This window comes from Onychostoma macrolepis, chromosome 02, assembly GCF_012432095.1.
Source record: "Onychostoma macrolepis isolate SWU-2019 chromosome 02, ASM1243209v1, whole genome shotgun sequence".
Lineage (NCBI taxonomy): Eukaryota > Metazoa > Chordata > Actinopteri > Cypriniformes > Cyprinidae > Onychostoma > Onychostoma macrolepis.
Genome location: NC_081156.1, coordinates 18,119,336 through 18,347,512, shown reverse-complemented (window position 1 = coordinate 18,347,512; position 228,177 = coordinate 18,119,336). Strand labels below are relative to the sequence as shown.

Sequence of the window (228,177 nt, the reverse complement as noted above, 5' to 3'; positions counted from 1 at the left end):
CACATACATATAGTATGTAAACTAGTGCTGTCAAACGATTAATCGCATCCAAAATAAGTGTTTACTGTATATTTATTATGTGTGTATGTATGTGTAATATATATATATATATATATATATATATATATATATATATATATATATATATATATATATATATATGTAAATACACACACATACAGTATATTTTGAAAATATTAACGTATATACATTTATATATTTACATTCTTGTATTTTATATTATATATAAATGTATTTAATATATAAGCATAACATATTTTTCTTAAATATATACATGCATGTGTTTGTATTTATATATACATAATAAATACACACAGTATACACACATATTAGGTAAACAAAAACTGGTAGCACTTTATTTTACAGTATGTGTACTTCCCTGGTACATACATGGTAAATATCTTGTACCTACTACTACAGCCAAATGAGTGGTAACACAAGGTATTTACCTGAGGTGTATGTACATGGTAAAAAATAAGTAACACGGCTGTACTTAACAGTCACACATGCATGGTAATTAGTTTGTACATACAGACAAGTGTGGGTAAGAACGGTCACATACAGGTAGTGCCTGTACATGGTAACTAATTAGATAATTAACTTTACTGTACTTACTAATGTATATACATGGTAAATATGTAGTACTTATGGACAAGTGGGTACAAACAGGCAGGTCCTTACAGTATCCGTATATGGTAACTAATAATACACATTACTGTACATACTAATGATATGTACATGGTAAATATGTAGCACCTACGGAAAATGTGCTATTATGTGGTAACAAACAAGACACATACTGTACTTGGTATACACGTGGTAAATATGTAGTACTTACAAACAAGTGTGTGTCCTATTTCCATATATTTACTATGTAAGTACTGGTGTATGTACGTATTAGTTAATGTACAGAACAAGTTATGCGGTACTCAAGTTGAGGGTATAAACATGGACCAAGGTACTTATTGAGTAATTGATGGTAGATGGTACATAGTAAGTATATGGAAATACTGTAGGACTGTAAAATAAAGTGCACCATTTTACATAAACGTTACACAGGAATGACCAATTCTTCAAACTTTGTAAGCACTGTTGTGGAGAGCAATTTAACATTAACACACACTTGTTTGTAAGTACTACATATTTACCACGTGTATACTAAGTACAGTATGTGTCTTGTTTGTTACCACATAATAGCACATTTTTCCGTAGGTGCTACATATTTACCATGTACATATCATTAGTATGTATAGTAATGTGTCTTATTAGTTACCATATACGGATACTGTAAGGACCTGCCTGTTTGTACCCACTTGTCCGTAAGTACTTATTTACCATCAGAGGCGGACAAAGTACACAACTTCCTTACTTGAGTGAAAGTACAGATACTACTGGTCAAAAACTACTCCACTACAAGTGAAAGTTGTAAAGACAGATTTTTACTTAAGTGAAAGTACGGAAGTACATGTTTTTAAAAGTACTTAAGTATCAAAAGTGAAAAGTAAATGCATTTTTTTTATTGTCGCATTGTTGTATATTTACAATACCATATGCCACTAATGCAACCTACTGAATACACTGATTAGCTTGTGTTATCTTTGGAATTAAGAGCTTTTATGTTACAAAACCTATAGAAATGGAACAACTGAATGAAGATAATCATCTTTATTTTTATCTAACATGCCTACAGCTACATTGAACTCATTATAATACTTGTTTAAAAGTTACAAAGTTCTTTTTCAAAGAGATATTGAAGTCTATGATATGGTTCATTTTAGGCAAACAAAGCAAACATTGAAAAGAAAACAAACTATAATTTGTGGATACTGTGATTTTACTGCAAATACCATAGTTATGGTTACTATAGTAAAAACATGGTTCATTTTCCAAAGGGCTTTAATGAGTTAACACATGCCTTTTTAGAGAGCTTTTAGCTGTGCAGTAGCGCGGACGTTTACATTAGTTTAGCGGGGAAGATCCCGAGGTTGCCAGATTTGCGTAACAAAGATCAGCCAAATGTCCATTCAAAGCTAGGCGGAAAACTGCAGGCTTAGAAATACTGTAAGACTTGGCAACACAGGAAGGTCCACAGATCGCAGGCCGGATCTTCGCAGAAAAAAAGGGTTCAGTGAATCTGAAAATGCACGCACTGTAAAAACTGCTACATATAACGACTTTCTACTTGGGGACCTTGATATAAATGTAGTTGAGTAAAAAGTACAATATTTGTCTTTCAAATGTAGTGAAGTTAAAGTCGCAAGTTTCCAGAAAAAATAATACTTGAGTAAAGTACAGATACTCAAAAAGTGTACTTAAGTACAATACTCAAGTAAATTTACTTCGTTACTGTCCACCTCTGTTTACCATGTATACACATTAGTACAGTAAAGTATCTAATTAGTTACCATGTACAGGCACTACCTGTAAGTGACCGTTCTTACCCACACTTGTCTGTATGTAAAAAAAGTACAGCCGTTTTTCTTATTTGTTACCATGTACATACGCTTCAGGTAAATACTTTGTGTTACCACTCATTTGGCTGTAGGTACAAGATATTTACCATGTATGTACCATGGAAGTACACGTACTGTAAAATAAAGTTCTACCCAAAAACTTTCATTTTGGATGTGATTAATCGTGATTAATCGTTTGACAGCACTAATGTAAACATAAACTTTTATTTTGAATGTGATTAATTGTGATTAATTGTTTTGCAGCCCTACAGCAATGTGTTGAGTACTACTGTAAGGTTAACCCTGCCTGCTTTAAAAATGATTAACAGTTGAAAACATTTGTTAGAAATTTAGAAAAGTAATCAAATGTAATCAATTACATTATTTTTATAAAGTAATTGAAATAGTTACACTACTTATTACATTTTAAATGGGTAACTTTTAATCTATAACCCATTAAATTTCCAAAGTAACCTTCCCAACACTGTTAACAAATGGGGTTTTATTGTAAAGTGTTAGCAATATTTTTCATGTTGTCGATCAATTTAGCTTGGGAACAGAATCAGTCAAGGAGGGTTAAAGGTTAAAATGCAACGATAAATGTAATCGGTTACAATGCAAATAGTTTTACATCACACTGTCTGCTACTGAGGCCATAGTTCAGGGTTTTACCCTGAATAAGCACACTCGTAGTGGCTTTTTCTCCACGACTACGACAGTTGTGGCAAGCTGTGACGTGACGTCTAACTTGTTTTGACAGATGGCCTCTCTGGTGCGGGGACCTGTGTCTCTGGGGCTTTTGAGATAGATGAGGTTCTAGTCTGTAGCGGAGGAGGGAGAAGAAAGAAAGAGACAGAAATGCAGCCTAGCCCAGCTGGGTCTGTGATTCTGCTGAAGTGTTTCCACATCTTTGACACTCCGAGCCACCTTCGTGAAATGGAGCTAGTGTAGTGTGCAGTCGCAAGATATCTTTATAATGAGCTCTATTGCTTATTTTCATGCAATTGCATTTTCTCATTGATTTGCATATTTCAGTGTGTACATTCCTAATGCTCGATTCATTGGTGCATGTTGTTTCAAATATACTCTTAAGTCTAGTGGATAAAATCAAGCCCTGTCCTATACTGAATATCGTGTTTTACTTGAAAATATGTCTAATTATGGAAGTAAACTGAGTTTTGAATGGCTTTTTATGTTGACTAAGGATTTCTGTAAGCTCTTAGTGTAGCAGTGTAGATACTGTATGTGTACTGTATGCTCTCAGTAGACAGATGGGACAAGGAAATGGGCCCTAGGAAATGGGTTATACATCACTAGGATCATTTCGATATGTCTTAAGGCCTTCTTTCTTTTTTTAGTTATCAAATCTGGATAGAGCCATTAATAAAGCCAGGAGAGTCATGGATATCATGATACAAGCGAACAGTCAGTCTAGCTGCAATCTTTGTGCTGCATATGAATCATTCATTGAAAGGTTTGTGCACAATTTACACCATTTACAGTCATGGCCAAAAATACCGGCACCCTTGCAATTCTGTCAGAAAATGCAACACTTCTCTCTGAAAATTGTTCCAATTGCAAATGTTTTGGTATTCACATGCTTATTGTTTTTGTTTGCACTGCAACAACACACAAAAAACAAAAAAAAAACAAAGAAGAAAAGTAAAACATGATCAAATTTCACAGAGAACTCAAAAATGGACTGGACAAAATTATTGGCACCTTGTCAAAATTGTAAGAAATAATTGCTTTTCGAGCAAGTGATACTCCTGTACACTGTAAAAAAAAAATCCGTAAAAGTTACGGTAAAAACCGGCAGCTGTGGTTGCCGGAATTCTACCGTAAAATATATGGTAGCAACATTTTAAGTTTTACAGTTTTAACTTAAATTTACAGTTAAATACCGTAATTTCATTAACTGATATAATGTTAATATACCAACCTATTGAAGTACTGAAATCTGTTTTGTATCTTTGTATCACACTGATAACCACCAAATGCAGGTGGTGATGAGAAAGTCACATGATGAACCAAAGCCCATCACAAGCAGATTTTAAAAAATAGCATGTATAGAAGGTGCACAGTGTCATTCACACAAACACTAAACACCATCATGGTGAGACTCATTAAGCTGAAATATGCAATAAACATTAATTTAACAAGATTAGATGTAACATACAACCCTAATAAACATAACTGATAAGAAAAAACTAAGAAGAAACCTAGTTATTTCAAAGAAAAAACATCAAATTCAAACAAAATTTGAAATGTAATGCAGGGAATTCTGGGAATGTCAATATACATTTTTCCCTGTAAATTTTACATTCTTTTTCACTTCCAAAAGCGGTATTTCACCGTAAAATTGTCTGAAATGTCTATTACAGTTTTTCACCGTATATATTAGGGGAACTTACCGTTAACCATTTAACAGGTTTTTACCGTTAAAATCACGGTCATTTTTTACAGTGTAATTTGTATTTAGACACACCTGTGGCAAGTAACAGATGTGGGCAATATAGTAATCACACTTGCAGCCAGTTAAAATGGAGAAAAGTTGACTCGAATGAGGCCTCCAAAGAAATGAACACAGTCCCTACAGTCAAACATGGTGGAGGTTCAAAGATGTGTTGGGGTTGCTTTGCTGCTTCTGGCACTGGATGCCTTGACTCTGTGAACGGTATCATGAAATCTGATGATTACCAAAGAGTTTTGGGGCGCAACGTAGTGGCCAGTGTCAGAAAGCTGCGTCTCCACCAGAGGTCATGGGTTTTCCAGCAGGACAATGACCCGAAACACACTTCAAAAAGCACTCAGAAATGGTTACAAACAAAGCGCTGGAGAGTTCTGAAATGGCCAGCAATAAGTCCAGATCTGAATCCCATAGAACACCTGTGGAGAGATCTCAACAGCAGTTGGGAGAAGGCATCCTTCAAATCTAAATGACCTGGAGCTGTTTGCAAAAGAAGAGTGGTACAAAATTCCAGTAGAGAGGTGAAAGAAACTCATTCATGGTTACAGGAAGCGATTGATTTCAATTATTTTTTTCCGATTGCCAAAGAATTAACTACGAGGCCCAGAAAAGTATAAAAAACATTATCAGAATCCATCTGCCATCAGTGGTTCAACCGTAACGTTATGAAGCTACGAGAATCATTTTTGTACGGAAAAAATAAATAAATAACGTCTTTATTCAACAATTTGTCTCCTCTGTGTCAGCGTAGCGTCATTTTGGAGAAAATCCGCTGGACGCAAACTGCGCATGCTCTTCTGTGTCAGCCGAACAACAACAAATTGTTGAATACATTTTTTTTTTCTTTGTGTACAAAAAGTATTCTCGTAGCTTCATAACGTTACTGTTGAACCACCGATGGCGGATGGACTATTCTGACAATGTTTTTTATACTTTTCTGGGCCTGACAATGTTAATTGTTTGGCAGTCAATGGGACAGTCACAAGCCTCCCGGTTTTCATCTAAAATATCTTAAATTGTGTTCCGAAGACAAACGAAGCATTTATGGGTTTGGAACGACATGGGGGTAAGTGATTAATGACAAAATTTTAATTTTGAGGTGGAGTAACCCTTTAATATTTACAATAAATTGCTGCAAATATAGTTAAACTTAACTTAAACCCATTCAAACTAGAACCACATGACGGTGAGATCACAGTATGCCGCACTACTGTTTATCAACGGTTTGGACGATTGCATGGAGGAAGGAAAGATTGATCTTAGAAGTTTAGAATCCGTCTGGTGAAACATCATGAAAATACAAGGTACGTTAAGGTATTTTACATTTTTTGTGACTGATGTCTGTCAGCATCAAGGCATGTTTTCGAATGTTTTGTGTCTTGAATGTTCTAGTGTCACATCTGTTCTGACACAATGTTAGCCACTGAATTAGTCTGATATGCTTTGTAGTACAGACTGCAGACTTTGGTCAGTAAACACAGACTTTGTGAGTGGGGTCAGAACCTCCTGAATGGAGCAGGAGCTCTTTAACATGCACCGCACCTCTCCTTTGACCTTCATTATCTTGCATAACCAGATAGCAGCGCAAAGCAAATGTAGTGGTGGAATGCTGATCAACCAACTGTATCAAAATAAATTGGCACCAGCAGTCAAATTAAAATGAGAACATTCAACGCTTCAAAAAACTTAAGCACCATATAGACCTATTATGTGAACTCAAAACCACACTTGTGATGGGGAACAGATAAACAACATTATAAAAATTTTATTTCCGTAATGATTAAAGATTTCAATAACATCCTGACTTGAAAAAATCCCTTCCTTTCCAAGCATATCCTAAAGGGGGATATAAGATATTTTGGCTGAATCCATTATATTGAAATGAGCAACTGGGGCTTCATGCTTGTTGGCTTTCTGACTGGCATTATCTACACAGCTTTGACTTTCTAGGCTGCAACTATTATTAAGACACTCACGTCTGTTTTGGAGCTGTGCAGTATTCAAAAGTTGCTGATATCCCACAGGACAGTCAAATGCTAGAGAGAGGCAGAGCAAAGAGAGGAAAAGACAAGGGGTGAAAGGATAATATGGGCACTGAAAATCTTCCTGTGATGAAAAAGACGGCTTCTGGAAACTGTTACACTCAATTTGATTGAGGAAGCAAATATATTGCTCTCTGAATTCGGCATGAAATAAAAGTTTACCTCATCTGTTTTCTAATGCATGTTATTGTTCAGTTTTGATTAATTAATCCATACATGTTTAATCAATCATTTAGTCTTCTTAAACCAATCCAATCAACAGCCAATGAATAAAACAAAATGCCCATGCAACATTTTTGTCCTTTCGACAATCTGTCAAAATGTATATTTATCCATTTCTTGGATGTTCGTCACTACTTCTGTTTCATTGCAAATTTTTTTTTTATTTTTTTTTTACTTTCATTGGTGGATTTGGTCTTTGTATAAAGCCTATTTAAAACAGAATATTTTGCTTATCTTTTGAAAAAAAAGTTTTTCTGATGTACCAAAAACCAAGAAGTAGCTGTTATATGAGTGAAGCTTTATTTGATCTGGCTTCATTCTTCATTCTTTTCACTGTCCAATTAATTGAATGATTCATTCAATCAAGTCCTGCTCTATTTTTTCCACAAGTCATGTCAAATATGCATCAGGTATCAGAAGTAAAATGGCTTGAAAACAGCAATTCACACCGACCTGTTGATCTGAAATGGATTAAAAGCACAACCTCCCCTAAAAAGTATTTAGATAGTAGTTAAGCCACAATTTAATCATTTATATGTATTTGGATTATAACAAAATATCAAAACAAGTAGCATTTATTTTAAAGAAATATGGCATAAGCACACATTTTGATCAAAACATTTTCACAAGATTGGGTGTCAAGAAACCGTTTTTGTTTAAAATGAAGACAAAAATCTCGGACACTTTCTGTTTGTCAAACTTTAACACATTTATTGTTAATTTTTATGTTTTTCTGCTAGGACTGAATTTGAAGAAACTGACTTCCCACATCTATGAAAATGGCACATTTAAAAAGTAGCTCAAAAGTAGAAGTTCATTGTGAGAAAAGCATTATTCCTTTGTAGATGCCACTTAATGTGATATTTTGTAAACTACAATTCAAAAGTTTGGGGTCAGAAAGTTTTTTTGTTTTGTTTTGTTTTTTTCCCCCAACAAATTAATACTTTTGTTTAGTAATTATTTCTATTTGTTTTTCTTTTTTTCTTTTTTTACTTTATATAAAAAGAATCCTAAAAAAAAAAAAAAGATCATGGTTTTTGATAATAACAAATGTTTCTTGAGCACCAAATCAGCATATTAGAATGATTTCTAACGCATTATGTGACACTGAAGACTGGAGTAGCTATTACCTTTTAAAATGAGTTAAAATAGGAATAAATAGTTAAACAGTTATTTGAAATTGTAATGATATTTAACATATTTCATAATATTACTGTATTTTGCGTAGCCTGAGAGGATCAGTTTTATAAAATCATTCTTTGTAATTATTCATCTTTAAAAATTGTGACACGTAGCAAGAGTGCACCACGGATCTAGGCTCACCAAGTAATAGAAGCTAGTTTAGTTTCAACTGATGCATGATTCTCTCCAGGAATCAGGAGCTAGGGACTGCATCAAGGCCAGGCTGCCTCCTCCTGTTGCCCCACATGAACCTTGCACAATCTCCCCGGGGCTCTGACCATCCAGGCGTGTCTGTCCCTTTCCCTCGCTCTGTCTGTCTCACTGTCGCTGCAGGGGAGCTTGGAACGCAAAGCCATTTCTCCAAATATACATGTGCTCAAACCACTCCATTAGTAATAGGAGCGGTAGGTACCCATTTTCACACCCGGAGGTCTCGGGGTTACCTTGCCTGGTTACTCTCATGCGAGCACTGCAAGCACTAGGACCTCGTAAACTGCCGATCTCAGAGTGAGATGGCATGAGCTACTGACTCTGCTGGGGGACTTCAGTTCTTTTTTTTATTGCCTTACAAACACAGCTGTGTGAGAATATGGACCTTAAACATGATGATGTGAGAATTTCTGTGATTATCGCAGATGCCTGATGTTATGCAGCGTAATGACAAATCGCTTTCCACCAAATTAAGCCACTGAGTTTGAGTCAAATTATGATTCTCATTACAGCGTCTGTTCACCCATGACAAGGTTTAAATATAGTGTCTTAAATGGCTCACTAACAAATGTCATTTGCACACATGCTGTACAAGACAATTCTGTTTCAATCATGTGGCTTTTTCTCCTCGCATTCTGTATTTAGCTACAGATGACTGTTTCATTTTGAAATGCCATGGCAATTAGGGCTGAGCTAATGAATTGTGCGGTCCCCTGTGCCCAGTTGTGGTTTTACATATTTCCTCCGGTGCACTGACCGTGGGTCGCAGTACTATGGAGTACTCCAGCATGACAGGCTTTCAACACACATGTATTTATTAGTATACAGTGGCCACACAAAGTATTTGGACACTTAAATCACATCTATGATCATTTACTTTTACCTAATCTATATACTGTATATATAAAATATAGTGTGTGTGCGCATAGATATATATATATACACACACGGCTTATGGCCATGTCCTATGTGTGCATGCATATACAGTACAGTATATACTGCAGAAGTATGCATACTATATATATATATATATATACAGTGGGTACAGAAAGTATTCAGACCCCCTTACATTTTTCACTCTTTGTTATATTGCAGCCATTTGCTAAAATCATTTGTTCATTTTTTTTCCTCATTAATGTACACACAGCACCCCATATTGACAGAAAAACACAGAATTGTTGACATTTTTGCAGATTTATTAAAAAAGAAAAACTGAAATATCACATGGTCCTAAGTATTCAGACCCTTTGCTCAGCATTTAGTAGAAGCACCCTTTTGATCTAATACAGCCATGAGTCTTTTTGGGAAAGATGCAACAAGTTTTTCACACCTGGATTTGGGGATCCTCTGCCATTCCTCCTTGCAGATCCTCTCCAGTTCTGTCAGGTTGGATGGTAAACGTTGGTGGACAGCCATTTTTAGGTCTCTCCAGAGATGCTCAATTGGGTTTAAGTCAGGGCTCTGGCTGGGCCATTCAAGAACAGTCACGGAGTTGTTGTGAAGCCACTCCTTCATTATTTTAGCTGTGTGCTTAGGGTCATTGTCTTGTTGGAAGGTAAACCTTGGCCCAGTCTGAGGTCCTGAGCACTCTGGAGAAGGTTTTCGTCCAGGATATCCCTGTACTTGGCCGCATTCATCTTTCCCTCGATTGCAACCAGTCGTCCTGTCCCTGCAGCTGAAAAACACCCCACAGCATGATGCTGCCACCACCATGCTTCACTGTTGGGACTGTATTGGACAGGTGATGAGCAGTGCCTGCTTTTCTCCACACATACCGCTTAGAATTAAGGCTAAAAAGTTCTATCTTGGTCTCATCAGACCAGAGAATCTTATTCAGGTGTTTTTTAGCAAACTCCATGCGGGCTTTCATGTGTCTTGCACTGAGGAGAGGCTTCCGTCGGGCCACTCTGCCATAAAGCCCCGACTGGTGGAGGGCTGCAGTGATGGTTGACTTTCTGCAACTTTCTCCCATCTCCCGACTGCATCTCTGGAGCTCAGCCACAGTGATCTTTGGGTTCTTCTTTACCTCTCTCACCAAGGCTCTTCTGCCCCGATAGCTCAGTTTGGCCAGACGGCCAGCTCTAGGAAGGGTTCTGGTCATCCCAAACGTCTTCCATTTAAGGATTATGGAGGCCACTGTGCTCTTAGGAACCTTAAGTGCATCAGAAATGTTTTTGTAACCTTGGCCAGATCTGTGCCTTACCACAATTCTGTCTCTGAGCTCTTCAGGCAGTTTCTTTGACCTCATGACTCTCATTTGCTCTAACATGCACTGTGAGCTGTAAGGTCTTATATAGACAGGTGTGTGGCTTTCCTAATCAAGTCCAATCAGTATAATCAAACACAGCTGGACTCAAATGAAGGTGTAGAACCATCTCAAGGATGATCAGAAGAAATGGACAGCACCTGAGTTAAATATATGAGTGTCACAGCAAAGGGTCTGAATACTTAGGACCATGTGATATTTCAGTTTTTCTTTTTTAATAAATCTGCAAAAATGTCAATTCTGTGTTTTTCTGTCAATATGGGGTGTTGTGTGTACATTAATGAGGAAAAAAATGAACTTAAATGATTTTAGCAAATGGCTGCAATATAAAAAAAAGAGTGAAAAATTTAAGGGGGTCTGAATACTTTCTGTACCCACTGTATGTATGTATATATATATATATATATATATATATATATATATATATATATATATATACATACAGGTGCCGGTCATATAATTAGAATATCATCAAAAGTTGATTTATTTCACTAATTCCATTCAAAAGTGAAACTTGTATATTATATTAATTCATTACACACAGATTTCAAATGTTTATTTCTTTTAATTTTGATGATTAGAGCTTACAGCTCATGAAAGTCAAAAATCAGTATCTCAAAATATTAGAATATTACTTAAGACCAATACAAAGAAAGGATTTTTAGAAATCTTGGCCAACTGAAAAGTATGAAAATGAAAAGTATGAGCATGTACAGCACTCAATACTTAGTTGGGGATCCTTTTGCCTGAATTACTTCAACAATGCGGCGTGGCATGCAGTCGATCAGTCTGTGGCACTGCTCAGGTGTTATGAGAGCCCAGGTTGCTCTGATAGTGGCCTTCAGCTCATCTGCATTGTTGGGTCTGGTGTCTCTCATCTTCTTCTTGACAATACCCCACAGATTCTCTATGGGGTTCAGGTCAGGAGAGTTTGCTGGCCAATCAAGCACAGTAACACTATGGTCATTGAACCAGCTTTTGGTACTTTTGGCAGGGTGGGCAGGTGCCAAGTCCTGCTGGAAAATGAAATCAGCATCTACATAAAGCTTGTCAACAGAAGGAAGCATGAATTGCTCTAAAATTTCCTGGTAGATGGCTGTGCTGACTGTGGACTTCAGAAAACACAGTGGACCAACACCAGCAGATGACATGGCAGCCCAAATCATCACTGACTGTGGAAACTTCACACTGGACTTCAAGCAACATGGATTCTGTGCCTCTCCACTCTTCCTCCAGACTCTGGGACCTTGATTTCCAAATAAAATGTAAAATTTACTTTCATCTGAAAAGAGGACTTTGGACCACTGAGCAACAGTCCAGTTCTTTTTCTCCACAGCCCAGGTAAGATGCTTCTGACGTTGTCTCTGGTTCAGAAGTGGTTTGGTAGCCCTTTTCCTGAAGACGTCTGAGCGTGGTGACTCTTGATTCACTGACTCCAGCTTCAGTTCTCTCCTTGTGAAGCTCTCACAAGTGTTTGAATCGGCTTTGCTTGACAGTATTCTCAAACTTGCGGTCATCCCTGTTGCTTGTGCACCTTTTCCTACCCAAATTCTTCCTTCCAGTCAACTTTGCATTTAATATGCTTTGATACAGCACTCTGTAAACAGCCACACCTTTCAGTAATGACCTTCTGTGACTTACCCTCTTTGTGGAGGGTGTCAATGTTCGTCTTCTGGATCATTGCCAAGTCAGCAGTCTTCTCCATTATTGTGGTTTCAAAGAACAAGAGATACCCGGAATTTATACTGTAGGGATGGTCATTTATTCAAACTCAAATGTAAATATTCTAATATTTTGAGATACTGATTTTTGACTTTCATGAGCTGTAAGCTCTAATCATCAAAATTAAAAGAAATAAACATTTGAAATATATCAGTCTGTGTGTAATGAATGAATATAATATACAAGTTTCACTTTTTGAATGGAATTAGTGAAATAAATCAACTTTATGATGATATTCTAATTATATGACCAGCACCTGTATAGTGTTGTATATTTAAGTTAGACAAACTGACAAATAATTGTGAAAATTAAATAGTATCATTTGGATGTGGCGAACGATGTCAGAGTTATGGACCTGTGTTTCCTTGTGTTACCTCTGTCTTACTTCCTGGTTTTCCTTATTTGGCCATTTACCTGCCCTTGTTTAGTTTGATTATCATTCGATCACCTGTTCCTTGTTAATTTACTCATTAGTCCCTCATTTGGTTCAGTATTTATAGCCCTGCCTTTCCCCTGTCTCACGTTATTGTAAGTGGTTGTGTGTCTTGATTTTCCCATGTGGATCTATTAAAGACTTTATTTGTTTGATATCTGCCTCCTTTGCGGTCCTTTGAGCTACTGGCTCCAACAACCCGTGACAGAAGACAGGACCTTAAAGATGACGGCTGAGGACAAGCTGTGGGGTTTGCGGCAGGCTGGTCGGAGGTTGGAATGGTATGTGGAGGATTTCCTTGCGGCACGACGCCGCTCTCGGTGTGTGCTTTCAGCTGGGGCTGGACGACAAGACAATCTGCTTTGATCTTCGCGTATGTGATTTATCCCCTGATCGAGCTGATTAATCTTATCTTTTATCTTGAATAATTCAAATTTTGAAGTTGAGGAAATGTTCCAGTCTCGTCGTCCAGCCCCCTCTGGGGCACGCCGTGTCTTGCCAACTCACCCCACGCCAGGAATCCCCACATACCGCACCAATGGCTCGGACCGCCTGCCCAGCCCCAGACATCCCTGAAAACTCCAAAGCTCGACCATCGTCCTAAGCCCAGAACCGCCATCTGCAGCTCACTCCAGTGTCGGCTCCAGCCCCAGAGCTCCTGGATATGGTGCCTATCCTAACTCCAGAGCCCACTCCTCCATTATTTGTTTGATATCTGCCTCCTTCATGGTCCTTTGAGCTACTGGCTCCAACAACCCGTGACAAACGAACCTTATAGAATTCTTTATCGTTTTTTTCTCGTTCACATTCTCACCCTTATTTCTATAAACTGTTGTCATATGGATGTACCATATGCTGGAATTACATGTTGAAATATAGCATGATTATTTTTAGAAATGCAAGTGACAAGTGTGATTATTTACATTTACACTCTGGGCAGATGCAATATTTCCAAAGCCATTTATGTCTTAGCGCTTCCATTTATTTGCACTTTTGCATACATTTAAATTTGTGGCAATTATTTAAGTAGGTAAGGACATGAGCCAAGCATTAAAACTAATCCTGTTCTATTAACAACGAAGTACCAGTATAATCGCCAAAACATTGCAGTGATGGATACAATTTGCATAATTAGATGAGTCAAATATTGAAGTTGGACCACAAAGTCCCATTAAGAATGGTCACAGGCTATAGGGTTTGATAATGGCTTGTGGACAGTAAAGGTTCAGAGTGTTGGCTGCATTATAAGATGGAAAGAGTGTCTTGAATTTATTCTGGCAGCTGTGGGAACCCAGTGCAGTGAGCTGAGCAGAGGCATAATGTAGGAATATGAATTCAGCAGCAGTTTTTTGAACATATAAAGAAAGGGGTCAAGAACATTTTCAATTGGAATGTCTGCCAATGTGCTACAGATGTTGTACTGATGTGACTTCAAGCTAAGTATACTATATGGGCCTCTTTTATGATACTTTCATGGTGCTTTTTTGTCATTTTGAAGCTTGACATCCCTGGTTCTCATTTAGGTTTCTTTCATTGTACAGGAGTCACAAGGATATTCTTCATATTTGTAGGTGATAATTGTAATGAAGAATGTTTAGCTTACTATTTTTACTATGTAAATCCTGACTTTTACTATTTTCTGCTCTTTTCTTGAACTGGCACCAGCACACAGTCATTTCCACTGTAATGGTCATCTGCCATTTATACCCCATTATCACTGTACACTTCACCTTCTCTATTTATATCCCTAGTCCTCTGCTGTTCTCTTACCTTCTACTCATACCATTTGCACTTGGTATATGCGCTTCTGGTTAAAAGCTAGCAGTATTTCAGTATTTATACTGCATAATAAAGTTTAATTTAATCTAACGGGTCATTTAGTTTTAAATATTTTCTATGCTGCATTTACTTTAGTTCAGTGTTTGTGGAGGAACTATTTGGACAGAGGAATCAGGGACAGAAAGCATCAGATATTTTTAGGGGGTGGATGTAATCAGTGGTCTTGTCTAAAGAAATGCATATAAATGCATAGATTAAATTACCGTCTTGGTGGTTCAATCATAGATTTATGCATTCAACAGAGAATAAAGACAGTATGATCATTAAAACAGTAGTTCATAGCTTTTTTATATAATTTATATACACACTATATAGCATTCAAACGTTTGGGGTCACTAAGATTTTTTTAATTTTCTTTTACATTCACAATTAAATAAGAGTTTTCCCAATAACCTCTTAATTGCTGATCAAATAAATCCTGAAATAAACTGCAGCATACTTTCCACAAAATATTAAACAATACAATCATTTTCGACATTGATAATAATAAGAAATGTTTTGTGTGCAGTAAATCAGCATATTAGAATGATCACAGAAGACTGAATAATGGCTGCTGAAAATTCAGCTTTGTCATCACAGAAATAAATCTTAAAAAATACGTCAAATTAGAATACATTTTTATAAAATAATAATACTTACATCATGAACATTTTTTTAAAAATATATTACATATAAACTCTGTTTTATTAATTTGTTAATAATTAATTTTATTAATTTTGATCAAATAAATGAGCAGATTGGTGAGAAATGATTGGTCAATAATCTTACCAACTCCAAACATTTGAACAGTAAGTGTATACAAGTATGTAATGGCAGATTTATATTTGAACCGTCCCTTTAAATCCTTTTCATGTTCTGAATATGGAGTCAATAATCCTATGATATCGTTACAGCTCAATGATTGGCCGTTTGATTTGTATCAGATGTGCTGCTTCTTTCGTTCACAGTGGAGCTGTTTAACTCAGTTGTGTAAAGATTCCCATGGCAGGGCGTATATGGATGGCTGAACAAGCCCTAATGTGTCATTCTGTGCTTTACAGTGACTGGGGGTATTTTAACTCGCCTGTCTATGAAGCATGCAGAGGCCAGTGGCCCAGTTTCTGCTTGACAACTCACTGTATAAGAATCTCTTCCAGGGTCTGTCACAATGGGTAGCTGTCTCACTAGAAGCTCATGCACAAAACCTGAGAAATTATGGTGTGTTGCTGAGCAACTACAGGCTGTCATTCATGTCACAGTTGAAGCGTCTCCAGAACGTTGATAGAAACGCAGCGTTTATTCTGTGTGAAACGCTGTTGTGAATCTATAGGCTGCAGGTTAACCTGGAATAGCAACTGCGCTTTCATGTTTGCCTACAGCAAATTATTCAACGCCTTTAACCCATTTAACCTTTCCGTTTTTGCTGAATGGTGAATAACAATAAGATCCAAGTGATGTTATTTTCAGCAGAGCATCACATGCCTCAGAGGACTGCATGCAACAGCCTTTTATGTTTCCACTCGGTTTGTTGCAATGATCTCTCTACGTTTTGTTATGACCGACAAGATCTCGAACTAGAGGTTTATACATGCCATAATGGTTTTGTGTGTCCGTCAGAGCTCTGAAGGGGAGAGCAAGCGAGCGTGGATGGATGAAGTCTGTCTGATAATGCTGATGTATGGAAGCAAGAGTGCCACAGTACATTCATGCGGCTGAGCTTCTCTGGCATGATTTTCTAGTGCGGTGTAATGACAGCCTAGGAAGCTGGATAACGTTTGCTCTGAATGTCACACAGCTGACATTCAAAGAGGAATAAACGTTAAATGCACACCTTATTGATAAAATAATCCTAGATCGAGACCTCCATTTTTATGGAGGATGCTGACTGGAATCTAAATGCACACACATTTAATTTATGGGCTGGAACAATAGCTTGGGATTGTGTGATGGCTGTCTGAATGTCTGATTGCTGATGTCATTAAGATTGAATCTTTAAACGGCTGGTGCGAGTGCATGAAGGGCTGTGGAGCTGGGTACAGTCTTTTCACAAAGAGCCTGTTCAGATCAATAAGAGAAGACAGCTGTAATTATATTGAGGTAGCACAGGGAGGCCGGTCTCCACTGAGCAGCAAACGCTTCTTAATAGCTAACACAGACAGCCTCTGATATTCATTCAGAAGAAAAGAAGGACCAGCCTAAGCTTAAAGCAGCAGCTCAAACCCACACCTGAGGTGTAGGTGATCTGATCGCTGTCTGTGTGTCAGTGGGGCCTGAAATGGACCTGCTAAAACATTGCCCACGAGTCACGACAGGCTGCTTACCCCTGCCATGTCTGATGATGACAGATGGCATCATTTTCTGAAGCTTGTCCAGGTGCCATACAGAGCTCGAGGTGTGGCAGAGCCATTGAAGAGCCTGGCTGTCTTTATGCTGAACCCAGAGCTGGTGATAATTATTCCGAATCATATCTTTCTTTCCCTCTCACTTTGTTGTTCTCTGTCTAGCCTCCTAATTAATGTTTGACTCGCTCACCTGTATTGTGTCTGTACTATATGTATAATATATATATATATATATATATCTCTAATGGAAGAAAACCACTCTGTATACAACTAGGCTTATCAGAATTAAATAACTGCTGGATTTTCCAAATTATATTAAGTTAATAGACTCTTGACGACTGATAACAATATTATTGAATAAATGATTTATTGGTTGCACGCCAGTCTGTTATTGTATGGACATTGAATTTACATTTTGACGCCCCTAAACATGACACTGAACAAAACAAACATGTCAGTCAGATGGCCTCCGGGGAGGTCCTTGACCATGGAAAGCTACTACTAGCTTGCAAGCTATGGAATACACTATAGTATATAGTATACCTCCTCCCTGGTCATCTGATCATACACTTGCTGACCTTGTAAATGGTTAAATTAAACTAAATTAAATTACTAAACAACTAAATTACTGAGGATCACACACTTCCAGACATTCACACTGCAAAGCAATGAAAGCAAATGAAAAGCAAAATGTGTTTTAAAATTGGCTCAAAACATTACACTCTGATATACTCTATCAAATCCAAGTCTGACGCAAAAAGCCCATCATACAATACGTCATATATATATATATATATGAAAAAATACAATTATAAGAAAGAAAAAAAAAAAAATAATAATATATATATATATATATATATATATATATATATATATATATATATATATATATATATATATATATATGTGTGAAAAAATACAATTATAAGAAAAAAATATATATATGACGTATTGTATGAGGATTCATATTATAAATATATATTTAATTTATATATATATTTTTTTTTTTCTTCTTTTTCTTGTATTTTTCATATATATATATATATATATATATATATAAATATAAAATATATATTTATAATATGAATCCTTGTAGGGACTCTCCATAGGCTTAATACTTTTTATACTGTAAAACCGTATTTTTGCATTTTACTTTCTCAAAAAAACTGTATGATTTATAAGCTTTTGTACCCATGGGGGCCTCAATTTAGGTCCCCACCGTTACACGAGTCCCCATGAGTCTGTGTGTATTCAGGTTTAAGTCCCCACCAGGATATATAAACCTGTACACACACACACAGGTTTGGTTTTGTGAATTGTGGGGACTTTCCATAGACTTCTATTGTTTTTATACTGTACACTGTATATTAATTTATATATTTATACTGTTTTTAAACGTATTTTCTATCGCCCTACACCTAAACCTACCCCTTACAGGAAACTTTGTGCATTTTTACTTTCTCAAACAAAACAAAAAAACTCATTCTGTATGATTTATAAGCCTTTTGAAATATGGAGACACGAGGAAATGTCCTCATAAATCACCTTCTCCTTGTAATACCTATATGTCATACCCATGTCATTGTATAAATTTGTGTCCTCATATGTCACAAAAACAGGCACACACATACAGAACGTGGTATCTTTAATGCTGCACCGTCCGTGCTGTAATTAATTAGCGAGATTTCATCTCTGTTGCATCTCTCAAGTCTATTATTGAAGTCAATTCACGGCAGCCCACTTAATGTTGACGGTTTGACGCCATCTGTTTCAATGCCCAATCCCAAACAGCATGTGAAGTTTAAAACCTGAGACGTAATAAGCTCAGGGCTATCAAAGTGTTAGAGCTGCGTACGTCAGAGCCTTGCTGATTTATCTTTTATAACGTATTTTTGTGGGCGATGTGCCTCATTAATGCATATGATCCTTACCTGGCAGCAGCAGCTGGTGTAATATGCTAATTTTCTCCCCGTTAGACTTGAATCAGTACAATATCTTAACACCATTCAGTGTGTGTGTGTGTGTGTGTGTCATAGTGGCTGTTTTTCAAAGCGAGTGACTCGCTTTATGTGTAACCGGCGAGCAGAGGGCGTGTCGACAATACAGCGCCGTACTCAAGGGTGCCAATAAATTCAATAATGACGCCAGTTAGCCCACCCAGCACAATACGTCCGATGGCACTGGAGCGTCCTTAGTGATATATGGAGCTCCGACGCGGCTTGTTGTTTATGGCAGACCTTCTGCATAGTGCACAATGAGCCACAATAATGAAATGAGAGCAGGAGCTTTCCGTGGTGCTGAACCTTTAGCCATTATACCAGACCAGGACGCGTTTGGAAGATAACGGTTTTATTAAAGGTTAATTTAAGCTTAATAAGGTTAAATAAAGCTTATATTCGGGTACTTCTACTGAAAATATCAAACATGGAAGCGTTTTAATCTTTTTAGCTTATGTAACGTGTCCACTGTTATTGTTTAGATTTAAATGCGTCAATGTCTTTTTGCAAGCGTTGTTACAAACGCAGGTTACCGATCGCGCACCGCAACGGCTTCAGTCTGTCTTCAGTGGAACTCTGGTAGCTACACGTCATCTTACGTTCACTAACACGGACCAATCAGCTGTGAGCTCGATGACTTCAGTAACAGTAAAATGGACGGATAACTAAGGAAAAACTTGAAGGAAAACCCCTTGGTATATGTACTTATTATATAATAATTGATTATTAATATTATGTTAGCATCGTTAACTGCATATATATATATATGATTAATAAAGAAAGATTATTCCCTTAATAAAGAAAAAAATAATAAATTGTATTTATTTATTAAATAAATAACATTTATTTAAATATTAAATTTAAATAAATTTAATATTTAAATTTGTAGACCAGAAACTAGCCTACACATGCTGGGTTTGATCTAACGGTCAGAAGCTATGAAAATGTCACGAATAAAGTTGACGCAGATATTATATTTGTAAATAAAATAATTTTATTTCAGCATAATAAAGTTTCTGCAGTAGCTGTGCATCGCGTGAAAAACCGCCACAACGGACGCTTCGTATTTACTTTTGACGCGCCGCTCGCGTCCGGTGGACAGCGTGTTTGGTTCAGGGTGAAATTCAAAACTGCACGTTTACAAATGTCATAGCAACCGAGCGGTCGCCTCTTTAACGCACCGCTGCCGTAGACATTATTTTTATGCGCGACTGTGGAGTTAGCAGAAGGCTGTGCTGCAATAGCTGGATATTGAACACCACGATGTGCTCCTGAAGAAGAGTTGCAAAGCAATGATGTCATAGTTTTAAGTAGGAGCCACGGGAGAGCATATGGTTCGTACCCGCTACCGAAAGGAAGTGTTGCTTTGTTATGAGCAGGCGGCGCTGTAGCTGGCGGAAGAGGAGGTCGCCCAGCCCAGTGTCTCTTCGCCTGGAATAGAGAAGCCCAGGAGAAGACGCGAAAACGGTGAGAAGACAAAGCTGCTACAATGGCCGCGAAATCCGACGGGGTGCTAAAGATGAAGAAGAGCGATGTAGCATTTACGCCTTTGCAGAATTCGGATCACTCGGGTTCGGTTCAAGGGCTCGCTCCGGGATCGCAGCCGGATTCTGGAACCGGAGAGGCGGACTTCGTCAACGGGGAGTCGCGGTGCTGTGGCTCAAATTCGACATGTCTCCGCCTCAGCAGGGAGCAGCAGAAATACACGGTCTGGGACTTTCTGTGGATCCTCGCCGCAGTGTCAGTGTATTTCGCGGATGTGGGCACTGATATTTGGCTTTCGGTCGACTATTACCTCCGCCGCGACTACTGGTGGTTCGGGCTTACGCTGTTTTTTGTGGTGCTCGGCTCGTTCTCCGTGCAGGTCTTCAGTTTCCGCTGGTTCGTCCATGATTTCAGCACCGAGGAGAGCTCTGGCGGCGGCGGCGGTGGCGGCGCGGCGAGCTGCTCCCACATGGACGGGAAGCTGCTCAGCTGCTCCGCTTCGCACGGAGACGTCGGAGCCCACCCGTCTACGCCTCAAAGACAGGCGTCCACGGCGAGCAAGAGCAACACCACAAGCAACAGCAGCAACAGCGCTACCGCAGCCCGGACTAGTAAGACACGCTCAGCGTCCTGTTCCCTCTGTATCTGGCTGTTGCAGTCCGTCATTCACATCTTACAGCTCGGACAAATCTGGAGGTGAGCTCGAGCAGCGCTTTATTTTCAATGGCACTTGTGATTTGAAGAGTCGAGGTCGGGTATTTACTGCTTGTCCTCTTTAAAATGCAGCACCTATGTTGTTTAGAGCAGCGTGCTTGAATGACACACTCCAAGCATGTTCTTGAGTTTGCAATGGTTGACACGTTAGGGCCTACACACACACACTGTGTGGGCTGGAGAGCTAATTTATCATCCTGTTTTCACTGTAAAGCTCATAACCGTGGAGTATCTGGTATAAAATTGCTTCTCGTCTATCTTGCAACAAGAGAAAAGGCACTTGTAGTGTTTTTATTTGTACTTGGTACAAAATGAAAAAGATTTCTGGATTGAATCAAGCTCGAATGACTAAAGAGTTCATAGACGTTCATTGACTCGTTCCGTTCAAATCCATTATTAATGTAATTGAGAATGAACCTCATAGAGAACTGAAGGCTATTAGTGGGCGATTGATCGCCTTGTATGAAAAGTAGTTGCAAATATTTCCCCCGTGGCATCTTACGGTGCATGAGGTTATTGGCTCACCCATAGAATTGTATTCTCTTTGCAGGTCAGTACATTAATTTACCCATGGTTGTACTCAAAGCTTACATCAGTGATAGAGCTAATGAACGGGATTGTGAAAACCTATTGGGTTTCACAGCGTCAGCCCATCAGGGTCTTCAGAAGTCTGAATGAGTTCTGATCAGCGTGTTCAATAGAGTGATATTCCATTTACTCTAAGTCTTTGACCCTGAGGATTGTGTTTGGATGCTGTCCAAACAGTAAAGGATGTGCAATTGCTATACTGGAAGTAGGCCATCAAAGCCGCGGTCTGATACATAGCAGTGATTGCATAGACGAGGTACATTATGATCAGCCTTTTTATGAAATCACACGGAGCTGTTGTTACTTACAGATGTGGCATTTCCAAATGCTATCGTACAGCTGCTTTGGTTTACAGCTCCCATATTTGTGTCCAGTCAGCTCTGAGTTTGAAGAATGTTGTTCGGCGAGAGTTGCTAATTGAATAAAAGCCATTCGTGGAAAAGCTGAATGGAATGACTTAATAGCCCACTTCACAAAACTAGGCCACAACCACACCAATGCAGCCCAACTACTGCAAAGTGCTCTGAACGCTTGAGCACTTCACCTGGGTATTTTCGTAAAACATTAGTATTGTTTTGCTTCCTCTGAAATGGCTGATTTGAAAGATCGTTTCCTTACATTATTTCTGCTTTATTTTAATTTTTTTTGTGTCATCCTGGTGGTGTCACATGGTGTATGGTGACGGGAGTGAAGCTGACACAGTTGTGCAGTTGTGTGCTCTCAGAGGGGGAGGATTGTTGAGACATGCACTGCACGTGGCACTGTGCAGAAGGTTCACCAGTCTGGGGACATCTCACAAAGCAAAGCAATTTAAAAATCGTTTGCTTTGCTAGTTAAGTTTTTGATATTCAACAAAGGAAATATGTCAGGCTGAGTGCTAGAGTTGGAATTTGATTGTGCAAGGTGAAGGTCTAGGTGTAGTTGTCATATATTGATGTATACATATTAATGTATTCCCATAGTAATGTGAAGAGAAAATCCTAACTATGGGAATGAGAAACACAAGAGTTTAGACACGAGTTTAGAGTATACAAGAGTTTATATATGACCTTTAATTCAAAGGAATATACCTGCATGCATACATAGATTTCAGGTCGACGTACTAGCAAGTTTTTGTTGCATTGTTGCTGAATCATGCCATCCTGTACCGATCTGGGCTGTTTGACGTAGTTCTGTTTTTCTCTTCATTGTGGTGCTGAGAATTCGAATACTGGATATCTGATTGTATATTGTGAGTCTCCACATCAGTAAAGTACAGTTACCTAACCGTACAGAGAAATCTGTGCATGTAGTCATACACTCTTAAAAATAAAGATTCTTTAACATCCATCACACAGAAGGTTTTTTATTGTGGAAAAAAGGTTTTTTAGTCTTTGAAATGTTCTTAAAACTAAGAAAAAAAGGTTATTTTGTGATCTGTTCACTGAAAGGTTTTATGGTTGTTCTTAAGAATCGCTGCAAAAAAAAAAAAAAAACATTTATTATAATAATAATTTGCTCCAATAGTGGAAAAGAATGTTTTAGACAAAGTCGGATTATTTATTATGCATAAAATTATATAGTTTCTTGTAAAGTGCTTGGAAGTACAAAATGAACAAATTTAAGTAAATTAAACTGGTGTTCTAAAATAAAAGCCACATTAACATACCACATATCACACTAACTGGTTTACTGTCAATTTAAAATAATCTACATGCAAAATATTTTCATTTTTGAACAGCAGTTAGCAACTAGACTCTGTGTAGGTAATGTGCTTTCATTTGATTAAAAAAAGTTTCATTTTTATTTTTTTAGGACAATAATTTTGTATTTTGCACAATTTTAATGGCCCATGCATCTCCTTTCTGTGATGAGCATACACTCATCTGGTCAAGAATGTGCTTGCAGGTTAAAAAATTATCTTTTGAGTTCCTTATTTTTGTGTATTTTCAAATATGTTTTTCAATGACAATGCTGTCTTGTTCTGTCCTGATTTGATTAAAAAATTTCCTGTATTTCCAAAACAATTTCATGGCAATTCGTGAATACTTTAGGTTTTAGCAAATTGATAGCCAATTCATATGATCGCATTCATAATTTTTTGTACGATCTGTTTACACCCCAGTGATGGTTATGTTTTAGGGATGGACCTTCATGCTTAGTTTTTTTTCTTAAAAAATAATAAATTTTCGTGTGATTTACTTTGTACAAATTTATATGAAATCGCCAACTTGCAAAATAGATACATTTCCCCATGAGATCGGTTTGATATTTCTGTTGTCCTTTAAAATGAATGGTAAAAGGCCATAATTAGACTAGACAGACAAGATTTTTCAGTTTTAGCTTACATCTTCAGAGAAATTTTGATGCATTTGTGACACCAGGAAAATGCAATACAGTGTTTTATTAATTACATTCTGCGTATTCAGGTTCTTTTATTTACTGCTGTCAGGCTTATTAGGCATAAGATGGAATTCTTATCTTCTGACTTCAGCTTAAGACCACCGTATATCTACACGATACATATCTATGCATAAATTACTCTTACATCTCATATTTCCATCATATGTCTTACAAGCTAATTATTTTTAATTTCAGGTAATAAATTAATCCCCTTATAATTTTGAAAGTCATTCTATATCTGTGTTTATGCATGTGGAGTCTTGCTGATTGCGACCTACATGATTGCACTGCAAATGAGTGTGCACCAAACCACTGAGTGCATGCCACTTGTTGTTGACTACATGCTGTATATATGTATGCATATGGGTCTGAATAAAGTATGAAGCATTTATATTGGCACAGTAGGGGTTTACTTGGCCTGGGGTTGTTATTTGAGTATGTTTTACAAGAAAATATTATTTCAGTCTTTCTGCTTTGCCATTTTTAATTCAGTGTGTTACTTGCTGTTTCTTTTATAATGAATTGAGAAATTTTCTAGCAATCAACATTTCATGGTAAATTCAATATTTGACTTGCCATTTGTTAATTGTGAAATGCAGAAATTGATGTGCTACACCATTTTTTTTTCTTTTTTCAACATCGCGATATGGCTTAGTTCAAATTGCCAAATGGCACCGGCTGTGGTATATTTAAATAAATATATGCACTACCGGTTTCAGAGTGAAGTGCGATATATGCACACATGCAGTTTATGGAAGTGTTTCAGCGGTTCTTCATTCTGAAACTGAAACCAGCTGCATATTTTATTATTTTTTTATTTTTTTGCCAGCAACCCATCAAAATAAAACCTCAGTGGTTTACCATTTGAAATTAATGAAAATAAAGCATAAATAGGGGTGGGCGATATAACCAAAATCTTATATCACGATATGAGTAATTGCATTTCATATATATGTATATATACAGTGTATATATATATATATATATATATATATATATATATTTCACGACATAGGCTAGTTATTTTTGCTTTAAATAAGGTCTTTCATATCAAAAATTTTGATATGACATAGAAATGTCATAATTCTTGTCACCAGTGTCAATATCACAAAAAACTAATACTGGCCTAAAAAAACTCACTAAGACAAGTAAACAGTGATTAAATAAGAATAAGAAACTAATTACAATCAATAGGACAAAAAACTACAGTTAAACAAATAAATAAGAAATGCTGCATACAGTACATTGTATAAAATAATCAAATGTATAAATATATATATTTATTCTTGTTAAAGTTCCAAAGTGATTAAGTCAAGAACAGTGAGAAATGTTCTCTATTTTGTTGTTTGATTAACATGAATGACAGACAGCAGGAATATTAGACTGCTGTCACTTTAAGATCTGCCCTGATCCAATGTGTTTTCTTTCTCAGCTGTTTCCTTTCACTTAATACCTAAATGACTGTTTTTGAGGATACTTGCAAATACCAGCATTTTAACACATACAAGTGTGTGTATTTAACCATTCAAGGCCTATAATTTGGCAAAAATAATTTAGTTCTCCTGCACTCTATGTGCACCGTCTTCATTTGTGCGTGCTCCTCTCTGACAGCGCTCAGAAACCGTCTCTTAGACAGCACGTGCATATAGCGAAATGAGTTCTCTTGCTGAGTGTGTTTCAACAGCTTAAAATCACTCGTTTATAAACCACAGTGCTTAAAATGTGTGCAAACGATAATTTATTTGTGACTGCGTAGGACAGCAACATCATGTGAGCATGTAACCATGATAGAGACAATAGTCGCAAATCTCTACCGGTTGACAAAAATGTACTGGTTAATCTTGTCTACTGGTATATATCGCCCACCCCAAGTATTTATTTATTTAAATATTTAGTGAATATTTAGTCATTTTTGTGTAAATTTAAAGTAAAATTACAGTTTTTTGTTTAATCACAATAAAATCTAAATAATAATTATAACTTTATAGTGATATTGAAGTGGTCAAACCTCAAGTAGAAAAATATATTTTTTAAACATCTGTTCACTTTATGGTTACGGAGTTGATTCCTGTAAAAAGTAAACCAAAGTGACACCCAGATTTTTCTAGATATAGTTATTCAGATATATTTATTCAAGTCAACAAGTGAAAATTTCTGTATCACAATGTCAACTTTTTTTTAAGATCATGCAGCCAGCCTCAGTGTAGATACTTCCTTGAAGTTACTCGGCTAACATATTATGGTTTTTCATATTGATTTAATACAGAAACATTAACAGTGTTAGACTGTATTGTCCTTTAATCGATTATGATCCGAGATGAAAGTGACCGATGATAGATAATAACTGTGCTATGAAGCTGTAAAACAGGGTCCTTATCTCTCCTACAAAGAGGCTCCTTTCCAAGCAACAGCTCTCCAATGTTCTCAGTCTGAATTACCATATTAAGTTAAACATGGAGATTTATGCCAATGCGTGTGATTTTATGTATAGTAATGCAAACAAATGGTACAGCTGAGCCAGGCCATTGCTATTTAACTCCATCCATGTCACCCATGCTCCCACCCACACTGTCTGCCACATCTCATTGAGAGAAGGCAACATAGCCTCTAATTTAAAAGCAGGATGGCAGGTATCTACAAGAAAGAATATGCGTGCAAACAGTCCAGAATTTACAGAATATGCCGCCATGCTTATGCATGCATAACACTGTGCCTGATTTCATAAGTACTCATTTAATTCTGCTCTTATGTTGAGCTGAGATCGTCTGTGAAGTGCGTTCTCTGAAAGATGTCAACACACCAGTCAGGCGAGCATTAATAATCAGATGTTTTTAATCACATCGCACTCGTCATGAATTACACTCAAAGCAACAGTAAATCAAAACAGTCGATTATAACTTCCTAAATGACTGAATAAAACACAATAATGCAATAACGCTTTTATCAAAAAAAAAAAAAAAGGAATAAAAAAATGTATAGTAGTGGGAACAAACAGCAAAAATATATTCATCTGTATTAAGTAAATAGAGCTTGAGAAGATAAAAGCTTATTATCACACTTTTAGCATTACAAGGAAATGACTGGAATGACTTTAACTGTTTAGCATGGCTGTATCAAAGTTAAAGCCTCTTTAAGAACAAAGATTACTCCAGGGTGTCTTGAAGCAGCTCTCACATGAGAGGAAAGATGGATCAGATCTGTGTATAGTTGCTTGCAGCCGAGCTATGATCTTGTATTGAGAATCTAATTTTCATTGAACTATAATACACATTGGGCCATCTAACAATGCAAACATTAAACAAAGCTCAATTTGGGTGCCATTAATGTGAATTCCACAGAGAAATGGGATAATAGAGTATGTGAGGGGGTCATTTCATTCCAACAGTAGAAATAAAGAACAGCTGTCTTACGTAGCTTTGCAGTTTTTCAGCAGATATAGGCTGTGTGCAGAAAAATTCTTGTTGTGAGGTCTGCTCGGGCTTTAAATTGAGTCTCAAGAATTTAGTAGTTTGAGTGGTTTGTGTGAGGTCGCAACCTAACATATATCATGACATATATGATGTATGTAGGCTATACTTTTTTTAAAAATCCCTCAACTTGTCAGACAGTGGTCACCCTGCATTTTCAAAAAAATCTCATGGAAATTTTGTAACCGACTAGTTGACTAGGCTAACAAACCCCACATATACATATACAGACTGTATATGGGTTGTTGACGTGACATGGCATTTTCTCTGTCCCACAAGATAAAAATGAACATAATTAATATTGTCGTTATTTAAAATGCAGTAAATGGTTAACATTTCTTTGTACTACATGGACCTCTTGTTATAAAAGCTGCAGTGTTACTCCATTTTTTTTTTTTTAAATTTTTGAGCCAAATCTCAAAATTGTCCTATGGTGTGACTGTCTCAAGCATGGTTCAATAAATTACAACTTTTATAAATGAAAAAGAAAAACATAAAAATGTTAATAAATACCTCCGGCATAATTGTACAAGTGTCAATTTTAGTAAATGGCAATCATTTTTTTCATCCATATATTTCTGAAAGCATAGGAACTGGATACATTTTGTCTCTGAAAACCATGTCCTACAGTATGGTGTGAAACCATATCCTGATTTTAAATCGGCCAATTCCAGAGAAAACTTTAATTAGTTGAAGGACCTCATTCATGGTCATGTTACTGAAGCTCCCTGTGAAGCCCATGACACATGCACATGGTAAATTTTCGTCTCAGAATTGTTCAAATAGTTAACTTTTTTGGAACCACTACAAAAGTGTTATGTTTTGTTGTCCTTTGGTGTGACACCCCTAAATTATATATTTTTTAAATTAAACTACATAATCATGGAAAATTATGCAAATGTGTCTTTCTTACCGCTAATGACAGGTTAGCTTGGAATAGCAAGGTCATTAATTGACAGAAAAAGGCTGAAATGTCCTATGGTGTGACAGAAAATGTCCTCCGGTGTGACGCCTGTAGTCACACCAGAGGACAAGGTCTCTTTAAAAAGCGTTTTAAATAATTAAATAAGATTTATTTAACTCCTTTTTAATCTTTTTTGATCATTTTCAGTGTTCTTAAATGCAATAATTACATTAATTAAACTATTTTCTGATCTTTTTACAGAAAACTTGTACTGTTATAAAGTGTTATGAAAATAAGTACAAAATGTGATACTTTGTTTTTGAGACAGAAATACAGGTGCTGGTCATATAATTAGAATTAGAGCCCTACACGGGCCTAAAATTTAGGCCCTAGCCCGGCCCGTGTCCGACAGCTCATCAGAATTCTCGGCCCGAGTCCGACCCGAGCCCGTCTTTTTTCACCCTTCTCCCAAAACAGCTTATCTACTACTGTTTCAGCTATTAAAATAGTTCAGTTTTGTATGAAATGGCAAAGTGATTGTAATTCGTTTCGTTATTTTATTAAGTTAATTTAGAAAAACGTTTGGAGCATTTTTTTTTATTCGTTAAATGTAAGTTTTTGTTTTTTAAAGTTACGACCGAGCAGCCAGCGGCAGACAGCGAGTTGATCATAGCCTATGTTTGATCAATTTAGCTTTCTCAAATCATCACGACTTCTCTAAAATTAAATCTATAATTATAAAACAGCTCCACAATGTTAGTTTAAACGCTTGAGCTAGATAAATGTGCACTGATGCATATCCAGTAGTTTGTGCGGAGAGTGGAAGCTGAAGCTTTACAGGACGCGCCAGAGCGATCACTTGCTTTGGAAACATTTCAAAATACGCTGTCATTTTTGCTCATAAAGGTAAGAGTAAAAGGCTACGTTGTTCGGAACTGTAAAGGGTCTGCTTTTATTTGTGTGCACTCACAATATCAACAAAACGTGCCTTCCTAAAAAAAAAAAAAAAAAGCAGTTTCGGTTTTGAGCAAGCAGAGCGTTTCCGAAAAACCGAAACACAGCATATAGCCTACTTGCCTCACTGACTTGATAAATATAGTATCTATAGAAAGCTTTGAATTACTACTTTAAAACGAAATAATTCGAATCGAAAACAAAAACTCTTTCAGAATTCTATCCTTCAGAATAAAATCCCTAAAGATGCATTTCTCTCTAAGGCGCATCCAGTGAGGAGATGGCGTGGATCATCATCAAATGCATGGCTGATCAAAAATGCAGCTTTTCCCGAAGCATTGGGAACTTTTTGTAACTCCACGCTCCAACTTCTTCCTGATGCTCTGCATGGTCACCTGTATGCTAATGTGTGCGTATGCGTTGCTTATTGCTTAGGCTATGTATAATATTTATAATATAATCAGTATTTAATTAGCCATGTGTGCTCTGCGCGTATATGGGCACAATAAAAGGAGCAACATGATCTCACAGAATTCCGTGTAATGTTCACGGACTTAATTAACCTCCGAATCTGTGATGGCATCACGGAATCGCCGAAAATATTCCGTGATAGGCTCACAGAAAAAATTCCGTGATGGGCTCACAGAAGTGATACCAATGTAATGCCGAGTTCACACTGCACGATTTTAGCCCGATTTTTCACTCGCCGACAGGTTTTGATAAATCGCCGACAAATGCCCGACATCGGAGGCAAATCGGAGCTCGTTCACGTGAGTGACAATCGCGCAGTGTGAATTACCACAGACACGATCTGAGAGAATCGCCGACACGTCGCCGACGCCCGCGAAATATTTGGCATGCTAAATATCTGGAGCTGTCGGCGATTCACAATCACGCTGTGTGCAATGATTTCTGACTGAAAACTACATCACGATGACCTTCAGCCAATGAGAGACAAAGATACAGGGCAGAGGGAAGTTCAGTGAGGAGTTATAGACCATATCAGTATTTTAATGTACAATTATATCATACAGAAACAAGCACAAGCGCTTGAGCAGCCGCAACATCAGCATAACAGTTACTGCAAAATTATTATTTACCACTCTTTGCAGAACACAATCCCTGTTCCCTGCATCTCCCTCCTGCATAATCTGTTTTTGTAGCTGGAAATCAGCGCACAGACAATTTGCAGGCTATATTTTTTTAATACTTCCAGTCTTGCTCGAGAACAACGGTCTGACGCACGCAGGTTCTCGCGTTATTTCCTTATCACTTCTCGCGTGTGTTTTGTTGTGAAACGTAGTTTGCGGATCAGACAGAGTTGTCGGCGATTCTTCCTATTGTGAAATCGTGCAATGTGAAAGCTCCTGTCGCCGATCCATCGTGCAATGTGAACACAGCAGCGACTGAATGCTACCCCAGATAGTCACGCAGTGTGAAAACAACAGCGATCCGACGAGTTTGAAAATCCTGCAGTGTGAACTCGGCATAAGTCAGTGACAGCATCAGCCGTGCTCCACGCACGGAAACCCTTAGCATCAATATGCCGACGCGATACTGGGGAATTTATCGTCATCATTATTGTTCAGAACTGGGTAGGTTTAGGGCAGGGGTGGGGTCAGGTACTCCAGTGAAAGTATAACTGCATCGGAGTCACTCTTTTTACGTGGTCCGATGCAGCGCTGGTGTTGAACCAGTGAATCCGTGCATGGACCACGGCTGATGCCTTCTGTGAGCACATCACAGAATTTTCGGCGATTCCGTGATACCACCACAGATTCGGGGTTAATTAAGTCCGTGAACATTACACGGAATTCTGTGAGATCAGGTTGAAAGGAGAGAAGCTAAATGAGCCCGAGCCCGACCCGAGCCCGATCTGTAAAAAAAAAAATGGCCCGAGCCCGGCCCGAATGGACTCGGCGTGTCGGGCCCGTCGGGACCCGACGGGCTTGCAGACCTCTAATTAGAATATCATCAAAAAGTTGATTTATTTCACTAATTCCATTCAAAAAGTGAAACTTGTATATTATATTCATTCATTACATACAGACTGATATATTTCAAATGTTTATTTCTTTTAATTTTGATGATTAGAGCTTACAGCTCATGAAAGTCAAAAATCAGTATCTCAAAATATTAGAATATTACTTAAGACCAATACAAAGAAAGGATTTTTAGAAATCCTGGCCAACTGAAAACTATGAAAATGAAAAGTATGAGCATGTACAGCACTCAATACTTAGTTGGGGCTCCTTTTGCCTGAATTACTGCAGCAATGCGGCGTGGCATGGAGTCGATCAGTCTGTGGCACTGCTCAGGTGTTATGAGAGCCCAGGTTGCTCTGATAGTGGCCTTCAGCTCATCTGCATTGTTGGGTCTGGTGTCTCTCATCTTCCTCTTGACAATACCCCATAGATTCTCTATGGGGTTCAGGTCAGGAGAGTTTGCTGGCCAATCAAGCACAGTAACACTATGGTCATTGAACCAGCTTTTGGTACCTTTGGCAGTGTGGGCAGGTGCCAAGTCCTGCTGGAAAATGAAATCAGCATCTCCATAAAGCTTGTCAACAGAAGGAAGCATGAAGTGCTCTAAAACTTCCTGGTAGATGGCTGCGTTGACTGTGGACTTCAGAAAACACAGTGGACCAACACCAGCAGATGACATGGCAGCCCAAATCATCACTGACTGTGGAAACTTCACACTGGACTTCAAGCAACATGGATTCTGTACCTCTCCACTCTTCCTTCAGACTCTGGGATCTTGATTTCCAAATAAAATGTAAAATTTACTTTCATCTGAAAAGAGGACTTTGGACCACTGAGTAACAGTCCAGTTCTTTTTCTCCACAGCCCAGGTAAGATGCTTCTGACGTTGTCTCTGGTTCAGAAGTGGCTTGGTAGCCCTTTTCCTGAAGACGTCTGAGCGTGGTGACTCTTGATGCACTGACTCCAGCTTCAGTTCTCTCCTTGTGAAGCTCTCCCAAGTGTTTGAATCGGCTTTGCTTGACTGTATTCTCAAGCTTGCGGTCATCCCTGTTGCTTGTGCACCTTTTCCTACCCAAATTCTTCCTTCCAGTCAACTTTGCATTTAATATGCTTTGATACAGCACTCTGTAAACAACCACACCTTTCAGTAATGACCTTCTGTGACTTACCCTCTTTGTGGAGGGTGTCAATGTTCGTCTTCTGGATCATTGCCAAGTCTGCAGTCTTCCCCATTATTGTGGTTTCAAAGAACAAGAGATACCCAGAATTTATACTGTAGGGATGGTCATTTATTCAAACTCAAATGTAAATATATAATATGTAGCTTTCCTGTAGCTCAAATAGTAGAGCATGGCGCTAGCAACGCCAAGAGCATGGGTTCGATTCCCAGGGAAAGCAAGAGCTGATAAAATGTAAAAACTGTAACTTGAATGCAATGTAAGTCGCTTTGGATAAAAGTGTCTGCTAAATGTAAATACTAATACTAATACTAATATTTTGAGATACTGTGATTTTTGACTTTCATGAGCTGTAAGCTCTAATCATCAAAATTAAAAGAAATAAACATTTGAAATATATCAGTCTGTGTGTAATGAATGAATATAATATATAAGTTTCACTTTTTGAATGGAATTAGTGAAATAAATCAACTTTTTGATGATATTCTAATTATATGACCAGCACCTGTAATCGAGGGAGAGAAATTTGTGGAAGAGAGAGGACTCAGAAATATAGACAGAAAATTAACAGGGATCCACCAGAAGGGAGGGGATATTAAGAGAACAATGCAGAAAGTAAAAATAATCAAAATGATGCCTTAACAAGAGTAAACATATAGTTCTTAATGAATATATTTTGAATATCAATCATATTTAGCTGTGCCACACATACAGCATAACATACTGACTAAGAGACTGAATTTTGTTGATTATAAATTATTTTTTGTTTTGTTTAAAAAACATGTTCATATTGTTTGTATCAAAATTAAACTTTCTTTCTCCTTTGACATGTTCAAAATTAAATAGAAATTATTTAATAACTTCCATTTCTGTCCTTTAGTGTGACATAATGTCCCTATGGTGTGACAGACATAAGAGATACAGATTTGTTTTTATCTCAAAAAAAAAAAAAAATAAAAAAATATATAAAATCAGTTGAGTATTGCAATAGGGGAGATACAAATAAACTTAAAATGGTATAATTTTCAGCAGTTTTGAACGGATGACAGCAAAGTTTGTCTTGTTGTCAAAGTTTGTCTTGAAATTGTCCAATAAGTCATGGGGTAAAAAATGATGTTAGTTATAATTTCATATTCAATAAATAGCACTATATGAAAATAAGTGTCTAACAAAGAAGATAAATTCTCATCCTATTTATGTATTATTAATTATTAAATATAATTTTTGCTGTCACGCCATAGGAAAAATTTATGGTGCAGTTCAGTAAAAATGTAAAAAAAAAAAAAAATGTAAAAAAGCTGGTGACTCTTTATATTTTCTCAAAGATCAGACTTCACACTACATACATATATGCATTTCTTTTTTAAAGAAGGTATTTTACAAAAAAAAAAAAGCATTTTTTACTGCCTATTTGTCAACTACCCATATGCAATCCATTTAGCCTCCTTAAAGGGATAGTTGACCCAAAAATGAAAATTCTGTCATTAATTACTCACCCTCACATTGTTCCAAACCCATAAGACCTTCGTTCATCTACGGGGCACAAATTAAGATATTTTTGGATGAAATCTGAGAGCTGTCTGACCCTCCATTGACAAGGCCCAGAAAGGTAGTAAGGACATTGTTAAAATAGACCATGTGACATCAGTGGTTCAACTGTAATTTTATGAAACTACAAGAATACTTTTTGTGTGCAAAGAAAACAAAAATAATTACTTTATTCCAAAAAAAATTATTCTTTGACGTTATAGTCTTCTAATACATTAATCAAAAATCCATACTGATTGCTGCTATAAATAGGTCTCAAGTGTCACATTATCCTTCAGAGAAATCATTCTAACAAGATTTGGTAGTCAAGAAACATTTCTTGTTATTACTAATGTTGAAAACAGTTGTGTTGCTTAATATTTTTGTGTAAATCGGTATACTTCTCCGTCTTTCTTTTCTTCTTTTTTAAATTATTTGATCGATAGAAAGTTTAAAAGAACAGCGTTTATTTGAAATGGAAGTCTAAATGTCTTGGTTAAAAACTCCCTAGCATAAATGGTCTTGATGGCACTTCTGTGCAAGCCTGTTGGCTGTTATGTCTCCTGTCACAATTGATAAATATTGATGAAATGCTACAGTTGTCGGTTGAGACATTTTAAAGTACTTTGTAGGCTCCTTTTGATTTTTTCCCTTTGTAGGGCGGTAAAGAAAGAATCCGTGTCATCTCTCAAGATACATTCTTGCTTTTAATAATCTGAGAAGTGATGACTATGTTGGAGGGCCCAAATGCTCAAGCTGATGCAAGTGAGCCACAGCATCTCTCAGGGTGGATAAAATAACTGCTTTCTAATTTCTGGATCATAAATCTGGTCTGTATTTCCCCCAAATGCATCTGCTTGGAGCGCTGGGCATGACAGGTCCCACCTGCAGCCATTGTCTGAGTGTGTTGTGTGCTGTGTGCTAGTGCTGATGACCTGTTTTCTCTGAGCTGGGCGCTCAGGAGACATCAGGAAGCATCTCACCAGATGCAGCCCTGCAGTCCACCCTCGACTGGCATGTCCTCTCTCACACCCACACCCGCACAATTATAATTAATGTTGGAAAATGTAATTATGAATGTGAATATGGCTCATTTAACAAACAAACAAGTTCAAAATGATGCCATCTGTAATGTATATTTATGCAGAACAGGGTTAGAGTGGATGCATTAGTGGACTGATGCTCTGCAAAAGGCTTCTAGAAAAGTTCTCACCTTCTTGAGAAATGGTCCTTAACTGGTTGCTGAGGGTGTTAACAATATGTATTTTCATACATGCCAAACTCTCTGAATAAGCTCCGAGCTAATCATCCTGTTCCTCAGGAAGATGGTTTATTGACATATTTAATGTGGGAAAGTTGTATCATTTTCTGTAGATGGATATGAAGTCTGATATTGCATATCTCCACAAAAACCCCCCTTTTGTTTCCACTAGGTGTGTTGTGTGATCCAAATTAGATGATAATTGGTCCTCATTATGTGCCTGCAATTTAAACCATCTCTGCATGCTTACAGGCTTTTATACCCTCTGTTGTGCTTTAATGCTTATTGACTTGTGTTTAAAATTGTATTGAATATACTGGTCTTCCCTTATTATGTATGTGGGTGGTAAAGAATTATTGTTAGAGTTTAAAACAAACCGTTTTTAATAAGCTGTGAAATTGCTACAATTCAGATATAGAAATGGCAGATAATGGCACTCTGGAACTGTACCTTTACGAAGGAGGTAAAGTAGATGACCTCTGTTAACCCTATAATAATGAAAAAAGCTGTTTGGGGCTCAGCACCAGGATGTTAAGAGCCATTGCTTTGCTTTAAGCTGAAAATAAGTGAGAAGAAGCGCTCTGTGCCCTTCCTTTATCCAGATTCAACTTCAGGATGGGTTTTTAGAGAAATGTGCTTGTGGACGGTGATCAGATGAAGATCAAGATGCTGATACCAAAGTTAAATCTTACTCAATTAATAATCTGTTTCTTATCGCCATATTTTTGTCAGGTCATCTGTTGACTCAGCAAAAAGAATAACGCCCCAAGTGGACGTTGTTTAGATGCTCTCCGGGTGCATGTTTGCATTGAAATGCTCTGTTTGTTTGGCTGAACACTGGTGACTAAGGAACGAGCCATCTAATGCCATAAATACGAGCAAGACTCGGCATGGGTTGCCCACCTTGGATGAATATTTAACATTGCGTGCTGTGAGAGACCTGACTGCCACCTCTTGCATTATTTACCACATTCCAGCTTGTCTGTAATGCTCAGGTGGTGTGTGGTGTTCTCCCTCGCTACCTCACTGCTTAAAGTGACCGAAAAACACCAACACTAAACCGCATGAATAAATCCGAACATGTACAGAATGTAACAAAGTGTCTATCTTCTTAGCCAGCTTGCAGTTTAACTCCATTTTGTCTTCACTATGAGCAGATCTTAAAGCAGCAACTTTGAAAATAAGTCATAAGATTGACTTTTAGGAACGGAAATGTAAAAAATCTGTGCCTCTATCTTGTTTTATAGGCTGTAATGGTGTTGGGATGGAGAACTTTTCAGATGTTTCTTCTAAGAAAAAGACCCCAGTTATCTTGTGTATGTAAAGACCTTTTAGAGTTTCAGAAAGAAAAAAAAAGGAAAAGGTGTGTCTCAGATTTGCCAACATCAGAAATTTCTATATGGACTCAAAATTCTCTTAATTTTAGATGCTCATTAAGGTTTATTTATTTGTTAAAACATAGAGTGAAAACAGTAATATTGTGAAATATTATTACAACTTAACTGTTTTTTTATTTTTTTTATTATTATTTTAATACATTTTTAAAATGCCATACATTTTTTATTTTTGCAATTACTATTTTCAGTATCACATGATCCCTCAGAATTAATTCTAATATGCTGATTTGGTGTTCAAGAAACATTTCTTATTATTATGAGTGTTAGAAAAAAACAGCTGTGCCGCTTAATATTTTTTGTGAAACCATTATACCTTTATCCGGGATTTGTTGATGAATAAAAAGTTCAATTACATTTGTTTGGAATAGAAATGCTACTTTTAAACGATTTAATGTATACATGCTGAATAAATTTTTTTTTATCTTAGTGACCCAAACTATTGAACAGTACTATACCGTATTTGTTTACTGAATATAAATTAGAATAAAATATAATCTCACCTTCTTGCACATTTATGAAATTGCTCCATTGACTCCTTTTAGTCCATGCCAGTTAGCTTTCAAATCATCTACATGCCAATGTAATGTAAATAAATTTTTACACATTTGTTTATACTAATTTAGTCTTTCCTTTACAGAAAACTGTGCTTTTCAGTTGATTTCATGGGGTCTTTAAATGAGCTGCTTATCTCAGGTGTGTCTGTGGAGACCGAAGTGGCTGTATTTTGGGTGATGTAACTGAAAATCAGTCCATTGAGCATCAGGATGTTTCCCTCTGCCCAGTTCTCCATGGCCCATCACTCCTCATTTGATCTGTTGCTTGAAATCAAGTGAAAAATATCAGGACACTCACTCCATTAAGCTCTCTCTGTGCATCAAAGGTGCGAGGTGTATGTGTGTATGTACTGTAGGAGTGAGAAAGATATATATATATATATATATATATAAGACAGATTGAGAAAGTATGACCATTTGAAAAAAGATTATGTACTTAAGTAAATTGTGAAGATGTGGAATAAGAAACTTTGAGGTGTTGAGTTCTTCCACCTTACTTTAGTCTTGGTTATCAACTGCATTTCTTAATTCAGCAGTGAGGGCAGCAGGAAGCAGGTCTCTCAAGAGCAGGTATGACTTTTCTCAAGAGTCACTGTCTGTCAGTTTGTCAAAGGCTGCCCATTGCCGCGTCCCGATCTAAACTGATGAATGAAATGAAAAAAGTGAAGTGACGTGTGGTGACCCATACTCAGAATTTGTGCTCTGCATTTAGCCCATCCAAGTGCACACATACCCAGAGCAGTGGGCAGCCAGGGAGCAGTTGGGGGTTCAGTGCCTTGCTCAAGGATCTCACCTCAGTTGTGGTATTGAGGGTGGAGAAAGCACTGGTTATTCACCGACAATTCCTGCCAGACCTGAGACTCAAACCCACAACCTTTGGGTTACAAGTATGACTCTCTATCCATTAGGCCATGACTGCACCCTAGATATAGAGCTCAATGGCAGAAAAACTGAACCATCAACTGAACCGCCATGCATTTCATTTAAAGGGATAGTTCACCCCAAAAATTTGTCATCATTTATTCACCTTCCTTATGTTGAGTGCAGAAGAAGACATTTTCAAGACTGTAACTAAACAGTTGCTGGTAGCCACTGACTTCCATAGAAAAAGAAGAAGATAGAAGATTTCTACTTAAATTCCGAACTTCCTATTCATCAAAAAATCCTGAAAAATATAGCAGTTTTCACAAAAATATCAAGCAGCACAACTGTTTTAAACCTTGATAATAATAAAAAATGTTTTCTGAATATCAAATCAGCATATGAGAATGATTTCTGAGGGGTCATGTGACTCTGAAAATTGGTGTAATGGCTGCAGTAAATCCAACTTTGCCATCTCACACACACACACACACACACATACACATACACATACACATACACATACACACACATACACACACATACACACACACATATATATATATATATATATATATATATATATATATATATATATATATATATATATATATATGATTAATTAAAGTGCCCCTATTATGGGTTATAAAAGGTTCATTTTGGTTTTGGGAGTCCCCAACAACAGGTTGACATGCATGCAAGGTCAAAAACACTTTCATTTTCTTATAATATGCATTTATTTTTACCTTAGATGCTCAACGACTCCCAAACGATTCGCTCATGAAACAGCTTGGGATTCGTTTTAAAACGACTCGTTTCAATGATTCAGAGTCAACTCTTTATTTTGAGAGACAATAACTTTATATACGGTGCACTTTCAGATTTAAAACCTTGCAGGATGTTTTCATTCACTTAGAGCTGTGTTACATCCATAATAGGGGTGCTTTAACAAGAATGCTGTTTTTTATTGTATTTTTGCATATATTTGATCAAATACGCAGTTTTTTATTGTATTTTTGCATATATTTGATCAAATATATGCAGCCTTGGTGACTTCTTTCAATTACATTAAAAAATCTTACCAACCCCAAACCTTTGGATGGTTGTGTAATTTTAAGTTAAATTAATACATTAAAATATAAAGCATTTTACAGTACACCAATAATATATATCATACGGTAAGCATCAGTGAGTACAATAAACATCATAAAGTATGTGAATGCATTAATATGGTACTATATCGATGTTTTGTAAGTCAGGCTTACAGTTTTTTCTGCTTACACACGAAATCTAATTGTCACATAATTTCTGAAACCTGACAATCAAACACCAGAACCACACATCAAATCTGCAAAACTATACACTAATTCCCAGTCTTTGACTCAGTTTTCAATTTCATATAACACTTTTTGCAAAACACAACACATGACAAAATGTATGTATGTAACACACAAAAATCTAACAGGAATTAATATTATGGCAAAGCTGTTTGCAAATGTTTGCTTTTGAGATGTGTTTGTGATATTTTGAATGCAGTGCTTCATTTTGTAAGAGATGTGAGGCATTTTGCATTTTGTGTGTGCAATTCTTGAATTTGCGTGTAAAGTTTGGAAAAAAAGAGGCATAGTTTTGAAAATGTGTGTAAGCAGTTAAAAAAAACTGTAACACACACTCAGTTTTGTACATTAAGTACATGGGGGTCCCTGCTCCATCTCTCTCCAATGGGTTCTTGGCCTGAAATAGCTGAAAACCCCTTGTCTAAAATGCTTTAACATGTTCCAGATGTTTCTGACCTTATGATATAGTGTATCACAACAGATGTAAAGCAGCAGAAAATAAAGAATAAACTGAAGGAATAATCTGAAGATGCAGAAAAAGAGACTTGGTGGTCATCAGACAATTACTCTGTTTCCATGGCAATAGACTTTGACTTGATGACATGGCAGCTTGTTCTCAATTACCTCCGTTAATCTGTTTTGCCAAAACAAGCTGTCTTGTTTATTTGCATTGTTGATAATATAAATATCTGTGTGTATGTGTGCAGTAGCAGCTCTGGGAAACTGGATCTTAGAGGTGATGTCATCAGTGTGATGTCTGTTACACAGGCTCCGCAAGACTAGAGTTGACTCTGAAATTGCATACTGTCTAGTAGTTATATGTAGTTTAATAATTACTTTGTGACCGGTAAAATGAAACTGGGTATGAATGAAATTCGGTCGCTTCACTGGAATTCATAACTCCTCTGCTGTGGCCTCATGGGACAGTAAAGTGTCCATCAGATGCGCACTTTTGAATCTCACCGGAAGTTCACGAGTTCATGTGCCCATATAATCTTAGCATTAGTGGTAAATGGATTTGGCTTGATGTCCGCAATGGAGGGCTCAGAGAGACTATTCTACTCGAGCTCCGATAGCCCCGCTATAGACAGAAGGATAAATATGCATAAAGGAGGAGATGGGGAGGAGGAGGGATGCCGAAAGAGCTAACGACGGAAGTGGTAAGAGGCTCTCTTTTATACTTGGATATTAATTGGAAGATTAGATGGGCGTGCTCCTCTTGAAATTGCGTTAATAACTTCACTAGTAAGTCATCTGTATACTTTTCGCCTATTGTTTTATAAATACTATACCAAATTTGTACATACTACTCATCTCAATCTGTTTCACCTGTTATATAGGCATTTCTGGGTGCTGTAAAACAAGATGGAAAAATGTTTAGCTTATCAAATGGCTCAATGCAGAAAATTAAGGAAAGAAGCAATTTTGCTTCTCTCAAATCACCCACTCTTCAGTGTGCAAGGAGATCATTTCCATTTCATTTGAGTCTGTTGCTCTGAAATGGAGAGCTCTTAAATGTATTTCCCACTCCTCTTCAATCTGCTCTGCTTAAAGGATGCCTGCTGTTATAGACTAGTTGCCACATAGTTGGACTGAGCCGAGTTTCTACCTCAAGCAGTGAAACGATGCATGAGTTCATCACGGCACTGATTAAACAGGTCAAAGCTCTGATTATTATGAATTTCTCTCCCAATCCACAGAAAATCACTTTGACCCCTTTGCATATCCTTAATTGCTCACTAGGTTTTGATTATACATTTACCGTCTGATATGGGTCATTTGAGATGTTGTGTCATAGAGGTGCAGGATTCAAAGAGAGGCAGAAATGCGAGTATGCTTGTGAAAAGTGACTCATTTGCAGTTTGCACTGCTCTGCGTGGGTGAACTCAAAATGAGTTCAAGAAAGCGTCCAGGCTGCTTTTATTCATTGAGTGTTCTGTCCCACGCATCTTTTCATATCTACTCACTCATGTGAGTGAGGACGGACTTTTTATGTAAATATCAGAAAATGTTCATTATACAGCGTGAGAGTAAATGTGTGGCAATGGGTCTCATTCACTGTTATGGCAACCACCGTTATGGCATTTTAACGATGTCCTTACTACCTTTCTGGGCCTTGAACGTGTCAGTTGCATTGCTGTCTATGCAGGGTCAGAAAACTCTGATTTCAACTCTTGACTCTTTGATTTCATCAAAAATATCTCAATTTGTGTTCTGAAGATGAGTGAAGGTCTTGCGGGTTTGGAACTACATGAGGGAGAGTAATTAATGACATAATTTTTATTTTTGGGTGAACTATTCCTTTAATGTTTTCAAGCAGAAAAGTTTCCTTAATAACTTACATTTCTAGGATTTAGAATTATTTGTTAATTATTTGCCATTATAACTTTTGCCAGAAACTTCAACACCAATAATGCACTTTTGATTTTTGGCACCACCCCCTGTCGATCAGAATGTGAAAATACAAAAATACAGAAGTTCGATCTATCCCATGCAGCAAAAAAATAAATCTGCAAATATATTTTTAAATATATTTCAAAATACACAAAAAAATATATTTGCTAAAGTGTTTCAATATATATTTACGTAAATATATATTTTTACCAATATACTTTTCTGCCCTTTTTTTTTGTATATTATTAAAAATATATTTTAAAAATATATAATTTTTTTAAACATTTAAAAATATATTTTGCCCTTCATATATTTCAGTCCAAGAAAATACAGTCATTTACATTAAAATACATTGATTTACATATAGTCAGATTTACACGTTGTCTACATCGCATGTGAGCGACATGACTAAAGACATTGAAACTTCTTATAACCAGTGATTCTGTCTACACTGGATGAAGCACAATGTTAGAGACAAATCTCCAACAGTAAGCTGATGCCTCGTTCTATTTATGATGTACTGACATAAAGGACAAATGATTTGCAATGGGCGTTTTGTTGCATCACGTAAAGACAGTCTTTAGCTGTTGTGACGCAAGCGACAACGGTTGCACCAAAGTTTTAATACATGGTGTTAAAAAAAACAAAAAAACTTTATTTGTGGTAAATGTGTGAACCTATAACACATTTGAATAAAAATCAGCAGGTAACATACTCTAAAATGTTCTAAAACAATGACATGTAAAGAAAAATGAACATATTGAATAATTACAGTTTTGATCTTGAGTAGGCCATTCCATCTACATTTAGCCTAAATGTAGGTCACTGTAAGATTGGAAATGTTTTTCTTGATGCCTTCAAATTCCTGGGCATTGAGAGGGTTCTCTTGCATAGGAGAGGTTGTAACCGAGATAGAAACTTGCTACAAAGAGAGGCTTTTTGGATTTTTGAGTTGAAATTAAATGGATTTTGTAAAGGAAAATGGTTGGCATGACAATTATCCCTCATTGATTAGGATCGGCTGTCATTTACAAAGTGCCTATATAAGTGTGTTTTTGCATTTTGCCTGATGAGCACTGAAGAAAGCATGGGTTGAAATGTCTGTTCTTTGGTCTGTTTAAGACACTTGCACTTTTTCACTTGTGCATACGGAAAATAAAAAACTATATTTTTGATAGACCTTTTTTGGTCTGATTGGATTTTTCCAGTGTGTGAACAATTTCAGCTACCTTTTGGATTAAAACTGTCTTCTTTTTGTTCTACGCACCTGAGAACTCATTGAGCGCGCACAATTCCTGTTAGGCCTAAATCAGGGGTGTCAAACTCAGCTCCTGGAAGGCCAGAGCCCCGCAGAGTTTAGATGCAACCCTAATTAAACACACCTGATCCAGCTAATCAAGTCCTTCAGGCTTATTTGAAAACGACATGTTTTGTGTGTTGGAGCAGGGTTGGAACTAGTTTGACACCCCTGGCCTAAATGTTTTTCTTGCCCATGAAAGTATGTTGTAATACATTTTGGTGTATGAACATTGAATCTAAATGTATTTTCAAAATCAAAAATATATTTTATTGAGCTGCACCATGTACAACACACATTTAGCATATATTTAAAATATTTTAAATGCTGTTTGTTATATTTCCATTAGTTTTAAGAATGTCACATTTGATTTTATTTAAATATCTTGCTATGCACAAGGATAGGTTTGTAGAATATGAATGCCTGTGCAGGCGATTTTTGGAGATTTTTTGGAGATATATTTGGAGATTTTTTTGGCAAGTATATTGCTGATTATTAAATTTAGTCACGTACTCTCTTTTTTAGAATAATTTGGATTCATCAACAAAGTTACATTATGCACATACACACCTGTTATGATTATGGCAGGGACTTTTTTTTTTCCTTGTAAGTACGCATCTTGCCAGAAAACACTAGTGAATGAGACCCAATATTTGTGTGGTCACAGAAGTGGACTATGCTGCTCTACCTCCTGTAGTGGTTCAGTTATCTGTGAGAATTGTGCTCATGGGTGGAAACTGTTGTCAGTAAACAATGCAAAGCCTCAATCGAGGCTTTTCCCTCAGAGCTTTCCAAGGCTTAGAGAGGATGCAGCGTTTATTGGTGGCTGAGAAGGCAGGCCGCTACAAACTTGAGAGAGATGAATGCACGCAGAGACGAGGATTAAGAAGTGTCTGGGAGGAATGACAAATCCCAGATTTCTCTTTTAATGCAGAAAGAAGCCGTTAACACCGCTCTTGACGAGGTGTAAATGCAGAGCGCATTTGGCAACGCAAATCAAAGTACAGACCCTATTGCAAGTTTGAGTGGCAATGCAAAGTGTGTCGGTATGCATGAGATATGTAATGTCTATGCCAAAGTATGGAGATGCATATACTTAGTATATACAGGTATCAGCTATGCAGTGCTTCGCTCTCATTCATGTGCCGAATCCACACATTCTCATAGTAACCTGTATAAATAGGAATTAGATTGTGTGTGTGTGTGTGAATTCTTGCAGAAAATGTTTAGTAAGAATGACTGTTGGCATGGACTGGTCTAAGACCTGATTTCCTTTATAACAGCTTGAAAAATATACCTAACATTGAAATAGGTTGATACTTCATAGCTAACCAATGTAAACCAAATGCCATCTTAACATATTTCATGTCTCAACAGAACATGGTTATTTTCACCTTGTCTGTCCTTAACATTGTGTGCCATTCAGGTTTGAACTGAGAAAGCCTTTTAAATTCCAATTTATTCCAACTGATTTCGAATTCTGTAAGAAACAGGATGCAGAATAGCAATTGTGCAATTCTCAATTTGAATGCCAGGGAGTATGGATGATGGATGGATGGATGGATGGATGGGTGCACTCTCAGAAATAAAGGTACAAAAGCTGTCACTGGGGCGGTACCTTTTCAAAAGGTACACTTTTGTACCTTTTAGGTTCAAATATGTACACTTTAAGTACTAACATGTATACCAAAATGGACCTTTTAGGTACAAACATGTACCTTTTGAAAAGGTACCGCCCCAGTGACAGCTTTTGTACCTTTTATTTCTGAGAGTGTGGATGGATACTGTAGGGTTTATAGATGGGTGGATGGATATTTTCCTGCTGATTATTTATCCTAAAAAAAAGGTTTAATTTTAATTTGCCCTTTGCCTTAATTTGAATTTGTAACAAGCCAAGCTTTCCTGGTTGGGGTTGCCAGATTTCAAGAATTTAAATGCCCTAATCAGAGCTTATTTGATCAATATATTTTCTTTCCAGTGGTTTGCTTAATTTTTCCAACCTGGCAACCATGCGCATGCACTCTTTCTACATTATGGAAAGAATGCAGATGAGCTGAAAACAGGCAAACATGCAAGCTGGAGTTTAGCGGTCTCTATTGAGATATTCTGCTCAAATAAATGTGTAATATAGTCTTTCACATGGTCGTTTGCACTATTTCCTGTGTCCAAATCTGCAAGAAAACCTTGAGAGGTGACGTTCTCTTGATTTGTGTCTAAATAATTCTGATGAAATGTAAAAATGACAATAATCGTGATTATATTTTTGAGCAAAATAATCATGATTAACCATTTATACCTTTATCATTCATTTAGTTTTTATATTCCCTCATATTTAATTCACTTTTGTAGACCAGGATGGAAGAACATTTCATTATTTTTAAGGAATGCATCACCTGTTGAATTTCTTTGAATCACAGTTTTATTAAATTCCTCTTCCAGTCATTCCAATTCAACTTCCTTTGGGATGTGAGCTGCATTGCAGCGCATTCACCTTTGAGAATGTGTGTGTGTTTGCAGCAAACTAATTACGTCATTCTTGTCTGCCACAAATCACAGCCTCGGCTGGTGCACGTGTGCAGCTGGAGCTCAGCTAGGAAGGACTGGCAGCAGACTGTGTGTGTTTGTAGAGCTGTGAGTGTGCCAAGCAGCCCAGGGCCACCATCACATGATCGCACGTTTTATGAATGTGAAAGTCAAGGGTGCTAAGTGCTATGCTCTGCAAAATAAATTCACGAAAGTAAAGAAAAGTGTTTTACTGGAAGGACACGCGCATGCAAAAGATCACTTCGTCCATCTAAAGGCCATCATGGTCATGTTCTCTTGCAGATTTAATTTTCAAATACTCCATCGACAAAGGAACTTAATTTCATGCCTCATTAGGTTTATTTGTAATGAATAGGAAAGGGAAAGTACTGATGATAACTGGGACGGGAACTTCAGGTGCCCTTAGAAGTGAGATCTCCAAGTCCCATTTATTTCTGTGTAGAGACTGACCAGCAGAGAAACGCACCTTTCTCTCTGACAGACCAGCGGTGGAACCTCTCCTATTCTGAGCTTCCTCTTATTATAAAGTACAGTATGTGGCAAATTCTGTGAACAGGATGCAGGATAGGACCCTAAATTTTCTTTTCAGTAAATGAATTGGAAAGTGAAATAACTTCCTTAACCTTCAGCAAAAGGGTGATTGATAGCTTCAGGGCCAAACTAAACTAATTATTAAATTATATAATTAAATGAAGTTTGACATTTTTGTGACCTTTTTTTTGTGTGAAAATAGTATTGTAAAACCATGATTTATATGATGTTGTTGTCTTTATTAGGTAATAATCAATTAGAAATAATAAACTATTTTAATAATTAGTACATAGTACAATTGTTTAATACAGTCAAAAATAGTTAGTCCTCCTAGGTAGGACAGACCAAATCACCAATTTTGTGGGGATTTCATGTTTAAAACAACTTCATTTTTATGTTCTGTTAAATAATAGTTTAGCACTACATAACTTCATAAACTCTGGGATTTGTGCAATAAATGCTTTTAATAAAAGTAAGTGTACCATATACATAAAAAGTGCCATTTCAGATCAGGATGAAATAGCAAGTGCTGTAAAGCTACTGAATTGTCAATAGTCTTCCTTTTCATAATACCATCCATTTGATTATCATCTGTTACATGACTGTGAGAATGATTCTGTCTGTCTGTTTGGACCCATCATCAGGCGTGTTGATCTACAGCTGTCAGTCGGTTGGTTGTTGAGTGGATCAGGGGAGCTCTGGGAGAAATCTAGTGCTGGACAGGACAAAATCATCAGTCCTGATCAATATCCCAGACATCTCGTGGACAGACTGAGTAGGGATAGGGGTGCTTTGAGTTAAAGTGGAAGAAATTATTTGTGAGAATTAAATGGCATCTTGTGGTTTTCAGAGGCAAGGATGCATGTTTGCATATTTATGTTGGAGATACTTAAAAATAAATGCTCCTCAACAGGGGCTAGTTTTAAGAGATGCAAGTGCAATTTGGAATTCAAAATATGGGAAGTTTGAAACAACATACATCTGATTTCAGTAGGCTAAATGTTTCAGTAGACTAAAAGAGGATTTTAAGGACACCAGCTTTTTCAAATCTTCCTGATATAAATTTTTCCTAAAAACTTTTTTTAATTGTAATAATAATGCACAATTGATAGTATTTTTGATCAAATAAATGAAGCCTGCATTTCATAAAATATATATATGTGTATATATATATATATATATATATATATATATATATACTGTATATATATATATATACAGTCATGGCCAAATATATCGGCACCCTTGGTAAATATGATCAAAGAAGGCTGTGAAAATTAATCTGCATTGTTAATCCTTTTGATCTTTTATTTAAAACATTCACAAAAATCTAACCTTTCATTGGATAATAAGAATTTAAAATGGGGGGAAATATCATTATGAAATAAATGTTTTTCTCAAATACACTTTGGACACAATTATTGGCACCCCTAGAAATTCTTATGAGTAAAATATCTCTGAAGTATATTACCATTCATATTCATAATTTTGAGCACTCCAGGGTGATTATGAACATGAAATTATCCAGCCATGGCTTCCTGTTTCACAGAAATATAAATTCCATCACAATGAGAAAAAACAAAGAATATATTTCTGATGTGCAGCAAAAGATAATTGAGCTTCACAAATTAGTGAAGTGGCTTTAAGAACAGAGCTAGAGCAGTGAAAATTCCTATTTCCAATAATTAAGAATTTCCAATCAACAGAAAATGTTACGAAACTGCCTGGAAGAGGACGTGTGTCTATATCGTCCTAAAGGACCACAGCTGGAGAATTGCAGAAAATAGTTGTGTCTCAGGGTCAGAAAACCTTAAAATAAATTGCCAAACAGCACCTACATCACCACATGTTGTTTGGGAGGGTTTCAAGAAAAATTCTCCTAGCTCATCCAAAAACAAACTCCAGCATATTCAGTTATCAGACACTACTGGAACTTCAAATGGGACTGGCTTCTATGGTCAGATGAAACTGAAAAATGAGCTTTTTAGCAGCAAACACTCAAGATGGGTTTGGTGAACACAGGGATAAAAAGTACCCCATGTGTACAATGAAATATACTGCTGTATTTTTGATGTTGTGGGCCTATATTTCTGCTGGAGGTCCTGGACATCTTGTTTAGACACATGGCATCATGGATTCTGTCAAATACCAACAGATAAAAAAATCAATAAGTGACTGACTCTGTTATTAATCTTATAATGGGCCATGTTTGGATCTTCCAACCGTACAATAATCCAAACACAAACCTCAAAAGCAACACAAAAATGTGTCACTGAGCACAAAACCAAGCTTCTGCTGGCCATTCCAGTCCTCTGACCTGAACCCTATAAAAAATGAGTGGGATGAACTGAAGAGAAGAAGCACCAACGTGGAGCTGTGAATCTAAAGGGTCTGGAGTGATTCTGGATGAAGGAATGGTCTCTGATCTCTTGTCAGGTGTTCTCTAACCTCATCAGGCATTATATGAGAAAATTTAGAGCTGTTCAACTGGCAAAAGGTTTCAAAAAGTATTGAATAAAAGGATGCCGTTAATTGTGACCAATGTATATTAGAGAAAAACAGTTATTTCATAATGATATTTCCCCATTTTAAATTCTTATTATCCAATGAAAGGTTAGATTTTTGTGAATTGTTTAAATAAAAGATCAAAAGGATTAATAATGCAGATTAATTTTCACAACCTTGATCATACTGTATTTACCAAGGGTGCCGATATTTTTGGCCATGACTGTATGTATATGTGTGTGTATATATACATACAGTCATGGCCAAAATATCGGCACCCTTGGTAAATACAGTATGATCAAGGTATATGTGTGTGTGTATATATATATATATATATATATATATATAACATCAATCTCACATTTATGAATTGTAGTATAATAACTGCTCTAGTAAGTTTCAGTTAGTGGCCTATTGTGTTACTGTTCACAACCTGAAGGGAACTTAAGAATTGTTCTAATTTGTGTTCAGCACACCGCTTAGTAAAGTTCAGATAGGGGTTGATTGATGAACGGTGGTATGAATAAGTATGAAATAGGTGTGTTCTGATTTGTGTTTTACTGTGACCTTTTTTTCATGTACAACTTTCTTATCAGCAGAAATAAAGACACGAGGATTAAATGGAGGCAAACGGCTGATTTGTTATTCAGAGGCCTTGCTGCTCAGAGACAAACAAAACAATGTGATTCATTCGTTTGCGTAAGTGTAGTATTCCTGAGAGTCCTCTTTGGTTTACTTAGAAGGACTATTGTGGTGCTCTCAAATGAAGGTTAATGAATGTACATTTCTATTTCATGGCCCGTCTTTGTGTTTTTACTCAGGGCTTTTACAGAAAATCTGCCACACTGAACCGTAGGTCTAACCCAGGTCAAATGAAGTGTGTAACGTCAGCCGGCTTGAAAATATAGAGCAGATATTGTGCTCTACTGCATGTATCCTGTATATGTCAGCTGGCATGGACACATCAATATTAATCATTTTGTTAATCGCCCGCTGTTGTATTTAAGGGCCGTTGAATATGTTATTCATGGGGCTGTGGCCCAGTATCCAGTGTTTCCTGTGGGGCCGTTAACTGAGAGTGTGGTGAAGGTGAATCAGGCAGGATGAGTGAGTTGAGGAGTGCTGTGAGGCCACTGGAACGTGCCTGGATGTTACCACAGGCTGAATGTAATTTTCTAAATCACTCATGTGTGCACACTCACACTTACACACACTGTCTTTCCTGCTCTCTCTCTCTCTCACTCTCTGCGCTCTTGCTGTGTTTCCCTCACACAACCATTTCTCTTAATCAGAACAGGGATTGTTTCAGAGAAATCCACGATTGAGTGTGATGATGAAAAATATTTTAATTACTTCAAAAGAAAAAAAGCTGACTTGAATTTTGAGCTTCAGCTGTGCTTCAGTTATTCTGTATGCCATGATTAGTTTGTCTGTTTACAGTTTTTGCAAGCTGGCACTGTTTTTTTGTCTTTGTTTTTTTCTTTCTGTGCACATTAACCATTTATAGAGCACATTAGTGTCTGCCCAGTATGGAGAAGTTTTTACTTCCAGAAGCCAACTGTTTTTCTCCAGAGTTGTTTTTACAGCACAGTGACTCCGTGCTGATTCTTATGTGTAGCCCAGGGGCCTCAGTGAAATTCCATTTTGCCCCAATGAAATATTATGCCTGGCTCACACTACAGGATTTTTTGCCCGATTTAGCCCCGATTTCCCCCTCCCGAGAATCGGAGGGAAAATCTTGTCGAGTACCTCGATCGGTCCCGATGTTCGGCGCGGATTATCTGGTAATGTGAGGCGTGCACCGATAGAACTTTGCACCTCCTGATCTTCTAGCACACAAATCGGGGCCGCCCCGATCATATCAAACATGTTTGATATTTAGGATTCAAATCGGGGTGATGATGGCTATATGATTACGTCAGCACTTATAACAGCCAATGCAAGACCGCAAAACAGCTGCTGTACGGCTCCGTTGAATAGTGGAGACGGAGGAAACTGCTTCTTGAAGTTTTGTAGTAACACGATTGTCTGTATAATATGTCGAACAGGTATCACAACTGATAAGGAAAAAGAGAAGCGCTGGGGTGAAATCGCCTCAGTTTTGACATACTGGGTGAGTGAAAGCTGCTAGTAAGCTAGCTATTATGTAAACATTGCTGACGAGCTGCTGCGTGAGATCATGTGAGGCGCGCCCTCTGGCATGATAACCTTAATAATATCTTGTAGTGTGTGATGCGCCACGAATTTCAAATTTTGTAGTGTGTGCATGTTTAAGATTTGAGGGAAGATAATCTGCAAAGATTCTCCTTATGTGTGTGCTGCAACCAGATTTCATAATCGGTTAGGATTTTAAAAATCCTGTAGTGTGAGCCAGGCATTACTGATAAATCTTTGTGTCAGTGGGATTGACGAATACCAATCTGAGAGTCATTTTCTCTGATAATATTTCAACAATCATGTCATTTTTGTCAATCAGCTGTTTAGAATCAGAATCGCTCTTTTGATCTAATTGGTCAAATGGGTTTGCAAAAAGGTCTGCAATTGTTTATGATTCAGTTTGATTCATTTTGGACAGTTCATTCACACGCTGAATTGTTTGCAGTGGTTTCTCACACCGCAATAGTAGGGGTGGGCGATATAGACAGTTCCATTGGGCGCACGTGCCTGGCCCGAAGTTAACTTCCGGTCTGTGTTTGTTTATCGTCTGGCTAGTTTGCCGACTACAAATGCAGTTAAAGTTATAGTGATGAGTAATGAAGTTGGGCTCCGGTGGTTGTGCTGTGGGATGTGTTTCCCATATATTTATTTATTTGTGGCGACCCGCCACGATATCAAAACTGACCGATTTTCCAAAAGGCTTCGTTGAATAAACATGAGCACGTACTGCACATTTGAAAATCCAAATGAGGTGTGGGTGTTTTTATATCACTGTATTTCTGAAAGAAGGCTGTCTTTAGAAAATTTTCGATGTCATTTACATTTCATCTTGCATCTTATTTGCCAAAGACTATAGAAATACAAAGTCCTTAAAGCAGGGTTTGCTTTGTGTACAGCCATTACCGGGGAAACGTCTATTTCTCCTGCTTTAAAGCACCTCCTGCTGGCAGAGAATGAATTTGCATTTTCACAGTAAGTCCGTCTGATTTACACAGCAAACATATTTTACTTATCAAAAATAACTCTACTCTAGATGGACTTAGCTGTTGTTATTGATTCTCTGTGGAAGTCTACCGGAAGTTAAGTTAGTTACGTTTGTTTAGGTTGTTGCCGTTGAAACCGTCTATACTGGTAGACACCAGTAAAAATTTGAGCAGTAGAGATTTTGGACTATGATCTTGATCATGGTTACAAGCTCACTTAATGTTGCTGTCCTATGTGGTCATGACACCTTAATGTTTGCACGTGTTTTTAAGCATTGTGGTTTAAAAACAAGTGATTTTAAGCTGTTGAAACGCTATCAGTAGCGAAAGACAACTTATTTCGCTAGGCCTATATGCAGTATGCAGTTATTTGTGCCACTTTTATTGGCCTTGAACAATTAAATACACACACTCGTATGTGTCAAAATGCCCGTCTTTGCAAGTATCCTCATAAAAATAGTAATTTAGGTCTTAAGTGAAAGCAAACAGCTGAGAAGGAAAACACATGTGTAACAGGATATTGGATCCAGGCAGCTCTTAAAGTGAGAGCAGTCTAATATTCCTGCTGAGAAAATCTCTCACTGCTCTAGAGACCAAATCACTTTTTTAACTTTAATATGAAAATAGATATTTAATTGCACAGTGAAGAATATGCAGTGTTTTTATACCTTTGATTACTTTATACAATGTATGTAGCATTTCTTATTTATTTGTTCTACTGTAGTTTTTTTGTCCTATTGCTGGCAATTAGTTTCTTATTCTTGAGTTGTTGTTGTTTTTTAATTTCATCACCCACCCCTATGCAATAGTAAGATATTTTGTAAGACAGAAAACAAAAAGAGTGCAGGATGATATGGATATTTACCACCAATCCATTGTAAAATACAAAACTTGGAAATGTCTTCTAATGTTTGTCAATGATAAAGCAGCACATTCAGCTTGTAAACATTATTATTTTTCTTGCAAGCACTGGTATTTCCTTTAGGAAAATGCTTGTTTATGGGACTTACGGGACAACATTTGAGTGCATCTGTGAGTGAGTTTTATGTACAATCAGAGAGGGAGACTTGCATTTTAACAGGAAGTCCTTTTTGAGATTTTGCCATAAACAGGAACTCTGGTTCCTCACGAGTTTCTGAGTGTGGTTTAGCCTGAAGGCACTGGCTCTCCATGCATCTAATGAAGGCTACATTTGCCAGGGAGAGAACCTACCCAGCAGCCCCTGCACTAGGTTGTATTTGGTCACTGTGTGCGTGAGGCAACTCACCTGTGATCTTTCTCTCCATTGTTCTTGTTCTTTCGTTTGTGAACCGTTGTAACAATGCACTATCATGGCGTCACATTTCTTCTAATGACACAGCTGAATCTTCCCTCTGGCATTAGCAAATGACATGGCTCTCCATGACTTACTGACCGATCTATTTTAGACCAACTGCACATCAGACAACCAAAAACTCATTCTCCACCCTCCCAATTAGCTTTTTTTGTGAGATTTAAGCTTCCATTACGCAGCATGACTAACTGCTATCATTATTAATCTCATAATTAAAGGATATTATACAGTCATTTTTAAATGTGAGCTCTTGAAAACCAAATCGCATTTGATTGAATTATGTCTGGGGTGTGGGTTTGTGAATAAATTCAAAGGAACTGAATGCTTATTATGAATCTATTATGAGTTTAATAATTATATTCCCAAATTATCACATTGGGCCTGTTGTGAATCCAACCGTACGATTGTTGCTGATATTTCTATTTATTTATTTTTTTGGCTGGCAATGTTGCTGTCACTCATTGGAAATTTTTCCACCATAAATTTTTTTTGCCGCTGCAGTTCTCCTCACAAGCTTCTAACTTATGTTCCTGCAGTGACTGGTAAATGCTCGAAAGATGGGCCGTGTCAAGAATTTAGTACACAGCAATATTCAGCGCCGGTGAGTATTTATGATGCTTCGTGTGCCAGTGACCTTCTTTCCGTCATCATGCAGCAAAAAGATGGGCGTAATTGTTGAATAACAAGGTTCAATTGATTTGGAATGAGTCGGTCCCTCTTGGCAATTGGACAGCAGACATTTATCACTGGATAGGCTTTGGGCAGCTGTGTAAGTATATTGAATTCTCGCCTCCTGTCTGCAACGAGCCCCATGGGCCGTGTGGAAGTTTAGATTTTCAGTCCAAACTTATGTCTGCTGCCACGCTGGTTTTTTAGCTATGCCTTGAGACATTTATTCTGTGGGTACACTGAGTGCCATTCCTGCTGAAAAGACCAAAATAGCTGGTCAACATCAGATGCGTTAGCATGTGGAGCATGTTTTTTGGATTCTGGTCTTCGGGGATTGTGTTCAAGCTTTGTAACTAGTCCACCAGGTTGCTGCTCATAATCGGCCAAACAATTGATGTCATACAACAATCGGGTTGCGCAGTGCCACTACAAGTCAAACACACCTAATATATATGCGTATTTGCATCGCTTTGACTGTTCTCTGTAGATCCTACCCTCTCACACACCACGATTGATCGATTAGGCCTATGTACAAAAGCTGCTTGTTACTGGTCAAACTACTTTTCGATCATTACCTTCAGCAAGTATGAAAACAGGAAAACAAAGCCAAAACGTGGATATTTTAGGCAATATAGAAATTCTGGCCAGGATTGTCTGGGAAAAAGAGGACATATGGTCACCTGTTTGTATATTATTTTATTTTTACCATATTATTTTACCGTAAAGTGATCAAAAATGAATGATAGTAAAGACATTTATAAATTACTAAAGATTTCTCTAATGTAAATGCTGTTCATTTGAAATGTCCATTTATCAAAGAATCCTGAAAAAAAAAATCATTTTCACAAAAATATTAAGCAGCACAAATAGATTCAACATTTTTAATAAATAAGAAATGTTTTGTGAGCAACAAATCAGCATATTAGAATGATTGAAGAAAGATTGGAGTTATGGCTGTTGTAAATTCCGCTTTGCCATTACGGGAAAAAAAATTACAGTGTATCGGTCTGGACATGCAAATGTTTGTATCGTTCATCAAACTCAAATGCGGCATATCATCTGAAATGTAAGTAGTAGCATCATTACCTGGCCGTCTGCTTTAATGCAAACCTAGAAAAATGTGCACTATTCAAGTGTTTGTGCAGAGTGTGGAAGCTGAACCGTAGCAGTTAACTTGTAGGTGCCAGTGTGATCATCTGCATTTAATTAAAATACATTTTTGCTCATACAGATAAGAGTAATAGATCTTTCAAATCTGTAAAAGCTCTACATGTGCTCTTCATTTGTGTGCACTCACAATAACAACACAGTGTTGTGCTTTTGTAAAATAATGAAAGCAAACAGGGTGCACTTTCTGCCATCTAGGTCTCTGGGAAATTAAGCATGTCAAAAAAAAAAAAAAACCTCTGTGCTTGCCTCACAGACATGAAAAATATACTATCTACAGAAAGCGAAATGTCTACTTTTAAATGAACCAATTCAAATGGAAAACAAATATTTTCATGTAATCCATATGAAACATGCACTAGTTTATCAATTAATTATTATGATGTTAAGGCAGTGTTGCTGTTTTTTCTCTGAAGTATTCATAATCATTTACTTCTGTGGCAAGCTTTAAGCGGGCTATAGGCAAGTAAAGGCTCATTATTATGAATTATATGTCTAATCACTTCAAATGAACGACTATTAGTCGATCAAAAAATCTTTAGTCGAGGGCAGCCCTAGTTTAAATACATGCAGCCATGATGAGCATGAGAGACGTCTTTCAAATTCATTAAAAAATCTTACAGACCCCAGTATTTAAATACTTTTGTATGGCTTTTCTTGGTAGGATGGATAAGATTTGCTTGTATTTTCCACAGGATGGGCCAGTGTTGAATGCTGGGATTACTCGTGTTCCATTACACAGACAGAAAAGCAGCAAGGTCAAGAGGCTTTATGCTCCAAATGGAAAAATACAACCTTGTTGCCTGTTTGTATCGTAGTCCAAGACCATGAAAGGTCAGAGTTGCATTGACTCATGCGACTGTTGAATGAAGCCACACAGTGCTAGCAGCACACAGTACATCAAACACACGTCCTCCTCGCATTCTGCTGATATGCGGCCGTCTCTTACATGCCATCAGAGCGTGGCATCAGTCCATCCACCATTGTGTGACAGCACGCTGCCTACACAGTGATACTGATATTACTTTACAGTGAGTCGGAGTCGAGCAGGCATCGTTCCATGCATCGCCAGCATATTGCTGTGAGTGTAATCTTTCACTTGTATGAGTGATGATGGCTGTTAAATCATCGTCACAGCCGTTACTTGCCGACGTTTTGTTTTTTTTAGAGTTCTAGCAGATTGCTTTTAAAACAGTATATAGTATTGCCTGGCAATAAATTAATCATCAAGGTGCTTTTTCAAAAAGTTGCACTTTCTTTCCAGAGTTTCAGTGTGCGTAAGTTTGTGTGTTGAGACCAACACAGCATAATCTTTCCTCTGGAGGCGCGTGGACCCCTGGCGCCCAGAAACCAGATGAAGAGCAGGCACGCTCCCTCGTGTACCCTGTAGACCGTCTGTGGCTGTCACTCATGCCGTCCCGCTCGTCTTCCACTGTAAAAGCAAAGTCCTGTTCCTCACTGACTACTCCTCCTGTTGCCATTAACAGGTCAAGTTCTTTCAGGCATGAAAAGTCTGCCTGGAAATGCATGTCACTCAATAACCTCAGCGTATAAACCCAAATCGGCTGAAGTTATAGTACGTATAACTTCAGAGGACAGAAGAGCATATGATTTCTTACCATGACGGTCCAGTGCAACTTTATTGATTGAATTTCTCTCCTCTGAATCTCAATGAGTGACCACCTGTGAGTGAGGTACAGTATATAGGAACATAAGAGCTACGTTTGAAGAGGAAGAATGATTTGACCGTAACAGAAACACTGCAAACTTGACGTATAGGCGTTTATAAAACTTCAGTTGGATTGTCATGAAGGAGCATGAGCAGTATTTCTGGCTCACTTGGTGACTAAAACATGAATAAAACACATTTTAACAACTCTTAGAAGTTTATCCTGACTAAACAAGTGATTTTTAGGGATTTTTATGATTTAATAAGTGAAACTAGTCAAAAACAAAATAGTGACACTGCCTAGAAATGACCTGTCTGTGTATAAACTTGTCTGGTGTGCTGGAAGAGAGAGAGACTTTGGAACCTCAATCGAACTGTTATGAATAAACAATGACCCGATCCCCATTCATAATGTAAGTGTACTATGGAGGGTTCATTCCCTGGTCAGGAGGATGTGCATTCAGCCTGAAATAACCATCCACTGCCCACAGATCTTGCCGTTGCTTTTTTATGTTGGTATGTGAATGGAGTAGCAGTCCAATGATTCAGGATCCTCAGATGTACTGATAAAAAAACTGAATTGCTGGCACTTCATATGGGTTAATATAAACTACCATTCAATTTTTTTAAATGTCTTTCTTTAATCATTTTGAAATTTATTTTATCAAGTAAAATTTAGCTGTGAAACAATAATACTGTGAAACATTATTACAATTAAAATAACTGTTTTATACATAAATCCATATAAATATAAATTGTGTGGCAAAAACATGGATATGATCTGTTTTTATCCTTTTGTTTACTATATTTATTTGTTTGGCCAGTGTCGTTGTGGGTTTTGGTTATTTTGCTGTTGTAAGACCTTTGAAATAATACAAATCATTTGGCGAAGTGATATGGTCATGTAATGCGGTCAAGAGCTGCCTGGAACTACGTTCGCCGTGCGTTTCCCTGAAAATAATTGCATACCTTAGAACGTTCGTCAGCCAATCAGATTCAAGCATTCATCGGCCCCGTAGTATAAATATATATATATATATATAGAGAGAGAGAGAGAGAGAGAGATGGTATTGAGATGACTGGGGAAAAATGTCCTTATTAAGCTGAATTCACCCTAAGACTCACCAAACCAAAAGCTTTAAAGGGTTACTCCACCCGAAAATTGTGTCATTAATCACTTACCCCCATGTCATTACAAACTCGTAAAAGCTTTGTTCATCTTCGGAACACAATTTAAGATATTTTGGATGAAAACCGAGAGGCTTGTGACTGTCCCATTGACTGCCAAGTAAATAATGTGGTGCGGCTGACACAGAAGAGCATACGCAGTTTGCATTCAGTGGATACTCTCCAAAATGGCGCTGTGTTCCGAAAGGGTTTTGAACGACATGGGGGTAAGTGATTAATGACAAAATTTTCATTTTCGGGAGGAGTAACCCTTTAATGTACGGGTCCTTAGAGGACTAACACACAATTTATATTTATACTGAACAAAATTATAAACGCAACACTTTTGTTTTTGCCCCCATTTTTCATGAGCCGAACTCAAAGATCTAAGACTTTTTCTATGTACACAAAAGGCCTATTTCTCTCAAATATTGTTCACAAATCTGTCTAAATCTGTGTTAGTGGGCACTTCTCCTTTACCGAGATAATCCATCCACCTCACAGGTGTGGCATATCAAGATGCTGATTAGATAGCATGATTATTGCACAGGTGTGCCTTAGGCTGACCACAATAAAAGGCCACTCTAAAATGTGCAGTTTTATCACACAACACAATGCCACAGATGTCGCAAGTTTTGAGGGAGCGTGCAATTGGCATGCTGACTGCAGGAATGTCCACCAGAGCTGTTGCCCATGAATTGAATGTTCATTTATCTACCATAAGCCGTCTCCAAAGGCGTTTCAGAGAATTTGGCAGTACATCCAACCGGCCTCACAACTGCAGACCACGTGTAACCACACCAGCCCAGGACCTCCACATCCAGTATCTTCACCTCCAAGATCGTCTGAGACCAGTCACCCGGACAGCTGCTGCAACAATCGGTTTGCATAACCAAAGAATTTCTGCACAAACTGTCAGAAACCGTCTCAGGGAAGCTCATTTGCATGCTCGTCGTCCTCATCGGGGTCTCGACCTGACTGCAATTCGTCGTCGTAACCGACTTGAGTGGGTAAATGCTCACATTCAATGGCGTCTGGCACTTTGGAGAGGTGTTCTCTTCACAGATGAATCCCGGTTTTCACTGTACAGGGCAGATGGCAGACAGCGTGTATGGCGTCGTGTGGGTGAGCGGTTTGCTGATGTCAACATTGTGGATCGAGTGGCCCATGGTGGCGGTGGGGTTATGGTATGGGCAGGCGTATGTTATGGACAACGAACACAGGTGCATTTTATTGATGGCTTTTTGAATGCACAGAGATACCGTGATGAGATCCTGAGGCCCATTGTTGTGCCATTCATCCACGACCATCACCTCATGTTGCAGCATGATAATGCACGGCCCCATGTTGCAAGGATCTGTACACAATTCCTGGAAGCTGAAAACATCCCAGTTCTTGCATGGCCAGCATACTCACCGGATATGTCACCCATTGAGCATGTTTGGGATGCTCTGGATCGGCATATACGACAGCGTGTTCCAGTTCCTGCCAATATCCAGCAACTTCGCACAGCCATTGAAGAGGATTGGACCAACATTCCACAGGCCACAATCACCAACCTGATCAACTCCATGCAAAGGAGATGTGTTGCACTGCGTGAGGCAAATGGTGGTCACACCAGATACTGACTGGTTTTCGGACCCCCCCAATACAGTAAAACTGCACATTTTAGAGTGGCCTTTTATTGTGGCCAGCCTAAGGCACACCTAAGGCCTTTTGTGTACATAGAAAAAGTCTTAGATCTTTGAGTTCAGCTCATGAAAAATGGGGGCAAAAACAAAAGGGTTGCGTTTATAATTTTGTTCAGTGAATATAAAGTTAAAATGTATTTAAATGAATATTCCTTTAAAATATGGGTTGTCTCAGTTGTTTGTAACCCATAATGTTAAATTGTCAATGGTTAGATATTAAAGGTGAAGATCAGGGATGGATCAAAGGCTGTTTTTAGGTTGATATGTGATTGATGCAGTTTAAAAAAGCTTGATAAAAAAAATGTGATGCAACTTGTGACAACAAAAGTACAAACAAATCTAAGCGCTCTCACAGGGCCGTTTTCCACTACCTGATTGGCAGGTTAGGGAAGCGCTGAGCTCTACGCTGTGCCAAGGGATGATGCACTTGTGAGTGTGTGTGTGTGATGACCAGTAGCGGCGATGGTTGGGGAGTTTAAATGAGACAGTGATGAAAAGGAGGCCCCTAGCCTGAAGAGAAGGAGAAAAATGTCAGCAGGAAGAAGCAGCGTCTTTTCTTCAGATAGGAAGTGCACAGCTACAGGCCTCAGATCAGCATGATCAAACCAACAGCTTTAATGTATAGGACTAACATGTAGGCATGTGGTTTGTGTTTTGTCATTCTCACTGGATTGCTCTAGGCAAGTGTATGCATTGTGTGTTAGCCCACCTTTTATGTCTTGCAATTTCTTATAGACTTTTTTAATACATGTTAACTACGTTTAGTAGATTATCATTACTTAAAAGGGATAGTTCACCCAAAAATTTAACTTCTGTCATCATTTACTCACCTTCATGTTCTTCCAAACCCATAAGAGTTTGGTGAATCTTCGAAACACAAATTAAAACACACCATTGAAAGTCCAGGTAACCAAAATTCAGAAAATCCAAATAGGCCACAAAAGAGTTGAAAAAACTAATTTAAAATTAAATCCAAGTCTTGTGAAGAGATATGATCATTTTATATAAAATACAGATTTATTTTAGGCTGCCTTTATGACCTTTTGGATATTCTTTTGGTTACCTGGACTTTCAAAGGGGGAACAGAAACATCTTAAGCCCAAAACACACTGCACAATTTTAGCAATCCTATAAAATCACTGCATGTCACATTGTGTGACATGGATCTAATAAACTTGGTCACGACGTGTGTGTAGACTGTACAATGAGGACACATATGACTCGTACGCTACGACACACGTTGCTATAGTAGAATAAAATGTTATCAGCATGCGCTAGTGGTAGACAAAAAGAACATGATAAATCACACTTTAGCAGTTGTATTTTGATGTGTGCTGAAAAAAAGTGGAAGTGGCGAAAGAGGAAGGGATAAGAGCTTGAGGTAAGCAGTTTTATGTATTGCTTACAATTATAACATTTTTATTAAATTAAATTAAGTTACTTTTTATTATTTTTTTTTATTTGTTTTGTTCAATAGTTGTATTTATTTTTGTGATTTGTATTTATTTATTGTTATTTTAAATTATTATTAAATAGTTGAATTATTATAAAACTATTACTGAGTTAACAAACCAATCAGTTTATTAAAAAGATAATAAAAATCATTAAGAAAATAAATCTAATAATAAATATGGGATTTTATTTAATTTTTTTTACACCTCTGCACATGGTGGTCTTTGACTGATGTGTGATCTGAATGTATGCATGAATCATTATGATTTCCTCAAGCAATTTAGATTGTTTTTTATATTACCTCCCACCCCTCTGACTGGTGTATGCGGAGATGCAGGAATAATCCAATCAAGGCAAGAGGATGCACATCAACATGTATAATCCCTTGAATCTCTTGGATTCATGGTTTCAGGTGGACCGTATAAGAAGGGGATACATATTGCAGAGTCGGAAACATAGACTACCCGTGACTTATCTGAAATCCAACAACGGCCATATGAGAGGCCTCTCTTAGTTTGGCCTTTAGGGTGAGCAGTGGAAATGCCAGGAGTATGCGCGTTTTCAAGCGCAGGCCTCTTTTGAAGCCCACTTATCTGATAAAGAAGCTGGACAGACGCCCACTCTTAAGGTCAGACGGAAGATCATACCGCGACCCTGCTGCTCTGCACCAGGCGACTGCGGTACCTTTGTCATGGTTTTCTTTTGATTCAGTCACTACTGATACTATGGCAGAGCCAGAGAACAGTATCTAAAGACTTAATCTGCCATTATTGCTTCATTTATTTTTGAATAGTGGCTTTACTAGCGCCTTGGGGTGAATTTGTGTTTTATTTAAGAGTATCATCAGCCCTTCATGTTTTTAGCTCTGCTGTCTGTTGAGGATCTGCATGAGTTGTATTCTAGGCCTACACATTGCAAAGGCAAGACAGTATCAAAAAATAGGCCATGGTTTGATACCGTGAACATCCAACCTGACACATCTAGAACAGTGTTTCCTAACCGTTTTATCTTATGTAGCCACACAGCACCATCACAGCTTCATTGACACCAAACCAGAAATGTGCACCTGTTAGCTCATACTTCATATCATCCTGAATAATTATTAATGCTATTAAAATGACCATTATTGCAATGATTCACTAAAAAAAAATCAATACTGTGGATGAGTAATAGGCTTGAGCTTCCTCTGAAGTGAAAATAACTGAACTGGGAAATATACTGTAGTATCCATTATTCATTCAATCATTCAAATTAATTTTATTTTTACAAATGATGTTTTTACAGTTATCATTATTAATTATTCTAAATTCTTTTGACTGTATTTTCTATTCTTTTAACCCCAATATTTTTTAAATCATTACTTCTGGTTTATGTATGTATGTATGTGTGTATTTATTTATTTATTTTACAGTTATGAATTCTTAAAAGATTTATTATAAATTATCTTGACAGCCCTAATATTTTTGAAGTCATTACTTCTGGTTTACATATTTAATATTTCGGTAACACTTTACAATAAGGTTCATTAGTTAACATTAGTTAAAAACATTAGTAAACCTGAACTAAGAATGAACAATACTTCTACAGCATTTATTAATCTTAGTTAATTAATAAATACTTACTTCTACAATACTTACAATACTTCTACAGCATTTACTAATGCATTATTAAAATCACAAGTTGTGTTTGTTAACATTAGTTAATGCTCTGTGAACTAACATGAGCAAACAATGAACAACTGTATTTTCATTAACTAACATTAACAAAGATTGATAAACAGTGTAATAAATGCGTTGCTCATTGTTTGTTCACGTTAGTTAATGCATTAACTAATGTTAACAAATGACACCTTATTGTAAAGTGTTACCAATATTTCTTTTAAAAATAATTTTATTTTAAAACATCTACAAATTATTATTATTTTTTTTTATTATTATTATTATTATTCATTATTACAAATTGTTGTAATCTTTTGACAGCTCTAATATTTTTAAAGTCATAAAGTCTGTTTATATATTCAACAGTATTAAACAGGTTCAACATTTCAAAATGCTTGAGAAACCCTAATCTAGAGTAAGCATGAAGGAATAACAGGTGGGCAAGATGTTGATACAGTGTCTTCTATGCATTTATATTCAAGCATTCAAAAAAACAAACACAATACCTCAAGGCATGCTGTTTCATTCTGATATGAGTGTAGTGCTGCACATTTACCTTAGTGAACTATTTTTTTTTGTCCATAAGTCAACATATCCATTATCTTTTACTTGTAAACTCATTGCCTCTGAATTGATTGAAGTCGGCAAGTAGTGTACTATAAAATCATGCTTTGCATACAAATGATCAAAGTGCAAACTGTAGCAGAGAGAATCTGGCAGACAGAGTGGGCGGCAGTCACTCTCAAAGAAATCAATGACAAAACATTGTGCAAACAAGACTATATCCCCCATAAGCATTTGTACACATTGTGTTTTTGTTTTTTTCCGTCATATTCAATAAAAATACTGTTGATTGCCAGTGGATTTGGGGAAACCCTCTTGTTAAAGTAACAGCCAAGCTGATGCAGTGCTCGTAACTTACTGTTAATGAATCTCTGGGGAGAGAGAATAAGTGTGTGTCTGTTCTTGGCTGGATGCCTATTAGGGTCAAAGGGTAAACTACACAGTGGGGATTTCTGGGGAAAACGCAGGGACGGGTCACTTGGCAAAGACGCATTACACTAACCCACGGGCCACAGTAACACACCTCAGACTGAGAGACCTTAACACCATTCACCACCAATCCATTACTGTTAGCAGATGACACAGCGCTTTTTAACAGATCTTTGTGTCGCAGTCGCTCATTATGACTGTGTTTGTCTGCGACAGACTGTCACATTCAGCCTTTTCTTTTCCTGTGAAAGCAGCGGGTTTGTTCAACTTTCTATGTTTTGTTGCAAAGATGCCAGTGTTGCCATAGCAGTTCCTACAGATTTCCCACCTTTTTGTGAGCAAGACTTTTTAAAAGTGAATTTGCTTGAGATTATTGCTGCAGCTTGTCGAGTTGGTACCTTAAAATATAGATTTGATTTCAAAATGACTAATTGGTGTTTGAAGCAAAGATTTTTTAGTAAGTAGGCCTATGAGAAATTCTTCAAGCACAGCGAGCAAAATCCATTTTTCCTAATACCTAAGTTATCACATGTGAATATAGTAATAGCGTTTTGCATATTATGTAATAGAATCGCTTTTGGTTTCGTTGTTAAATGTTCAATTTGAGGGTATAAAGTAGAAGAACTGTAAGCTCATCTGTATTCTTTACCTTACTGCAAAGGTGCATATTAAAAATTGAAATTTACATTTGAATCATAGGAGGAAGATTATAAAGGTAAATATAGATGTGATAATTAATTTAAAATACCTCCGTTTTTGCATAGGAACCGTTTCTCTTTATTATAAGCAAACGAAGAGCTCTGTCTGCCTAAAGGGGCAGAAAGGCCCATGAAGAGGTGAGTTACTTCCAACCGCAGATGTCCTCACCATGATTCGCTCAAAGAACCTTTAATAATTTAGTTTCTTTACTTTCAATGTAATAGTTACAGGCACTTTCCATTTATACAGAACACTTTGGTGTCCCATGACTTTTTTAAAAGCGTTGTAGACACACATCCCATGCTTTTGTTGTGAGAACTATTAGATACAGTATGTTATCTGGCATAAAGGGTAGCTTGTTTTAAAGACATCACATGTCTGTAGTCCCGTGTTAAAATGGGAATCTTGGCTTGTCCCACCTAAGAGATGTTAATCTACTCAACTGTATTTAACAAACTATATTTTCATAATTTTCACAGTCTGTTGTAGTAATATTCTTTTAACTGTAGTAAAAAAGTTTCTCATTTTTGTGTCGTTCTGCATCATTTGGTCTCGTAATTTACTATTTTATTTGTTTTTTAATTTAAAAAAATACTTTTTATTTTTGATGTTCATTTATGCTTATATCTATAAAAAACCTTTAAACTAGTTGCAGATATTGCAAACCTCATATAAAAATAAAATAAAACATAACACATTAAAATAAAGTATGTCATGTAACTTCCTTTAGTGTTAACAATTAACAGTAAACACCTTCTTTCACTGATCATTTGTTGAAGATGAAATAAAAAAGATAAAGATGCAATTTTGTGTCCTATTCGTGGAAAGTGTCTGCACACATTATAAAGGATTCCGTGTTTAACTATTCGTTTTACAATGACATGATGCTCCATTTTTGGTTGAATCATTTTGAGATGTGTTGAGTCATCAGCTTTGACATTAAATAATATAATTCATCAGCAGTTCAAAACGGTCCATCCACAGCAGATCTTGTTTTCAAAACAGCACGGAGACCAACATAGCCTGGAACAGTCTGTCCGGTTGTAAGGTCACGTTGAAAAGAAAAGCAGACAAAACATTGAGATATTCTAGCCGTCTGTCTGTCGCAGAAGCCGATTCTGCCTTGTCATTGAGAGTTCAGTGAGAGTTCAGAGAGAGAGGTTTTAAACGGGTTTTCTTTGTGTCTCGCACAGGTATTTCCACACCATCTATCTGGGCATCAGGAGCAGGCAGAGTGGAGAGAATGACCGCTGGAGGTTCTACTGGAGGATGGTGTACGAGTATGCTGACGTCAGCATGCTCCACCTACTGGCCACATTCCTGGAGAGCGCACCTCAGCTGGTGCTCCAGCTCTGTATCATCATACAGACTCACAAACTCCAGGCTGTGCAAGGTAACGCAACACAAGGGCACTCGAACTTCTCATGGACTTCCATTGTTTTTAGATCACCTAAAGGGGCGGTTACATTTACCATTGCTCTGTGATATCCAGTCAAGTCAATAGGAATCTCCATGTTCAGGAGTTCCCCAAAATGTTTATGTTTGGTCATGTGATTTCGCCGTGCTGACTGACAGAATGCTGCTTGGTTTGAAAGTGACTTCTGTGTGAGCTGTGCTTCATATCTTATACACTGTTAACCTTTTTTGCCCACAAAATTTCACTGAATTATCACTAATGTAACCACACATCAACCCATAAACATAACCCTCACAAAACCCCCTGTAAAACACTAGATTTCAATACAAACATAACTTCACAGATTTATAAGCACTTTTTGACGAGTGCCAGCTGAATAGTTCATTCCAACCTGATCTTACGGCAGTTCGTACATATTTGACAAAGTGGCAAATTTGAATGACCTCACTCATACGGATTCATATAACTTGTGAAAAATCTTACATATTTTATGAGGTGGCAAATTCGTAGGAACTCGTACGAAGGACTACACCTTAAAGAATTAGTTCACCCAAAAATGAAAATTCAGTCATTAATTACTCACCGTCATGTTGTTCCAAACCCGTAAGACCGTCGTTCTCTTCACAAATTAAGATATTTTTGATGAAGTCTGAGAGCTCTCAGACCCTCCATAGAAAGCAACGCAACTGAAATGTTCCCAGGCCCAGAAACATAGCAAGGAAATTGGTAAAATAGTCCATGTGACATCAGTGATTCAACCGTAATGTTATGAAGCTACGAGAATACTTTTTGTGTGCAAAAAAAAAAAAAAATAACGACTTTATTCAACAATTCTTCTCCTCATCCTGTCTGCAGCAGCACCCCGCCATTGTGGAGAGTATCACAATGCATGCACTTGCTTCCGGTTCATGTAAACATTGCATGCGCATGGTGCTGCTACTTACGTTAACACGTACATGCGTCTCCACACACATGCGTTGTTTACATTAACTGGAAGCAGCTCTTTTCTTTTGGGTGAACTAACTTTTTAACCCTGCCCCTAAACTTAACGGTCACAAAAATTAACCACCTCCTAAAATATGTACGAAATGGCCGTGTGATAGCGTTGTTGATTGTAGTCAAACCTGTACACACACTAATTGTGAATAATGAAGTGAATGTGGCAATTTCACCTATGTGCTAAAGTGTTACTAATGTAGGTGTTGGAGTGTGTGTGCTGAAAACAAGCCTAAGGTGGTTTGCTGATCTTAGCTAGCTAGCTTAGAATTGGTTTAGGTCATCTCTTACCCTAGTTAAGATATTTTGCGCTTGTTTAGCTGGTCTCCCAATCTGCCAAAACTGGTTTTAAGCTGGTTGACCAGTTGTTTCTCCAACCTGACCAGTTGATAAGTGTTCAAATACCCTTTAAAACCAGCAAAACATACCAGCCTACCTGCCCACCTTGTTTACCTGGTTTACTTTCATCAGAGATCCCAACATGTTTTTAGTCTAGGTTCTTCTTTTTGGATACTATCACAATGGTGCAGCTGCCATACTTCTTTGTAAGGGAAGGACATACTGAGGAGAGAGAACTCCCAGGTTTACTGTCATCCTTCACTTTATACATCTCATCCTGTCCATATAACAGTGATGGAGAGGGACAGAGAGCTCAAAAAACTCAACTGCCACTGAACATAAAAGACTGCTATGAGGGACTGAAGCGGAGTGCTTTTTCAAGAGTGTTGCCAAAAGTAAGCATTTAATAGGGAAATGTGAGTCTTTAAACCAACTGTGCAAATTATACAGCTAGGATAGTTAGAGGATAGAACTATTTTATAGCACTGTTTAGCAATCAACTCATAAATCCCAAGTTTTCTTCACCTTTTGTTTATACTCTTGTCACTTGATGTTTTAAATCCTGTTGTGTCAGCCACAGTCCGTTTACTGTGTAGTCTGATGCAAGCAGGTCTATAATACCGGAAAAAGCTATCTGTTAGCATTCCCATTGATTTTAATGAGAGTTACTTTGCTGACATATGACCCTTTGGAAGAATGTGATTTGCAATCTGCCATCTTTTTACTTATTACCAAAGCCTGGTTTCAGCAAACCCTTTAAGATAAGAAACCCTAAATTATTTCTTATCACTAAGGGTTTTCTTAACTTAAGAGTTGTCTGCTCACTCTAGAGCAGCAGGAAAGTGATGTCCTGACAACACTAATTGGTTAATGGCACCACAATATCGCTCACAGTCTCAAACTCTTCACAAGTATAACTCTTCTGAGCTGTGACGTCAAAGGCAGTAGACAGTCCTATTATAGATCCATATTATGCTTTTAAGGGCCCTTCACAAAATATTCACTGGGCAAACATCTACCACATAGTAAAATATCTCCAAAATGCATTTATTTAGAATATATGGCTACACTCTGACAAAAATGCAAAAATTGTACCATTAGAGGCACAACAGCTTATAACTGGGTCAGCACCCTCAGAGGGACATCTTTCTATCATATTTAAATTTACATTTAGTCATTTAGCAGACGCTTTTATCCAAAACGACTTATAAATGAGGACAATGGAAGCAATCAAAATCAACAAAATAGAAATAGAATACAAAAAGAATAGAGAAGCTAGTGTTAGTTATTTATTTATTTTTTTAAGAAAACAAGCAGTTAGTAAATTAATAGAGTGCAAGTCTAAAAGGGGCACGTATTTTTATTTTTTTTTCTCCGTATTCTTGAAGATGGCTAAGGACTCAGCTGCTCGGATTGAGATGGGCAGGTCATTCCACCAGGAGGGAACATTTAATTTAAAAGTCCGTGAAAGTGATTCTTTGGGATGGCACAATAAAGCAACGTTCACTTGCAGAACGCAAGCTTCTAGAGGGCACATAAGTCTGTCTGAAATAATGAATTTAGGTAAAGGGGTGCAGAGCACAGTGGTGGTTTTGTAGGCAAACATTAATGCCTTGAATTCTATGCGAGCAGCTATTGGTAGCCAGTGCAAATTGATAAACAGAGGTGTGACGTGCATTCTTTTTGGCTCATTAAAAATTAATTAGTCTAATTAATCTTGCTGCCGCATTCTGGCTTAATTGTAAAGGTTTGCTAGAACTGGCTGGAAGACCTGCCAAGAGAGCATTACAATAGTCAAGCCTGGACAGAACAAGAGCTTGAACAAGGAGTTATGAAGCATGTTCCGAAAGAAAGGGCCTGATCTTCTTGATGTTGAATAAAGCAAATCTGCATGACCTATTTACCCCTAAAAGGTTCTTAGTAGTACCTTAAGGGTACATATTACTACTTGTAAGGTAGGAATATGCACCTTTTAGGGGAAGAGATGCCCCTTTAACGTTACTGTCCCAATGACAAGTTGTTATACACATACATGTACAATTATTGCACGTTTTTACTGCAGTATCTCACAAAAGTGAGTACACCCCTCACATTTCGGCAATCATTTTAGTATATCTTTTCAAGGGACAATTCTATAGAAATGAAACTTGGATATATTTTAGAGTAGTCAATGTGCAACTTTTTTTTTTTTTTTACTGTCCTCTGAAAATAACTCAACATACAGCCATTATTGTCAAAAAAGCTGGCAACAAAAGTGAGTACACCCTAAGTGATGAGCGCTATACGTCATTTAACCATGCAAAGCCACATGTCCTATTCATCATGTTCATGTTTTTGTCTGCTTGACAGGACTATACCAATTTGTGTATCTTGTTTTAGAGCAGTTAAAATTTGGTGATTTGAGTACAATTCTCTCATACTGGCCACTGGATGTTCAACATGGCACCTCGTGACAAAGAACTCTCTGAGGATTTGAGAATTAGAATTGTTGCTCTCCACAAAGATGGCCGAGGCTATAAGAAATTCAGTAACACCCTGAAACTGAGTTACAGTACAGTGGCCAGTGGCATACAGAGGTTTTTCAAGACAGGTTTCACTCGGAACAGGCGTCGCAAGGGTCGATCAAAGAAGAGTCTTTGTGCTGTGCTGTGCGTCAGGTGCAGAAGCTGGCTTCAAAAAACAGACGCATGAGTGCTGCCAGCATTGCTTTAGAGGTTGCAGAAATGGAAGGTCAGCTTGTCAGTGCTCAGACCATACGTCGCACACTGTAACAAGTCGGTTTGCATGGCCGTTGTCCCAGAAGGAAGCCTCTTCTGAAGCTGGCTCACAAAAAAGACTGCAAACAGTTTGCTAAAGACAACCTGGGCAAGAGCATGAATTACTGGAACCATGTCCTGTGGTCTGATGAGTCTAAGGTAAACTTGTTGGGCTCAGATGGTGTCCAGCATGTGGTGACGCTCCTGGTGAGGAGTACCAAGAAAACTGTGTCTTGCCTACAGTCAAGCATGGTGGTGGTAGCGTAATGGTCTGGTGCTGCATGAGTGCTGCTGGTACTGGGGAGCTGAGGTTCATTGAGGGAAACATGGAGTCCAACATGTACTGTGACATTCTGAAGCAGAAGATGATGCCCTCCCTTCAGAAACTTGGCCGAATGGCAGTTTTCCAACATAATAACGACCCCAAACACACCGCCAAGATGACAACTGCTTTGCTGATGAAGCTAAAGGTGAAGGTGATGGAGTGGCCAAGTATGTCTCCAGACCTGAACCCTATGGAGCACATGTGGATCATCCTCAAACGGAAGGTGGAGAAGCACCATGTGTCTAACATCCAGCAGCTCTGTGATGTCAGTATGGAGTGGAAGAGGATGCCAGCAACAACCTGCGCAGCTCTGGTGAACTTCAAGCCCAGGAGGATTAAGGGAGTGCTTGATAACAATGGTGCCCCTACAAAATATTGACGCTTTTGACACAGTTTTGACATGTTCACTTAGGGTTTACTCATTTTTGTTGCCAGTTATTTGGACAATAATGGCTATATGCTGAGTTATATTTAGAGGACAGTAAATTTGTACTTCTATACAAGCTGTACATTGACTACTCTAAAATATATCCAAGTTTCATTTGTGTAGTATTGTCCCTTGAGAAGATATAATACAATTGTTGCTGAAATGTGAGGGGTGTACTCACTTTTGTGAGATACTGTATCTACCAGCAGTAACTAACTTTACAATGCTAACCAATCCTAACTAATTGGTTTGTTACTTATAGGACACAAAAATATGCCAAAATCACATCACATGCTCAGATTGGGGATATGTTTCCAAAAAGCATTGTTAGCAAACTATGGTCACAAGTTCTGGCATTAGCTACATATACCTACAGTGAGGAAAATAAGTATTTGAACACCCTGCTATTTTGCAAGTTCTCCCACTTAGAAATCATGGAGGGGTCTGAAATTGTCATCGTAGGTGCATGTCCACTGTGAGAGACATAATCTAAAAAAAAAAAAATCCAGAAATCACAATGTATGATTTTTTAACTATTTATTTGTATGATACAGCTGCAAATAAGTATTTGAACACCTGAGAAAATCAATGTTAATATTTGGTACAGTAGCCTTTATTTGCAATTACAGAGGTCAAACGTTTCCTGTAGTTTTTCACCAGGTTTGCACACACTGCAGGAGGGATTTTGGCCCTCCTCCACACAGATCTTCTCTAGATCAGTCAGGTTTCTGGCCTGTCGCTGAGAAACACGGAGTTTGAGCTCCCTCAAAGATTCTCTATTGGGTTTAGGTCTGGAGACTGGCTAGGCCACGCCAGAACCTTGATATGCTTCTTACAGAGCCACTCCTTGGTTATCCTGGCTGTGTGCTTGGTCATTGTCATGTTGGAAGACCCAGCCTCGACCCATCTTCAATGCTCTAACTGAGGGAAGGAGGTTGTTCCCCAAAATCTGGCAATACATGGCCCCGGTCATCCTCTCCTTAATACAGTGCAGTCGCCCTGTCCCATGTGCAGAAAAACACCCCAAAGCATGATGCTACCACCCCATGCTTCACAGTAGGGATGGTGTTCTTGGGATGGTACTCATCATTCTTCTTCCTCCAAACACGTTTAGTGGAATTATGACCAAAAGTTCTATTTTGGTCTCATCTGACCACATGACTTTCTCCCATGACTCCTCTGGATCATCCAAATGGTCATTGGCAAACTTAAGTCGGGCCTGGACATGTGCTGGTTTAAGCAGGGGAACCTTCCGTGCCATGCATGATTTCAAACCATGACGTCTTAGTGTATTACCAACAGTAACCTTGGAAACGGTGGTCCCAGCTCTTTTCAGGTCATTGACCAGCTCCTCCCGTGTAGTTCTGGGCTGATTTCTCACCTTTCTTAGGATCATTGAGACCCCACGGTGAGATCTTGCATGGAGCCCCAGTCCGAGGAGATTGACAGTCATGTTTAGCTTCTTCCATTTTCTAATGATTGCTCCAACAGTGGACCTTTTTCACCAAGCTGCTTGGCAATTTCCCGTAGCCCTTTCCAGCCTTGTGGAGGTGTACAATTTTGTCTCTAGTGTCTTTGGACAGCTCTTTGGTCTTGGCCATGTTAGTAGTTGGATTCTTACTGATTGTATGGGGTGGACAGGTGTCTTTATGCAGCTAACGACCTCAAACAGGTGCATCTAATTTAGGATAATAAATGGAGTGGAGGTGGACATTTTAAAGGCAGACAAACAGGTCTTTGAGGGTCAGAATTCTAGCTGCTAGACAGGTGTTCAAATACTTATTTGCAGCTGTATCATACAAATAAATAGTTAAAAAATCATACATTGTGATTTCTGGATTTTTTTTTTTAGATTATGTCTCTCACAGTGGACATGCACCTACGATGACAATTTCAGACCCCTCCATGATTTCTAAGTGGGAGAACTTGCAAAATAGCAGGGTGTTCAAATACTTATTTTCCTCACTGTATATCACACTATATCAGTGTTTCCCAAAACCATATTTCCAATGAACATTTTCATACATTATTACAAACTGACATAGTTGGAAGTACAGCTCTCGGTCTGTCTTTAGAGGCATAGTTTATTGTTAGTGATGACATGTGGACCTAACAATTGGACAACAAAAACAGCAGTGTAGCCATCAGATGCCATGTACGTTATTTGCAGCAGTTGTCAAATTAATTTGATCTCAAAATGATTTATTAGCAGAAGTCATTTAATCCAAGATTGAATCAAAGACAATTTTTTATTGTTAAACCATGTGCAACAACGTTTCAGGAAAGAGTTATGCTGTTTTTACCAGGTTTTATCAATCTATTGGAAACTAAACTGTGTCAGAAAGGTGCTGTTAGATTCATATTGACAAATCTTCAAAATATATTTAGTTTTGTGGCAGTTAGTGGTAGTTAAACTAGATATCCAAGTGCAGGGTTATATATTCTACTTTGTTTAATGAGTTATATCCGGGATATAATCAGCAGTTATTACGTTTGGAGGCACATAATTTGTTTTCACTTGTGCACTCCCATTTTTTTCACTGATTTCCTCAGTGTTTAATGAACAATCATTTACAGAGACTACTGAGATTATTTGAATTATTTCTATTTTTTAGACCTGCCTATTATTGTGATACCAAAACTTAAATGTCTTATTAACTCAACAAACTTATTTATATCGGTCTCTTCCTGAATAAGTGGATAAGAATAAGTGGACCGGGTTATGTAGATTCACAGAGCCGGACTTTAAGAACAGAAGATAATCTGTTGTCATGTTTCTCATTGCTACTAAGAACACTAAGGTAGATTTATGGGACACTTTAAAACCTTCAGCTTGACATTGTGGTGACCTTTCAGTCAGCCCACATTAACCAACACTCATAAAAAATGGTCATGTTACCAGAGCTGTTCATAAATGGCCATTCTGTTGATTTGTGCTTTTGTGTTTTGTGGATTGCAGAGCCCTGCCTAGCAGTTAAAGCTTCAGCGCCTTTATGTGCTGTCTTCTGTTCTTCATAATCTTCCATAAACAAAAGTGCCCAGGGACTGTCAGAATTTTCTCCCATCAAGGCTGAGAAATGATTTATGAAAGCAGGGGTCCTGGGCTCCTAATGCAACAGAGCTGCGAATATCCTCTTTTTTTTTTGAGCGTGAGGATCTGAGCGTCTGCGCCGTGTGACAGTGGGAGCCGGTCTGGAGGCAGTTTTGCTCGTGGTGTTTGGTAGAGCAGAGCGGAGAGCCGTCTGATGCTCAAAACTCTTTCATCGGAGACTTTCCTTTGAGATTTGTCGCTCTTACACTTACAAGTCAAAAACAACATTGAGCAAAGTGTAAAAATTTAACCCAACAGTACAGTCCTAATTCAAAAGTCTTCTAAATAGACGAAACAACTTGGGTACCATTTGATGGCAGACGCACCGTGGTGAAATGTAGGACGCATTTGATTTGTGTTTCTCTGACTCAGGCTGTCTCTCGTTTGCTCTGCAAATGCATCCTCCCTAACTTTACCAGTAACTGTTGCAGTAAAAGACACTGTCAGTCAGTAAAGCCGTATCTTTTCTCACTATTTTCCCTTACGCAGCTTCTCTTTGGACCCCTGCCAGAAATTAAATCTCTCTACCTGCTCACATAAATAATGGGCCACTCAGCCATAACCATTTCCTGCAACACTTCAGCGTAGGAAAAAGCCTTGCTCATAACATGCACCCAGTGGACTGTTTTGTTCGCAACTACAGGAAGCAACTCTTTCTCTTTAACTATTCTTCACATTTCAATCATTTTTGTCTGTATGCCATAAACACAAATGTGTCCCTTGTCACACCATTAAAAAAATTTTTGTAGTAATTGTGCATATTTTCTTTTTTTTAGTTAGATAAGTTATCACTGAATCATCATAAGAATCAACATTAAGTTTTAAACAGGGCTATTCAAGGGTCTTTCAACTACATTTTTTTTTCTCACACAAATTTTTGTGAAACAATGAATATATGGTTAAAATAAAAAATACTATATATATATATATATATATATATATATATACAGTGGGGCAAAAAAGTATTTAGTCAGCCACCAATTGTGCAAGTTCTCCCACTTAAAAAGATGAGAGAGGCCTGTAATTTTCATCATAGGTATACCTCAACTATGAGAGACAAAATGAGAAAAAAAAATCCAGAAAATCACATTGTAGGATTTTTAAAGAATTAATTGGTAAATTCCTCGGTAAAATAAGTATTTGGTCACCTACAAACAAGCAAGATTTCTGACTCTCACAGACCTGTAACTTCTTCTTTAAGAGGATCCTCTGTCCTCCACTCGTTACCTGTATTAATGGCATCTGTTTGAACTCATTATCAGTATAAAAGACACCTGTCCACAACCTCAAACAGTCCAACTGCAAACTCCACCATGGCCAAGACCAAAGAGCTGTCAAAGGACAACAGAAACAAAATTGTAGACCTGCACCAGGCTGGGAAGACTGAATCTGCAATAGGTAAGCAGCTTGGTGTGAAGAAATCAACTGTGGGAGCAATTATTAGAAAATGGAAGACATACAAGACCACTGATAATCTCCCTCGATCTGGGGCTCCACGCAAGATCTCACCCCATGGGGTCAAAATGATCACAAGAACTGTGAGCAAAAATCCCAGAACCACACGGGGGGACCTAGTGAATGACCTGCAGAGAGCTGGGACCAAAGTAACAAAGGCTACCATCAGTAACACACTGCGCTGCCAGGGACTCAAATCCTTAACTGCCAGACGTGTCCCCCTGCTTAAGCCAGTACATGTCCGGCCCGTCTGAAGTTTGCTAGAGAGCATTTGGATGATCCAGAAGAGGATTGGGAGAATCAGATGAAACCAAAATAGAACTTTTTGTTAAAAACTCAACTTGTCGTGTTTGGAGGAGAAAGAATGCTGAGTTGCATCCAAAGAACACCATACCTACTGTGAAGCATGGGGGTGGAAACATCATGCTTTGGAGCTGTTTTTCAGCAAAGGGACCAGGACGACTGATCCGTGTAAACGAAAGAATGAATGGGGCCATGTATCGTGAGATTTTGAGTGAAAACTTCCTTCCGTCAGCAAGGGCATTGAAGATGAAACGTGGCTGTGTCTTTCAGCATGACAATGATCCCAAACACACCGCCCGGGCAACGAAGGAGTGGCTTCATAAGAAGCATTTCAAGGTCCTGGAGTGGCCTAGCCAGTCTCCAGATCTCAACCCCATCGAAAATCTTTGGAGGGAGTTGAAAGTCCGTGTTGCCCAGCGACAGCCCCAAAACATTACTGCTCTAGAGGAGATCTGCATGGAGGAATGGGCCAAAATACCAGCAACAGTGTGTGAAGACTTACAGAAAACGTTTGACCTCTGTCATTGCCAACAAAGGGTATATAACAAAGTATTGAGATGAAATTTTGTTATTGACAATACTTATTTTCCACCATAATTTGCAAATAAATTCTTTAAAAATCCTACAATGTGATTTTTCTGGATTTTTTTTTTCTTCTCATTTTGTCTCTCATAGTTGAGGTATACCTATGATGAAAATTACAGGCCTCTCTCATCTTTTTAAGTGGGAGAACTTGCACAATTGGTGGCTGACTAAATACTTTTTTACCCCACTGTATATGTGTATATATATATATATATGAAATCATAGTACTGTACCATACTTTTTTTTTTTTTTTAGTATACCTCCACTGTTGGGAGCATAAACGAGTTTTACAGACAAGTTTTTGGCATCTATTTTGACTACATTTCTGTTTTATTGGTGATCAGGTACATTTTTGTCAAATCAGCCAGCCACATGTTGGTATAGAAAACACTTATATTTGCCAACAGAAACTGTAATATTAATAGATTTACAATGAGAAAGATTAAATAAAAATATTGAATTCAATACAATAAGTTAGAGAGAAACGTAAATGATTTTTTGCAGAATTTTTGAAGAATCTTCATGCAGCTCTTTTTCTCCAAAAAGGACAAAAACACAATAAAAGCAAGTAGTCCATAAAACATAAACTATATTTCATAAATTCATTTTCATCATTTTCTTGTGTAAACAGATAAAATAACAACATGGAATGTTTGGAACAACAAGAGGGTGAGCAAATGTTGAAAAATGATAAAAGAATTTTCATTTTTTTGGTAAACTATTCCCTTAATGTGAACGGATTTGAGCGGCCTGTAGAAGTAGATGAAGAAGATACTGCAGTGATGCTGTGGTTTGCATAACCCTGCTGCTACTACACACCCTACAAACACACAACACTCGCGCACACACACACACACACTGTCTATGCCCTCCTCCCCTCTCCAAATTACTGCAGCTCTCATGAGCAGGAGCAGCAAGGAGCATTACGTCACTGCTGCCGCTCTCACAGCCTCGCACGCTGGACCGTGGCAGGTTCCCGTGGCGACCGTCTCCTCAGGATGCGCTGCACGTGCGCAGGATACGAGGGAGGGAGGGAGAAATACATGCACCCTCACTGTAGTAGAGAGCATCGGAGCCAAGCCGCAGGCCAGATAGCCCACAGAATAAGAATTATAGCCTGGCCTCTGTCAGTTAATTACCCCACTTTACAAAGTAGTCATTACACCTCCTCAGCTCTCTCCAGCTACTAATGGACCAGATTTAATCTAAGTGGGTTAAACACATAAATAAGCTATTGAAAAAAACTCACAGTATAAACAAACACTAGACAGACAGACAGACATATAGATAGATAGATAGATAGATAGATAGATAGATAGATAGATAGATAGATAGATAGATAGATAGATAGACAGATAGATAGATAGATAGATAGATAGATAGATAGATAGATAGATAGTGTTTTATGCTGCATTTATTTGAACAAAAATATAGTCAAGACTACTATTGTGAATTATTATTGCAGTTTTAAATAACTCTCTTTGGTATTTTAATATATTTTAAAATGTCATTTATTTTTGTGATGGCAAATCTGAATATTCAGCATCATTACTTCTGTCTTTAGTGTCACGTGATCCTTCAGAAATCTTTTTGTGGAAACTGTGATACATTTTTCTCATGATCATTAATAAACAGAAAGTTCAAAAAACAGCATTTATTTGAATATATTTATTTATTTATCCTTTGTATGGTTGCAAAGGGGTGGAAAATTTCTGAAAATTCCCCAAATTTTCCCCCAAAAAATCCCAGAAAGTTTCCAAAGTTTTTCTGGAAAGAAAGTTTAGGAAATTGTCCGCCTTTATGCAGCCCTAATGCTGTCACTGTTAAACAATTTAATGCATACTTGCTGAATGAAAGTATTGAATTCTTTAAAAATATATATTTTACCAACTTCGAACCTTAGTGTATGTCAGTGAATGTATGTCAGGAAGGGGGTAATTTTGGCTGCATTTTATTTTAGGATTTTGCTGGAAGTGCTAAGCCAATCTGGATGTTGACAGCAGAGTTAATCACAATTTTTTAGGGCATTTAGAATCACCTGATTCCAATTTTTAGGCTGAGAACCACAGTACCTTGTAAAAGTAAATAGTAAAAAAAAAAAAATAAGAATTGAGAAATCCTACTTTATCCAGTATAGAATCTGCCTTTGATCCACAAATTTGAAGAGAATATTTTAATGCGATTCACTATAAATGAAATTGTAGCTGAATAGTTTGTCATGTCACGCTTCAGATTCAGCTGTGTAAAACATGGCTAATCTGTTGCAAGAGGAGAAATAGTGTTACGTTTATAATTATCTTTATTTATGAGAAATTATTCGCAATCTGGATGGATTCAAATCATGGGTCCAGATCTGGACTGCAGTCTGCTAATTGGTGTGTGTTTACTGTTGTAAAGACCGTTGACTGCCCCTCCACACTCGCAGTCCTCCACAGAGGATGTGACCACTGCTTACCGCTCGCTCCGGGAGTGTCGACATCACACAGTCAATTCCACAGATAAGATTCTGAGCTTTTAATTGCTCTTCAGACTAATAAAAATAGATGCCCAGGGTGCACATTCTCTGTTATGGATGTGCTATGCAATGCTATCAATGAATATCTTTACCGTTGATTGTCTGCTTTGTTCGGTGTAGAGTGTCCATAATGCACAGCTCATCTGAATACAGATGGCAGAGAAATGGCAAATCTGTCTGTCACAGCTTTTGTGGAACGGTGAGCCTCCAGCCTCCAGCCTCTGTGAAATGAAAATAATACGCACCTTTATTTGGACACAAATTAACACATCTTTGCACATTCATCATTTCACATGAGGACTCGTTCAATTATTCATGGCCATGGTGTTATCTTAGGAACGTGAGATTCTGCGTTTTTACTGATGCCGTTTGAAAGGAACTGGTTGGCACTGAAGCTTCCTGTTATCTCAACCTTTCCTCTGCTTGCACTACAACATTATACAAAGGGACATTATTCTGAAAACTGTGTATTGTCCTGATGTGAAACTCAGAATATTCACACTTGGTTTTCATTTAGAATTAATTAGGGAACTAATGAATTTAAGTCTGTCTTGGTATCTCAGGAACAGTTCAGTGAGAATGTCAGATTTATTAGTCTTTTTTTTCTGACAAGAGAAAGAGACGTTTCAGGTTTAATATGTGAGAGAGCCATATGCTGCCTGTCTGGAACTACAGATGAAAGACAACACAATATTTTATGACTGCTAAAGATTTTAATTCATCATAGAAAAACATTAAATAAAAATTAGACCTGCATACAAGTACTTTTCTAAATTTATGTTGACATGTTTGGTTCTCCTTGCATAAACTTGTATGTGTTATTTGCAAGATTAAACATTTTTAATTGGTGTATTTTTGAAAAAAGTCTCTTATGCTCACCAAGGCTGCATTTGTTTGATTCAAAATACACTAGAAATATTATTACAATTTAAAACAACTGCTTTCTGTTTTAATGTATTTTAAAATGTATTCCTGTGACGCTAAATTTTCAGTGTCACATTATCCTTCAGAAATCATTATAATTTCGTGACAAGAAACATTTTTTTTCTTATTACCAAGATTCTTTGATGAATATTTGAAATGAACAGCATTTATTTGATATAGAAATATTTTGCAATATTATAAATGTGTCCTTGCTCAATATAAGTAAAAATTAAAAAAGGAAACATTAGTGTATTTTGAAGATCTTCACAATTATGGCAAAAGAGGCAAAGTGCAATCACCCCAAAACATATTTAGCATATTTTTGCATTATATAACAGAATTTCCTACCAAGTGCCATTTATTTAAAAGGTAAATTTATTTTATTTTTCAAAAATAATTATGTTACAGGGATAGTTGTCAATTCTGTCATCATTTATTCATCCTCATGTTGTTCCAGATCTGCGTGACTTTATTTCTTCTGTAGAACACAGAACACATCTGTGGCATCTAAACATTTCCTTGTATGTTCAAAACATATTTTGTGTTCCACAGAAGAATTTCATAAAGGGTGAGCAAATGATGACAAAATTTTTCATTTTGGCTGAACTATCCTCTTTTTGTTGCTGCTGAACTTGTCTAGACAGTGTTACTATATTCATCATTTATCTCAGTATCAGCATTAAACTTGATATCGAGGATAGACTGGACAGTGTCTGTAATCTTTGTATTCTGTCTCACTCACTCACTCAAAAGAAACTGATCACTCCAGCAGCTTGGGCACATAACAATGGCTGGCAGCTCCATGAGAACAGTGTGTCACAGCGGTAAAGATGGGCTTCACGCACCTGTAGTCACTGCTGGCTGCTTTACTGTACTCCATCTGATGCAGATGGCTTGTAAAGCCTCCTCCATTAAGCACAAGCGAGTTTTTTGGACAACATGATGGATAACATCTCACTCATGGGCCAGTGAGTCATAAATGTGGAAAGGTGCTGTTAAGCAAAATTCCAGAGGCTGTTTTCCCTGAAGAGGAAATAAAACAAGTCTCATCAAAATGAACCACGTCTCTGGAGTCACCGTTTATCAGCTTTGATTAGGAGCTTGTGAACCTTGGTGTGGTGTGATTCACCAGAGGGTCTAGATATGAAATCGCAAACACATTCATTACAGGAGGGCTGCATGTGATACGCACAGGAGTGCAAGCCATTGACGGACACTGCCATGGTCAAGCTACTCCATTAGCCCACTTCCGACTGTATTCTCTAGAGTCATGAATACATAAAGATGTAGTAACGAGATAAATGCATTTGCATGCCTTGGTGAGCACTTCCTATTCTGCGTCGGAAACCAGTGTCCTATTGTATGCTTCACATGTCAAGCTACATTAATAGCTGGTTAACATGAAATGCACTGTAGAGCACTGTTTCTTTTGGAAACTATCAAAATTGCAAAAATATTTTGCTTTTATATTTATATAAAAAGCTTTTATATATTTTACATTTATATTTTTCTTTGGTTAGCACACCACATTTCATGTTTCATCTCAAGCTGTTCAATGATGTTTCATCTCAAGCTGTTCTTGGTTTCTTTCTCCTTGGTAAACAAGTACACTAGCATTTGATAAACTGTTGGTTGTGATGGAAACTACATTATATATACAGTATATGCATTTGTATAATGGATTTTCATAGTTTGAGAACCTTGTTTCATAGTTTCATAGTCTGTGGTAAGAGTTAAAATCTTTCCACAAAAAAAAAGAAAATAAATAAAAAAGACAATTCAAAAAAGACATGGTAAGAAAGGGGTATGCGATATTGACAATAAAAATATATCAATATTTTTTGTGATTTTTTTCGAAAATGATAATTAAACCATAGTTTGCTTAGAGTGTTTTTATGCTGGTACCTTGGCTGGTTTAGGCCTGGCACGGATAAATATATATGACAATAAAGTCCCTGTCTCACTAGGTGATTCATTGAATCATTCATTCAGATGATTTGTTCAAAATGGCTGATTCATTTAGAAACGAAGCAAGTGGCTGTCTTTATGAATGGATTATTGGAACATTGACTCAAATGATTTGTTCGAAAACATTCATTCAGGAACAAAGCACAAATATTCTACACTGGCATTGTTTAGAGCTATTTTCGTTGGTGAAACAGAAACAAATATATTGTGTCTAAAATGTAACTCGCTCAATAATAACTTAGTTTTTTGAAGTGTTGGATAAAGTTAATATAACATTCATGATTGCACTCATTGCGCTAATATTCAGGAAAAAACAGCACCCTTGCTTGTGTGACATTACTTAACTATATCGTATCTTACAAATATACATAAAGGGATTTTTTTTTTCATACATGTCAGTTAAAGAGATCACTAAATAATTTCAGATTTTCTTTACATACTGCACATAAATACTTTGTGTAGTTCTCTATGTTCTCATATTTCTTGAGTTGATTGACAGGGATGCTTCGGATTGTGATGTTCAGCCATAACTGACACTTCTCTCCTTTTATTTCAGGGATAACAGCGGCTGCTTCTCTGGTGTCACTGGCCTGGGCTCTGGCCTCCTACCAGAAAGCCTTGCGTGATTCCCGCGATGATAAGAAGCCCATCAGCTACCTTGCTGTCATCATCCAGTTCTGCTGGCACTTCTTCACCATCGCCGCTCGCGTAGTGACCTTCGCTCTCTTCGCCTCCGTGTTTCAGCTCTACTTCGGCATCTTCATCGTGCTGCACTGGTGCATCATGACCTTCTGGATCGTACACTGCGAGACCGAATTCTGCATTACCAAGTGGGAGGAGATCGTCTTTGACATGGTGGTGGGAATCATCTACATCTTCAGTTGGTTCAACGTGAAGGAGGGACGCACCCGCTGTCGTCTCTTCATCTACTACTTCATGATCCTGCTAGAGAACACGGCCCTGAGCGCGTTGTGGTACCTGTACCGCTTGCCACCCAGCACAGACGCCTTCGCCGTGCCCGCTCTGTGCGTCATCTTCTCTAGCTTCTTCACTGGGATTGTCTTCATGCTCATGTACTACACTTTCTTCCATCCCAACGGGCCGCGCTTTGGCCGCTCGGCTAGCCTGGTCCAGCTTGAGGACCCTACTGCTACCTTCATGCTGCCCCCTGAGGGCGCCACCAACTCCCTGCGCTCCAACCGCGGAGGTACACTAGCCAGGGACGCTGACCGCGAGGCCAAGTACAGCGAGAGGGATGGTTGCGTACCCGTCTTTCAGGTGCGGCCCACCGCACCCTCCACACCTTCCTCCCGTGCCCCGCGCCTGGAGGAGACAGTCATCAAAATAGACTTGTGCAGGAACCGCTACCCTGCCTGGGAGAGGCACGTACTAGACAGGAGTATACGTAAAGCCATCCTGGCCATCGACTCGTCTCCGACCCCGCCGCGCCTCCAATATAAAGACGACACATTGGTTCAAGAGCGTCTGGAGTACGAGACCACCTTGTAGCCTGCGCTGTGGAAACACACAAACATTAACACATTACTGTCCACTTGAATAAACAGCAGGACTGTGGCAATAACGTTCCTTGCATACATAGCATCTAGCCATGATGTTGATTGTCATGGACAAGCAAATATAGGCACAACATATTTGTGGACAAATGAAATAATCAATCTTTTTTAAGCCGTTCTCTCGTTGCTTTTTATTTTTTATTACTTCTGTCTTGTCAGGGAATATCTGGGTTTCTAAAAGTCATTGCACTGGCTGATAGAGACCACAAACCCCTCGGTCCTCCTCAGTGTTGTACAGACCTTCATTCCCAGAGTTGATTGTCCTTGAGCCGACGTCTCCAAGAGGACATCCAGAACACTTCATAGTTTGTCTCTTGCAGCAAATGCAAAACAAAGGCCTTTCCCTTTGAAACCAAGCATCCAGTGCACTCAAACCAACTGACTACCCACCGCACTGGAGAAACAGTGGTCCAAATATCACGTCGATGGTACACAAATAAAAAAAATTGCTGATTAGACTCGAGACGTCCTTGTTTAGGGTGCTGTAACCTATTAGTAGTGTTTCATCAGCAGTTCTGTACCAGTGCCAAATGCTCCACTCACACTGACTCCACGCTGAACTGTGGCTCGACCACATACTGTATATATAAACAGGGCAGCATTTCAACCATCTACTTGAATCCTGTACAGAGAAAAAAAGACGAGAAAAGAAAGTATGTGATCATCACAAGAGTCCAAGCCACTTGGGACAACAAAACAGGGAGAACACACACTCGTTTTCTTCTTCGGGAGAAGACAATAGGCCAAGAAAACACTTCCTGGCAGCTCCCTTTGGTGATCCGGCCTCATTCACTTCACTGCTGTGGGCTGACAAGGATCTGTTTGGTTCACAGCAAAGTGGGGGGCAAAGACCATCACAGTTCACACAGTGTCCGCCAAACTGTACTCGACAGAACCTGGATGCGCTTCATCTTTTAGGTTAAAGATACAGTGTTCTTCTAGGCTGGGTCAGGTTTTGGTGTGTCTGTATCGGTACAGTAAAATAAGTTAAAGGTGCACAAATAGACAATAAACGGGGTCACTTCTCAACACATTCAGAAAGCCGGTGTACCAATCCAAACTCTGCAGTGCGATCAAGACTTTCTCCATCAGGCTCTTCAATTGGCAACTCACGGTCTACAAATCAAAGTGTCAGGGATAAGTAGTCTGCGACAGAGTGCAGACTAGCTAATGTGCTCCGAATGACGCTCCGGGCCCTATGGTTCAACAAATCACATCTGCCTAAAAGAGCACTGTATCTTTAAATCAGCCAAAAGCATCCTTTATATATGAAAGTGTTGGAGTTTTAAACTTTCCGTTCAGTTGCAAGTGCTTCTTTGTGTCTTTATGTCGAATATCCGAAGGAGACGTGGAGGTGAGGGCAGAAAAAGAAAAAAGAAAACAAGCACAAAACTTGTCACAGGAAGGAGTCTCGGCACAATGAAGGATTTCTTTACACTTACGTTGAGAGACAAGGTGAAATTTTACTGCGACAGAAGCTAGATGTGCCTGCCTGTTGTGGATAGTTTGCGATTTTGAAAGTGTGGGAAAAGTGTTTTATGTGTAACCTTTTTTATACTCTATTTTCTTTGGTTTTCTTTTTGGTTTTTGATGGATTTTAAACATGTGTCTTACAAAATGGTTGATTTTAAGGTGCACATTATTTTGCTTAATGCCATTTAACTGTGTGGAGATGACTGATATAGGACGGTTAGATTTGTTTTGCTTCAGTTGGTCATACCTGAACTGTAATTTGTAGCTTTGAAACACTCCTGAGGTGTTGTAACGTCCTACCATTGGTGGCAAATGAACTGAAAGCATAGTTGTTTTAGCCTGCAGCAATCTGCATTTTGCAGACAAAGATCCTAATTGTGTTGCAAATAAAAAAAGAAAATAGAACAGAAAACATGATTTAGATGAGATTGTATGAATCTATAACCAGTACCACAGTGAAACGTAGACCTGTATATTTTAGCTATTTTGCTACTTTCCTATCTCGTCAGCATTTTTTCCCCAATGTGTCTTATACTTTAATTTCTCTGTGTGATGGATGATGATGTTACTTTGTCTCTTGGCAAAATTTTCCAAACATCCCTCCAAAAGAGTCCCCTGTAGTCAGAGCACAAAAAACTTGTGTTAGCACAGTAATTAGCCAATTTTCAGATTTAAATTGCTGCACCACCTACACAAGACCATTTTTGATGTACACCTCTGCGATATTATACGTATCAATCATTTTCAAAAGCATCCCACGTTTTTTTAGATTTTCCCATAAATACCATGATATTTTTTTTTGTTTCAGTGATACCCCAAGCACACTGCACACTGCGCTTTGGTTCATTTGATTAAGAGGAGCATCCTAATGGCAACACTTGCCGTGTCTGTGAGTTTTGGTGACATTCTTCTTCATCAGGTGCAAGGCCTCATTTTTTTTTTTTTTTTAATGTTGAAATATGACATGAATTTAAAACACTCAATGCAATGTGATGCATTCAGCACATGCAGAATGAATCAAGGTCTTTACATAAAAGGATGTGTAGATGTTTGGAGATGCTGAATAGCCCGTTTTGATGGCATATTCTCCACATTATTAATGATAATACTATTATTCAAAAACGATTGGAGAAGTCCTGCATATGTCACAAGAGAGAAGTCAGCCGTTTTCACCGGAAAACGACGAGGTCAGAAAAAAAAGAAAAAGAAAGACGTGGATGAATAGCTTACAATAAGATCTTTAACATGTATTTAGAAAATAGAGAGTGTGAATTTTAATATTCACTGTAATAATAATCTGGCAGGGGTTGGAATTTAGCCCAACACGTGTGAGTAGGTATACCAACGTCTTAACATTTAAGCTAATCATTACGTTACAGCTAAACTATGTATCTTTATTTTGCACTTCTAGTTCTATTTTTCTATCTGGGTTTTATCAATAAACCTAGAGATATCATAGTCAGCCATTTCTTCGCTCTGGAAAAACTTCATACCTGTAACCTACCTCAAAGCGGTATTTTAAACAGACCACTCTCCAGCTCTAGTTGTTGATGTGGCTGATATGAAGGAATTTATTGTGATGGAGTCCCGGTGGATGAGCGAAGGAGTTGAAGGCTGCTCTGTTTATTACCAGTACATCAGTAGAGCCGAGTTCAAAAGCAGGACTTATTTTACAACTATTCACAGCAGGAGAACATTCAATTCATGCAAGCTGATTCTGTTTTATTTGCCTTAAACGACGCTCGCCTTTTTGTGGATTCATTATCTGTAAGTGAAATTTTCTGTTTGTCTCTTTTGGTTTAGTTTTAGTCATGCACATGATGCTCCGGTTGCTGTCATGCTAGTATGACGACGTTGCATTATTGATTAGCGTACTTACTGTGCTCCCTGTTGAAAAATCCAGTATGCTGGTTAGGTATGTTTTGAAGCATGGCTGCTGGTTTAATCTGGTTCTTAGCTGGTCATGAGCTGGTCCTGAGCAGGAGCTAGTTTCTTAGGACCAGCTTAAACCAGCTCAAACCAGCTGCCATGCTTCAAAACATACCTGGGTTTGTTTTTTTCAACAGGGCTTATACCGCAAGCAGAAGAAACCAGACTGAACCGAAATTGTATATGCAGACAAACAATCAAAATGACGACCCACATAGTCAGGGGTCACGGGCCGTACTGTTACAAGATTGTGAGCATTTTGAATCAGTTTGCAAACACCGAATGACTCGGAGAGCTGCTATGAAATGTGGCATCTTTCTTTTGTTGAATAAACAAATTGATCCTCAGTCACAACACGTAGACATAGATACTTAGCTAAACTAGAATGCCATAAATGGGGGTAAAAAAAGAAATTTACATTTAGATAAATGATAATCGGTGGTTATTTATTAAGCACGATATTAGTACAAGCACAGTAATTGAATGAACTCGGTGGCGTTCAGTTCAGCGTTCAGAAATGATGTACAGACTTTACTGGTATTTCAGTTGCAACGGAAGTTCCATAGTGACTTGCAAAAGGCTATTTAACTGTAAATAAATGTATGCAAATGTACATGTGTAAAAGAACATTCCTCTCTGAGTCATTGGTCGTGAAGGGTGTCTATTGACTAGAGATTGGCAGTTACATATGACATAATACAGATAAAACTAGTGTGGTGTATGTGATGTAATAAATGACATAAAAAAGCAAAAAACAAAAAAACTGTTTATTATTGGTCTCTTAAGTAAGTTGTATCGTGTGATGAAAGTCTGAAGTGCGTAAAATGCATCAAATCTGTTATCTGATTTTATTGTAAATTGAAGAGTAAAAACAAAAAGAACGTTACATTTTTGTACATATTGGATTTTTGTAAATTTTTATTTGATTCTAATGCAACACAAAGTACCAAATTCATTTAATAAAAAGTACACTGTGGTCATTTTATTAGACTTACTTGCAATCTTCTTTCGGATTCGCAGTTAATGTGTGAATAAGGTCCATTTTAATTTTTAGTATGTCAGTAACTGTTTCAAGGTTGGAAAAAAAAAAGCATTGGTGATGGGCAAATCTGCTTTTTCAGAAATGCAAGGCTTGGTGATTAGTTTGTCTGAATATGTATTCTCACACCTCCTATATGATTTAAGGTTTTACACCTTAATTAGAAGAGACTCCCGGAGAGGCTGAAAGAAAATTAGGAGCACATGTATAATGCAAGGAGAGATCATGAATAATAAAGATTTTCTTCCAAAAAAAACACTTTTTATTTTTCCAAGTGATTTTTTTTGGGGGGAGAGTTACAATGGATGCACAGATGCTGTAAGTTAATACCAAACAGATTTATAAATAGCAACACTGGTGCATTTGCATATCATACACCAAATACACCGGATGTGCACAGACATCACAGGACAAGGGTGACTAAGACCGCGCTCATGCTGACATTTGATCTTTGTCTCCCAAAGGATCATGGAAGAGTGCTTCACTGAGCACACGATTGCATTAAAACTGTTTTACCAACACTGAATCCATCAGAATATTCAGTTTTATTGTGAATAATAAAATCTCTTATAAAAATCACACATTTACAGCCATTATTTCTACTTATTAGGTTTGAAGAGCCTTGATGTAATGAACTAGTAAATCAATACATTTCAGGAATGTTACAAAATCTTAATGAATTCTGAAAGACCTGTATGCGTTGTCGCCTGAATAAAGTCATTAGCAGTTGCATACTTATTTTTTTTTTTGAGAGCAGGACAAATCAATATCAACTGATGCTTAAATAGACAGCAGTTCACCTCTTGAGAGTTAATACAGAAATGCTAGATTAAAACTGTATGTATTCAACAAACAACAAATATTCAAGCATGTATCTCTTATCATTATTATTAAGTGTGCTTACAAAATCACAGTATGCACTATTTTCCTTCAGATAGATAAATATAATCGATTTCCAGGATAGAATGCTATATTTTTTTTAAAGGACATTTAAAAAAGAAAGAAAAACTAACCAAAGGCTTTGTGGAACTATTTTGGCAGTGGTCCTTTGAATAAAATCAAAGTGTGCAAATAAGTTGTAGAGTTAAACAAAAAAAAAACAAAGACAATTCACAAAAACACACACTCTTCGACATGCACAAGACTACACGTAAAAAGAAGTTACAAAGACACGCACCATTATCAGATATGCAACATTGTGATATATACTGATACGTCCATTACAGTGTCAGTAACGTTGCTGAATTTATTATGTAACAATATTATAAAATCTCCAGTATGCAGTTAAATTATGCTAGAAGCATATTTATTTGTTCAGTCTGAGAGAAGGCAAGTGTGCTAATCTTCTTTGCGTTCCCTTTGGAATCGCTCTAGAAGAGCTCGGAGGATGTTTCCAGGTATCTTCTGGTGTTTGTCGATAAGTGCTTGAACTGCCTGTTGCACCTGAACAGATGGGTTCGATTGAAGAAAGTACACTAAATATGAGGACAAAACCTGACTCAACAGAGGCATAAACTGAACATGCACTACTCACAGTGCGCTAGTTGTATTTGCTGACACTGTGTTCTGCAGATGGGCCATCATTTTATTCAATAGGCACATGTAAGATTAAAAATAATAAAATGTCCTGGGGTTTGATTTTTAGCAGTGGCTTTAACTCTAGCTTAAATTGATAATACACACATATATAGTTTTCAACATTGGAAATAATAATAATAATAATAATAAATGCTACTTGAGCATCAAATGAGCATATTAGTATGAATTCTGAAAGGCCATGTGACACTGAAGTAAAAAACCTTGTACACCAGACTTTATTCATTCATAGAACCCGATTTGGAGTGTCCTTTATTATACAAGCATTCTCTCACTTTGCAGACTGTACACCTGCATATGTGATGAATGGTGATCACCACTCTTGAGTGGAACGTTCCCTTAGGGGACAGTGTAAACAAATGGCGCTAGAGTATGTTGTGTAGTCAACAGTAGGTCAGGACTTGTCGGGACGGTGTAGAGGTTAGAACCTCTTGTAGCTTTTTTTTCAATTTGCAAAACACCAGCTCAGCAAATGAACAAAAGTCAGACCTTTACAGGACTACATATTTATAAAAACAAAACTTGTGGAGTCCTACCTTTTCAGCCAACTCCGCTGCATTGAGTTTGGGGTCGTATGGAATGGGGTCACCCAAGTAAGTGCGAAATTTGACTGGAAATCCTCCATAAATGGGTGCTATCGGTAGACGAAACCTCTCATACACCCAGCGGTAAAACCCTGAAGGAATTTGGAGACGAATTTAAGACTGAACTCTTTCATAATGTATTTAGATTATTATTTACAACTGTGTGAAAGTTCAATCTTTTGTCCATGACTCACTTAATGTTCCAAGAGAGCGAAATCCCTCCCTCAAGTTTTGAGTAAACATGGGTATAACTGGCTACAGGGACAAGCACAAGACTATAAGTACAATAAAAGTGGTTTGTATGAAAGGAGCAGAACAAGAGGGACAGTCACTCACCACTTTAGAGTCAATGGCCACTTGTGCAAATCCTTTGCGTTTGCCCCAGAGCAGAGGGTACGTCTCATCGCTGAACAGGGCCTCCCGTACTCCTCCAGGAGAGATGCCCAGGAGGTGGCCGTTCCGCAGGGCCTTCACACACTCCTCCTGCGGCCCGTGGATCACACTAAACACCTCCAAGAGGAGCTTAAACCCTGTCGTGATTGTTATACAGACAATATGAGCACAATTCATGAAAGTAAATTGAAAAGTATATAATTACACAATATTGCCAAAAGTATTGGGACACCCCCTTCTAATGAACAGGTCTGACTTACTTCAGTAATTTCCATGAGTACAAATCTTAATGTTTAAGCATAATGATATTCTAGGGAATTGTGTGCTTTTAATTTTATAACAACAGTTTGGACAGGACCCTTTTCAATTCTAACATGGCAATGCCTGTGTATAAGGCAAGGTTCAAAAAGAAATTCTAATCCCAACACCTCTGGTGTGACTTTAAATGCAGACCTTGAACCAAAAGCTCATCACCAAATACAAATGACTTGTACATACACTATAAAAGACAAAAGTATTGGGACACCCCCTTCTTTAGAACAGGAAAAAGCACTTCCAAATCTGTGGCAACAAAGACGGAAACATAATTCATGTTTTTAAAAATTGTATTTCCATCTTTGTTGCAACAGTTTTGGAAGTGTCTAAAATGACTATGTAAAAGTGACATATGCACAAGTCATTGGTGTTTGGCGATGTGTTTTTGGCTCAAGGTCTGCATTTAAAGTTAAAGAAAAGGGTCCTGTCCAAACTGTTACTGTAAAATTAGAAGCACACAATTCCCTAGAATATCATTATATGCTTTAACATTAAGATTTGTACTCATAGAAATTAATAAAGTAGTCAAAACTGTTCATTAGAAGTGGGTGTCCCAATACTTTGGCAATATAGTGTATAAATCAGTGTGTGACCTTGTTGAATTCAGTGAAGGTAAAATATGGAAAGGATGTTCAGAATGTAGACAATGCTCTGACAGATGTTAGTCAATGCTTCTTGAAAAGACACATATTTCTATAGGTTATAATTAAATCATCTGTGTTAAGAACAAAGTAATTTATTTTTACTATCTTTAAAACTAATGGTAGATAAAGTTAAAGGACATGTTTTGTCCCAAAATTAAGTGAATCACTAGGAAATTAGGTACGGAGTAATGACTCTGTCATGGGCAAAATGAGGCTGATTGATCACTTAATTCACCAGTATGAAATTTGTTTTTACCTGGGACCTTGAACAGAAAATGATCAGCCACCGAATGACAAGTTCTTCCCTTTTGAATGATAACACTTGCCAGGAAATAATAGTAATCTATAGGAATAGCTCCATGATAGTAGACTATGAGAGCAGGTCCTTCATCTGGAATCTTTTCTAAACCATGGATTTCATAACCTGTCACAAAATACATACCTAATTAATCAGGAGAAAATTATTCATCATTTTTGTGAAGTGTGGCACATATTTTTATGAAATAACATGGAAATGAAAATTTGACATAAATTACTAAACCTATGGTCAGAAATTGACAGTAAGGACATCTACAATGTTACCAAGATTTCTAGTTCTAATAAATATTTTTGAACTTAATCAAATAAAGTAAAATGTATTACTGTTCCAACTGTTTTAAACATTGATAATAATACAAAATGTTAACTGAGCACCAAATCAGCATTAGAATGATTTCTGAAGGATCATGTACACTGAAGACTGGAGCAATGATGCTGCCATCACATGAATAAACTACATTTTAAAATATATTCAAATACACACACATACATTTATATTATATTATATTATATATACAGCACAAATTCCGGAAATGTTGGGACGTTTTTTAAATTTGAATAAAATGAAAAGTAAAAGACTTTCAAATTACATGACCCAATATTTTATTCACAATAGAACATAGAGAAAATAACATGTTTAAACTGAGAAATTTTACACTTTTATCCACTAAACTTTTATCCATTTCAAATTTGATGCCTGCTACAGGTCTCAAAAAAGTTGGCATTGGGGCAACAAAAGGCTAAAAAAGCAAGACATTTTGAAAATATTCAGCTGGGAGAACATCTAGCAACTAACTAAGTTAATTGACATTAGGTCTGTAACATAAAACGGATGTCTTAGAGGCAGAGTCTCTCAGAAGTAAAGATAAAGTAAAGGCTCTCCAATCTGTGAAAGAGTGCGTAAAAAGATTGTGGAATACTGTAAAAACAACGTTCCTCAACGTCAAATTGCAAAGGCTTTGCAAATCTCATCATTTACAGTGCATAACATCATCAAAAGTTTCAGAGAAACTGCAGAAATCTCTGAGCGTAAGGGACAAGGCCAAAGACCTTTGTTGGATGCCTGTGGTCTTCGGGCCCTCAGACAACACGGCATTACTCATCGGCATGATTCTGTCATTGACATTACTAAATGGGCCCAGGAATACTTCCAGAAACCACTGTCGGTAAACACAATCCACCGTGCTATCTGTAGATGCCAACTAAAGCTCTATCATGCAAAAAGGAAGCCATATGTGAACATGGTCCAGAAGTGCCATCATGTCCTGTGGGCCAAGGCTCATTTAAAATGGACTGTTTCAAAGTGGAAAAGTGTTCTATGGCCAGACGAATCCAAATTTGACAATCTTGTTGGAAATTACGGACGCTGTGTCCTCTGGGCTAAAGAGGAGGGAGACCTTCCAGCGTGTCATCAGCATTCAGTTCAAAAGCCAGCATCTCTGATGGTATGGTCGTGCACAAATGCATACGGTATGGGCAGCTTGCATGTTTTGGAAGGCACCATGAATGCTGAAAAGTATATAAGGTTTTAGAGCAACATATGCTCCCCTCCAGACGACGTGTATTTCAGGGAAGGCCTTGTGTATTTCAGCAGGACAATGCAAAACCACATACTGCAGCTATTACAACAGCATGGCTTCGTAGTAGAAGAGTCCGGGTGCTGATTTGGCCTGCCTGCAGTCCAGATCTTTCACCTATAGAGAACATTTGGCGCATCATTAAATGAAAAATACGTCAAAGACGACCACAAACTCTTCAGCAGATGGAAACCTATATCAGGCAAAAATGAGACCAAATTCCAACACCAAACTCCAGAAACTCATAACCTCAATGCTCAGATGTCTTCAAACTGTTTTGAAAAGAGGGAGATGCTACACCATGGTAAACATGCCCCCGTCCCAACTATTTTGAGACCTGTAGCAGGCATCAAATTTGAAATGAGCTCATTTTGTGCATAAAATTGTAAAATTTCTCAGTTTAAACATTTATGTTATCCATGTTCTACTGTGAATAAAATATTGGCTCATGTGATTTGAAAGTCTTTTAGTTTTCATTTTATTCAAATTTTAAAAAAATGTCCCAACATTTCCGGAATTCGGGTTGTATATGAATGTGTATGTGTATGTGTATATGTATATGTATAAATATATATTAATATAAATACTTCTTTCAAAACAACATTTAAAAAATAAATAAATAAAAATACTTACTAAACTTTTGAACAGTATTTTATATGCTCAATTGTTCATTTGTAACCTTTAGAAATATCATGCACTTTATGAAATGAATCAAATTAAATTGGTGCAGTGAATCAGACAAAACAGTTATTTAGATGCTCCACTTGATAAAGACTGAGCAGGTTACAAATTTTAATATTGCGATTTAATGCCAGGAACAAACAACCATCATTGATTGTGCTGTCAAAGGATATGATGGTTTAAGACTGGGGAAAAAAAAAAAAAAATCCATCCATACCCTGATAATTCACATGCAGAATATGTCAAATCTTGCATCATGCCTTTAGACATAACTTTTTAATTATGATTTTACTATTCCTGTCTATCACTCAAAAATCAAATTAGCAGCACAGTGGATACAAAGTATGTGAGCATAATGAAAAATCCCAAACCAAAGAAGTTTAATTTAAACAAGATGACAATCCAGATCTCAATAAATGCAGATAAAAAAAGCCAAAGCCATACCATGCCAAATAGCTCCATGTCCATCCCATAGGGTTGCCAGAGTTTTTCTCGCACCATCCCACAGGTTATTGGAATAAGCTTCCCTCAACTGGATCTTGCGCTTGTACACGTGGAGAAAGAGTATGGACAGATAGAGGAAGATAACTATGAGAAAAGGCAGAATGAAGACTATGGCTAGAGGTGTGAAAACCCAGAGCAGATACTCAAAGAAACTGAGGTAGTCCTCGAGCTGCCCGAGTCCTGCCCACTCCTCCCACACATGAACTAAGCAGGAGAAGAAGCTGACGGATCCGTTCTCAAACAGACAGGACTCATTCCCACTGGACATGCTGCTTCACTGTTAGCTTCTCCCAGTGGCAGATGGGCTGAGCAAGGCAACAACCTGCCAAAGGGCAGACCTGGGAATGAAAGACACCAATTATCAATAGCACACATTATGATGGCATTAAAGCTCAAGTGCGTCATATTTATGACATTAAAACACTTTTCCTATCCCAGTTTAATATGCAGAGTAAAACATTGTGTGTTATTTTATTATAAAATGAATGAATGAATAAATAAATAAATACCGAGATGACAGAAAAAAGAAAAGAAAAAGTGTGATGTAAAGCAACATGAATAGGTCAAATTTATTGAAATGAACAAACCAATCACGTTTGATAAATATACAAGACTTATAAATGTATTATGAATAAACTTATACTTTAGTTTGCAGCAATAAAATAATCAGAATTCAATCAATCAATAATAATTTAAATTAAAGCTACAATAATCACAGAAAATAGATCTGAATCGCCAGCAAAGTCGCTGTGTTTTAAAATATAAAGCTGCTCTGATATTAAAACTAAAAATAAATAAATAAATTTTAAAAAAAAATCACTAAATAAATATCGCAGCAATGGTTTCGTGTTCATAATGGAGGGTAAATGATGCTTCTTTCCTTAAACTTATAAGTTTATACACAGAGCATAAATTTATATGAGACTACTAAATTTGCATCTCATTTCACAAGTCACAGGACTCGGCCAATAGCGTGAGTCTGGGGCGGAGTTAACTGTTTGTCCAACCAATAGCAGACGGGTGACTGTTTGACAACAATCATCATATTTGCAACGAAGTTCTAAGACAACAGTGTCGCCTATAAATGGCACACTTCAGCTTTAACTCACAAATCTAGCCTTTTTATACATTATTTAAAAAAAAAAAAAAATCATTGAAAAAACACGAACCTTCTCCAACGGAAATGTGTTGCTCGGCCAAACATACCAACCTCACAACGGTGCCCTAAAATCAAATGATGTCGATGACAGTTAAGTTATACCTGCTCATTCACACTCAGTCACAGGTGAGACTGCTAACTTATACAAATAATTTACATGAACACAGTCAAATGCATGAAAGATGACAAGAAAAGGCCGTTCTGTCTTCAGTTACACTTGAACAGTGGATAGCGATCATAGACGAACAAACCTTACAACAGCTCCAGATTTTGTATTTTTAAAGCTGTCACACACTTCTTCAAAATTACACATCTGATCACTCGAAAAACTAAACATAAAGATTGATGTTTTAGAAGAAGTGTATAAAAAATAAGATTTTCTCAAATCTACTTACATTATGATACCTCGATGAAATAGACACTGTTGCCCTCAATAAATGTTTTTCTTCCTGACTCAACCGGCTGTCTTTACATGTGACACAAACAGGAAACAGCTTATGCCAATGTCCGAAAATTTCATAATAAAAGTCTAAATCCATCATAAATGCCATGTCAGTATTGCACATTTACTGAAAGTCTTTTAACTTGACGGGTAACTTGCAAAACACGAGGGCGGAAACTCGTGTATAGATAGATGGTAGATAGATAGATGTAGTACTTTTAATGTTCCTCGTTTTAATTCAACAGTATATTTATATATCGCTATTTGTCTCGCGGTCGTTTTTATTTCTAATGTCCGGTTACGATAACCATAAGACAGGTTTGTAGAAAGTTCTCGGGTAGATCCCGTAGAAACGTGTCAGTCACTCATGCGTCTATCATCATGATTGATTACAGCGAGAGGAATATTGTTCCTTTAGCTGATATCATCTTTTATCAGGGTGAAGAGAGAGAGATGACAATACACTGCTTGTGCTCCAGAGCTTATGTCAAGTATGTATGCATGCTGAACAAGATTGCAATGTGATATGATCAACTAAAAAAAAAAATGTGCATGCTATTTTATTAGGTTAAATGCGTGCAGAAAGTTAAATTTTTAATGCACCGTTGCTGCATTGTTGTTAGTTCCTGGTAAAAATTACCTAAATGGCAGAAAAGTGTTCAAAATGAGCCAGCGGAACAGGCTGGACAGCAACTGAAAAACTGGTCTGCTCCATATCACTTGTTTTCACATAGATCTGAGGTAGTAAAGATAGTGTGCTAAAACCCTCACTGTGTAAAACTGACTACTAAGTTGACATGGGATGTTGCTTGTTTACTGTTGTGAATAGTGATGAACACATTTTCTCTTGTTTTCATCTGCAGTGATCGAGAATTGTATCGGTCAGATTTTAAAGCCATACTGAATCAGACTGACAGTCAATTGCAAGGTACAGTTTCCTATTAATATCTGATTATATATGAAGAATGGTGACTGTTTACATATTGACTTCCTCACCAACTAGAAATGGGGTCATTTTAAAAGCTTAACCTGGAAAACCATGTCAATTATGTAATGCAAATTTTATTAAAATTCCACAATAGCTACATATTACACTTTGTTTTTTCAGTAGATTTGGAAGCTTATGATGAGGAAGAGCTTTTGGAGGACCATAACTGTTCTGTGGATGATGATGATGATGATGATGAGGAGGAGGAGGGGGATGAGGAAGAAGAGGCTGTTGTTGATGATGAGACCATGCTTATGGCCAGTTTGGGGCTTCCTGTGGAGTTTGCCAGCTCATCAAAACAGAGGAAAGCTGTATGTCTGTTGGATGCATGATAATCTTGATGTTATATTGTTCATGCAAAAAGTCTTAGACCCGTGTCCCTAGTCCTTATAGAGTCCTCCACAATTTGGAGTCATAATGGGGCACGGACTGCTGGGTAGTAGACTGCTGTGATGTCCACACTAGTGTCTACTTTGAGCGTGCATATTAGCCGCATAGGGGGTGCTCTTGAGCACACATCTGAACCATAAAATTACATTTGGGACATCCTGGATGTCTGTATACTACCGTTCAAAAGTTTTGAATAATTAGGATTAAGTAATATTTTTGAATAATTATGTTTTTAAAATAAGTCTATTATGCTCACCAAGGCTGTGTTATTAGAAAAAAAGATCTCTTTTCTTTTTTAATATATTCAAGCAGTTGTGCTGCTTAACGTCTTTGGGGGGAAATTATGATTTTATTTTATTTTTTTCTCAGAAATCTTTGAAAATAGAAAATTCAAAAGAACAGCATTTATTTGAAATATAAATGTTGTTTGCAACATGATACATTTCTTCACTTTTGATCAATTTAATGTGTCCTTGTTGAATAAAAGTATTAATTTCTTATCCCAAACTTTTGAATGGTAATGTATCAGTTTCCACGTAAATATTATACAGCGAAAACTGTTTTTAACATTGATAATAATAAGAAATGTTTCTTGAGCATCAAATCAGAAATCGCTGAATGTTTGGCTGCTAAATATTTAGCTTTGAATCACAGGAGTACATTATATTTTCAAATAAGTTAAAGTAGGACTCAGTTGTTATAAATTCTAATAATATTATAGGAGAGGTTTATTGCAAAATCTTTATTATTCCAGACTTACCAATAGTGTTAGTGTATATACATTATTCAACAATACAAAATAATAATAAATTATTTTAGTTTATACATCCTCGATTCTTGTTTTTTTTATGTTTGTAGCATTTTCCTTTTGCATGGGTCCCTTTACACATGGCATTAACATGTATTTTGTATTCAAATAGTGTCTGGATATTCTTTAACTAGATTGCCATTGCAAATAATGAAAAAGTGCATTAGCATTCACACATTTGTCAAATGTGGTTCAGTGATCTCATCACAATGTGCCTCAGGTACATTTACACTTGGCTTTTAAAATATGCATGTAAATGGCATGTTAATGCCCGGATGTAAAGAGCACCTGTGATTATGGATTATCCTTTGCAGTGAATCTGCTCACTTGCTATCTTCTTTGTAAATTTTCATTAAAGACTGTTACTGTGAAGTTTCACCCCATTTACTTTAGGAAATGACTTGGCTGTAGCCCAAAACTAATAATTGTTTCTCATCTTTAAGGGCCAAGTTTTAGCGAGACCGAAGAACAAAAGAACCATCAAGCGTTTGGAAGCCCCCTCAGATTATGACTCTGAACAGAAACAGCAGTGTACTGTGAGTGACATCGCTGAGACCCCCGCTGAACAGCCGTGTCCCGCGTCAGAGGAGGCCTGGCTGAGCTACTGGCAGCAGCATGGGGAGGGTCTGCTGTGGCAGAGCTGGCTGGAGAAACAACCTAATATCTCCTGCAGTTCGACACAGGACTGTTCCCGCTCAGAGGCAGACTGGGATGAGCACTACCAACAAACATACCAGTACTACTGGGAGCAGTTTCACTACTGGGTCGCCCAGGGCTGGACAGTGGACGAGACCAACAGCACCACCGCTGCTTCTGAGGAATATCAGGGCAGCCCAGGAGAAACAGAGGCACTCGAGAATCAGACAGAAGAAAGGTCAAAAGCAGACGTTACACATCTCATAAGCAGCCTGAACTTATTGACTGAGGAAGTAGACAGCGAGAATGGCGACCAGCAGTCTTTGGTCTGTAACTGCGCTGATGAGCCCTGTGATGGCGGAAACCGCAAAAGGGCATCGTCACGTACAGCCTGCACTGACATTTCTGGTTAGTGCATGTATTTTGACATTCAAGGTCACTTTGTGTATTAGCTACGGGGACTGTGGTGTTCCTGCAGTGATGCTGAACCTAGATATGTCAACACCTTCCTGCTCCATGACCTACTTTCAGCGTATCTGAATCTTTTTTGTCATTCAAAACGTAAACAATGTTTAGACATTTTTCTAAATTAATTAATATAACATACAGTAGAATAATTCAGTGATTATTAACCACCCCGTAGCTTTGATACAGTTAAAATACAGTAAAATAAAATAATATTCTGTCCTCATTTATTTACCCTCATGTCTTTCCATACCTATATGATTTTATTTTTTTCTGGGGAACACAGAAAATACTTCAAACAATGTTTTGGTAACCAAACAGTTGTGGTTACCATTGTTTTACATTTAATGGACAAAAAATAAACACTTAGACATTTATCAAAATATGTTTCACAGAAGAAAGTAAGTTATACAAGTTCAGAATGACATTAGGACGAATAAATGCCAACAGCTTTTAAAATTAAATGCTTCAAAAGTTTACACCCCCTTTTCAGAATCTGCAAAATGTTAATTATTTGATCAAAATAAGAGGATCATACAAAATGCATGTTGTTGTTTATTTAGTACTGACCTGAATAAGTTATTTCACATAAAAGAGGTTTACATATAGTCCACAAGAGAAAATAAGTTGAATTTATAAAAATGACCCCCGTTCAAAAGTTTACACCCCCTTGATTCTTAAAACTGCCTGCTGTTCTTCAGAAATATCCTTCAGCTCCCACAAATTATTTGGTTTTCCAGCATTTTTGTTTATTTGAACCATTTCCAACAATGACCCCTGACTCTTAATGCATCATTCTTCCTTCTTCTGTAATAGTTGCATATAAGTAACACTTCATACAGTCAAAATCATACAGTCATTGTTGGAAATAGTTAAAATGCTGGAAAACCAAAGAATTTGTGAGAGCTGAAGGATTTTTCTGAAGAACAGCAGGCAGTTTAACTGTTCAGGACAAACAAGGGACTCATGAACAACTATCACTAAACAAAAAACCCAGCTGTGGATCATTCCGGTAACAACACAGTATTAAGAATCAAGGGGATGTAAACTTTTGAACGGGGGTCATTTTTTATAAATTCAACTATTATTTTCTCTTATGGACTATATGTAAACATATTTTATGTGAAATATCTTATTCAGGTCAATACTAAACAAACAACAACATTTATTTTTGTAAAATAATTAGGCCTAACATTTAGCAGATTCTGAAAGGGGGATGTAAACTTTTGATCTCAACTGTATCTTTGTCATGTAATTCCAATTAAGTCTCTGTGGAGATAAATGCTTAGGCATTTGTGCATATGTTAAACATTTTTAGAGTATTGACTGTGTTTATGACAGGAAGAAATGGCAAACCTGCATTTTGCTTTTTTGCTGTAGCATATATATAAATCCAATTTGGAGAACATTTTGTATCAGCCCTGTTAAGAATCACAAAGTAATCACATCAGTTGAGCAGACAAGTCCCACAGTTTTGCGACTTATTTAACTTCGCAACTAATCTGATGTATTTCAGATAAAAATAACAAAAGGGTTGCAGACGTAAGAGGTATTTGTGATGTTAGCCGGAAAAAAAAGTTTAGATTTACATGCTAATGAATCATGCAAAGTGAAATAAAATAGAAAGTCAATTTTGGTGACTTTTTAACCTTCAACTTATTTTTTGGGAGTTGGCCTGCTCGATATGCTCTGACAGAGCCACCTGTGATCATGATGTCATCATCACACTGACATAAAACTTAGAATTCAGTTTGCTATATGACAACGACCCCTGTATAAAAGCAGATAATTTTCCCCAGAGGTCATTTTTGCAGTCTAAGCTTGGCTCTGAATGTTTAATGCGTCATATCAAAAGATGTCAGCTGTTTTATAAAAGGAGCATGTGACTTTGGCCTATGCATTTTTAATGCTGGTACATGTGGAAGAGAGCACAGACTCCTGGGTGCTCGAATTGATCACAATCCACTCGCAGTCGCTCTAAAAATGGCTCTTGTCATCCTGATTGTCGGGCCATGACTGATGCCATCTGAACAGCAGCCTTATTTGTACTGCTGGAACAGCTTTTTTTGCCGTATACATCAGGCAGTATAAGACAATTTTATGATGTTAACGTAGTTATTATTAATAGTAAACTGAAAGTATGTGATTTCAGATGGCAACATGAAACAGACCTCTGCGCCATTGAGTAATCGGAGTGGACAGCCCATAAAGAGCAGATCTAATGACGAAGATCAGAGTGATGATGATGATGATCCTCCAGGGAACAGACGAGCCAAAGTGAAGAGAGCGTAAGCTGCTGCTCTGTTATTAAGTATACTGTATTTTATCAGACTTGCATAGTTAATGATTATGGTTTCTTGGGATAGTTTCCCCGAAAACAAATATTTTGTCATTATTTTTGTCATTCCAAATCCATTTGCTGTTATTTTCTTCTATTGTGCACAGAAGAAGCCATTTTTGAATAATCGTTACACAACTCTTGCCATAAAATGTCTGTACATAGTGACCAGGGGCTGTCAAACACCAAAAATGTACATAATGGTAATCCGTGTGACCCATCTTCTTTTTTTTTTTTTTTTAATTAATTCTTTTGCTCATCATGAATGAGATGCATTTATAGTTTCAAAAGATTTCTGTTTCAAATAAATGCTGTTATTTTGAAATTTCTATTCATCAAAGAATCCTGAAAAACTTCTTGTGTCCCTGTAAAACAAAAGGCTTAAAAAAACATACAAAACGGTGATTTATGAAATTCAAAAATTGCCAGTAGTTTCTTGTAAGGGGTATGTTTAGGTGTAGGGTTGGTGTAGGGCAATAGCACATACAGTTTGTACAGTATAAAAACCATTACGCCTATGGAGAGTCCCCGTAAACTAGGGCTGTCGCGGTTAAGGAATTTCCCTTGCGGTAATTTTGAGTGGCTTAATAGCGCGGTATGTGGTACCGCGTATATATATATATATATATATATATATATATATATATATATATATATATATATATAATCTGTGTGTGTATGTGTTACGATGTAAGGAGGTCATTCAGAAACCAATAAAACCGAAACTAAATCGCGTTGAAACAGGAAGTGAAGTAAACAGAAGAGAATGACAAAATAAAGGTCCACATAACAAAACTTAAACCTGACAATAAGATCATTAGTATATTGTTAGCCTATAACAGTTAGTTCTGATCCTCAAATCTGACTGACAAGATACTTTTTCTGTTGATATTTCACCTGGGTGTTCTAGACGGCTGTCAGTGCAGTTTCATTGTTTCGCCTCAAGGTGGCGGCAAGAGACTGTCTTTGAGTGAGTCTTCATTCAACTACACGTTCAAAAGCGCTGATTCATTCAGTGATTTGTAATGAAACACGCTGTTTAAATCATTTTAACTTTGAGCGCCACTTTTAAAGGCTCAGCTGACCAGCAGAGCATCGATGCTAAGACAGATTTAGCTTTCCTTGGACATGACAACCTATTTTTACATATGATTTGGCCTGAAGGACAGACGCAGGTAATCGCACGCGATCAGTCGATCTCTCTCTCATTCGCTGTCTGTTTAGGCTTGTTAAGTGCAAATTTACTGAGCCTCTGTGCAAATCAGCATGATACACATTGTTATCATTACTAATATTCAGTACACATGCACGAAGTGTAAAACAAGAAGGGCGTAACCTTACGAAAAAGAAAATACTGAAATATCGCGGTTGTTGCATTTCTCTGCGGTTATGCTCATCAATAGCGCGGCATTGCGATATTGCGGTTATCGCGACAGCCCTACCGTAAACCACAAATGCCAGACTGTGTGTGTGTGTGTTTTATATAATATAACGGGTGGTGAATGTCGGTCCTGGTGAGCTGCAGCCCTGCAGAGTTTTGCTTCAGCCCTAATCAAACACACATGAACAAGCTAATCAAACGGTTACTAGGAAGCTACAGGCAGGTGAGTTTTAATTAGGGTTGGAGCTGAACTCTCCAGGACCAGAGTTCGCCACCCCTGTAATATAATGTAATATGTTTTCAACATTAATGATCCAAGTTAGCATTTTAACATGTTGAAACTGGCTTAATTGCTGCTGAAAAAATATTTGTAATGTATTAAAATGGTTCATAACAAAATTATTCCAATTATTTTAATATATTAAATATTTTAAAATTAGCTGTTACTGGAAATTAATAATATTTAACAATATTACTAACAGTATCCCAAACTTTTATTCTAACCTTTTTAGTATTTCTGTTTTAATTAATATTCGTATATGGGAGTAAATAATGACAACATTTTTCAGACTATGATTATGTAATACAGTGCTGTTTAAATGACTGATCTCTTCACAGTCATGAGCTGGATGTTGAGGAGCTTGCGGAGGTGCCGGTTGAAGAGGCATGGGATGCTCTCGGTCTGAGACGTGGTCCACAGCCCAAGTAAGACCCCAGACAGAGGCTTGACAGCCCTTTAGTGTGTTGAAAACAATCATGGCCTCCATTAACATCCCAATGTTTTTTGTCTTGGCAGGTTTGACAGTGTTGTGAAGCTGAAACAAGGCCAAGCTCCATACGCTGGCAGAAGGAGTGAGGAGAACAGAAAGCCTCCCGAGGAAAGAAAAAAAGCAGCCTGCAAAATCAACAAGCACATCTTCTTTACTGATGATGGACCACAAACCACAAAGCCAAAGATCAGCAAAGTCCTTCAAAAAGTAAGCTGTTTTTTGCTTTGTGTGCTTTTCAATTTTGAAGAAATAATTCACCCATAAAATCCTCCCCAAAGTTTTGTTTTGTTTCTTTTGTTTTGTCTTAATTTGCCCAAAGACAATTGCATCAGGTCAGCCAAAGACTATTTTGAATGTTAGGGCTGCAGTGAGTAGATTAGATTTAATAGCTTTTGGGATGCAGTATTCTAATGAACACACTTACACACTTTTTAATTTTAAAAGTTAAATATATTTTTAAGTATGAACAAAATTAATTAAAACAGTGGCATTTAGCTTTAAGTGTTTCTCACTGATTATTACAAGCACAGAAATAAATTAAGTGCAAGGCCTATTGCTCAGAGCTGATAATTTTAGCAAAAAATGTTTAGATTGTTTGTGTTTTTTCCCCTCTTGTTTACTTTAACATAAAACAAAGTGACTGTTTACATTAAAACCTGCCAGAAATGGCCGATTCACATACACAGGCGCATTCGATCAGATACACTAACATTTAAAAACTCGGTATTATTTTAAAATGTTTTTGAAAGAAGTCTCTAATGCTCACTAAGGCCACATGTAGGCTACTTGATAAAAATACAGTAAAAACAGAAATATTATTACAATTTAAAGAACTTGTTTCTATATTATCAAATGAAATTTATTCATCTGGTGGCAAAGCTGAATTTTAAGCAGTTATAACTCCAGATTTCAGTGTCACATGATCCTTCAGAAATCATTCTAATATACTGTTTTGGTGCTAAAGAAATTATTTTAAACATTAATATCAATGTTGAAAGCAATTCTGCTGAATTTTGTGGAAATTGTGATATTTCTTCAGGAATAGTTGTTGAATATAAAGTAAAAAGAAAAAAAAAACCAGCCTTTATTTGAAATAGAAATCTTTCATTATAAATGTCTCTACTACAGTCATTTATGACCAATTGAATGCATCCTAAGTAAATATATGAATTTCTTTTCAAATATTTATTTATTTAAATTTTGTATAATTCTTTTAGTATCCCTGCCAGATATGGCTTTTAGAGACTCTTCTGGGGCATGAAGTTCTCTTTGAAGTTTATTATGCAATATGTAGTCTCTCATATTTAAGCTCCTCTGTACTACTAGGCACTCAGATGTATGTCTTCAACAGCGGTGCTTCAACCGAGCGATGAAATGCATATGTTTGCGTTGTTCCCTGAGGTTTTATTGACACATGGATTTTGTTGAGCTTTCATGCAAGATACCTTACTACAGATCAGTCAAGCTCAGTGTAAATTGTTCTGAGTTTGTGTGTGAGAGGAGAATGGGGTAGAGAGTGGGCATAGAGCCAGCGGGAGCGGTGAGGCTGACGCTTTATGCGGTCTGCACAGAGCCGCTTCATCTATCCCCCCCACCCCATCACAGCGCTGTCACACAGCACCTGCTTACTGCGCGCTGTCAGCTCGCGTCAGACAGACAGAGCCGCTCTAACCTCCAGTCTCACCCCTGACACTAACACACACGTTCCCAGCTGTCAAACACACACAGGACAGGTTCAAACGCTTGCTCTTCATCACTGGCATGTTGAATATTCAAGAAGAAAAGAGACGAATTGTTATTTTCAACCCAGTGCGTCTAGTCATCTTGTGGATGGATATTTTCAAGGTGGGTTTCTGAGTTTAATGCCAAACCCCCAGCAGCCAGCTTAGGTTTCATGTAAGGCTGGGTTTTAGCCAGTGAAGAGACTAGACCAATTTACTGCAGTGCTCAAGAATTGATTTCTCTGTAGCGCAAATTGATCTGGTAGAGGACGAAAACTTTACTGCATCAGACATTATCACTTGTATCTTTTCAGGCTGGATGCCTAAACAAGATTTTGTTGGGGCTTCCTTTATCACATTGAGGCCTGCAGTTCTGCTGCTCTTAGCTGTGCCTGCGAAGGCTGTGTTTTCTTTTACCAGGGACCCATCAGATTAAATGATGTAGTTTTTATTGTAATGTAAGAAGCTTATGTCTGCCACTTTTATACTTTTTATTTAATTTTACTACACTGATGAAAAGGCCTTTGGTGGAGAATAAATACATTCCAAGGACCCCAAATATGATGATCCATTTGTGAGTAACTCTGTTCCCTGTTATTTATTTATTTAATTATTTTTAGAAATTAATGTTTTAATTTTGTTCAGCAAGGACATTTAATTGATTAAAAAATGTCACTTTTACATGGTTACAAAAGATTTCTATTTCAAATAAAATCAGTTCTTTTGAACTTTCTGTTTATACTGGAAAATAGTTTCCACAAAAATATTGAGCAGCACAATTGTTTTATCCTTAATTATAAGAAATGTTTCTTGAACAGATCTGCATATTAGAATGATTTCTGAAGGATCATGTGACACTGAAGAATGCTGAAAATTCAGCTTTGTCACCATGGGAATGTGTGAAATTTTAAAATAATTAAATAGAATTAAATAGAAAAGAGTGGTGTTAATTTGCAACAATATTTCACAATATTACGGTGTTTTTTTCATCATATTATGCAGCCTTAGTGCGCATAATAGACTAAACATTAAAAAAACAACAATAAACATTAAAAAATGTAACTTTCGATCATTTATAAAATGTTAACAGTGTATGTTTTTTTTCTTTTCTAAATATTATAATATAAAATAATAATTTCGGTTTGGATTACAATTGATTTGCATAAACCTTTTAATGATCAATGTTGTTCCAAAGCAGCTTTACAGAAAATGTGACCTAGTAAAACTGATGATTCGAATGTGGTGTGCCCTGCAGTATTTGGGTATGTTGCTTTCTATACAATCCCTGTATTCTCTCATACCCTCACAGGTCCAGAGTTTCCTTCAGCAGGTTCAGATTGATGCTGACTCTGAGGAGGTGACTCCAGCCTCCATGCCTGAAGCCCTGACTGAGCCATGTGAGAGAGCAGAAGATGGAAGTCTACCTACACGAAAGGAAGACGAGGAAAAAACTGATGAAATAGAGTGTGAGACGACACCTCAGCTCAGCAGAAGATGTGAAATAAGTGAGAAACTTCAGCAGAACATTCAGCCAGAGCCAGAAGAAAGAGAGGACAGTGATTCAGATCCTCGAGGAGAGCTGCAGCCCTTGGACATCCCTGACTTCTTACTCCCTTATGCTCCCGAGGACGTTGAGGGAGGTCAGCATTTAGCGCCATGCTTTTGCATGATACAAATGAGATAATCACAGTCTGTGTAACATACAAGCCAACCATTAACACAGTTAGGCTTCTCATTTGCCGTTCAAGGCAATTTGATATAATCATACTGTTGCCTTTCCCAGCAGAGAGCGTGCAAGCCTCTAAAAAGAACAAGAGAAGGAACCAGAAAAGGAGAAAGGATGTGAAAATGCCACCTGAGATTGCAGCAGAACCTGAGCTGGCCAAGTACTGGGCACAACGCTACCGTCTGTTTTCCAGGTTCGATGAGGGCATCAAACTGGACCATGGTGAGTCAGCACAAAGCCACCATCTTCATTTTAGCCAATTCAGTAATTCATTGCATTTATTTAATTAGCAGATGCTTTTATCCAAAGCAACTTCAGTGCTGCATCGTCTAGGACATTAAGTTTTAAACAGTGGAAGATTACAAAGAAAGACAACCTATTGAACTAGAAATTAATTATTCTTCATAAATCAATCTGGCTGATATAGATACAAATGTATTGTGTTGCAACATTTTTTAGTCTTTCATGTTTTATAACCACAATTTAAATTAAAGCCAGTGTAACAGATTAAAAATGTTAGAACTAAAACACAGTTAAGTAGGTCAAGCAATACAACAATGCAAATGTAAAAAAATATAATAAAAAATTGGATAAAAATTGGATATTAATGGATAAAAGTATGTGCTGCAGAGACTTCGGTGAGCATTTCTTAATGTTGATTAATTAACAAATTAATTGAGTTATGAATCGATTAATTGAAATTAACTGATTGAAATGATTTGCAACAAACCCCCAATATTGAAGTTTAAATCTTAACACTGTCATACTTAAGTCATGAGAATAAAAGGGGTCACAAACTAATGACACATTTGAGAAAAATTGTCAAATACAATCACTGTCACAGTGTTAATTTTGTTTATTTATTATTATTATTATTTTTATTTATTTATTTATTTTTTTTTTTGGAATAACGTGCACCAATGAATCATTCACAGTAAAGCCAGTGACTTTAAATAAGAAAAGCAGGGACCCACTGAGAGGTGAGGGACAGAGAATGATGTCAGTGTGAGGTTGTAGCAGCTGAAGGTGTGGGCTGTCTGACTGCGCTGGCTCTGTCTGCAGTGTGTGTGCTGACACTAGACATGGCCCCTCATACCTCCTGCGTCAGACCAGCGAAAAAGGGAGGGAGACAGCGAGCGAGAGGGAGCAAGTGAGAGTAAGGCAGCAAGCAGCTTTTAGAGCGCTCAGGAGAGCACTCTTTTCTTTCCCCACGCTTCACTTTACACAAATAGAGTGCTCAGCCTCAGAGGAGGACAACCTTTAGCTCTGGTGCTTTACCTGTGTTCTCCTCTCCACTGCCGCCTGCAAAGTGGGTCACTCTCTTAATGGACACAGTGTATTAAACTCAACATAAACCTGCTAGTTAATCGCCTTTCACTTGTCTAATTTTATCTTGTAAAAGGGATTTTATTTGCTGTATAGGTATAGTATTGCTTTACCATTTGGTCTTTTGACCATTTATTCTTTATTCTTTATATTAAAGAAAGAGCAAGAGATGATGGTGTAAAAGGAAATGTGACCATGTGAATTTGAGCACCAAGACTCAATGTGTAGAGCACATGCGTGCCTCACGCAGGCAGGGCTTAAATGCTCCGAGAATGGACACTGCACTAGTGATACAAAACACACAGGTCTGTTAAGAGCAATACTTTTAATAAGGTAGTCTAACATCATCAAACAAATCACTCCCAAATCAGAAATTAGCAGCACAGTAATTATAGACACCGTGAAGGGTAGGCTATTTAAATAAAAGAATGAAAAATAAATGAACGAATTTCAACTAACTGTAATAAATAAAGAACACGGTAGCATACTTTCAATAACAGCAACACATTTTAATTAACGAAAAAATTCATTTTTCATGACTGCCGGATTCGCAAGTATTTTCCAAGCAAATTAAGTGCACGTTTTTATCATGTGTAAAATTACTGATTAACATGGCGTTTAAAAGCAGCTCATTTTTTACACCAACAATATACTATAGGCGTACTACTTGCAGAACTCGGGTGATTTTTCAAACTTGATGTAGGCTAGCTATTGTTGTGGTAGGCCAGTTTTAAATCGCATATTTGGCACACTGCCTTTGTCTTGTCCTCACTCAATTTAAAGTGCTCCCACACAGGTCCTTGGCATTTTTGTCTTCTCTTCTAGATAAACCGAATCATGACATTCATGACGTTCACTCATGGGTGATACATTCAAGCACGAATGAGAACCGTTTCGTGGGGATGCCAGAGGTTCGAGGGGGGAAAAAAAGAATATTCGAATCTCAAAATTGAAAATCGAATGCCATCCCACCGAACGAATATTAGAGTAATTGAATATTCTGGTCCTGCCCTTATATTTTTGATGAAATCCGAGAGCTTTCTGACGCTGCATAGACATCAATGCAACTGACACGTTCAAGACCCAGAAAGGTAGTAAGGACATTGTTAAAATAGTCCATGTGACATCAGTGGTTCAACCGTAATGTTATGAGGCTACGAGAATACTTTTTTTTTGCGTTGTGGTACTGTCATGAATGAAGACTGACACGGAAGAGAAGAAATTGTTGAATAAAGTCATTATTTTTGTTTTCTTTGCACACAAAAAGTATTCTCATAGCTTCATAAAGCATTTGATTAAAATCATCAAAAATATCTTACATTTGTGTTCTGAAGATGAACGAAGGTCTTATGGGTTTGGAATGACATGAGGGTGAGTAATTAATGACAGAATTTTAATTTTTAGGTGAACTATCCTTTTAACATATTGTGCAGGGTTGCTTCTCAGGTACATTCATCTTATTTAAATTTTTCACATATTTTAACTGGACATTACATTAGACATAAATATTAATTAAGAATATGTCATTGTAAATGCTACACTACAAAAATCAATTACAACTTCAAATATTTAGCAATGCCTTAAAACCACCTGCAACACTGCAGCATTGTGGTGGTGACTTTTGCTAAAATACCAGCAACATCTTTTCCAGAAAATGTCAAATATAGCTTTTATGTTAAATGTCTTATGTTACTGACCCCAAGTCACTTTGCTTGTTAAATTTTATGACATAACTGTAGGATTGGGTTAGGATTTAGTTTTTAATAGGGCTGGTCTTAGGAAAGATGCCTTTTAATCAGCACCAAATGTCAAACGGTTTTCCTTGTGGTACTATGAAAGGTCCTGTTATTTGGATTAGAAAAACTCTCCTCATGGACGGCAGATTTCTCTTTGAATTTTCCAAAGTACCATGACTAATGTGTTTTTATACATCTCGCTCACTTTCAGATCATAACTCTTTCACTAAGCATCTGGAATTCTGTTTGAAAGTGAGATCAGAGCCTCATATCTATTCACTTATTCATGTCAACAGAGGCAGTAGCCCATAGCCACAGTGAGCCTCTTTTCCTTCAGCACTGACTGATTGGACAGAGGAGAGCGAGGGTAGATCAAGAGTGTTGGGCTGAATTGTGTGTCTCCTGCACCCCCACCATAAAGAGGAGAGGGATTACCTCAAGGCTACAGAGATGAAAACCCGCTCTTGTGATACCCAGTGAGAGGAATAAAAAAAAACACAGCTATGACGTCAACATTATGCCAGTCAAGATGCAGGCTTTTAAATGGAATGAGGAAATTTGGAGTGATTTTTATCAGCATGTGACCCCACTAAAGGGCACTGGCATGCATTACCACTTCAGTGGCATTCACAAGACAGTTTACTCTGATGTGACATGTCTATGTGGAACAGGATGTTGAACAAAGAAAAAAGTTTGGTTATCCATTGGTTACCCAACATTAACTAGTAGTCTGGAGCCAAAAAGGAAAGAAAAAAACTTGGTTCTTGTGAATTGTGCTTAATATAACCAGGAATGTGACTTAAAGTAAATGGGGTCGTTTCTGTTTTCTGAGTCTCATAGGAATCCGTCTAGCCACAGTTTTTTTTTTTTTTTGTTTTTTTTTAGGAAGGAAAAAGACTGTTCAAACGTCTGTTGTCACTGACTTTTAGATGACAACAACTGTAATGTACACGGTTCCTGCTTTATACCAGTTTAATTGTAACTTGGGGGAAGTGTATATAATTTAATTTTATTTTAATTTTTAGCTATGACATTTGTCAGTGGTGTTACTGAATAACAAATTCTACAATTATTAATTTTGACCTTGAATTATACAGTGCTTTGTGAAAGTATTAATACCCCTTCATTTTTTTTCCCCTTCACGTTTTAAGTTGTTGCCTTATGTTAAACTGCTTTAAATTACTTTTTTTCCCACATCAATCTACACTCCATACACCATAATGGTAAAGCAAAAAACAGGTTTTTAACATCTTTGCAAATTTAATAAAAATAAAAAAGCTTAAATGATTTGATTGCATAAGTACTCATACCCTTATCTGGAACAGTTGAAATTTAACTCAGGAGCATTCATATTGCTTGTAGATGTTACTACACTTCGAATGAAGTTAACCTGTGGCAAATTCAATTGAATGGGTACGATTGAGGTTTAACAGCTAATAATGCATATCAGAGCAAAAATCAACCCCTGGGGTCAAAAGAACTGCCTGTAGAGCTCAGAAACAGGTTTGCGTCAAGCCACAGATCTGGAGAAGTGTTGAGAAAAAAAATCTGCTTCATTGAAGGGTCACAGAAGCATGTAGTCTCTGTTACCCTTAATGGAAGAAGTTTGAAACAAACCAGGACTCTTCCTAGAGCTGGCCTCCTGGCCAAACTGAGCAACTGATGGAGAAGGGCTTTGGTTAGACTGGTGACCAGTAACCTGATGGTCACTCTAGTTGAGCTCCATGATCATATGTGGAGATAGGAGAAACCTACAGAAATACAAACATTGCTGCAACACTTCACCGATCTGGGCTTTATGGCGGTGTGGCAGGACTCAATTTTCTCTTCAATGAAGACGCATGAAAACACACTTGGAATTTACAAAAAAGCACTTAAAGGACCCTCAGACTGTGCGAAACAAGATTCTCTGGTCTGATGAACCTCAATTCTAAGCATCATGTTTGAAGGAAACCAGCTCTGCTCATCACCTGCAGAGAACCATCCCAAAAGTAAAATGTGCTGGTTTCAGCCTCATGCTGTGGGACTGTTTTTCAGCGGCAGGGACTGAGGGACTCATCAGAGTGGAAGAAAAGCTCAGTGCACCAAAATATTGAGATAGCCTTAATGAAAACCTAGTCCAGAGCATTCAGAACCTCAGACAGGGCAGAAGGTTCACCTTCCAACAGGACAATGACCCTAAGCACACAGCAAGAGTCAATTATAGACAACTCTGTGAATGTCCTTGAGTGGTCCAGCCACAGCCTGAGCTTGATCAAATCAATTATTTCTGGAGAAACCTGAAAATATGCATCATAACTAGAGAGGAGAAGAGAAGAATGGCAGATAATTGCCAAATGCTGATGAGCAAAGATTGTCACATCAAACCAAAAAAGCGAAATATTTAGTTAAGGGTATGAATACTTATGCATTGGAATCATTTACGTTTTCTTATTTTTAATAAATTTGCAAAGATGTTAAAAACCTGTTTTTTGCTTTACCATTATGGTGTATGGAGTGTAGATTGATGTGGGAAAAAAGTAATTTAAAGCAGTTTAATATAAGGCAGCAACATTACAAAACGTGAAAAAAATGAAGGGGTATTAATACTTTCGTAAGGCACTGTAAGCGAAAGGGAATACTTTAATCGATATTGCATGGTAGGTTTAACGTGGGAAATTTCAGTTTTAAAACATTTTCAGATGGAAATGTCACTGCAATTATAAAATGACACCAATACAATTATTTGTTATTAGTGTTGACAGTGTGTTTTTCTATAGGATTTGGTCCATTTTTCTGAGCTTATGAAAATTGAAGGTACCACTTATGGAATATGTGCTTAGAAAAGCAAGTTCTCTGTACTCGGGGCACCTGTACTTGACGGGCTCTTGGTGCCGCCCGCTGTCCGGACCTCACACTGTAAACAGGAAGTGCTGAACGTGGTTGCTCCAGACCAGTGATTGTTACTTTAGCAGGTGTTCTATTCTCAGTGGAGAGAGAAATACGAGAGGCGGAAAAACAGAGATGCGTTTGTAGAGGCTAAAAGCAGATGGTGTTGGTCTCCACAGAATCAGAGGAGGACATGCTCTGTTAAACTCCAGTCTCTCTGTGCTCTCTGACTGCTTCTGCCTCAGCTCTCTCTCACAGATACACGCAACACCCTAAAAACATGAAGATCCAGTATCTGATGCCATGTTTTAAAGTGTCATAGCTTTCAAGAACGATGAACTGCTTGGAGATACAGAGGGAATCTGCTTTAAGGTCATCATATCTTGAACACACTGAATGGCTTGTACAGCTTCTCCTAGAAAGATATGGTTTTCTGCCATCACATGATGAATTAACAAAATAGAAAAAGATCATCCTTTTGTCACCAGAGCCTCCTCCTAATAAGGAGCTAAGCTATATATTTGACGTAAGCAGAGCCAAGCTTCAGCTCTTCAAATAGAAAATGAAAACTGCAGACTCCCTCTGGTGGACAAAGTGTCAAAATTCTAGCACATTTGTAATAAAAAGGTGCATTTAGGTTTAACTATAATTTGAATAATATTCTGCTAATCTTAATATTTTGTTTGAGAAGGACAAATGCATGAACTGATAAAAGCCTTTTGCTTCTAATTTGAATTGTGATGTGCATAACCTGTGACTGTTCTGTCCACAGAGGGCTGGTTCTCAGTGACTCCTGAGAAGATAGCAGAGCACATCGCTCTGAGAGTGCAGGACAGCTTCAGCACAGAGCTCATTATCGATGCCTTCTGTGGTGTGGGTGGCAATGCCATTCAGTTTGCCCTCACTGGTAAAAGAGGTACAGTTGCATTTCATATTGCCATGTCAACACAGTCCTACCATGCATGCTCTCCATTGTCTTGAGAAACCATCTGAAATTTTATTTTATTTCATTTTATTTGTAATTAATCGATCTATTTTAGCATTTGAGATTGACCATATTTGTTGTTTAAAAATCCATGTTGCTATGTTAAAAAAAAACATAGCATATATATATATATATATATATATATATATATATATATATATATATATATATATATATATATATATATAATTTTTTTTTTTTTTCATACATTCTATGTTAAAATGCATTTTTCAAACCGCAAATAGAATTTTTCTCATTTATAAATTCATTTAGATATTTTTGGATTGTTTTTGTAATTCATAATATTTATGAATATTCACAATGCATATATCTTTATGAAAAGTCTCTTATGCTTACAAGGCTCAATTTATTTGATCAAATATACAGTAAAAAGGGATATTATGAGATATTACAATTTAAAATGAATGTTTTCTATTTTTACATATTTTAAAATGTAATTTATTCTTTTGATGGCAAAGCTGAATTTTCAGCAGCTATTACAGTCTTCAGTGTCACATGATTCTTCAGAAATCATTCTAATATGTTGAAAACAATTGCGCTGCTTAATAATTTTGCTGAATAGAAAGTTAAAAGCATTTATTTAAATTATATATGTTTTTGTAACACTATAAATGTATTTTACTGTCACTTTTGATCAGTTTAATGGGTCCTTGCTAAATAAAAGTATTAATTTTTTTTTTTTAAAAAATCTTACTAACCCCAAATATTTGAACAGTTGTGTATATTTACTCGCATGTATTCAAGGTGTAAAGTAAATATGTTAGTACTTGATCGTTATACCATATGAGAATCTTAACGTCAATAAATAAAACGTTTCCTGAAAATTGTATAAAAAAATGTTCAAAACCAACATGAACACAAAAAGAACAATACTGAACTTACTAGGTTTTTATTCGTTTTTCTTTATCGTGGCCATTCTTGTTTGTCATTGACCCTTTTGTAAGTGAAGCTGTTTTTCTCCTCCTGACATCCAGTGATTGCCATCGATATTGACCCTGTACGGCTGGCTCTGGCACAGCACAATGCAGAAGTGTACAGTGTGGCGCACCAGATAGAGTTTGTGCAGGGAGACTTCCTGCAGTTGGCTCCGCGCCTGCGAGGAGACATGGTTTTCCTCAGTCCCCCGTGGGGAGGACCAGAGTACCTCAGTGCTGACGTCTTCAACATCAAGACCATGATGACTCTTGATGGATATCCTTTCAGTCTTACACCCTGTACTTTTATTCCAGGCAGTGCCTCTTTCTTTTCAAATAAGGTTTTCATTAGATTTGTCCTTTTCCACATCACTCCTCTTTGTGAAAGTTATGATATACTATCTAATGTATGTGGTCAATATGCTTCAAACGGCCTACTCCAACTTCCTTAACTATCTGTACATTTGAAATTTTCAGGTTGTCAAAAATGATTTCAGACAATATTGTCTATTTTCTTCCTCGAAATGCAGACATGGAACAGGTAACACTGAAGTATACTTGCAATAGTTCCACTTTAGCACAATCAAATAAGTATACTTTAGCTGGACTTCAGCACTACTTTTGCACAATTAAACTGTTAAGTACAAAATTGTTTGCTCCAATTTAGAAGACTTTAAGTATACTAGTTTAGTATACCAAAAGTACAACTGCAGGGTATTTTTATTAAGCACGTAAATATGTAAATGTTTTTCAAATAAATTGTAGGTTTTTTTTTTTTTTCACTAGGCCATGTACACTAGTGTGTGGATGATTAAGTGTTAGCATACATGGGCATACAAAGGCATCACACTCTATTTTTAACTGGACAGGGCCTAGATAAAGTCATCCGGTTTAATATTAGTACTTAATATCTAATTTCAGTTATTATTTATTGTGTCATATGTGTCAGGCAACACAAGATAAACTTAGTGCCAAAGTCCATTCGCTGAAATCTTATTCTTATTCAGTCAGAAATTGAGTTATTTTCACAGAATGTACATTTGGGTCTAGTTTAGTGCATCTGATGTCTGTCAATTGCAGCTGAATAATGGTTCTTGAATTCTCTGAAAGGTCTTGTTGTCTGGTGCAGTGTGGTTGCACCTTTTGAAACCACACTACTTTCCGGAGCATTCTGTGTTTGACTCTAGCAAATTTCTTCACTAATATCTAAAGTAAATACATCATTACCTTTTGCCCATAACTGTTTGTATGGTTAAATACTGTGTATTAGTGTGACTTTCTTGTGATTTGAATTCAACAACAATTTCCCTAAACCAAGATAGGCTACTGTGTTTATATTATACTGACATGTTGATATTGGCAACTAATGACCACGTTGTCTGTGATGGTATCTCACACCTGCTTTGCCTCTTTTTTTTCTTTTTTTTTCTTCTTTTCTTCTTCCTCTTTCTGTCTTTCACTCTGTGTAGATCGCGTCGCTCGCCGGCCCAGGTGGGAAGGTGGAAGTGGAGCAGAACTTTCTGAACAACAAACTGAAAACAATTACTGCATACTTTGGTGACTTAATTAAGTCAAAAACATAAAACCTTTTATTTTGACCTTTGACAGTCATTTATTTTAGCTGTACTTATAGCACTTATTGTACTTGTACACAGTATCTGTCATTTACTGTTTTGTAAAGCCATTAATAATGAATTTTACATAACGTACATTTTATGTAATTTTGTGATGCTGCTAGTATAATGTTTATTTTAACTTGGATCTGTTTTTTTCCAGCATTGATATTTACCTATTAAAGTTGATTTGAAGAAACAAAGGAAGTTTTAAAATTCTAAAATATCAGTCTGTCTGTCTATATCACAATGATGTATAATATTTGAATTTATTATATTTTTAAATATTTTAATATTGATTACTCGTTTATATACATGAATTTCTAACTATTTAAACGTATATTAAATTTGTCACAGCCGTGAATGGATTGAAAGCGTATGTGTGCCTGGCTACCACATCATGTGAAATTATACCGATATACTTTTTCCCCAAATACTACACATAGTTGACACTTGACAAGCGTAATGGCACTGTGGTTTTATGCAAACAAATAAAACAGAACTCTAACCAACATGGTAAATATTGTACCAGGAAGTTGAAAGAGCAGTAAAAGCAGCAGGCGTCCAGTCTCAGGTTCCTCATTCTGTGTTTGTGTGTGTCGCGTCAATGAGAGTAACAGCGCGCGCACTCGACGCTTATTTCGCTCAGAAACTTTCCTTTTAAATGAGAGTTAACCACTTTTTCTGACATTTTGACAGGTAGGTAGACTTATTTAGACTTCTTATCTGTTTTAAATTCCTCCTTACAAATTGTAAGTTGTAATGGTGTTACGGTATGCTAAATATGTGTAATGTAACGTTTTACCTGCATATGTATCAATATCACGTTTTTCTCCGTATATTTGCCTTTCTTTTTTTATGTAGACATGTTTAAATTTTGATTCAACGCTATGTAAATATGTTTTGATGGAAACTCCCAGCTGCCAAAATAGAAAAAGCCGGTTAGCCTTGAATCACGGTGCCTTTTACACTGGCTGTAAAATCTGAATAATTATTAACTCACGAATTTTACATGATCACTTTAATTTCTCAGAGTGAGTTTTAGAAAGATTGCGCACAACATTACAAATCCCAACGTTTCCCATTGGAAAAAGAAATCACTTAAGAGATGTCCTCAATATCGCAATCGTCTTTCCTCAAAAGCAAAAAGTCTCTGATTTGTCTCTAAAGAAAAAGACTTTAGTAGGCTAATAGTCTCCTATAGAGTTTCAGACAGGATTTCCAAAATGTCTCAAACTGTGCTCAGATTTTATAAGATAGGCTATGTGTCAGAGATTTGAACATTTCTCATTAAATACATCTAAGTTATGTCTTATTTAATCTATTTTTAGGCTGTCTCTATTAAGGAATGTTAGGAAAAACATCTCCTAAAACATCAGCAATAAAGTTGATAGTAAAATTAAACATTGTTGAGAAATATATGTTGTCACCATTAGATATAGCGTTAAAATTAGTTAGGACAACTCTGTAAAATGGAAAATAAATGCAATATTTGAAAGAAAAACAGTTTGGGTCTTGTATGAAAATAACATGTAAATACATCAACTTTACATAAAGGTCAGCGGTCTTCTCACGGCATGCTTAGATGCTGAGTTTTTATACCATGACTCTTGACCCGAGTTTTTGCTGAGACGCCCTTTTCAATATTTTGTTCTCAGAATTAGGCCTATTCACTTTCTGTCCTTCCAGCCTCAAATTTCTGTATCTGCAGGCTACAAAAACCAGAGTTAAATAGCCTAGATTAGGTTTCATCATTCAACAAGATGATCTCAAGGCACATATAGCATTCACATATAAACAGACTAGAGACTGAAACTCAGAAGTAGTTGAGAGGTCTTTTGTGTCTCTGTCTTTCCTGTCTTACTGAACACCCTAGAGACGCTGGTCAGAGGAGGAAGTGTGCAGCCTCAGTGGCCTGCTTGCTCTCGCATTAATCTAGCATTATAGCCTTGTTACTAGTTTCCTGCTGACATCTAAAAATACTGCCACATCAGTAGAGTCCAGGATGGCCACATACACGATTTCAGCCTAGTGTTGTTTAGCCATTTCACCGACTTTAATAACATTTCAACTTTAGGACAATGGAGGGCACATTTTACCACTGTTTCTTCCTTATTACTTCTGACATCACAAGGATTGTAGGCTAAATATAACCAGAACAATGTCTGTTGCTTTGGGAGATATAGAATTTTCTATTATGTAATTATTTGAGATACTTTATCCAGGTACTCAGATTTATTCATGGCTAGGAAATTTTTTTTTTTTTTTGTGGCTACTTTGGGAACTGACTACTTTGGTCAAAAGGCAACAGTGTTAAACATTTCCTGAAATACCAAAGGATGCGGAAAGAATTGGCAAACAATCTTGTCAGAATTTCCCAGGGGAGGGCAATACTAGGTTAAAAAATCTGGTAGCACTTTATTTTAAGGTCTATTAACTATTTGCTTATTAGCATGCATATTACTAGAATATTAGTCATTTATTAGTAGTAATTAAGCACATATTAATGCCTTATTCTATAAGACCTTATTCTACATCCCTAATCCTACCCAATACCTAAACTTAACAACTACCGCACTAACTATTAATAAGCAGCAAATTAGGAATTTATTGAGGGAAAAGTCATAGTTGATAGTTAATAAGTGTTCCCTATTCTAAACAAGTTTAGGGTTTATTTTAGAACTTCACTTTGTCATCTGTCACTCTGTCTATTTTTATATCTGTTTTTAATTGTCGTTTGAATTCTAACCTTGCAAAAAGGAAATGAAGTAATTCAGCATTTGCTACTCATTGATATAAAGTTCATTGCCCAAGAGATTTATGGTACATGCATTTCCTCCTCATAGTCCTGTTGTTGTTGCTTTGGTAAAGCTGACATCCAGCATTTATGACCCCGACTACAATGAACCTGATTTTAAGAGAAAATGATTACTTCTCCCCAATACTCAGCTATAAGAGTAAGCAAAGGACATATTTTCAGCAGGGGAATTCCTTGGTTTCTTCCCTATGAAACTCTAATCTTAAATAGTTCTACGCCATCTTGGCAGATGTTTTATATTTAACAGGGCATTGATGTGTTCACCTGACCTTCCAGTGGGTTTTCCAAGCTGAGAGTGTTCCTTATACCATATTGAGAGGGTGTGTTATTATTTTGAGGACATATTGTTATTCATATGATGCCTCCTAAAATGTACTGGCAATCTTATACCGAGTGACTCGATGCTTCTTCTCAGCTGACCTACTTGGATAAGCACACGTAAAAAAGAGTTCTTTAAGACTCGGGTGGTCATTAGGTTCCAGGAATTGTAATGCGTTTTTTGTTGACTTTCATTTTAGTTTAAAGACTAAAACTAGCTTTTAATTGTTTTTAACAGTTCAATTTAATGTTTGACATGAAACTGTATTTAAAATATAAATATTTGAATTAAATAATTTGTGGTGTTGTATCTGCCATGTAAAAGCAATATCATTGATATCCGTGTTCAGGGAAAGAGGATATGGGTCTGGAATATTCTCTGCATCATTTGTATCAATTTTAGTTATCTATACTGAAGCAGTGACATGTATAGTTATATAAGTCTTATTGCATAGGTATTAGGGCTGGGCGGTATATCGAGTTTGTACGATATATCGATACATATTTTTTATAAGTGATACGTTATGAAGCAATACCGATAGTAGTTTGATACGAGCGCATCTGAAAAATAAATATCTAGGGAGGACACAGACTGAACTGCTGCGGAGAAAGTGCATAATACAATTTGTTCTAAACATGCGACAAGCTTTATATGAAGGGCTTTAAAAAAAAACTCGAAAGATATAGTGCCTATAGTTTATAGTTTGGGATTAAAGCGGCTCTGACAGAAAGGCTGCGTGTGAGGCAGACAGAGATGCTACTCGCGCTGTTTAGTGTGTTTGAGATGCACTGTTTTCCTTTATGCATAACTTACATTTCACAGGTATATTCTCCATCTGTAACTGTTAAAAAGCCATGGAAATATTTCCATTTTGCTGTCAGAAGTGCATGAGTTTTTGCTTTGCGATTCTCCTCTAAACTTCACAGACTTCATTTAGACTTCATGCGCGCCAAACAGACAAAGCGCAATGACACTGACTAAAATATATAAGGCCTACATTTTGCTGAAATATTTGTAGTTGGACAATATATGTGACATATGTAGAATTTTAAACACTACAAGTAAGCTAAGTGTATTTGTATGATAGCACTAACTGTAAAGTGTAATGGGGTAATCAAAATAGCCTTTTTACTCAATTAGTCTGTGCTTTTTTTATTATTTAAATTTTTAGTTTAGTACATTTTACTTCTGCTTTAAAAGCATTTTTTGTTTTTAGATTGCAATGTTAGAATGTAATGTGATTTTAACCCTTTTTGCACATAATATATGCCTACATGCTTACATTCACTTTATTTGTTTAATCCAAATACAAAATACCGAGATATATACCGTATACCACAAATCAGCCCAAAAATACCGAGATATGATTTTCGCCCAGCCCTAATAGGTATTATTATGTAATGCACTGTATATTTAGATCTAGAATAGTGTCACAGAATATTTCATGATTGTGGTTTGTTTCGATTTAATTCCAATTTCTGTTCATATTTCAGTAAACGACAAATTAATCTTTTTCTTGCAGGAATCATGGGTTGTAAAAAATCCAAGTTGGATGGTGACCAAAATGGAGGTGTGCTTGAAGGGAACAAACACCAGCCAGTACGTACTGACCAAACTGTATATGTGAGAGATCCAACCTCCTATAAGCCTCATATAGTAAGTAGTGATTAGTGATGGGGGGAAATGTTAAGATATAACTTTGCTGTTTTAACTTAGACTCTAAAGAGAAGGGCTTTTAATACTTTAAAAAACATTTCCATGATTATATCATGAATATGAAAGTTGTATTTCACAGAATAATCAGGCTGCCGGCCTTCTGCCTGGTCAGGTGTTCCAAAAAATGGAAGGTAGGTCTGATGAGCTTTATTCCACATTCTGATGTTTTTTTAGCTTTGAACTTTTTTGTACAATTGATTTTATTTCTTTTTTATCTACAGAAAAGGAAAAAATAGCCATTGCTTTGTATCCATATGACGCCATTCATGCTGACGATCTGGGCTTTAAAAAAGGAGAGAAGTTAAAGATTCTTGAAGAGTAAGTAAATATCATCATTTTAATATTTTTCTTTGCCTGTTATCATGTTGTTGTTGCTCTATGTGAAGTGTGATATATTTTTTTCCCAGGCATGGAGAATGGTGGAAGGCAAAGTCTTTGACCACAAGAAAGGAAGGATTCATTCCTTCAAACTATGTTGCCGAAGCAGACACTATAGAGACAGAAGAGTGAGTGCTGCTCAATATGATGAATTACTAAACAAGTGTAACTATATATATATATATATATATATATATATATATATATATATACATATATGAGCACTTTATCTTTTTTCATCTTGGTATATTTTGATTTACCATGCACACAATTTAGATGGTTCTTCAAAGATATCACACGGAAGGATGCAGAGAGACAGCTGTTGGCGCCTGCTAACAAACCTGGGTCTTACCTCATTCGGGAAAGTGAAACCTCAAAAGGTGCACTCTGTTTACTGTCTACTTGTGTTTTTTGTGGTAATATAACTTTGTGGTGTAACATATTCTGCTTTGTTGTGAACAGGAAGTTATTCACTATCAATCAGGGATGTGGATGCTCAGGGGTTGGATGTTGTTAAACATTATAAAATCAGATCTCTGGATAATGGTGGCTACTACATCTCTCCAAAAATCACATTCAATGACATCAACAGCATGATAAAACATTATCACAGTAAGTTCTAAGGATGGCAAAAAATAAATGATACTATATTGTATAGCTGCATAAATAAAATATATGCTTTAATGTTAAATATGTTTAATTTATTTATAAATGTATAAATAAATATGAATACATTTATAAAGGTATTGTCATATGATTTATATTATATTTGTATTATATATTACATATTAATTTATGCGTGTTTACGTATGGTTTGCTAAAATAAGAAGGATGTGCATCATTTTGTCACAGAACAACCAGACGGATTGTGTCGAAAACTAGAGAAACAATGTGAGAAGCCAAAAGCACAGAAGCCTTGGGACAAAGATGCGTGGGAAATCTCTAAAGAATCCATAAAGATGGTGAAGAAGCTCGGAGCAGGGCAGTTTGGAGAGGTGTGGATGGGTAAGTAAACGAAATGAAACCCTTCAGCTTGACAATGATCTAAAAAAGATCTGGAATTTGCCTGAAGTCACAAACATACATTTAGCCATGAAGTGTTTCCTTCATCAGAAGTCCATTACATGTTCAGCTTTGCTAAACTGCGGAAAAGTGTTGCTCTCTTCTTTATGGTCTTGTTATTCAAATTCTCTCCGTCTCTAAGATCCCCCAAGCGCTTGATCAAAAAAACCCAGCGTTTTATGTGCTCTTCAGTGGGCTTAGAAGTGACATCCTTCAGTGTTTGTATCGATTAATCGACCTCCTTTGAACATGTGTAGGCTTATTGTTACTATCTAATTCTTTGAGCCATAAAAGCTTTTGACAAGTCACATTCAAATCTCGAGTCTTCCTGCTGTGGCTTCTGGCTGGCATGAATGGCTCCCTTATAGCTCAGACTGATAGTACACAGAGACCCGGCACAAACGAGACTCTTATCAGTCAGATCTGAGGAGGAAACTGCTATGCAACTGACGCAGGATTTGCATTTGGATTTCGTTATTATTCATGTGCCTCTTTCCCTTTCAGCCGACATGATGAATTGCAGGAAGCGGCCTTAGCAAATATACAAATGGCTCTCGGCCGCCCGTGGCCAAGATGTTTCCTTTTGCGCCCCGTGACCTTGTTGGCACAGCGTTGCCAGACCTTAAACACACTATAAGTCCGTACGATGACAGATACACTCAACGAAAAGACTTCCTTCTGTTTGGCGTGCCCCACTTTGTTACATCTCAGCAAAATGATTAGATTCCAACGGCTAACGGTACATTTGGGCATCACATATGCAGTAGTATGAAATCTGTCTGTAATTTTGAATGAACTGGGAAATGCCTTTTAAGTAGAACAAGGGATGAGCACATGCAAAACAGTTGTCAGTAACAGTCCTTCACATAAGTGGCACTGTGTCATCACTTCTGAGAAATGTAGTTTATGGACACCAGTGAGTTGCGTAAGATCCTTGGTGAGAAAATGTGAGGATTCGGAGGAGTCAGTTCCTATAAAATGTTTTTTAGGGCCAACTGACAGTTCCTATGTCTATACTGATAAATTCTCACTAGGTTTCGTGTTAGACTCAGCCTTTAGTTCGTTGTTTTGTGGCTGGACTGCAACTGTGGCATTGGAACAGGAAGATTATTGATAACCACAGAGAAGTGACACATTTTTAATTGTGGTTTCTTTTTGTTTGCAGCCTACTATAATAACAGCACAAAGGTGGCGGTGAAAACACTGAAGCCGGGCACAATGTCAGTGGAGGCTTTCCTAGAGGAGGCCAACCTGATGAAAACCTTACAGCACGACAGACTCGTGCGCCTCTATGCTGTCGTCACCAAAATTGAGCCCATCTACATCATCACTGAGTTCATGGCAAATGGTACAAAAAATACTGGTCACACTTTAGGTCCAATTCTTGCTATTAACAAACCATTAACTATGACTTTTGCCTCCTAATTTGCTGCTTATTAATAGTTATTAAGGTAGTTGTATGAGGTAGGATTAGGGATGTAGAATATGGTCATGCAGAATATGTGCTTTATAAACAGCCAATATGGTAATAATATGCATGCTAGTAAGCAACTAGTTAATATTGAGAATTGGTCCCTATACTAAAGTGTTACCGAAATACTCTTTCAATGATTAAAATGAGAGAACTATTACAGAGTTACAGTTCAAGAAAATTGTATTCTCAGCGACTTTTATATAACGGTTTGTTTCTTCTTCTACAGGAAGCTTATTGGATTTCTTGAAAAGTGCAGCTGGCTGCAAAGTACAGTTACCGAAGCTAATAGATTTTTCTGCACAGGTAAAAATATTGGTTCAAGACATGAATTAGCCTTCTTTTCTCATAGCCCTCCATTTCCGTATTTCTGGGGTAACTTTACGGGTTTTTGCATCATGAGGCTGACATCACTTTTTCCATTAGTTGAAGAAAAAGAGGAACAGATTCTTTTGTCTGTGCTTATTTAAAAACAAATAAAAAAACAGTCAGTCAGTCAGTCGTTTTCACAGGAATTAACAATCTTATTAGATTTACAAATCTAAGTGTAAGTTAGAATTTCTATATCATGTGATGTGACAACCATTATAATGCTGAGATAACAAATCAAAAATAAAACAAATGGCTGGTTAAAGCATTATAGATGTCATACAATATTTACAGTCATAACTAACTGCTTCAAAAGACAAAAACTAAATCTAAGGAAGAACATTTGTTTTCAGTGTGAGTCTTAAGGACTTTAAGATTCCCTAGAATCTGATTTCTGGTGAAACAGCAACAAATGGCAAAATTGCACATCCTGTTTTAGAGAGTGAAAGAGGATGCCAATGGGGAAGTGAGACACCATTATTTTCCCTTTGTTAAAGCAACTTTTACTCTGTTAAATTTAAGTGAGAAATGTGACTACACCCACTTCTGAAGTGGAAAAAACCCATGAACCTCTTATTTACAGTGATCTACACTACTAACTGCCTAATTTATGTACTCGTGCATATGTGTGTGCAAATGCACTACCGTACAAAACGTTGGGTTGTAATCAGTTGGGTTTTTAAATAAAAAATACAGTAAAATATTGTGAAATATTACAAATTCAAATAACTTTTTCTATTTTAATATATTTTAAAATGTAATTCCAGTGTTCAGTGTCACGTGATCAGATCTAATATGCTAATTCGGTGCTTCATTTCTTAATATTATCAATGTTGAAAACAGTTGTGCTGCTTAATATTTTTGTGAAAACTTTTTCAGGATTCTTTAATGAATAGAAAGTTCAAATGAGATCAATAATTTGACATATAAATCTTTTGTAACATTATAAACGTCAATTTAATGTGCCAATGTGTTCAATTGAAAAAATCTCTTAGTGCATGTTTGTTTATGTCAGTGATGCTGAGTTTGTGTGTGTCTCTGCAGATAGCTGAAGGTATGGCCTACATTGAGAAGAAGAACTATATCCACCGAGACCTGAGGGCAGCTAATGTGCTGGTTTCAGATAGCCTGTTGTGCAAAATAGCTGATTTTGGCCTGGCCAGAGTAATTGAGGATGACCAATACACTGCCAGAGAAGGTGAGTGTGTGTCATTTTCTACAGCATTACTATGTCAGACGCCTCTCCAGACCGTGCCTGTTAAGGCTGTTATGCATACTGATATTATGATAGTTTTCCTGCATCAGCAGACCTGACTGATCTGTGTGAATTTGTGTGTTCTGTGTCTCAGGAGCAAAATTTCCTATCAAATGGACGGCTCCCGAGGCCATCAACTATGGTTCTTTCACCATCAAATCCGATATGTGGTCCTTTGGGGTTCTCCTGTATGAGATTATAACATACGGGAAAATTCCGTATCCAGGTAATATAATTGAGATAATGGCACCTTGATTGCATTTGAGTTTAAATAAAGCATTCTGATTTTATTGGGAGCTATCAGCATTACTCCAAGAGAAAGCTGCAGTGAAGTAATGATGACAAAACTGATTCTTTTTTCAGGACTTTGTCGACATCTACTGGTCAGATTGTGTTAGATACATTTAAGTATTTTAGTTTCGGTCAATTGAATACATCTGAAAGGTGATTTGTGTCATTTGATGCAAATGTTATTGAATGTAATTGTAAAAAATAATGACTGGTATCCCGAGAAATATATTTAGCTCTCTATTTAGCTCTCTATTAAGCTAAATTAAGGCAAAACACTTTTTTGTACTTTTTTTAACATGTCTTTGTTTAGACTAGTGTAAAGAAAACATACAAAATGCATTTAATTGTCTAATTTATTGCACTGTGCCAGAAATCTTTACTTCAGTCTGTATCTTATTTGATCTTAATATACTTTCCTGTGAAGCAAAGCTTAATTTTTAGCATCATTACCACAGGCTTCAGCGTCACATTATCCTTCAGAAATCATTCTAATATGCTGATTTATAATCAATTTTGGAAAGGTGTGCTGCTTAATAATTTTGGGATTTGTGATACATTTTGCAGGATTCTTTGATAAATAAAAAATGAAAAAGAACAGTGTTTATTCAAAATAGAAATTTTGAGTTTTAGTATACACTACTATTCAAAAGTTTGGGGTCAGTGATTTTTTTTCTATTTATTTATTTAATATCTTTCTTTTTTTAAGAAATTAATACTTTCATTCAGCATGGATGTGTTAAATGAATAAAATGTGATAGTAAAAACTTATATTGTTAGAAAAAAAATCTATTTTTAATAAATGCTGTTCTAGTAGTTGTTCTAAAGTATCACAGGTTTCAAAAATATATTAAGCAGCTCAACAGTTTCAACACTGATAATAAATCAGCATATTAGAATGATTTCTGAGGGATCATGTGACACTGAAGACTGGAGTAATGGCTGATGAAAATTCAGCGCTGCGTCACAGAAATAAATTCTAGTTTAAAGTATATTAAAATAAGAAACCAAAATTAGAAATTGCAATATTTCACAATATTACTGTTTTTTTTTTCTGTATTTTTGATCAAATAAAAAGTCTTGATGAGACTCCATTAAAAAATCTTAATGATCCCAAACTTTTGAACGGCAGTGTAAACCAAACTTTACAGTTTAATTTCTATATGTATTCTGATATGCATTTTATGAAAACGTATGCAAATGAGTGGATATTTACATATTTAATTAGATAATGTAGCATTTGCATATTTAAACAAACAAAACACTTTTTGTCGTCTTGTCCTGTGATTAATCAACTAGGAAAGTATTGTGATATCTGTTAGTTAAAATGAGTTACGGCACCTTAAACATTGACAAAAATACTTTTCTGAAAACTCCATGTGACATTTATTACTCAGTTTTCTCTTTCTCTCAATCAGTCCACTCACCCTTTTACTTCCTTCTCTTTCTTACCTTCAGGCATGAGTAACAGTGAAGTCATGAGCTCTATTCAGAGAGGTTACCGAATGCCCCGTCCTGAAAACTGTCCCACTGAACTTTATGAGATCATGACCTCGTGCTGGAAAAGCAAACCAGACGACCGGCCCACGTTCGACTATATTCAGAGTGTACTAGATGACTTCTACACAGCCACTGAGGGCCAGTACCAGCAGCAGCCATGAGGATGCAAAATCATATTTTTATACTGTTTCAAGATGATCAAAGGATCTGTGATTTATCTATGAATCAATGTTCTAATATGTAACTAATAATGGGATCAGTCTGCTTACTTATGCGTAAGCAAGATTCAGATTTTCTATTTCTGCTTCAAATTGAAGTTTTAACAAACTATTTGCTACTTTTGCTCGTCTCATTCAAATTTCAATGGCTGCATTTCAATTTGTAAATAATTATGTTTCAATGTACCCTACCAAAGTTTCATTGTAATTTTTACACATCAAAACATTTATTTTTTTTCTTTATTTTTATTTTTTTTAAACGAGGGCTTTGCAAACTGGAGTCTGGGGGCTGCTATCTGCAAATGAATTCAGAGAAAATAAAAGATTTTACTTTTAGGGCTGTCAAAGTTAACTGTAAAGCTGTTTTGGAAGGACATTTATTGTAAAAGGAAGTTTTGAACATTTGAATTGGAATAAGATGATTAGTTGCATTCACAAATGTAAACGCTTAAAATGAACACTGTCAAACACTTGACTTTAAACTATCACATATTTTCTTAAAAGGATGTGAATAATTTATAAATGACATTATACAGCTGCCTATATATTTTAGTAAGAGGGTCTTATTTTTTTACATATTTTAATAACAATATTGATAATGTTACAATATCGAACAGTGACAGAGGGTAATATTTTGTAATTAAGCCTTTAAATTGCCTTGTATTTGATTAGCTGTAAGAATGAAATGCTTTGTATAGTTAAAATATGTTGTACATTTGTACATTATCTAGAAATTTAATAAAGTGAATCTTTTGTGATTGATAACAGTTCTCTGGGTCATGAAATACTACGCTACCATAACTAAGGAAATTACCTTGAAAGTAGATATGTGATGTCTTCTTTATAGTGATAGTTCAACCAAAAATGAAAATTCTGCAATCATTTACTCACCCTCATGTTTTTCCAAACCTGTATGAGTTTCTTTCTTCTGTTGAACAGAAAAGAAGACATTTTGAAGAATGTGGGTAACCAAACAATTAGTGGTAGCCACTGAGCAGCTATCATTGAGCCATTGTGTGGGGGGGGGATAGGGACCAGAAACTGTTTGATAACCTATTTAATTATTTATTTATTAAAATATATTCTTTTGTGTTCAACAGAAGACATAAATTAATGCAGGATTAATGATGATAAGAGTTTTCATTTTTGGGTGCACTTTCCCTTTAATTCCCATCCTCTCTAAGTCCCGCCCATTCATTGTCATGTGACTATTTCAAGATGGCCTCGCCCTTCAGATTGGAGGCGTGACGTTGTTCATTTGTTACAACACCGTGTGTCAGGCAGAGACAGAGTTAAACAGCTTGTCAAGCCTGCTAACTCTTATTCAAGCTCTTTTTTGACGCTGGCAATAATGGATAAGGACAGTCTGATTCTGTAAGTTAAAGATGAATGAATGCTAATTGGCGTGTTATAATGATTGCATTAGGCCTATATGTGTTGTAGAACCAGATCAGCTCACTGACGAGATAAAATAATTCTGTAATTGCGAATACTTTCGTTTATAAAGCATATCGATTATACAGGCAGGTAATACAAAGTAGCTAGTAGCTGTTGTGAGAAAATTAGCATGTTGCATAATGTTATGCAGTTTAGTAACTGTAAACTGTGTGAAACTCATGCCCTTAAATTAACTGTCTAATTTAAGTATTCAAATGTCAGATAAAATAAAAAATAAAAAGAATTGTAATAATAATGTTACTGATAAATGTGTTTAATTAATTCACAAAATATAATCTATTATTTTATAGCCAAAGAGAAACTCAGTATTGATAATACTATAATGAATAGTAATACAGGTTATCATTATACCCTGTATCATTAATATTTAATGTTTTTTGAGCGCTTATACTCGATACACATCACATGCACTACTGTTCAAAAGCCAGTAATCAACAGATACATATTGGAGAAATGGCAAGCGGAATAGGAAGAATGTTAAAATAACAAACGTTTTGAAATCAGTTCTATTGTATGAACAAGATATATTTATAATGTTAAATTAGGCATGACCAAGTTGTGTAGATTAACTCACGGCCATTTATTGTTAGGTGAAGAAGCACCAAAATGTCAATATTGTGGGACTCACTTGATGGTGAAACATGTGTTTTTGGTCTGCCCAATATTTAATATCATGAGACAAAGGTTATTATCAGTACAATCTCTTAAGGACTTGTTTTATAAGATGGACCCAGAAAAGTAAATCTTTTACGTACAACACTTTGTTTTTATAATTGCTTTATTTAATTTTTGCATTTTCAAAAGTTTTTATTATCGCAGTTGAAAACAGTTATGCTGCTACATGTTTTTATGGAAACATTTTTACAGATTCTTTGAAGAATAGAGTTATGAAGAGTATTTACTTTTTTTTTTTTTTGCAACAATGTAAAAATATACACTGTTTTGGTCATCCTTCCTGAATAAAAGTATTAAATTCTTTCCAAAAAAAAAAAAAAAAAGAACATACTGACCACAAACATTTGAATGGTAGTCTTTATCTGCATGGCTTTGTAATGTAGACAATAGGGTGTGTTTCTTTGTGGCTCTCTCTACACAAATGTTTATCAAGCTGTGAAGAAAGAGTAAACCGTTAGTACCCTGATCTCAAAAGCCCTTATCTACTCTCTTCACTTGCTGCTTAAAACATCTGTGAAACCTGATCATCTCAACCAAAGGGAGGGACTTCTGAGTACAAATGATGCATGAATTCCACTTACAGATTTGAAAAATGAGTGAAAAGTAATGTGTGAAATAGTTATTGAGATATTTTGATGGCTGTTTTCCATCCCAGCCCCAAAGACTTTCCAGAGCTGAAGAACGACACATTCCTGAGAGCCGCTCGAGGAGAAGAGATTGAGCACATTCCAGTGTGGTGTATGAGACAGGCTGGCCGATATCTGCCAGGTATGTACCAATCTTATGTGCTGAATGCTGATGAGTACCACCAGTGCTAAATGTGATCGTTTACCATGAAGCTGTTCTTTTTTTATTCAGTATATGCAGTGTATCTAGTGTATCTGTGGCTCTATTAACAGAGTTCAGGGAATCGAGGGCAGGGAAGGATTTCTTTGAGACATGCCGTTCCCCTGAAGCTTGCTGTGAGCTTACGCTACAGGTCAGCACCGCTGAGCACCTTCATTCTTACCTGCTTCTTATAACATAATGAGTTTTAACACTGTCTCAATTTTCTGGTTTAGCCACTCAGACGATTCCCATTTGATGCTGCCATAATCTTCTCTGACATCTTGGTGGTCCCTCAGGTGAATGAGGGTCATAATTTGACCTCTAACTTACTGAATTACAAAGAATATTATGTCTATTTATATCTAAAATGTGTATGACCAGGCCATGGGAATGGAGGTTCAGATGAGTCCAGGAAAAGGCCCCACATTCCCAGAACCACTGAAGGAGCCTGAAGATCTGCAGAGACTTAAGACTAAAGTGGACGTGTCGTCTGAACTCGACTACGTTTTTAAAGCCATCACACTGACACGACACAGAATAGAGGGAAAAGTTCCTCTCATCGGCTTCACTGGAGCTCCGGTGAGAAAACCAAGCAACAATCCTCACATGACTAAAGATACTGCTTTAAAAATGCACAAGATGATTGGGGATAACAAATATAAAGGTCAATTGTTTAGTATTTCTATTGGAAGCTAAATAGAAATGTGTAGAGGTTTGACAGTAACTACTTGTTTGTTTTGCTAAATTAATGACTTGAACTCTTGCAAACAGCATATTGATAATCTGAGCTATAGACACAGCTATAGATTTTCATTTTTTTTTTTTAAAGAAATTAATACTTTTATTTAGCAAGGATGCATTAGATTAGATTTTTGTTTCAAATAAATGCTATTCTTTTGAACTTTATATTCATCAAAGAATATTTCCACAAAGATGTTAAAGGGATAGTTAACCCAAAATACCCTCATGTCATTCCAAACCAGTAAGACCTTCCTTTTCTTTTTTTGAACACAAATTAAGATATTTTTGATGAAATCCGAAGTGTTAAAGCAGTCCATGTGACTTCAGTGGTTCAACCTTAATTTTGTGAAGCTACGAAAATACTTTTTGTGCACAAAGAATACAAAAATAACAACTTCATTCAACAATTTCTTCGTTTCTGTTTCAGTCTTCGATTCGTGTTCACATTAGTACCATGCACACAACATTGGTAGAAGTAAGAAATGTTTTTTGAGTAGCAAATCAGCATATTAGAATAATTTCTGAAGAATCATGTGACACTGAAGACTCGAGTAATGACTGCTGAAAATTCAGATTTGTCATCACAGGAATAAATTCTATTTTCAAATATATTAAAATATTAAACGGCTATTTTGAATTGTAATAATATTTCACAATTTTACTGTTTTTACTTATATCAAATAAATGCAGCCCTGGTGAGCATAAGAAACTTTTTAAAAAACAAAAAACTTTTAAATGGTAATGGACATTAATGGGCTCCATCATCATCTGTTGTGTCTCTCATGAATGGCAGTGGACTCTAATGTCCTACATGATTGAAGGAGGAGGCTCCACGACGCACTCAAAGGCTAAACGCTGGCTCTACAGGTTTCCAGAGGCCAGCCACAAACTCCTGAGCCAGCTAACAGACGTCATAGTGGAGTATCTTCTCGGGCAGGTGAAAGCTGGAGCTCAGGTGAGAGAACCGATGAACTGAGAACGGTTTAAAAATCTGTAGCACTATTTAGATGTTCTGTAAAGTTTTTATAGACACAGAATGTATGTAACATACAGTCAGTTTTCTTGTCTTTCCAATAGGCTCTGCAGGTTTTTGAGTCTCATACTGGTTGTTTGGGACCAGTGGAGTTTAAAGAGTTTTCTCTGCCATATCTGAGAGACATTGCTCGCCGTGTTAAAGACAAGATCAAAGAATCTGGTTTGGACAATGTGCCTATGGTAAATAGAGTTTGACATTTTTATCTCTCTTTAGATTTAACCATGATTTACTAAGTAACACTAGATTTTATTAATATGTGATTGAAATGTGGAAAACGGCAACATAAGTGATTCATCCCAAGATGTCAGTAACATGTATTTGAAATACATTTATTTCATGCTAAGTATACTACAAATAATCTTTTATATTTATGTACTTAATAAAATGTCCTGCAATTGTACTTTTAGCATACTAAACTGGAACCACTAATTTCGTACTTAATGCACTTCAATTGTGCAGAAGTAGTGTATATTTAGTATATTTGATTGTGCTAAAGTGGAACTTTTGCAAGTATACTTCAGGTACACTTTAAATATATTGCATTTAAAATCTGATATTATTCAAAGATCATACTGTCCTCATCAAAAGTGACAAACACATTTTAGACTTAATATTAAGAAAAGTGCTTTGTGCACAAGTAATATGCCAAGTAAAGTTTAATTATAATTTTTTAAGTCTCGAGTTATCTGTCAGTAAATATGTTAATAGATTTGAACTATACTTAGTGTTCAAACAGAAATAAGATCCGCACACAGTTATATGCAGGGCTTAACACCTCCTGAAAATGGTTTTATTTTATGCTTCACCGGAAGCAATGTAAAAAGTGTATAAAAGTGTATACAAATCTCTTCCTAAGTGCCACATCAATTAGTGCACACATTAAAACATAAATATGTACCATGGACATCATAATATGAGCACAGGGACATTTACCTTGAGAGGTTCTTATACATATAAAAACTATCAATATAAATCCTCATTAATGCAAGATGCAAAAACACTTGTTTTTCATTCGTAATTCTTATAACAATTACAAAAAACTCATTCATACCAAGGGGATTTAAAGATCTCAAATCAAAAATCCATTTGCATTCATCTCTACATTCCATGTCACCACCCCTTCGAAGCCTTGGTACATATTCTATTACCGTAAAGTCCAAGTTCGATATGGAATGTGACCCTTCACTGAAATGACGGGCTACCGGAGATTTTATATCCTTTCTTCTAATGGAGCTCATATGTTCAGTAATGCGCATTCTGATCGATCTACTGGTTTTCCCCACATATTGTATGCTTATTACACACACAAGTCAACAAATAAATGACGTTAGTGGATGCTCAAGTGGAAAACTGTCTAATACGATACACTCGATCTGAGACGCAACTCTTGAAAGACACCTGTTTTCTCCGTATATATTTACAAGCAGCACATTTTTGACATGAAAAATTGACTATGATTAACTATACTTAGTATAAAATAAATGTATTTGAAATATATTACTTTTTTTTTTACTAGGGATGAGAAGTGCAGCAATTTATTAATTTATCTTTAAGACTAGAGCTGAGCTGAAAGCAAGAGACTGTGAAACCACAGTGATATGAGAGGGTTTTATTATTATTTTAATAATTATTATATAATAACAATAGTTAATGTACATTCAGATAGTTAGAAATGCTATAATACATTAATTGATATATTTCCATGTATTCATATTAAAATGCAAACAAACTATTTAGTTGCTAAACATTGTTTTTATTGACTTAATACTGAAAATGATTAAATAGTGCTAACGCTTTCTTTTTGAGCTCAAGTATCCAAACACCAGCAATGTTACTCTATGCACACTTGTAATAACATGATTTGCCACTAGTTGTCAGTATCAGGTCGGGTTTTCTTGCAGGCATCTCTTTTGAAAGTTTCCACTGAGAATCTCCTTCAGTAATCCCTCAGCTCCTCTGTAACTTTTGACTTTTCTGTTTCATGTTCAGATTGTTTTTGCTAAAGATGGTCATTATGGGCTTGAGGACCTCTCTGAGTCTGGTTATGAAGTGGTGGGTCTCGACTGGACCATAGATCCGCGTTCAGCACGGTCAGTCACTGAGATGTGATGCAGCTTTGATGTGAGAGTTTTTCTGATTTCAGTGTTATATTCACTGAATACAACAGCGCCTCGCAAAAGTATTCACACTCATTAGCAATTCTCGCTTCCAGATCCTTTACTGCAGTTTTGTTCATTGATAGTTTTATTTCAAAGAACTGAAACTCACATTTGTATATAGGTGTGATTTTTGGCCTCTTCTTACAGGCACATTTGCTCCAGATTGGCCAGGTTTATTAGATGAAACTTATGCACTTCATATTTCAAATAGCGTCACAGTTGGAATGAGATCATGGCTTTGGCTGGCCCATTATAAGACATTTTCCTTTTTGTTCTTTAGCCCTGTTTTTAGGATCACTGTCGTAAGCGATCAAGTTTCACTTTTTTTAAAAACAGATTGTCTTTTACTGTATGTATTTGCACCATCCAGTCTTTCTTTTAACAAAAATAAGATGCCCAATTCTGCTGATGAAAACCACTGAAACCTCCAAATCAGTTTCAATTTATTTATAAAGCACATAATAATACACGCAATACTAATAATTGACCACAGTGCTGTACAAAAAATAAAATAATAATAATGATACTAAAATAATACAATCAAAAAAAAAAAAATATATATATATATATATATATAATACAGATGAAAAACACTCCAGTTTATAGATTTAAAAACAGAAATATCAGAGAAAGCCAAATGTTAATATAGAATTTCTAATCGATTACAATGAAAGGGTTTGGTTGAATCTGAATAGTCCATTAAGGCACTGTGTGTATGTACATATAGTACTAGTCAAAGATTTGGACAAACAACTATTCTTTATACATTTCATATATAATTTAAAACACATTTTAAATAGTCATCAAACAATGGAATTATGTCGTTGCTATTCTAAACCAATTAAGTAGCTTTTTTGTTTTTTTTATTAAACACTCCCATTGAAATAGTGGCAGCTTTTCTTACACTATCTGGTTCAATTCATCCATTTCTAAATAAAAAGTTAATTGGTTCAAAAATTAATCTGCATTGTTAATCCTTTTGATGTTTTATTTTAAAAATTCACAAAAATCTAACCTTTCATTGGATAATAAAAATTTAAAATGGGGGGAAATATCATTATGAAATAAATGTTTTTCACTAATACACATTGGCCACAATTAACGGCACCCTTTTATTCAATAGTTCTTGAAACCTCCATTTGCTAGTTTAACAGCTCTAAATTTTCTCCTGTAATGCCTGATGAGGTTAGAGAACACCTGACAAGAGATCAGAGACCATTCCTTCATCCAGAATCACTCCAGACCCTTTAGATTCCCAGCTCCACGTTGGTGCTGCTTCTTTTTTTGTTTCATCTGACCATAGAAGCCAGTCCCATTTGAAGTTCCAGTCGTGTCTGATAACTGAATATGCTGGAGTTTGTTTTTGGATGAGCGAGGAGAATTTTTCTTGAAACCCTCCCAAACAACATGTGGTGATGTAGGTGCTGTTTGACAATTTTTTTTTTTTTTTTTAAGGTTTTCTGACCCCGAGACTCAACTATTTTCTGTAATTCTCCAGCTGTGGTCCTTGGAGAGTCTTTAGCCACTCAAACGATATAGACGCACGTCCTCTTCGAGGCAGTTTCGTAACATTTTATGTTGATTGGAAATTCTTAATTATTGCCCTGATGGTGGAAATGGGAATTTTCACTGCTCTAGCTCTATTCTTAAATCCACTTCACTAATTTGTGAAGCTCAATTATCTTTTGCTGCACATCAGAAATATATTATTTGGTTTTTCTCATTGTGATGGATGATTAAGGGAATTTGGGCTTTGTTTTCCCTCCTATTTATATTTCTGTGAAACGAAGCCATGGCTGGATAATTTCATATTCATAATCACCCTGGAGTGCTCAAAATTGTGAATATGAATGGGAATATACTTCAGAGATATTTTACTCATAAGAATTTCTAGGGGTGCCAATAATTGTGTCCAACGTGTATTTGAGAAAAACATTTCATAATGATATCCCCCATTTTAAATTCTTATCCAATGAAAGGTTAGATTTTTGTGAATTTTTTTTAAATAAAAGATCAAAAGGATTAACAATGCAGATTAATTTTCAAAGCCTTCTTTGATAATATTTACCAAGGGTACGGATATTTTTGGCCATAACTGTGTATGTATATATATATATATATATGTATTTATGTTATGTTTGTGTTTTTCAGTATTAGGACTGGAGGAAAAGTTAGTTTGCAAGGCAACATGGATCCCTGCGCTCTGTATGCCACAAAGGTGAGGAAAGAAACATCAAAACAACTCACAAAAGAATCACGGATCCTTTGAAACCCAACCAGTTCACTGCATCACTTAAGTTTAGTCTACGCTGTATAGAAGTGCTTCAGAAGCATTACTTTACTTCTGGTTAGTCCATTTCAAAATAAAGAGGCCATTTTGTTTTTCAAATTTAGGCCCTGCTGGAAATATGAGCCCGAAGAGCAGCTGTTTTCCACACAGAGCCGTCTTTGGCTTTCATTGCTCGTTCATTACAAGCATGGCTTTCATAGCATTGTCTCAATACCTCTGAAATACATTTTTTCCACCATCATTTCAGAAGTTATGGGCTCATAGATTTTGACCTGATGTATGATATCCAACCCAAACACTTCTCTTCATTTATGTGTGATCAGGAGCGCATATCAGAGATCGTGAGGAGGATGTTGGAGGGCTTTGGAACCAAGGGCTACATCGCTAATCTGGGTCACGGCCTGTACCCTGATATGGACCCAGAAAATGTGGGTGCGTTTGTAGAGGCCGTTCACACCCACTCTCGCCAGCTCCTCAACCGCAAATAAGATGCTACTTTTCTATAAGAAGACCTGAAGCACAAGAGAAACAACAACTGTTGGTGTGCAGCACTATAGCATTAGATATGTAGGTAAACCTCTCTCAAAACCTGTCAAAAAAATGTCCAGTTCACTCCCCAATATTTCACTCCAAAATGAAAAGAAATAAGAAAACATTTTTTGCTTAGCAAAAAAGGAACATCAAGATTTTACATTTCACATTTCCCTCCCACATTCTCATTACCATAATGCAGAAAAGATTCTCATTCACAGTACTATGTGTGTGAGTGTGTGTGTATATATATATATATATATACGCGCACACACACACACACACATTAAATATAATATATATTATTTAAATATATTAATTATATATTATTATTATTAATAATAATTATATATAATTAATATATGTATTATTTAAATTGAAAAAAGTAAAGCTTAATTCATGCTGATTTTTTTTTTTTTTTTTTAAATGCTCTTTTTAAAATACTGTATTACAGTAATCAATCATATAATGATATGGACAAAGTAAAACTTGCTTTACAGTCAGTTTGGGGGTAAAATGTGCCTAAATGCCAAATATCTTGATTGTCTGAAATGTAGGCTTCATTGTCCATATGCAAAATATAAATTCTTTTTTCCTCCTAATGATTTTGTGGTGAAATGTGACCCAGATATTTCCTGACAGGCTTTTGAGAGATTCGCCCAAAAGGCTGTTCCCAACTCATTTCAATAATTATGTAGGCCGTCTTTCTATTTTACCTACTTTTTATAATGGCTCCACACCAATCCATCTAATCTTTAATATAATTTTCAGTCGAAACATGTCTTTCTCAGTTGGATTGATGCGTTTTCATTAGAGCCGATGCACTGTACGATCACTGAAGAATGTGGAATAAGTGAAGAAGGATAAAATCTGATTAAATCCGAAGCGCTGTATGGGTTTGTTTTTAATGCAGTACCATAGTAACATCTAGGCTGAGACTGTCTTCACTGGAATTGTGACTGACGCTAATGAACCTCTGAGAATGTATGTACATATCAATGGATGTTTTATATGACGTGAAATAAAGAGTGATCCTTTTAAGACAAACACCCCTCAGGGGACTTTCTCCTAGCTGAATGTCACATACCTAAATCACGTGCAACCATTTTTTTTCCTATTCCCTTTGTTTTGCACGAGTCTTTCGGTGGGGGGTTCACTCTCTTGATCTATGATTACTGTCTCTCTTACTGCCTTTCACATTTAGTAATAGAAATGTTAATCCCAGAGGATGTAATACCAAACGAGGAATAAGCACCCTGGGTAAGCAAATCCTTAAATCCAGTTGTTTTTTTGTTTTTGGGAGGGTGGGAGTGGGATTCCCCAGCAACACATCATGTGATGTGACGTATGCGAGATGTTTTGAAGAACCCTGAACTTCAAAACAAGGATTTATTGGAATTACTATACATTTTTCAATCATGTTAGTGCTTTCTGAACCCCGTTTGTGTATATGAAATGGCATAGTTTTGATACGAGCTTGCAAATCTGTCATTTGTTAGCATAACAGAATGATTACTAATTCATTTTCGGTTAAAGTTGTTTACTGTCTGTTTTACAAGCAACCACAGACTGTAAATTGAAACAACATGATGGATGTTTTTCCCCACTCGCATACGGTCATTTAGTGTGAAATGGTGGCAGCTGCAGCAGCTCTCTTTTACCCTCATCCACCGGTGTGCGGTGTTGTCAATTCAGGATCAGTCTGGCCTTGATTGTGTGTTAGGTGCTGTAAGCCCTGCTGAAAGAAGAAACGTCCTGTAATCAATTTGCTGATTAGTGTTTTTGGATTTTTAAGCCCCTGTCGCTCGCCGCTAGTTTGTGTCCATGGAGCACAGCTGTGATTGGGGGGCTGGGCCCTTTTCCTAGTGATACACACACGTGCACACACTTATTCTGCGATACCTCAAGGGGCTCCTGGCATTATTTTTAATTGCGACAATGAATCCACTAAAAAAAAAAGCTGAATTCCCCAAGGTCTCCTTTAGGAAGCCACAAGGGGGATGAAAGTGGGGGTTTGGGCTCAATCTCTCAGCAAATCAGCAGGCCTGAAAATCCAATATGTTCCTGAAGACAGCAGGCTGTACATCATTTGTCAGGTCCTGGCACTATCACTGCTTTATCAGATGGGAGGGTTTTGGGGGCCTTGGCCTAAGATTGATTTGAAATTTTGGGGACGGATTTCAAGTTAGTGTCAGTATGGTGGAGTCCAACTTGTAAAATCGAAATGATTGATCATTAAAAATGTGTTTATTCTAGGCTGCTTTTCTTACAATGTCATGTTAACAAAACAAGTGTGATCATGTAAGTGAATTTTTGTTAGGGAAAAAAAGGTCCATTATTTAAAGCAGGGATGGGCAACTTTGATAGTGACGAGGGCCAGCATTTTTTCTCCTTTATACCAAGGGGCAAGATTACTAATCCACATCCACACATTTTACACCGTCTTACTCAATTTCCTTTTTATTGAAGGAAATTAAAGTATAATTAATGTAATTTATTTTTAATACTTTAATAAACTTGTGCAGTTATGCTAATTCAGAAGGGAAACTTTGTTGTCAGTTGACAGCAATATTACACCAAGAAGCCAATGTAAACATCTCAACTGCATTGTCTGTGAATTTTCAACAAACAAATGTACAGAGGTCCTATATTTTTTTTTTTTTTTTTTTTTTTTAGTGGCCTACCGAACTTTCTCAAAACAACTTAAAGATAGTTCACCCAAAAATGAAAATTCTGTCATCATTTACTCCAAACCTGTATGAATTTCTTTGTTCTGTCTGAACACAAAGGAAGATATTTTGAAGAAAGTTTGTAACCAGGCTGTTTTGGGGCACCATTGACTTCCATAGTAGAAAAAAAAAAATACTATGGAAGTCAATGGTGCCCCAGAACTGCTCTGTTTCCCACATTCTTCAGAATATCTTCCTTTGTGTTCAGCAGAACAAAGACATTCATACAGGTTTGGAACTACTTGAGGGTGAGTAAATGATGACAGAATTTTCATTTCAAATCAGATTTAAGACCTGCACTTTACATTTCAGCCTTTAAATAATTTTTAAGAAAAGGAATGAGTCAAAAGTATCAATTATTATAATCATTTAAACAATTATTATCAATAGTCACCTATATTAGATAACATTTAAGTATTTTAGTGTCTTTGTTAAGAGTTTTATAATGCATTAGCTTCTTGTCGATCCACAGGTTGCACAGAAATCACTTTCAATACAAGCAGGTTTCTATCAGGGTTGCCAGGTTTTCACAACAAATTACCCAATTGCTAGCCCAATCGCGTTTTGAGGTGGGTCCCCCGCATTCCGGGGGTAATATGTTTTTGGCGGGGTTCCCCTGGTAAAGTTTGCATTTTAGGGGCTTAATATCATGGTATTGGGGTCACTTAAACCCGCGGACATGGAAAAACAACCCGCAGCAAGTGTTAAAGTAGCCCAGTTCCGCAGGAAAACCACGGACTTGGCAATACTGGTATCTATTGGTCAATGCTGCAAATGTGTAATCAACTCGAATCCGATGCAAAATCTGCATTGGGAAATATTTCACCCTCAAACGACATTCCCAAATGCGTGTTACTCAGTGTACTGAACCAAATGCTTGAGTGAGTGAATAATGCAATGACTTACTCAAAAACGTTTGTTGCCACTAATGGTATATATCCCCAGTTACACACACTACATCCCCGGTCACAAAAATGAAAATTGTGTCATTAATCACTCACCCTCATGTCGTTCCAAACCCGTAAGACCTTTATTCAGCTTTCTGACCCTTAAACAACAAGGGTCCTACCACGTTCTCGTAGCTTCATAAAATTACGGTTAAACCACTGATGTCACATAGATCATTTTGTTGTTCTTGGTACCTTTCTGGACCTTGTGGTAGTTCTGTTGTTGTCTATGGAGGGTCAGAAAGCTCTCAGATTTCATTAAAAATATCTTAATTTGTGTTCCGAAGATGAAAGAAGGTCTTACGGGTTTGGAACGGCATGAGGGTGATTGCTTAATGACACAATTTTCATTTTTGGGAGAACTATCCCTTTAATGACTTGATAAATATAAACTGTTATTTTTACAATTGCTAAATTGGGTGCTAAATGTGTAATATAAAAATAAATGTAATCTGATACTAGATGAGTACTTTACCTTTATCTGTCACATCTTGCACTCTCCACGTACAAACCACAAATTGGATTTAAAAAAGAAAACATTGAAGCCTCAACTTTTTTTTCCCACCACCTTTGTTTTATTCAATCTTCTTCAAGTGCTGGAGAGTGAGGGGGTAAATTTCCCTCTCTACTTCCTGTTCCCTTATTCCCTATGGCATTCGCAGTGACCTTTGAACTGTTTGTTTGTTCCCTTCAGAATGGAATCTCACTTAAAAGGGATAACTCACCCAAAAATTCTGTCATTAATTATTCACCCTCATGTCGTTCCAAACCCGCAAGACCTTTGTTCATCTTTGGAACACAAATTAAGATATTTTTGATAAAATCTGAGAGCTTTCTGACCCTGCATAAACAGCAACGCAACTATCACGTTCAACATCCAGAAAGGTAGTAAGGACATTTGTTAAAACAGTCCATGTGACATCAGTGGTTCAACTGTAATTTTATGAGGTTGCGAGAATACTTTTTTTGTGTGCAAAGAAAACAAAAATAACTTTATTCAACTTTTTCTTCTCTTCCGTGTCAGTCTTTGATGCACGTTCAGGAGAGTACTGTGTGTGCATTCCTCTGCTTGCAAACAAGGCACAGCACATCCGGGTTCTCCGTCAGAACACCGGCTCCAAAGACTCACACAGGGAAGAAGAAATAGTTGAATAAAGTCATTCTTTTTGTTTTCTTTGAGCACAAGAAGTATTCTCGTAGCTACATAAAATTAAGGTTGAACTACTGATGCATTTATAACACTATAGGCTTACTTGGTATTACCTTTTCATAAAATAACAAAAAAAAAAAAAAATAGTGGGTGTTTCTGGCTGTGGGAGAATCTGACATAATTCTCTCCGACTGCCGTTACCAATCGCTCACTATTTTCCTGTCTCATTGAAGACAAAAACAGTGCTTTTGAATTCTTGGAACTCCGCTCAGCCAAGCAAATTCAAGGACTGGAAGTAATTTGTATAATGTTACATTAACCACTGTATTGTGTACATGAATTAACAATGAACTCATTAACAATGAGCATATTTATAGATTTCCATAAACCTAGATTAATAAGTGATGTAATTGTTATTAAAAATGTGTAACCAATTACACATACCACAGCTGTTCAGCTTGATCTTTCATTCGGTTCATATCAAAATATGTTCTTTCTTCCGTAATCCACTACAGCGCTCCATTCCCACTCAGCCCACCCCACCTCCCACCTAAAAAAAGTCCCAAGCTGCCCCACCCCTCCTTACCCAGTCTTCCGACACCCCAATTACAGAGGGATTCTGGGAAAATCAGAGCAGCAGAACAAAGCTCTGCAAATCAGCTCCCCTATGAACACAATATGTGATTACGCTGACAGCAGAACCTGCCATGCAGGGTGCAAAGGACAAAGCTTCCTCTCACTGCACAAACCTGCCCAGGAGCACAACAGTTCTCAGAGTTGCCTGACAGGCTCGTGTGCTCCATGACTACGTTTAGACGTCCTCCTTCTCAAGATGGGTTGGGTTCTAATTAAAGAAAAGCCTCCGTAACATTGTTACACTTATAAACAATGCTTGTTTTCCCCCACCAAGCCCAACACCTACTCCTCGCTCCAAACTGACAGGCTCAGCCCATGCTGGAAGCTCACAACAAGGTGGGAAAGCCAATTACTCGTCTCTCTTTTCCTGGCGTGTCACTTCTGCTAAATCACTGAGCTAAGGAAATGCCTTCTCTTTGCAGCGTGTCTAACAGAGCCAACCCCATCCATATTTCAGCCGGCAGCATTGCCATGCTTGACAAACACTTACTCAGTGGTCCTCACAGGAGCGCGGTGCTGCATTGGGTCCAAGACACAATGAAGAGCAGCAGCTGTGAGGGACCCTGATGGATGGGATAGTTTGTATAAGCAGGCCCAAAGAGCATTGTTCCTGTCGACTGCATCTCTAACACAGTCGATCACTCTGACACGAGGTTTTCCTAGAGTTTATTGTGATTCAGATGCTGAGGTTCTAAAGTGGAGACAGGAGGAGAGCTGGAGATGTAGTCTGGACAAGATGTGTGATGGTATCAAGCTTTCTTTGCATAACTGCAGTGATATTTCTGACCTCATGACACCAAAATTTGAGCTGTGTTAACATACAGATTAGCATAGGTGTTCAAAGCTAAATAAATAAATAAATAAATAAATAAATGCTTGCTTCTGCTTAAGTATTTCTCGCCGGGGGAAATGGGGTTTAAATATATATATATATCCCTTCACACTACCACTTTTTTTTCTGTTTTTAAAAAAGTCCATTTCTTATTACATTTTAAAACAACTTATATTTTAATATATAATTTATTCTTGTGACTGCAAAGCCATTACTACATTACTAAAAAATTATTCTAATATGAATTATCAATTTTGAAAACAATTTGTCACCTTTATAAGGTTCTATCAGACATTTTTGTCAAAATTGAGTCACATATTCTTATTCTGACAACTTATTTACATTATGTGTGGTTTCTTTTTGAAGCTGTGAACATTTTGGGCCTTTTTTTTTTTAAGAAAACAAAAAGGGTTCTACAGAATCTACGGTCTATGGAATGCAAAACCACAATGTTTCTTTTACAGAATATTTTGATGAATAGAAAGTTCAAAAGAACAACATTCTATGTATTTGCAGCCCGGTAGCAGTAAATGCTACTATTGCAAGAGTCTCATATAATGGGTTTAGCACCTACACAACTATTAATTTAAAAAAACAAAACAAAACAAGCCCTTCAATGCGCCAGTTTCCTGCTTCAAGAGGAAAAACATCACAGGAATAAAAGTTGCACTTGAGCTAGCTGTATATCATATTAAATTTAAAAAGAGGCAAAGACGTGTTTCACACTTTATTCATAGAAAAGCACTGAAATTCAACACAAATCATATAAAATGGTAGTAGCATTACATAAATAGTAATAAATTTTTGTTTATAGACATTAGCTCAAGAGGTTGCACAAACAAAAAGTGTTGATGAACTATACTTTTGTGGCAACAAATACTGGATACCTTTTTATAATTCAGTAGCACAAAGAGGCGACAAACACTTTCCCTTAAATTAAAACGAAACAAAATCAAACAGTAGATGAACTAGTGAACAATCTCTACCAGCGATTATTTTTTTCCTTCTAAACTCTAGGGACAGATCAAAACACTGGTACAGTTAACACATACAGACACTTAAGAGTATGGAAGAGAGAAATCAAAAGCCAGAGGAGGTTATTCTCTTTTTGCAATGCCATTGGACCAACTAGTTAGCTACAGAAAATGCTCGTTTTTTTACCTTTTTGTTTTGTTTTTTTTTTACTTTTTTATATATTTTTATTGTTTTTTAATCGAACAGGCAGCACTATTATCATTCTGAAGATGTGTTTATAAAAAAAAAAAAAAGAAAAGAAAAAAAAAAGAAATTTCCCTAATCTGTGAGCTTTCTCTCAGGTCCGTCCACTGAGCTCCCTGACGGAGCTGGTTGAGGAACAAGGGCTGCATAACGTGACTAACACCTTGCGGTTCGAGTATGCCACAGTTGAGGCAAGCTATTATAAACTTTGAAAACAAACCTCTGTGAACAAAACTAACCAAAAGTGGAAACCAGCAAACCATTTAAATGAAAGTGACCGACCTTAACCAACAACATAGAGAAATCTCCTCAAGATTTAGCCATTAATGAAGCATCTATCAAAGTCTCGATCAGGCAATGGTAAGTCGCAACCTCAAAACAGACCTTATTGCCCTCAAAAAGCCCCAATACAAGATAATCACGTGGACTGTGTCAAAGCGAAGGAGAACAGAATAGCAGACGCCCTTCATCCTTGTTCGGGCCAGTTGAAGGTGTAGGTCCGTTTTCTCTGTGCTGTACTCCACTGACATTGGCAACACAATGTCCTGAAACACATGCAGTGCTTTCAGAGAAGACTATAAGGCTTCAAAGTAAAGAGTTGTACATAGATTAAAGGCAAAGTCCATCCAAACTCGAAGCTCGTGCAGATTACTTTACTTACAAGATACAAACGGTTGAATTTTGGGAGAGCGCCCCACCCCCGAGCCAAACAAGGAGAAAAGACGGAGGAAGATCAGGGTGAAGAGGGCAAATCGTGAAGTGGTTCTGCATAGTCTGTTCATAAACATTTGTCCTCTCCTTTCTTCTTCTTTACATGCTTCCTCTTGCAAAAATGTATTACAAAAAAATAAAATAATAGAGGATACAAATTAAACAGTAAATCAGAAATGTACACAGGAGCACCTGAGAAATGTTTCTGAAGTCTTTCCTCTTACGGTCGTCACATTCCCAGCCCAACAAATTCAAGTATCCCAAAAGAAAAACATACAGTTATCATAAATAATTATAACTTTACAATTTTTTGAATTGACACTTTCATATTTACAATATCTTAAATGCTTATGCTACTATTTTTTTTCTGTTTTGTTTCTTTAAGTGATTCCCTGAGAACGGAGTTGAGCATCTCTTTTCTCGTTTCCTCTCTTCTCGTTTTCCTTCAGATGGAAGCCGCGGAGTGCATTCTAAGTGTTCGGATCCACTGGGGCACTTGTGGAGGGCGGAGGTCATGGAATGTGGAAGATATTACGGTACAGTTTAAAGCCAGCTAATTCCTCGCTCTGCTTTTGTCCAATGCATCTATACATTTCACCTAATTTGTACACGTAAGTAATTGCTGATCCGAATGCGTCGTGTAGGGGATGGAATTTAATGAAGTGCTAGTACATATATATTATTACTGCTACTCAATCTCACACAAGTCTTTTTGTTTCTGTTTTCGTTTTTCCACTGAGAGGTAACAGAGAAACATATATGGCTGATATTGATGGGTAAATATCTCTGTTTCGTTCAAACTCAGCAAGACCAGGAAACAGCACGGAAGGACCGAGCACACTGTCTTCCTCGCGCTGAATTTTCGAACAGAGATTAAGATGAGCCGCTAGAAACAAACACAGGAGAGAGGGGAGGGCTCACATCTTGTGGCTCGTTCGAGTCGTGGTTAGGAGGTTCGGCAGAGTGTAAGTTTGAGGTGATGTGCCCGTCTCACTCTTAAATCAGGCCTTTTCCAGAGAGAGAGAGAGAGAGAGTTAAAGCTGATCTGTAAAATACGATCGAGGTATGAAAATAACACTGTGTGCGAGTGTTTCAGGAATGACCGTTTTGATTCGAGTGTTCAAGCCCCTTCCAAAACCAACCAAACGCCTCCCCCACGCTCAAAATTTACCACAATAATCATTTGGTTTCTCTTTATGTGCCACTTTTACATTTTTATCACAATATCTTGATTAAACGAAATCAAGAACGAGCCAAAACAAAAACATAAATGGTCATAATTACAGTTTTTTCTTCTCCCCTCCACAGGTTCGACCTGGTAGAATAATTTAGTGAACAGGAAATGTTCACAATAAAAAAATGAGACGAAAACAGATCAAAACAAATGAATAAAACTTAAAATTTCACCAAAGATGACCAAAAAAAGGAAGAATAAAATAATGCCTTAAATAAATGAAGAATGAAAGAAGAACGAGTTCCCCGCAATCAACCGAAACGTTCCCGTACCAACATCATGAGTTTCTTCTTGCCCTTATAGATCTGTTTGAGGTTGTCTATAAACTGGGCGAACTGAATATGGCCGTCTTGGGCCAAAAGGAAGGTCTCGCGTGCCTTACTAAGGAACTCGATGAACTCTCCGTAGTGGCGAGGGCTGATGTGCGTGAGGCGAGAGTGGGTGGTGTTGATGTAGGCGCTGATGGTGGCGTCCAGTAGCTGTCTCAACGGGGCTTTGTCAGTGCTCATAAGCTTGCCCGAGTTACGTCTGCCAGGGATGCCGGCCAGGCCGGGGGCCGTCATTGTGCAGCGCCGCAAAATGTCCGAGAGCACCGTGGCGCAGTGAACGCTCTTGACCACCAGAGGGATGATGGCGGCCAGCTCGTTCTTGCCCAGCGAGTGGCTGAGAGCACAAGCCCACAGCACGTCGTTGATGGCCGGATGCGTGTCTTGGTTGTAGGCCAGGTTCAAGTGGGTCATGGCGAGAGACGCCAGTTTGAAGGCTCGAAGGGGGTAGCCGCGGTGCTCCATGTAGCGGGCGATGGTGAAGAGCTGAGAGTAGGTCATGCCCGTGGAGGCGGCGTCGATGACTATCTGGTAAGCCGTCTCGAAGGCGATGTGGTCCTTCTCGCAGAGGGTGAGGGCGGACAGGGCGCAGTTTTGGGGGTCCTTCATGGCGCACTGCAGGGCCAGGGTGCGTGCGCAGCTGGCCAGCTCCTCCCGCTGTGGGTAGTCGAGGCTCAGGCGCAGGATGGTGTTGTGGGACATCACTGTTGCTGCCACTATGCTGGTCGCTTCAGTGGGCGTGAAGAGAGTGTACCAGCTCTGCAATATGCTAACCAAAGCTCTCAGACCTGCAATGAGACAAAAGAATCAATCAGAACAAGTTTTGCTTGTGCTTCTACATGCATTTAGTAACCACATGATAAACAACTTTCAGGGAAACAATTGAGTGTTTGAAGGATTAAATACACATTGGAGCATGGGCAGAGGTCAACTGTAGTCTGATTAATGTGCATACATGCTGGACAAAGCTGAGCTACAGTTGCATTATTTAGGTCAGTTAGTTTGAGTTTGACAAAATGGATTTCAGTCAAACTGCAGGGTTTACATGACATTTTAAAAAGACAAAACTATTAAAGTGCATGTCAGTGTCTTAAATTAAATGAGTGTTAATTTAAACCTGGCAGGAAAAAAAAAATTATAATAATAAAAAAAAATCAGTTTGATACAGACCGACTTCAGTAGCACATGTGACTAACCAACGAACCATCTCCCGCCGCCTCCAGTTGAGTGTGGAAAGAGTCATCCTCATCACCTGCAGAGAAATGTCATATTACATTAGACAAACAAAAGATTAGTGTACTGGAACTAATACACGCAGTGTACATAAAAACACTGAAAACTATTAAAAATAAGACCATTATATAAAATGAGACAATAAAAGGTTCAAATTGTAATGATATTTCACAATATTACTGAATCACTACTGTATCAAATAAATCCAGTCTTGATGAATATGAGAAACTTGTCAAAAGCATATTACTAAAAAAATCGTACTAAGCCCAAACTTTTTTTTCTCTTTTTTTAATGTCAAAAATGTAAACACATATGCACATTAAGTTAAACATCAGAGCACCAAAAAAAGCTCACTGAAAAATTTAGGGTGACCTTAACTTGATTACAACATGCATACTTTGTGTAGGATCACGCATGTGAACACACTCACTGATGAACGAAATAAACCAGACACCACATAAGGATAAATTTAGATTTACCTGAAGGCCGAGCTCCAGAGCTACATTGAGCAGTGTGATGTCAGGAGGGTTATCTGCAGGAGTAGCGATCTTAAAGGCATCCTGGGCCAGTTTAAAGATGAGGGAAGAGGAGTGAATGTGCTTCTGAATGGCCTCCAAAACAGTCCGCAATCTCAACATGTCACCTAAGACACAACACAGATTTCTCTTAGCTAAACACTGGCACAGCACATAAAAGTTTGTTTAAAGTGAACCTCACATGACTCACCCTTAGCAGCAGTAAGCATGGTGGAGGCCAGTTCACACTGCTGAGACTCCAGGTGGCCCAGTGTGAACCAGCGTGGATATCTGCTGGGCACTATGGAGATGCCATGGTGAGGGTGTCCTACATCACCTGAGGGAGCTGTGGACTCCAGCACTGGAAGCCTGCAGTGAACATGATTATTCTGGATTAGTCACACATATAAGACTCTAGTTATTCACATAGCCTATAACAAGACTGATATATAAGCTTAACTTTCTGTTACTATGCACTGTTTTCTATACTCAGTTTACCCAGACTTGATTAGCAGAATACTGTGTGCTATTTTCTGCTAGCTCTGTCTGATGACAAGTGAATAGAAATAGCGCTCTACGCTCTGCTACTCCTGCCTGAGAAAACATATCAGACCACAACCAGCTCAGACTCACAGAAGGTGCGCAGAGGGAGCAGTGCTATTGATTGTGTATTAGTGAGGACTGTGATGAGCTAGACTCAGATAATGATGCCTCAGTGCAGATATACAGTAATAAGGTCCCACAGAGGCTTTATATGGCTGGAGTCAGTAAGGGTAACATCACGTGGCGATTCAGTCTAATGTGAGGAAATGTGCTCAATAAATAAAGGTGAAAACAATGCACACATTTCAAATGAACATGATAAACATGACAGAGAAGAATCTCCGACACTCTTTTGCAAGTTGCTGCATGATGGTGTGACTTATGAATGCACGTTTTCTTTCCAGTTCTGATGTACACTACTGTTGACAGTAGTAATGTTTAGGTTAGTATTTTTTTTAAGAAATAAACTTTAATTCAGCAATGATGCACTAAATTGCTCAAAACTGACACTTTTCAACATTGATGATAATAAGAGCAGCAAATCAGCATATTAGAATGACTTTTAAAGGATAATGTGACACTGAACATTAGAGTATTGGCTGCAGAAAATTTAGCTTTAAAATCATATAAATAAATTACATTTTACAATGAATTAAAATAGAAAAAAGTTATTTGAAACTAATGATATTTCACAATAATGTTTAACTATGTTTTATCAAACACATACAGCCTTGGTGAGCGTAAGAGACTTTAAAACTAAATCTTTTGAAAGAGCAAGTTTGTGTGGGGCATTACAAAAGGCTCATCCCTCTTTTTTTTTTTAAAGGAAAAAATAAACTACAGAATTTATTTACATCACAGCCATTTGCTACTTGCTATTAAGTTGCAGGTGTTTTAGGGGGAGGGACATTCTCATCCTAGAGAGAATTTGATTGGACATCAGTGCTGTACAGGATGAGTTGACATCCTGTTTTGGTCTGTTTTCCCACATAAGACAGACCGAAGCGCTAAAAGTGAATTTTGTAAACAATTAGGATATTAGAATATATAAAAACCCCATGGCTAATACAAATGGACTTTAGATGGAGAGAAAAAGAGTCTCACCTCATTGCACGAAGGCCCAGTTTGTACGCCAGGTCTGTGTCGTGCGGCAGGAGGGCGGTGAAGAGGTACTTGGCAAACGTGTGCATGGGAACACTCTCTCTGTGGATGACCTCCCCCAGACCACTGAAGGGACCACCTGGACATACAGAGAGAGACAGAGAACAGCACATCAGAACTGCGCTGTCCGTCATATCAGATTGCAGGGTTGAGTCAGGCTTGATGGACAGGAGGCTGGTGAGTCAGTGAGGGCAAACACAGCAAGTGAGACAGAGAAATCTGAGTGGAGTGTATCGCTGGGACGGCTGGGGAGGACGATGAGAAGGCAAACAGGCGGCAAGGCCTCATGGGCTTTGACAGAGTCTGTCCTCCCTAGTAGCAGCGCAGATGTCTGCTCTAAGGTTACACCGCGTGTCAGTGGGAGGCTCAGATGCAGGGTGGCCTGTTTTGGGGAAGGGAGTTGGGGACACTGCAGAGGCCAGCCTGCAGATCTTTTTACAGGCATAGCACTCCCTCTCTCTCACACACACACACACACACACACACACACACACACACACACACACACACACACACACACACACAGACAAACACACACAAACATATCCAGGCTAGAGATAGAGGAGGAAAAGATAAAAGTAGACAGCGATCCACATGGGGGAAAAAGGTTGTGGGAAAAGCAAGAGAACAGTAAGGGGAGGAAACAGCTCCACACAGGGAGGATAGGGCCTACAGGGTGATGACAAGAGCAAAAGGTTGAAAAGTAGACGTGATATTGAGAACAAAGAGTTTGTACCTTCTAAAAGGAGGATGGCTTGTTTGCGGAGTGTCTGCACTAATACATCATCCAGCTCCATCTCTTGCAGCTTGGCCACGATCTGCTCCTCGTTCCGGCACACCTTGTCCTGGGCGTACAGGCCCTCAGGCATTAGCCGCTGCTGCCCCATACCCATCAGCGCCACCTCTAGCGCCAGCGCCAGGTACGACTCCCCTCCATCTGGACATCCCCACACCGGCACATGCTGGTACACTGGAGGCTTGGGTTCACCCGAATCTATTTGGAAACAAAGTGGTGTTTGTCAATGTCAGTTTATAGCTTGTTGAAAACGTTCTTTTTGTAAAGAAAAAGCAAAGAAATTTTAGGAAATAAGGCAAGTACATATAGACTACCATTCAAAAGTTTGGGGATGGTATGATTTTTTAAAATTCTCTAATGCCCACTAAGGCTGCATATATTTATCTGATCAAATGTACAGTAAAACTAATATTGTGAAATATTATTACATTTTGACTACATTTTAAAATATAATTTATTCCTGAGATGCAAAGCTGAATTTCCAGTCTTCAGTGTCACGTTATTCTTGAGTTACATTTCTTAAGAGTGATGAAAAATGAGCTGCTTAATATTTTTGATACTTTTTTCAGGATTCTTTGATGAATAGATGGTTCAAAAGAACAGCATTTATTTGAAATTTCTGTAACAATAATAAAAAATAAAAAATCATTACTGTCACAATTTTTAATCAATTTAATGCATCCTCCTAGCTGAATAAAAGTATTTCTTTCAAAAATAAATAAATAAATAAATAAAAGCTCTCACTGACCCCAATCTTAGGTAACATATAAAACACCACGGACTAAGTCATCTGTATCAATGTCTAAGGATATCTGCACGAAAACGGAGGAAAAACACCATCTGTTTGGAAAGAATTTAGACCCTCATCACCAGCTCACTTAAATCCCCCTGGCAAATTTATCCTGTTGGCCAATCCTGTTTGTACAGTGGGCAACAGACAGGGATCAATGGGTTCACCGCCATCTTGCTACACTGGAAAACAACATCTCTACTGGTATCTCACAATCAGCCCACACAAACCAATTTAACCGAGTTACAGTGTTCTATCCAGTGATCTGGTTTACAGTAAACTACCTAAGTAGTAAAGCAGAGGAGTTAGAGAGAGCATTGTTTTGGCTTTCCACACTGCTGCTGCCGCTACAGCTGCTGTTGCTGGTCCTGCTAAGCTAAGATCCTGACCTTCGGACGTTCGGATTGGATAAAACCAAGAGTCCGCCCCCATCCCAGCACATGCCAGATGTTTCCAACTGTGCAACAGAGTCAAACAAAGAGCTATGCTCTCTAGCACACATACAAACATACAGTGTAATGCACAACAGGCGCACACACAACAAGCCAACACGACCGCTACAGTGGCGTGGCCAAAAGGGGAGCGCTACGACGGGACAAGCGCACAGATATGCACAAACTCTTCCAAGTCACAGTACCATTTGCCAGTATTATTCAGGCACACAATGCCTCTCTGTGGGTTCCTCACTACAGGAATACAATGGTCGACACTTTCCATTGGCCTGAGCTGGGAGGGATGTATGGAATGCAAATGCTGATTGATTTTATACGTTTTACACCACTGAGTGGGCAGAATGACCTTTCTGATACAATGGCACCCCTTAACACTGCTCAGAAAAGGAAGGCAATTGTAAAGAGTGAGGAGATGGGGCTCCAGCAGACTGAATGAAGCTCTCAAAGACACAGGCCAGTTGCTGAGCGAGGAACCGAATAATGCTCAAAGCGTCTCGGAGAGTCGTAAAAGGACAGAAGCCCAATGACAGCCTATAATTGTGTACCTCCGGTATCCATGGTATTGTCATCCTCCACTCGACACGTCTCTGTGAGGGTGGCGAAAAGGCAGCCAATGGGGTCGAGGGGGTGGCCCACCCAGCCCTCCAGATTGGTGGTGTTGGTCATTCCCCTCTGCAGCAGTTCTGAGGACACACAGAGAGATATTTACTTGAATTAGGAACATATGCAGCATCAACACCTCAATACTTAAATTACCATGAAACAAGCACTCTTTTTAATTTTAAAAGCACACATGACTGTTCATAAAATTTATGTTCAAAAATTAAAAGTCCTGCAGTTTTCTTTTAATGTCTACATATACACGTAAAAATGGTCACTCTCAAAAAGATAAGGCTTCTGATTAACAATAAAGCACTTGGAGTAAGGCCGTATGTTATACAAAGCAGATCAATGTGTTACCTTTCTTCTGATGCTTGTATATGTCTAATTGCCGTTGCTGTTGTAGCCGGAGGGTGTTGATTATGGCAACAGCCAGTCGCAAGGCTTCTCTGGGGTAACCATGCGAACGCAGAGCATCCACCCTGGCGCATGCTGTAGGCACGTGATCTGGAAAGAGTCACATGACACAGTATAAACATGGTGGGAGGCTCCTTTCAGATGGGACGGTTTCAATTTCAGACAAAATTGTAATGGAAGCTCATGCAGAAGTGAAATCAGACAGATTACAACACACAGCAGGAAGTGTCTTACTGAGAGGGACATTTCCTCTCAGACTTAAGGTCCTGTCACACCAAGAACGAGAACTATGATAACTATATTAGTGTCCACACCAACCCACAGCAATATTCTTTATATTTTAAGTGCATGCTGCAGGTACGTCATCTGTTGATTTAAATGTTCAGGCTCATGTAGATTCTAAATGGCTGTCATTGTTTTTATTGTTCTTCAGCTGGAAAAGTGATTGCAACTATATTGTATCTCTGTATCATTATTGTTATAGCTGTGGTATGGACTTTCCTATTCTCATAGAATTAGAGTGATTATTAAAGCTTTATAGTGGTGCGGTCGTGCCTTTATTGTTCAGAGTCTGCTGTAGGAAAAACTTGTATTGACAGGCTGCTCTGAACAGAATCAACATGGACAAACATAGCTTGAAATGCCTGAGAAGTATGTAAATATGTACCTAGCCACAGTGGCAGGCCCTGGGGGTTGAAGAGCAGGCTCTCTCCCTCTCTCTGGTAGGCCGGGGACATGTAGAAGTCACTACTGATGATTCTCTGCAAGTGACTATCCTGCCAGTGCAGGTCACAGGCCTCCATTGCTCTCGTGAACACCGTTCTTCTAGGCCGGGCCAGTGAGTCTACGCAGAGTAAAACATAGTTATGTGAGCAACAGACATTGAGATAAGTGGATAATTTCACGTTTGGATCAAATGATCAGAGGCTTACCCTGAGCCAGGTTGCTCTGTGGCAGAGCGTTGGTGATGTTGGGCAGCTCACTGCCATAATTGCCGTCCTCTAGAGGGCAGATGTCCATGTCTCCCCATTTCTTCAGCTGTCTCAGCCAGCCGCTCTTCTCTTCACTTTTACAGTGCGGGTTCAGCACGATACACACCCACAATGCACCTGCAAACCCACAGCGCACAGTCGTCTTTATAACTGAAGTGTGGCTTATAAATGAGTGAGGGAGAAACTAAAAAGGTAAAATGAGCATAAAAGGATAAAGAAAGGAGATTTTAGGTTGCCACTTTTCCCATTTTTACATACTTTTTAACTGGTTTAGCTTTGAAAGCAGATTTTGATTCTAAATGTGAAATGGAAAATCGGCGCATTTAATAGATGAGGCTCTAGCGCATCAACGTCAAACACTGGCATTGGGGAGCATATGAAATTTGGCAGGTGTAGGGTTGTCTGGTGGGCTCGTGTAACTGGCGTTGCCTTTTTGTATCTAGGTAACAGATGGCTGGCCTGCATCTTTTTCCATTGCTGTCATGTACACGCAGCCCTGATTGGCCAAATCGCTGAGCTCCGGCCAATCAGCATGGCTGTCAACTAAAACACTGAACTGTCTTGCACATTTATTAGACGCTCCGGTCACAGTGATGTGCCTGCTCTTGCAAAATCAGAATGCACGGTCAACACAGCAGGTGCGCCTTGTTTACAGCTACAACCGTTTCGAAGGAAAAGGAAGCCAGAGACGCAGCTCTCAAATGAGCCTCTTCAGGATGTGCTCTCATCAACCTCTTTAAATGGCCCGATCAATAGGAGGCAGCTTTAAAGCTCATTGATCCTGGCCCTTTCTTGCCATCCCGATAGATGTGGGCGGCCAGTCCTCTGCATGTGCCTGCAGACTAAGTCGTGCACTGATCCACTTGCCCTGACTGAACTGCTGCAGGTCAGACGGTGCACATGCACGAATGTGCTTAAGGCTACGGATATTGAACCAAGGAGCAGAAGAGTAAGTGCTAATGATTAAGGTTTACAGAAGAGAGATGAGGATGGGGCTAATTTGACCTACACTGCTCAAAAAATGTGATTTGGCCTACTAGGACATGTTCCTGGATCATCATGTGTTGTTGATAAAGGAACCACATCCTATTAAACAGCCATAGGCCAAACCTTCTATCTAACCCCTAAAATCTCTGATCAGTTGATAAAAATGTTGTTACAGGACAAACAAGGATGATGATTGAGAAACATGACATACAGGTTAAGAAAAAAACTCACCCAGTTCGTCCCAGAGTTGTCGGCATTTGTCGGTCATGCCTGTGCCCTGTTGTCGCCACAGAGATAGGCGCGGGTCAGCCATGAACTGCTCCGTGATGAGCGTGAGCATCCGTGCCCCATTTGAGTCGCGCATCCTCAGCATTTCCCTCACCTGCACAAAAATCCTGGTTTAACCTCATGCATCACGTGCAGGACTAACACGCACCTGTATCTAACACAAACTAGCAGCATATTTTGAAGAAGAAAGCCAGCATAATTACAACATAAAGCATCTTATACAGGGAAAACAGCACAAGTGTTTTAGCTGAAAGGACTATGAGATCTGAATGCTTGTGTATGTATCCAAGCACTACATTCAGCATCAATATCAAGGGCTGTAGTGCAGTCCTTCAAATCTTCAGATAGCAGACAGGTAAAGCAATGAACTGCGCTGGCTATTGAAAATAAGAGGCATCTTGACATTTAATTAAAATACATTGATTTAAATGGGCCTCCTAGGATTCCATGGGCCCATAATTCACCATAATAGCACATTTCGCACTGAGCATTTCACACACAGAAAGCGAGAGCGTCTCACCTTAGCAAACATGGAGTTGAGCTGCTTGCCTGAGCCATAGTATCCTCCCTGAGAGAGGAACTGCTTGACCTGTTCCCTCACTTGCTCTTCGTCCAGGTGCCAGCAGTTCTCATCATCAATACTGGCCCCTGCTGTGGGATCCGGGGCCCCTGGGAGAGAAATACACCCGTTTAACTTTGGATACTTTCAGCAATAACACATATCATTTATCGGTAGAAAAAACAGAGTGGAAGCTTGGGTTACAAGCTTATGCAACTCAAAAACAGACAGAAAAAAAAAATCTGCTTGTACACATTAACACTTTGAAAAACAGCAGCTCCTGAGCCTGCTTACTCTAAACCACAGCCTAAATCAATAATATCACTTCCTTTCGGCAGAATACCCTTTTTTTTTTTTTTTTTTTTTTTTAAACCATTACAAACTTGATAATACCACTGAGGTGAGTCAAATCATAGCTATCAAAGTTTGATTTTTAAAAGATTGCTTCCCATTGCCACTGTGATTTGCAAAAGAAAAAAAAAAGGGTAGAAAAGCCAAATGCATTAGAGGCAATCACTTTATCTGAGGAAGGTCTTACTGTATTTTCAATATGTCGATGCACTTTAGGTTTACAACCCCCCCATTGCAGAACAAAACACATCAGCACATTCAGCCCTATTGAATTCCACTTAAAGACACCATGAAGCTGCTTCATATACAGACTGCACAGAGAGTTGATCTGCCTACTGGACCCCTTTGGGTCCCCCTGTGGGTATTAAACGTATATAAACGCTATATATGGAAGCGAAACGGTTGATTTTGCATTGCTTGCACGTTTCCCTGTCCTTGGCATGTGTTATACGATAAGAAGATCCATCTTGAGTTAGAGATTAGCTCTTAAAAGGCTTGGGTGGACTTAGGGAAGCAATAATAACTTTCATACAGTAGATTATCATCAGTGTGTGACTTAAGCATTGGTGTTATATACTACGTCCATATCTACAATGTACAGGATATCAATGGAGCCAGCTGTGCTGGATGTAAAGTGCTTTGAAATAAGAGCGCTTGTTGTAATGCTTTAGATTGTGGTAGACTGTAACCCTGTTCAGCATAATAGTAAATTATTAGTGTACTTAATGGCTTTATAATGGCAGCAATGGGCTAGTGAGGTGCAAGCTGCTATAAACAGAAGGTGCTGTGTGTCCTTGTATAAGCAGGCCTCCAGCGTAGGTGTCCTTTTGCACTTTTGATCCAACATCTTGGCCGGTTAACACATTCTGCACATTCCGGATTCAAAGTGTAGCCACTGATTAAACATTGATAAGGGGCTTCTGCCTGACCCCTTCATTCCTATTTAAAACAAGGTCAGAGGGCAAGAGGATGCACTTCCTGGTTTCGGAGGCTCCTTGGATAAACGATCAGGAAGAGTTGTTTTTTTATTTTTGCACAATGTGTTGAATAAAGCTTTCAAAAGGGTGGAAACATGTGACTCTTCGTTTATGCTGCTCACCATGTACTTGGTTGATCTCAGAGTTGGAGGACAGGATTTCATCTGCCAGTTTTTGGGCGGTGGGCAGCACTTCCGTGTGGTGGGCTGTGATAAGGTACTGCACCAGCTTTTGCAGCTGGTCTCTGTTCATCTGGAAGAGTGTCTCTGAGATGGGCAGCCGCAGTTTGACTTGCTCGGGTTTGCGGATGCGGTATAAGGACAGCGCAACCACATGCGCGCAATAGAAGATGTCTCGGTTGCCACAGCCGCACGTTACTGACGTGATCTTACAGCGGTCGAAGCTGATGGCCACCTTATGTGTTGTCTCTGGCTCGGATTGCGTTGCCGGCTCGGTGACTGTGCCACTGAGGTGAAAACCTGCATAGGAAGAGCAGAGAGAAAAAGTTGAAGTTAATTATGACATCTGTTGTCATTTGAGTAGCATATGTCTTTCATTGGTCCTAAACAATTCTCTTGCTAACAGCGTGAACGTAAATGGATCTGGAGGTTGTAAGTCAAGATTGGTAACCAGGAATGGCTAAAGGCAAATTAGATTGCTACCAAATCCACATCTGATTGTTTGACTGTACAAGAGACTAGTTTGGTAGCCAGTGGTTACCAAACCGCAAGATATGCGAGATGCTATCCAATTGCAGAGTGCTATCTCCAAATCCTAGTAGATCGTGCTACAGTAGAGCCCTATAGGAAATTGGTCCTTAAAAATGTCATTAAAAATCCATAACTTTACTCAAAAGTCCCAAGATATATGACGATACATACAAATAAAAGCCTTTTTTGGTGATTATTACATTAGGCAATTATTTGGTCTGCAGCGTCCTAGAGAACCAAATAGCTAAAATCATGAAGGAAGAAAGACTGTTCGCATGTCTTTGTGGCCAATAGGAGGGCTCATTCTTCACTTTGACTCTTAAATTATTAATAATGGAAGGCAAAGGAAGGGGGTTGGGGGACTAGAATTACTGTATCACTCTAAACCATTGCAATAGAGCCATTCATCACAATGCCCAGGAAACTACATGGGTTCAGAGATCATTTGAATCTCAAATCTCTATGCACGCTTACAAGTGACAGAATCAGGATCCCATGTATCCTTCTAGAGTCAACAGCTGAAATGATTCAAGGAACAGGCTGTCGACAGGAACAGGCAGGGCAAGTCTCATTCGTTACCACCCCATTTGTCCAGAAACTTGTCCAGCTGACGAATAAAGCCTCTGTGACCAGAACAAACTGCACCAGAGCTAGAAGGTGTCTTTACATGCGCCCACATGTATACACACATGTGCAGGGAAACAGACAACCGCACACATCACAATTAATTCTAGGGTTCGGCTGGTGCGACAGGGGTGCCTAATAAGCATGAGCAAAGCCGGCTGTTCCCTTGCCAAATCCCACAAAAGGCTTTTCCAGACGAGTTCTTCTGAGAAGTCGGCCCCCTCCTCAGCCCCGAGATTTTGGAGAAAAGAAATCCGACGTCCAATTTACTGCCAAACCCTTTCAGGCACAGCCAACACAACAGAGCCATCTGATTAAGGGGAGTTTATGGTGATGTCTGTTTTCATTTTGATAAAAGACAGAAAAGGAGAGGGAGTGCCCCTATGTGTTGCAAATTACTTTTGGCACAATGCAGAGTTCAAAGTGAATTTGGTTAGAGAGACAAATGTCCACAGGAGTGTGTAAGAAGGGAGTGCATTTATAAGGTTCATTTTTCTTTTAAGGACTACGGCAAGAATGATCAAACCGTGCGTTTTCATCGTGCCACAACTGACGTTTCTTTATGAAGCTAGCGCAGCTCTGAGGCACTGATTGCGAGCTTGCTGTAAGACTGATCCGGTTTGCAAAACATGACGTATGGAAGGGTTTTATGGTAATTTTTTTTTGGCAAAAACTTCAAACGTGTTAGGCCTAATGCACGTTTGCAAGGCAAACAATGGATCATCTTGCCTACCACAACATATGCAAAGACTGAATTGTTTTACATTTCAAAAATGCCCTAGGCAATGAGGGTGCCTTCATGTGAACCTTTGCATTATCAGATCATGCATCATCTTGAACTGCAAAAACTACAGTTGAGACTAAACAGGCCTGAATTTGAACTGGCTATCACCATCAGTTTGCTTGATCTTTCCAACAGCCGAGTCGCATTAGTCACATGAAGGACACATCCCACCCAGTATCAAATGGAGCCGAGTGAGCCTCCCTACAATGATAATGTTTAACGGTAATGGTGGCTGAAATAAGTACATTTCCCAGCTGCTTTTAAGAGGAGTGATTCTGCTATCCTGTGCTGACCGAGTCCACCCCTCCTATGTGTCATCCTTTATCAGATACAGAATCGGCTTTTGCAGAGGGATGACTTGGGGCTTTTATGTTCATGATAAAGAGTAAGAGTAAGAGACAGAAAAACAGGGAAATATAAAAGAGAGAGAATAAGGGTCTCATGTCCACAGTACAAACAGTCACACTTATACACTGAAATTTAATGCTCACATTTCGGGTTTTGTTTAAATATTGTAATAGTACCAATAATAACAACAACAACAACAACAGCATTAGTAAGCACAGCTATTACAAAATGTGTTGATCAGTGACAGTGGATTTCTGAACGACATATGTTAGGATCGGCCATGACGGGCATCTATGACGTGGTCCATAGGCTCATGTGACAGGGGTTGCATTGGAGAGAGCACGCATCTGCTACTGATGGACATGAAGAGCCCTCCTTGTCTTTTTATTCTCTCTCTCATATCGCTGGCTCCCCCCCCATCCTCTCCACCAGGCCTTTTGTTGCTCAGATGCAGCACTGAATGCTGCTCCACCATGCTCTCCACAACTGCTCTTTTCAGGCTAACCTCCATCATGGTGCGAGCATAGATCGGACCCTCCCCCCACCTTTAGAGGCTTTTTGATCATTTTCTACCTGGGTGAGAGGAAGGAGGACGGATAGAGAGAGAAAGATGAACTGTGCTGGGAAATGGAGCGAGGATGGATGTCATAAGCAGATGGAGTGCCGTGTCAGTCAAAATGAGCCATGCAACGTCATCTAGAAGAAATAATGACACTGCTGTAGTTAATATCAGTCATTCTGACCACACAAAGAAACTCTTGAGCATGTCTGCTGTGTCCGCACCAGGCACAACAGATGATTTCGTCATTTTTCAGAGGCCTGCTAAGCTGTACAGAACATTTAAGGTCCATTCACGCCAAGAACAATAACTTTAACCATAACTATAATAGCATTAGGGCTGTGACGGTGAGGAAATTTCCCCAACGGTTAATACCGATAATACCGGTATCACCGCGGGGTGGGGGGTGGGGGGTTTCCCTCTTTTTCTCGCTTTCCTTCGCTTTTAAATAGCTTGTAAAAGCTGGGTGCGCATTTTACTTTCACTTTAAAATTAGCAGCAATTCAGCATCAATTCAAGCAACAACAAAATACAACGTCAAACTCACTTAGCCTATATATAAAGTATAGAACTTGTATTAACCATGAAAAAAAACACACCATGCTATAGGCTATGCCTAATATAAAATAACTTAACTTACGCAAAGTTTAAATAGGTATACAAAACTAAAAATCAGCAAACACCGTGGAACCAAATAAATAAGAAACGTAGTACGTTTATTAGCAAAGCAAATAAAAAAGCTTGGAGTCATGGCATAAACCTTGATGTAGGGATGATCGGCATCGACCGATAATCACATTTTATGACTCGAACTGTACTCACTACACTTGGCCGATCTCATGAACCGATCGCAATTTGATGATGTCAACGCGCGAGGACATAGGCCTACATGATGTGTGAGGACATGAATGATTTGGCACCGCAGTCATGTCACCGCCGATGTGGAAATGCTATGGCGTTTTGAGAAACAATGAAAAGTTCGCTATTTGTTGTGTATGTTTTGCATGATGATATGATGAATGGTTCATTTTTAACAGCAGATTCAGTGACGTTAGAGCTGATCTGCACATCACTGCACGTGTCTGCGGCGCATTACGGCTCCACGGCCACCGGAGATGATCGTGGCCGGTCTAGTCAGTGCTTGTGTTTATCAGCCAGCCACGGCACGTTTCTGAAGCGGCTCTCCGCGCTGCTTGGCTAAAAATAGTCTTTTGTTGGTACCGCGTGGAGGACGGAACAAAACCTCGTCGGAGCCGTAACATAATACGCTGATCGTGGGCTGCTTTTAAATGAACATTTATTTATAAAACAAAATATCTTCTTTGGCCGTATTAGCCTACTCAATAGCATTAACACAGGCTTTACTCCTTTCAAACTTTATCTGGAATGTCACCATTTCTGTCACTGCAACTTCCCAATCAGGCGAACACACACACACACACACACAAATGAAATAATCTGATGAAAAAATGTAGTTTACAAGTGACAGAAGTTTATATTTGCATCATTTTTCCACCTGCAAATAATCAAAATGCATTTATTTTTTAATCGGAGTATCTATTTACACTAAGTGCAAATAGCTGCCTTGATGGCAGAGGCTATTTACACTTACTCCGCCCACCAACGTGTGATTGGGATGGTCAACATTACAAAAGACTGTTAACTGTTGTCAGCTCCGGTGGCGCAGATTGGTAAAATGTGTGTTGTACTCATTTTAAAGCGATCGACCCGGGTTCGAATCCGCATTTTGGCGAACTTTTTAAAAATAAATTCAAATTTCAAATCACATCAGAAAAGCATTTATTTTCAATAAAAATGAAGGAAATAACCAAAAAGTTGAAAATAAAGTATCGGGTAGGGTTAGGGTAGGTGTAGGGAGGGCTTTATTGTCCCAATAAGGTGGCATCCATTTAATAATTTGAATTCAAATTTACACTCAAGTTATTATTGCATACTGTTTTATAATGTACTACAATACTGAGGTGCAGATAATTGCCGCTATTTGCAATAAGTAGTATAAATAGCAGAAAATCCTGTTATTTTAACATCTATAGAACCTATAGCTTTTTGCACTTAGTGTAAATAGCATATCACTAAAAAATGCTGATATTTTCACTTGGTGTAAATAGAATCCTTGGCTATTTGCACTTAGTGTAAATAGCATCTATGGCTAAGAAAATATGCTATTTACACTTAGTGCAAATAGCCGCTGCCACTTTATTACCCGACCCGCAGATTATCCGCAGCGCCCGTGGATATAACTGTGATCGAACTACTCCGTTTTGTTCTTTCAGTAGTTTAAATGTTTCTATTTCTTTTTTCCTCTTCAGTCTTATATTTGACAGTATTAAACCTTATGAGTTACATCAGACTTCTCCATGTTGGAGTTTAAATGTTTCTATTTATTTTGTCCAATGTTAAATTAAACCTAATGTGTTGCATCGAACTACTCCAATTAGATTTTTTAGGAGTTTAAATGTTTTTTGTTTTTAATTAATTTTGTCCTGCTCAGACTTGTATTGGACAATGTTTAAGTTACATTCTTAATTTCTTCTCAATTTTAGGAGATTAAATGTTTATGTTGTCCTCCACAGTTTACTATTGGATAATGTTTATATAAACCGTGCGAGTTGCATCACTGCTCCATTTTGTTTGTATTTATTTTTGTCATATATTAAGTATCCTGATATACATAATGTTTGCATAAACCCCATTTTAAAGGCATATTAAAATGTTCACTGTATAAGGAATAATTTTTGTGATTATTTACATAACATTATCACATATGTTATATAAAGCTTGCCTTGAAGCCGTATCGGCCGATCACCATGACAAGAAATCGGTACTCGGTATCAGCTGCAAAAATCCTGATCGGAGCATCCCTACCTTGATGTCAAATAAAATAAATAAATTACACAGTTTAAATAAAATAAAAATCAGCAAACATTGTGGAACCAATTAAATAAGAAACAAATGTTTACAAAATCATCCAAAATCACCTTAGATAAATGGCAAATGGCAACAGGCTTTTCAAAATCCAAAATATTGCCAAACAGGCGCTTTTGCATTTCGTTTTGAAATTAAATCATCCGCTGTCGTCTTGTCTGTCTCACTTCACTCCTCTTGTCGGTCAGCTGGACTCAATTCATGTGATAAATGAAATCTGATCTGTGATGCGACTGTCATTCGGCACGCATTCAGTTCTTAATTGTAGTGTCTGTTCTCTAACTGAACTAAATGATTTTTATTACTATAAAAAAATCAAAACGGCGGTAATGGGCGGTGCCACGGTGGGCAAATGACATAATGGTGTTGCGGCTTAACACCGGTAACACCGCCAACTATTGCAGCAAGCATAATTAGCGTCCACACCAACACAGTAAAACAATCTGTTTATTAAGTGTGTGCTGCAGATATGTTGTCTGTTGGTTTAAATGCTCATTCATTAAAGGGGTCATCGGATGTCCATTTTCCACAAGTTGATATGATTCTTTAGGGTCTTAATAAAAAGTCTATAACATACTTTGGTTAAAATTTCTCAATGGTAGAGTAAAAAAACACCTTTTTTACCCTGTCAAAATCAGCTTTGTTTTCAGCAAGCTGTTTTTTAAATGCTAATGAGCTCTGCTGACCCCGCCCCTCTCTTCCGTGGAATGATGAGCAGACTGTAAACTTCAGCCGCGAAACTGGCAAACTAGCACATTAAGAAAGGCGATTTGCAAAGGTTCATAAAAAACCCTTATACTCACTTCTTTTGTAGGTGAGGCTGGATCACGAATGATTTGTGCGAACATAGACGCATTTAGGCAGATCGAGATCGGCGCATTCCCTTCAAATCGAAAGTAACAATCCTCTGCATCTTCAGCGGCTCAGACGTCGGGAGTAAATGACAACTGCTATGTTCATTATTACATCCAACAACAAAACACCTCAATCGCTTAATCGGAGACATCATGTCTTCCCCTGCACCGGAGTCGACACAATGGCGGACAGCTCTCAGCTCACTCAGGGCGGGTCTAAGGTAAGACAGCCTTGTCAATCAACTATCGTGGGAGCGGTCTGTGCAGAACTACGTCATTCTGACAGGAATCTCAGAGCAGCCTGATTTGAGAAAGGGGATTCTAAAATAGGGATTTTTTAAAAACCACTAGGTGCATTTTTATCATTATAGGATGGATGTGTACACGCACTTTCAACACACATTTATGTTCAAACAACTCGTAAAGTGAATTTTGCATCCGATGACCCCTTTAATGTCAAGTGGATTCTGATTGGCTGTCAATGTTCTTCTGTGATGTTATTGCGATAGTTAAGGTGTGGATATTGCTATTCTCATAGAATTTAAATGATTATTATAAGATGCAAGAGGGTTTTTTTTTTTTAATGCCATATCACCACCAAAGTTTACTTTAAATAGCAAAAGCAGACATACAATAGCCAAACTCTTAGTAATGTGAACTTTAAACTGCCAGCAAAGGAAACTAGGTGAGAGACAAAGTAGAAGAAACTAGAACATCAAACCAAACTCTAACGGCAGAAAAAGTGCTAAAAACAGATGTGCTTCCTTTGCTCATGCATGAGATGCAAACAAAAACCTTCAAAAGTAACTTCAAATCGATGTTCTTACACAAAGTTTGGGTGAAGTACGTGAGTACCGCATCTCTGGGAAAGGATTGCGGGCTTCCGTGTCACTGTCCATATGACAGGAGACTGTTTTCTCTCAGGAAACTACCCCAATTGGGCCGCCTCTAATCGCGGCGCCAAGCTTCGTGGCATCATCACGATACAACAGAGTCAGCCGGCCACGTTACGATTCTCTGTGTATGTGTAACAGTCATAATTAATCCGCTGGCGATGCCCGCTAGTGCACGCTCATCCAGCCTGGGCTTTCGGAGTCATTTTGGCCACTGAGCTCCAATGGCCATCTGTTGGGGAGGGAGGCGTATAAGGGGGAGCTCACACCACTGCAATGGCCACTGATCAGGGAACAGGAGAGGAGTCCCCCTCTTTCATTCATTTACTCGTAGCCTCACTCCATCCACGCCATCTGCCACCCCTCGGACACGCCCACTCGAGAGCCTTTCGGCCAATCACAGCCGAGTCCCCACACACTCTTAAACCATTAACCTCTAATCAGCCGTGGAGGCCAAACGGGGTCCTGTACGGCAGGCACCGGGCCAACGCCGCATGCACTAGAGCCTCCCCCCTCCTCTCCTCTCCTCTCCTCTCCTCTCCATCTTCCATCTGTCCCAGCAGCAATATGGTTAACACCGCATCAGCATCCTAGCTCCCCCCACCCATATATCTACACACAACAGACATGCATATGCACAGGCACACACATTCAGAGCATGCACAGGGGCTTCTATCTGCTCTGATAAAGGCTTGATTGATTCATTTGTGATGTCCCTCAAACAGCAGCCCCCTGAGTCATTTGTCACGATCACACATAATTGATTTCTGATCCACCGAATTGTGAAGCTCGAGAAAGAGGCGCGCGGGGCTCAATCAGCGTCCCTTTCAGCGGGCTAGCGCCGAGCAGCAGGTCTGACGTCCATGGAAATAGCAGATAAGACCCGGAGAGGAGTATGTGGTCTCCATTAGACCAAGCCGTGCGCATTGTGAGTGAATTGAAGGGGGGAAATTAAAGCTGGGCTAATCATACAGCGCCGGGTAGTTCAAAACCAACAATTTAGCATCTGATGCAAACTAGGCCCGGCTGAAGAGCCTTTATTCTCAGATAATTCACCCGGCGAAGGCTGAAAACAAGCCGGAGAGGCGGATGAATTTGAAGGCGAACGGGGCGAAAAGGAGGAGATGAATCGCACTTTTGGACAGGCCATAAGCGCAACCAGATGTCCTGCTTGAGATAAAAGCAGATGCACTTGAAGTGAAACCCGTGCGGTGTGGAAAGAGAGGCGGGGGATATCCTTTCATTGTTATTTCTGTTCAAGGTTTTCTTCTATTGCATCTATAAAAGCTAGATGAATATGCATACGTTTTCATTCGCCTGCTCAATAGGGAAAGCATGCTTCTCCAAAACCGTGTGCGGTACGCCGAGCGCACGAGATTGTAATTCTTGAGCTGTTCTAGTCTTTGTGCAGATGCTATAAAAGAAAGCAAATATGCCTCGCAAACACGTGACGCACAAAAGAACGATGCTCAAAGACAACGTTGCGTTTTGTTTTGCTAGATGGATTGAAAAGATGATCAAACAATGCCTGTCTCATGCAAAATAAGCCGTTTTATTAAACTCCAGTCAGTATCAAGTCTCATCCAGACACCGTGCATGAATAGAAAGCAGAGTTCTGGTATTGTTTTGTGGGCAGTCTGCATGTATAAGACAATCTGACAGCTAGGAAAGGTCACCGGCCTGCACATTCCCTGATCACTGATGGATTGTTTGTGAACAGCCAACCACCATCAGTCCTTGTGCATCAGCATGTGCCCTCCAAGACTTTCTGCAGCACTTTGGCCTTTTACTGCTCATTTCCCTAAATGCAGACTTAGTTGTGTTTAATATGCGAACATGTACAAACCATCTGCTGGCCTGCAATTGACAAGCTGCAGTCTGCAGGACACAATGGCTCTTTTGAGCTCTCTCTCACATAGCATAGAAGCATAGCCTGCACTGATAGATAATGCTTTAAGAAGCTTATATTTCATGACTCATCCATTCAAAACCAAAAAAAAAAAAAAAGTAAAATCCCAAATCAATACTAGAAAAGGAAAGAGAACCGATTGACTGAGGAAACGGCTTTGCGCGTAACTTGTGTAGGCCTCACAGCGTCAAGACTCTTTTCTGCTCTCCCACAGCATTCCATCTTAAACCGTTTCCTATGAGGAGGTATGACTTCAGTTTGCCCTGCAGCTGTAAAACCAGTATCAGATAAAAGACGGAAAAAAAACTTCTGAGGACCAATAAGCTCACATCTGTTGTGTGCTTTGTGTTTTCATCTACAAGGTAAGAAAATGTCAATATGTACTCTGGGCTTGTCCCAGCAGTAATACCTCGCCAGCATTTCCTTCCTCTCCTGCTGCTTTCTAAACTGAACTATTCTTCCCACTCTCTCTCATATAAAGCAGGGATGCATTGATATTTCAGACAAAAATGTGAACAGAAATCTTTAACGCCTAATAGCAGAACAAAAATTGCAAAACCATTTCATATTTGTGTTTCCTAGTTATACAAGTCCCTATACTCTGAAGCGATCGCTCTCTTGGTTTAGCGTATTAATAAAGAATGTTTTCCCATGTGGGGCCCATTTAGTGCAACATCTCATCTAATACATCCCTTCTCATTTGAGAAGACAAAGAAACTGTTACTTAACAACCTACCAACTTTCCTGAAAAAAAACAAACTGCATATTCCTAACAAGATTTAGTGATTTTATTAGCCAAAACGCATTTGTTACATCAATTTGAGCTTAAAAAAAAAAAAAATTATACAATACTTTTTTAAAAAGTTGTTGGAGCATAGATGCTATTTGTAAGGCTGCCTGAATGAAGAACCAGTGAAACTATAAACTATAGTAATACTAACAGAATTTGTTTCATTATTCCAAACAAAAATTAGTTAGTGTTAAATTAGCATTTAAGGCTTCACAAATTTTGGTTTCAGCCAAGAATTATCATTTCAATGTACTGTTAATAAAGAGGCCTTAATTGTGCTGAGAAAACCAAACCATATTATCTTTTGAGTTTTCCATTAAATAAGTGAAAACTCCACTTCCAATCAGCCCCTCCCTACAATTTCCTGCAGAAAATGCTCATCAAATCAAACTAAACATATGGACAAGGACAAACAACAAGGGAGGGGGGAAGGCAAATACAATGGAATCATTCCCAACAAACCCTTCCAGCTTAGCTTTTGCATGCATTACGATGATGAGACCCTGAAGGTGTGCACAGCTAAGGAATCAGCTGAGGCAGCAATGGCGGCATCTCTAATTACAAACGCTCCTCCTCCAACTATCCCCCCACCTTCTCCTTAAACTGCCCATTGTCTGCAGCCTCCCTCCCTCCGTCTCTCTCAGGAGTGCCTTTTGAGCTGGCATGCACCCGTTAGCCCTGCGCTGTGTTCCCCTCAGCTCTCTTAATCTGGCCCTGACCTGCTTTATTCCCCCTGCACCGGCTGCCCACTGGGCCTCCGATTCACAGGCCCCCTTTGTTGTCGATGGGTCTGTCTAGGCCTCAGGCTGGGGCCTGGCCTGTCATTGTTGCCCACAAAGAGCCAGCAGCAGTTAGCAGGCGTCAGCTTGGAAGCAGGGTCCTGTGCGACCACCGCTGCTGGGAGATCGCTGGCCCAGACTGAGAGGAGAGGAGGAAGACAGGAACGGACAGATAGGAGATAGAGGAATGTAGAGTAGGGACACTGCTGCCAGCACAAACTCCAGCACCCAAGAGGCCTGGAGTGCAATGGTGTTCTCTCAAAGCGAGACAATGTCCTATTGTAAGTGCAGAATGGTTGCCCCTGGTGCATTGTGACGATACTTTTCCCAGTTTGGGGACAAACGATCAACATTAGAGAAAATGCTAAAATTAAACATTTCAGATGAGATGTTTTGTGCACTAAAAATACCACAAATCATTTTTAAGTAATTAAATAATAATGATAATAAAATATTTATTTAATAAATATATTGAAATAAAGTTATATCACATCCTCTAATTTAATAAAGCAAGTTGATCAAGACAGAGCTGCTACAACTGCATTAAGTTCAATAGTGACTGAATAAATCACATTAAACTCATTGTTTAGTTCAGGTGTGCAATTACACTGCCATATTAAAATAAAAAGACTGAGCAAGGGAGGGACTACTGACCACCTCCTTAAACGCCCCTCATTTAGGAAAAACTAAAATATTCATCCCAAATAAGTAAAACAGCTTATTTCAGACTGGGCTGTTTAAAAGGTTTTCATTGACATTCACATGCGCTCGCATTCAGAATAATAGGAAATGCTCTGTAAACAATACAACACAATGCACTTTAGCTGGGCTCTGTGTACAAAGAAAAGGCCTATTGCCAGATACCCATTCATTAAAACAGCCCTGAAGCTCTCAAAAGAGCAGCTCACCAATGACAACCTCTACGGCAAGCCAGGAGAGACACAAATGGTCGGGGCACTAACAGTTCCACAGAATCAGGTGAAATACATTGTATATTATCAATGCAGACAAACAACTATACTATAGATTTATCTAAAATAAAATTCTAAAAGCATTTCAACACCTTTGTATTTTCTCCAAAGCTTTGACAATGCACAATTGCACTTCATTCAGGCTTTATGTGACTGGACACTGACACAAGTGATTTAAAAACAGCCTTTGGCTGCTTTTAGCCAGAACATCCGAGTAGCTTTTCAACTGTTATAGGATCCATCCTACAATGGCAGCTTGATTACTAAGTATGGCTCCTTTTCTTGAGAGTGTCAAAAACGGAAAAGGCCATCTGAAAGGCACTTAAACACAAATTATGTAGATTTAAGCACTGCTTTTAGTAACCAAGGACAGCTGCATGAATATTCATAAATTGCCCTCTGTTCCTGTTGGAGAGGGCAACCAAAGGAAGGTCTCTGTGAGAAAGCTGGCCAATAAGGTACTTGTGGTCTCTCAAGAAGTTCGCCAAACTCTGCAGACGTGCCCTGCTGTTCAAAAACACAAAAGCAAATGTCAGAAAGCATGGAGAATTCAAAGCACGTATAGAGACGTTCAGCATTGTTGAATGAGAATAAAACTATCATGATGCAGTATCTACATGCATAGGCAACAATTACAGCTCGCACAATACTGCGTTTGTCACCTCGCTCTTTTGCCAAGGTCGTTGCCATCGCATACCTACTCAGGCCAGTGACAAAACATTGTGCGACTGGGGCTGAATGCAGAGCGCAGTAAAACAAAGGGCTTTGCTTGTGCCAGCTGGACCCTTCGAAACTTGGCACCGCCACGGGCAAGCTGGAAAAACCCACCTTACCAGGTAGAGGCAGGGCCTCTGGAAGCCCTGAACATCCATCAACTCCAGAGCAGAGAAACACAAGTGTGGTTTGCAGGACCAAAAAAAATAAAACATCTCCCTCTCATTCAAATTGTGAATGTGAACGATAAACAGGATGGAGACAGCTGGCACCTTTCTCTGGCCTGCTCCAGCAGCACTCTGATGGAAAGTGAAGGGTGTTTCTTCACCGCCTGAGATTAGAGGACCCAGCAGGGTCTGGCAGACCTTTAGACGAACCGTGGGCACTCTAGCAACAACAAACACAAAACATACACTCCTAAACTAAAGCATTCTGGCCCCTTCTCTTGACCGCTATGAGGGAGGATGAAATTCTGTACACCCCACTCAAAAATGCCACTCTTTGGGGTTTCCCATTACACTGCTCGCACTCTAGCACTACCAGAGAGTTTTGTATGTTGGTGTACGATCCATAATGTTTTTTGTACTTAAGTATAGATATCTTTCCTGAGCGTTAGTAAAGTGGAAACCCAGTTGTGAAAGGTTCTTTTATCCCATGAGGTAAGCTGAGGAGGTGCTGCCCTACCAGAGGATCTGTTCAGACGGATCTCAGATAGAAAGCTTATGAAATGGAAGCCCGGAAGCACATCCCACCGCCAGATTAAATGTCTGTCTTTTCTCAAAATAACTGCTTTGCGGATGTGAGTATGTGCAAAGAAAATCAACAATTCCAGAACATAAAAGAGAAGGAGGAGGAGGAGATGATAGTTTTATCGACCTGTTCAGGGTGACAGGCTGGAATGGAAGCAGTCAATCCAGCATTGCAGCTCATACAAATGGGGGTCCTGAGTCAGCAGGAGGCATCTGCCAAGGCCCGACAGAATCAGGCAGGGGGTGAGGGGTGGCAGGACACCCCATCTAGGGCCACGCGCCAAACATAATGACCCACACACACAACTGGCACAGCACTGGGTGGCAACAGGAGGGTTTTAATGTGCGTGCGAGGCAGAGGAGGGGTATCCAGTGGAATGCGTTACTTGAATTCCATGGGCACGCTGCCTCCTTTACCGCAGCCACAAAGAGCGGAGTGTGTGGACTTCACAGAGACGGAGGAACAGTGGGAGGAGGGAGGGAGGAAGACATCAATGGAGAAAACCGGGCACAGAGCCAAACTCCAGTATTACAATGGAGGAGGGAGTAAAGCAAAAGAACGAGAGTAGGGAGCTGAGAGAGGAGATGTAGGAACCAGGCCTGATGTCTCTTCCAGGGGTGATGGCAATTCTATTACCAGAGTGTGGATAGAGGTCCGATGAGACTCTCTCTAGAGAATGAGCCATGGTGCTTGAATCAAATAATATCTACTTGAGCCTAAGGAACAGTTAACATTGAGAAAATGGGTAGAATCATGAATGAATAGGTGGAAGGAGGAGGAAAATGTCGATGAGGCTACTACCATGGATCTAACAATGTCAATAATTTGAGGTAGGAATGCAAAACATATCCGTCCCATATTATCAATTTACCAGTTTTTTTTAATCAGCAAGTCATGATTTAACAGAAGTTATAGCAGATCTGTTCTTCCGCACATGACATACTGTACATCCCTGAAAAAATTAAAAATGAAAATGTTTAAAAATGAAACGTATACATATCTGAATTTACCAGTTAACAGCATAACATTAAAATGATTAGCAGCTTATCGTATCAGCCACATTGTAATGTTGTGCATATTATCCATAATATGCACATATTTTCTCTGACAGTGAAGGAACAGAGGAGCCTCCTTCACACATCTGGAGTTGGAAACATCAAAAGATATTTGATATCAAACTGGCACTTGAATATAAAAATGTGACACCAGTATCAATCGATATTCCAAACCAGTACAACAAGCAACGCTACAGCTACAGCTTCCCCTCTCCCAAGTGCTGATCCAGGTGTACAAAAATAAGCCCATCCAAGCACTTCCCATCGTAGCTGCAGAATAAGACAAAAATAGAGTGTTACAGATGATCCTGCCAAGCTGGCTGCAGCAGACACCGGTGCAGTCTGTCTCCCAAGGCTGGGAGCAGGTGCCGGAGAGCTAGCAGCATGAGGTTCCTCTCCGTCCCCTCTCCATCAGGGCTTTATTTGCATGACCTCAGAGGTAAGTGGACCGAACGGCCTCACAACCTCAAAAAACTAGGCAGCTCCTTAGATCTTCCCAACTGCCGCAGTGCTGAAAAAGACTAGATCGGCGTGTTCAGGAAACGCGGTGACAGCCAAACGCTGAAATCCAGGTGCACGTGGTCTATGAAATTTGCACAGCTACAGCCTAAAACACTAAAAACTATATAAACAAAGCAAAAGCCTTGTACTGATGCAAACAACCTCAGCACTCTATCCCAACATGCTCCACTCCATTGTGTTTGACATGTACAAGCAAAGTCCCATCTGTGCTGTAGCTAGGGTGTTCAACACAGCTCATTACTCTCGATCTCGCTCGTATTATGCGGACAGCACATGAGTTATGACCATGACACTGGACTCTGGACCTTAGGGTCACGGGCATGAATCTTCATTGGGCTGCTTTTTCGTGTCCTTGAGACTTGGCTTCAATGTTTTAGAAAGGGATCCTTTAGATGTTCATTGTGTGTGCTTGCTTCGGTTAATCAGCTACATTTACAAGTTTAAGCAAGCATAGCTCCTTTAACTATTTCTTAACCTGGATTCTTTCAGCAATGTTCCTCATAAATTCTGTTAGGGCTAATCCGGTTATATATGCCCTAACAATAAAGGGAATGCATGACAAGCCGGTTTTGTGCTCCGAAGGAAGCTTAAAGTAAAAAAGGAAACAGTACGGGGCGGGCATAGCAGGGATACAGGCAATGAAACTGTCACTGTAGCATGGTCTGATGTGGTTTGTCTTAGCAGTATGTGTGGGGGTCCTCATTTGAGCATCTCTTTCTTTAAAGTTGCCCCAGGGAAAGAGGAAGGTTTTAATAAGTGCATGAAGGCAGATCCATCAGATATGCTAATCAGAGATCTTACCTGAACAAATACCCTCAAGAGCCGTCTCATCCATCTTAATTGGGGGAGGGCTCGTTAATAATGCAAGGAAGGAGGCTTGGAAAAGAAATATTAATGGAAGGATGGGGGGCTTGTCTTTCCTGTCTAATCAGCACAGACTGGGGAAAATTCAAACAACATTTCTCAATCAAGAAAGACAAGGCAAATCTTTTCAGCATCTCAGGGCACCTGTCAAGAAGGTCTCATGAATGCTGGTACTGTTACACATTAGAACAACAGGTTCTAATGGAGCACTAGACTGAACAAAACACAGTGTTGTCCTAAAACCAAAATTTCCATAGTTGATACCAATGTGGGTAATTTTGGTACCATAGCAAAAACAGCTGGAACTATTTATCCTTTTAAAAACTGAAAAATATATATAATTATTGTTATCATTCAAAATTAACTAATTTAATAAGTAAATAACACATTAAATCAGCATGTGACCTTCAAAGTAAACATTGCTTTAAAAAGGTCAAGTGAAAACCAACATGAAAAATAAAACTTTGTGAATCGGTTATATACAGAAATCAAGCAAAGAGCACTCTCTTTATCAATGTACATCAAAGGGAAGCTAAGCTACAAATGATAAATGGCCCACATTAAAATTAATACATTATTTTGTCTAAAAAACATTAAAAAATGCTACATTGTTTTAAATGCTACAAGTGAATTTAGGCATTATGCATTATACTGTACAATATGAAAAATGGATATTCATTTTGAGATGAGGTAAATATAACATTTTAGGCTGTTGACACACGGAGCAACTTTTTGAGCAATTAATTTTTTGAGCAATGTTGCTTGGGCATTTTCCAACTGAGAATTTGTAACAAATTTCTATCTGGATACTTTAAAATCGGTCGTGGGCCCTGTTTCACACCTGGTTTCCCGGCAACATTAGCCAAATTTACCTGGCAACATTGCTCAAAAAGTTGCCCCGTGTATCATCAGCCTAAAGGCCTAAGTATACTTTGTTTTTGTACATGTACGCTAGCGTATGCATACAGTCGAATGCATAGCCTTTCAAAGTATACCTCATTTGAAGTTGTGCGCGAACACGGGCGGTCGGCGCATGCGCTCTAGAAAGCTTCCACCATTTTCAGCGTCTGCTCTATTTTCCCCGTTAAGTGATGATCATGACTGATAACCAATATTTCTGAACTCTTTTAAACCAAAGCGGAGCTGTCTCACACCCTCTCGCTCACAAGCGCTTGTCAATATGAGCATCTGTTGTTACAGTCTCCGCTATTTTGTTGTCCGTCTCTTTAGTTTCGTTTTCAACTGTGAAACAATGGCCTGGAACAGTGTTGCCACCATGTGGAAAAACTGATTACTGCAAAATAACTTCAGTGCGCAAAGTAAGTAAATAAAAGTACGCGCGGTTACATAAATCGGGTGGTGCGCATACTGTTCTGATGACGCAATTCGCGTCATGTGCACTGTACGCTGTCCCTCGCGTACGCATAAAAAGTGAAGTATACTTTGGGCTTAACAGTGTTAAGTTATTACATGATGATGACACAGGTGATCTAGATCTAAATGTAAAAAATGGGAAAGGAGCATACTGACAAACTCATGGTACAAGTATATTGTGCAACCCTAGAATGCAAAAGATATATTTTGAAGAAATAGAAAGAGCTGGGCAAGTCTGAAATAAAGCAGGAATACATATTCTCTGACACAATGTAAACTCTAGCGTTTAGCGCCCTTGTGCTACAGATTACAGGATTTACTCGGAATAACCTGAGAAGTGCTCTTCAGTTCCCGTGTTAAAATAAAGCATACTATATTAGAGAACGACATCTATATGCAGGTGCACACATGTATCTGCATCACTTTCATCTGGACATCACATTGGAATACATTATTCCATGACTGAAGCAAACTGCACGCTTTGAAGTTCAACTGAAAGACAGTGTGTTGCACAAAGAGGCGTCTAGGTTTACAACTGGGGGAATTGAGAGGCAGCCGTCCATTGTGGTGATCTATTGACTTCAAAGCCAGGGTGTGTTTATGACACATGCACACACTATTTGAATCAGGCTGAACTTCGAGAGACTGTGGCACCCGAGGGAGAGGAGGGAAACCCCTTCAACACCAGCCATGCTGAAACACAGTGAAATAAAGCAGGAACTACATGAAAGGGATAAGGAATAGAATGAGGGATCACTATTTCGACTCAAGCTGGTTTTAATTTGACAGTAGTCGAGGCCTGCAGCATCCTGGGTAAGTGATGTAACCATAAAGGTATTTTAGTACTTTAGAAAAGAGGCTACAAGCTAAGCTAAACCAGCCTTTTATGATAGCAATACAAGATCTGCATTGGTAGACTTTTTTATTGATTAAAAATTGAGCGCCTAGGGGTGGAGGGTGGGATTGGACAATTGAAGGGCCATGTTGACACGGTCCAATGGCTGTTTAGCCTTAGGGAGTTCCCAAGATTGGGCTATTGTAATCAAGTGTAGCACTAACCTCCTCAGTTTACCGAGGACTGCTTCGCCATCTGAGAGGACAATGCAAGCTAGTGTTCAAGACAGGTTAGACATTGCAAATGGTGACTACAGACATTCCAGGTGCGAAATGAGGTCTCTATAAAGCGTTCGCAGCAGAACATAATCCTAACTTTTATACTGAGTACATGGAACGAAAAGAGGCCAGATCGTATGAAACTATGACACAGGTGAAGATGATGTGGTCTCAAGCCACAAGGATGCCACAAAGGAAATAGTTGCCTGTACATGAACAAGCATTATGAGCTTGGCTTCCTGTGCAGGCAGCATATTGAAACCAGGTTCCTTTACAAAGCAATAGAAGTAAACACCAAGCCTTATGATTCACTGTAATGGTGTATTGTCTAGGCTAAAACACAGGGTTTTGAATGTCTGTATTTGTGCCCAAGACTTTCCGGACCCCAGACGCTATGACTCAACCAGAAACCGTGAAAATAGCCTCTAATAACTGATCCTTTTCATCACAACAAGAGTACAAGTTTCCAATTGGTGACAAAATAAACAAGCCTGAGGTGTTAGTAGTGAACTCAAATGTTGTGCACCATAGAATAGTAATGCTAAACCACGTACACCAGACCTCCTGTTCATTTCAGCGCCTGCACCAGGGCATTGTCATCCTCAGAAAGAGATGAGTATGGTGGAGTGGGGACTGAGGGGCGTCTCCCTGTTGAAACTGGAATGGTAATGAGAGACCGAGACTCCAATCAAACTGAATTATCCCAGACAGGCCTCTTCAATCACTGGTTGATTTACCCCACTGACGTTTTCTCTACACCCCACCCCCCACCCCCACTTCTTCTTTTCCTCCCTTCACCCACCCGATGAAGGATAGCTGTCATGAATATTCCTTTAAAATCCCTCTTTAAATGAAACCCCAGCCCCAAGAGGACACCTGTTTTCATCCATGAGCGCAGTGAGTGGTGATGAGACCGGGGCCACAGCCATTGCCTTTCATTAGCTGGTCTTTGTGCTTTCCCGTCACGGCCACAATGATCCACCATTTACTGCTGATGAAAACAAATTGTGCACCGGGTGCTTCAATACAAGCCCAGATTGGCTAGCTCAAAATACAGCAAGACAAATCCATTACTCTGTAATATCTTTAGAATGGTAATAGTTTTATAAAGAAGGTAATGCTGCGCCACCGGCTCAATGTCAATATCTGAAGTCAACATGAGGGAAGGTGAGAGCAAACAAACGATTCACAAATAAAGAGCTGCAAGCATTAGCGTCATTATATTATTTAGAGCTTATGCTGAAGAACAGCGTTTAGAATAAAAGTTGTGCAGGAAAAAAAAACAATTTATTGCAGTTAGCTGCCATTGCTAATTTTTCATTTAGTTTAAAACACGGAAATAACAAAAAATTATTAAAAACTGCAAAAGCTATAATGAGGTTACTTAAAATGATGAAAATGAAAATGTAAAAAAACAACAACTAAAAAGCAGATTCAAAATATTAATAGTAAATAATACTACAGCACTGTGGTTGCATTATCTACAGGTTGCTTTCGACCCTTTGCTAGGCTGCAACTACAAAGTTTCTGTTCGGTTCTATCAGGATTACTTCCCAATTATTCTGACAGTCCCGTGTCTTTCAACCAAAGTGGAGGGCGTTCATTATACAGAGAGAAGTAGAAGAAAAAAAAGATGTCTTTCGAACAGAATCAGATCAGATAGTGTTAATTGCGGCTTTCATGAGTTGTGCTTTAATGCCATTGTTGCAGGCTGGTTTTATCCAGTAGATAAGGCAGACCGCTTTCAACGCTGATTTACACTTTCTGACGCCGCCTGCCGTATTCTGCTGCCACAGCACAAAAAGTGCTTAGTGTTCCTTCCTTCTGAGGAGAAATTATACTAGGCCAAAAAAAAATTAGAATTTAAAATCAAAAGACGGTCGACAAGTTGCTTTCGAGATGCTTAAGAAGTAACTGTGGTGTACTGGCGGACGTGTTTATCTGAAAGGTATCACAGATGCCCTTGCAAAGTGCATTACTCAAGGACGACATACAAGTTAAAAAATTTATGGTAAACTCAATTTTGTAAACTTTTACTCCCTGCTCTTCTCCTCTTCTCTGATGAGCTTTATTTGTTTTCCCCAGTGACCTCTGAGAATGGCAAGAGAAGTGTCCTCTGCATTTGTCTCTGGTGTAGGGCTCGGAGGACATCACCCCCACAAGACGAGCTCAACCCGGGTCGGCGGCCCCCACTGCCTTTCTCCTGCAGCATAACAATGGCTGCCCTCTGTGCTCTAGGGTGGAGGGCGCGCTGATCCTGTTACACCATGACAAGTACCACAATCCCCCATTGAAGAGCACATATTCTCCCCCCTCTGCCTATACAAGAGCCAAGCCTATTCATCACATTGTTTTCTTTCCAGCACATGACTTCTGCATTGGGCCTCGGCAAAGTCAGGTGCTCAAATATGACCTGGAAACCACAGGTTGCCCACACACTATGGAGCCTGATTCGTCTACGTTCAATGCGTAAGGAGCCCCGAGCAAATCAATTGATTCTTGCGCCGCCGCTGTAGCTTACTATTGGGGGTTACGAGAGACTAAAACCAATTATCTGAACTGTTATTTCTGCTGAACAGTGCAGAAGTCAAACTTCTGGGTCCCACAGCACTGGTTGTGGAGAACATGGTGAATTACATTTCCAGACCGCGTCTTCGAGTTTGGCAGGGAGCTAGGGTGCGGACGTCCCAGAGAGGATGTCGAGGGCTGGGGCTCTCAAGAGTGTGCAGCGCAGGGAGGAGCAGTCCAGACGTATAGCCCCACGGCTGTTGCGCGCATTAATCATGTTTAGAGTACGAGCGGATGGGAGGGGACGGGGTAGCCCCCTCTCTGCATGTTTGCATGTCTGCTGCTGCACTGACGTGTTCACTGTCAGTCCCAGAGTCAGGGAGGGCTGGAAGACTAATGAGGTGCTTCTCTTTTTCTCGCTCGCTCTTTCACATGTCTCTCTTGCCCTCCAGAGGAGGGTGGCTGGGGAGGTGGGGAGCAGGGGATGACAGGTTGGTTATTTACTCTGCCTTTCATATTTGCCTTTTAGTTCTGTCGTTTCCCCCTCTCTCCTCCAACCATTTTCCTGCAGTCATCTGTTCACTCAGCTGCCTGCGAGAAACCGGTGCCTAATGGGCCATATCAGCACAGCCACTGCAGGGAAACAGAGGCCTGTCATTAGGCTATATTGAAAAAGAAGCCAGTAGGCAGGGAGAGGGGGAGACAGAAAGCCATTGATATTTATATTGTGTGCACCTACCAGGGCACTAAGACCAGCATGTGACGCCTTCCTGCAAACCCTGCTTTGAAAAAAAGTTATCAATATTTCATCAAGAATATCTTTTTAATGCTGAAAAAAAGAGGTGGTCCTGTCCGCAAGATGGGCGTACAAATGTAAGACTGGCTAATGAATAGTCCTTGTATTATTCAGTAGGCAAATCATTTTACGCCTCTCATATGCAAGTAATGATTGACAGAGAGAATGGGGATGGAAATACTTGATGCTAATCAAGCATAATAGAGAGTGCGGCCATCTGCAACTGCATGAACATACCCATTTCTTCCACCCCGATCACATGACGGAGAACATATCGTGCTAAACACCAGCAGTGATCATGAGGTGGAAGAAGATGTTCTTGTGAAACCCAGCTCTTGGTCTCTCTGATGCACTTCCTCGCAAGTTGTGCTTCCTTTCTCACTGTTAACCACTCGTATCAGCCGTGCACTATTCACTTCAGTTACTTGAGGGGGAGGCAGGATGTTTCAGAGGTGATATGCTGGGGAAACGCAAAAACAAGAGTCACGTTTTCCACAAGATATGCAAAGTCACGGTGCTTTGTCAAAGAGAGGTCAAAGACTTGAGTCATGAAACAACTTAAAGTCCAGAGAGATTAGGACAAAAGATACAATATCCAAGAGTTTACTTTTGAGTAATGTGTTGACCTTGTAGTGTGGTAATCACAAGAAATCTTCAATATAGTATGTTCAATAAAAGCTCAGAACAAACAAAAAGACAACATTAAAGTGTCTAAACAACGTCAGTTGACTATCTTAAGATATGCCAATGTACCTAAATGGTGTACTTTTATTGCTTTTGCAATCTACCTTGCTAATGTGTATTTAAGCTTTGGAGGCAATTAATGTTTATTCAGGGGAGCTGGGACTGACAGCCGCAAATTAGCATAACTCAGCCATTCCACCCAATGGAAAAAGTGAAAACTGTAAGTGCTCATCCTCTTTTGAAAGTGCAGGGAGAAGGCAAGAACAAAAGGCACCCCAGTTAGTGGTGTGAAGGCGTTTGAAGTAGAGAATTCACATACTTTGGGCTTTACGCTCAAAGACCCATCAACCCTTCAAAGACCCCTGCCAGACCTTCTAAAGCCCACTTGAGACAAATAATTAAATGCAAAAATAATGGATGTAGGCTGTGCTAAATTGTTGAAATCTGTGCAAGGGCAGCTTGAGGTCCACTTGCTGTGTCCGCTTGATAATAATAAAAAAACAACACTCTGAGTATGTTATGCTTTCTGCGGTCTAAATCTAAAATGCAAGTTCTGGTATCAATTAATGGGATTTTAATCAAATCAAATCTGACCTTTGAACAAGTCAACCCAACGCCTAAGTGATCCAAACAACTGGATCCTGCTTGCAGCTGGATAAATATTCACAGTCAGGTAGACTTTTACCATCTGTGTGCAAATCTAATTGTAAAGGCAGTGAAATGGCAGCAAGTAAGTTGCAATACTTGGGTCAGTGACATCTCCACAATACATATAAAAGGATAGCTAAATCTTGTTTAAAACTCATCAGGTACTTAGAAATGTACTCTTTGATTTCATAAGGCTTTGAAATTTGAAGTTTTAATTTAAAAAAAAGGAACGTGGCCTAACCTAGGAAAACGAAATAACATAATAGTAAAAGTTATAGGCTAACGTGTGTTATTTATAATAATTTAATATATTTTCAAGTTAAAGGAATTTTTACAAATAAAATAATAATTTACAAATTAATATTAAGACATCTACCATTAATACATTTTACAACCTAAACCTAAAAAAAAAAAAAAAAAACCTATTATAGAAGATCGTATGTACGAATTGCACGGTCCCTAGGGTTGGGTATCGTTTGAATTTTATCGATTCCAATTCTGCTTATTGATTCCGATTCTTATCGATTCCTAGTTTCCATTCCAATAACAAAAAAATCCAATATAAAAAAACTAAGTCAACTAATTAGATGTACAACATTTATTCTGTGTCTTTTTACAAAGCAATCTGTTGCAGCTGAATAACATGAGCAAAAATTGGCAGCCTACAGGACACTACTGCAAGAGGAACTTTGCCTATGCTTTTAACAAAAATACCACAGCAAAAACAACTAGATTAAAGGTGCCATAGAATGCATTGATACAATATTTTAAATTGTTCTCTGATATCTACATAGAAGGTATGTGGCTTAGGTAAGGGCAAAAAAATCTCCAGAAACGGTTTTACATGTCCATTTAAAACCCTAGGACTTCTCCCTAGAATGAAATGGTCTGTTATTACCTTATTTGGAAGGGTCATGAATAATAATGTTGAGCTCTGCTCTGATTGGCTGTTTCACAGTGCAGCTCAATGTTGAACTCTGGTCTGATTGGCTGTTTCAAAGTGCGGCTCATTTCAGTAGCTCACACAGCAGGAGGGAAACACAGGGAAAATATATATCTCAATACTTTCTCGCGCAGTTATATCGTTGGGTAATTATACTGTAAATAAAATGCACGCATCAGGGAGCTGCTATTAATATGCAGGACATTGAAACTGCTTTCGAATGCACAATCGCTTTTTAGTTTCACTTTCACTTACGAGATTCGCAATCGCACGTACTCTGTTTACTTTATACTATGGAGCAGCAGTACTTACCACACATTTTACAAGATTAGATGCTTGTCAGTGGTGCTCAAGATCTGTAAATCATTCGCCATCATCCTCAGTCATCTCTCCTTACTCTTTATGTGGTAAGTGAAATCTTATGTACTGTAATGTAACAGGCTACTGCTAGCAAGAAGCTAACCATGTCCCTTTAGTGGCTTGCATTATTTTATTAGAACGCGTTATTTGCTTTCCATGCCTTTCTGAATACAGACACCAACCCACCCCTGCACTTCACATCCCCTGCACAGCCTGGAACATAACATTTATTTCCATGATCTGCCATTTTCGCTGTTGACCTCGCTTGTTTCTTCACAATACCTGCAGAACTTCTGATGGTTCGGCTGGCGGCTAGCATAGAACATGGGTGGGTATATGCAAATGTTGGGGAACGTAACTATTAGTGATCCCGACTGTAACGTCACAGTCGGTGTTATGTTCTGAATCTCCCTATTTTTCAGTGGTCTTTTGCATTCACGAGATGTACATAAGGAGGAGGAAACAATGGTGTTTGAGGCTCACGGTATGTCATTTCCATGTACAAAACTGTTGTTATTCAACTATGCCAAGGTAAATACAGTTTTCCATTCTATGGCACCTTTAATATAAATTTCAAATATTAAAGTGTTAAAGACACGTAAACAGTCAGTAATAAAATAGGAGCAAACAAATCAATTAGCAATAGCATAAATAAATACAACTGAACCATATTTCAGGTACAGAAACTGTAATTAAAAGTTTAAAAACACTGCATAGTTTTCTTTTCATAAATATATAGATTAAAGTTATTAAACATATTCAGTCAAGATCAGTGAATGATTTTCTTTTGTTCTTTGATTAACATTAATGACAGGCAGTGCTTTTATTAGGCTGCTGTCTCTTTAAAACCGAACGCACGCAGATCTAAAAATACTGTACACGTGTGTTTACTTTCTCATCCGTTTACATTCGCTTAAGACAAAACGGCTGCGTTTATGATGATATACTGACATCGTTTATTTCTGCATACTGGTCGATAAATATGAAAGAAGTCAGTTCTGGCCCGGAACAACCTTTTCTATAGTGGAAATGCACAGAACGGTTCAAGAACAGACACAAACTGGGAACCTGCACAAAGACCGCTGTTCTCTATGCTCATGCTTGCACTTCGTTTGCGCTGCACGCAAACAAGGCACAAGTTCTTTCCGTTCCTGCACTTAAATCATTTTAGAATCACATTAAAATGCGAATGCAGGGATCGTTAAGCAGAATCGAAATTCATGCGTCTTATCGAATACCCGGTTCTTGGAAATTTGGAACCGGCTCTAAAATGGAACTTTTTTTGTTCAGAACCTTTGACCGATTCTCGATTTTTTAAAATTTTTAACTAGTCAACTTGAAAATTTAACTACAACATGAAGTAACTTTTTCTTCATTAACCCTCTAGTTAAAGAAAATTCTATTCCAAGTGCACCACACATGAAGTTGTCAATATGACGTAGGCTAAATGTTAAACAAATCACTTGTTAAATATCTTTGCAGAAAAGATGCTAAAACTACAACTACATCTAATACAACTTGTCTTATACATACTATGCATTCAGAAATATATCAAAAAAATCTCAAAAGTCAAGGTAATTCAAATTCAAAATGACTGAAGGTATAACACCAGACTATTATTAACTATAATGTTCTGTAAAAATAACAGCAGCTTTCAGCCTGTCACCATGATGCAAACATGAAATATCAGACATACATTAGTATTTTCAGATTTTTTTATTCACTGGTGCTGCTTTTCCATAGTTTTTTTCTATGTAAACATAGACGCGTTTGACAGTTGCACTCTCATCTCTTGTAGCATCTCAAGTTCACTCTCAACTTCTTTGTTTTTCCTATTCCACTGCCTGTGTCACATCTTCATCAACACAAAAGCGCATTCTGTGTAAATGAATGGTTAATCACGTGTGCCGACGTTGGATCGTTCTTTTCTCTTTACTGTTATCATTATATTGTCAAAGTGTCTAATTTGGTAATATTTCTATTCAAAATTGCAATTCCTCGACTTCTAAAAAATTAAATCATGGCAAAATTCCAATTAACCGATAAAAAAAAAAAAAAAAAAAAAAAAGTTGCCTATCCCTATTCCACAGTTATTGTATTTTTTAAAAACAAAATTTATAGGACAAATAAATAGTTTCATGTCAATGACCCATTAACCTACATGAGCATAACAAAAAAAAAAAAAAAAAATCTAAATCACAATGCTTTTTTCTATACTAGCAAGAATATGCTACTTTGTGAACAAGATCACAAGGAATCAACCCGTGACTGAGCTTTGGGCAGAAACCAACTAAAAAAAAAGTAAAGTTTGCTGAAACAGACAGGTACAAATCAATAGCACAAGATGAAGCTATTCAATATGCAGAATTAAATAATGGAGAAAAAATGGCTTTAGAATCAATACAATCACGCAGAGACCTTTAAAGCACACAGTGCTAATGGTGGGGCCTTCAGTGCACCCGTGTGATTGGTGGCTGGCATCGAGTCAAGCTAAAAACAGGAACTGCAATGGAAGGGTTTGTATGGCTAAAATAAACACACGTATGAAGTGATGGCTTTAAAAAGTCCACAGCCTCCCATGTGACATTTGCATAGAGGTTTGCACATTGCTAACTGCCACTGACTGGGGCCTCTTTCTTTCACCCTCTGGCAGGATATTTGACCTCATCTCCAATACACATTATCCTTCCTCTCTCGTCCAGACTGAGAAAATTAAGTTTCCATGTGAACTGGCCACAAAAACTCCCCGCACACAAAATCTCAGCTGGATGAAAGGCCTTCTTTGGGGGAGGGTAGCTGCCTGAGTGCTGCTTGAGTTTCCTGCACTCCGCGTTTAGTGTTACAGCCCCAGATGTAAGGATTTTCCTCCACGTCCTTACAAATTGAAGGTAGGGGCCGTCCTCTATTTTCTGCCTGCCTAAACATAGCATGTCATAGTATATGATTCCATTTCCTCTGCGCAATCTCACCTCCAAACCAATTTTTCCCCCTTCCTCTGTTCTCGCTTGGCTGATTTGCCTTCTCCTTTCTCTCTTTTTGTTTCCTCTGGAATTCTCTTACATTTGTTAGGCAATTACAGCCAAATGAGGCCCTATTAGGCATGTCTGGAGGCCCCTTCTTTAAAGAGGAGCAACTCTCAGCGGCCTCTATCTCCGACAATGACACCCAAACAGAGAAGCAGGCAGGAGGGAGGAAAAAGAGAGAGAAAAGGGGCATGTCCCTCCCAGCTATAAAGTAAAAAAAAAAAAAAAAAAGTTTACAGCACTTCCAAAAGCTTTGAAACGTGTATCTTGTGTAAATCGAAGCTTTAAAGACTCGCCAGCCATACTCCGCTCCTCCCAGTGCATAAAAGCATAAAAGTTCCATTAAAGCGACTACTTCATGACGAAATATCGACAAAATAATCAGCCGCCTGTGTGCAGAGATCAAAGAGGTAAAGCTTCTATCATAAGGGACCTTTAACAGCCAGCACTTTTAAACTAGGATTGTGAGGGGCAATAATGCATAATGAGTGAATGCGCGTGTGCATGCAACTCACTGAGTTCCAATAAAACGCAGATAAGCCGCAGCAGGGAGACGAAGCTCACTGCAAGCCCAGCTGCACGTGGGTAGGGTATGGACGGGAACCTTGCCCCTGGCTCAAAATCGGAGCTCCATTTTGCAGGAGTAGAGATACTGAACTAAACCAATTGCCCCAAACACAGCTGTGAAGCAAACAGGGCTGAGTCTGAGGAGTGCATCGCTGATAAACTAAAATCGGAGGGTATGGGGCAGGCTGCAGCAAAATGCAAAGAGGGCAAGGTCGCAATTGATTTTCAGAGCCTGGGCGAGTGCCAGATCCACTGAGGGAATAAAAACACTCGTCACACTGTGTGAAAAACACATATAGCATAGCGATACACAGGCTTTTCTATGGGCGTACTTTCAAAACACCAACTGAATGTGGGACTGCGTCACTTTTTTTTTTTTTTATCAAGTCTGAGCTCAGCGTTCGGAAATGAGGACCTGATCAAAGTCTCTGACAGGTCTTTTGTCCTGGAATGCGGCGAGTTGTTTTTCACCTTGCTCCAGTTGCCGCTGATTAGCTGACAAGGCGGCTAACCACCCTCTCCCCTATTTCCAAATTAATTTCCCTCCTTTGATAAAGACAAAGGGGGGGAAAAAGTGTTTAATGGCCGTGTCCTTCAAAACTAAGAGTGCTAATAAGTGTGAAAAGGAGATTTGTTTAAGTGATTTTCTTTGAGACTTGCAGGCATGGAATTAATTACCTTGATTAAATATTGTCTGTACGGCTGATGAAAGATAGAGCAGAATTAGCGGTCCCTTGTTGAACTTGTATGGTGCTGAATGAGATGTGTCCCGATTACAAAGACCAAAATGATGGCAACACTCAAAGGAGACAAAGAGCTAAAAACAGGCCTAGTGACATCACAGAGCAGCCACAGGCCTAATGGCTGCCATTCTCCAAACTCAAACAAACGGGCTTCAATCTATCTTCCACAATGACTTTCTATAACACTGTATGTGTACTAAAACCAAAGGACTGAGACCAAAGACCAATTTCCCAAAGTGAACAGTACTGTGTCCAATGGCAAAAGGAGTTCGTTGAGTTGAGTCTCCAAAACAACCTGAAGCCTTCTGAGTCATTTGGCAGAAGAGTAACATAACTCAATTCAATGCTTGCCTTGGTTTTACAGAGGCACTAAGGGGACTAAACAACCTCTCAGTGGCTCTTCCAGCCATAATCCCACCTAAATTTTGCCTCCTAACCACAGAAGAAGGTTTTCTAAAGGCTTCACATCACAGCTTTGTGCTTCATTGCGAAAAGCTATACTCTTAACCACCCTCCCACCCACCAAACACACACAACGACAACCCCCCACCCTTCTGTGAATGGGGGGAGTTTTCTACAGCTGGGTAACAAAGCATGACCCAATAATCCTCAAGGCTGACTCAAAGCTAGAGCCTCCTCTCTAAGGACTTTATAAGACAGAGGCTGTAGGCCGGGGTGGGGTGGCTGGGCTGAATTACACAAACGAGAATTAATTATTCTTATCAAATCAGTTTCCTGTAACAAGCTGTCCATCCCTTAATATTTGGGGCAGAAAATCTAACCATTCATGAGCCAACGATGAATTTAACATCTACCGCATCCTCAGGCTTTGGTGTTGCGCTATGGCTTCTGGAAAGAGTACAAATTATGTTGTGAACTTTCTGGCAAACTTCGGAGTAAGCCTGGCTTACCGTGAGTAAGCCTCTGTGTATGAATCTTTGCGAGCTTGCGTTTTGGCGAACATGCTGAATAAACCTTAAAAAGCGGTTTACACTGTTACGGTGTCTTTGAGGGTTTTAAACAGGTCTAAAAGAAACTGTGGCATTGATGAGTCAATGGTACAACAAAAACGGAGGCAAAAAGACTTTATTCAAGCATGCACGGGTGGAACTTGTAGTTGTACTGGTGAGAAAAACAAAAACACACACACACTCCACATTTTTGAGACAGCTCAATGTTAAGGACACAAGTAATGAACTCCCCTATCAGATGCACGCATGTCCAGTTCTCAGTTTCTGTATCCATCAAAACTAAAAGAACACAATCTACACTCACAGAGCAAAACAGAATGCAATTAAACCTGCTTTATCTCAGTTTATCAAGTGGTGACGTCCCCTTACTGTCAGATGCCTGATCCCTGATCTATCAATGATCTATTCTGTCCATTGTTTCTTTTACAATCCAAAAGACTGCTTATTCACACTTAAAAGGTTAATGTTTAAAAACTCAATCTTAGCAGTACTCAGGGAACGCTGTGCTTTTTGGTCACCCGTTTATTATCATCAGAATTAAACTTATAGAGTTGAACTACTTCACGGAACACTATAAAAATCATGTATGCAGAATAACACAAAATTGAGACGAAGGGACTGTGCCTTTAAAATACAATAGCCATGAAAACTTTTAGAAAAGTCTAAACTCTTTTGAGGATATTCTCGAATATACGGTAACTTTAAAAACACAACATAACTTTAACTAGATTTATTTAACGTGAAAAAGGGGCTACTACACTGACTCGTGAAGGGAGCTTTTCAAGGTTGCTAAATAAGTGCCCATGTTATTTCATTACAGCTAGGTTATCACGTTTCCACTAACACTGGCCTTTTAAAGGGACACAGTGGATCTTTGTGAGAATAAATGAATCATGGCTTCTTTATTGAATTAGTTATATGTATACTTTCACTACTCTCATAACACCTACAATTATTGGAGATTTGGGGCTTCCTGTAACTGCTATTTCAAGAAAAGAAAGCTTACATTATAGGAAAATTGTGGCAGGTCTACTAAATGACTGATTTTTTGCTTTATACTGTTAGTATGTGTTATATAGGCTAAATATTTAATATTGTGAAAGGTTTTGTTGATCTTAATTAAAGCCTCAAGCCTTATAAATGTCATATTGGGCCTTACAAGTGAGGCGCAATTTTACGACTTGAAAGGAGCACTTCATTTATAATTTTGTGCTTTGGAAGCATTCAAAGGTCTGTGCGTATTTTTAAAAATCACTTTTCCAGTTCTGTCACGATAGCATTTTACCAGTATGTTTACTGAAGTGGAGCGAGTGGGGGAGGAAAATGTATAGACATTTGGGCAGCCATTGAAACTGCCTTCGTGCTCTAAATACCAAAGCCTTTTCGAGTTACTTTGGCCATTTCTTTTTCGATTTAGTTCCTTTAAATGAAGCTTGAAAATGTTGTGACACTTCTTTATGGTGTAGAAAAACATTTTCACACACCAAAAAACTGCCATTCGGCGAATACAGAAGAACTAGCCCGATGTGAGGGGAGTATTGAGCTATTGTGCTGTAGCCTCTACGAGGACAACCCAACGACACATTTAGCCGAATAGTACGTTTTTTACTCATTTTAACGCTTATATCAACAAAGGGTCTTCGAAATAAAACAACAGAGGGCTAGATAAAGTCTAGGAACGTGTTTTATCATTCGTTTTACTACAGCAAATACGAGTCCTTTGTCTTGACTAACCAGCAAATAAACAAAAGATATGGGATTTGGATTCAAGCGGATTACCCTGGACTTAATTATATCAAGAGACCCAACAACCGTCAAGCAACCACACATACTCGGAGAAAAGCTAATAATTCGCCGAAAACAACTTTAAACTGGAATATTAGCAACAAAATAGCAGCGCTGCGTGCTACAACAGAGATTCATTGTGACCAGCACGTTAGTCTTTTCTTCCTCGCGACCTGGGAAAGAATGTTCCGTTTCGACAGACCTCGTTGTGTTCGTTCAAACGTACGCTATTTAGTATCAATTTTAGTCTTTTCTGTAACTTATAAGGCATATGAGTGTTTTACAAAGTGTTACATGAACATAGCAGCTACCGATTCCAATGAATTCCACATTAAAGCCATTGCAACATAAAATACCCAACGGGAAGCCCTTTAATTTTTAAAACGTGCGCTTCGTTCCTTTCGCAATACGGCAGGCATTTGAAGGCTCCCTTACTGGCAGTGAGAAATCGCTATGTAGAAACAAATTACAGTTTCTAAACGAGACCACTTCCATTTTTTTCTCAAGAAACTTCGTTTGCTGGAAAAGTGAAACAAATATTTCTGATGTAACTTTCAACGTACTCCGGACTGTTAAAGCGGCACTTACCGACTTGTAAGACGTTGTCCACACAACCGGTTTCCAAAAGTCGGATTCCCCGGCGGAAAGGCAGTCCATCTCCGGTACCCCCCGTCCCTGCGCTGCCTGTTGTGTTCGTAACCCCTCCGGGGACTGTACCAGATCCAACGGACGAGCTCGAGCCCACTACCGGACCCTCTTCACCCGCCACTCGGCACTGAAACGACGAATACATGCATATTTCCCTTTCGTTCCTCGGGAACGACCAGTACACGATACGGCGCTGAACCGGTTCGGGGATCCGCTCGAAGCGCTCCTCCACCCTCTCGAAGGCCCATTTCTCCGCTACGGCCTTCGCGGCGCAGTCCAGTAGAGACTCCGGGCAACGGAAGCGAGAGTTCGGGAATCCCGGGCCAGGCCCCGGACCCGGTCCTCGAGGAGCGGGACGCAAACACGGACGCTTGCTGGCCGGGGGCAAGGAGAGGTGAAGCGGCGGCTGAGGCAATAGTTCTCCACGTCCCTCCGCCATGACAACCAAATAAACACTGAAGTGAGGACCGTGGCTCTAGAAGCGCACAGACGGAGGCACCGCACAACGGGAGGGTCGTCAATTCACGTACGTCACTACCAATAACAAACGCGCTCCAGCCAATCGCGAGGTCGCTCTGCACCGAGGTGATGCGCATGTGTGCGCCGAAATGACAGGCACGGTGTTGATCGACGGACAGTTTGTTACAAACGCAACTCGTGCACTCCGAATCTGAGATCTGTTGCGGTGTGTTATTATTTTAAACATCTTCCGTTGGCTCAAAGAGCAGCAGAAACGCAGAGAACCGAGCGTTTGTTTTTAAAAGGGCACCAATTCGTGTCAGCATAACGATAAAATCTACATTCTCTGAATGTCCAAGATGTGTGCAGTGCATGTTTTACCCTTCAAGCGTCGTAAAAATGCGGAGAACTCTCCAGCTGCCCTTTGAGTTTGGTGTGACTAAAAGTTTGAAATGTTTTTATCATAATGTAACTCTTCACAGATGTCTACTACCCACCCTGGTGGGCCAAGTATGTAATGTCAGTTGATGGGTGCTGTCAAGGTCCATCTAATCATGATTAGAAATGTATGTACTTGTCATAACTCATGTAGATATATATTAGAAACATGTATTTCTTTCATGTATTGCGCCTTGCGGAAATGTTTTATTTGTTTATTTATTTTTTTAGGTAGGGGGAAAAAACTAACTTTAATGAGCTTAGAACTGCATTCAAAAAACATTAGAAAAATGTCATTTTAAATTCAGCACATGCAGAAATTTGCAGTCTACTTTTACAATACTGTTCAAAAGTTTGGGATCAGTAAGATTAAAGTTTAAAAATTAATTCATTTATTTTTTTAATTAATATAATCAGCAAGGACATATGCAATTAATCAAAAGTGACAGTAAATACATTTAATGTGACAATAGAAAAAATATATATTGCAAATAATTGTTCTTTTTAAAAAATGTTTCTAGTTTCTATAAAATAGTAGTGCATCTGTTTTCAAGGAAATGTTTATTGAGCAGCAAATCAGCATATTACAATGATTTTTGAAGGATCACGTGACACTCAAGATTGGGGTAATGATGCTGAAAATTCAGCTTTGCATCACAAGAATAAAAATACAATAAATTTTACATTATATTAAAATAGAAAACAGTTAATAACATTTTAAAATGCTGCTGTTTTATATTGTAAAATATTATTAAATAAATGCACTTAACGAGCATAAACAACTTCTTTATAAAACAATCAACACCAAACTTTTAAACAGTATTGTGTACATTTAATAATTAGAAAATAATCTTCGCAGGTAGTAAAGTTAGTAAATATTTAATTCTAATTGCATATTACACATTTGTCATATTTGAGTAATAAAATTGTATCATAATAAGTATATGTGCAACAAATCTTCTGCACTCATGGATATAATGTTTTGCTCAGAAAGAAGGTCAGCATTTTTGTTAATCTTTAAATCTTGAAGATAAAATTGACACAATAAAATTGACACATGCTTTGAATGTTAGAAATGTATAAAATTGATTTATTGCAATATCTGCTGGCCAAACCATTATACTTGACAATCATTTTAAATTGTTTTGTGTTTCATAATTATTTACCTGTTTAAAATTAGGTGAAAAGTAATGGCAGATTCTGATGTGAAAGCTTTCCTACTACCTATAATATGTTTGCATTAGCAAACTCTACACTGTTTTTCCCGGGCATGTGTCTATACATAAATTGAAATTCAAAAAGAAAAGCTCCCTGAGAAGTATTCACTGGAGTAAAGTCTCCACAACAGTGCAAATATACTGTAACAGACATAAATCTTTATGATATAACATTCCACTTTTTACCTTACACTTCTAACTTCATTTTGCAAGTCTATTTCTCACCCTATTAGTCTCCCCTCCTGTCTCTCTCTCTCTCTCTCTCTCTCTCTCACACACACACACACACACACACATTCATGCTCTTTTGATTGTCACACTCAAGAAGCTTCACCTCTGGCCCTGTAAAGACAGTCGCTCTTGCAGCCTGCGCTGTTGTCATCTCCCACCTCTTAGCAGCTCTAGGCCAATTATGTGTTTTATTGTTAATTTTGAAATCATTTCACTTAATTGTTAAAAAAAAAAAAAATCCTATGGGATCTGCTAGACAAAGGCCATTAAGAGTGCAGATGATATTAATGTTGCCCACATTTATTGCAACTGTCTTGACTGCACACCATGATGGCCTGAGGGCCGCTGACAACTTGCTGATATTTGTATGTTGTCTAACTCTGCTGACATGCACTTCGTAAGGTGTCATGTTAACATTCCAACCCGGGAATGACAGAATTAAGTAAAAGATCACATTTTTCAACCAAATTGAAACTTGACATCTTGTCCATTTGTTTATACGAGGGCATGTTTTTCATTTTTGGCTCTGAACACTGAGAATGTTTGTAAGATTGTTTGTTTATATGTTTATTTGTCTGCTGCCTCTTAGGGAACCAGAACAGCAGGTGTGGGGAGAAGTAATGACAGGACTCCATTTTACTGGCTGTCACATCCCAGCATGCTCGCTGCTGTCCAGTCGAGTGCACCGACTGAAAGATGACAAGCTGACAGCTCACCACACAGGATACCAGGCGTCTAATGACATTCTGCAAGTCCTCTGTGTGAGTGTGTAAGTCTCTGTGTGTATGTGTATATGTATATGCATGACAGTCTGGAAGAGGGAGTCTTGTCAGTTCTGGTGCTTTTCAAAGTACCCTGGGCTCCCAGTGTACGGAAATGTCCTTGAGGGCAGAGACATCGTTTTTTTACGCACAGCACCCCACATGCCAACCGCGCCAGTTATTATGGATGCGAATCGAAGGCGATGTTTTTCTGCTGTCGGACATTTTTATTAAACATTTTCATTCTAAGCCAGCGCAGTTGTGTTACAGTACTGATTACATCTGATTCAAGTGCTTCCCAACCTGATCGGACCATGATTTTTTTTTTCAGGATCATTCATCTGGGGGAATGTTGCCACATCAACACAAATCGAACAATGGACCGAAATATAATGGCACTGGACGCTACCAGTTTCCAAGGCAACAATTGTGACAGATTTGGGGGAGACAAGACAGGTAATTGGAAAAAGATTGATGGGGTACAAGAGAGTGGAAAAAAACCCTATCAGAGGAGGTCTCTCTGGGAATAACAACAATACAATAAAGGGTCTTGCATCCTTTCGAGCCATCGGCTGCCTCCTGTCCATCTATTTTCAGGCCCAATTCAATGGCTTCAACACATCTGTCAGTCTTTCGTCATGTGAAAGTGTACAAAAAGATTGCATATTGCTAAACGAAGCGCCATCAAAAATTATTAATTTGCAAGGAATATCTTAAAATTCCCTGTTTGTTTCTTTACAGAATTCCATTTCTCCATTTCACTGAAAAACGTGTCAGTTGGATTACTGTACAACAACCCATGGAAAGGGTTTAAAAGTAGCCCAAATCAGCCAGAAAACCGTGGACCTGGCAACCCTGCAGTAAAAGTACATTACCAAAATGCCCTGAGTGACAAATGAGTGTATTTTTTGTTATCAGTAATGTAAATTAGTTTGTTTTGTGTTACATTTTTATTGCCATATACCCTTATCGTGTTTGGTCTTAGTGTGTACTGCATATAGAGTACTGGTCATGTTTTATGGACAGGCTACTTACGACGAACTCTTATTAATCATGATTTTTATTTATTTATTTATTTTTAAATTTTTTGTACCACCTGTATTATTATGGTGGTTATGAGTACATTTTAAGGTAAAAAGCAAATGTGGGTAGTTCAAGTAGATATGGCATGTTATGGTATGGTGTGGTATATTAATATATCATTTGATGAAATACACAGTTGTCAAAATACACAGGCACCAATATGTTATCCTGTAACCCCAGAAATATTGTCACCTTATCTTCTAAAGTGAATTTCTGGCAACCACAACTGCCATATTTGTATTGAATATTTTTACAATGCACCTTTCCGTTCACTTCACACTGCTTCTTCTTCTTCTAGGCTCTGTTTGGACTTGGCAAACTCAAGCGGGGTGTTGCTCAACCTGACACAGTGTCTAAGAATGTGCAGAAGCCTCTAGGGTTAATGGTTGAGACTGCATTATGACAGTCATTTTCAGCATAACCAAACCAAACAAGCAAGAGCGTATGTGTGTATCGGAAGGTTTTGACTGCCTTCCCCTCTTCGTATGCGATGATGTCAGCAAGATCGGGGCAGGTTATGGCTCTTTGCCGTGCGGCGGTTGGAGAGGAGAACAATGGCGGTGTTGATAGAGAACCCAGCTCCACCTGTAGGGCCTGATTTTTATCTTCGCAGTGGTGTGGTGGCCCCCTCCCCCAGGCCCTTCTTGTCATCGCTCTTTGCAGCATTCATTAAATGGAGTCAGACTTTAGCAAGAGAGGAGAGCCCAAGTCACCCATGTGAGAAAGAAAGAGAATTACCTAAGCCTTTTGTCTCACAGAGTGTGGCTCAGCTAATGTCTTGAAGGCATGCTGATCTCTTCACAAAGCCTTCTCCCCACACAATAGAGAAGACAGCATGTAGTTTGGCATGCAAAACGTATAAAGGCCAGCCTCTTTGTTGCCTGTGGTGAGAGGTTTTCAGTCTCATTTGGTCTGTTTGATTGGGCTGATAAGATGCCTGTCAGGGTCAGGTCAGACTGAGCATTTGTTGTGCTGACAGTGTGATGATTGAGACATTGGTGTCAATTAGGTGTTTGTGTATTGGGCCCGGCCTAACTGTTATTACTTGAGCATGCCGGCTTCCTCCCACAAGTGTGCCAACATCACCTCCTTTATGCCTCTTTGTCTGTGTATTCCCTCACTCGGCCTCACAGGAGCTAAATTTATGACCGGGTCCATCCTCATCCACTCAACCCCCCGTCGCTGGCTGCTTCTTCGGTGTTCACACCAGAAGTGACAGAAGCTCTTAGCCCCTCTTCACACATCCTCACCCTCTTTCCTCCTCTGTGCTGAACCATCTCTCTCTCTCTTTCCCTCATTCACCTTCTTCCTCCCCCAGCCCTTACTCTTTGTTTTGGTCTAAAGCTATTTAAGGGTGCAGGATGGAGCTGATCTCATGAGAGGGCCCAGGACAAATAGAAGGAGTGTTTACTGTGGAAGCACTGATATGTCCTTTGGGGCTGTGCTGAGCATGCAGCTGCAGGAAAAAGCACGGATGAAGGCCTTTGTGTCGCCCCCTTTCACCTGTCCACAGGAATCCTCCAGACAGGGGTGTGTAAAGCACTTGAGTATACTAACAAAGTACAGTTACTCAAGTATTCAGGGGTGCAAACTCGTCAGGGGTGAAAAAGGTGACAAACCAAACTAACCCACCCCCCTCCCCCCCGCAACACACAAACATATTTCACACACAATGGCAAGTCGAGGTGCTTTATAGGGAGAAAGTGTTACACACTGCTAAAAATGCTTCTTAAATTTTTTTGTCTTGTTTCCAGTCCAAATATCTAATAATTCTTAAATCAAATAATTTTTCAAAATATTTTGTCAAAGGTCAAAATAATCTTGTTTTCGGTTTGAAATAAGATTATTTTGCTTACCCCATTGGGAGATTATTTCGCTTGTTTTAAGGAAAAACTTAATTTTGACATTTTTTTTAATGTCTAGATTGGGGGAATTTGGACTTTACCCAAGGGCTGTTGAAATAATTGTCAATCAGGTTTCTTAGAAAACAAGAATCTTGGAACAAAATGCATCACAATTTCCACAAAAATATTAATCAGCACAACTTGTTCTAACACTGATAATAACAAGAAATGTTTCAACATATTTGAATGATTCCTGAAGGATCGTGTGACACTGGAGTAATGGTTGCTGAAAATTCAGCTTTGCCATCACAGGAATAAATTATATTTTAAAATATATCAAAATAGAAACCAGTTATTTTAATTTGTAAAAATATTTCACAATATAACTATGTTTTTACTGTATGTTTCTGCAGTGTTGGCAAGTGTAAGAATCTTACTGACCCCAAACTGTGTATATATAATTTGTTTTACTGTACTAACAATTTTTATTTGAAATCAATTTCAATGTTTTTTAATTGGCTCACAAAAAACCCCCCCAAAAAACTATTTATCATGTATTCTTAAAAATGTCTTGAGTCCTTTTACACAAAGCAATTCAATTATATTTTTTGAAACCATTGTTGAAAAGTCATACATGCAAAATGCAAATAGCAATATTCAAACAAATATTAAATTAAACATTTAATAATTTAACACCTAGTAAATCCTAGAGCAGGGGTTTTTATTATTTGCACCAAATTTGATGATTGCCTTGCAAGGGACTCCTTCCTGAAACATCAAGACAGATACTGTATATATTTTAATGCATAGACACACATTTAAAAAAAATTACTCTGAAAAAAATTAAGCATAATATTATAAAGACTTCATATTTTTGCAAAATTAGAATTATTAAATATTTAAAACATTTTATTTTATAAATATATTAAAAGTATTATATTTAATATTATATTTTAAATATTTTAAAGAGAATCATTTTTAGTAACATTGGCATTTATTTGTGTAGTGTTTTTTTCAATAAATAACCCTTATGACTACAGTGACAGCATAAACTGCACATTTGGACATATGGACATTTGTTTTTTTATTCTCACTGAAATAATCACATTAAAAGTAAACTCGTTTTAATCTCAGTTATTTTCATTGAGTAAAATAATCCCTAGTGAAAAATAAACATACTAAAATGTAGTTAATGTATGCTACAACTATATTTACATATTTATGTGCTTTATAAACATACCTTGCAACTGTAAACAATTGGAAATTGGAACTGCTAAATTGGAACAACTAATTTTTTGCTTAATGCACTTTAGTGCAAAAGTAGTGCTGAAGTATATTTGATTGTGCTAAAGTGGAACTATTGCAAGTATACTTCGGGTACACTAGATATATATATAATACTGATATTATTCAAAGATCATACAATCCTCATCAACAGTGACATTAAAACACATTTAGGCTTAATATTAAGAAATGTGCATTGTGCACAAGTAGTACTCCAAATAAAGTTTAATTACAATTTTTACATCAATAAGTCTTGAGTGATATGCGAGTCGATATTTTAATACTCTAATACCACTAATACTTAGTGGGTCAGTATCACTGTAGGGTGCCTTTTGGTGTCCTAGCTGTACATAAATAACTAATTTGCCATGATAACTTAACATGAAAATGACTATGAAAGGGTGTGTTATATTAGGCTAAGTTTTTATATTCATGACAAAAGCATTACTAGGCTGTTTAGATACATTTTCTAGATTTTTTTTTAGTTTTGTGTAAGAGGATGCGTGTTATTTTGCTTTGTCCCATTTGTCCCAAATTTTGTTCTCTATTAATATTTTGTTAAACTCAATTTGAGTGTATTGGTCATTTGGTAATAAAAACTATATTTTTATTTAATAAAAAAAGAAGAGTTTGTCCATGTCCCTTGAATGGTTGTCCACCCTGTCGTGTTGGGAAATATGCCCTTTTAAGAAAAGGCCATGCCCTTTAGTGACATCAGGACAACAGATTTTTGTTCTCTCTTCAGTGGCGGGAATTTCAACGGCTGAGGTGAGTAATTTGGTGACTTTTCAATTGACAAATTTTCTTCGTATGCTTCGTTTGCTTACTTGCACTGTAAAAAACAAATTTCCGTACAAATTTACTGTAAAAAAAACGGCAGCTGTGGTTGCCGGAATTCTACCGTAAAAAATATGGTAACAGCATTTTAGGTTTTACGGCTTTAACTTAAATTTACAGTTAAATACTGTAATTTCATTAACTGATATAATGTTAATATTACAACCTATTAAAGTACTGAAATCTGTTTTGTACCTTTGGAATACACTGATAACCACCAAATGCAGGTGGTGATGAGAAAGTCACATGATGAACCAAAGCCCATCACAAGCAGATTTTAAATAATATTATAATAATATAATTAAATTGAAATATGCAATAAACATTAATTTAACAACATTAGATGTAACATACAACCCTAATAAACATAACTGATAAGAAAAAAACTAAGAAACATAGTTATTTCAATGAAAAAACATCCAATCCAAACAAAATTTGAAATGCAATGCAGGGAATTCTGGGAATGTCAGTTTATGGTTTTTCCCTGTAAATTTTACAGGAACTTACCGTTAACCATTTAACAGGTTTTTACTGTGTGCTTTTCCCAAGCTTAACATGTCCACCCTGTTGGCATAAAATATGCCAGAAGTGATTCAAATACAGTATTTTCAAAATATGTAAGTTTAAATATACCAAATTCTACGGTGGCCGAGAGAGCTCAACGCGCTGCAAATAGAAAAAACACCTGCAAATTAAGAAAACAACTTCATCAATTTGACAATATGCGCGCTGCAAATGCTCACAACACAACCAAATAAAGAAACGCACCGCAAATAGAAAAAAACGCCAGCAAATTAAGAAAACAACTTCATCAATTTGACAACAAGCGCGCTGCAAATTCTCACAACACAACCAAACAAAGAAACGCGCTGCAAATAAAATTCTTTATTTGGTTGTGTTGTGAGCATTTGCACCACCTGCTGTCAAACTGAAGATGTTTTCTTGATGTGCTGGTGCTTTTTCTATTTGCATGTGTTTTCTGAAGTTGCAGCGCGTTGAGCTCTCTCGGCCACTGTAAAATTCTCTTCAACAACCAGACTAAATATTTAGCTAGTCACAACTGTAAGCTAATATGCTATTTGAAGCTCAAAATGTCCACCCTGTCGTTGTTCAAAAATGTCCAACCTGTCGACCATTTAGACTCGATAGAGTGGACAGACGCATGACATTATTATTTATTATTATTATTATATTTTTTTAGAAGTTGAATAAATGCTTCATTTTCGTATTTTGTCATGATTTGTGTGTTCTGCATTATGTGTCCACCCCGTCATGTGCTGGTCCACCCTGTCATCTTGATATTTTACAATAATATTTTAAATAATAATTCAATTGTATCTATATAATCCAGTGTGTTCAATAGGTAGGTGTAGGGGCAATAACATGCAAACAAAAAACAGCATCCAAATATCACAGTTTTCTCCAAATAAGAAAAAATACATGTGTGAATTGTATGAGTTTTTTTAAAAACACATGGCTTACATAAAATCTTTTATGGATTTATAATTTGAAAGCAACCAAATAACCCTGTTTAGGAAAGGGACATCATACATTTCAGAAAATATCATTTGCATCTTAATTTTGCAATGAAAACGTATTTAACAGTAATATATATGTCCATGACAGGGTGGACATATCTTATGGTTTATGCTTCGAATAATGGCCCATAATTATCTAAAAAAAATGTGTGGGAGCTCAGCTAATATGTTTCTATAGTGTCTACTATTTATGATATGACAAAGCGAGTGGGAAATTAAAACCAAAATTTTTGGGGTTGAAAGGCACTCTATGGTGATATTGACCCTAGTATGAAATAAATGCATTTTAAATATATTACCTTTGTACTAGGGTTGACACTGTACACTCATACTTAAGTACATTTTCTCTTATAAACTCCTAACCCCAGTGTTCACTAACTACTTATGGAAATGAGCTCAAATGGTGCCAATATATTTCCATTTTCTCTTTAATCAGTTGTCCTAAATCATGTTTTCCTACAACAATCACATTCATGTGAATTGTACAGTCTGTTTCCCTCTCTAGTAATCAAGCTTCTTTGAGACAGGAAACAGTCAATGGAAATGGCCAGGCTCCTAAATGAGCCTCTCCACCAAATAGTCTGAATGGCTTCAAAACAGCATGGACAGAAAGCACTAGTGTGATTGCTCGGATGTTTCTAATGGTGTTAGGGGGTGATTTTACGCACAGCAGGCCTCTAGGCCTCGCTCGCCTCCATGCAGTCCAAGAGGCTTATGTGACTAGCGCGATAGGCTACAGGGAGGTGGGTGCTCATCCCGATAACCGTGATGTGTGTATTTGAGCACAGCAGATGCCCCAGGTCTACATTATACCTCATTTGCATGTTCAAATAAGTCAAAATCCACAATAGAATAAATACCACCAAAAGGGCAAAGCTTTAGATGAATGACAATGAGATCAGGTTGCTGAAGATTAGATATTACTTTGGAATGTCACCCTGATCCGTGAAGCTTGTCTCTATGGATACCAGTCGTCTAGATACAATGCAGATATGGAACCATGAAAGTGAACTTAAAACAACTGTGACATATATGCCGGATATTGCCATTGTCTTTGTTCTTTTGATTTGTCTGCCTAAATTCATTCTTCTGCTCACAACACAGGTTTCTTGTTCCTGTCTGTATTCTTAGTTGGGTCCTCTCAGCATCTCTACACAGGACAAGCGATTTGGAAAATGGATTTATGGATGAATGAATGTTTCATCTAGACATTGTTTCTGGGGCCATTTGCACATGGCAGGGTAGCTAAAGGTAAATATAAAATAATGCGCTTTAATAACATTTAATCAATATTATTATTTTTAGTATTTTAAACAGTTTTGGAATATGTACGTATTATATGTGACCCTGGACAACGAAACCAGTCATAATGGTAATTTTTTTTAAATTGATATTTATACATCATCTGAAAACTCAATAAATAAACTTTCCATTGATGTATGGTTTGCTATAGGACGATATTTGGCCGAGATACAACTATTTGAAAATCTGGAATATGAGGGTGAAAAAAAAAACAAATATTGAGAAAATCGCCTTTAAATTTGTCTAAATGAAGTCCTTAGCAATGCATATTACTAATCAAAAATTAAGTTTTGATATATTAACCGTAGAAAATGTACAAAATATCTTCATGGAACATGATCTTTACTTAATATCCTAATGATTTTTGGCATAAAATAAAAATATATCATTTTGACCCATACAATCTATTGTTGGCCACACACACACACACATACACACACACGTTCTTAATCTTAATGTTGTAATTTATTCAAATTTCATTATAATATTATAATAAGTCATATTATAATGCCGTGCCTTTATTATAATATGCTTATTGTATTTTTTAATCAATTTAAATCTGTGAATCATTTGTTCATTCATTTTTCAATATAAAAAAAAAAAAGTAAATTTTTTTTTTTGGTTTTATTGAAAAACAATGAACAAATGATAGATTAATTTATATATCCACAGCTGTGCTATGATCCAAACTATGTGTTTATTACTTTTCTGTATCCATTTAAATTAATTTAAAGTGCTTCATTTTTGGTTTGTCTGATAAGCTATGCACAATCTCTGAACTTCTGTGGCAGCCATTGTTGAACCTTTCTGAGTTGATACCTCCAACTCTCTGCTGTCTTTTCAGTCAGGTCTCACCCTGCAGAGAGGCTGCTCTTCACTACTGCATGACTGAAACAGTTTGACAGGAGAGAGAGCTGTTGCTGTGGAAGCACTGAATCTGGGTGTAGACAGACTAGTGCGATGGATACAGAGACACATTCTGCTCCTCCTACAGTACATCATGCAACATTTTAAGCAACTCTATTTTTGGAAAGTAAACATTTTTATTGAATTTACACCACAAATAGTTTTAGGATTCTGTTTGATGTGTTGCAGAACTGAAGAATTGGTTCTCTTTCGATTCAAGAGTGTGAATTGCAGTCAAACTGGCCACACCGACAGGCCGTTAAACTGGAATTTTGAATTAGAATGACTGGAAGAGGAATTTACTGGATTGTAATTTAAAGAAATTCAAGCCAGTTAATGCATTCGTTGTTCTTACTCTGGTCCAAAATGCATTTTCAAAATTTTCAAAGGGTGGTTTTATGAGGCCAAAAATGTTTATCAATCTTTGCTTTTGCATTAAAAAAATAAAAATAAAAAATCAGAATTTAATGACTTCCTTTAAATTTTCTTAAATTCGACTTTGTTGCATTCAAATTTTAATTGCAATTCTGCCTCCTGTTTGCTACTTAAAGGATTAGTTCACTCCAGAATTAAAATTTCCTGATAATTTACTCACCTCCATGTCATCCCAAGATGTTCATGTCTTTCTTTCTTCAGTCGAAATGAAATTAAGGTTTTCTAGGAAAACATTCTAGGATTTTTCTCCATATAGTGGACTTCAACAGGGACCAATGGGTTGAAGGTCCAAATTGCAGTTCCAATGCAGCTTCAAAGGGCTCTACACGATCCCAGCTGAGAAATAATGGTTTTATCTAGCAAAAGGTTTGGATTTTCTAAAAAAAATATAAAAATGTATATACTTTTTAACCACAAGTGCTCATTTTTCACTAGCTCTGCCATGCGTGTCCATGACATCACACATTATATTATGTTTTCCTGGTGGTGGTTGAGGAGAGACCCCCCACATGATTGTAAAGCGCTTTGGGTGTATAGCAATACACAATAAAAGCGCTATATAAATGCTTCATTCATTCATTCATTCATTCATTGAAACGTTGGAAAGGTCACGTTTTGTCCTAGTGGAAGAAATCTTCTAGGTTTCAAAAGATTTAATCATCCAGGATATGCACACGAACAGACCATTTTAAACAATAAACTGATACAAAAGACATAAATGTGTCATTCAACATACAACAACTTTTGAATGGGCCTCCTTTTAAACTTTAATTTTAAACACTGCGGTACTTCCGCCTTCATCTCGCATGACCTTTCCAATGTGAATACGTAATGTGTGAAGTTGTGGACGCACATCGCAGAGCTAGTGCAAGATGACCATTTGTGGTTAAAAAGTATATTATTTATTTATTTTTTCTTTTAGAAAATGTTTGAAAATTATTGTTTCACTAGATAAGACACTTATTCCTTGGCAGGGATCGTTTAGAGCCCTTTGAAGCTGCATTGAAACTGTAATTTGGACCTTCAACCCATTGATTTCCATCGAAGTCTACTATATGGAGAGAAATCCCTATAATGTTTTCCTCAAAAACCTTAATTTCAACTGAAGAAAGAAAGACATTAACATCTTGAATGACATGAGGATGAGTAAATTATCAAGAAATTTTAAATCCCGAGTGAACTAATCCTGTAGTTCAAATTCATTTCAAATTTAGGAATTCAATTCTGAATGCCACACAAACCTGGTCAGTGTATTTTTTAACATGGTTTTCCAATCATGGGGATTTCACAACATCTGAGAAAAGGTCCATTTTTCAAACACCAAAGAGTTTGGTTGCTTTTGAACTCATGATTGCTGGTAAGTGTGATCACGCTCCTTCTGTTTTCAAGTCCACCATTTGCAATCATTTAGTGTCAAAATTAGAAAACTAATTTAAAAAAAAAAAATCCCCTCATCACTGCCTGCTCATTGTGACTAAAGAGCCAGTAGGCAACACAACTAGCCTTTCATTCTCTCCAACAGCATGACGAGCTAAAAGAGTTCTTTGTAAACAAAATTAAGCTGTGAAATCATGTTTAATTACTTTCCTGCTGTCTCCAGTTCTTTAAGGATTCCCTCTCAAACAACAGTTTTGAATACAGGCACCTGCCGGGCTGCTCATTTTCCCACACCTGGTCCTGCAGAAATGTCAACATAAAAGCAGCTCCACCCAGCATTCAGGGTCGCGGTCTGGTCTCCGGATCTCACCATACCTGCAATAGCACCGCTCCACTTAACATCATGCACTCTGAAAGCGCAGTAAATTAAAGATCATAAATCATGCACTATTCATAAGAGTCTTCATCCGGCCCTTTCACTGCCTGCAACCCTTCTCCCCCTCTAATGGCATTGAGCGTTCGCAGGCCTCCGAAGCGCTCCGTCCCATCCTGTCCTTTTCACTGAGCATAGTGTTCTGGACCACTGCATTAAAAGCTGATACCCTGAGCAAAGCCAAATGCTCTCCATCAACCCCCATCTCACGAGACCATTGTCTGCTAGAGGAACCACCAGATGGTCTGCACCATATCGGCCTAGGTATCAGTTTTACACCAGGGGAAGCACCAGGGATATGCTCCAAAGCAATTATCATTGGAGAATAATTGAGAGATACATTATATAGCGGTGTGGTTTTCTTGTTCTGTCTGGGTCTGACGTGTGAGCTTACTCGGTTCAAGCTATATCGGGCTTCAGATATTTGGAGGGAGAGTGGAGAGAGAAGCAGCGAGAATGGTGGAAAGGTAATTCACCATTACATAGGTCATGGCCCACATAATCTGGTGCACTCTCACTAATGACTGATAACATGAGGCAGGCAAGGTGTGTCAGCCCTCATCAGTCTTTCTAATTAGAGATGTGAGCACACATCTTTCATAAGCCCTCCCTTCTGAACGCCATTAAACATGCGCACACATATACACTTACATGCACTTCAGTCCTGCTGTTGTGAACGACCCAAAAGGAAATGCCTTGACTTGGTGTAACTGGTCCATTCATCATCATCTCTTTTCTTCAATGTAGACTTCTTGCTAGATGGGTTTCCAGAATTACTGATGTCCATCTATCTCAGCATCCTGCCAAGACCACTCAGATACACACTCTTATGGTGGAGGGCTGCAGGGTGGAATGTGGCTCATCTCCTTAATTGAGAAAGGAAAGAGAGAGAAAAAAAAAAAGGTAATTATTTATGCTATGTAATTCTCTTCATAAAGCCACTCCCCAATGGATGCAACAGGGGAGGTGTAAAGTGTGGTACAAGATCTTAATCGCTGCTGAGAGAGCATGCAAAAAAGGACAGATATGATTGAATCGATCCAATTAATTCAGGTAGTTTTCACTTGTCTGATATAAAATTATAATCATAGATGGTGCGTAACTTTTTTCCTATATCAGTGAGGAAAACGATGAACAATGTCCTGAATTTGTTTATGACAAAATGTTACTTATTTACACAATATATTTGTAAATAAATGTCTTAATAAAATTGTTAAGATTATAGTAAGTGACAGTACAGACAAGATTTTTTTTTTTTTACGGTTGCCAAATAAATGCTGTTTTTTGAACTTCTATTCATCAAAGAATCCTGAAAAAAAAAACGAATGAATGAATGAATAAACTTTTCAACAGTGAAAATAATAAATGTTTCTTAAGCACAAAATCAGCATATTTTAATGATTTTTGAAGGATCATGTGACAATGAAGACTCCAGTATTGGCTGCTGAAAATTCAGCATCACAGGAATAAATACAATTTAAAAATGTTTAAATAGTATTAATATTTCACACTATTTCCGTTTTAACTGTATTTTATCAAATAAATATAGCCTTGGTGAGCATAAGAGACTTCAAAAAAATATTACTAACCTCAAATCTTTGAAAGGTAGTGTGTGTGTGTGTGTATTATATTATATTATATATAGTTTCATTGTTTGAGAACATTATATGCAGCCTGCTACCTTTACTAGGATAACTCTGCTAAAACATCCAAAGTTTTCCATGAGTACATTGTTCATGAGAGATGCATTGTCAGTGTCTCTCTTTATATGATCAAGGCATAGGCAGCCTTGAGACTGATTAGTATACTAGCACTGGCGAGGCACAGCTGTTTTATCACACACTGTTCATGACCTGTTCTCTGCCTCGCCTCCCCCACCCCACCCCACCCCCAGGCCTCTTCTAGTGTAAGGGTAAACCAAGTGCCAGACTGACAAATGGAGATCTCCTCTAACAATAAACAGAGGGATGTGTAGACAGAGGAGCCAAGCCTCCGACCAGAAGATAGAGAGCACAGGCGCATTTAGAGGAGGTTACCGGCGGTGTAGTCATTTCACGCTTTTCAAGAGATTTTAACAGATCTGTTTACAAAGCAGAGGAGAAATGATTGGGCTCACTGCGTTTCCAATCATGGACAATTAAAAAAGCTCTCGGTTAGAAAGTCACAATAAAAGAAATCTAAATACCTCTGAAAAGAGGGTACGTTTTGTCCCTGCAAATTTCTCTGCGGAATTTAATGCATTTCACAGTTTGTTTATTAGTGCGCCAGCCATGTGGAATGCAGAGTAATGGCACCACTGAGGGAACACATTGCAGGGACCATTAGCTAACTGGAGCAGCTCAGACACTGAGTTTAGAGAGAGCTGTCCAAAGTGTGTGACACACACACATCTACTGTGCACACACACTTGCCAATTGAAACACTTCTTACCTCTTTACTGTTTTGATGAGTCACACAGGTGTTTATTTGCAGTGTCTATTTGGCTATCAAAACCTTTTAAATAATAGTATTTTAACAGATATGGTGTCTGAAAAACTAATGTTGGAATGGGAAATCATAGGAAATAATGTTTACTTTTACTTCAATTATCAACTTTCTCAATATGTCTGAATTTCATCTTACAATTTTGAGAAATATAGAAGATAAATATGCGCCCAGTGATAAACAAATTAAAGAATCAAATCAAATGAAAAAAAAAAGAGTCTACAAGTTGACACTAGAAAAATATGGCTGTTTATTTCATCCAAAAAAATAAAAAAATCCTTAAAGAATGGCTAAGTCATGAAAGCTTAGGAAGCAATTGTGCATCAATGTCCCTCCTGAAACTGATTTTGGACAGGCTTCTGAGGCAGCGTTAACAAATTATTTCTAATTAATTACTGCAATACTGCTTTCTTGCAAGAAATGATATCAGAAGTCGAAAAAGTCATTTAAAAACATATTACAGACAAACTGCCCATGAACCAAATCTTTCAGATACCATTTTATTTTTTAGCTAAACTGTCATGGAATTCGAACACAGGATAGTGGGACATCACGGGCAGTGAAAAATACATCTATGCTGCTTTCAAAAATCAATCAGTTGAAGGTATCTCAGATCAGACGTGCCTCGTTGCCTTCTTACCTCTGTATGCTGCCTGTGGAGGCAGCATTTTTCCGTCTTTCGGACACAAAGTCTGATTTTTACACACCTACTGTGTGCATTTTTTCTATCCTGCATTGCGACACTATTTAGTTTCAATTCTTACAGTTGTTTTCATTATGTTTTGAATTTATGTAGATAGTATCAATTAAATCAATGGACTTGAAGGTCAAATATTAACTGTTAAACTACATAAAACCGCATTCTTTTTTGGGGGGCGTTTTGTTTTGTTTTTTTGTTTTTTCAAACACGATAGGACAGTGTAGAGCGGACAGGAAGCGAAGTGGGAGAGAGAAAAAAAAAAAAGTCACAATAAAATGCCAATTAGCCAACTTCCCCATAACAATCACCCATTTACTGAAAGCACTGCTGCCGCTTTATTTTGTAAACAGTTCCTAGAAAAGAGGGGTGACACATCTTACCCTGAACTCCCCAACTCAAAAAAAAACAAAAGAATCATGTGTCAAGTATGACAATGATGTAAGTTGTCCAACACACCACGGAGGCCAAGAGCAATGGCATACAGTGGAAAACATCCCAAAAAAAGTCTTGAATGGAGGATAATAATTTCCGTGCCCCTCAATAGAGGAATAGTCTGGAATAAAGCAACCTCTTTCTTGGCAGTGTTGTGACTCACACGCGCACGCACGCGCACACACACACACATAGGGCTCCAGATCTGTGCTGTCACTAATAATGATGAGAGAGGATGAGCCCTGAATTCAGAATGGGGTCAGATTGATAGCGCTGGATTCCAGAAGTGACTCCCCAGCTTTTGATTTCAAAGCGTTCGCTCCTCCGCTCAGCCTCACTTCTGAGATGAAGATGAAAGCGGTGATGTCACCAATCAACGGCAACAATAATTTGGCACCAAGCACCGCAACAGGTGCCATGACAACCAGCTGTCACGATGGAGGAAGAGAACGGTTGCCAAATAGACAAGAGCACTATAAATGTACGCTGCAGCCAATGACACCAGCCAGCCTTCAAATCAGAGGGACGGGACTGCGGCGTGTGACGGTGCTCTTTGTTTTTGGAGTATGTTCAAGTACTCCTTTTGAATAAGCATGTCACTTTGGCTTTTCCCCAACATACTTTATGCCCACCTCCAAACCGCCATGCATAAAGGAAGATGGGCACTTTCATTCTCCAAATGGCTTTAGAAAGGCTCACTTTTCTGGGAAACAAAACGATGGAGAGGCGAAGTGAATTTCATGTCGTTTACTGTGAACAATGCTCAGGGCCTAAGAGCTCTGAAGGTTCTGAGGGCTGTTTCGACATGCTAAAACAGAAGGATGATTAACATGCACTGCGATAAGAGGCTAGAAAACACAAGGACAGTTTTGAATTTCAAGTAGTTCCACACTTATTTCTGAAGTGGTAAATATCGACGTATTAGTGTACATTTTGAAAAGCGAACGTTGTGTGGATTCAATAGGAAATAAAAGACACTGGAAATTGGAAGAGGAAGATCATCAGTCATGTCTGAACTTCTCACCTCTTACAAGCTCTGGATTCTTTCAAGTTCTTCACCGCAGCTCCAGTATGTTCCTCTCTGAAAGTTCACGCCTCCAAAGTGTATAGCTTTAGAGGTAAAGCCCTCTCAGACAGCTTCCTGCCACTGTCAAACCTCCAGCCGGTCCTCCTGTGCTTACACCTCAGACTAGAAAGGTGAGCAAGCGTTTGATGTCCATCAGTCCATGACGGATGTTTTGTCACGTCCTTTTTTTAAAGGAATGGTTCAGCAAAAATGGAAAATCCTTCATGTAATTCCAAACCTGTGGCAGTTTCTTCTGCAGAACAAAAAAGAAGATATTCTAAATAATGTTTGTTGGACCCCATTCACTTTCATTGTGTGGGGAAAAATGTTTTTTTTTCTATATCATCTTTTATGTTCTGCAGAAGAAATAACGTCATAAAGGTTAATACATGATGTCAGAATTTTCATTCATAGGTGAACCATTCATTTAAAGGACTTAAGGTGTGGTCACAAAAATGGACTGAAGGTGCAAAAAAAGTCAATTTTCTATCTTCAATAGTGTAGTGATGTATGAAGTCACTTTCAAATCAAGCCGCTTTCTGTTGATAAGTGCAGTAGATCTGTGTGACCAACTTGAACTTGAATCCATTCTGAAACTTGCTTTTGGTTGTTTTTCCCCCCCTCACATGAAGTTCCAGATTGCATGAACTCCTATTGAAATGACTGGATTTTGTCCACAAAAAGTTCCTGAACAATGGCAAATGTGAGAAAATAATTTACTCAACATCATGTTGTTCCAAACCTGTATGGTTTCTTTCTTCTGTTGAACACAAAAGAAGATTTTTTTTTTAAATGTTGGTAATCAAACAGTTGACAGTAGCCATGATTTTCCATAGTACAGAAAAATATACTATGGCTACCAAGTTAATTGTTTGGTCAACAAAATATCTTCTTTTGTGTTCAACAGAAGAAAGAAACTCATACAGGTTTTGAACAACATGAGGGTGAGTAAATGACGACAGAATTTTCATTTTTGGGTGAAATTTCCCTGTACTACTGCATCCCAATTTGCATACTATCTGTCCTAAACAGTATTCAAAATTAGAGTTAGTGTGTCCCAAATCATACTATATTGAAACTGCATCCCAAAAGTCCCCAGATGGTCAACTACAGTGCCCTCCAAAAGTGTTGGAAGAGTAAAGTCAAAATTGCTCTGTTGGCTGTGGAGTCAAGACATTTACAAATATGATTAAAAGATGAATAGGAGACAAAACTACAGAATGTCACATTTTATTATTGGGTGATTCAAAACATAGATGTTTTACCAGCTAAGAAGTTCAGCACTTTTAGAGTTTCATCCACCTATCTGATGTGAGCATAAGTATTGGAACAGTTGCCTCACAGGTCTTTCTAAGTGATCAGCTGTGTCCTGTTGCATTAATTCTTCAGATATTAAAAGCAGGGAATGTGTCATATCAGTTATATCCATTACTTCTGCATTCTGAATCTTGCATTTGATGATGACACACACAAACCAGGAAGAAGATGAGGGAGCTGACTTTGAGAGAAAAGCAAGAAATTTGCATGCTAAAAGAAAAGAGGAAGTCAATTAGAGCTATAGCAAAAACAAAGGGCATAGAGAAATCAAGAGTTTGGAAACCACCAGCGACACCAGCAACCAACAACTACCTGATCGGCTGAGAAAACAACAGTAGTTGATGACAGACAAATCATAAAAGCTGTGAAAATGAACCCTAAAAGACGTGTCTGTAAAATCACCAACAACTTCCAGAAAGCTGGGGTGATGCTCTGACAATTTACTGTCCTCGGGAGACTCTGACACAGAATTACAGATGCTACACAGCAAGATACAAACCTCTGACCAGCTCCAAAAATAGAAAGGCAAGATTAGAGTTTGCAAAAAAGCACAAAGGTGAGCCAGAAGAGTTTTGGAACTGTGTTTATGGACCGATGAGACAAAGATGAACCTTTATCGAAGTGATGGGAAAGCAAAAATGTGGAGAAAAAAGGGAACTGCAATGATGCCAAGCATACAGCCTCATCTGTAAAGCATGGTGGAGGTGGTGTCATGGCATGGGCATGCATGGCTGCCTCTGGAACAGGCCCTCTCAACTTTACTGATGACTTAATGTATGATGACAGTAGCAGAATGAATTTGGAAGGGTACAAAACCATCTTGCCTACCAATATTCAAGAAAATGCCACCAGATTCATTGGGAAGTGCTTCATATTGCATCAGGACAATGACCCAAAACACCCTGCCAGTTCAGTCAAGGAATTTATAAGGGCAAAGAAATGGAAAGTCTTAGATTGCCCAAGTTAATCTCCAGATTTAAATCTGATTGAACATGAATTTCACCAGCTGAAGAGGAGAGTAAAGGCAGAAACTCCCCAAAACAAGCAACAATTGTAATTGGCTGCATTAAAGGCTGGGAAAAGTATTTCAAAGGATGAGACCAAGAGTCTGGTGATGTCTATGGGTCACAGACTCACTGCTGTGATTGTGCGTAAGGGATGTTCAACTAAATAATAGCTTTTAATCTTTTATATCTGCCTTATGTTCAACTGTCCCAATACTTATGCTCACATCAATGAGTGGGATGAACTCTAAAAGTGCTGTTCTTTTTATTTGGTAAAGCATATATGTGTTGAAACAGCTAATAATAAAATGTGACATTCTGTAGTTTTGTCTCATATTCATCTTTTCATCATATTTGCAAATGTCTTGACTCCACAGCCAACAGAACAATTTTGTCTTCACTGTTCCAATACTTTTGGAGGGCACTGTATTTCAGGTAGATTTCTGAAATGTGCAGCTAAGATTGCCTGCAATTAGTCTTTTTTTTTTTTTTTGCATATTTTTGTCAGTTTTAGAGTTAGTAGTTTTTTATATGACTAAATGGTTTCATTTTCATTCATTTTGTCATTTTTATTTCAGAGGCAGCAGGCTGATTTAAAATGTTTAAGGTTTGTTTTATATATACTATTTCAGTTAACGTTAAATGAGTGAAGATGCAAAGTAATGAAAATGCTTGTTATCGTTTTAGATTCAGTTTTAGTTAACTATAATAACCCAGTCTGCGACAACACTCTTTTCACTCTTTACAAAACAGAAGGAAGAATTGTTGAGTGGCATAAATTAAATGAACTGGAGTGAAAAGGAGTGTGTATATAAGGACGTTACCTGTGACAAGATGTTTGACATGCCAGTTCACCAGATGTGTCAAGTAACGAAGTACAAATACTTCGTTACCTTACTTAAGTGGACATTTTGGGTATCTATACTTTACTGGAGTAATTATTTTTCAGCTGACTTTTTACTTTTACTCCTTACATTTTCACGCAATTATCTGTACTTTCTACTCCTTACATTTTCAAAAATAGCCTCGTTACTCCTGTTTCATTTCGGCTTGTTTTCATTCCGGCTTGTCATCCTTAAAAAAAAAACCTATCCAGATAAATCACGCCATCCGGATAAAGTGAATTTGATTGTGGTTGGATGAGAAGTATAAACATATACCATTCCGACACCCTATTGGTTTGTACGCGATCCATCGCACCTGCACATGACACAAATCACGTCACACTCCAGCAAGGACATAGCCAGTGTTGGGGTCGTTACTCAAAAAAGATTATTTCTTAAAAGTTATTATTTCTCCACTACTGGCTCATTTATCAAACGGTGCTTTCTCTTCGTCCTCTGCAAATTAAGCTACAGTAGGTAGTTCGGTAGAGAGACGTTTGAATAAATTAGCGTTTGCGATTGACAATGTTGTGATAAGTGGGCTATACTAACTTTGTAACTCATTGCCCCCAACACTGGACATAGCAGACCTATGTAGCCAAGTACGAAGATGTCCATGACAGAGACTCAAGAAGAGAACTCGAGCGAAATGTAACTGATGTAGATTACCGTGTTGTTGTACATACAGGATTGAGTCCAAAGTGTTTGTTACATCTTCTAGTTAAATGTGACATTGTTGCCATTAGCTATAGAATTGAGCATAGTACAAACCAGGAAGGTATCAGGATTGAGTTATTTTTTTATTTGTATTTTTTGATTAATCACTTGGATTAATCATTAATTTTGACAGCACTAATGTTTATTGTATATAGACAACCATACAAGGGTAATTGTTACTAAGCCTGCCCTGGGTACAGCAATTTTCTTGTCCGTTGCCCTCACAGATTCCTGCAGCTAAGCTTGGGTGTACATTTACATTCCAATAAAGGTTATTGATGACATGCCTCTGAAGTTTGACTTTTTGCACCATTACAATACTTATAGGCAACTAGTCATCATATCTTCCACTCCATGAAACACGTTAATGCTCAGTAGTACACATATATGGTTCTTTAATGTATTTGCATTGTACTAAAATGCGCTCATTTTTAATGGGCATGTATGCGGCTGAAACAGGTAGCCTAATACATCCCAAATTTTTCAACATTAACATTTTAATATAACATTATAGTCATTATGGCCTTTAGAAAAAAGTTTTTTTGAGGAGCTGGGGTAGTGCACAATAGGCCCCTGTGGTGCGGCCTAAGCTTTTGTCCTTAATGGCATTTTTTCCCTTACATTACTTTTACTTTTATACTTTAAGTAGTTTTGAAACCAGTACTTTTACACTTTTACTTGAGTAAAAAGCTTGAATTGATACTTCAACTTCTCCAGAAGTCTTTTTAAACCCTAGTATCTATACTTCTACCTGAGTAATGAATGTGAATACTTTTGACACCAGTGCAGTTCACCTAGACACAATTATGTAATGAAAGTATGTCCCAAAACTGGTCTACTCTTCTGCTACACAAGTAAAATTAAACTTTCTTCACAAAAAGAATACATACATTAGGGCATTGTATAACAAGGTGAGTATGTACTTAGTAGCAAATGCTTTTTTAAAGCAAAGCATTCACTGGATGCACACTTCAGAATCTCAGCAGATGCAATATATCATCCGGGTTTTGTTCGCCTACTGCATCATGAATATTTGGACATCCTACTCATTTGACATGCTTTTTGCATACTGTGTAGTAGGAAAGTGCATATGGTTCCTCAGCATTGCAGCTCTTTATCTTTCTCAAAGTTCTTTTGCATGTTCTCACTGGCCTTGACCACCTGGCAACACTTAGTCCTCCCCCTTTTGTTTCCATACCCTATCATGTCTCCTCAGTTCCGTACACTCTCCCTTTCTTCCTCTCCTTTTACAGCTTCCCCCTGGACCTGCACTCCTCCGCTGCTTTCGATCCCTCGCTCCGTGCCTCTATCCCACACTCTCCTGCTGTTGCTCCAGATATTAAAACAAATCAGCCATGAAATAAGCTCCTTCCTCTGTCCTTAGTGGAGCTGTCGGAACTCATTCCTGTCTACATCAGACACTTTCACCCGCCCACCATCTCTGTGCAAAGCTGCCTCCTCCACCCTTAACTTCCCCAACAGACTGGCCAACGCTGTTGGTGTTTCACCCCTTGGCTTAATCTGATCTCTTCCCCTCCTTCCTCACATTAGCTTTATGGTGCATGCAACATATTAGCTCTGTTCCAAAACCTAGTCAACTGCCACCGTAGGCAGCGTTTTAAGGCCTCATCGGGGTGCAAAAGACGAAATAGCTGTTCCAAAAGGTAAATGACTTGATTATCCCCCCTCCCATAATGCATTGCAACAATATAGCAGAAAAAGAAGAGAAAATGTTGATAATTTAAAATCATTTGAACTTATTTGATAGAAAAACATATCAATAAAAATGCTTTAATAATCCATAATTCATTTTGTTGATGAGATAAATACTTCTTGAACAAAATTTGTGCATGCATTTTTATGTATATTCATGCTAATGAAGTCACAATAATAAAGGCATTTCCAAAAGGTAGGCGACTTGATTATGTGACCTCCCATAATGCATTGCAACAAATTTGCAGCTGAAGAAAGAGAAATGTTATTATTTAATTTTTAATTTAAATAAATACTTTATCCAAAATGTTACTCACATGTTATGCATATTTCTATTGTTAAAGTACAACCCGAATTCCAGAAATGTTGGGACGTTTTTTAAATTTGAATAAAATGAAAACTAAAAGACTTTCAAATCACATGGGCCAATATTTTATTCACAACAGAACAAAGATTACATAACAAATGTTTAAACTGAGAAATTTTACACTTTTATCCACTAAAAGAGCTCATTTCAAATTTGATGCCTGCTACATGTCTCAAAAAAGTTGGAACAGGGGTAACAAAGGGTTGAAAATGCAAGAAATTTTGAAAAGATTCAGCTGGGAGAACATGTAGCAACTAATTAAGTTAATTGACATCAGATCTGTGACATAAAGGCCCTGATATACTTCAAATGAAATCGAAGAACGAACTCATATGACGTAATTTCGAACAAAATCAGGCCGAAGCGAAGTTCGTTTCAGCAGTTCGAAACAGCTCACCAAAGCGAACTTTCTGGGGGAGTTTGTTTTGGCTCCTAAACACCTTTGAGCAACCATTGGTCCGTGATGATTATGCAATCGGTGGGTGTGTTCTGAAACTCCACCTTCTTTGACGTGCGATTTTTTTTTTCCCGGTTCGTTTTTCATTCAACAAAGATCAGGCAGGAGAACGACATCTCCAAATCACTAGCAAAATAAATACACTGTCGAATAGCTGAGCTGCCACAAATATATCCGCACCAGTACAATCGCTAGCGGGGAGACTTTAAAGATTCAGAGAAAGCATTTAATTCCCAGAAAGACGCTTGGTGTCGACGACCCGGAGATATGCAAAAAGAAATGTAGAGAAACATCAGATGCAAGTTTTCCAAAGCAAAGAAAAGAATGAAATGAAAGAGTAAAGATACAAGGTAGCAAGTAACAAATACTTGTTTCAAATAAATGTTACACCATACTGCTGCTGCTGCTGCTGTTGTTGTTCTTTCAATAAGCAAATTTAAAAGGTAGCCTATACAATAAATGAAATGCCAAAAGAACATACAATAATAAACCTTTGTTTTTATCAAATCATGACACCACATAAAATATAAAAAGGTGTAATAATTTATCCAGTTTAATAAAAGACCTAGATACACCATCATTGCATCGTTGTTGTGTTCAGGGCATACACGCGAGCATCGCGACACGTTTCCATGAATCTACGCCCCGCCTCCAGTAGCCCCCAAACGAAGAACGAAAACGAACTTTGTTTGAAGTATATCGGTGCCTTAAAAGGGATGTCTTAGAGAGGCAGAGTCTCTCAGAAGTAAAGATGAGCAGAGGCTCTCCAATCTGTGAAAGAGTGTGTAAAAAGATTGTGGAATACTTTAAAAACAACGTTCCTCAACGTCAAATTGAAAAGGCTTTGCAAATCTCATCATCTACAGTACATAACATCATCAAAAGTTTCAGAGAAACTGGAGAAATCTCTGTGCGTAAGGGACAAGACCCGAAGACCTTTGTTGGATGCCCGTGGTCTTCGGGCCCTCAGACGACACTGCATCATTCATCGGCATGATTCTGTCATTGACATTACTAAATGGGCCCAGGAATACTTCCAGAAACCACTGTCGGTAAACAAAATTTGCTGTGCCATCTGTAGATGCCAACTAAAGCTCTATCAAGCAAATAGAAAGCAATATGTTGAAAAGAAGAGGAGATACTACACCACGGTAAACATGCCCCCGTCCCAACTATTTTTGAGACCTGTAGCAGGCATCAAATTTGAAATGAGCTCATTTTGTGCATAGAATTGTAAAATTTCTCAGTTTAAACATTTGTTATGTTATCTATGTTCTATTATGAATAAAATATTGGCTCATGTGATTTGAAAGTCTTTTAGTTTTCATTTTATTTAAATTTAAAAAACGTCCCAACATTTCCGGAATTCGGGTTTTATTGTTTTGTATTGTTCTTCTTGCATTTCTTGTATAGAAATAGAACTGTGGGTAAAAGTTGAGATGCCTATGTAGAGTCTTCCAAATCATCCACTTATGAGGTCCCATTTCAGTTAGGATGCTACCTTAGAAGGCAGCTCACTAGGTTTCAGAACAAAGCCACTGAGTACACATCTATTTTGAGTATTATTGTATGATTAAAATGGATATGATAACAGCACAACACCACCAGCAGCTCAGCTTCAAATTGTTTAGATTGATCATCAGTGCCTCAAGCATTCTGATAAAGCAGTCAGGGCCTTTGCTTGCACGTTAATGGGCGGCACAAAATGGAGGCAAGAGCAGGTGTGCGGACTCACAGGCTGTTTCGGCGGTGTGTGTGTGTGTACACTACATCATGGTGTTAATGATTAGTGATGCCAGTGGCGGGTAAAATGTCATATTTCTGCGCACATCCTTGTGATTTGTTACAGCTCAGTGTCCCTCTGGGGGATGTTGCCTACACCAAATTTCCATTAAACAAATCCTCTACAGGGAGCTTGCAGCACAGCCAGCCCTGAAATGTCTGCTCCAATTCTTTTGGATGGAGGTAACAACAGCGGCCTGGGGGCGACTCCCCACTCTTCTCTCAGCGAAAAGGAATCAGCCAATCACAGAACGGCAACTAGAGACCTGTGTGACAGAACAAGCAAGCAAAAGCCTTGTACGTCAAATCTATGTAGCCACATTACAAAATGCAGCAGTTAGCTGTTATTTAGCTAATCACATAGTTTCCAAGCTAATTATAGCTAACTTTGTTTGTTGGTATGAAATGAAATTCACTTTTTCTTTATTTTCTAAATGCATGTGAAATGTGAAGGATTTATTCATGTATGTTTAAGTTTTTACATTTTTTTTAATCGATATAACTGAATCTACCAATGAAATGACAGACTTCTCTCTGGTGACGTATACAGGACTTATCCAATCATTTCATCTGATTAAACCCCATCTTTGCCCCATTTTTAAGTGTAACAACCACATCTCAAAAACCAATCAACATCTGATGCATAGAACCAAGTACCGCCTCACATTGTTTCTTATTCAATAATTGGTTGAATAACCAATAATTGGCAATGCCATCTTTGTTGTTCCCCTAAGAACCTATCAGTAAACAGTTCTTAAAGGGATAGTTAACGAGAATAATTTTTGTGCACAAAAATAACTTTATTCAACAATTTCTCTTACTTTTCAGACTTTTGACACACGTTCACGACAGTACCACGATATACGTGCATGCATTCCTCTGCTTGCAAATAAGGCGCAGTCTGACACGGAAGAGAAGTAATTGTTGAATAAAGTCATTATTTTTGTTTTCTTCGCGCACAAAGAATATTCTCGTAGCTTCATAAAATGAAGGTTAAACCACTGATGTTACATAGACTATTTTAATGATGTCCTTACTACTTGAACGTGGTAGTTCTGTTGCTGTCTATGGAGGGTCAGAAAGCTCTCGGATTTCATCAAAAATATCTTAATTTGTGTTCCAAAGATGAATGAAGGTTTTACAGGTTTGGAATGACATGAGGGTGAGTAATTAATGACAGAATTTTTGGGTGATCTATCCTTTTAAAAGAACCATTTGTTTTTCTCAGTGTATTTTAATAATCTGAAGAACCTTTTTTCCATTATAAAGGGCATTTTGTGCAATTGATTTTAAAGGTTCTTTATGCAACCATAGATGACAATAAGGAAACCTCTATTTTTAGGAGTGTATAAAAATACGTTAGATAAAGCTCTGTTGCTACTTTCGTTTCATTCCAGCTTATTGCATCTGTAACTGTGTTGTATTAGCCAATGAAGCATCTTCAGGATTTCAGAATCTATGGCCTTACTGTAATTAATTTATATGTATGGAGCCAAACGTTTGCAAAAACAATCCCATAAGCAGCTAGTTCTCGAAGTAACCCATAAATTCATGTGTGATTCTCTGTCATACTCACTAAACCAAAAGCATCTTATCCAATATTTGTTCCTCTTGCTGCCAGGCGTATATTAATCCCCACCCAAACATTCATCCAGCACCTTCCAGCATCCCACTCTGCTCTCATTGTCTCAGGATGTTCTTATTTAATTATAGGGATCCCGGAACCGTAGGTTCATTTCGTGTTAAATAGGTGTGCCTGGGGCTGGATTTAGCAGAAGAGAAAAGGCTCCTGTCCCCACTCTATGAACTCTGCCTTGCACATGGGCCTGGCTGCATGGGGAATGCAAGGCATGAGATGGGAACAAAGCCCTCCACTGTCCCCCATAGAGAGGTGGGGCACGGCAGGCCCTCAAAATGGCCCCTCTCCTCCACAAAATCCAGAATATTAGCTGTCCTGTGATGGGTGGCCATTACATATGCTGTTTGAGTACCTCATGTATGCACAGACTGCTGCACGTCAAAGATAGACAACATAGCCCAAGTGCACAACGGCGGAGCAGGAATGAGCAGTATCTGGGTGATCTCGTTCTCTGTGCTTGTGGCCACCATTCCTCCAACATGGTGCCATTCATTTGGCATTCTCCACGTCTACCTTGCACTCGTTCATACTGAGCGTTCCCACTCGCGCACATGCCAGGAATTCTCCTTCGCCTGTACAGAGCAAAGAGAATGCAGGCTTGAATAATATCTTTATTAATCACAAGATTCCAGCGCCTCGCTCTGTTGCATGATTCAAACCTGTTGTTGTGTGGTTGAGCGAGGACGTGCTTTACAGAGGAGTCAGCTTGACAGAATCCCTTACGTGGGTTCCAGTGACAGAAGGACCTGACATCCTTTGCAGAGATGGAAATCCCATAATGCACTGCAGCGGGCTCAGTTGTAATCCAGCCTGGGTGGCAGAGAATAGAAATGTTGATTATTAATCTACTTTTAGCTCGTAAAACTTCAAACGTACAAATTGTCTACAATCTATATTTATGCTAGTCAGTGTTATTATTTGTTACTAAAAAACTAAAACCATAAAAAAAATAAATGTTTTCCTCTTGCGTTTGCTTGAAAAAAGAAAAAAAGGTTTTTGATTTTAGTTCCAATATGTCAACCAATCAATGTTTCCCTTTCAGTAGATTCAACCTTACAGCTGAACCTAAATAAATGTAATATTAAACTTTAGACCATAGTATTTTTCTGTGAAATATTTGAATGTTTTTCTAGACTACCAATAAAAATTTATTAAAACAAAACTGTAATAAAGTATAAATCACAGTATCGACAGAACTAACATAACCAAAAAACATCTGCTGTCACTCAGGAACAACTCTGATCAACTCACTACTAAATATACAAGCCAGTTTGACTTAAAAAAAAAAAAAAACCTGGTTCAAAAGATTAGTTTTAGTTCATGAATCACGTTTTATGCATTGTTCATTGTTCCTTGAATACTGGCGCACACTCAAACAAGATGATATGTGAAGAAATCACATTTGGACACATACCAGACTTATCGAATACATTTTAAATTATTGTTACAGATTACTTTAGTCACACTAGAGTTTAAAAATATCTGTCACAAAATAAAATTACGTTAAATGATTACATTGTTCTTAAAAAAAAGAAAAAAGATATGGGCTGTGTTTCCCAAAAGCATATTAAGCCTTGATTGTAGATCCATTGGCACCGGAAGTCTCTATTAACTTATGATGCTTTTGGGAAACGCAGCCTTGGTTATGTAGCTAGACAAAATGTTGTGTTTCCAGAAAGACATTTTAATCAATAGAAGCTTTCACTTGAACAGCTTTAAAAGCTGACACTTGACATAATTTTCACAGCCCTTATCTCTGCACTTGGTCAAATCTAACTCTTTTTTTAATGGAAGAGGAAAACATTTCACATGCCTTAAGGCTAATTGCCCTCATTCTGATCGTAAGAAAGGCCCCCGGGAGACTGAGTGTCTTTTGTGACAAATAAATGCACACAATGCATACAATTAATGGAGTTTTAACTGTGGGCAAGGACTCATTTTTTTATCCTTTTCTTCCAATCACATCTTAGAGACGGAAGTTTCTAGCAATTACCTCTTCGTTACCATGGTTATTACGAATATTTCCAGGTTATTTATGCTCAGAGTGCCAGTCACACAGAAGACTCACCCATTAATTATCTTAACCAGGTTATTTTCACAGACTGCAATGTGATTATAAATCACAATTTCAGAGCTTGTAGATTACAAAAATGGCTTTCTCTCAAAGTGGCCAACCTTTGCATTATCAAACAGGCAAAACCACAATAGACCTTCCTTTGACAATGTCATCGCCATCTTCATGACACGTGAATGGGCCTATGAAAGAGCTGTTTATAATTTCTAACATTCAGCTGCTGTGGAAGAGCCTGATTAAAAGCACAATCTCAGAACGACAGCTATCTCTTGGCATTATTTACGAAGTAAACCTGTCAGCTGCATTGCACTTGGTCTGTAACATCTGTTCTCAGAGGAGCCTCTTTTATGAGACAGCTTCGCCTGGCCGTACGACACCACCTTCAAGATTTTGATGTCTGAGCAGACATAATTGTGATTGTGCTGCCAGCAGAGCCCACCCTCCATTTATTCCACAGCAATCTTCAGCTTTGTGGCTGTGAGCCCATTCGTTGTTTTGTTTGCCGTGAAGCATCTTCGAGCAGATTTCCCCAGGATTCCCCAGTGCAGTGGGAGCTGGCAAATTGATTCTTACGATGTTTACCTTTCCCCCATCTTAATAATTAACCCGTAAATTAGCCATTGTCTGGCTTTAAGTCCCTCTGAGGTGTTTCTGAAATGAGCTGGTTAATTACCTTATCATACCTCTGGCTATGAGCCATGAATGAGGAAAGCTGTACATCATTTAAAAGCATCTTAATAGCATCTCCTGCTTTTCATGCTAGCGAATCAACAGCAATCCTGTGGATGATGATGAAGGCGGTGAATGTTCTTTTAGAGGTGAAGTGTGTAATTTTATGAAAATATCCCAGTTTCATGGGGAGAGACAGCTATAAGTTGCTCTGATGTCGCACCACATAAGTGTGAGTAACTGTTTTCATTACGTGATCACTATTGCTTTGTCTGTTATTACAGATCATTTGATTGTTTATGCGTTTTTAACCTAAAACACAGCAGCATCCATTTTAGGATGTAGGCTGTCAAACATACACAACTGTTAGCCAATCACAGTAGTGTGCTACAATCTGCCACGCTTATATTGCCTTTATTCCAACAGAGTGTTCCAATGAGGGGGGTCAAAACAGAACAGAAATAGCCTATTACTTCTAAATTATGATTTTTTTTCATGTAAAAATCTTGGTGGACCTCAGAAAACAGTACAAAATAAGGCAGTTCATGACCCCATTTAATTAAAACATTTATTTTTTAGCTTAAGTTATGAGGAGTTGGCCAAGGAGTTGGTTATCAGGAGTTGGGCAACTACTACAAATTTAAATGAAATTTACATTCAAGAATCAAATTTACATTCAAATGCTAATGAATTAGCAGTAATGAGCTAGGAATGAGCTAATCTGCAGAGTTATTTTAGTATTATTCAAATACGTTTTAACATTGTGTTTGGATAAGATTCAGTGTTTCCCCTATGTTTATGGCTTTTTTTGGGGGGGGGGGGGGGATATGTTATGATATGATAATAACATTGAAGACATTGTATGATTATTCCTTAAAGATAAGGTTTTAATAGTAGTAGTCTATTACGTTCTGCCCAATGTCTTCAAGTGAAACCGAACTTTTATTTTGACGGGTTGCCGTGAATACCTTTACATTTCTGTGTGTTTATGATATGAGGATAGTTTTTCTCAAATGAAACGGTCAAATGCTCATGAAGTGACTCTCAGAGCAGTTCTGGAGATATTGTTCGTGTATTTATGTCCTCATTTAGTGAGGCTGCAGATGTTAATATCGCCGCAAGCGTCACGTGGGCTTCTGTACGAGTAGTAAACAAACCCGCGCGTCTGCATTACATTAACACAGAGACAGGCAGAAGTAATATTTAAATAGTCGTTTTGCTGCTTAATATTTACAAATAGGAGTGGAAGTGTGCTAACTTCTGTGTGCGCTTACGTTTGTGTGTGTGTGTGTGTGTATGTGTGCGAACCGGGGCGGAACGCCGCCCCCCTAAAATAATGGTAGGGGAAACACTGAGATTGATGACAGATTGGCGTGCATCTAATACAAGTTTACTGCAACAATGGTGAACAATTTTGAAAACCCAGCGTTTAGTTGATCCTGATAATTGCTCATTGTCAAACTTGCAAACATGACTGCTTACTTCTTCCATGAAGGGGTTTGCCATCAAGACGGCTTTGTTTCCAGTCAGACCGTTAAAAAAATGTGACACACATGTTTTCAGTCAAATTCGACCAATCAGATGATGACTTTGGAACTCCCAAAGTGTTTCCCATTTTGTGTGCATTATGCATCAAATGTTCAGCCAATGGCCTGTGGACTGAGACTACAGCAACACTGGCTTGACCAATGGTGTGAGTTTGGGGGTGGGACTATCTGTTTGCCAATCAATAACCGATGGGGGGTTTAAAAAAACCTGTCATTATTTTTGAGGTTCTAAAATTACACACTTCATCTTTAAGATGTACACAAACATACCATTAAATTGGTTTTAGCACTTTGTTTACAAAAGAAATATAAAAACTGCTTTGTTGTGAAAGACGGACAGACAGCTGAACATCTTTTCTTTGTTTATGCTTCAGTTTTCAAAAAGAGCTAATGGCTGCTTTTCTCTGATACCTACAATGGATGTGACAATAGGTAAAGTGTTAAGAATCCTTTTGTAACGACACAAACTACATCTTTTGTCAAGATTGTTCTATAAATGTCTCATCTGGCTATCAAGGGCCCTTTTCCTCAGCAAAGCAGCCAACTGCCTGACCATTACCCGTTCTCTTCACTGTGCCTAAAAACCAAAACAAATCAGAGAGCATTCAGACAGAGGCTCACTTGAAAGATGAACCATTGATAGGTGAAGAGTAGTTACGTTTCCTGCAAGAGAGGGATAATCACTGTGCGCTAGATGAAGGTATGCAAAACAATGGTTGGTTCTCAGATTGTAGTTCAGCCTCCAGGGGGAGAAAACAGGCAGCATCCCTCCCCCAGTCTCTCCACATGCTTGGAAGTCTCTGAGCGGTTCAAGAGTTTCTCTCGACCACGTCTGCATTCCACACAAGCTTCGGCTCTCACCCTGCCGCTCCTCAGCCATGCTAACATGCCAACATGCTGCTACGTCTCCCCGCTGCGCAACTGAGATACGACACAAAAAAGGGTACCACTGAGCTACAGCATCACCCTGTTTGAGGGAGGGGTGTTATTATTGGCCCTTCTTGCCAGTGGAGGCCTGCAGGTGGGGAATCAGATGTTGAGGAGCCCTAGGTATCTCATACCCTGGATGGCTCCACTGGGCTGGAACGGTCACACGTGTCTTTTTTACAACAACAGTATACTGGTGCTGGATGAATGCCCGCTCTAGAACTGTTCTGCATCTTTACACCGGCCCTAAAACTCCCATCCATTGCAATCAACAAAAGCCATTTAGATTGGAAACAACATAGCAAAATTGTTAAATATGTTCTCAAAAGTCTTCATCCAATTTATCTTCCCTGTCCATCTAAAATAAAATATTCTTTACAAATATCATAAATAAAAAGGTGAATTTATTAATTTTATCTAAATAATTTTTGATTGAATTAAAATGTATCTGTTCATATATACTATATAATATAAATACACTACTGTCAAAAGTTTGGGGTCAAATGCTATACAGCACCTTTGTCAAACGGTGCTATGTAGAACCATAAGAGGTGCCATATTGCATTGTATTTCTTCAACAAAAATGGTGCTAAACAGCACCAACATTGGTTCTTTGGCTCTTTAAAGGGGCTTAACAGGTTCTTTGTACGGCAGTGGTGCAATATAGCACCTTAATCACCCCAAAGAACCACTGAAGAATCACTGAAGCACCAAGATTTGGTGCTATACAGCACTAAAAGTGGTTCCCCTATGATTACGAGCCAAAGAATATATATTTATTATATATATATATATATATATATATATATATATATATATTTTTTTTTTTTTTTTTTTTTAAGGAAGAAATTAATATTTTTATTCAGAATTAAATTGGTCAAAAGTCACAGTAAAGGCTTTTACGTTGTTACAAAAAAATCTGAAAGTTTTCTGAAAGAAATGCTATGCTTCACAATTTTCAACCATGAATCCTGAAAAAAAAAAAGTTTCAGTTTCCACGAAAATATTGATAATATCAATTTCTTTAAAAAAAATTAATAATAATAAAAGGAAATCAGTGTATTAAAATGTTTTCTGAAGGATCATGTGACATTGAAGACTGGATTAAAAATTCTGTTGAAAATTCAGCTTTCCATCACAGGTATAAAGTACATTTTAAAATATATTAAAATAGAAATGTTATTTTAATTCATAATAACACTTCATAATATTACTTCTTTTAATGTTTGTTTGTTTGTTTTTTTTTAAACAAATGCAGCCTTGGTGAACAAAAATTGAGTGTAACTAACAAAGTTTGCATCAAGGACAGCCTGTGATATCAAGTCACTTAATTAAATTACTTTGGATTTTAAAATATGTTTGTAAGACTCATAAATAAATAAGAACCACAATGTACTTTGTTTATCTGTGGGAAGGTTATATCATTCAGCCGGTTCTGAGGTTCCATACAGGAAGAGAGAGTGACTGTGAGAAGTACTGCTAGATAACATAAAAGGGAATAATGGAGATGTGCGCAAGGTCTTTGAAAACTGCTGAAGGCCCGTGATGAAATGAAGGCACTCTTGCTTGTGATTTGAAATGTTCAGGAAGCAGAATGGAGGGGCGTTGTCTTCTCTCACATAATGCACTGAGTGGAATGCGAAACCTGCAGTGATGATCCAGAAGAGATCTGCATCCACAAAAAGACACCATATCACTCAGAAGCGCTGCCCCCATGTTTATACCCCAGCACTTTCATCTCACTCCGCATGCATCATATCACCGTGAGGAGGAGGGCAGAGACTGGGAGCACTGATATGGGCTCTACCCCCCTTCGCAATCTCTCTCCATCTCTTTTGCAAGTGCATCATAAAAATGGGGGTTTTGCTGGAGTAAATTAACAAGAGCCCTTGATATGCAGATCAGCGCCTATTAATCAAAGAAATGAGATTAGGATTTCAAATGGGGATGAAGAAAGCCTCCATTATCTTGCTGGAGTGTCATGTTTAATAACGTGGAACGGCGCTGTAATTCACAGGCACGGAAGGCCCAGGAGGAGAGACCAACCCTCGGCAGGCCCCTGCTCTGCGTCAGGTGACCCTGGAAGCTCGCGCTGGGGTGAGGGGAAACACTTGACGTAGCGAGGGAGCGTGGAGGAGAGGGGAAGAGATAGAAGGGAATCAAAAGAGCATGTTCCTACGGGAAAGTGGAGGCCCTGCTCATTTGGCTTTGATGTTAAAGTGTCTTGCCGTGCTCGGTGGGGCCGGGTCTACGCAGCACATAAATAATGGCTGGCTAAATGTAGAATCTGCTCACTCATGCAGCTGGCGAACTGACAGAACGGTCAGTGTGCGTGACATGTGCAAGGCATGAGGTGGACGCATAGGTTCGTCCGCACACGAAGGAACATGCACATAAACACATATTTACATTACCGTTTGAAAGTTTGGGGTTTCCCCCCCCCCAATAAATTTATATTTTTATTGAACAAGGTTGTATGAAATTGATAAAAATGTGACAGTAGAAACATTTATAATGTTACAAAAAAAAAAAAAAAGTATCAAGATTTCCACAAAAATATTAAGCACCACAACCGTTTTCAAAATGGTTAATAAGTAATGTTTCTTGAGTACCAGATTAGCATATTAGTATGATTTCTAAAGGATCACTGAAGACTGGAGTACATTTTAATAACATTTCACTATCTTTCTGTATATTTGATTTAAAAAAAATGTTTTGATGAGCATAAGAGACTTCTTTCAGTACATGCAAATGTTTGTGCACATCTATAAAAGAGAAACTTTGCTTAAAGAGAGATAAAAAGGCAAAAAGATTTAATAGTTGGTGTGGAATATCATATTAATAAGGATACTTTTAAACTCTCGCTGAATGTAACATCGGTAATAACTCACCATATCAGGTATATGCACATACAGTCCTCTTCCTCCTTAAAAAAACAAGAAATTTCATTTGTTAGACACAGATCTTTCAAAAAAAAAAAAAAAAAAAAAAACCTTGCTCTGACTGAGTTAAGCAATTTTTAGTTTTAGGATCATGATTTAATTTATTATAGATCAAATCTAATTTAAAAGTTATCTCTCCTTCAGAAGTCACAGGATGGATTTTAAACTGCTGTTGTATTTCACTGATGTTCTTATGCATTTAAATGGTCTTTGCATTTTCAAGTTTAATAAAATATGTACACTAGCATTAAAACGTTTGGAATCTGTAAGATCTTTCTTTGAAATAAGTACTTTTATTCAGCAAGGAGGCATTAAACTGATCAAAAGTGACAGTGAAGACATTTAGAATATTACAAAAGACTTTCAAATACATGCTGTAAAAAAATTGCACTGGCCAAACCTTTTAAACAGCAGTGTATTAACTCATTTGTGTTTATGTAGTCTGATATAACTAGCCTGTCCTTCATACTCAGTTCATCTAGGGCAGGGGTCACCAAACTTGATCCTGGAGGGCCTGTGTCCTGTAGAATTTAGCTCCAACTTGCCTCAACACACCTCTCCGGAAGTTTCAAGTATACCTAGTAAGACACTGATTAGCTGCCTCAGGTGTGGTTAATAAGGGTTGGAGCTAAACTCTGCAGGACAAGGGCCCTCCAGGACCGTGTCTGGTGACCCCTGATCTAGGGGATCGCAATTTAATGACCCTACAAGAAAACAGAGAATAATATTTCCAGACCCATACAAAGTTTGTGTTCTAAAACCTGTAACCTGATTTTGTTAACTTTTGTTTTGTTTGCTACCTTTTCTTACCTTTATTGTTTTAA

At 38.1% G+C, this 228,177-nt stretch overlaps 5 protein-coding genes and 1 long non-coding RNA gene across 13 annotated transcripts; 3 read left to right on the top strand and 3 right to left on the bottom strand.

Annotated features, from left to right (window-relative positions):
* The first annotated feature begins 20,171 nt into the window (after nucleotides 1-20,171).
* On the top strand, nucleotides 20,172-88,560 carry xkr4 (XK related 4). The gene is made up of 3 exons (XM_058760833.1): nucleotides 20,172-21,359; nucleotides 65,875-66,074; nucleotides 82,339-88,560. The coding sequence occupies exons 1-3, from the start codon at nucleotides 20,668-20,670 to the stop codon at nucleotides 83,289-83,291; spliced, it is 1,845 nt and encodes a 614-aa protein (XP_058616816.1). The 5' UTR covers nucleotides 20,172-20,667; the 3' UTR covers nucleotides 83,292-88,560.
* tmem68 (transmembrane protein 68) lies at nucleotides 88,075-96,062 on the bottom strand. Of its 3 annotated transcripts, none has more exons than XM_058760862.1 (8): nucleotides 95,964-96,057; nucleotides 95,579-95,633; nucleotides 94,350-94,747; nucleotides 91,586-91,753; nucleotides 90,314-90,507; nucleotides 90,172-90,232; nucleotides 89,930-90,069; nucleotides 88,075-89,272 (listed from the first exon to the last, which is right to left on the bottom strand). In XM_058760862.1, the coding sequence occupies exons 3-8, from the start codon at nucleotides 94,675-94,677 to the stop codon at nucleotides 89,168-89,170; spliced, it is 996 nt and encodes a 331-aa protein (XP_058616845.1). In that variant the 5' UTR covers nucleotides 94,678-94,747; nucleotides 95,579-95,633; nucleotides 95,964-96,057; the 3' UTR covers nucleotides 88,075-89,167. The 3 variants fall into 3 exon arrangements, with proteins under 3 accessions (XP_058616845.1, XP_058616853.1, XP_058616837.1); XM_058760854.1 differs by having other exon boundaries at nucleotides 88,079-89,240; nucleotides 95,964-96,062; XM_058760870.1 differs by lacking the exon at nucleotides 91,586-91,753 and having other exon boundaries at nucleotides 88,077-89,240; nucleotides 95,964-96,062.
* Nucleotides 96,063-96,178: 116 nt separating this feature from the next.
* LOC131530484 (tyrosine-protein kinase Lyn-like) lies at nucleotides 96,179-128,855 on the top strand. 6 transcript variants are annotated; one of them, XM_058760796.1, is made up of 25 exons: nucleotides 96,179-96,501; nucleotides 96,874-96,938; nucleotides 97,122-97,309; nucleotides 98,640-99,240; nucleotides 101,450-101,585; nucleotides 103,635-103,721; nucleotides 103,813-103,993; nucleotides 106,817-107,147; nucleotides 107,291-107,455; nucleotides 113,936-114,079; nucleotides 115,144-115,362; nucleotides 115,548-115,624; nucleotides 116,553-116,640; nucleotides 121,356-121,489; nucleotides 121,629-121,680; nucleotides 121,771-121,867; nucleotides 121,957-122,055; nucleotides 122,204-122,307; nucleotides 122,390-122,539; nucleotides 122,780-122,932; nucleotides 124,155-124,337; nucleotides 124,690-124,766; nucleotides 125,874-126,027; nucleotides 126,179-126,310; nucleotides 127,831-128,855. In XM_058760796.1, the coding sequence occupies exons 1-25, from the start codon at nucleotides 96,392-96,394 to the stop codon at nucleotides 128,031-128,033; spliced, it is 3,930 nt and encodes a 1,309-aa protein (XP_058616779.1). In that variant the 5' UTR covers nucleotides 96,179-96,391; the 3' UTR covers nucleotides 128,034-128,855. The 6 variants fall into 6 exon arrangements, with proteins under 6 accessions (XP_058616779.1, XP_058616768.1, XP_058616787.1 ...); XM_058760785.1 differs by having other exon boundaries at nucleotides 97,119-97,309; nucleotides 107,294-107,455; XM_058760804.1 differs by having other exon boundaries at nucleotides 97,119-97,309; nucleotides 121,356-121,432.
* Nucleotides 128,856-129,308: 453 nt separating this feature from the next.
* Nucleotides 129,309-139,045, top strand: urod (uroporphyrinogen decarboxylase). The gene is made up of 10 exons (XM_058760844.1): nucleotides 129,309-129,464; nucleotides 130,879-130,991; nucleotides 131,123-131,202; nucleotides 131,285-131,347; nucleotides 131,433-131,630; nucleotides 132,586-132,747; nucleotides 132,870-133,007; nucleotides 134,818-134,918; nucleotides 137,139-137,205; nucleotides 137,601-139,045. The coding sequence occupies exons 1-10, from the start codon at nucleotides 129,442-129,444 to the stop codon at nucleotides 137,763-137,765; spliced, it is 1,110 nt and encodes a 369-aa protein (XP_058616827.1). The 5' UTR covers nucleotides 129,309-129,441; the 3' UTR covers nucleotides 137,766-139,045.
* Nucleotides 139,046-144,815: 5,770 nt separating this feature from the next.
* Nucleotides 144,816-191,067, bottom strand: zswim5 (zinc finger, SWIM-type containing 5). The gene is made up of 14 exons (XM_058749920.1): nucleotides 190,428-191,067; nucleotides 158,375-158,731; nucleotides 156,886-157,034; nucleotides 156,309-156,459; nucleotides 155,031-155,207; nucleotides 154,766-154,942; nucleotides 154,042-154,188; nucleotides 153,627-153,764; nucleotides 151,780-152,037; nucleotides 150,987-151,122; nucleotides 149,551-149,708; nucleotides 149,304-149,467; nucleotides 148,762-148,843; nucleotides 144,816-148,379 (listed from the first exon to the last, which is right to left on the bottom strand). Exons 1-14 carry the CDS (start codon nucleotides 190,924-190,926, stop codon nucleotides 147,517-147,519), a joined length of 3,456 nt encoding a protein of 1,151 aa, XP_058605903.1. The 5' UTR covers nucleotides 190,927-191,067; the 3' UTR covers nucleotides 144,816-147,516.
* Nucleotides 191,068-204,093: 13,026 nt separating this feature from the next.
* On the bottom strand, nucleotides 204,094-219,754 carry LOC131530991 (uncharacterized). The gene is made up of 3 exons (XR_009268556.1): nucleotides 219,547-219,754; nucleotides 205,284-205,498; nucleotides 204,094-204,574 (listed from the first exon to the last, which is right to left on the bottom strand). It is a non-coding gene; the product is annotated as an uncharacterized LOC131530991 (long non-coding RNA).
* Nucleotides 219,755-228,177: the final 8,423 nt, after the last annotated feature.

Coding starts and splice junctions, on each gene's coding strand:
- LOC131530484 (XM_058760776.1), top strand. CDS start 96,392: ATGATTGATTACAGCGAGAGGAATATTGTTCCTTTAGCTGATATCATC. Junction 97,310..98,639: donor CATCAAAACAGAGGAAAGCT/GTATGTCTGTTG, acceptor CTCATCTTTAAG/GGCCAAGTTTTAGCGAGACC. Junction 107,456..113,935: donor GGGCATCAAACTGGACCATG/GTGAGTCAGCAC, acceptor TTCTGTCCACAG/AGGGCTGGTTCTCAGTGACT.
- xkr4 (XM_058760833.1), top strand. CDS start 20,668: ATGGCCGCGAAATCCGACGGGGTGCTAAAGATGAAGAAGAGCGATGTA. Junction 21,360..65,874: donor CAGCTCGGACAAATCTGGAG/GTGAGCTCGAGC, acceptor TGTCTCGCACAG/GTATTTCCACACCATCTATC. Junction 66,075..82,338: donor CAAACTCCAGGCTGTGCAAG/GTAACGCAACAC, acceptor CTTTTATTTCAG/GGATAACAGCGGCTGCTTCT.
- tmem68 (XM_058760854.1), bottom strand. CDS start 94,677: ATGTCCAGTGGGAATGAGTCCTGTCTGTTTGAGAACGGATCCGTCAGC. Junction 90,233..90,313: donor TGGCCATTGACTCTAAAGTG/GTGAGTGACTGT, acceptor TTGTCCCTGTAG/CCAGTTATACCCATGTTTAC. Junction 90,070..90,171: donor TCGCTCTCTTGGAACATTAA/GTGAGTCATGGA, acceptor AAATTCCTTCAG/GGTTTTACCGCTGGGTGTAT.
- zswim5 (XM_058749920.1), bottom strand. CDS start 190,926: ATGGCGGAGGGACGTGGAGAACTATTGCCTCAGCCGCCGCTTCACCTC. Junction 148,844..149,303: donor CTCTGGAGCTCGGCCTTCAG/GTAAATCTAAAT, acceptor ATTTCTCTGCAG/GTGATGAGGATGACTCTTTC. Junction 148,380..148,761: donor CACATGTGCTACTGAAGTCG/GTCTGTATCAAA, acceptor GTCTCATTGCAG/GTCTGAGAGCTTTGGTTAGC.
- urod (XM_058760844.1), top strand. CDS start 129,442: ATGGATAAGGACAGTCTGATTCT. Junction 129,465..130,878: donor GATAAGGACAGTCTGATTCT/GTAAGTTAAAGA, acceptor TTTCCATCCCAG/CCCCAAAGACTTTCCAGAGC. Junction 132,748..132,869: donor AGGTGAAAGCTGGAGCTCAG/GTGAGAGAACCG, acceptor TCTTTCCAATAG/GCTCTGCAGGTTTTTGAGTC.